Source organism: Dreissena polymorpha, chromosome 15 (assembly GCF_020536995.1).
Source record: "Dreissena polymorpha isolate Duluth1 chromosome 15, UMN_Dpol_1.0, whole genome shotgun sequence".
Taxonomy (NCBI): Eukaryota; Metazoa; Mollusca; class Bivalvia; order Myida; family Dreissenidae; genus Dreissena; species Dreissena polymorpha.
Window position 1 is genome coordinate 63,718,982 of NC_068369.1, and position 235,169 is coordinate 63,954,150.

General features: G+C 36.4%; 6 protein-coding genes and 1 long non-coding RNA gene across 12 annotated transcripts; 4 read left to right on the forward strand and 3 right to left on the reverse strand.

Moving 5' to 3' along the window:
- Window positions 1-21,315: 21,315 nt before the first annotated feature.
- LOC127861107 (attractin-like protein 1) lies at window positions 21,316-102,625 on the reverse strand. 3 transcript variants are annotated; one of them, XM_052399480.1, is made up of 29 exons: window positions 102,364-102,625; window positions 73,633-73,833; window positions 72,667-72,795; window positions 68,306-68,487; window positions 66,646-66,805; window positions 66,096-66,192; window positions 65,223-65,439; window positions 64,621-64,813; window positions 63,864-64,018; window positions 63,142-63,226; window positions 60,633-60,712; window positions 59,335-59,493; window positions 58,799-58,914; window positions 56,574-56,715; window positions 55,225-55,275; window positions 53,925-54,113; window positions 52,706-52,912; window positions 51,887-52,027; window positions 48,659-48,752; window positions 46,683-46,738; window positions 44,929-45,023; window positions 43,792-43,864; window positions 40,595-40,746; window positions 36,206-36,220; window positions 33,400-33,458; window positions 32,849-32,927; window positions 31,098-31,232; window positions 28,239-28,392; window positions 21,316-26,280 (listed from the first exon to the last, which is right to left on the reverse strand). In XM_052399480.1, the coding sequence occupies exons 1-29, from the start codon at window positions 102,606-102,608 to the stop codon at window positions 26,201-26,203; spliced, it is 3,741 nt and encodes a 1,246-aa protein (XP_052255440.1). In that variant the 5' UTR covers window positions 102,609-102,625; the 3' UTR covers window positions 21,316-26,200. The 3 variants fall into 3 exon arrangements, with proteins under 3 accessions (XP_052255440.1, XP_052255442.1, XP_052255441.1); XM_052399482.1 differs by lacking the exon at window positions 55,225-55,275; XM_052399481.1 differs by lacking the exon at window positions 36,206-36,220.
- LOC127861114 (uncharacterized) lies at window positions 92,452-93,735 on the forward strand. The gene is made up of 3 exons (XM_052399493.1): window positions 92,452-92,735; window positions 93,075-93,212; window positions 93,513-93,735. The coding sequence occupies exons 1-3, from the start codon at window positions 92,453-92,455 to the stop codon at window positions 93,665-93,667; spliced, it is 576 nt and encodes a 191-aa protein (XP_052255453.1). The 5' UTR covers window position 92,452; the 3' UTR covers window positions 93,668-93,735.
- LOC127861115 (uncharacterized) lies at window positions 94,115-99,392 on the reverse strand. The gene is made up of 4 exons (XR_008040070.1): window positions 99,306-99,392; window positions 98,734-98,891; window positions 97,268-97,542; window positions 94,115-95,552 (listed from the first exon to the last, which is right to left on the reverse strand). It is a non-coding gene; the product is annotated as an uncharacterized LOC127861115 (long non-coding RNA).
- Window positions 102,626-102,655: 30 nt separating the features above from the next.
- On the forward strand, window positions 102,656-176,512 carry LOC127861108 (nucleolar complex protein 3 homolog). 3 transcript variants are annotated; one of them, XM_052399483.1, is made up of 22 exons: window positions 102,656-102,799; window positions 107,259-107,372; window positions 108,508-108,705; window positions 112,844-113,025; window positions 114,400-114,602; window positions 115,235-115,396; window positions 121,021-121,114; window positions 121,622-121,710; window positions 122,913-123,032; window positions 129,012-129,083; window positions 130,008-130,064; window positions 131,787-131,903; window positions 132,515-132,595; window positions 132,972-133,072; window positions 135,276-135,348; window positions 142,744-142,879; window positions 154,257-154,327; window positions 154,910-155,020; window positions 155,439-155,567; window positions 166,798-166,892; window positions 171,444-171,534; window positions 176,370-176,512. In XM_052399483.1, the coding sequence occupies exons 2-22, from the start codon at window positions 107,284-107,286 to the stop codon at window positions 176,457-176,459; spliced, it is 2,361 nt and encodes a 786-aa protein (XP_052255443.1). In that variant the 5' UTR covers window positions 102,656-102,799; window positions 107,259-107,283; the 3' UTR covers window positions 176,460-176,512. The 3 variants fall into 3 exon arrangements, with proteins under 3 accessions (XP_052255443.1, XP_052255445.1, XP_052255446.1); XM_052399485.1 differs by having other exon boundaries at window positions 102,669-102,737; XM_052399486.1 differs by having other exon boundaries at window positions 102,671-102,799; window positions 107,265-107,372.
- A 3,337-nt stretch (window positions 176,513-179,849) lies between these two features.
- On the forward strand, window positions 179,850-191,627 carry LOC127860651 (uncharacterized). The gene is made up of 2 exons (XM_052398883.1): window positions 179,850-179,978; window positions 189,233-191,627. Exon 2 carries the CDS (start codon window positions 189,235-189,237, stop codon window positions 189,736-189,738), a length of 504 nt encoding a protein of 167 aa, XP_052254843.1. The 5' UTR covers window positions 179,850-179,978; window positions 189,233-189,234; the 3' UTR covers window positions 189,739-191,627.
- A 6,246-nt stretch (window positions 191,628-197,873) lies between these two features.
- On the reverse strand, window positions 197,874-225,878 carry LOC127860021 (mushroom body large-type Kenyon cell-specific protein 1-like). Its single transcript, XM_052397725.1, has 11 exons — window positions 225,737-225,878; window positions 224,442-224,510; window positions 222,277-222,356; window positions 221,367-221,424; window positions 220,627-220,819; window positions 217,438-217,591; window positions 215,678-215,839; window positions 213,357-213,542; window positions 208,652-209,795; window positions 208,176-208,319; window positions 197,874-205,054 (listed from the first exon to the last, which is right to left on the reverse strand). Exons 1-11 carry the CDS (start codon window positions 225,855-225,857, stop codon window positions 205,050-205,052), a joined length of 2,316 nt encoding a protein of 771 aa, XP_052253685.1. The 5' UTR covers window positions 225,858-225,878; the 3' UTR covers window positions 197,874-205,049.
- LOC127860022 (MORN repeat-containing protein 4-like) lies at window positions 225,855-233,524 on the forward strand. Of its 2 annotated transcripts, none has more exons than XM_052397726.1 (4): window positions 225,855-225,928; window positions 228,127-228,313; window positions 231,304-231,413; window positions 231,914-233,524. In XM_052397726.1, the coding sequence occupies exons 2-4, from the start codon at window positions 228,138-228,140 to the stop codon at window positions 232,060-232,062; spliced, it is 435 nt and encodes a 144-aa protein (XP_052253686.1). In that variant the 5' UTR covers window positions 225,855-225,928; window positions 228,127-228,137; the 3' UTR covers window positions 232,063-233,524. The 2 variants fall into 2 exon arrangements, with proteins under 2 accessions (XP_052253686.1, XP_052253687.1); XM_052397727.1 differs by lacking the exon at window positions 225,855-225,928 and adding an exon at window positions 225,935-226,092.
- The last annotated feature ends 1,645 nt before the right edge of the window (window positions 233,525-235,169 follow it).

The following is a 235,169-nucleotide window of genomic DNA, read 5'->3' on the forward strand; positions in this document are numbered from 1 at the left end:
TTGGTAGTTTAAATATTTATTTAAATTGAAAATAAGATATATGTAAATATAAATTAAACACTATGATTCCAAACTGTATAAATAATAAAATTGATAGGAAAAACAGAACATCAGCATAATTTAGAAATACACATGATGTTTGCCTAATATGCTTTTCCTTGTGCGATGATTCTCGGGTGATCCACTTTTCTTGCATATTGTGTGGAAGCTTTGAGATAATTGGAGAGACACCTGCCGATGAGTTGTAGAATGCTAACAGGGGTTTGAACTTTTAATCTTGCTGGACACATTCAATTTCAGTTAAAATGTGTAACAGATTGTAGAGGAGTTTCGGATCTTTAGCAGTGATGTGGGGGAGGTCATAAAGTTTCTTTCTCATGGCCTCAGCCACAAGCTCTGGTGCACCATATTGCTCGTCTAATCACTTCCATTTTACTTTCACAGGTTTGCCTGGCGATGCTCCATAGGCTGATCTGAGTGTCGTAGCCTGTCTGGAGGATTGAGGGCTGAGATAACAGCCAGTTCAAGCTATTGTTTATTTCAAATGAAAAATTAATGCTGTACAATAGCCTGTCTTAAAAAAAAATGCATATTTCTAATAATTTACCACTAGATGTTGCAGGCCGAATTTGGTTCCCAAGAAGAGTCTCCGTCTCAGAGTAACATGTAACTGCTTCACTAGTCTCGGACACAATTGGATAATGACCTTCATCTGACTCAGTTATCATAGTCTCCATGGCATCCACACCTTCATCTGACTCAATACTCTCAGACTTGATGAGATCAGGACCTAAATAAAAATAAATACAGTTCTGCGGGTTTTGCAAGAAATATATATTATATTGTTGAATGGTAGTCTCCATCTGGTCTACATTACCAGTCAAACAGAAACTCATAACCAAATAGGATGTACAAAAACAACAAGCCTGGTCATTTACATCCATCCTATCTCAATGTGATCAGCATTTATCAATAAAATTTATTGATGACCCAACATATCTGCACATGTTATATATAACAAAATTATTGGGTCACTAGATTAGGCTTTTTAAATACAATTATGGTGGCGTGTTCCACTTTTTTTCACTGCTTTCACCAAACATTACAATTTCTCAGAAAAAAGTTTCAAGTCAAAATAAGTGATGGCTTTTGAAATATTGTTAGTTGCCCAGAATCTGTCAAAAATGGTCAAACAGGTGATATTTAATACAACAAACCAGAACAGATTGCATAATGTATATCACCAGTGTTTCAGGTTGCGATATCTTTTCGAATTGTCACATAATCGCTTATTGTTCCTGGCGAACACACAGTAACAAACAAAGTTCATTTCTCTCCCTTTAACAGTGTGTAACTAATCGTTTGATTACACGTCATGCGCATATTGCCATAATGACGTGACTCGCATTAACTACATTTTGCAAGTCAGTCCATTTTCATTAATGTCAATTTATCTGTATAACAATGTGGAATGAAATACTCAACAACAACACCATATGTGAATTCCAGTCCAATTTAATATCTGATAAAGTTCATATTTTCAAATATATAAGTACAGTCTGCCAACTACATGATTGGATCTTTCTTGATCTGTTCACCTCAAAATCTAAGCGCAGAGTGTTGTTTTCTCCACACAAAACATCTATACATAAACCTAAAATAATAATATTTCTTACAACATATTTGATCGGTCAAAGCGTTTAAATAAATACTTGTTAATATCTGATTGGCTTGGTCAAAGAGTTCCCTTACTACTTGTTACTTGCCGATTGGCTTCCCGCTAAAGTATTGTTCCAAAATGACACTTCCCGGGAATTGTGTAACCAAATTATGAACGTGTTTACCCATTATTACTTCTGGTGATAATAAGGTATAATTGTAATCGTCTTCATCGCGGCAGTCTGGTGATGGATAATAAGATATTATTGTAATCATCCGTACTCGCACAGTTCAATGGATTCAAGAGATAACTTAATAAGATTAGAATTCCCATGGCAGTACTTTTGACCATTTTATCAACTTGGATACCTTGTTAAATACACATTGCTGAGTAAAAGATTCATTCGTCTAGAGTATATTATCTTTGACCTTTCAAATTGTTGATTTAGTCAACTTAAACAATGAATGTTAAGGTATGTCTCGTTTTTACTTGCATGAGATCTAAATGAAAGAATAATAATTTTCAAATCCTATAATCATGGCCAATATATCACAAAGATTTATTATTAAATTTCCAAACTTCATTTATGTTTTTATTGTTTCTAACATTCAAATATTTTCTTTAAAGAACCCTTAATATTTTATTTAACATTATATGCTGTTAAGTTACACAACCTTCCCCCTTAATTTATTTGTTTTTAGCTCATCTATTTTTTTTTTTTAATTATGAGCTATTGTCATCACCTTGGCGTCGGCGTCGGTGTTGGCGTTGGCGTCGGCGTCCGGTTAAGTTTTACGTTTAGGTCCGCTTTTCTCAGATAGTATCAATGCTATTGCATTCAAACTTGGTACACTTACTTACTATCATGAGGGGACTGGGCAGGCAAAGCTAGATAACTCTGGCTTGCATTTTGACAGAATTATGTGCCCTTTTTATACTTAGAAAATTGAAAATTTTGGTTAGGTTTTGCGTTTAGGTCCACTTTTCTCAGAAAGTATCGATGCTATTGCATTCAAACTTAGTACACTTACTTACTATCATGAGGGGACAGGGCAGGCAAAGTTAGATAACTCTGGCGTGCATTTTGACAGAATTATGTGCCCTTTTTATACTTAGAAAATTGAAAATTTTGGTTAAGTTTTGTGTTTAGGTCCATTTTATTCCTTAAGTATCAAAGCTATTGCTTTCATACTTGCAACATTTACTAACTATCATAAGGGGACTGTGCAGGAAAGGTTATGTAACTCTGACTGGCATTTGGACGGAATTATGGGCCCTTTATACTTAGAAAATTGAAAATTTGGTTAAGTTTTGTGTTTTGGTCCACTTTACCCCTTAAGTATCATAGATATTGCTTTCATACTTGGAACACTCGCAAACTATCATAAGGGTACAGTAAAAGGACAAGTTGCATAACTCTGGATGTCATTTTTACGGAATAATGGCCCTTTTTTGACTTAGTAACATTGAATATATGGCTAAATTTTGTGTTTCGATCCACTTTGCTTCTTAAGTATCAAGGCTATTGCTTTCAAACTTCAAATACTTTCATGATATCATGAGGTTACTGTACCTGGCAAGTTGAATTTTACCTTGACCTTTGAATGACCTTGACTCTCAAGGTCAAATTATTACATTTTGCTAAAATTGCCATAACTTCTATATTTATGATTAGATTTGATTGATACTTTGACAAAACTACTCTTACCTGACATACCACAATAGACCCCCACCCCCCCCCTCCCTCCCACCCTAATTTTTTTTTTTTTAAGATCATCTCACAAATGACCACCACACCCTCACACTATACCCCCCCCACCCCACCCCCAAATTTTTCTTTGAAACGGGTTAAAAAACACAAATATTTATTTTTATTATTTTATGTTTGAAATAATGTCCAACCATCACACCCAAGAATCCACCCCCCCCCACCCCCCCCCCCCTCTCCCCACCCCCCCCCCCCCCTCTCCCCACCCCCCCCCCCTTCTAATTTTTTTTTTTTTTTTTAAGATCATCTCACAAATTACCACCACACCCTCACACTTTATCCCCCCCACCCCCACCCCCACCCCACCCCCAATTTTTATTTTTTTTTTGAAACGGTTAAAAAACACAAATATTTATTTTTATTATTTTATGTTTGAAATAACGTCCAACCATTGCACCCAAGAATCCCCACCCACTACCCCCCCCCCCCCCCCCCCGAATTTTTTTTTTTCGTTTTTTTTCGCATTTTTGGAAGATAATGTAATAAATTCCACACCCCCACACTATACACCCCTCTTCACTCCACCCCTCCCTCCTTTGTGATTGAAAATGAGAGTCCCTTAGTCCCTTAACCTTTAAAAGGAAAATGAGAGTCCCTTAGTCCCTTCACCTTTAAAAGGAAAATAGATGAGCGGTCTGCACCCGCAAGGCGGTGCTCTTGTTTATTTTATGATATAACAAAATCTTTTTAATTATCTAATTACGAAGTACTTGAAAACATCATTCATCTAAACACATATATGATGGAAAATATGCAGATAACCATAAGATTTTATTTGACAAGCGTCTCTGCTGAAATAGAAAACATTAGTTATTGTTAAACAATGTAAAAGTCAATCGGGATGTAGTGGAACTCATCTGTTCACCGTTGGACATCAGTAGATCTGTTGTCGTCCACGTAGTATTGAAGTAGTCGCTCGCGGCGAATACCCTGTTGTTTTAAAGTCCGGTCTGTCGTTGATGTAGTATTGAATTTGTTCCTCGCGGCGAATACACTGTCGCTTCAAGTCGGACCGGTTACTGCCGTTGCGAAGATTAAGATCGATCCGTCTCCAAGTTGTGTAGGCGAATCGGGTCTATCCCTGTCACTGTGACAATTAAGATCAGCTGATTTTCAACTCTTCCTTTGGGATTCGCGTGTGTTTGGTGTTTCTAATCTGATTTCCGATGTTAATCTTGTGTCATCTGTTTTCGTTTCCGTTTTTTTCATTGTTGTCATTGTTGTTGTTTGCGTTGTTTTTTGTATTTTTTTTGTTGGTTCCAGCATCTTCATTTCTCTTGGGACATTAAGATCTTCAATGGCCATAATGCTCACAAGGTATTAACTATAGCAGTTTTCCCTTTGATGTCTTAAGCCTCGGAATTATCAAGCCGAATACGCATGTCAAACAGTTAAATGGATGCAACTAACTCTATAGTGTTGAACGTCACAAGTATTTTGTCCAGTGTTGCGTCACTTGTTGTCCTTCGAAAACTTCTGGTGTTGGGTCTTCTTTAAGCAATAGAACCATGTATTCACTTTGAGAGTAAAACACAGTGATGCCCCATGCTATTCGCGTTGTATGTTCTTCAATTCGTTGTGAAAGGCGTTGTTTTCGCGATAACGCACTTCATTGGCGTGGTCTTAAAATCTCGATCTTTTATCTGTGTTGTGGCAGTACAAGCGTCAGTTGTGCAAAATCATGGCAAACATTTATAAATATCCCCTCAAGTTATTCTTAAATACCGTCATGACAACTAACTAGAACGTCTTAGTAAATACAACCTTTATTACATCCTTCAAAAAATACATAACAACACGTTATTTTAGGTACGTGCTACCAGACAATTTGCTACTTTATTGCCATAGGGAATTGCATTATAACAGATGTATTCCGTTCGTATCTTAAAATCACAAATCTCCTGTGTTCCATTATAGTTTGCCTTTAGGCATTTTTCTATCGACATATGTACCTGCTCGCTCTTAGATACGCGCGTTGGTCTAAAAAATTGTGTAAATTTTGATAAAAAGGGCAGACTTTTTATGTCCCCGACTATAGTAGTGGGGGACATATTGTTTTTGCCCTGTCTGTTGGTCTGTTGGTCTGTCTGTTTGCGCCAACTTTAACATTTTGCAATAACTTTTGCTATATTGAAGATAGCAACTTCATATTTGGCATGCATGTGTATCTCATGAAGCTGCACATTTTGAGTGGTGAAAGGTCAAGGTCATCCTTCAAGGTCAGAGGTCAAATATATGTGGCCAAAATCGCTCATTTTATGAATACTTTTGCAATATTAAAGATAGCAACTTGATATTTGGCATGCATGTGTATCTTATAGAGCTGCACATTTTGAGTGGTGAAAGGTCAAGGTCATCCTTCAAGGTCAGAGGTCAAATATATGTGGCCCAAATCGCTTATTTTATAAATACTTTTGCAATATTGAAGATAGCAACTTGATATTTGGCATGCATGTGCAACTCATGGAGCTGCACTTTTTGAGTGGTGAAAGGTCAAGGTCATCCTTCAAGGTCAGAGGTCAAATATATGTGGCCGAAATCGCTTATTTTATGAATACTTTTGCAATATTGAAGATAGCAACTTGATATTTGGCATGCATGTGTATCTCATGGAGCTGCACATTTTGAGTGGTGAAAGGTCAAGGTCATCCTTCACAAGGTCAAGGTCATCCTACAAGGTCAAACATCATATAGGGGGACATTGTGTTTCACAAACACATCTTGTTTATATATGCATTCATAATATAAGTAACGTCATTGGCAAATCTCAAAAGTGGATCTTGTTCTCTAAATGCACAAATCTCTAAATCTGATGCAATATGCACCCTTCTACCATGTGCAAATATTAGGGTCTAATAAACCTCTATGTACTCTATAGAGTTTATTCTATCACAGAAATTTAATGCGCATATATCAGTATATTTTAACTGCACAGTATTCATGACAGAGCACATTAAATTCTTACTTAAAATTACTCAAGCCTTCAATATTACCAATACCCTAGATACATGTATATTTGCAATTAACACAATGACGTATATACATACTTACATAATATGTTTGTGTGTGTCTGCCCTATTCATATTCGCAATTAACATTTCTGTTCTAATTTATGTGCTTACGTTCCTAATTCCTTTATTCTATTAATGCATGAAACCATATAAAATTAGTCAAGTATACTGGTTTTGTGAACGTCTCTAAATTCTTATTTATGTACAGGTCCCTAGATCTTATCGTACATAAAATGACGTAAATTCGGATTGTCTCTAATGTATATTCCTACCTTCTAAGTCATAAAATTATGTAAAATTCAAATACTTTCTTTTAATGCCCCCGGTAAGGTGGCATTTTAATGCCCCCAGTAGGGTGGCATATAGCAGTTGAACTGTCCGTCAGTATATCAGTCAGTCTGTCAGTCTGTCCGTCCGTCCGAAAAAAACTTTAACATTGGCCATTACTTGTTCACTATTGAAGATAGCAACTTGATATTTGGGATGCATGTGTATCTCATGGAGCTGAACATTTTGAGTGGTGAAAGATGAAGGTCAAGGTCATCCTTCAAGGTAAAATGTCAAATATATGGCGTCTGTCTGTCCGAAAATTTTAACATTGGCCACAACTTTTTCAATATTGAAGATAGCAGCTTGATATTTGGCATGCATGCGTATCTCATGAAGCTGCACATTTGGAGTGGTGGAAGTTCAAGGTCAAGGTCATCCTTCAAGGTCAAAGGTAAAAAAATAATAATAAGCGGTGCAATAGGGGGCATTGTGTTTCTGACGAACACATCTCTTGTTCATTTATTGTATTCTCAATTTACCGATATTTTAGCAAAATTTACTTATCAATGCAAAATTTGCATTGATTTTGATACTCGCAAATTCTTTTCATACATAATTTATTATTATCATCTATGAACATCTAACTCATACATGCCATAATTTTTTAGGTCCAAACCGGGACATTCCATAAAAAATTGTCGGGACATTTGACCAAAAAGCAGGACACCTAAAACGATCTATCATTCCACCTTTACTGTAGTACTAACAAAAACTCTTGATACTTTTATTCAAGACATAAAACATCTGATATGAAGCATGAAATCTAAAACATAACAATAACAGTTTTATTAAATAAAACAATAGCTAACAACGAAGATAACATTAATCATTTTAGAGTACAAAATCTGGAACATTACGACAACAATACTCATTATATTACTTTCAATGGCAAACATTAACGCAGGGGACGCTATCAAGTACACTGAAAGTACACTGCACGGAAAGATCTTTTTTAAGCATGTATCCATGCACAGTTTGTTACTTGTCAATTGTCGCGGCTTAATTGGAGTAGGTTCAAACTGTCATGCATAGCACCTCGTTGTTTTTAGCTTATTTGGAGTAGGGTCAAACTGTCATGCATAGCACCTCGTTGTTTTTATTACAATTACACCCAATTACACTAGACAGGATGGGAATCAATTATTGGACTGTTTTTTTTCGATTTTGGTATATGGCACATTCGGATTATCCCGCTATTTTGGAACTAAACATTGAATGTAAAAGACTCATTAATGACGTAGTAGTAATTTTACAAAACAATTGTTTTGTAAACCGTTTCAAACAAAGACAAAAACAAACACATTTTCAACATTTATTTAATTATAATACAACTATCGATAGCAATTAGCGACCACTATCTTAAAGACCACCATGGTGTGAATGCCTGATAAAATCAATAATTTGCCAATAAATCGCTGATAAGGTGTCATAAACAACACTGGTACACACGAGAAGTAGGATCGGATTGTTAATTGGGGGCAATAAAGGGATTAGCGGTGGTAAGTGTTAGCGAAACAGAGCTTGAATAGCGAATTTTATTGGGAACCTATAGACCTTACATCGTTTTTTACGAATGTCGGGACAAATCGTCTCATATTGGGACGCCGGGACAAAAGGCCCAAAAGTGGGACTGTCCCACCGAGATCGGGACGTCTGGCATGTATGATCTAACTACGTACAATTCGTCAAAATAATTCTTAAAAATTTCGTTGTCATGACGCGTTTTACTTTTTTTTATTTATAAGTTTATAACTTTTTGGTAATAACCCCATTGTTTGCCACAATTTATGAATACACTGACCGTTTTCCAAGTCGCGTTGTTGTCGTTCTGGTGACCTGTGATTTCCGTAAAGTGATGTTTGTACTCAGTTTTCCAATGTTCGTCCTGAAGTCACGGCATCCATTTAAAACTATGTAACATAGTTGTTGTAGAACACGATAAACATAAACAAAGTCCAATTCTGATTTCTTTACGTTTTATTTCTGCTTATTACCACAACACAACGTTTTCATTATGATTGTCAAATACAAGATACATGTGAAGCCCGCAACGGGCTCAGCCGAGCAATAAGCAAGCGAAAGCAAGCAATAATGGTCTTCTTTTTCATCTAACCGCAAAATGTCCTTTCTGCATAAAACATCTTATACTGAAATACACATATACATAAAATAATACTATTCCTTATAACATATTTGATTGGTCAAAGTGTTTAAATAAATACTTGTTAATATCGGGCTTGGTCAAAGAGTTTCCTTACTACTTGTTACTTGCCGATTGGCTGCCCGCTAAAGTATTGTTCCAAATAACTCTCCCCGGGAATTGTGTAACCAAATTATTCACGTGTTAACCCATTTATCGGATATTCCTTTCAGACATCCGATTTGACTACTTCTGGTGATAATAAGGTATTATTGTAATTGTCTTTATCGCATAGTTCAATGGATATAAGAGATAATTTAATAAGATTGGGATTCCCGCGGCAGTCTGGTGAACAGATAATAAGATATTGTTGTAATCGTCGGTACTCGCACAGTCCAATGGATTTAAGAGATAACTTAATAAGATTACAATTCCCGCAGCAGTACTTTTGACCATTTTATCAACTTGGATACCTTGTTAAATACACATTGCTGAGTAACAGATTCATTCGTCTAGAGTATCTTATCTTTGACCTTTCAAATTTTTGATTTTGCCTTCTTTTATAATGAATGTAAAGGTATGTCTAGTTTTTACTTGCAAGAGATCTTAATTAAAGAATAATAATTTTCAAAGCCTATAATCAAGGCCAATATATCACAAAGTTTTATTATTAAAAATTCCAAACTTCATTTATGTTTTTAGTGTTTCTAACATTCAAATATTTTCTTTATAGAACCCTTAATATTTTATTCAACATTATATGCTGTTACGTTACAGAATCATATCTGACTTTAGCAAAATATTTCGGTGTTTATTGTGAGCCTGTGCAATAGCAGGTCCAGCTCTTCTGTGTCTGTTGATTTAAGTTCTTGCATGATAATCTTGAAGCTGCCTTTCCAACTTACTAAGTTCTCTGGTTGGTTGTCAAATTTCGAAAGGCGTGAAATTAGCAGATCTTTCTTAACTAAAAATTGTGAAAAGTCAAAGAAGGCCGGATTAGGTGAATTTTCAGTTTCTTTGGTGAGTTCGAGTTGTTGTTCTGGAAGTTTGTTGATATAATTTTGGAAACTTTTATTGGTTTCTTCCTTTGGCAGCACTGGAAGACTGCTATGAGTGTTTCCAAGGATGACAAAGGGCAAGGTCTTTCAGACCATCTTTGTAGCATGCTGGGACAGTGACAGCTCAGTGTGAACGAAATAGACTCCTCCTAATGAAGATGTTGATGTGGGTTCTTGTTCATAGCGCACAATATCTTGGAAAGGGTTCATTTACAGTCATTAACAAATACGTCGCTGCTCAGGATAACGCGTCCAATTATATAAAATATAATAAATATAAGGAAATAATGTTATACCATATTTTTACATTATGTTTGATTCGTATTTGTTTTTCGTCATTCAGATTTTCTATCTGTTTTTTCTCACCGATGTTAAAACAAACTCTCCATTCCACGTGTTGGTGTATGATTCCTTTAATAAAATATACTTATAAATGAATTTTCGATTCTCTAAACATTGTATTTCACAAAAATGATATAGATTTTTTATTCTTCACATTGAAATCTAATTTAATGGCCTTCGAAAGTGACCAACCCTACATTTTACCGTCAGGAAAAGTTATCATTTAATAAATAAAAAATAAAAATAAATATTTTTGAAACAACAAGCAAACTGTTTCATTAAAACAATAATCTTTCTTAAGTCAAATACATAATTATAATGCAATAAACTGACAACAGCATTATGGACATTTAAAATGTACCATTTTTGTTGCTATGGAAACCGATCTACATGTTAATAATCACCAGAGCACACAATCACGCCTTTTATAAATATATAAATTGTATTATCATTCAAGTGTTTGTTTAAAGGCAAACACAATATTAATTAAACTGTTTTTGTAACTAGTTAAACAATAACAATCAATAATGTTTGTGTTCCATGAACAATTTCCTTTTTAATTCAGTAATATGAGAATAATGTAACCTTAAACACAACAGAATGGAAAAAAACAGCATTGACAAGTGTTGGTTGAAAGTACACTTGGAAACTTAATGTTTCAGTATCATGATTAATCATTATTTCTGATATTGTAAAATAGACAAAATAAACTTTAACATAACAATTGTTTGTTTTTGTTACTATGGAAACAATGTATCAAACAAACAAAATTATAGGATTTTCATGGTAAAACATAAATAAATACAATATTCATATGGATTTTTTTTTCCAATTTTTTGGAAAGGCAGTCTTTGTCCATAAAAGTGAAAACAATTGCATGGTAACATTGAAAAAAGGAATTTTGTTTTGTAAATATGAGATATAAAAAGCTTGAAAACAAGCTTGTGCAATTAGAACAACAAACTATTATCTTGAACACTTCAAAACCTGTATCAACTGACAGATTTATTACTGTTTTTGGGAAAATATATCTCCCAATACCTTGGCCAAAATAATCATTTATACATGATGTATGTAATTGTTGTGGCATTATCAGAGAAAATCAGATGTGCATCTTAATGCATCTTCTGTATTTGGGGGGCACAGTCTGTTTTTGTCGCTTGCCAGTAGCGGGTTTAGGACATGTAAAGTTTTTGGCTTCATCTGTGTGACAGAATTCACGAATGTGTTCAAATAAATACCACTGACGGTCCAGATCAAGCCCTTTCCCAAACATTTCTTTTCGCAGGTCATCACAGCTCACGTAAGCATTCACTTTCGAGACCTTCGTGGGAGTAATTCTGACTACTGGTGAGTCACTAAATTCCCTGCACTCCACAACACCGGGATGATCTGCTGACACATGGACATTGATGAAATTTGGTGACATTCTTTATGTGGTGAAACAATGTCGAAAGTTAATCCTTCCAGTCATAGAGCACAACAGGATTGGATATGTCCCCCACAAGCTGGGGAATGTTGTGGCCTGTCCATGATGATAACCCCACAGACGCTGCGACATCAGACAACGTTTCTGCATTGAAGTTTCTGTATCAAGATTACCATTTAATAAAGAAACAAACGCAAAATATAGTTTTCCTATTATCAAATTATTATTTTGTTGTTGTTGTTGTAATAGAAAACTACAAAGCTTGAAGGATAATTTTGCATGGGATTGTGTTTGCCCTATCAAGAATTTCATACCAATAAAACAGCTGAAACTCATTGAAGATGTTGATGTGGGTTCTTGTTCATAGCGCACAATATCTTGGAAAGTGTGCATTTACAGTCATTAACAAATAAGTCACTGCTAAGGAGAGCGCGTCCATATCTATAAAATATAATAAACATAAGTAAATAATGTTATACCATAGTTTTCCATTATGTTGGATTTGTATTTGTTTTTCGTCATTCAGATTTTCTGTCGGTTCATTCTCACCGATGTTGAAGCATATTCTCCATTCCACGTGTTGGTGTATGATTCCTTAAATAAAATATGTGACCAAAGCTGGGAAAATCAGTCTTGTGTTAAAAAAAATCACATTTTTTAGTTGTTTTTTCGTCATTCAGATTTTTCTGTCTTCTCACCCAGTTAAAGCAAATTCTCCATTCCACATGTTTGGTTTATGAATCTTAAATAAAATATACCATACATATACAAACATGTTACTATTGTTCAATTTAATTTCTTTAATACTAAAAATGTTTTAGCCATAGCCTTCATCAGTAGTTTTAATATAAATTAAAATTTAAATAAAATACATGTAAATATAAATTAAACACTATGATTCCAAACCGTTAAAATCATAAGAGGTTTGATGAAGAAAGAACATCAGCATAATTTACATATACACATGATGTTTGCCTATTACGCTTGTGTTTCTAATTTGTATGGTATACTGGTATATCTTCCAATCCCTTTTGAGTCACATTTGCTCCAAGTGAGTGTTTCTCAGGATGGCAAAGGGCAAGGTTTTTCAGACCATCTTTGTAGCATGCTGGGACAGTGACCGCTCAGTGAGAACAAATGTCCAGATAATAGACACTCCTAATGAATGTGTTGATGTGGGTTCTTGTTCATAGCGCAGCATAATATCTTTGGAAAGTGTTTATTTACAGTCATTAACAAATAGGTCACTGCTCAGTAGAGCGCATCCATATCTATAAAATATAATAAAAATAAGTAAATTATGTTATACCATATTTTTCCATTATGTTGGATTTGTATATTTCTTTTCGTCATTCAGATTTTCTTTGGAAAGTGTTCATTTACAGTCATAAACAAATAAGTCACTGCTTAAGAGAGCGCGTCCATATCTATAAAATATAATTAACATAAGTAAATAATGTTAAACCATATTTTTTGATTATGTTGGGTTTGTATTTGTTTCTATCAGGATCTGCATGTTTACACGGTGTCGGACCAGTGAATTTGTACGGCAATGGGTCCTGTGGTCCACCAAATCTTAAAAGTTAAGGTCAAACCCTGCCAAGAACCTTGCTTTTTGATATCTACATGTACATACTCCCAGATATTGTTTGTTCAATATATACAATTATGAAACTAAATTGTTAATGTTTTTGCCAATTGTTGTTACATATGTACCATTGTTAAAATTGCTCAGTCTGTTTAAAAGTGTTCATAATGTGTCATTGGAAAAAGATTGTCTTTTATGTTCTTAAAGAGTTTGCATGTTTACCCATTTTATTGATGATTCAATTACCAGGTGGTACAAAAAAATAATGATATTCTAACTATTCTTAATTCTAGCTTGTTGAGCCACTAAGTATGTGATGTGGCCAATGAAATTAAGTGATTTTTGAAGAGTCTGCCCTTACAAATGTTTGTTTGTAAAAAGTTTATTTGTATTTAATTGATAAGTTTATTACTATTTGGTTAAGTTTTTTGTCTGTATGTATAAATAGAAATAATGATATTGTTCATGTGCATGTATATATTATACATTTTATGCCAATAAGCTGTAGCAAGATTTCTTTTTGGAATTAACAGTCAGGTTGAAGATTTCTTTTATATTTGGTATTTCTTATTTATTCCAGTTATGCCTTCTTTCATTACAGTAAAATTGAGTATTGAATATCTATACATGATATGTGTTCATCTACCAATTATGCATTTGCCTGTAACATTGATTTTATTCTACTGTCTAGCTTTTAGCATTCGTATTTTTTATTCAACATGCTCTTTTAATGTCATATTATTAACTCAATTGAGAACAAAGTGCGAACCATTCGTGCACAAGGGTGAGCTAATGTGATCAGTCACTGTTCATTGTCATTGTTGCAGGCAGCAATTTAGTAACAAGCAAGCTACTTGTGTGTAGTGTGTATGGCTGTTTGGATTTTAAGCAAACTTGCCAAAAATCTTTCTTTCCTTGTAAGCAACATGTACTAATATGGCTTGAGGAATTAAGATGAATGTATATCTTATTTTATGCTTAAGCTAAATAACAATTTTGCAACCATGACTTTTAAATAAAATGGTTTGTAAACTTGAGTATTTTCAAATGTGTGTACATGTTATTAAATGTGCTGAAACTAAAACCTAATATTGTTTTAGTGACGTTAATAAATTCTAAATACAAATAAAAAGTTCTTATGTATTTTGTGTAAATCCTTTTTATGCACCCCTTCGAAGAAGAGGGGGTATATAGAGAATACTAGGTCGGTGCCGAATAAAGCAAAGTTTATTTTGCGAGGCTTAGAAAATCTGAACCACGAGCCTTGGCGAGTGGTTCAGATTTTCGTGCCGAGCAAGATAAACTTTGCTTTATTCGGCACTGACCTAGTATTCGATTTATCCCATCAATTTTCTTAGTCGTAAATTATTTCTTTAAACATAGAATAGGAAAATCGAACTAGACGGAAAATTCCAAAGATATTTTAAGCAAACATTGTTTCATTATTTTAATCGTGTCGAGCCTAATACATTACAAAAAGATCAGTAACCAACCTGTTTTTTCGTTTATCATACCTCTACGTCCCCGATTTTTAAGAAATAATGAAAAAAAGAGACACTAAACAACTGCATCTTTAGCGTGAAACTACATGCATTGTGTCGTATGACGTGTTAATAATGACGTCACGAGTACGCGCACTTAATATTTGTAAATAATGTTTATTTGCTTTTTGAGTTGCATTATGTGATAAAACTATATTACATCTTGGTATCAAATTGTTTGTTTTGTTGAATCTGATTCGATTTTACTAAAAATGATTACTTTATAGTTGATTCCGAGTAATATGAACATTCTTCGCCGCTCGTGACAGCTATATTTCAGCACTGCTGAAATAAAGGAAAATTTATTCCACAGTGGTTTATTTCGACAATGCACGTCTGATGATGGGATAAATTGTTTTGCTCATGTCGGTCTGTATGTCCGTGTATCCGACCACCAGATAGTTTCCGGATGATAACTCAAGAAGGCTTAGGCCTAGGATCATGAAACTTCATAGGTACATTGATCATGACTCGCAGATGACCCCTATTGATTCTGAGGTCACTAGGTCAAGGTCATGGTGACCCGAAATTGTAAAATGGTTTCCGGACGATAACTCAAGAACTCTTATGCCTAGGATCATGAAACTTCATAGACACATTGATCATGACTCGCAGATGATCCCTATTGATTTTCAGATCACTAGGTCAAGGTCACGGTGACCCGAAATAGTAAAATGGTTTCCGGATGATAACTCAAGAATGCTTATGCCTAGGATCATGAAACTTCATAGGTACATTGATCATGACACGCATATGACCCCTAATGATTTTCAGGTCACTAGGTCAAAGGTTATGGTCACGGTGACTCAACTTAGAAAAATGGTTTCAGGATGATTACTCAAGAACGCTTACGCCTAGGATCATGAAACTTCATAGGTACATTGATCAGGACTCGCAGATGACCCCTATTGACTTTCAGATCACTAGGTCAAAGGTCAAGGTCATGGTGAATTGACCTAGTTAAATGGTTTCCGGATGATAACACAAGGAAGCTTACGCCTAGGATCATGAAACTTCATAGGTACATTGATCATGACTCGCAGATGACCCCTATTGATTTTCAGGTCACTAGGTCAAGGTCACAGTGCAAAAAACGTTTTCATACAATGGTTGCCACTACAACTGACAGCCCATATGGGGGGCATGCATGTTTTACAAACAGCCCTTGTTCATGATCGCAAGCGTTCAAACATTATATTTCTTCACGTAGTTTATACTGTTTTCTTGCTGGAAAGCGTTGGGATTAATATTTCATCACAGAATAAAAAGTCTTGGTCATAACTTTTGCAATATTGAAGATAGCAACTTGGTCAAGGTCATCCTTCAAGGTCAAAGGTCAAATATTGCTTTAAAGCGGCGCAATAGGGGCATTTGTTTCTGACAAACACATCACTTGTTTGCTATATTGAAAATCTTTTTACATGTATATTTTATCGATCACTTTGGAGAATACTTAACAAGAAGGCCAAGATGGCCCTAGTTCGCTCACCTGAGAGGAGTCAGTTCATTCAATCTTTACCAAATGTCAAACTTGACCTAGATATTGTCCAGACAAACATCCTGGTCAAGTTTCATCATTATTGAACCAAAACTCTGGCATATGGAGTGTTTTTGTTTTTGTAAGATTTGACCTGGTGACCTATTTTTTGAGTTGACCCCCAAACATCAAACTTTGCTTACAAAAATAATTATTATGACAAGATTCATAAAATATGAAACAAAATTGTGACCTCTAGTGTTTACAAGAATTTTGTATAATATAATGAAAATTTGGACAATCTAGGGGCAATAATTATGGCATTAATTATGTGATATATATAAAACCAATCTTTTCACCATGTTTCATGATGATTGGGCAAAAAATATTACTTCTAGAGTGTTTACGAGCTTTTTTTACTATGTATAAATATAAGAAAACTGTCTCCCCCCCCCTGGCAGCCATGTTATTCAACTGACCGGAACCATTTTTGAACTCAACTCTCATATCAAGGAAACAAATATTCTGACCAAATTTTATGAAAATTGGGCCAAAAATGTGATTTCTAGAGTGTTCACATGTTTTCACTATCTACATAATAGAGAAAAATGCCCCGCCTACTGGCGGCCATGTTTTTTCACCGATCTGGACCATTTTCGAACTCATCTGAGATATCAACAGGATGGCCCTGTATGGCTCCACTGTTTTTTATGCAAAAAAAGCGTGCAATGCACATGGGTTAAAATGTACTCAAGCATGTGACTTTCTGTTTCTATCCCTCGTCCCACTGGGCGCTTAAAGTTGGAAGGGTGAGCATTTTTATATACAAATTTGGCCCAAGGGGCATAATTTTAACAAGCTTGGTAGAGAACTATAAGATGTCACTACATACCAAATTTGGTAGCCCTAGGCCCAATGGTTATGGACAGGAAGATTTTTAAAGTTTGCACAAGAGGCTTTATATAAGCATATGTTCAGTTTTGTGACCCCTGGGGCAGGGTCAAATTTGAGCCCAGGGGAATAATTTGAACAAATTTGGTAGAGGACTATTAGATGGCACTACATACCAAATTTAGTAGCCCTAGGCTCTATAATTATGAACAAGAAGATTTTTAAAGTTTGCACAAAATAGGCCTTATTAAGCATATGTTCAAATTTGACCCCAGGGGCATAATTTGAAAAAGACTTGGTAGAGAAGATTTTAATACATACCAAATTTGGTAGAAATAGGCCAAATGGTTATGGACAAGAATATTTTTAAAGTTTGCACAAAATAGGCCCAATATAAGCATAGGCTTAATTTGAACAAACTTGGTAGAGGACTATTAGAGGTCACTACATACCAAATTTGGTAGCCCTATGCCATACGGTTATGGACAAGAATATTTTTTAAAGTTTGCACAAAATAGGCCTTATTAAAGCGTATGTTCATTTTTGTGACCCCCGGGGCAGGGTCAAATTTGACCCCAGGGGCATAATTTGAACTTACTAAGTAGAGAACTATTAGATGTCACTACATGCCGAATTTGGTAGCCCTAGGCCCTACGGTTATGGACAAGAATATTTTTAAAGTTTGCACAAAATAGGCCTTATTTAAGCGTATGTTCATTTTTGTGACCCCCGGGGCAGAGTCAAATTTGACCCCAGGGGCATACTTTAAATAAATTTGATAGAGGACTATTAGATGTCTCTACATACCAAATTTTATAGCCCTAGGCCCAATGGTTATGGAGGAAAAGATTTTGAAAGTTTTCACTAAATAGGCCTTATATAAGCAAATTTTCAATTTTGTGATCCCCGGGGCAGGGTCATATTTGTTCCCAGGTGCATAATTTGAACAATTTTGAAAGAGGTTCACCCCAGGAACATTTGTGAAAAGTTTATCAGAATTGGACCTGTAGTTTAGGAGAAGAAGATGTTTAAAGAAAAAGTTAACGCAGGCACACACGACGGACGCAGGACCATGACATAAGCCCTGCTGGCCTCTGGCCAGTGGAGCTAGTAAAACCAATGTTTTGACAAATTTTCATGATGATTGGGCAAAAATGTTGACTTCTAGAGTAATAACAAGGTTTCTCTATAGCCAAATAACGAAAACTGCCCCCCCCCCCCCCCACGCCATGTTATTCAACTGACCGGAACCATTTTCGAATTCCACTCTCATATCAAGGAAACAAATGTTCTGACCAAATTTCATGAAAATTGGGCCAACAATGTGACTTCTAGAGTGTTCATATGTTTTCACTAAATACATATAGAGAAAAATGCCCCCCCCACTGGCGGCCATGTTTTTTCACCGATCTGGACCATTTTCAAACTTGTCCGAGATATCAATAAAACCAATGTTTTGACCAACTTTCATGATGATTGGGGAAAAATTGTGACTTCTAGAGTGTTTACAAGGTTTCTCTATAGCCAAATAAGGAAAACTGCCCCCCCCCCCCTCCCCCCTGGCAGCCATGATATTCAACTGACCGGAGCAGAACTCAACTCTCATATCAAGGAAACAAATGTTCTGACCAAATTTCATGAAAATTGGGCCAAAAATGTGACTTCGGAGTGTTCACATGTTTTCACTGTATACACATAGAGAAAAATGCCCCGCCCACTGGCGGCCATGTTTTTTCACCAATCTGGACCATTTTGGAACTCGTCTGAGAAATCAATAAAACCAATGTTTTGACCAACTTTCAGGATGATTGGGCAAAAATTGTGACTTCTAGAGTGTTTACAAGGTTTCTCTATAGCCAAATAAGGAAAACTGCCTGCCCACTGGCGGCCATGTTTTTCAACAGACCTGAACCACTTTTGAACTCAACCAGCATATCATTAAGACAAACTTTTTGACAAAGTTACATGAAGATTGGGCATGAAATGTGACTTCTACAGTGTTTACAAGTTTTTTCTTTTTTTTGACCTAGTGACCTAGTTTTTGACCCAGCATGACCCAGTTTCGAACTCGATCGAGATATCATTGGGACAAATCGTCTGACCAAGTTTCATGAAGATCGAACAATAAATGTGGCCTCTAGAGTGTTTACGAACAAATGTGGACGGACGGACGGACGACAGACAAAGACCGGTCACAAAATGAAAATGCATGTTTTTTTAATAATTGTGTACTCAAATTCTTCAGTTAATTGTGATTTGTTATGTATGTCAGTGGTCCATCATGATAACTTGAAGGAAGCTGTTTACATAATACACTTACATCATATATCATTATTTTGCATCATACTGGTGCTTAACCCTTACCCCATAAGAAGCAAAGTGAAAATGGCTTTTGCAACCAGCAACCAGAACAGCCTGCGAGTAACTCACAGTCTGTTCAGGTTTTATGCTGTTTGCTGCTCATCAGTAACTAAGGAGTGGAAATGAAGCCTTTAAAACTTGAATCTAGCGATAAATGCCTTTACTTAAATGTAATTTTCTAAGGGACTACCAGGCCCTTTTGTGGCTTGCATGGATAGATTGCAAGTTGATTTGTATGAAAACATAACAGATTAAACAACAAGCATTAAATAATAGAATTTAAACATGAAGTAAATATTTTTAATTTACTGAGAATCAACTCAAAGGAATATGATCTGAACATGTGCCAAATGCATCAACATCATTTTACTTGTTGTGTAACCAGGAATGTATTACATATTTTTATGGACGCACACATTTATCAGTGTTAAACATTGTTAAACTTGAAAATGAAAGTCCTATATTTAATATTATTGTTGTTTTTAAAGTTTTTTACAGAACATGTATATTAGTTTAATGTGTTACTCGTATTATTTTGTATGATTGTGAAAACAATTCTGTAAAATTTTGTATAGTCTTTTATCTGTGTTCTGCATTTAAAACTGAACATGCAAATAGAAAGTTGTCTCATGCATAAACGAAAAACAACTGCATCCTAATACCCAGTTTGAGTATAGTTCATGTAAACAAGTGATTTGAATGAACACTAAAATGAAGCAAATAAGTTGTTGGTTTGAAAGTTCTAAGTGTATCTTAATAAAATGTACACAAGGTTTTATGCCAGCCTCAGTGTATCTAGATAAAATGTACACAAGGTTTCATTCCAGCCTCAATGTATCTAGATAAAATGTACACAAGGCTTTATGCCAGCCTCAGTGTATCTAGATCAAATGTACACAAGGCTTTATGCCAGCCAGAATGTATCTAGATAAAATGTACATAAACTTTTATGCCAGCCTCAGTGTATCTAGATAAAATGTACAAAAGGCTCTATGCTAAGCCTCAGTGTATCTAGATAAAATGTACACAAGGCTCTATGCCAGCTTCAGTGTATCTAGATAAAATATGCACAAGGTTTTATGCCAGCCTCAGTGTATCTAGATAAAATGTACACAAGTTGTTTGCCAGCCTAAATGTATCTAGATAAAATGAACACAAGTTTTATGCCAGCCTCTTGTAGCTAGATGAAATCAGCACAAGGTTTTATGCCAGCATGTATAATTTTCAGCTAAATTATATTTTGGGAAAATGTTCTGTCCAAGTTTCACAAAGATTGGACAATAAATCTGGACACTAGAGTGTTAACAAGATAAATGTTTACAACCAAAGATGGATAAAAGACCATCACAAAAGCTCACCATGAGCAGTTTGTTCTCAGGTGAGCTTAAAATATTCTGAGCAAGTTTTATAATTTGTAAATAAAAGGACATCTAGAGTTTTAATAAGCCGTTTCTTTTATTTGCCTAGTTTTTAACATCACATGACCGAGTTTCAAACTAACGGACAAAAGGCGTGGTCAGACGAGCTAGATAATAAGTTTTAATTGAATGTGTATCAATACCGTCAGTTAACATTTCTCTTCATGTGTAATAGTACTCTATTTCAGCCTCATTTGTTGTTGACCCAGTTGAACTTGTTAAGCATTTTTTTCTTGAATAAGTTAATATTACTTCCACGGAAGTTCTAGTGTGTGAAGTTATTAATAACGCAGCAAGTTAATTGTTAATGTGACATTTATTCAGATCTGTGCATACATTGTTTTACTCAATATTTGGATTTCAAATCAACATTTTTTTTTATAAATAAGAGAATGCAAAAATATAAGCAGAAGCATTCTTAAAAAGCAAGTAGTGTTGTTATATAGGAGCACTTTATTTTCACAAAAACGCATTACCTTAAACTAGACTATATCATAATATATTATTTCATTAATGACAGAAATGAACAATGAAGAAATGAAACTGTCCTGCAAATAAACTCTGTATTAGCATTTTGATATGTATCCAAGTGGAATTTAAGTATTGCAAACAAAAACTCAAATAATTTTAAAGAATGTTAATTGTTTACAAACATACAAATATTGTTGTTCATTGTCAGAATGACAACTGGTCTGACAATTAGCAAATTATATTAAGCTTAGCTATAACCCAAAAAGTATTAGTTTATAACACAGTGTATCATGCAAAAATGGGTCTTATGCCAAATGCCACCAGCACAGCTTCAGACTTGCCTGCTCACGTGTACATCATTCAAATAATTTAGGTTTATACTTGCTTGTTCAATCAAACACATACATAATAGAAATAAAATACCGGTAATTTTTTGTTTTTGCTTTTTCCACATACATATACAACAACAATCAATACGTATACATGTAAACGCATAATCAATTTATTAAATACACACTTTATCACGATACATAATTGTCAAGTACTTCAATTTACATTTCAAGAGGTAGTTAAATGCTTTTCCTCTTTGATATGTAAAACTTATAATATATATATATATATATATCTATATTTTTTTGTAATAATAGACCCAAATGTTCCTCCTGTGTTACACCATAAGCAACTTTAGGTGTTATTTTGGAATGCATACACAATTAAACTTATATAGCAGAAAGTCATGCAAAACATTTACATCTTTAATGCTTTTTGGATGCCAAACTTTATAAAGATTTGTATTCTTTTACAGAAATAAGACCAGTTGTAAACATGTATTCTATTTAACAATAGCAAATGCGTTGAATTGATATCCCCGGCCAATATGTTTCTGGACACTCAGACCAAGTTTCAATGAAATCCGCCAAAGCACTTCCAAGATATGGCTCTTGACACACAAAAAAGCATTTTTTCAAGATATAAAGGGACATTACTCTGTTATTAACAGATGGTGTACAATATCATTTGGCGTGCATCATCCTCTTATTCATATATATACTCGTACTAAGTTTCAATGAAATCCGCCAAAGCACTTCCAAGATATGGCTCTTGACACACACAAAAACATTTTTGTCAAGATACAAAGGGCCATAACTCTGTTATTATCAGAGGGTGTACAATGCCATTTGGTGTGCATCATCCTATTATCCATATATATATACATGTACTCATACCAAGTTTCAATGAAATCCACCAAAGCACTTCCAAGATATGGCTCCGGAGAGACGGACAACACCAAAAAATATTCCTCCAACTATGAGGGGGGGGGGGGGGGGGGGGGGGGGGGGGGGGTGGGGTATGTATGTACATTAGATTTGCCTGAACATTACCACATCAAGTAAGTTATAGCACTCTATTGCTATTTTGTAACCTCAGTCTAAGTGAAATTTTGTTTCTCTGTCCACTCTTGCTCAAAATAACTAGCATTGCAATTAACAAATCAGTGTAAGAAGGTAACATACAATTCACAGTAAAGTATGACATAATTCAGGGTGAGTGAACCTGTGACTGAATGAGTCGTGTTCTGAGAAAACTGGGCATTATGCATGTGCGTAGAGTATCACCATCCGCACAGGCAAATCAGGGACAAAACTTTCCGCTTTTATGGTATTATTTGTTTAAAGGAAGTCTCTTCTACACGAAAATCCAGTTAAGGCAGGAAGTGTCGTCCCCGATTAGACTGTGTGGACTGCACAGGCTAATCTGGGACAACCCTTTACGCACATGCATTTAACCCAGTTTTCTCAGAACGTGACTCAAATGGTCTGATCCTTCAAAAGCAGTTTGGCAATCACAATGGCATCGAGCAAGTGTTTAGTTTTAATCAACAATGATGTCTAATAGAGAAGCAGTCAAGCCTTTGTAGGGTTCTGTCAGGCTGTTGGTCTTTTTCAACTTAAAAAATATATACATAAATTAAAAGAAAGAAATAACCAATTTTGGTTTTAAGTTAAATTTGAGATAAAACAGTGATCCACCGAATAACCTTTCACATTTAAAGACCTGGTTTCAGTAACACAAAACTTACATGACCTACCAGCCTGTTAAGAAGAAACACGCTTATAAAAAATATATAATTGCAGCAGCATAGAGAACCTATTTTTATAAGAAACCTAATCCATACAATTAAACCTTTTAAATTCTATATTTAAATATTTCATTTTATCATGAAGTCAAAAGTGGCTGTAAGTTTCAATTACTGATTTAAGTTTAAAGCCATAGGACCTTGATCAAACGTGGTTTATTTTTTATGCCTGGTGTATTAATTCAATAAAATTCACATATAATGAAAGACTAGCTCAATAAAAATAGACACTGACTTCATTTATTCCATACATACCATGAACAAGTATATACAATATTATGAATAACACACTGGGAAAACCAGGCTTTATGCATGTCTGTAGAGTATTTACCCACAACAGCCTGTTCAGTGTGCACAGGCTTATAAGGGACATCTTTCTGCTTTCATGGATTATTTTTATTAAAGCAAGTATCCTCTAAAGGAAAATCAAGTCGAGGTGGAAAGTCATCCCTAATTAGCCAGTGTGAACTGCATAGGTTAATCTGGCCCTTATAATACTCCTCGCACATGCATGAATCCTAGCTTTCCCAACGAACCAACTCTTATATGTGTGCACAACCATGTTCAATATTAATACAGCACAAATATAGACAGTGAAATATAACCATATAATGTGATAACAAACTGATTTTCAATATGCACACAGATAATATAGTGTTTCAGGACAACAAAATATAAACAAATCGTACAATTTCAAAATATATTGACAAAATGTGTCACTGATATATTGTAAGTGTTAACAAAATACATTTTAACGCAACCAATTTACATACGTGTAACATTGCTTAGAAAACAGGAATATGTGCAGAATGATAAACAGCAGAAAATATTACATTAAATTGGTAAAAATCTTCTACATGTACTAGAACATGAAAGGCAGTACTGGTCCCACAACTGGGAAAGAGCACAATCTCCTTGACATTAAGATAGATATCGCCACTTTGGTGCAAAAAGGTACCATGTGACATTGAAATTAGAAAACATGTGGTACTTTTTTTCACCAATGGGGCGATATTTACTTCAGAATTCCATTGGTAAACATTTTAGATGAAGACAAAGTCCCCCATTGAAAATCTCCATACTTTTAATACAAAGTATCTATTTTTATGAGTTAACTACAAGCACAACAACATTATACTGATACTGATGTGAAGGATTCAGAAGACTAGTAATGAACAGCTACATATATGTAAAGCCCAATACAATTAACAGCTAGATGATTAAAATTATGTGTAACCCAATACAATTATCAGCTAGATGGGCAAAATTATGTGTAGCCCAATAATGGTTCTGGTAAGGGTTTGACATAAACAGACATGGTTATAAATAACAAACCATGCCACAAATTAGGGGTGCAATGAAATCATCATGTGAATTGTTTGAGTAAATCATTGACAGTCTTGTGAAATACACTAGTAATAATAGTGCATGTAAAGATAACAGCTAGAGCTTGTCATAATAATGACAAAGAATGCCCCTGTGGTATTACATGTCATAATACGTAGCAAGATGATTCCATAAATAAATATTATCCTTTGGGCGTGGCCAGTTTAAACACAGGGGCATGGTTCTAAAACACTTTGTTCAGAACCTTTGCACAATTCTATACTAGTACACCAAATATTAAACTTATGGGACTTTGGGTTTCAGAGGAAACTATTTTTGAGTTATTGTGCTATAAAAGCCTATATTAATCTTGTGATCTTCAGGGCATGGCAAATTTTTACTCTTGGGACATAATTTGAATTTGTTTGTGGAGGACCAAGATGCCACATGACAGAAAAGTTATATTGCTTATATATAAATAATCAAGATATTATAGAATTTCTTAGTTGAAAAAGGGACATAACTTTTGTATTATGTAATATATGCTTATAAATTTCGAGAAAGGAAACAACAATAAAAGTGAAAACATTTCAGGACAAAAACAACTTCAACATAAGCTATAACTGGAATTAAAGTTTTCAGCTTACCATATTTATTCAATACAAGATAATAATGGGTTGTGAAGAGTAAGGTATCCACAACTTTGACTTCAGTGATTTTGAGCCAACAAAGTCCAGCTCTACATCCAGTATATAATAACAGCAACTGCTTTATCTTTCATTGAGTCAGCTGCTCCTAAATAAGATTGCAGCATTAATGTATCTAGCATCTGAAAAATCTGTATAATAGAAAAAACTATGAGAAAAGCTCATATATATACAATTAGGAAAACATTACAATTTTAACTTGGCTATTTTACATAATTATGTCACTATTTATACATTCAAATGATGATAGGAAAAAAATCATGGCCACAAACATTTCTGTTAGGCAAGTACAGTAAGTATGAACACATGTAGAAATTACCGACAATTACAGACAATAATACAAGTGAAAATGGGCTTCTGCATGCTTTTGATTCAGTGTCAACTTTCTCCTCAATATATCCAGATTGACTGTTTCAACATATTTAAAGACATACTGTGCACACTTGGAACAAGAAAAAAATCACAGCCTAAAGCAAAAGATAATTAAACAGTTACAAAGATATGAGAAAATAATTATGCACAATAAATAGAAGTTTTGGTGAATGCTAAACATTTGTATCAAAAGCTTTCTTATGTTTGGTCTTTTCAGCTTTTGGAAATTCAATGCTCTGTTTTCTTTGGTGACCTGCAGAAAAAAAGAAAACATACATTTTTTTAAATTCTTCTATCATGATGAGATTTCAGGTAGATACTCATATTTCTCACAAAAGGTCAGCACTCAAAACAGACCCAGCCAAAGAAAGAATGTTTAACACAATCTGGAATAAAAAATGATTCAGTCAGTGTACTAACCCGTTACCACTCAGAAACGCACTTTGACGCATTTGAAGTCCTATAGAAAATCAAATTAAATTTAAGTACATTGTTCTTTCTTAATATATTCAAGTTTGAAAGGATGCATTTCCAACCCTAAGATCCTGACTCGTAGCAAAAAGCATAAAACCTGAACGTAACCTAATGTATGCGAGTTACTTGCAGGCTATTCTGGTTTTATACTGTTTGCACATAGCCATTTTCACCTTGCTTGTGAGTGGGCAGGGTTAAGGTTAGAATAACATTAGAGCAAAGACAACAGGTAGGGTTATAAAATATGAGAACGGCACCTATTTGATTTAATTATTTTAACTAGTTCTCACATTGGGAAGGCTGGTTTTTCTGATCGATAAGAATATATCAGTTGGTCAAATAAACCTAAGAATTCCAATATGCAAATAATTTGCTCAGAGACGGGTTAAGTTTTGGTTTGAAAATTGTTTTGCTATGAAATACAATTAACAATTGAGACTAACTTCTAAAGATTGTGTCACTAAGAATAACAACTGCCAATAGAGTATAACTACAAATTGGGTTGTACATTGTATCTGGTAAGACCTACTTCTCTAGTGAATGCCTTCAGATTGTGTAGCTATGGGTAACACTCAACTTGATAGACTAGTGCTATGGGAAAAACACACCTTTGAAGACAAATGCCTTCAAATTGTGTTGCTATGGGTAACACTCAACTTGATAGACTAGTGCCTTCAGATTGTGTTGCTATGGGTAGCACTCAACTGGAGAGACAAATGCCTTCAGATTGTGTTGCTATGGTTAGCACTCAACTGGAGAGACTAATGCCTTCAGATTGTGTTGCTATGGGTAAAACACATCTTTAAAGACTAATGCCTTCAGATTGTGTTGCTATGGGTAGCACTCAACTGGAGAGACTAATGCCTTCAGATTGTGTTGCTATGGGTAACACTCACTTGAGAGACTAATTGGGTTGCTATGGGTAGCACTCAACTTTAAAGACTAATGCCTTCAGATTGTGTTGCTATGCGTAACACTCAACTTGATAGACTAGTGCTTGAAGATTGTGTTGCTATGGGAAAAACACATCTTTAAAGACTAATGCCTTCAGAATGTGTTGCTATGGGTAACACTCAACTTGAGAGACTTATGCCTGCAGATTGTGTTGCTATGGGTAGCACTCAACTGGAGAGACTAATGTCTTCATATTGTGTTGCTATGGGTAGCACTCAACTGGAGAGACTAGTGCTTGAAGATTGTGTTGCTATGGGTAACACTCAACTGGAAAGACTAATGCCTTCAGATTGTGTTGCTATGGGTAACACTCACTTGAGAGACTAATTGGGTTGCTATGGGTAGCACTCAACTTGAGAGACTAATGCCTTCAGATTGTGTTTCTATGGGTAACACTCAACTGGAGAGACTAATGCCTTCAGATTGTGTTGCTATGGGTGACACTCACTTGAGAGACTAATGCCTCCAGATTGTGTTGCTATGGGAAAAACACACCTTTAAAGACTAATGCCTTCAGATTGTGTTGCTATGGGTAACACTAAACTTGAGAGACTTATGCCTGCAGATTGTGTTGCTATTGGTAACACTCAACTGAAGAGACTTATGCCTGCAGATTGTGTTGCTATGGGTAACACTCAACTGGAAAGACTAATGCCTTCAGATTGTGTTGCTATGGGTAACACTCAACTTAAGAGACTCATGCCTGCAGATTGCGTTACTATGGGTAACACTCAACTTAAGAGACTTATGCCTGCAGATTGTTTTGCTATGGGTTACACTCACCTATAGAGATTAGGGTGCTGCCAATTGCAAGCCCTGAGTTTCCGGGTGGGGCCCAGTCCAGGTCCCCAGAAGGGAGCTGAATGAAAAGCGAGAGGACTGCAGCCTTCTGGTGGTGTAGTGGCTCCATGGCAATATGGCTCAGTCTCTCAGACACCTGGCAATGGTAACATGTTTTGTTTGTACTACATGTTTATATATAAGCTTTGCTCTGTGAAAAAGGGAATTAAAGCATGTGCTTAAAAGTGTGGTCCCAGTTAAGCCTGAGAAGTCTGCACAGGCTAATCTGGGACAAAACTTTCTGCCTACACTTGCTTTCAATAAGAGGAGACTTCCTTAACATGAAAATAACATGAAGTGCAAGTGTTGTCCCTGATGAGCCTGTGCAGATTGCACACGGTAATCTGAGATGACACTTAAAGCACATGCATTACGCTCAATTTCCAGTAAGAGGCTCCTGTATAAATGTTGTTGTGTCATAGTAGATATGGTGTCCACCTAGCATGGTTCGATCCCCACAGTAAGAGCATTCTTTAGATCTTTCCAAAAGACACTCAGTACTGGTTCTAACCAGGAAACGAACTAAAGACAGCTTCAATAAGCCTAAGGATTTTGATGCAATCAAACTAAATAAAAAGGTTTAAACTGGACTCACACAATCAAAGGTATGCTTATTACACACTAGGTTTTGCATGCACTATTATACAACCTTAGTGTTGAAATGCATATCAAGGGTTTTCATGTGAAGATATTCAAACTGATGAACACTGTGCTATATTTGAAGATAAAAAGACAGACATTCAACCAGTTTATAATTATTATCATATTTCAGTCTCCAGAGGTTTTTAGCCGCACAGCTTTAAAAAAAAAATTGCATGAACTTAATCTACACTCTTTCTTAAACAATTTTCTGTAAATAAAACGCTAGGCTTATATATTTTAATATATTTCATACATTTTCCATGTTTCTTTGAATAATAATTACATTAATTCATATCCCCTATTTGATTTCTTTTATCTACAACACCAGAACATTTTAATTATGTGTTATACTTGATTGTTAAGTCATTTTTTAGCTCTACTGGCCAAAGGCCTGAAGAGCTTATGTCATGGCGTGGTTTCCGTCGTCCGTGCGTGCGTTAGACTTTTTCTTGTTTACGCGATAAAGTCCACAGTTTTCATCCGATTTTTTTCAAACTTTTTCAGTGTCTTTATATTAATGAGGACTCGAACCCTATTCAAAATGGGTTACATCAGATTAAAAAGTCCAGAATGATCTCCCCTTGAATTTGAGAAAATTGTGAAATAAGGCTTGTTTACGCAATAAAGTCCACAGTTTTCATCCAATCATTTCTCAAATTGCACAGTGTCTTTATCTGAATGATGAGTCAAACCCTACCGAAAATGAGCAATATCGGAGTTATAAGTCCAGAATTATCTCCCCTTGAATTTGAGAAAAAAATGAAAATTCAGTTTTTTTATGTGATAAAGTCCATAATTTTCATCCAATTCTTGGCAAACTTGCACAGTGTCTTTGTATCAATGAGGACTCAAACCCTTTTTTAAAAAGAGCAATATCGAAGCAATAAGTCCAGAATGACTTCCCCTTGAATATGAGAAAATTTTGAAATCCCACTTGTTTTACGCAAATAATTCCACGGTTTTCATCCAAATTTGCACAGTATCTTTAAATCAATGAGGACTTGAACCCTATTGAGTATGAGCAGCATCGGAGAAATAAGTACACAATAATCTCCCCTTGAATTTGAGAAAATTCTCCTTGTTTGCGCGATTAAGTACACAGTTTCCATCTTATTCTTTCCAAACTTGCACAGTGTTTATAGAAGTAGAGCGATTCAGGCCCTCATGGGCCTCTTGTTTTTCTGTCTGCATAGGTTAAAAGGTTAAAGGTGCGGTTTATAGTCTGCTTCGATAACTTATGCATCTTAAGCCGACTTCGACATTAACCCCCCAATCACTAGGATTTAAGTCGTCCATTTACATATGGCGCAGAAGGCAGCCACGGCACATTGACTTATTTCCCTCACAGGTACCCATTTATACACCTGGGTGGAGAGGAGCAAGTGTGGGATTAATTTTTTGCTCAGAAAAATCCAGTGCCTCGAGCGGGATTCGAACCAGGGACCTTCTGATCCTTAGACCAGCATCCTACCACTAGACCACTGTTCCCACGCTATGGACGTGTGTTTGGTTTGAAATTATTTCGGGATAAGTGTGAGATTTGGCTAGCCTAAAAACGGTTAAAACCCCAAATCCTTTGTATTTACTGTTCCAAAGTGATGATCCTAGTTTCAATCATTTTATGTTTACAAAATGGTGCTCTTTTATAAAAGGATAAGAACAAGAATTTCTTTCATGACATTTTTCAGGAGTTTCATTGTTTGTTATATTGATCGCATTTCAAGGCTTGTGGTCACATGTCTGACATTCAAACAAGAATTGTGTATTTTCAAAAGGCTAATTTCTGCACGAAAATTCTGCACATGCTTAAATTTAAAACAAGAGCATAATGGGTGCCAACGCTCTGCTGCGGGTGCATTTTTTAATAAATGAAAGCTTGTCAGATTATTTTTTTTAGAGGTCACAGTGACCTTGACATTTGACCTAGTGACCCAAAAATGGGTGTGGCGTGTAAAACTCATCAAGGTGCGTCTACATGTGAAGTTTCAAAGTTGTAGGTGGAAGCACTTTGATTAAAGAGCAAAATGTCCAAGTTTAAGCACGATGCCGGCGGATGGCGGACGACACGACACGACGAGCTGGCTATGACAATACCTCGGGTTTTCTCCGAAAACAGCCGAGCTAACAACTAATAGATCCTCCTGAACGCCTGCCACCTACTCGTTTTCTCTTGCGTAGATCTGGGTTGGTGTCCTTCTTATCTGCCCCTGCCTGGTCAGCAGACTTGGGTTCTATCTCCAGGAGGGCCATAGCAAAGGGACGACTGGCCATCTCCTCCATCTCAACCATCATCCGCTGAGAATAAAGTGAAAACAGTCATGTGCAATCTTCCATTATTTTAAACATGGTAATATTCTTTTTAAAGGTGGAATGTAACCACTAACATATGCATTTTGACGTGTTTGTAGTCTCTTAGAAAATCAACTTACATTACAGATCTTTCTTACTATATTCAAGTTTTAAAGGCTTCATTTCCTACCCGAGGGTACTGATGAGCAGCAAACAGCATACAACATGAACAGTCTGCTAGTTCGGAAAGGGTCAAATTATTTTATACCTCGCCATATTCTCAAAAGAGTGGTCTGTTTACTTCTGTTTCACCAGGATTAGCATCAATTAAAGACTAGGAATGCTGAGGCAATAATGTAATCAGTGATGTTAAATATCAATTTGAGCTGGTGTCTAGGAAAAGCCAAGCTTAATGGGCGTGGATAAAGTGATGTCTAACTTGGTCATTCCTCACAGGCTAGTCAGGGACGACACTTTACATATAGACAGGATTTTCATCAAGAAAAGACTTTTTTACATGAACAATTCCAAAACGGCAGAAATTGAGAAAATTCAAATGTATGAAGCCAGATTTTCCAAGATGGTGGCACATTTATTTGAAACAATCTCACAGTTTTTTTCCCCAACATTATAAGGTTTGGTTAAATTAACCAGAGTAATAGTTTTGGGACAAATGTTCAGTTCTAAACCAGCATAAATGTACCTGTGAAGGCTGAATTGTGCAGAACTGGGTAATACTTTGTGCTGAATTCAATAATGGTTTTATTCACAGAGGATAATTAGGTTAAACTATGTAGGAAAATTAATAATGGTAATTATTTATCAATGGCTATCTTTTTTAGAGCCACATAAATACTCAAAATCAACAAATATTTCTTTAAATCAAGTTAAACAATAAAAAAATCAGTGTTCATTATAGCAACATCGAAAATTTCAACGCTTGATGTGGTATGGTAACAGATTTAACGAGATACAAAATGCTTGTTTTTATATTTTGTGTCACAATATATTTCAGGTGAATTTCCAGCAATGATATCCAAGCATTTACCAGCAAACACAAGTTTGGCTCTGCATAAGGTTGGAGGCACGACGTAGTTATCATAAGCTGCCAGAAGCGAATCTTGCATTGCTAAAAAATGTTTGATATTTTAGCAGAAATTCAAATTTAAACCAGCAAAACTGCTGTGGCTCCTACCCAGCACCTACCTGTCTCCTCCTGTAGCTGTCATACTTGTGTTTGATCTTGTACAGCACTAACCTGTCTCCTCCTGTAGCTGTCATACTTGTGTTTGATCTTGTACAGCACCTACTTGTCTCCTCCTGTAGCTGTCATACTTGAGTTTGATCTTGTACAGCACCTACCTGTCTCCTCCTGTAGCTGTCATACTTGTGTTTGATCTTGTACAGCACCTACCTGTCTCCTCCTGTAGCTGTCATACTTGTGTTTGATCTTGTACAGCACTTACCTGTCTCCTATTGTAGCTGTCATACTTGTGTTTGATCTTGTACAGCACTTACCTGTCTCCTCCTGTAGCTGTCATACTTGTGTTTGATCTTGTACAGCACCTACCTGTCTCCTCCTGTAGCTGTCATACTTGTGTTTGATCTTGTACAGCACTTACCTGTCTCCTCCTGTAGCTGTCATACTTGTGTTTGATCTTGTACAGCACTGCGGCTATGATCAGCAAGGACAGGAAACAGCTGTAATCAACATGAGCTATCACATAACAGCTGTATTCAACACACAAGCAATCAAATAACAGCTGAAATCAACTAAAGGTAATAATGAAATGCGAGTAAACCCTAAGTCCTATATTTGAGCCCTGCTCTGGGAAAACAGGGCTTAATGCAAAGGCATAATGTATCATTTTATTAGTTAAATTCATTTTGCATTTTAAATTACAGCGACCTTGACCCCACTTATCCAATTAGCAATACCGATGGGGGATGTGGGTTTTGGTACAAGATGTCTAGAATACATGTAAGTGTTCAATAAACCTGGAATACATCTGTAAAATTTAAATGAAATCCATGCAACCATTCCTGAGAAACTAACAAACAAAACACTTTAACCTTACAAGTAAGCCAACGCTTGGGAAAGTAGAATAGCTAGACTTTTCTTTTAAAAATCAAGCTAAAAGCTGAAAAACATAATACAAAATTAGATTCTTACCTGAAGAATGTGACAAAGAAATGCACCAGGTCGATCTTGGGGAACTGGGAGAATGAGATCTGAAAGAAAGACGTTGTTTAATAGACTATTTTAAAATATTGATTTGATAACATCAGAAAATATTTTCTGCTGTCAAACAACAAATGAACAAAAACAACATCATAAAAACAGATTTGAGGATTTACAACTTATAATATATCATTAACAAAACATGGTAAATGCAATCTCCAGCTGTGCTCAATGTATTTAAAAAAATATTTTAATATGATATCAAGTTCACCTAAATATAACATAAGCAGGTATTAATATAGTTGATTTCATCTTCACACTGCATCAGATTTTTTCAAAAACGATTTGACACCACAACAGGAAGTTAGTATTTGTAACAATTTGCAGTGTTCACCTAACTTAAGTGGACATAGTAGAATGTAACCCTGCACAGAGATGGCAGCAAAGCATTTAATTGCAGAGAATGCTGACAGCAATAAACACCAAGCACAGATAATTACTAGATAATGAACATAATAGAAGGAATCAAAGTTGCAATACACATATATGACAGTATCTTTGAGAAAACAATACTTTAGAAATTAGCCAGCTAATCTAGAACAACATTATCCAACCAGACTGCATTTTTGTTTAGAAGTGAATTACGAATGATTCCATACAAGCGGAAATTGTCATCCCAGATAAGCCTGTGCTGACTGACAGGCTAATCAGGAATGCTACTTTACGCACACACATTAAGCCATGTTTTCCCAGATACAAGCTCATATACCAGTATGTGAAAAAGCTGCCTGCAGAACATACATATGTGCATGCCCTAGTTCTTACAATGGTGCACAATGTTACTTTGTATACAGGCTGATAGGACACCCACATTTGAGAACCCTGTCCACATGTCCAGACGGCATTGATCTATGGTAATCATGTGCAATGAAGCTTCCAAGAAACATGTTCACAACCAAAACAGTATTTTAAAACACCAAGTTACTTCATTTTAGTTGCAAAAGGCAAACAGAAAAGCATATTCAGATAAATATAAGGGAATGATAATGCAGCAGGTACCAGTAAATTTTATATATGATACAGCTATTGCTTGAAGTGTGAAAGCTACCAAATCACTGTTAAGCACATGCATGCCAAGTTATGATGCTACACGATCAAAGGAACTCTAAACTGAAAACAAGAAGGCCATGGGCCCTGAGGCGCTCACCTGAGACCTAAGAAACTTGACTATTCTGAAAAAGTGTGAGCTGGTTCATGAAGATCGGACCAAAAAGTGAATTCTACAGTACATGTATTAACATGTGTTTTTTTATTTAAACTAGTGACCTAGTTTTTGAGCTCACATGACACAATTTCAATCTCAGCCGAGATTTCATAGAAACAAAATGTTCTGAACAAGTTTCATGAAGATTGGCCAATAAATTTGGCTTATATAGCGAAAGATTAGCATAACTCAACTGAAAAGCAACTAGAGCAAGTATTGTGACTAAGTTTCATTTAGATTGCACTTCAAATGTGTCTTCTAGCGTTTATATAAAATTTAACTATATTCATTTTAGGAAATATGCCCAGACGCCAAGTTCCATAAAGATTGTACCATAAATGCGACTGCTAGAGTGCTTACAAGGTTGTATTATAGCCATATAAAGAAAAACACCCCGCCCAAAGGCTGCCACGTTTTTTCAAGGGAAAGGAACAATTTTTTATGTCAGCCCTGATATCATAAGAACAAATGTTCTGACCAAGTTTCATTAACATTTGACTAACAAGAAACCGTCGGAGACGGGTGATGCTCCCCAAAGTTTTTTTTTGTCACAATATTGCACTATATATTCAGATAAAAGGAAACGTCTTGAGGGCACAGTAGTTGGGGGGACAATAATTTTTTTATAGAAAATTTCAAAGGGCCATAACTCTCTGAAAAATCATTCGACCAGAACCCGCTGATCATATGCACATCTCCTCTTGGTAGTGATGCTTCCCATAAAGTTTCATTGAATTCCGGTCAAAAGTTGCTGAGAAATAGCCCGGACAAGAATTGCACTTTATGTACAGTTAATGGAAAATTTCAAAGGGCCATAATTCTGTAAAAAATCATCCGACCAGAACCCGCTGATAATATGCACATCTCCTCTTGGTAGTGAAGCTTCCCATAAAGTTTCATTGAATTCCGGTCATTAGTTGCTGAGAAATAGCCTGGACAAAAATTTTGCACAGAAAACTGACAAAGGATGATGGACAACAGACAATCACAAAAGCTCACCATGAGCAAGTTGTGCTCAGGTGAGCTTAAAACAGAATGAATAAAAAATTATCTCATACAAACATTCAAACATTAATGGTGATCATTTTAACATTTTTGCTCATCTAAATGTTTTGGAATTGTTCATCGCTTTGCACATTAACAAAATTCAGGTCCGACATTTGAATCCATTTTCTTGATAGCATAGCATCGTTATAGCCTATAGGTGTAGAGCTCAGAGAAAATACTTGAGCCTCGATCTGCGATAATGGAGTTTAATGCATGTGCATAAAATTTTGTCCCAAAATAGCCTGTGTAGTCCTTTTCAGGAAGAACACTTTTTGTCTTAACTGGATTCTTGCTAAGAAGTGACCTCCCTGAATGTAAAAACACAATAAAAGCTGAAAGTTTCGTCCCTCATAAGCGTGTGCGAACTGCACAGGCTAGTCTGGGATCACACTTTATGCACATGCATTCAACCTCGTGTATTCAGAGCCAGGCTCACTGAGAATGATAATCTAGGATGTTTGCAGGAAAGATTTCAAAAGACTGAACCTGTGAAAATGACACCTGCAAATGAAAAAAAAAAGAAGTTTCAGTTGTTTGAGTGTACGAAAGACACGACACAAATACCCTAGATTATCACCTTTTAGAAATAATGAAAGCAACAAATAACAATAATGCACACTTTGATTCAATATAATGTGCTGTGATAATAAATTATTTAATTATAATGCAGTTTTAATACTTTCAATTTCTTTGGTATTATACTCTAGAACTCAATGAAAAGCTGTACCCAAATACTTTTGATTACATGTAGTTTTTTCTACACTTTGTCTATTCTTACAAAACAATACCATTAAAAATGAAAATGTGGCGGCTCAAAATGAGCACATTCATCTGAGTCAAAAATATTTATTTTTTGCATAAAACAATAATGTTGATTCATTCAAAGCATAATCGAATGTTGTGTGAGGCGATTATATTTGTAACTACATTCAAACTATGTAATCCGACTTTTTAAACCCTGCATTATTGTTTTTCCACACATGTATTCTGATTACCACTAGTTCATGCTTCTTTCTCCAATCTTACAAAACTAGAAGGAATTAAGTTGATATCTGTAGTGTTTTCATTCTACTGTGCCACAGAAAGATTTTTTTGCTCTGGTGCATATACAAATCACAGAGTAGCTACATAAGAATTAAATCCAATTTTAATTCTCTTTTAATGCTTTTTAATACAAATAACAATACAAGATCAATTTTCTGCCAAGTCTGAGGATGGGTGTGTCATTCAAGTGTGTTTTTTACAATAAGGGCACAATCTTCAATTCCAACCATGTCAGATCTTACAGAGTAGATCATATCAGTCAAGTAACAAGAGTCTTGTCATTTTTCTTTGTTTTTCTTTTCATCTTTTAAAAAAGATTTAAGCTAATATCATACTGTCTTCATAATCTGAACAGATTACTTGCAACTGTTTTAGAAAAGGTATATAAGATATGTTTAAAGGATTGCATGTCAAACACAAAAGCAATACACACACTCTTAGCATAAATGCAAATACTTGAGTAAAACAAAAGAAGAAAACAAAACTTATGGTGTTTACAAAAAATCAATGAGTCAACATGGGAAGTTTTAAAACTGAATGTTAGCTTTAATTAACTGATAATTATGGCAAAGAGATTGTTTAACCCTTTCCCACTTAGAAGCAAAGTGAAAATGGCTATGTGCAAACAGCATAAAAGCATAACAGCCTGCGAGTAATTCACATTCTGTTCAGGTTTTATGCTGTTTGTTGCTCATCAGTATCTAAGGTTTGAAAGTCAAGCCTTAAAAACTTGAATCTAGTAACTTGAGTAAGAAAGGTCTTAAATAAAATATAACTTTCTAAGAAACTAATAATGCATGAAAATACGTATCTAAGAGGATAAGGGTTAAACTGACTGTATCAAGGTTCATACAGATTTTCTTGCATGAAATTCAAGCACTTTTTAATCACTTTCAAGGGAAAAAAATCCAAATTCAAGCACCTTTTTAGTCCGACATACTGAAAAATGTATATTATTTTAGTGTCCAATACTGACAACATTTTTCGCTAAATTATTATCTGAAAGCTTGGAAATAATAAATCTGTTTTTAACATTTTTAATTGTTGTTGTTTCATTTTCAAGCACTTTTCCAGCCAAATTCAAGCACTTTCTAAGCACTTTTCAAGGCTATGGTTGAAAATAAGCACTTTTAAGCACTCCAGATCGTTTTTAAGCACTTTTCAAGATAAACCTTGATTTTCATGCAATTTTCAAGGTCTGTGCGAACCCTGTGTATGCTGAGATATTTTGTGATTATGGTCCTTACATACAGTGTAAGACCCACTCACACGCCAGGTAGGTCATGCTCAGGGCAAGCAACATGCATGTGTGATAACTTGCAGGAGTCAAAGTTTGAAATTTTGAAAATCCTGAACGGCCTTGGGGCCGCAGGGCCCTCGGTGGGGCCGGGGTCCAGGGGGCCGGAGGCCCCCAGGAGCTCCTGGATTCGACGCATTTAAAGGGTGCCTGTAGCTGTACTGGTAATTCTATTTTCTTAAAAAAAACATACACAAATATTTAAAAAGCTTCATGTATTTGATAAGGAACACACAAAAGTTAGTCAAAAGGCAATTCATTTTCTATTTATATTTTCAACTGTATGCAAAGGAACTTTTTGATTATACTTAAGCAATAGTGACATATAAAATCACTGTCTCATATAGTTTTTATTGCTTGCTAATTTATGTTACAAACATCTATTTCTATTTACAATATTAACAACACCATATCTCTGTAGCATATTGTCAATGGCTACTTTATTATTCTCAACATCAAAATATTGGACAAGAATATTCAACACTTTGTCATTATTTTTGTTTGTTGCTTCGTCGAGATTTAGTGATACAAATCTGTTTTTCATTTTCAGCTTCAGTTCCTCCTTGAATAATTTCGCCAGTCCGTGTGTATTAATGTATGTCAAACTGGTAGGCGACAAAGTAACTCTCTCTAAGGCTGGTTTGTCCTTGGCTAGGCACTTGGACAGTTCTAAAATATCACTTGCAAGGGAAAATGGAAGGCAATGCTCACTAAGAAAAGCTGACACATGCACCCTCTGTCTGACAACTCTGTCTTGCATGGACTTGACTGCATGGACTCGACTGCAGGTGTTGCTTTTGAAGAGCCCGGTAAAACCTGAAAGTCATTACAAATTATTATATTTTTCACACATACTTTAACAACTCAATAATACATATTTAATACATGCAGAATCAAATGGTAGTCACCATTTATATTCACAGATTCGACATGAGTTCCACTGGTTTTTGTACGAATATTTGTTTGTGTGATTGCTAAATAAATGTATATTTTTGACATAGGTTGTCCATAAGTTTTACAAAAAGTTAAAAAAAAAACATTTCTTGCTGCTGGGCTCATATGTAGGGGATAATAAAATATTTTATTTAACTAAAAAAAGACCTGTCCCAGTCAGCAAAAATGGCGCATTTGGTCGTATTTTCAATTACTGTTAAAATTCTTTTCCTGATTTATGCTTTATTCAAAGGTCAAAATGTTTTAAAAGCTCACAATCAATGAATCATACGTTATTAATAAAATATTTTGGCAAATTTGCTAGATCTATCTTGTCGATTTTTAATTCAAAACAAGCCAAACAGTAAACATTAGCAACAGAAAATACGACCAAATTCAGAGTGTTAGCTTAAAAAAAAATAAAAACCCTACCTGGTTGGTCTTTATGGTTCTTATATTCTTTATGTGATTAGGGTCCTCTGCGTAGAGACTGAATGCCTTCTTCCCACTAGACTGATAATTCAGGGTTTTCTTACAAACTTCACAAACCGCTTTTCCACAAGATTCCACTTTCCTCAACCAGTTCCCCCACTCCCCGCCCGTAGTCTTTCTTTTGTAACCATTCCCAGCGCCACTTATTTTTTGCACCTTGTTACTCGTCCTTGTTCAAGTTCTTTCACATTATATTCGACAGGCAAGTATCTCATTGCCATTTTTCTCAACTAAAGTCTAAACACAACTTCTTATTGGCATTAAATATACGCAAAAAGTCCGACAATAACCACGTAAAACAAATAAAATTCCAAGAGAATATCTGTGATTCCAACTTCTATTGATTTGTAAACATCGCGGAAATATCGTCTTTTTCTATTGGATACATTGAATTATTTCGACCAATGAAATAACCCAATAGATACATGGATGCTGAGAATAAACGCCGGACATTTACGGTACCTGCGCTTCCGCGTAAGATAAATGAACCATCTGGAACATATTTTTGGTCCGCTGGCATTATGGCCAATCTATGTGGTACCCCCCCCCCCCCCCCCCCAAAAAAAAAATATCTCATCGGATTAACACGATTTGGAAAAACGGCCCGGGACAATGCAGAAAATCCGGAATTCCGGTATAAACTTTGACCCTTGGATAAGAGATTTCAAGTATTTATCAGTAAAAAGTTTCAGGTATGATGAATGTTCACAGAAAGGAGTTTTCAGAGGATGGACCGCTGGCAACAAGTGATAGGTACAATTCTTGTCAGTATCTAATCCAGCTGAGCATAGTTTACAGTAGATTGCAAGACAACAACTGACCTAGCTACATTCTACAATCCTGAACAAATGCAGCAACTATGTTAACCCTTTTGCACTCAGAGGCCCAGTTTGACTCTTTTTTAGATACTTAGAAAATCAAACAAAATTAAAAAGATTTTTTAACAGATTCAAGTTTAAGAGGCTTCATTTCAAATGCTACAAGATACTGATAAGCATCAAACAGAACAACACCTGAAGGCTGTTCTGCTTTTATGGCCATTTTCTGAGCTTCTGAGCAGAAAAGGGTTAAGCCAACAGCAGTAGATGACATGCTATAAATACCCCTACCTGGAGCCAAAATGGTGTAGTGAAGTTGTAAACATAGACGTAGATGGTGACATTTTCGTTAGAACCAAAGTCGTAATCTTTGTGTTCAAACTTGGCTCTGTATACCCTGCACTGGTATCCTGAGGTAAGAACTTGCTCTTGAGGTCGCGACCCTGAAAAGTCAGAATATACCGGTACATGTGTGGACCAATCTGCAAATGTTAATATGCTGGTATATTTTTACTTCATGTTAGGTTACTTTAGTTGTAATGCTAGGTTTTGCTAACATATGTCTGTGCCTTATCCTAGTTATTTCTGTTTCTCATCCTCATGAGTCATGCTAGGCTATTTGCAGTCCTTTTATCCAGGTAATATCTGCTTTTTATGTTGCTTATTTCTATTCCTTTGTTATTCTTTTTCTATAACTGTTTCTTTGGTAAATCTCCTTTAATAACATTAATAATGTTTTCTAATTATATGTACAGTCAAGTTACCATTACCGGATCAGTAGTGTAATTAAGTTGTTCTGGTGAAAAGCAATAAATGTTTTGAGACTTCTTTTACACCAGTTTGATTAAATATTAATTTTGCTTACTGATTCAGCACATCGTCTTATTTTTAAACGCAGGCAAAAAGTATTTGTGACACCTTTTTTTTCGCCGCAGAATTCATGCATTAACGGATCAGTTGTTGCCATAACGGATCAGGAGACTGAAACCACTCAGGGGGGCATCTAACATGCTATTTAAACTATCGAAACATGTAATGTGTTGTTTACAATGACCAAGTTAAATTGCCAGTTATAAATTTTATTCATTTTTTGGTATTAATTGTTTTCTATATGTCATATTGTATCCACAATTTACGCATGGTGTTCTTGTGTGAATAATCTGTTGAAAATCCTTAAAAGATCGAAAAGATATGGGCATCTTATAAACCATGTAAATTGTTTGAATCATATCTAATCATCGATATTGAACATGGAACATACATAAAACATTAAGAGTGAGATCATTTATTGAAAGAATCAACAAGATTTGCATATATTTTAATATAATATTTTACATGACTTTGAATCAATACTTATATTATCACACTTGATCCGTTATTGCCCTAATTCTTCATTTCACTAAGGTAAAATCTTAAACACAGGAAAGATGAAAGCTAATCTATTGATTGCAATCCTAAAGGCATTTGAGCCATGCATTGGGAAAGCTAGGGTTAATGCATGTAAGACATTTTTTGTATAAAGGACTTGTGTGGACTGCTAATCTGGGATGGCCACTTAAACACTTGTATAAAGGACTTGTGTGGACTGCTAATCTGGTACAGACCCTAAAACACTTTTATAAAGGACTTGTGTGGACTGCTCATCTAGGATGGCCCCTTAAACACTTGTATAAAGGACTTGTGTGGACTGCTAATCTGGGATGGCCCCTTAAACACTGGTATAAAGGACCTGTGTGGACTGCTAATCTGGGACAGACCCTTAAACACTTGTATAAAGGACTTGTGTGGACTGCTAATCTGGTACAGACCCTAAAACACTTGTATAAAGGACTTGTGTTGACTGCTAATCTGGGATGGCCCCTTAAGCACTTGTATAAAGGACTTGTGTGGACTGCTAATCTGGTACAGACCCTAAAACACTTGTATAAAGGACCTGTGTGGACTGCTAATTTGGAATGGCCCCTTAAACACTTGTATAAAGGACCTGTGTGGACTGCTAATCTGGGACCAACCCTTAAACAATTGGGAAAAATGGGGTTAATGCATTAACGACATGTAAGGACCTGTGTGGACTGCTTATCTGAGACAGCCCCTTAAACACTTGTATAAAGGACCTGTGTGGACTTATAATCTGGGACAGCCCCTTAAACACTTGTATAAAGGACTTGTGTGGACTGCTTATCTGGGACAGACCCTTAAACACTTATATAAAGGACCTATGTGGACTGCTAATATGGGACAGCCCCTTAAACACTTATATAAAGGACCTGTGTGGACTGCTAATATGGGACAGCCCCTTAAACCCTTATATAAAGGACCTGTGTGGACTGCTAATCTGGGATCCCCTTAAACACTTGTATAAAGGACCTGTGTGGACTGCTAATCTGGGACAGACCCTTAAACACTTGTATAAAGGACCTGCGTGGACTGCTTATATGGGACAGCCCCTTAAACACTTATATAAAGGACCTGTGTGGACTGCTAATATGGGACAGCCCCTTAAACACTTATATAAAGGACCTGTGTGGACTGCTAATCTGGGATCCCCTTAAACACTTGTATAAAGGACCTGTGTGGACTGCTAATCTGGGACAGACCCTTAAACACTTGTATAAAGGACCTGTGTGGACTGCTAATATGGGACAGCCCCTTAAACACTTATATAAAGGACCTGTGTGGACTGCTAATCTGGGACAGACCCTTAAACACTGGTATAAAGGACCTGTGTGGACTGCTAATATGGGACAGCCCCTTAAACACTTGTATAAAGGACCTGTGTGGACTGCTAATCTGGGACAGCCCCTTAAACACTTGTATAAAGGACCTGTGTGGACTGCTAATCTGGGACAGACCCTTAAACACTTGTATTAAGGACCTGTGTGGACTGCTAATCTGGGACAGACCCTTTAACACTTGTATAAAGGACTTGTGTGGACTGCTCATCTGGGATGGTCCCTTAAACACTTGTATAAAGGACCTGTGTGGACTTCTAATCTGGGACAGCCCCTTAAACACTTGTATAAAGGACCTGTGTGGACTGCTAATCTGTGACAGCCCCTTAAACACTTGTATAAAGGACTTGTGTGGACTGCTAATCTGGGACAGACCATTAAACACTTGTATAAAGGACCTGTGTGGACTGCTAATCTGGGACAGACCCTTAAACACTTGTATAAAGGACTTGTGTGGACTGCTTATCTGGGATGGCCTCTGAAACACTTGTATAAAGGACTTGTGTGGACTGCTAATCTGGGACAGACCCTTAAACACTTGTATAAAGGACCTGTGTGGACCGCTAATCTGGGACAGACCCTTAAACACTTGTATAAAGGACTTGTGTGGACTGCTCATCTGGGACAGACCCTTAAACACTGGTATTAAACCTTGTTTTCCATAGCCAATGTCATTTAAATAAATTAATCCAATTTAGTTTTGATCTTTTATACTGTAAAATGTACACATAATGCACATTTGAAGGCAGCACTTACTTGATGTATATGTGATGTTTATCAAGGCTTCCTCTGAGGAGCAATTGAGGGTGAAATCCACATCCCGGTCGCTCTGCAAACAAATAAGCTGCGTTCTGAGAAAACTGGGCTTAATGCATGTGCGTTAAGTGTCGTCCCAGTTTAGCCTGTGCAGTCCGAACAGGCTTATCAGGGACGACACTTTCCGCTTTAATGTTATTTTTTGTTTAAAGGAAGTCCCTTTTTACCGAAAATCTAGTTTAAGCGGAAAGTGTCGACTGCACAGGCTAATCTGGGACGACACTTTACGCATATGCATTATGCCCAGTTTTCTCAGAACAAGACACAAATATGTGTCAGGGACTACAACAACTCCAATCATTTCGCAATCAACTTCATATGGTTTCCAAAAGCTGCATCAAAATGTACTTGCAAATACAATGTAGCAATACAATCAAATATTGTATCATACTTAAAGACTAAACTATGAAATGGTTAAATACAGATGTATCCACCAAAACGATTTATAAAATAAAAATAAATCAGGAATGTATGGACAAAAACAATTTTTTAGTAAGAAATTTCAGCTTTGCCACTTTTTTCAAGATAATGAACAAAAATTTAGCAGATCTTACACAATAGCGAAAATATACATGTTCATAGCTTTACCTATCATCGATAAAAACAAGTATAGATGTGTACATCATAAACGATATTAAACATTAAACACTTATTATTTATTTATATCTATACACACTAAAGCAGTTCTCCTCTGCCCAAGACAAATAGATTTGATTTCAATCATTAAATCATCATAGCTAATATGAATCCCAATTTATTTTGTATTCAAAGGGAGGATGAGCAATATGAGCCTTGCCCTTGGTAGACAGGGTTTAGTGTATGTGCATAAAGTGTCATCCAAGATTAGCCTGTGCAGTCTGCACAGGCTCATCAGGGACAACACTTCACACTTTAACTGCATTTTTAAGTTCAAGGAAGTTTCTTGTACACGAAAATCCAGTATAAGAGGAAAGTGTTGTCCCTGATTAGCCTGTGGAAACTGCACAGGCTAATCTTGGATGACACTTTATGCACATACATTAAGCTAAGTTTTCCTAGAACGCTGCTTGTATTTATTTCTGAGAGCACTACACTTACAGCCTGGGGGATGTTCATGAAGTTGATTCCCTTGTAGTATAAGTCCTCATTCTTGGACAGGTTGAATGTGAACTGGTAGTCTGTCTTCAGGTTGTCTGGAAACATACGAGAATCATGTGTCACAATCATACATAAATATGTAGCAATAATAATGACAATGTATGTAAAACAGGAATATAAAGGGCAAGGTATGAGAAAATGCGATATTAAGGACAATGTATGGAAAACAGAGATTTTAATGAGATTGTATGGAAAACAGGGATACTAAGGACAAAGATTCTACTTTAAAATTGTATGTTAAATTGGATTTGTTTAATCCTCAAATAGTTTAATTATATATATGCAAGCACATTTGAAAATAACACGCAGATTGATAAGACATACCATCACCATTAATGAACAAGTCATAAAGGTTGTCTGTTTTCAGGTTATCTTGAAATGAACGCAAATTATGTGTCTGAATCGTGCATGGAAACCAGGATAATAAAGACAATGTACAGACAACTGGGATACAAAGGGCAATGTATGGAAAACAGGGAAACTAAGGGCAATGTATGGAAAACAGGGAAACTAAAGACGATGTATGGTAAACAGGGATATTAAGGACAATGTATGGACAACAGGGATGCTAAGGACAATCTATGGACAACAGGAATACTGAGGACAATGTATGAACAACAGGAATTCTATGGACAATGTATGGGAAACAGGGATACTAAGGGTGATGTATGGACAACAGGGATTCTAAGGATAAAAGTGTCTTTTTCAACGTTTTGGGAATGGGGCCAGGCTCTTTGGATTGGAAAAATTTGCGGCGTTTTAACTTAAATTGGGAAAATAATGTTGTTGTTGTTTTGCTAAAAAATGCTTCAAAATTGAGACTAAAAGTGTGTCCAGTATTATATTTACTAAGGTTGAACTTATATGGATGGGAGATGAACAAAATATTGAGATTTTTTTTCTTTGCAAACCTTCTATTGGGAATTTTTAGCTCCCATTTGGGTAAAATATATACTTTTTCCCATTGGATGAAAAAAAACACTGGATAATGTTTGGACAACAGGCTAACTAATGACAATGTATGGACAACAGGGATACTAATGACAATGTAAGGACAACAGGGATTCCAAGGACAATGTATGAATAACAGGGTGACTAAGGACAATATATGGACAACAGGGATTCCAAGGACAAAGTATGAACAACAGGGTGACTAAGGACAATATATGGAAAATAGGGGATACTAAGGGCAATGCATCGACACCAAGGATACTAAGGACAATGTATGGACATAAGGGTGACTAAGGACAATGTATGGACAACAGGGTGACTAAGGACAATGAATGGACAACAAGGATACTAAGGGCAATCTATGGACAACAAAAATACTAAGAACAATGGATGGACAATAGGGACACTAAGGACAATATATGGACAACAGGGATTGTAAGAACAATTCATGGACAACAGGGATAGATAAGAAAATGTATGGAAAAATAAAGCTATTTGCAAAATTTTATAATAATAAACATAACTTTGTCTGGATTAAACATCTGTCTTCAATCAAATTTATGCCTCTATATTCAAATTTAATTTATGACAAACCACAACTTTCTAATGCCATGCCTTTTCAATATGAAACCATTGCATTTGGAGCTTTAGTTATGGCTTATAAGAAAGAAAGAAAATGTTTTATGGGCAAGTGGGAATGTTGTAGTAATTAAGACGTATGCTTAAACTGGGGTATTACTTACAATAGCAAGTTTTTCCATTGTTTGGATCTCCAAAGTAGTTATTCTCTTCATCACATCTGGAACAATCAAAATAATACATTTAAACATTTGCGAGGCGTGTCTAAGTATCTGAGCTAGAAGACTGTATGTTCTGTTAAATATACCGGTCTGTGAGGTAAAGGTACAAAATCTATCCAAAAAATCTCACCAAATCACATACAGCTTGGACAATTTTATCGTATAAATCTATAAGTATGCAATTTGAGTAAAACAAGTCAAACACACTTTTGTTAATAAGCATCTTTTTCATACTTCATGATTCCAAAATTAAGCAACTTCTAAAATGAAAAAAATCTTCCATAAATTTTATACAATTCAGGAATGGTCAAAGGAAAATTGGATATATTCAACGAAGTAATCACATAATGCAGCCATAGGCAAAAAAAGACCATAAGTTTGAACATCTAAAACATAAAAGAGACTAACAACGGAAAAATGGGGCTTAATGCATGTGCATAGTGTCATCCCAGATTAGCATGTACAAATGGGGCTTAATGCATGTGCATAGTGTCATCCCAGATTAGCATGTACAAATGGGGCTTAATGCATGTGCACAGTGTCATCCCAGATTAGCATGTACAAATGGGGCTTAATGCATGTGCACAGTGTCATCCCAGATTAGCATGTACAAATAGGGCTTAATGTATGTGCAAAGTGTCATCCCAGATTAGCATGTACAAATGGGGCTTAATGCATGTGCACAGTGTCATCCCAGATTAGCATGTACAAATTGGGCTTAATGCATGTGCATAGTGTCATCCCAGATTAGCATGTACAAATGGGGCTTAATGCATGTGCACAGTGTCATCCCAGATTGACATGTACAAATGGGGCTTAATGCATGTGCACAGTGTCATCCCAGATTAGCATGTACAAATAGGGCTTAATGTATGTGCATAGTGTCATCCCAGATTAGCATGTACAAATAGGGCTTAATGCATGTGCATAGTGTCATCCCAGATTAACATGTACAAATGGGGCTTAATGCATGTGTACAGTGTCATCCCAGATTAGCATGTACAAATGGGGCTTAATGCATGTGTGCAGTGTCATCCCAGATTAGCATGTACAAATGGGGCTTAATGCATGTGCACAGTGTCATCCCAGATTAGCATGTACAAATGGGGCTTAATGCATGTGCATAGTGTCATCCCAGATTAGCATGTACAAATGGGGCTTAATGCATGTGCATAGTGTCATCCCAGATTAGCATGTACAAATGGGGCTTAATGCATGTGCATAGTGTCATCCCAGATTAGCATGTACAAATGGGGCTTAATGCATCTGCATAGTGTCATCCCAGATTAGCATGTACAAATGGGGCTTAATGCATCTGCATAGTGTCATCCCAGATTAGCATGTACAAATGGGGCTTAATGCATGTGCACAGTGTCATCCCAGATTGACATGTACAAATGGGGCTTAATGCATCTGCATAGTGTCATCCCAGATTAGCATGTACAAATGGGGCTTAATGCATGTGCACAGTGTCATCCCAGATTGACATGTACAAATGGGGCTTAATGCATCTGCATAGTGTCATCCCAGATTAGCATGTACAAATGGGGCTTTATGCATGTGCACAGTGTCATCCCAGATTGACATGTACAAATGGGGCTTAATGCATGTGCATAGTGTCATCCCAGATTAGCATGTACAAATGGGGCTTAATGCATGTGCATAGTGTCATCCCAGATTAGCATGTACAAATGGGGCTTAATGCATGTGCAGGCTAATCAGGGGCGATACTTTTCGCTTTTATCAAATTTTTCGTTTAAATGAAGTGTCTTTTTAGCAAAAATCCAATTTAAGCAGAAAGTGTCGCCCCTAATAAGCCTGTGTGGACTGCACAGACTTATCTGGGACGAGACATTAAGCACATGCATAAAGTCCAGTTTTCCCATAGGGATACTCAAATATTCGAAGAGATTACTCACACTGTACAGTTTGTTCCCTTGACCCCACGGGTACGACAGTAGCAAGCCCCGGTCTCATGGCTACACTTATCAGCCTGACCATTGCAATGACACACTGGACAAACAGAGAGGTACGCATTAGTAGAATAAATTATTTATGTCTTGTTCTGTGAAAATTGGGCAAAATGCATGTGCATAAAGTGTCTCCCAGAATAGCCTGTGCAGTCCACACAGGCTGATCAGGGACGACACTTTCCGCATTAATGGTATTTGTTGTTTAAAGGAAATCCCTTTTTACTGAAAATCTAGTTTAAGCGGAAAGTGTCGTCCGGACTGCACAGGCTAATCTGGGACTACACTTTACGCACATGCATTATGCCCAATTTTCTCAGAACAAGACACATTTAGTAGTCCAGTCATGGATAAATAACAAACTGTATACATGCCCAGACTGGGAATCAAGTGTGAAGAATGATGACTGAGTGCAACAAAGTTAAACAAATCTATCAATTGTAAAAAGGTATTTTTTTGCAATATGTGGGTTCCTGATGTTGTAAACATAGTATTATTGTACACTATTAGTGTAATCCTTAATTAAATATCATCATAAGTATAACAAGAGATTGCCAAGCAATATTGTCCCCTACCGGTGAAACTCCACCATAGTCAGTGAATAATTTTTATTTATTTTATTTTTTAATATATATTTGTTGCCATAGCAACCAGAATTCTTGATGTAGGAACAAAATGAAATGATGTGCATACTCTCCATATTGCCATCTATACATGTAACTAGTTTCATGAAAAAATATGAAGAACTTTTAAAGTTATTGCAGGATCCAGAAAAGTGTGACGGACAGACTGACAGACTGACACACAGAGCGCAAACCATAAGTACCCTCCGGTTTCACCGGTAGGAGACAATAAATAGAACACAAGGGCTGTTTGTAAAACATGCATGCCCCCCATATGGGCTCTCCGTTGTAGTGACAGCCATTGTGTGAATATGTTTTTTGTCACTGTATGTCAATGACCTGTGAAATGTATCCAATTAATAGTGCAAAAACCAATCAGGACCTATACTAATCAATTATATCCATTATATGATTGAGTCTTTGATTTTTTGGATTCCTTTCACACATTTTGACTTATTTGACAATATGTGAAACGTGCACACAATTTGTAATGTTTTATTTATTAATGGTAATGAAACATGTTATTTATAGCAGTTAACTCCCCTAGTCAATGACCACCATAGATAGCAATGTACTCTGATTAAAAATAGCCAAGGTTAGTGTTGTGTATTGGGCAAATGTATACAAGTGCAACTTGACCACATGACCAGTATCATGTGTTTACCACACACAGAAGTCAGTTGTGTAATAGACCATTAATTCTGCTCCCAACTTTGGCCACTTGCCAAGATACTGACCAGTATCAGATGGGGTTGTGAAACTGTGTAAACAGTGAACACCAGTCCATGTAATACTGGCTTACCACTTGTACTAGTTGATTTGGAGTTAATACAGTAATGCATGTACAAATGAGACACTAAGCTCAAAAGTTAAAAATATTGACTGGTAAAGCAGTACATTGTACTGAAATCAAAGTTGCCATGGAAACAGTTTCAGTGAACTGTTCATTTGATACAACAAAACACAGTTGGTACACTTGGCTCATCTAAAGATCAAACAACAGGCTCTCCAGTGCATTAGAAAATTACATGTATATTGGCATAAACACAATAGCTGTATTTAATTAGATGCATTCCACTTCCTTTATGTACAAAAAATTTATGAACAAAGTCCCACATATTTATTTGCATTGTTTTATAAGTAGTCTTAAACAGATTTTGACTTTGGTACGATTGTTGGACATTTTGGATAGTAAAATAATTGTACATACGAAAAAATTAGGAGAAACAAAATTTGGATAAGAAAGACACAAAAGAACAAGAATATGAAAGAAAAAAAAAATAGGTTTGGAAAAATGTTCTTTTTTTTTGGAATGCTACATCTTTTTACACTGCAATGTGATTGAGAAAACAAAGTGGTGTGATGCATATTGCTACATGTTATTGTAATTTATTCCAAACAGCAATACCAAATATGCCCTCTTGATAAAACAAAAAACAAAACAAAAAAATTGTGTGTGGGGGGGGGGGGGGGTTGGGGCGAGGGAGGATAAGGGTGAGAGGGGGTATAATTCGGGGTGAAGTAATTAATTTAATAAGATGTTAAAAAAAAATGTGATGGGGTGAGGGGGGGTGGGGGCGGACGTTGACCTTTGACAAAGTGACCTGAAAATCAATAGGGGTCATCTGCAAGTCATGATCAATCGTGACCTTGACCTTTAACCTAGTGACCTGAAAATCAATAGGGGTCATCTGCGAGTCATGATCAATCTACCCACGAAGTTTCATGATCATAAGCGTATGCGTTCTTGAGTTATAATCCGGAAACCATTTTACTATATTTGGGTCACCGTGACCTTGACCTTTGACCTAGTGACCTGAAAATCAATAGGGGTCATCTGCAAGTCATGATCAATCTACCCATAAAGTTTCATGATCCTAAGCATATGCGTTCTTGAGTAATCATCTGGAAACCATTTTACTATTTCGGGTCACCGTGACCTTGACCTTTGACCTAGTGACCTGAAAATCAATAGGGATCATCTGCGAGTCATGATCAATCTACACATGAAGTTTCATTATCTTAGGCGAATGCGTTCTAGAGTTACCATCCGGAAACCATTTTACTATTTCGAATCACCGTGACCTTGACCTTTGACCTAGTGACCTCAAATTCAATAGGGGTCATCTGTGAGTCATGATCAATCTACCCATGAAGTTTCATGATCCTAAGCGTATGCGTTCTTGAGTTATCATCCGAAAACCATTTTACTATTTCAGGTCACCGTGACCTTGACCTTTGACCCCGTGACCTCAAAATCAATAGGGGTCATCTGCGAGTCATGATCAATCTACCTATGAAGTTTCATGATCCTAGGCGTATGCGTTCTTGAGTTATCATCCGACAACCACCTGGTGGACGGACGGACCGACCGACCGACCTACCGACCGACCGACCGACATGAGCAAAGCAATATAGCCCCTCTTCTTCGAAGGGGGCTATAATAACTATGCAATTAAACTGACCCTTTATTTATTGTAAATAGCACATTTAATATACTTAAGCAATTATATGAATGCCCAAATAAAACATTAACATTGTTACTGCCATCTACCTGAACATTTGCCTCCATTCCTTGGGTTTCCATAGTAACCTTCAATGCATCTCTCACACTGCTTGCCCATGGTTAGGTTCTGGCATGCATCACAGACATTTGACACGTTCGTACAGGAACTGTGACCGTTACACTGGCACACTGCAAGTACAGTTTAAACATGTTTATTAGAACACAACAACATAAAATACAAATGTGTCTTGATTTGGGAAAACGGGGCTTAATACATAAGCTTAACCCTTTGAGCGCTGGAACCGGAATTTGAAGGCCTTTGCAAACAGTTTGGATCCAGATGAGACGCCACAAAACGTGGCGTCTCATCAGAATCCAAACTGTTTGCTATTCTGATAGTATTCTTTGAAAAAAAATCAAAGAAAATGCTAATTATAGAAATTTAGCAGACAACATTTAGCAGACGACAAATTTCCCAGCATGCCAAGGCTTAATGTGGCATCAAAGATTTGCCTGCACAGATTGCAAAAAACAGTATTTTTCTTTCAAAGGAAGTCTTTTCATAACAAAAATCCAGCCTAGACTGAGAGGGTTGTCTCTGATTTTCCTGCGCAGACTGTACTTGGAAAACAGGGTCTAATGCATGGTTGAAAAGAGCTGTCCCAGATTAGCCTGTGCAGTCTGCCTTCCTTTAGCGGGGCTGAAACATATTTCTTCCAAACCGACATGGTTTCCAATAAAATGAACATCAATTTTTGTCTTTCAGAACTAATGCTTTTCAATCACTCATTATTTTGTAAACTTATTGCTGAACAACAGGCTTTTATACTTAATACTTTTCTCCTTCTTTACCCTATTCATACTTACGAGGACAATCCACAAAGTGCCACCTCAAAGCTGGGCACATCCCCGTGTCCACCTCATATTCACCGGTGCCGTTGTTCAAGGTCATGGGGCCCACGTATGACCCTTGCATACACCGCCCCAGCCCCGTGTTGCTCTCATCATTACACCAGCCACATGCAGGGTTGTTCTTGCACTCGTCACAGGTTGCTAGGTCTGAACACTTTGTGGCTGTGAATGTAGGACATGATTCTAAAATATCGCAACGAGTGGAATTCTGTACAAGAGTCTTTCATTGTCTTGTTAAGCCATGAAATGATGTTATAGTGCACAAATTGTATTTATTTTTTTAGGGTGACATTTCATATTCATGTACTTGTTCATGCATGTTTATTGTGTGTACTATTTAATTATTGTCTCATCAGAGCTGTTGACATCATGATGTCCCTCATACATCAACAATTTTTAAACTTCTAGCCTGGATCATTTTTTTTTTACCCTTTTAATAATATTCCTACAAAAAGTTCTAAGTAGAAGTGCCTTTGGAATCAAGTAACATTGCACAGAAGATGATAAAGGTGGGCAGGGTTAAAATTGTGTTGAGCAATCAGATATTACAGGAAAAGTGCAGAGTTGATTTGTGAAATCAGTCTGTGTCTTTATATCAATGTGTTAAATAAAAAATATCAGACAGGTGAAATGAAGTTGTTGTCATGAAAGTTGCATTATTATATATGTATGTTACTTCCAAAGAAGGTAAATAAGTTTTTCTGACCAGAAACTGAGCAAACATATCTCACATTGCATCCACATTAAGACAACATAAATCAAGATTTTAAATACAATTTTAAATATTTAATATGGCAATATAACAACACTTGAAACTTACACAACAAATCCCTAATGGAATATTAACAGAAACACATGTTATTTTATGTAAAACAGTGTGCTGGGGCAGTGGTTTATAACCAAGGGTATGTCCCAAGGGTAAATAATCTAACATCGTCAAAGCTACTCTCACATCGAGCAGAAAAAACAACAACACCCCATAATAAGGGAAAGGGGGGGGGGGGGTTAGTGCATGAGTGTAAAGTGTCGTTCAAGATCAGCCTGTGCAATTCACACAGGCTCATCAGTGTGTTGACTACACAGGCTGATTAAGGACAACACTTTACCCACATGCATTAAGCCCCATTTTTCTAGAGCCCCGTTCACACACAATCTGACAAACAAGAAGGCTTACAAGAGCACTTGGGTTGGTTGGTGACCCACTCCTGGCACTGGCCATACAGGAATGAGGCCACATAGGAGTTGGTCTCCACGCATCGCTCCTGGGAGCTGCACCACATACACATGGACTTCGTGCAGTTCTCACACGACGTGTGCGTTTGGCACGGCGCGTCACACACTGCCCCAGGCTCCTTTTCCAACTCTAAAAAAATTGAGACGCATTTGCAAACATTTTTAGTGCTGTTTCTAACATTAAAATTGAAACACATTTTCAACATTTTTATCGCTGGTTCTTACATTAAAATTGAAAAGCATTTGCAAACATTTTTAGTGCTGTTCCTTTTTTTACATTTAACCGTAAATGTGCTGCGTAAAAACGTGCTGATTTTATGTATCATATGATATTTGTTTGATTGCATGTGTCACTGTCTGAAAATATTTATTAATGAAAAATATTAAGCACATACTTGGCTCTTACTACTCCAAAAGCTAAAAGTAGTACAGATTTTAGGAAAATACTCTTCAACTGGATATGCAAATATATTGCAGATTTATGTTAGTAAACAAAAGTATGTTCAAAATCGGTTTGCTCTATTCCGGAAGGCGCAAACTTTGTTGTCTGTCCTCACAAGTTCGAGCAATTTTGTTTGGACTGTATTAACAATTTTATCTCGGCTGGATTCTACTCACAGTCTTGAAGCATTGAGCAGCATTTTTAACATGGATTCTTTTATTCTACATCGCTTGCTTTAACAGCTTTTATATACATATTTTTACAAATGTGTCCATAGGATTAAGGTACACACCACAATAAAACACAATGAGAAAATTGCCTATAATTTTTAACCATGTGTAATCAACTATTTTAGTATAAACTCTAAAATGTTCCTCTAAGTGCTTTGTGAAATCCAGCCCTAGGACTGTAGCTCTTATCTATAGACCAAAATGATCAAACTAAACATGTTTTTAAAACTGATAGGAAAAGAATGATTCCATTTGACATGTATATGTTAAACTTCATAGAGCTTACTTAAACCATTTACAACAGTGAAAAGCAGCATAATTGTAAATATCAAAAGAAATTTACATTACTCCTTTAACAGAATTGCAGCATCATTATCATCTCAATATTAAATTGAGTTAATTATTGAAGATAAACAAGCAGTGCAGGCACACTAAACAAACACTGACAAGTTGTTGAGTGGGAAGCAAATGTATTGTCATAGAAAATGTCTATGAAATGTAAAGCAAATACATTAGCTCCATGCTCAAACATGAACTTTTACGAGTTTAAATAATAAAAGTAAACAAACCTGCACTGCTTGAAACTTTTTTAAAGAAATTGGTTAGTTCATGAACCCCATCTGCAAAAAGAAAATTATTTGTAAAGTCATGGTCCCTAAACAACCCACACTTCTTAATAATTAAGACTAAAAATAAAGAATGTTCTTATCATTATAACGTTCTTAGTGCTAAATTGTTGAATGTAACCTGACTTCTACCGCAGCTATAACAGATTTATACATTTAGAAAATGTATTATTGAAATCAGCAACATTTGTCAATGGTAGATGTGTAAACCCTGAAGCATGTTTCATGGGTCTATGTCTGTTTTTGATTCTCCACTCTTGGTTTGATACATTGTGGCTCAGTTTAGAAGAATTCTGTAGGTGTGCACTAATTCATTGCAGGCAGAATTTTGAAAGAGGTTAATGTTACTGGTAAATACGTTTTCTAAATTGCAATAAACAATTCTCACCAATCATTGAACAAAATATTTGCATATTAACTGCATTTTTTTTCTTTCCCAAATACAGTCACATTCACAAAATAGGAACAAAAGTCTTGTTAATATATAGGAATTCATGGTAACCCATACTTGAAGACTGTTTTCAAACAATTAATATAAAAAATATTGCATGGAAAAGGAATACCAACTTTTATTTACATCGTCCTATAACAAAAAATTTGAGCCTCATGCTTGGTAATTCAATGCTTATCCTCAGATTTGATAGTATAAAAAAGCAAAAAAGCTTTCATATTAATGAGTTCTCCTTCTTCAAAGAATTGTGTTTCTTATTTTCCTCACAAGTATAGCTTGACAACACGGACCTGACCCTTGTGAACTCCTTTAGCATAAATTATATACTTGAATCTTCAAATTCATATGCATTCAGGCTTTTTATGCAGGCTGTGCAAGAGTTTAGTGAGGTAATAACAGTGCATAAAGTGAGTTGAGCTTCAAATGACTTACATCCCTTCCATTACGGAATAAAATGTACCCAGTATTCAGAGTACCGTAACAGTATTTTTATATATTCATGCCTAAAGATTAGTGCCATATTAATGTATTGATATCATTATCATTTGTGTCAATTTATTTTGTTGCACGTGACAAGTCATCTTGATATAATGATCATTTGTAAACTTAAATTTCAAATTAATACAACAAGATATATGTGCTCAACACTAAATTTCTCACACAAACTCTCACACAAACACACACACACACACTATTTTAATTATGACGCTGCATTATACAAAGCTCATTCATTTGACAACATCAAAAAACAAATAAGGTATTAGTGTGCAACTGTTGTATATGCTGTCAGTCTTAATTTCATATCTTTGAAATACTGAAATAAATATTTCGGGATTTTTACCACTTAATTCCCTGAAGGTGCATTTCTTCTCCTGCTTACTCCATGAGCAGCCCTCAGCCTCCTGGCAGGCCAAGCAGTTTTGTAACAACCCACACATGTTATTGTACTTGCCAAGACACATGCTGGAATTGGTGACTTCATACTGTAAAGTGAAGTGACTAAGGAGTAATTGAATCAATGTGCTTGTAAATCTTTAAGTGTGAAAACTTGAAAAATGTTACAGAATTGATACATAAAAGACTAATTGAATTATCATTAAGGATTTTCATCCTCTGAAAAATAACAATGTGGGCATTCGCTAGTGTGTTCAATAGCATGTCAACAGCAAAAAAAATGTTGTTTATTGACACTGACAATCATGATCATGTAGAAATAAAGTTGATTCTAGCATGATGAGATAAAATAAATATGGTTTAAAAATGAGAGCTTTATTTACTACTTTGCTTAAGATTGAAACTTTGTTTAAAGCCACAAAAACAGTCATAATCAACGATTATTTCGTAAACTATTTTGTACATAAAGTTAACCCATAAACAAGAGATGTGTTTGTCAGAAACACAATGCGCCGCTTTGAAGCAATATATTTTACCTTTGACCTTGAAGGTTGACCTTGACCTTGCACCACTCAAAATGTGCAGCTCCATGAGATACACATGCATGCCAAATATCAAGTTGCTATATTCAATATTGCAAAAGTTATGACCAAGGTTAAAGTTTTGTGACACATACAATGACAGACAGACAGGCCAAAAACAATATACCCCCGATCATTCGATCCGGGGGCATAAAAATCAGTGTTCCTTAAGTTATAGCACTAGCCAAAATTTCTCCGCTAGATTTGGTCTGGTAACATAGATTTAACAAGATACAAAATGCTTCTTTTTATTTTTTGTGTCACAATATATTCTAATTCATGTGAATTTCCCTCAACGTATCCAAACATTGATGAGCAAACGTGAGATTGGCTTTGGGCAGACTAGGAAGCACAACTTAGTTCTGATGAGCTGCATATCATAGTGAATATGGTATCAGGCTAGCAACAGGAAGGTAAAGGGTCCCCATTGCGGGAGCTTTCCTAAGATCTAAACAAGAGCTTGTCACAGTAGTGCCAAGTCCCCGCCGAAATGTGTTTGCTTGTATGACAACATTTTTTTAGAGAGAAAAATGATACTTGTAAAACATGGCACATGTGTCATCTATTTATATTTTAAGGATCAATTAGTTATATAGTGTTGGAGTTATGCTGTAGAGAATAAAATATATGGAAATGAAAGAAAGGGAGATAATTAAAAAGACGACTATAAACAGTTACTGTTTCTGATCACTGTATTTTTCCTTAAACTCATCTATTCATTTTACAGTGAACAATTCAGAGTTCAAATAAAAATATTTTTGTAAAATTAGATAAAGGGAGATATTACAAATCGACAAGCTAAAATATTTACTATGAAATTAAATTAAATATAATCTAAAATTATAAATAAATAAAATTTAAAAAAAATTAAGGGAGATAATTCAAAAACTACAGCCGAAAAAGTTATGGTTCATGTTCACTGCACTTCTCCTACTTGCCATCTGTTTATATCTCAAGTTTTAAGAAAATCCCTTCAGTAGATTTAGAGTTATGCTCCGGACAAAAATTTACTTTGAAATTATATAAAGGGAGATAATTCAAAAACAAAGGTAGATAGAGTTATGGTTCTTGGTCACTGCACTTCTCCTAGCTGCCATATAATCAAGTAAAACCATTTAATTGATTTGGAGTTATGCTCTGGACAAAGTTTCAGACAAAAGGACGGACGCACAGACCGACAGACGGATGGGACCAATTACTATATCCCCTCCGAAAAATATTTTGGCGGGGATAATAAAGACACCAAATACTGGAACAACATGCACTAAACAGTGTCTTCATAAGCCTTAGTCTTTCAATTCCATTGAGCTAAAATAAATAGCTTTTAACCCTTTTCTGCTCAGACCCAAAGTGGAATGGCTATATTCAACCAGCATAAAACCAGAACAGCCTGCGAGTAACTTGCAGTCTGCTCAGGTTTAATGCTGTTTGCTGCTCATCAGTATTTTAAGGTTGGAAATGAAGCATTTAAAACTTGAATCTTGCAGAAAAAGTCTGTAATTAATTTGATTATTGTAAGGGACTTAAACACGTCAAAACGTGTATCTAAGGGGTAGAGGGTTAACTAAATCCATTCATATTCTAGCCGTACCTGAGAATCAGCGGAACATATTGTAGTACAGTTATTGGAGCACCACTTGCATCCGTACTCAGATGATAGGCACGACCCACAGGAACCGCGATTGTGAAAGCAGAACTCTTCAGCGCCTGCAACAAATGTACATTTGTACGGTGCTCTGAGAAAACCAGGCTTAATGAATATGCACTAAGTGTCGTCGCAGATTAGCATTAGATGTGACAATGGTTGTATTTCCTTAGCTATGACAATGGTTGTATTTCCTTAGCTATGACAATGGTTGTATTTTCCTGAGCTATCACAATGGTAAACATTCTAGCAGACCTGAAAATGTGTTTATAAGGCTTACTTACATAAAAAAAATAACGTTTAATTAAGAAATTCAGATACATCAATGGAATAATCTCAAATTTACAATTTAGATCAGAAAAAGTAAAAGGGTGTTACTGCATATGCCATGAAAATAGCAATCTCCTAATTATTGCTATAAAACATGACAATGCAATAAATGAGCTAGAAGAGTCACTGGAGACACCTTCACTGTTACATACCTTTGTTTGGTACGCACAGTCCCTCACGATAATTAGTTCCCCTCAATATGGTCTCTCGGTCCTTCTTATCAGCAAATTCAGTTTCGTTCCACGCGCACACACAGACACGGCCAGGCATGTCAGGAACACACTGGGTACTATTGGTTGGAGTACAGTCCGCTAAACAAGCATGTGCACAGATCTTGTCAGTATAAACAGCACAAGTAAGACTGGCTGTACCATAGAGCATCGACACAGGATGACGGAAAGGCTCAAGTTAGCAAAATGCTTTATATGTGCCGCCCACTGGGTACATAAGGCTTAATGCATGTAAGTAGTGTTTTCCCAGTTAAGCCTATGCAGGCTTCACAGGCTAATTGAGAACAACAATTTTCCCCTAAAACTTAGAAGAGACTCCGTTCCAACAAAAGATACAATAATAGCAGAAAGTGTTGTCCCTGATTTGAGTTTGAGTTTTAAAAGGTAGGCAATTTACACCATTTGGTAAAATAAGGACAAAAAGGGATTAGTTTCCAAGCTTAGGGATTAACAAGCAGTCATTTTTATCTGTACATTAAAATGTATGATACGTGTTAATGAAGATGATATAAACCAGCTGATGGAGAATGCTTTTGAACAATGAAGCACACTTATAATGTCTAATAATAATTATTCAAAAACAGTACATGTAGCGAATTGCATTTGAATCAAACATCATCACAATAAATATGCAATTAACCATACCATAACAGAGACATACTAATTAAATATCTGAGCATTGTTAGTTACTCTGTTAGTAACTGATGGTGTATACACCCTCAGTTATTTCATGCCATAAGAGAGCGAGTATGGTATAAAAGTACTGAAGGTGTGTATCCCATACACCATCAGTTACTGTGTAACCATTATATCTCAATCGACTACTTGATAACTCGGGGTGTATGGACATTACTGGGGTGTATGGATAATACATCAAGGGCACGTGACCGCTCTAAGCCAATCAGATAAGGTCATATTTGTAGGAGGTGAGATATTGATATATGCATTCAGTGTATTTGTTTAAAAATGTAGTTTTTCAGTCATATCATAAAACTGTACCATGTGCCTTCTTATTTCAATGTCACATGTTACCTTTTTGCACCAAGGGGGCAATATGTACTCGCAAACGACCGCAGTCTATATGACAAATAATCAGGTAAATAGGACCTTTAATACAAACCCTTTGAACTAAAAATACTTCTGAACAAGTTTACACCAAAGAGATTTTAAATCCAGGTAAATAGAGGTTATTAGGACAAGACCCTAAGATAACACCATACCTGGGTGGTACTCCATTACATCGTTCCGCATGACCCCATCAAAGCCTCCAAACACCAACATTTTGTTCTCTCCTGTAGAACTGAAATACAGGAAGGTAAACATACAGGTTTTAGGATGGCAAAACAAATAATACAAATTTGAAATAAGGTCAGCATAATATTTCTAAATAGATTTGCAATTATTTTGGTACTCCACCTCATTAGAGTTGGCAACTAGGTTTGCCCAACATTTCATTTAGGTTTTCAAGTAGATCTGCACACTTTAAACTGTTTTGCAAGCATAACGTTGCACTATTATAAGTTTGCACATACATTTGCAATTAGATTGGCATACCATGTTATACAGGTTTTCATTCAGGTTTTACACAAGTTTTCAATCAGGTTTGGCACATTATATACAGGTTTGCACTTTTGTTGGTACAACATGTTTTATAGGTTTAAAATCAGGTTTGGCACATTATATACAGGTTTGCAATTTGGTCGGTACACTTCACAATACATGTGTGCAATTAGGTCAGCACATTTCATACAGGTTTGCAATAAGTTCAACATATTCATACAATTTTTCAATTAGGTTAATATATTCATACAGCATTGCAATTTGGTCAGCATATTTCATACACGTCTGCAATTAGGTCAGCACATTTCATACAGGTTTGCAATTAGGTCAGCTTATTTCATACAGGTTTCCAATTAGGTCAGCATCTTTCATACACGTTTGCAATTAGGTCAGCAAATTTCATACAGGTTTTCAATTAGGTCAGCACATTTCATACAGATTTGCAATTAGTTCAGCACATTAAATACGTGTTTGCAATTGGTCAGCACAGTATTTCATATGTTTGCATTTTAGGTTATCACATTTCATATGTAGATTTTCAACTAGGACAGAATATTTAATACAGGTTTGCAAAAGTGAAGTCAGAAGGGAGGAAAATATTGTCAACTGATTTTGGAAAACCAGATGCGCATAACAGGATGATAAACCTCCTAAAACTGACTTAAAAATATAGACAAATAAACATATTTGGGCTGTGCTCTGTGAAAATGGGGTTTAATGCATGTGCGTAGAGTCTCGTCCCAGATTAGCCTGTGCACTCCACACTGGCTAATCAGGGACTTCACTTTCTGCTTTAACTGGATTTTTGCTAAGAAGAGACTTTCTGTAAATGAAAAATACCATAAAAGCATAAAGAGTCGTCCCTTATTAGCTTGTATAAAGTGTCATCCCTGATTAGCCTGTATAAAGTGTCGTCCCTTATTAGCCTGTATAAAGTGTCGTCCCTTATTAGCCTGTATAAAGTGTCGTCCCTGATGAGCCTGTATAAAGTGTTGTCCCTTATTAGCTTGTATAAAGTGTCATCCCTGATTAGCCTGTATAAAGTGTCGTCCCTTATTAGCCTGTACAAGTGTAGTCCATGATGAGCCTGTATAAAGTGTCGTCCCTGATGAGCCTGTATAAAGTGTAGTCCCTTATTAGCCTGTATAAAGTGTCGTCCCTTATTAGCCTGTATAAAAGGTTGTCCCTGATGAGCCTGTATAAAGTGTCGTCCCTGATGAGCCTGTATAAAGTGTCGTCCCTTATAAGCCTGTATAAAGTGTCCTCCCTGATGAGCCTGTATAAAGTGTCCTCCCTTATTAGCCTGTATAAAGTGTCGTCCCTTATTAGCCTGTATAAAGTGTCGTCCCTGATGAGCCTGTATAAAATGTCGTCCCTTATTAGCCTGTATAAAGTGTCGTCCATGATGAGCCTGTATAAAGTGTCATCCCTTATTAGCCTGTATAAAGTGTTTCCCTTATTAGCCTGTATAAAGTGTCGTCCCTGATGAGCCTGTATAAAGTGTCGTCCCTTATTAGCCTGTATAAAATGTCGTCCCTTATTAGCCTGTATAAAGTGTCGTCCCTGATTAGCCTGTATAAAGTGTCGTCCCTGATAAGCCTGTATAAAGTGTCGTCCCTGATGAGCCTGTATAAAGTGTCGTCCCTGATGAGCCTGTATAAAGTGTCGTCCCTGATGAGCCTGTATAAAGTGTCGTCCCTGATGAGCCTGTATAAAGTGTCGTCCCTGATGAGCCTGTATAAAGTGTCGTCCCTTATTAGCCTGTATAAAGTGTCGTTCCTTATTAGCCTGTATAAAGTGTCGTCCCTGATGAGCCTGTATAAAGTGTCGTCCCTGATGAGCCTGTATAAAGTGTCGTCCCTGATGAGCCTGTATAAAGTGTTGTCCCTGATGAGCCTGTATAAAGTGTCGTCCCTGATGAGCCTGTATAAAGTGTTGTCCCTGATGAGCCTGTATAAAGTGTCGTCCCTGATGAGCCTGTACAAAGTGTCGTCCCTGATGAGCCTGTATAAAGTGTTGTCCCTGATGAGCCTGTATAAAATGTTGTCCCTGATTAGCCTGTACGGACTGCAAAGGCTTATCTTGGACAACACTTTGCGCACATGCATTAAAGCCCTTTTTTTTACAGAGCACAGCCCATTTTAAAGTTCTAACCGTATGCCAACTTACTCAGTATAAGCCTGTGCAACATGGCCATATCTCACAGCATTTGGTAACAAATCCACTGTTGTCAGGTACTTCCATGAATTGCATTCTGACAAAAACAATATATGCAAATGGTAAACAAAGATATCATCAATATCAAGTGCAGTTTGTTAAATAAGAATTGAAACTGTGAACAGTATATTAATTAGAAATTGATCATTCATATAGTTACAAATGGCTATTTGTATTTTCACACAAATTCTTAAAAACAGAATTGAGAATCTATATGGTTAATAAAGTAAATTAAGATGTGTAATTAAAAGAGAAGAATGTCTTTTTCAGGCAATCTTAAAACTCTCACTTATCCATATCAGGCAAATTAAAAAGTATGCTCTATTCCCAGTAATAAGCAAGTTTTTTTTTTTAATTTTGTTCTCACAGTTTAGTCAGTCCACCATTTCAACTTGTCTGCCCCTTTCCAGCCACTTACTGGGGTCATACTACCCCTTTCCAGCCACTTACTGGGGTCATACTGCCCCTTTCCAGCCACATACTGGGGTCATACTGCCCCTTTCCAGCCACTTACTGGGGTCATACTGCCCCTTTCCAGCCACTTACTGGGGTCATACTGCCCCTTTCCAGCCACTTACTGGGGTCATACTGCCCCTTTCCAGCCACTTACTGGGGTCATACTGCCCCTTTCCAGCCACTTACTGGGGTCATACTGCCCCTTTCCAGCCACTTACTGGGGTCATATGCCAGAAAGTCTGGTGAGTAACACTTGGCTCCATAGCTGATGGAGGTATCATTGTGAGTGTTCCCGCCAAACACAAGCATTATCTCCCCTAGAAACACGGCTGAGTGGAGATAGCGGGGTGAACCACTGCCAGCATGGATCCTCCTAAAAATAAATGATTTATTTCTTTTATTTTTAACTGTCTTGGCATAAAAGTTTATTTTCGAATCTTTCAAGGTCATTACCAAGCACTGGTATTAAATCTTTCCCACTCAGAAATACATAATGACATATATGTAGTGCCTTAGAAAATCTTAAAGTGTTAAAGGCATAAATATCCAAATTAAAGATACTGATAAGCAGCAAACAGCATAAAACCTGAACAAACTGCGAATTACTCACAGGCTAACCTGGTTTCATGCTGTTTGCATATAGCAATTTTACTTTGCTTCTGAGCGTAAGAAGGGTGCACATGAGCAATCATGTTCTCTGTTACATTGGATTAACTTTGTGTTTTTATATGTGTTTATTTCTTGGAAATCAATATTTAAAAGAGGTCTCTTCTTAGAAAAAATTCAGTATACCGGGAATATGTTGTCCCTGATAAGCCTGTGGGTTCTGCACAGGCTAATCTGCATTTGCCCGGTTTTTCCAGAGCAAAGGTCAAATGAAATATTCATTGATACCACCTACCAATTGCCTGTGGAAGGATTTGAAGACAGCAGTTGGGATGAAAGTAAAATACAATATGTCTTGAGACCACCTACCAAACGCTTGTCAAAGGGTTGAAAGAGAGCAATTTGTCTGTCAGAGAGTACTGAGTGGTGGAGTCGCCCGAGATGTAGCCGCCGTACACAAATATCTGGCCCAGGTGGGCATTGTACACGCTGCTGGCTCCATACCCACCCTTGACCTGGGCACCAGTCGTGGCCACTGTAACCAGACTACGATCTGAGGAGGCTGAAATCAGGGGAGATAAATATAAGGAGGGTAAAAAAAAAATTTAAGAGTTTTGTTACCTCCCTTTCAAGTATTAGTATCTGTATTGCCTTTTCAATCATATGCAAATTAAAAGAATGATTAGTCTACAACAAGGGAAGTCCTTCCCAACTTTTAAGTTTCTCATTACAAGGTATACATGTTAAGCAATTAAGTAATTTTCCAAAACATACTTGGTCGGCATAACATTTCATATATCAAAATGACTAAAAAGTTTACTAGTAAAAAATCTTTTAAATAGAATTTTTTGTATTTTGCAAATTTTCCTTAAAAAAGAGATGATAAAATTTAGACCGTATTTTCACTTAAATAATAAAAGACAATACTTACTAAAATATTATATTTCTCTTTACAAAGGCTTGCTACCTACCTAAATCCATGACGTGAACCCTGTTCATGTAGCCATAGACAGGACTATGACCAAAAATGATGTACATTTTGGAGCCCACCAGTACGCAGGAGTGACCCGCTACTGCCCTGCTAACATTGTAGTCAGACGAAGACCACGTTTTAAGAGTGACATCGTATGTCCACAGTAACATCTCAATTTGCCTTTGGGATACACCACCAAATATATAGATCTTTTTCTGGAAATATCACATTAGGAAGGAGATTAACCCTTTGTATGCTGGGAAATTTGTCGTCTGCTAAAATGTCGTCTGCTGAATTTCTAAAATTAGCATTCTCTTTGATTTTTTTTCAAATGATACTATCAGAATAGCAAACAGTTTGGATCCTGATGAGACGCCACATTCTGTGGTGTCTCATCTAGATCCAAACTGTTTGCAAAGGCCTTCAAAATTTGGTTCCAGCACTGAAAGAGTTAATCAAATAGTCAATATCTAATAAAAGACAAGAAAGTATTGATGAAGCAAAGAAATCAATACAATAAAATATTTGATATAATGATACCGCTTCAGACCGTTTTATAAAGACATATTTAAAAGGTACTAGTAATATACCTTGCACAATACAATGAGTAAAGCCTTTTTCTTTGAAAACTGGCCTTAATGCATGTGTGTAAAGTGTCGTCAAATATCAGCCTGTGCAGGCCACACTTCCGCCTTAACTGGATTTTCTATAATCAACTTTCTTTAAACAAAACATGCCATAAAAGTGGAAAGTGTCGTCCCAGATAAGCCCCTGCAGGCTGCACAGGCTAACCTGGAATTACACTTTACACACTTGCTTTAAGCTCTGTTTTCCCAGAACAAGGCTTATATGATCGAGGAACAGTTCTTACCTCATAGTGAACCATGCAATGGCCATACAGGTACTTGGGGATGTCTTGGGGCAGTGATAATGATAATGTTCTCCATTCATGAGAGGTAATGTTATATCTGTAAGAACAGAGAAGTAAGAATGAGTCTGTTATAAGATTAACACTTAAACTCATTATTTTCATACAAAGATTAAACTTCATTAGCAATGCTGTTGAGACAAATATTTAAGTGGAATTGCGTGTCATATACCCACTATAATGGAAATGCTTTGTTATTACATTTAGTTCAATGTTTGATTTTTTTAACTAATGTAAATACAGACTGAATCTATTCATCCTTTAGAAAATTTCATTTACTGGGGCCATAAATTAACTGTTTTATGGCTGTGAACCCATTTTTGTCCACATGTGCTTTTATGTTCTTTTGTTTTCTTGCTTTAAATAATGACCTTGTGATGAAACTTAAATTGAAAATCTTCCAAATCTGGCAGCTAGATTTTCCCTATGTTTATATTATATACACTTTCAGCAGTTTTTTTTATTCCACTAAAAACAATCCTCTAACACTCACGCCACTAAGAAGTGGACAGCCTCTCCGAAAGCGTATCCGCCGCTGATCACAAGCTCGTCTCCTACCACCACGCTGGCGGCCGAGGCACGACCCTGGGGCGGCGTGCGCGTAACATGACGGATCCAGTACTCCGAACTGGCAGCTATACTGCAGTCTGAACCTGGCAAGTCATCAACACATTTTACACACTGTTACCACAGATTGTTAACCCTTTACCACTTAGATATGTATTTTGACGTATTTGTAGTCCCTTAGAAAGTTAAATTCAATTAAAGGCATTTCTTACTAGATCCAGGTTGTCAAGGTTTTAGTTCCAACCCTTGAACTGATGAGCAGCAAACAGCCTAAAACCTGAACAGACTGCCAGTTACTCGTAGGCTGTTCTGGTTTTATGCTTTTTGCACATTGTCACTTGGCTGATAAGTGGTAAAGAGTTAAATGAGCCGTTTCATGCAATAATCGATCTTATGCCATATGTGGCCTACATTGCAATGGCAAAGTCTGGTCAAAAGCTTCACTGTCTACTATATCATAATGCAAGGTGTTGTAGTCTCATTAGCCAAAAGGGTAGCTCCTGACAACATTGGGTGATACTAAAGGTGAAGTTCAATATAAACAATATTTGAACCTTAATGTATTACATGTTTTGATAGAGTCAGTTCAAGAATTAAGCTGATAGTTTTTTAATTTAACTGAATTGCCTTTAGATGAAGCTTAAATGCCAATATTCAAGATTTGGAAGTTAGGACTTTCTGTGCTAATCTAAAAGCTTTCAATAACAAATCAAGGGGCAGGGGTGTTCTAACCTACAAAATGGATGAAAATAACAGCAAACAAGAGATGTGTTTGTCAGAAACACAATGCCCGTGTGTGTATCAGAGTTTATTTTCAGGTCCTACCGGCCTCTTCACGAAGTCTTTATGGTCCGACCTGCCCCTGTGACCTTTCAGGGGAAAAAAAATAATTTTGAGCCAAAGTAGGTCAAATTTACCCCGGCTTCCCGGGTATTCGCCAAAGATATAATTTAGATCCAAATATACCAGTGCACAGTGGCCAATGAGACCTTAATGTGCACTGTTACCTGAACACAATGCCCCCTTTTGCACCGCTTTGAAATAAAATTTCAATATATCATTTGGCAGGTTTAGAAATTATCTCCCTTTTAAAGCTGATGACCTTGACCTTTCACCACTCAAAATGTGAAGCTTCATCAGATACACATGCATGCCAAGTATCAAGTTGCTATCTTCAATATTGCAAAAATTATGGCCAATGTTCGAGTTTTCGGACGGACGCACAGACTGACGGACTGACAGACGGACTGAAATAGTTCAACTGCTATATGCCACCCTACTGGGGGCATAAAAAGATTGATTGAACAATTACATGAATTATGTATATTATGTGTATTATGTATTCAAATGCTAGCGTTCATTTGGAGGAACTGAAAGGATGAAAAGACATTATTTTATTAAAAATAAGGTAAGTATTTATAAAATACCCGATAAAATTAATAATCTTTGTCAGAAAGCAAGTATATGGCTACAGAATATCTATGCAGCTTCTATAAATTTATAAATTATATCATAAGTACATCATTATAAAGTGCAATTCTCACTAAAAGGTGCAAAACAAACTGTGAACTTGTAAGATAACATACCTTTAAAACCATCATAACAGTTGCAATATCCTTCTGATGTACACAGTCCATTCAGTGAGCAATTGTTTGGACATTTCGGCATGTCGCAGGCCTCTCCTGTGAAGCCAGTATCACACTCACAGCTCATGGAGGTCGTATTGCACTGGCCATTACCTGAACAATTCCTGGGGCATACCGCTAGCCTGTGACACAGACAGTTACAGGTTGAACAAGACTATTGCCAAGCAATAAAAGTCCCCTACCTACGCAGGATCCACCATTTTCAGCAATAATTGTAGTTTATTTGTTACCATAGCAATCAGAATTTTTGATGTAGGAACAAAATGAAATGACGTGCATAATCTCCATATTGCTGTCTGTCCTTGTTTCAAGTTTCATGAAAAAATATGAAGAACTTTTACAGTTATTGCAGGATCCACCATTTTCAGCAATATTTCTAGTCTCTTTGTTGCCATAGCAACCAGAATTCTTGATGTAGGAACAAAATGAAATGACTTGCATAATCTCCATATTGCCATCTGTCCATATTTCAAGTTTCATGAAAAATAATGAAGAAATTTTAAAGTTATCACAGGATCCAGAAAAGTGTGACAGACTTACAGACCCACAGAGCGCAAACCATAAGTCCCCCTCCGGTTTCACCGGTAGGGGACTAAAAACAGGTAATAGTTTTGGATACTGTGTACCAGTACCAGGTAATTATAAGTCTCATTCTGTGAATACTGAGCCTAATGCATGTGTGTCAAGTGTCTGAGCCAAATGCATGAGCATCAAGTGTCTGAGTCTTATGCATGAGCATCAAGTGTCTGAGCCTAATGCATGTGTGTCAAGTGTCTGAGCCTAATGCATGTGTGTCAGGTGTCTGAGCCTAATGCATGTGCATCAAGTGTCTGAGCCTAATGCATGTGCATCAAGTGTCTGAGCCTTATGCATGTGTGTCAAGTGTCTGAGCCTAATGCATGTGTGTCAAGTGTCTGAGCCTAATGCATGAGCATCAAGTGTCTGAGTCTTATGCATGAGCATCAAGTGTCTGAGCCTAATGCATGTGTGTCAAGTGTCTGAGCCTAATGCATGTGTGTCAGGTGTCTGAGCCTAATGCATGTGCATCAAGTGTCTGAGCCTAATGCATGTGTGTCAGGTGTCTGAGCCTAATGCATGTGCATCAAGTGTCTGAGCCTAATGCATGTGCATCAAGTGTCTGAGCCTAATGCATGTGTGTCAAGTGTCTGAGCCAAATGCATGAGCATCAAGTGTCTGAGTCTTATGCATGAGCATCAAGTGTCTGAGCCTAATGCATGTGTGTCAAGTGTCTGAGCCTAATGCATGTGTGTCAAGTGTCTGAGCCTAATGCATGTGTGTCAGGTGTCTGAGCCTAATGCATGTGTGTCAGGTGTCTGAGCCTAATGCATGTGTGTCAAGTGTCTGAGCCTTATGCATGTGTGTCAAGTGTCTGAGCCTAATGCATGTGTGTCAAGTGTCTGAGCCTAATGCATGAGCATCAAGTGTCTGAGTCTTATGCATGAGCATCAAGTGTCTGAGCCTAATGCATGTGTGTCAAGTGTCTGAGCCTAATGCATGTGTGTCAGGTGTCTGAGCCTAATGCATGTGTGTCAGGTGTCTGAGCCTAATGCATGAGCGTCAAGTGTCTGAGCCTAATGCATGTGTGTCAGGTGTCTGAGCCTAATGCATGTGTGTCAGGTGTTGTCTCAGATTAGCCAGTGCAGTTGCAGAGGCTTATCAGTGTCAACAATTTTCTCAAAGACTTGAATTTTGATAAGATGAGACTTTCTTTAAACAGAAAATACCATAAAAGCAGTAAGTGTTGTCCATTATTAGCCAGTGTGGACTGTACAAGATAATCTGGGATGATACTTTACACACATCATGACATGCATATAAGGGCCCAGTTTTCCAAGGAGGCAGCTCTTATTTGAAAACCGAGGTGTAACAAAACTATAAATCAACAAGATGTGTTTGTGAAACACAATGTCCCCCTATATGACGTTTGACCTTGTAGGATGACCTTGACCCTTTACCACTCAAAATGTGCAGCTCCATGAGATACACATGCATTTCAAATATAAAATTGCTAGCTTCAATATTGCAGAAGTGACATTACATGAGCAATTTTGACCCATATATTTGACCTTGAAGGATGACCTTGACCTTGACCTTTCACCACTCAAAATGTGCAGCTCCATGAGATACACATGCATGCCAAATATCAAATTGCTATCTTCAATATTGCAAAAATACTCATAAAATGAGCGATTTTGGCCACATATATTTGACATCTGACCTTGAAGGATGACCTTGACCTTGACTTTTCACCACTCAAATTGTGCAGCTCCATGAGATACACATGCATGCCAAATATCAAGTTGCTATCTTGAATATTGAAATACTGCAAAAGTGTACATTAAATGAGCGATTTTGACCCATATATTTGACCTTTGACCTTGAAGGATGACCTTGACCTTTCACCACTCAAAATGTGCAGCTCCATGAGATACATATGCATGCCAAATATCAAGTTCCTATCTTCAATATTGCAAAAGTTATTGCAAATGTTAAAGTTGGCGCAAACCAACCAACCAACCAACAGACCAACCAACAGACCAACAGACAGGGCAAAAACAATATGTCCCCCACTACTATAGTGGGGGACATAAAAAGCATCAAATATGTCCCTTTGACACAAATGTCTAACTTATTGACCATAGTAAATATTTTTGCTAAAGGATTTTGTTCCAAGTTCTTTAAGTTGATATGACTGCAAGCTTTGCTGGTAGGCTAACAAGCCAGCATATAGAATATAATTCAGAAAAAGTGAAGGCCATAGATTTTATTTCTTTGCCACTGAACAGATTGATTAATGTGGGGGAGGGAAGCGAAAGTAAAAGCTTTGAAAACGGCAGGGTTTTTGTTAGTGATTTCAGTTGAAGCACAATCCTGCATTTTGATGTAAGCAAGTTCAACTTTTATCATTTTGACTACAGCAAAAATAAGCCTTGCCATCATTTTGACACTATTGTTTTCCACAATCCAACTTGAAACAAGGGCTGTTTGTAAAACATGCATGCCCCCCATATGGGCTGTCAGTTGTAGTGGCAGCCATTGTGTGAATACGTTTTTTGTCACTGTGACCTTGACTTTTGACCTAGTGACCTGAAAATCAATAGGGGTCATCTGCGAGTCATGATTAATGTACCTATGAAGTTTCATGATCCTAGGCGTAAGCTTTCTTGAGTTATCATCCGGAAACTATTTTGCTGTGTCAAGTCACCGTGCCCTTGACCTTTGACCTAGTGACCTGAAAATCAATAGGGGTCATCTGCGAGTCATGATCAATGTACCTATGAAGTTTCATGATCCTAGGCAAAGCGTTCTTGAGTTATCATCAGGAAACCATTTAACTGGTTCGAGTCACCGTGACCTTGACCTTTGACCTAGTGACCTGAAAATCAATAGGGGTCATCTGCGAGTCATGATCAATGTACCTATGAAGTTTCATGATCCTAGGCGTAAGCGTTCTTGAGTTCTCATCCGGAAACCATTTTACTGGTTCCAGTCACCGTGACCTTGACCTTTGACCTAGTGACCTGAAAATCAATAGGGGTCATCTGCCTGTCATGATCAATGTACCTATGAAGTTTCATGATCCTAGGCGTAAGCATTCTTGAGTTATTATCCGGAAACCATTTTTCTGTACTGAGTCACTGTGACCTTGACCTTTGACCTAGTGACCTGAAAATCAATAGGGGTCATCTGCGAGTCATGATCAATGTACCTATGAAGTTTCATGATCCTAGGCGTAAGCTTTCTTGAGTTATCATCCAGAAACCATTTTACTGGTTCTAGTCACCATGACCTTGACCTTTGACCTAGTGACCTGAAAATCAATAGTGGTCATCTGCAAATTATGGTCAATGTACCTATGAAGTTTCATGATCCTAGGCGTAAGCGTTCTTGAGTTATCATGCGGAAACCATTCGGTGGACGGACCGACGGACGAACCGACCGACCGACATGTGCAAACAATATACCCCCTCTTCTTCGAAGGGGGGCATAAAAAGGACTGGAAATGATCTTTAATGGAAATAATAAAAGTTTTTATGAAAATGCTTTATTCATTATTATGATAAATAAGCTATAACAAATCCTTAAACATATATTTAGGAACATTTCAAATTACTTCAGTATTTTAAACATAATAATTTTTATTTTGACCCAGTATAATTTTGAGACCTTGGGTCATTTTGACTCCTCCTTTTCAAAATCTACTGAAATTCCTGTTTGTGGTGCAAAATTTAATGTATAAGGTCTGTTCTTCTATGTTAAGATCTTCCCATTTCTATTACCTGTATTTGAGGTGGAAACCTGTCATGTTGTATGCAGCATCACTGTAGAAGTAGATATAGGCCTTGCCTGACCAGGCAACTATCTCTCCCACTGCCGTGCTGGTGTTCAACTCCTGCTGTACCAGCCCACTGGAGATACAATCAACCAGCAGTTGGATTACATCAATACATCACCAGCAGCAAGGTAGAAATAATAGCAATAAATGTCACTGTCATCTTCATCATTATCATCATAAGAAGCTGTGATGACATAATAATCATTATTATAATCATCATAATAAACATCATCATCATAATTATCATAATCATACTGGTAATAATCATAATAATTATAATCATAATCATCATAATAATAATCATAATAATAATAATCATCATCATCATCATCATCATCATCATCATCATCATCATCATCATCATCATCATCATCATCATCATCATCATCATCATCATCATCATCATCATTATTATCATAATCATAATCATCATCATATAAATATTGTACAGATGCATCCGCATAGCTTTCTTTTTAAGGTAATTACTTTTTACGATTTACCCAGAATGACAGTCATAAAATTTATGATTCATACCATATTATATTTTCTTAACTGGCTAATCAAACAAACTAAGTGGTAAATACGCAGTTCACTGATTTCATTCGTACTCCACTGTACCAAGACTGGATATTTACATACTACATTTATCAGTAGTGTAAATAAACCCTGCATTCAGATGTTACATCATCTGCACATCTAAAAGCATCCGGTTGTATGTTATTCATGGTTATTTATGCACAGACAAATTACTGATCAGGGAGGACACTTACTGCTCTTGCAGAACTCTTTGTTTCATGGACGTCTCTTCCAAAACAAAAATCCACTTTTGGCGGAAAGTTTTGTCCCTGGTTAGCCTGTGCGGACTGCATAGAGCCCAGTTTTCCCAGAACCAGACTAATTTTCATCTTACCTGTAAGAGGCTATGAGTGGGGCAAACACTGAGTCCCCATCAAAGATATAGAGGTGGTCCCAACCACATTCAGTGGCAAACTGGTGAGTGGCCAGGCGTATGGGACCTCCAGGGGGATTGGGCACCACCAGCCACATGCACTTGTTATCCGTCGTGTAGTTACCAGACCCATCCGTTATAATTCCACTTTGGTTGGTGAGTCTGTAAATATAGAAACGCATGTGTGAATTTTATTGGAAGTGGCAATACTCGAAACATAGCCCTACAATGTAAAAATTAAAAATAGAAAACATTACCAACTGTGGTATTTTTTCCCCATGTCCTTACTAAACCCTACAGGTGAAAAAAACCAGCATGAAATATCTAATATTTGCATGTCCGAGGTATTGTTTTATCAATTTGTCTTTAAACGCACATTAATAGTTCATTACCAACATGAATATCATCTCATATAATTATAATTATAACAATAATAAAAATAGATATAATAATAACAAGAAATATCTTTAAAAAAGATATACGGCGTTGATTGTGGTCGATGTTTATGAACGATCAAAAGATATCTCTATGAGATAAAAAGTAGCGGATGCCTTTTTTCTGCGCAGTTCTTAGCTACATCACAAGCAAATCAATTACGGGGTGTTGTGCCAGATTTCGTGGCTTATTTTGCTTTATGTGATATTATTACTCAGATATCTATATTTACAGAATAGAAAAACACAAGAAACATGAAAATAAACGAGTGCATATAGGTCAGCCGGCAATACTCGAATCTTATTTAATTGCATAATTATAGTATAGTGAATTGTTGTGCTCATGCTTAATAAACTGGTCTAAATGGATAAATATTTCTAATTAATTTTATCAAAATTGGTCCTTATCATGCAAATGTTGAAAACATATTAAAAATCGATGATTGACATACCACAATAATATCGCCGAATATCTTTATTTAGTATCTTTCTGATCAAAACAGACTTCAAGTGCACAAAGTTTACGAGACGGCGTTTATATAAAGATTTCTGCAACTGACCGCAAACTGACCTTGATACCTTGCGGATTGGAATGCAATGCATTAAAGTTAGGTAACAATTCTGCTGCTGAAACGACGGCTTGTTTACGCCAACTGTACACAAGGCAACAGCTGTGCCTAAAATATTGATATATCGACAAAGCGACTGAACAAACTATTTACTCCATCAGACAAAAATAGCATAGATTCCAATTTTTTCCTTCAATGAAAAGATCGCAACCCCTTCTACGAACTCCGGCGATGAACTGTATATAAACTCTGACTTTCACACACTGGCCGCGAATTGACCCGAAACCTCGCGGGTTGAAATGCAATGCAAGTAAGTACTAAATATGAGAATATAGCCTTTAGTATAAACGCTTTTGCGCTGGTAATTCTCTGAAAATAAAAGGTGAACGCACAAACTGTATTTATGTCGAAAATTGATTGTAAAACTGTTCTATCTATTGAGACTTTTCATAAGAGATACAATTGTTTCATGCAGTAAAACAGTGTTAGAAAGACGCGGATATGTTTCCAATGTTCTGGTGTTATACTCAAATCAGCCAATGGAATAAATGAAGTGTATTCATTCGTACTTAGCCGCGGGAAATTTTATTTGAATATTATTGGACACTTACAAAGGTCAAGTCAGGGTGAAAAGCTGGCTTAATACAGCTTACGCCGAATAAAAATTAAATCATAATGACAATGAAATTAGGGTTTCATAAATTTGGCCATAAATATGACCTCTACGATGTTCTCAATTTTTTTCTTAAATTTAACCTATTGACCTGTTTATTACCCCATGCTATCCACCTTTTATCTCATCTGAGTTATGATAAGAAAAATTTCAAACAAAGATTTATTAAGATTGAGCAATAAATGTGGCTTGTTGATTGTTCACCAGATTTTCTTTAATTTGAACTAGTGACCTAGATTTTGTTCCTACATGACCCAGTTTCAAACTCTGCCAAGATATCATTGGGACAAATGTTTTGACAAAGTTTCATGAAGATAAGGCAATGTTGCAAATGTGAATGATGGACTGCGAAGGACTGACAAAAGGTGATCACAAAAGCATATCATGAGCATGTTACTATCTGGTTCATAAAGACACAACAATAAACTGCATGTATGGGTTCCTTTTTAATGTCCGATGTTATGATGTGTTTATATAATACACACATATAAACAGTTATATACAGTTATCAAACAACCACAAAAACACAAGAAGTATGAGTAGAAGACTTGTCATCAACAATTATCGAAAGCACCATTAAATGCTTTAATGTCATTCATAACTAGTAACTCTTAAACTGAACTAGGAACTTGAACATCAGTAATCTGTATACATGTATAAGTTACAACTAGCTCTGCAAGAACTGTTGAATTGTTTCAATCAGCTGCTAGAGCTGCACTAGAAGATGCTCATTTCTAAATTAAGGCACAGAAATTTAGTTATTTTTAAAGCAGCATTGGAATATGACCAGGACAACAAGTGACAGTCCCATGGGAGTTGTTCTGGCCTGGGAACCACATGTTTTATATTCCCTCTTAGCGAATGCCTGTTTTTCACAATTCTGAGAGGTTTGTGACACACATTTTGAGAAGTTGGTGACTCGAATGTTCACTATTTTAACAAGTTTGTGACTAATTTTCTCACAATCTTAAACAGTTCACGACTCATTTTTCACAATTTTAAAAACTTTTAGACTGATTTTTTCACAAACTAAGTGGCAAAAGAATGCTCCACAAACACAATAAAAAAGGTCTAGATCATTCAATACTTGTTTGGAATAAATTGTTATCAATAAAAAATAATAACTTTTCTAGATTACGCCAAATAGTCATTAGATATTTAAATCACCAATACATGCAATTATTAAAACATCGCTATTTGCATAAGCTGCATGACCAGTCAATTCCAAAAGATGTGTGAAACAAACTTTACAACAATATTTCACTGAATTTTATTCAAAATGAATAGAGGATCTTTGTTGGATTCCATGAAATATTGATTTTATTTCACCAATAATCATACAAATAATATTTTTTAGCCACGAGTGAAAATATATATTTTTGTATGATCACGAGTGAATTAAAATCGGTATTCCACCAAATCAAACAAATTTTCCTTTTATTTTATGCTTTTTTTCCACCATTTACATTGTAAAAGAGTTTAACTGGAGAATTTTGCTGGAATAATGGCGTCATTTCTTCAAAAAACTGACTTAATTGCACAGTTGAACAGTGAAAATATTGATATTTTTCACTGTTTGACAGTGAAATATCAGTTTTATTTTACTGATATTTCTCTATAAACCACCGGAAAGCATAAAATAAACAAAGATATCTTCATGCAAAATTAAAGTATCTTGTTTAGTAATGTACATGTACAAGTTTAAATAGCCTATTCCGATTGTCTCAAGGACTACATGTGTACATGTACTTTTTTTATAAATCTTGGAATGAAATCTAAAAAATAGTGTTGACAATACTCTGGGAAAATGAAACATTTAAACACACCAGGAAGAATGGACAGTAAACAAAGCGTCAGCTGAATCACTCTGTTTAAACAAGAAGTTTATGGCGTTCTCAACAAGTATTTAATGTTTAACACAGCCATAAATAAGACATAATGGGGCAGAAAACGAACATGTGACAATGTTACAAGTTTCATATTTACAGGTTTATTGATGTTAACACAAGTGTTTGACATACATGTGTATGATGCTGTTTATGCTGACAGGTTACAAGTGGTGCATGTAAGATTTAGCATTATCTGCAGAAAGACCACAAGTTTGAGGTTGAAATGAGGACAAGCACTGAGGCTGGTTAAGGAGGCTGGGACTAGTCCCCCAATTTTTTAAAGGCAAATGAACCCTTCAGGCTGTACCACTCAGTTAAGCACTTTGACACATTTGTAGTTCCTTAGAAAAGCTTATTGAAGTAAAGACCTTTTTTTAACAGATTTAAGTTTTTCAGCCTTCATTACCAACCATCAGATACTGACGACCAGCAAACAGTGAGTTACTCACAGGCTGTTCTGATTTAATGGTGATTGCATATAGCCATTTCCACTTTGCTTCTGAGCTTGAAAGAGTTAACAATTACAAATGGTGATTGGTCATGAAATCCTTTCTATGACCATTCTCCCCCTACCTCTGATTCAACTAGAGCTTTGTCACAGACGGGACGTATACCCCCACGTGCCGCATTGACACAGACTATTTTGCATGCTGTCTTCACAAAACAAGAGAATCTAATTTATGGGAATTTTAAAGAATTATTATGCCATTATCATTTAAAATAATATTTTGTGATTTACAGCCTTTTGACCTTTGAACTCTTGAATTATTCTACATGACACGCCGTCCAATGACTGTGAACAAAATTAATGTACAGTCATTTTAAAATTTCACAATTAATGACTTAGTTATGGCCCATACAAGATCATTCATTGCCATTTTTGACCTTTGAACTAAGTGTGACCTTGACCTTGGAGATATCGATGTAATTCTTTTGCGCGATACACAGTCCAATGATGGTGAACAAAAGGGCAAAAGAATTTGAAAATCTCACAAAAAACTACATAGTTATGGCCTGGACAAGCTCATTTATGACCATTTTTGACCTTTGAACTCAAAGTGTGACCTTGACCTTGGAGATATCAACCTTATTCTTTCGCGCGACACACCGTCCAAAGATGGTGAACAAATGTGCCAAATGATTTTAAATCTCACAATGAACGAAATAGTTATGGCCTGGAAAAGCTCATTTATGGCCATTTTTGACCTTTGAACTCTAAGTGTGTCCTTAACCTTGGAGATATCGAGGTAATTTTTTCGCGGGACACTTCGTCCAATAATGGTGAACATATGTGCCAAATGATTTTTAAATCTCACAATGAACAACATAGTTATGGCCAGAACAAAATCATTTATGGCCATTTTTGACCTTTGAACTCAAAGTGTGACCTTGACCTTGGAGATATCAACATTATTCTTTCGCGCAACACACCGTCAAATGATGGTGAACAAATATGCCACATATTTTTAAATTCTCATTATGAACAACATACATGTAGTAATGGCCCGGACAAGCATATTATGGCCATTTTTGACCTTTGAACTTTAAGTGTAACCTTGACCTTGGAGATATTGACGTTATTCTTTCGCGCAACACACCGTCCAATGATGGTGAACAAATGTGCTATAGGACTTTTAAATCTTACAATGAATGACATAGTTATGGCCCAGACAAGCTCATTTATGATCGTTGAACTCAAAGTGTGACCTTGACCTTGGAGATTTCGACGTAATTCTTTCGCGCGACACACTGTCCAATGATGGTGAACAAATTTGCCGAATGATTTTAAAATCTCACAATTAATGACACAGTTAAGGCCCGGACAAGCATTTGTCCTTTGAACTCCAAGTGTGACCTTGGCCTTTGAGATATCGACATACTTTTTTCACACCACACACCATCCCATGATGGTGAACAAATGAACCAAGTCATTTTAAAATCTAATCATAAATTACATAGTTATGGTCTGGACAAACTTTCAGTTTAAAACACACTAAGTGACCCCGTGACCTAGTTTTTGACCTGGCATGACCCATATTCAAACTTGACCCAGACATCATTTAGATACAACTTCTAAGTTTGGTGAAGATAGGATGAAATTTCAGGACAGACCAACAGACCGACCGACCAACAAAGTGACTCCTATATAGCCCCCATTACCAATGGTAATGGGGATATAATTAGGGTAGTTGTCAGTTACTTGCATAAGCATGTGATCATTACAAGGGTAAACCAGCCAACCCAGGAAACATGCAAGAATTTTAACTGATGACCATGATACATTCACATTGTTGGACTCAAATACTGTTGAAAATGGGGAAAACCCAAACGAAAGAAAGAAATTCAGCTTTGTTACAAACATGACTTATACATGTACCGCCACACAACTTTGTCGGCTAGATGTATTTGTAAAGGAAACAAAATAACTCTAGAAAATGTGGATCATTGGGCATTAAAAAAGGTCTGTGTTGCACATGTACAATTCATCATGATGCCAGATAATATTCTAAGTTTCAATTTAATTGCTTGTGAATTGTGAGATACGTTTCTCCCCTTCAATCTTTTCAACGATTAGCCACGGGACTTGTCCCTTCCACTCGTTCAATGTTTTTTTGCGTTTAAGTTTGGACCCGTTGTGTTGCGTTTTTGTTTAGCTTTTCCGACTGTGTTGGCAACTGAACATACACCATCGTATAAGATCTTTTCTATAATGTCTTTCTAAACATTAAACTTCGGCTCACTTTGCGTACAATATGTTAAAAGCGTGGTTTTGGACGCTTTGCAGTTTTTTAGGACACTCTCTGAACGCTGCCATTGTTTTTGACAGATAGACTGTATACTCCGCTTTCATTGGAAAAAAATGCGCTTTTTTTTAAACAAACCCGATAACCATTCTATTTAAGCACCTCAAAGATCTTTAATACGCGAAAAGAACTCAATAAAAATCGATACGAACCGATGTAAAAATAATATTCGTAACTTGATTTTGTAATTCTTAATGGTACGACAAGACATATAAATAAATACGTAACGGACTTGAAAATAATTCGTAATTACAAAAATACGACCCTTATCTGGAGCTCTGCTTTTTTTAAAGAGGCTTGCATAGGCGTGTATAAGTCAACCATAAAGTGAAACAAAAATCTGGTGCCACGCTCGGCTGCGGGTGCAGTTTTGAATTAATGAAAGCTTATCAAATTATTTTTTTTAGAGGTCACAGTGACCTTGACCTTTGACCTAGTGACCCAAAACTGGGTGTGGCATGTAGAACTCATCTAGGTGCAGCTACATATGAAGTTTCATAGTTGTAGGTTGAAGCACTTTGATTTTAGAGCCAATGTTCAAAACCTTGACAAAATGTTAAGGTTTTAGCACGACACGGAGGACACAACGACGGACACGACACGACGAGCTGGCTATGACAATACCCTGGGTTTTCTTCGAATACAGCTGAGCTTAAAATAAAACTTAGACTTCAAGGTCTGGCTTTCTGCACAAGGCCACATAATGACAGAACACTTATAACATTGAATTTCATAATAACTAGATACATGTATAGATATTAAGTCTGATACTGTCTATACTTGCCTATACATATATCTACATATATCTACTATCTACATATATAACTAATATGACTCTATTAAATAAATTTTATAACACCCTCTTTTTCACAGATCTTTCTCCTGATCACACCTGTATTGTAATTATTTATTGACAATTCAAATTTTAACACTACCGGTATAAACCTCATAATTATAGGCACACACTACGTCTAGCATAGAAAAAAACATCCAATTGATGCTGTCAGCTGTATCTACATCCGACAACCACATTATCCAAATGATTGCCGTCAATTATACTTAAGTTTAAAGAGTTCACATAAACATAACAAATGTTAAGAACTCTGTAATTAGGGACAATTAGTTTTGAAGAGGGCATACAATCCAAAGGTTTCCCATTAAGTTATAACACAATCATAGTTGTCATTAATTTCCAAGTATTTCCTTATTGACTTAAGACAAACAAAACCAAAGTGAAAAGTGATGTGATGGATGAATATAACTGTAATGCTTCAAACAAAACCATGATCATTATACAAAATTTCAATTGCAATACTGTGACAGAGAGACACACATTCATGGTAATTTCACTAATCTTGCCTGTAACTCTGTGAATGACTTTATATTTACATTATAACCAAGTGGAAAATATCAGCATTTTTATAATCGTCAGAGACATTTTGTACTACATGTATTTGAAGATTGTTATTAATCAATGCACACAAATGTAAAAATAACTAACCATCTGTCTCACATAAATAATGCAGCATGGAAATAACATCTTTGTAAATAAGGAAAATCTGTCATATAAAAAATTAATACACAACAATCATGACAGAGAGTCAGATGAACAACTTCAGGAAACCTATATTGCATTAATACAACTTCAGGAAACCTTCATAACAACTTGATGTTTAACCATATTTGCAGACAAAAAACATTACTAAACAAAACAAAACTTCCCTTATCGATTCACTGGTCTGTGCGCATGTGCAAACATATTTTATAACAATGTAAAAACACATGACGTATATATTACATGATCTACATGTAGCTACAGGCTATCATAGCATTTCCATGACAACAATACCGCTAACTATTGTTACAGATGGAGTAACTAACATGCGAGACAATATAATACATTATATAGAACTTTCACACATTGATACATACAATGTAAAGTATCAATATTTGACTAATTATCAACAGTGATTTCACAGAACACAATGGAAACTTGTTATCAAAATATTAAGTATATAACATTATATATTATATAACATATCAATAATAGTTAGGTGATTTGGTGATCTTTCTGACAGGCACAAAGAAATGCCAAAAAGCAATACAAATATATAAATATTACTAAACCAAATAAGTTTTGTCACTAATGATGAAGATGATATTCCTAGCTTATTTACATGTATATTTAACTTCAAACAATTCCATTAAAATTATAATTGGGATGGACACATGATGTTGCAATTTCGAAGAGCATACAAATGAAATAAAAGCTTATTTATTTAAATTTTGTTTTGGATTTTTCTCCCTCGAATCTGATAATATCACTGCAATCAAATGGATAAAAGTTGAATGGGAAATGAAGCAAACAAAAATCAGGGAAAATGGGCCTTGATTGTTTAAATGTTACATTAAACTTTAAAGAGCATTGTTTTAGTTTCTCAAAAACAGACAATAACTATATATGAGGTATTTCATAAAAAGTTGATCAGCATTTTCCTGCATTGTATAGGTATATGAATGGTCTGAAAAAGGAAGCTTTAAATACATAAACCTCATCGCAATTGGAATGCGGTTTCTTATCATAAGGGGATTTGTGGTCGCGCCATTTCTAGTTACAATTTGTCTTTTATTGAAAATATTTTTGTGATTTATTGCATAAATTGTATGCACTAGCTTCACTTATAAGGGCAACCATGTTTGCCAAAAATTAATATGAAATAACCAATTTGCAGTGGGATATTTTAGATGTTGCATAAACTTATGAAACATATTTTATACACTACAATAATAAACAGCTTACAAGTATGCATAACATGTAGTGCATAAAATACATAATTTGTTCACAAAACAAATCAGTGCTTTCCGCAGGCCATTTACCCATCCGTGGCCGGGGCGCTTGAATTTCTTAATCTAGTGTTTTATCCAGGCCGTTTTAGCGTGGCGCGGCGCCACGACGCTTTTTTGAAGCGCCTCGCTGCCCCTTTCAAAGCAAATCAGCGCCACGCTGCCCTTTTCAAAGGCCGGCCGCCTGTTTTCCGCCGTGCGCGACCTTATTGATAACATCTTAATTGCCTGTTAACCAAGCTTCTAAGCCGACTATTATCAGCGAAGATTCGCGCGGTTGTGAATACGTCATGCTTGAATAACCATGTGTCAATATAAATCGATAATTTCAGTGGCTTTGTAACACTAATCGGTCCGGATACAATCATGCACAGTTACTTAGGAGAATGATGAAAACCTCGATGTTATCACGTGGAAATTGTGCATTTCATGCATAATTCAGTTATATCAAAACATTTATTTTTACGCGTAATTAAATATAAAAAAAACACCAGTTGTATCTGTAAAATATTGATTTGATTTCAATTTAATGCAAAACAGTTTTAAGTTAATAAAAATTAATTTTATACAGGGCTTGCACTAAGCGGCGTACGGCCGTATATTACGCCCGATAATTGTTTCCATACGCCGATTACAAAACCCCATGACGTCCACTGTACTTCCTGAAAATTGGCCATACGCCGAAAATAGCACCCCGTGACAAATTAAAGCTGTCGATTAAAATAACGCTCCGCCTCCTATCCAATACAATTGGCGCAGGCTCATATTAAAGCTGTCGATTAAAATAACGCTCCGCCTCCTATCCAATACAATTGGCGCAGGCTCACAGTAGATGTGTGTTGATGAATTGTAGCAGACGACAATCTTAACACGTTTGCTGTTCACGGTTAGGCAGTCCGCGCTTAATTGGAGCACGTGCTTGTTTATTGTCACGATGTTTTGATTACAATAACGTGTGAATGTCGGCAAAGAAGTTGATACCCCGTCTTGGACCCTGTTTGGCCAAAAGTTATTAATTGTTGTAACAGTAGTAGGCCTGCACCATTGGTTCAATTAAGAACATTATGACCCGTTTGTAACTTTTCAAAATATGTTAATTGGCAAACACAGATATGAATTTTACAAAAATATTGAACTTGTACCACTTATCATTCGTGTTTAGAATGTCGCAACGTACGCTTTCCGATTTTGGCATTCCACTTTCGACGAAACGTAAATTAGAAATTGATGCAAATTGCGTTGTAAGCAAAACAATTATATCGGAGACCAATTAACGTGTATTGAATTAATTGACAATGAACAAAAGACAGTACGGCGCCTTTCCTAGTTACACTTTTTGCTAAATAAAATGTACACAATACAACACGTGGTCGTGAAAACAATGTCATTACGCAGAACTTTCTGACTATTCAACAAAGTGTTAGTGTGTGTTAATCTCCATTTAAGATGCATATAAAGGACTTGTTTGTGCAATGTGTGTAACGTTTTAAATATAAATAATTGTTTAAGAGGGTAACTCATTTAACAGTATTCTAAGACTTCTTTGAAAAGCTATAGTTTGTATAAGATATATATCCTATGGTGTTTAATCTTGTTTTTTGTTACTACATGAAAATATAAAACACATAATAAAATATACATTCTGGATTTTGTTAGTTTAATTATTCAACAATAAATCTCAAAACTATACATACAATGTTTGTGTGTAACAAAGCTTGTTATTAAGTCACTATACAGATATATTTGTGCCCTTTTTATGGATGTCACGCGCTAAAGTGCCCTTTTTTGAAATTTTGCACCACACCCTTTTTCCTTCCTGTATAAAACACTATAATCATAGTCTGTATCCTTTAAAAATTTTCCGATCAGTGTATTTGTTCAGTAACTTCAACTAGGAATTTTTAAGGTCATAGTAATGATGACTTCAAAAAAAAATATTACGATCCTCAGTCAATTACATGTATCTCTTCACCAAACTAAACCGTTGTTTTGGAAAATTGATATTTGCCAATTAGATCCTCACCTTTACTGAGCGAGAAACAATTAACAGCTGAGTATTAATATTATGAATTAAATAATTTGTTAAAACGCTTTAAGAGTTGAATTTATGTTTTGCCGATTTTATACATAAATTAAACAATTTCCATGAGGATATAAAGCTTTATAAAGGGATCTTTTCACGCTTTGGTAAATTGACAAAATTGAGAACAGTTGTTTCAGATTTGCAAATTTTCGTTTTAGTTATGATATTTGTGAGGAAATAGTATTACTGAACATTTACCATAGTCTAATATAGCCGTTATATGCATCTTTTGACAATTTAAAAACCTAAAAGTTATCAAGCATTGCAACGCGAAACGATTGAATAATTTGGAGAGTTCTGTTGTTGTCGTTTAAATTTACGAAACTACGAATATTGCTTATATAAGGTATAAAATATGTCCTGCATACACACTCGGCAGAATAGCCGAGAGGGCTAATGCAGTTTTACTCCAGGACTCCGGGGGTCACTGGTTCGAGCCCCGGTGCGAGCTACATTTTTTTCCTTTTTTTAAAATGTTATTCTTGATTTTTCACTGGAGCTTTTAAGATGCAATGTTTACATTTATCAAAATTAAGCATTTAATGACTAACTTCAAAATATGCCAAAATCTGTGAAAAGGCCCCTTTAATCTGGTTACCATTAAGTAACTGACCATGATTTTCTTGTGAAGGTGTTCACCATAGAGACCATAAACATTTGAAGTTCCTATCTACAGACTTTATTTAAATACAAAATATTTACAAGGATATAACATTCGAAAGTTGTTTTATCAAATCTAATTGATCGACAGCTGCTTGAAAAAAAAATTAAAATTGCGTCATAGAATATAATGTGCACCATACATGCCAAATTTTACAATAAAATAAATGTCACAAGTGTTTGTGACTATACAATAACAACTACATGTATATCACTATATATTTTGTTTAATGACCTAGGACCTAAGTATACTTTTTATAATTGAAGATAATTACTGCAGAAAAAAAACCATTGTAAAGTAAATCATTAACAATCTCAAGTGCACAAGGAAATTTATTTTAATACATACATGTACCTGTTCTTTTTATGACAAAATAAAATTCAAGCATTGTTTGATTATGTTTGATCAAATTGTTTGAAAGCTGCTATAGAAGACTAAAAATGTGACCACCATGATTATCATTGGCGCTTTACATGCCCAGTTTCCCAATATTGTAAACATCACATATTTGTGTGAGTGTACATTTTTTACAGCTTCTGCGTAAGTAAACTCATTTTTATTTAATACAACAACAGCAGATAACATCTACTGTATAGTTTTTCTGACTTTTAACATTGTATTATTTGCAGAAACGTGTACAGAGGGGGTAATCACGTGACAGACAAGATCTATAGCAACGTCCATGCGGAAGCAGGTATTTTTCGTTGTTTTATAGCCTTTATTACTTGTATTATTATTTTTTATTCCGCTCACTTTCCAGCCATATTAGGAAGAAAGTTACTGGCTATTATTTCATAGTAATATTTGCTCTTTATCTCGACTTAACTCGGTGCAAAATTTCTTAGCGGGATGACCTAATAAGGGCTCCACTAAGAAAATTTGTGGGGAGTTAAGTCGCAGTGTCCGACAAATCCATTGCCCGGAGCCCGGGGGCTTTCGAAATTTTTCATCGGGCTACTGAAATTTTCCAGCTGACGCCCGCCGGGCTACTATAAATCTATAAGAGCGGTAGCCCGGTTTATTGACAGACATACGTAGAATAAACACGCTGACCATGTGTTTGTGCACTGTGTATTGCTTATAATCCGAGAACAAAGTGCAATCAATTAACTTATCAGTCACCGATCACTTGCGGCAATGTCTTAAACAGTAACAGTGTATTTTAATCATCCAATCAGAATCAACATGTGTCGTCTGCTAATAATATAATGAGAGCCGGTTGGATAGTTGGCGCACATGATGCAACATCATTTCGCAGTTTGGAATTCTTTGTTAACCGCAACAATGAGTAATAGCGACAACGTTTTTGATGTCGTTAAATATCCAAGGACGCCAAACATTAAATAAATAAAAACAATAGCGGATTCTTCAAAACGGTAACGAAACCGAAAATGAATATTAATTACAACTTTGTGAACGCGGTTAACACCTGCTAATTAGTTTGCATTGTCAATTAATAATTGGATTAATCGACTGTTAATCAATAAGCCCATATATGCCCGATTTATATTTTTAAAACCAAATTATGGGTGGGTAATATAGACATATTACATAGACAAGAGTCATAAACACAAACGTTTTAAATTTTCTAAAGTGTCAAAAGAATTTCGGCATATGGTTCTATTTAAAGATATGATGAAATAAGCTCCCAATGAGGACCGTTGTATTGCAACATGCGTAAATAACCTGCCACGGTTTGCACGCGTTGTGTACAGCTATTTTAGGCGGCCCCTATTTTAGGTTACAAAATTCTACATTTAAGAAATGAATTTCTTTGTCCTGATAAAAAGCGCGCGAAAATTGGCGTGGGTGTATTTATTTGTAAATAAAAATTTACGGGTACAACATTGAGATCATATAATTTCCATTAAAAGTTTCGTTGTGAATTTCAACTTAAGTACCGGGGTATCTCGCGAATTATTTGGCATTGACATTTTCTCTTAATAAAATATCATGTAAACACGCTGTATCGTTACCGTTACGCTGTATCAGTTCCTTCATTATTGAAACAATTATTGTATTGTATACTGACTGCACACAAGTGTCGTAACATACGGATGCAATACGTAAATTCGGACAGTACTTACAGTCGGACACAAGTAAATAAATGATTTAATACTCTTGATTTCTTGAAACTCGGTATTTGTTGTTAAAAAGGGCAATTGCATTGATTAACACCATACGAGTCAATCTTATTGATCATCTAAACGCTTTATTTACGTTTACGACTTAACGTGCTGTCCGAATTTAAGTACACATACATGTGCACATACATGTAATATCTACATGTAGTATATGATTTTCTTCGGTACATTTACATTTAACTACACGGTGCCTGTACTGTAACATTAATTTACGATATTGACTGTGTACATCAGACTACTTGCTGTTTTATGTATATGTATGTATACATATTATGTATATGTAAATGAAGAAATAAAATAAAGAAGAAAACCTGCCTCTTATCATTTTGTATGAAAATTTTATGGGCTACCAAATATTTTTATTGGTAGCCCAGTGGGCTACCTGAAAAATAAGAAATTTGTCGGACACTGAGTCGAGATATAAAGTGAATTGTAATACAAAATAAACGCTTATCACCTTTTTAGTATTTTACTGATATGGATGGAAAGTGTGCGTCATTTAAAAAATAAACTTTAGTTATAAGGGTATAAAACAGCGAAAAAATAACTGTCTCAGTATGGATGTCGCCATCTTGACTTTCACGTGATTACCCCCTCTGATGTAATTAGGAGCAAATATGTAAAAAATGACACTCACCATCAGGGCTTGACAAGAACTTTTCTTACCTACTGACCCAAAGGACCACCAGATTTCAGAAATTACTGGTCCTCAAAGATTTCAAGTGGTCCGACAATTTCTACCGGTATGCTATTTTACTCAAATTTGAACTTAATTTTCAAACTTTCCACAATGTTTTGTGCATTTATAAAAAGAAAACTATACTATCTACTAAACTATCTCTTATCCTTTTTATGTTTTCGATGTACTTCAAGCTTCTCTTCATTAGTTTTAGGTTTTTTAGGCGGAGGTTCAACCACTCCCTGAATGAAATTATACATTGCAAAATCTTGTAGTCTTGAAAATACGCACGTTTACTTTCCGGCAATATCAAAACATTATTCGGCGCTCTCCAGTGTAAATTCGCACATTAAACAAAGTATATTCTGATGGTACTAAGATCAATAACATGCTGATTATTGCTGCTTTTTCAAAATAATAAATACCATTTTTTAATTTCTCGATCGGAACGCTTGGAATTTTATTGTCATTTGTGTATCGATCATGGCGAAGTCCGGAAACATTTGCGGGAGACATTTGCGGAACTCAAATTGATTTCTTAATCCGACAACAGGTTTTTGTCATCCCGGGATCTAGAAAAATGTGAATTTCCAATATGTTGCTACTTTTATCAAGGTCTCGAGTTGGCCCATAAACTAATTATAAAATTATCGGTAATTATGAACATATAAAGTTGTTTTATTGATGAAAACAGTTGTCCACCAGTATTTCACAATAAGCTGGCCAGGATTTTTAACTGGTCTGACGGATCAACCAAATTTCTAGTTTCACTGGTCCTCCATATTTTTTATTGAACCCGGGTCAACGGACCACTGTTAGTGTCGTGCCCTGACCATAACAAGAAAAAAACACAGCTTAGTATTGATTGGTTTCTTACATAAGGCCTAAAAAAAATAATGTTGTGGTTCTGGTAACATTGACAAAATTTCTAAGTAGGGTATGTCAGTGCTCCAGCTAGGATTTGAAAAGGGCAGAGGGGCTTTTTGTCAAAAGGGCACTTTCGACGCGCAGTATTTTGTCAAAAGGGCATTTTCGACGCGCAGTATTTTGTGAAAAGGACACGTACGAGCGCGCGGGTGTTTCTGGAATGCTTCCTATTGCATGTTAATTTATATGTTATAAATAATTGTATTATTCCAATTATTATTAAACCATTCAAATATAATGATACAATGAGGATTAAAGTAATTACAATGTAATAAGAGATTTATGAATAATCGTATGTAAAAAAAATGGGGGGGGGGGGGCAGGGCGGAGGTTCGGGGGGCAGGGCGGAGGTTCGGGAGGGCAGGGCGCGGCGCCCTTCGATTTAGGCCTAGCTGGAGCACTGGTATGTACACCATGAAAAAGTGTTCCCATTATTGTGTAGTGATCTTCTTTGTATATTTATCATTTTAAGACTCTTTTTTTTCATCCAGGTAAGATTTAACTAGGGCTGTAACGATACATTGACGGGCGTATAAAAATGGCGGGCAACGATTGAATATTAAGTTTTATTTGAGACATTGAATTGAAAAATCTTTCGATGGGTGTTTAATCTTTATTTAGGTAAATACGAGTGATTTGACGAACATTATACAAAGGATTAGCAGATGGAATTTCTTTTTTGTTTATCTTTACAACAAGTTTTGTGCAACTTATCAACAAACATGGAGCCTTACAAAGGGAATGCTATTGATATAGTTGACTTGCCTCAAATTGACAAATACTCATAGTTTCATACTATATAATGTCATGTCAAGTTGCTTAATTGTTCTACTTATGGATTTGATTGGTACTAGTCATGTTTTCAAAACTGTGTTCATAGTTTAAGCAGTTCTAGTCAGTGTTTTGTTATTTCGCAGTGTTATATTTCATATTTTCAGTATGCAATGATACTCAATTAATCAAATTGACAAATACTCATAGTTTCATACTATATAATGGCATGTCAAGTTGTCAGTATTACTTTTTTCATTGAAATTCATATTGCGAATAAATATTCCAGTTCGCAACCCTGTATTCGTGATACGTATCGTATTCGTTAACTAGTGTATTCGTTACAGCCCTAGATTCAACCTATGATAAAAACCAACAGAACAACCACCACGATTCTGGTTTACTCCCAAAAACTAAGTTTAATACGGGTGTATGAACGAAAATCAAATGAATGCAACTTGATCAAAGAATATATCAATGTTATTAAATCACGTAATTGAAAGTTAAAAAAATCACTGTTTACGCCACCCACTCACGATCGCATGAAACTTACCCAGTGCTTTCCAGAGCTCCAGATAAGGTCCGTACAGCCGTAAATACGCCTTTTTTGTGAAGATTTACGCATTATTTTTTATAAACTGGACGTACAATTACGACATTGATATCCATTTTACGCATTTACAAAAAATCTGGCCGTACCGATATGTCTGCGTCAGCGCGGCGTGATTTGTTGGTCTCTAACCTAACAGCACTTTTCGTTAATTTAAATTACCGAAAAGTTGTAGACTGGGTTCATATAATTTTATATTATTCAATATGCGGGAACAAAAACTGTCACATGACCACAAATGCGAACGACCACGGCTATTTTTCGGATAAAACGTCAATCGAAGGTATGTTTTCTTACGTTTTCTCCGTTTTAGCAGAACACATGTTACAATGCCTTGGTGCACCGTACTCAGTGCGAATTCTACTTTTCATTGATGTATTGCTCATATTTTTAGGTATAATACTTTTTGAGAACATTCAATGACAAATATCGAACTTGACGATGTAGACGACCACACATCTTGTTTCTGTGTCCGTTTCTCTTTTAAAAGACCAAGTTGTCAATGTTTAACTGTACTAATAAGACCAACAGAACAGTTTCGAAATCTAAATGGTTTAAAAAGGTTATAAACAATGTCTTAAGTATAATTATAAAGGGAAAATAAATGTGCGAACGACCACACTTGAAAACCATTTGCGAACGACCACACTTTGTATACAAATTTATGCGAACGACCACACTTAATTATTAAACACTCGTACGAATGCACGCAAGCGCGCGCGCACACACGCGCACGCACGCACACACACACACACACACACAAATATACATACATTCACATGCAGATACATACATACACATTCATATACACATGCAGATTCATGCATAAATATGCAGAAACATACATACAGATGTAGATACATACATGCACATGCAGATACATACATACACATGCAGATACATACATACACATGCAGATACATACATACACATGCAGATACATGCATACACATGCAGATACATACATACACATGCAGATACATACATACACATGCAGATACATACATACACATGCAGATACATACATACACATGCAGATACATGCATACACATGCAGATACATACATACACATGCAGATACAGCAATAAATATGCAGATACATACATACACATGCAGATACATACATACACATGCAGATACATACATACACTTACAGATACATACATACACATGCAGATACATACATACACATGCAGATACACGCATACACATGCAGATACTTACATACACGTACATATACATACTCACGCAGATACATACATAAACATGCAGATACATGCCTAAATATGCAGATACATACATACACATGCATATACACATGCAGATTCATGCATAAATATGCAGATACATACATACACATGCAGATACACGCATACACATGCAGATACATACATACACGTGCATATACATACACACGCAGATACATACATAAACATGCAGATACATGCCTAAATATGCAGATACATACATAAACATGCAGATACATACACACATACACATGCAGATGCATACATACACATGCAGATACATACATTAACATGCAGATATATAAATACACATGCAGATACATACTTAAACATGCAGATACATACATACACATGCAGATACACACACACACGCGCGCGCACACACACACACATGCTAACAATAACAATAACTTTTAAATTTGATCTTTTTCAGTATCTTAACAAGATGCGACGAAAAACAAAGCTTAACTTACATAGAGTCAAATCCAGAAGATCGAAATGTGGTTATGCTGACATGACGCGAGAACTGCTTCAACTTGTCGCGAAAGATGATGTAAACGCTCGGAAAACTTTGTTGCCACAAAAGAAATTCATCAACACCAAGATCTCGAACAAATCAGCACACCTATGCATGACGCCTTCGCGAACCAACAAACGCAAACTGACACCGTTGAAATCTCCTATTAAGACTCCTTTCAAATCTCCCATTTACAAAGCAAGAGCAATCGGTAAGAGATGTCCATCGTCTTTGTCTTGATGTACGATGTCGAATGTATCAACAAGTCTAACAAGAGACTTTTTCTTAAGTGGTATCCGCTTTTTTAAAAGCATTGAGCGTTGACTTATCTGATAAAGAAGCACTTAACATAATTCTTTTTTTTGCTCAAGCTCAACGAAGGGGACGGTGGAAATAGATTCCCTAAATATAAGCTTATGCGTTCAAAAATCTTCATAATAGGCCCGCCGTTTTTCAATTAATTTTTGTTTAGAACCTTTGTATACTTTAGTATAATTTAGTATATAGTCATAGAATATTCATGCATATAACAATATATTTTTTATTATAGACCATTTATATACCGTACGGGACGATCGCATAAATATCATCTGCTGGAGAAGTCTAAGGATTTATCATCAGAGTGTGACCAGAACTGTGCGGCATGCGTCTCTAGATTCAGAGCAGTCGTTACTGATATTACGATCAAGTAAGTTAGTTGGACTTACTGTAGGCTATGAAAACAAACTTCGTTTTGTTTATCCCGCTAGTACATATATGGCTTTATATGCTCAATTCCGATCGTTATGACAAAACAAATATCAATTGGAAACCACGTGCATTGTTTAACTTTGAAATAGGCTAGCAATGTTTAAAGTTTGAAAAATATTTTTAAGTTACAAATACTTAAATACGAACCATATAAATTTGTTTCAATATATTTTATCATCATATTTGCGCTAACTGATGTTTAAAATAATAAAGCTCAATATGGTATTCAATCTTACAGAGACCATTTCTTTGATCATCGAAAAGGGAGTAAGAAGAAAGGCGGGACCGTTGATATGGACAGAAACTCTATACAAAAAGGCGCCCTTGGTGTTAGGTGGGAAAAAGCTAGAAGAAATGATTCCAAAATGCTGGTTACTTCTAAAATGGGCTTAACAGACGTCATCTAACTTTCATTGTGTTTTGTGTACTATATTAAAACAGCAAAACGATGAATTCGAATGTAAATAATTTAGATTATATACCAGCAACATGTAATGACATATTCATTTAAAGGTAAATATATGTACTTATGCGAACATTTACCAACTGAATGTGCATGTGTTTCTCCATATTGTATACGTATCCCATGCGTAAGTGGCGTATGTGGATACGCAACTTATTGCTTAACTTGTTATACGTGTTAATATATGCATATTAAATTTCATAAATGAGGTGGAAGTCTTATGAAATATGCAGTTATTTACAATGGTGTTGAATGGTGAAACGAGTGAAAATTTATATTTGTATCCTTTCTATCACAAAACTGTACATTCATTTTATTTACCACAAACATTTTTTTCTGATTAACAATTTATTATAAAAAATAATCAAAGACAAAGATCACAGTGCGGATATTTGCAAACATAAAACTGTCAGTCTAAAATGTATACTTATGTTTTCCTGAACACATTATCACAGAACATAAAAATAATAGCACTGAGTGTAAATAGTCATAAATCATCACATTAATGACTTCGCCATATGGAACATCAAGTATGCATTTATATAATACAAAAGCAAACCATCAATCAAATTGTGTTGAAACTTTTGACTAGAATTGTTTATATAATATCTGTATTAATCAGGTTTCTGTATCGTGTGACTCATTTATACTTCAAATGAGCATAACAAATTGTATAAACTATTTTAATTAATCTACAACATCGTTATCGTTAACGCATAAAAAAAACATTTACAAACGAAACATGAACTACAGAACAAGGTCTTTATAAATGATTTATCACAAGCACCAATTTATAACAAATACTATGTCACTAGAAAAACAGCAAACAACTCGTAAATGAAGATGAAAAATACCCACGAAATGGCTTCTTTCAAGCAGGTGAAAAACAATGTTGATGCCAAAATTGTGTTCCGAGTACACATTGATCACACACAAAGATTAGATTTTAGACGTAGATATTCGAATTTAGTCGCCTAGTTTCATGGAGCATTACTCTGAATAAATGGACATATCGACGGTTACCCCTCTATAAATACATATATAAAATACAATGATTGTAAGGTATATACCACAAAAAGCAATACTATGTTGATTGAATCGTTAAAAAATATAACAGCTAAAATATTGATTAACCAACACGTCCTCTGTTTGATTAAAACTCACACTTATGGAATCCGATTGCATCACATCAAAGTATATTTACAAGTCCGGTATCTACCGGCTTGGAGGTATTGCCATGTACATTATATTACTATTAGCTACTACAATGTTGCCGCAGTCGCTAAAATATCCCATTGAAAACTATGTATAATTATTGAAATATATATGCTACTAAGTGACTATCAACAAGATATCTACGTTTTAAGCAATAATTTTAATATTTTTTAAAACTGTATAAGCCGAAAATTTGTCCCTATAAATAGTGTTGCATCCACAAAAATTACGTCTTGTACTTATACAAAGTATGAACAACAGAACAATGAAGTTTCAGTTTGATGCACATAATTGTTTGTTGTTAAGTTCGCATGTACAATGATGCAGGTATCGTGAACAAGGTAAAACAAGAGAATTTACCTAAGTGAGAGGGGACAACTCTGCAATAAATAGCATGACATACACCAAAACGAAGTATTGTATATATTATAAAACTCATTTAAAAAGTTTCATTTTAATACACAACAAACTCCAATATACAACACAAACTGTGTTTGGACGGGTAAAAGGACCATGTATAAAATGTATGTAACTACACATAATCACTTCACGGACAGCACAATACAAATGCATGATTGGCGAACTGTACACTTGGCGTCGCTTAAGGTTCATGTAGAGGCTTCATTTTGAAAAATGTGGGACCCCAAGCATTGAACTCAAATTTGACTAAAGGAAGAGTGCCACATTGAAAATGTATACATATATGCTTTAAAGGATGTTTTTCCTTCAAACTGCTACCAATTTTGTACATCAACGTATCATACCATCCACAAAATCAATCAAAATACAAAGCGATTTTAACACTAAAATATACATTATTTTCAAAAATCTGAATCATGTTTATTCCACGTATTTCGGCGGAAAATTATATAACTAGTGAATAATATCGACATTGACGAGGGCAAGTTACGCTTAAATAGTAAAAAAAGTTTACATATCTAGAAATATCAAAACTCGAACACATGTCATTTCATCACCATGGGGGCAGCCATTTGTAAATTCATAACATAGAAAGAAACATGCTAAAAACTAACTCATCGCCTAATTGACATTCCAAACGGTTGACGATGACAAATGCATTGGATTGTAATCTTTCCGTTGATGTTTGCAAACTGCACGATCAGACCTCATAAACACTCAAAAGAATAACTATGTAAGAAGCATTTCACCAATGTTTACAATTGTTGTCGAATCACCATACTTATATTATTGCGCATAAAATAGTACGCTTACAGACTGACAGAAAGATCGACACGTAACTCCGTTAAATTCATCACGGTATACTATTCTATTGATAATATATAATAACACATCGCTTTAACAATCTAAAAGGAGAAATAATTCTTTTAAACAAAGTTTTTAATAACGAAAGTGAAAACAACGGAAGTTAGATGGATATTCTGTGAGATGCACTTCGGCTCCAGAAAAAACAATACAAATAAACTAAAAAAGACGTGTGGGGGACAATTTTCAGCTGGAAAATATTTGAAATAGGGTAAGTGATGATATCTCTACGTGGTCATTTCTGTTATTGAGTGCGATCTCTTGCTGATTAATGTTAATAGTTGTTTTACTAGTTGCGAACCAACTGTCAAAATATGTTTGTGTTTTCTCAGGTATGTGTATACACATACCCGGTTTTCTCACTACTGCACGTGGTTTCGACCGATTTGTTTTGCACGTTTTTCTACGGAGCACAGCGAGGGCCACGCTTTCAAAATGGGTAGAAGTAATCGAAATATAAAATCAATCGGTTTGCCAATTTCTTTATAATTCTTTACAATTTTATATGTCGTCTGCAATCTATTTTAATTTTAGATGGTTTAAATTTGCAATTTGGTTGAGAGGTAAATAACAAAATTGTTAAGCCTTTGAAGAAGAATTGTGACTCTTACTATCCACCATACCGTGATTTTTAAAAAGTAGTTACGTTTTAGTTATTTTTAGAACTTTGTTTAGGAAATTTATCCAAAATAGGCAGTTGAATAAAAACTCATTTGTTGTTTTATGACAATAATTTTCTGTGAAATGTTGCTAACTTGACCTTGTATATGTATATAGCTTTGTATTTATTCAACTTAAGGTAGTGCATATCCTTCCTAACTTTAGATTGAGATTTTGTAAATTAGTGTAAAAATGTATTGGTTTTAAACCAAAATATGAATAAAGCACACAAATATTGAATGTCAAAAATGAGTTTATGTTATTCTATCCGTCTTTAGCTTTAAAATGATATATAGTTTGACCATATTGTACCACATTGAATGAAGAAAAACCAAAGCGAATTTTTAATGAATTTTATCCCCCCCATGAACCTTAATTACTGCTGTGTACTTTCATGTGACGAGACAGGCTACTTCGATGCCGGAATACTTTGTCACACTTCAAGCATTTCAAGTTATGTTCTTCGTTGTGCATATCTATGTGTGCCTTTAAATTGGAATTCTCAGCAAAACGTACGCCACATTTATCACACGCAATTGTCTGCCCATTTTCCCGCCGCATGTGCTTCTGCAGGTCAGCATTTGTAGGAAATGACTTACTGCACTTGGTACACACGAATGCCTTCTCTTCGCCATGTACATGGCATCTACAATTATAATTATCAGTAAATTTTAATAGCGTTTAATTATATAAGAACCTTCTCAATTTTCTTATTTTAGTCAAAACATTTTATAATGGGTCAATAAGTATTAATCATATGGTGTAAAGCCCAAGTCTCACTATTGCCGGTGTAGCACCGCTTAATCCCGGTTTGATAGAGCCGGTCGGCCGGCGACTTCCGGGATGATCGATGGTTATTTTTTAGCGCGGTAACATATTCCCGGTTTACATCCTGGCAGAGTCCCGGTCGGCCCTGGTAGAGCTACGGTTTATCCCGGTGAGTTCCGGTCGTAGCCGGGGGAGTCCCGGTCGTAGTCGGTAGCGTCCCGGTGAAAGCCGGTGGCGTCCCGGCAGAGCTCCGGTGACATGCCGGTGGAGATACGGTGCTGCCCCGGTTGTTCCCGGTGCCGCGCCGGTTGTTCCCGGTACGTCCCGGTGACTCCCGGTTCATGCTGGAGGCAATAACCGTAACTCTGCCGTGATTAACCGGCTACAACCGGGGCTCCACCGGCACGAACCGTAGCTCTACCGGCATTAATTGGTGAAACGTAGCTACACCGGGACTCTGCCGGCATTCATCGGGGCTATACCGGCGTCAGACCGGGACGTTGCCGTAGTTCTGCCGGGGTCAAAAGCATCTCAGATAAACCCCGGTTCGTGCCGGTGGAGCTACGGTGCTGCCCCGGTTGTTCCCGGTGCCGCGCCGGTTGTTTCCGGTACGGCCCAGTGACTCCCGGTTCATCCCGGAGGTATTAAACATTTTAATAGTTTGCCGGTGGAGCCCCGGTTGTACCCGGTTCATCCCGGACATTCCTGGTGGAGCCCCGGTTCATACCGGTAGACCCCGGATCACGCATCGGGGCTCCACCGGCATCGCAAAATGTGTTAGTGAGACTGGGCCTTAAACTATCAGTACTTCAAGCTGTTTATTAAGCCCATGTTGATCCCATTACAAACATAAGCAAGTAAGACTTTTTGCATGTGACATGATACACTAGTTATGAAATACAATAGTTTTGATAGGTTAAGCACCCATCTTTGCTGTGTCGATTTTGTACCTCTTATTTGTAAAATTTCATCAGGGTTAAATAGAAATTAAAAAGAAGAAATTAACAGCATATTTTTGTATTAATTACACTTTCTGACAAACATAATTCAATATATGATTAAATTGTACCTGTGCCTGTTCAGATTCGCCTTGCTGAAGAACACTTTATCGCAGCATGTATATCCCTTCCCAGTCCCTGTGTGACTAATCTCATGCTGGCGCAGAGACGACTTGCTTTTAAGTACGTTGCCACAATAGCGGCATATATGTGGGTCTGAGCGATCCATCTGAAATATACATTTTATTGCATGCATACATGTGTCAAGAATACAGTGTGTGGTCGTTCGCCTATAACTCGGGTGTGGTCGTTCGCCAATTTCAAAACAAATGTCGTCGGTCGTTCTAAATAATAAAATATTAATATTGAGACTTATATTTGGTCGTATTTGAAATAAATACGCATAATGACAGTAATAAAACCTTCATTTGTAATCGCTTTAACAACAAACACAGGTATTAGTAAAAATGTGTGGTCGTCTACATCGTCAAGTTCGATATTTGTCATTGAATGTTCTCAAAAAGTATTATACCTAAAAATATGAGCAATACATCAATGAAAAGTAGAATTCGCACTGAGTACGGTGCACCAAGGCATTGTAACATGTGTTCTGCTAAAACGGAGAAAACGTAAGAAAACATACCTTCGATTGACGTTTTATCCGAAAAATAGCCGTGGTCGTTCGCATTTGTGGTCATGTGACAGTTTTTGTTCCCGCACATTGTTATTGTCTATTCTGTCGCGTGATTTCCTGTAACTTTTAAATCCGTCAAAAACAATATGTCTGCTTGCAATGAAATGCCGGCTTAACCGAAAGCGGTTCAAAACAACACTTTGTTGTCATATAATGACTACATACGGTGTCGTCTAACCATCCTGACATTAAATCTGTAAACCAAGAATAAGACATTGTCGCCCCGATATTAAACAATTTGATTGCATCGGTGGCTTAGAAACGTTAGAAAACACGATGGGAAACAGTTGAGACAGTGAAATAAGTGTTCATTTACTTAGCTTACTAGTTGGCTTGTGTTTTCTTGTCAAGAAAAATGAAGAAATAGTATTAGTCATGAGTTTTAATGTGTAGTTGCATTTGCATCATAATTCAGAATGGAAAACCTAATACAGTAACTGTTTAAGAAGCTACATATATTTATTATAATTGCTGCAAATGTTTCTGTAAAGTCAGTTATACACCCTTCAATATCCAAGAACACGGGTAGTACAGTACCACCTGTATTTTTGGATATGGTAGTACAGGTACTAATTGATTTTTCAGCGTTACTCCTTTTCTTTCTGTCAGTGGCAGTACCGTTACTAATTTCACAAATCCTTATCTGGAGCTCTGGCTTTCCACAGAATTTTTTTCAGACACGCCGGGCCGTTAGGGGGGGGGGGTATGGGCTGCACCCACCATACGTTATTTTTATTACATTTGTAGAGTGAAATGAAGTTATTTAATACGTTATGACTCTTCAAGAAAAAAACAGCAATGATGTCATTAATAACGTAATTTTTAAAAATTGTTTTACCCTTTCCGCATAGATACACATAATCCCGTCTTGACCGATCCCTTAATACATCCGTATCAACCATACTGTCTATCTATTACTGCATATACTTTTCCCGTCACTACTCATTACCCTATAATCCCGTATATTCCAGTTGTAAAGCAAATTCTGGTAAATACGATAAAAGTGCTCAAGAAACACAAACATTGGCCATTTTTCTTAAGTGTCAAATACGTTTTGGCATTTGTTACTATTTAAAGATGTGATAAAATAACGTTCAATCAGGGCGGGCCTTTACCACTGAACACGCCTTAATTGCCTGACGTGATGTTCATGTTTTATACAACACAAAATACATCCACACTTTCCACACGACGTTCTACATGTCTGAATATTTTTTGCGCACTTTTTATGGAGACAAAGGATAAAGCACTGTTTATTTGACACTAGAATGTGTTAATGTCGCGTTAGCATTAAAATTTGGAAGCGTGTTTTGGATTACAAATTGAATAATGCTCATTTGAGAATCGAACGAAACATTTACAGTAGTGCGTAATTAATTCAACGATTATTTGTTAAAGCGCATTATGGTTCGAATAAATGTTTTGACCATATTATGCATGAAATGCACAATATCCACGAGGATTTCACCCAATTGCCATCATCTGTCTTCTAAGTAAGTGACTGAGATTTCATCCTGAAGGTGTACACCCCGTATGGACCGATGAGTGTGTTAGATAACAAAGCCAACAAACTGCCATAAAATCACTCACTTATGAAAATTACTTCACTTGTCTGCATGGTTTAACTGCAGATTCATGTATGACTGCTTTAATACGAGTGTTGTCGCTCATTCAAAGCGTGTGCTCTCATTGGCCAATAACAACAATTATCCGCCTTAAGGCAGGCTTTAGGTGGGTAAAGAGATACATGACATAATTGACTGAGGATCATAAATTGGTTAAGTTGATATCGCTTTGATATTTATCCAACCGGAAAACGGTAAAAAAAGTTTAAGGTTGGCTTGGTCAATAAAAACTTTTTTTTTAGGCCTAATCAATACAAATCAAATATTTTGTCCAACACAATAAATTAAAAGAGCCTTAATAGAATACTTAATAGGGATGACAAAACTTTTCTTTCATGTCAGCAGTGTAACCGATCATAGTAACCACATACATGCCATACGTCCCGGATTGTCCGGGACAGACCCGGAAATGAAGAACTTGTTCCGCTGTCCCGGAAATCTGTCAAATGTCCCGGAATTTACAAAATCCATATATACATGTACCTTATCTTAGGCTTAACTGCACCTCGAATCTGTGTATATCTGCAGAGTCTCCATGACAATGCCTACCCGCATAGGCAGACTACGCTACGTGTCAAAATCGATCAATTAACAGGGGTCCTGTTATCATATTGATTGTCTCACGTTCGCGGTCAAACCGAAAAGGCGGCATTGTTTAATGTGGTTGTTAATTGACTTTAATCTACTACGTCATTATTTCCCGCTGCGTAAGGGCAAAGGATAGTTGTTCACACATCTGAAGTCCAACATCGCGGAGTAAAAAATTAAAAGCAGTTTATGTTCGCACGTTTAACCGACAAAGAAGTTGTATTGTGAATTTATTTGAGTTGACGATCTAACGGTACTGTATTGTTGTATTTTTTATAATATAAATGTTATAAATTAATAAAAGCGTATCAACAACTACGCGTTACACACCGGTCTTAATAACAATAACGCAGTGACGTCACCATCTATGTTTCGAACGCTAACACTGAAAACACGTGGCTTGTATTTAGTAACGGAAGAAGTTATGTTTAATTTGAAGTTAATAGATCAAGTGTATTTCGGATAGGCTTTCGAACTGTTGCAATTAACGATGCGAAACAAAAAAAACACATACCAAAAATGCATATGTCTAAAAATATCGCTACATTTTATACATGTCCCGGAAAATCGGCAAAAGTCCCGAACAATTAAACTCAATGTCCCGGAATTGGTCTGAAAAATTATGGCATGTATGGTAACCAGTTAATTAAGTTAACCGAGAAACCCTATGTTTAATTAAAAAAACAGTTAAAATAAGTGTATGTATACATTTGTATGTACACTCTTCTGAGACAAATGTTCATTTAGTGAATAAAGTACATTATTTTAAATAACAGTATAACTTAACATCTGACCTGACTCTTCCCGAACAGTGTGTGCATGAGCTGCCTGCCCAACCAGGAAAACACTCGCATACTGTATTGTTTTGTTTACATTCTCCATTTTCACACGGCAAGTCTTTACATTTCTTTTGGCACGAAACATTTGATATTGCACATATCATTATTATCAACATTAAAATTATACAGACATTTGGTCTTTTAAGTGAATGATTGTGATTATTTAACGATGATAACATTTTTCTTTTCTCTTCGGCCATTTTGACAGCCCGTTCCACGGACATTGCCGAAGTGCCTTCGGTTAATTACGGAAACTAACATTATTTACTGTTATAATAATCGCAACACGAAAACATGGAACCGTAAATAATAACACAATATTCATAAAAGTAACAGCAAAAACGAATTTTATTGATAAAATATTTCGAAATTTAGGGTGACATTCATAGGGGTATGTAAGATGAATCTGTTATTTAACTTATAACCATAAATAATGCAATTGAACATTTGTCGCGGAATCGTATGACATTGCTGTTTGGTCACCAATTGCTATGTACGTGTTGTCTTTAATTTACAGGACAGCAAACATGAAACTACTAAAAGTGCTTAAGGTGTTAAATATGGCATCGTCCCAGGGGTCACATGATTTATTCAAGACTTATTTAGTTAAATAACATTTCTGTTATCACGAATGAAAGACAGCCATAAGAACCAAAATTTTGATATTTGATCATGTCAGTGTGGCTCTAGTATTAATATCTAATATTTTTCTATGAAAAGGAAAGACACAGAAATGTATTATTTAGCATGTCACATCGTACAGTGGTTCTATGCTAAGTTTATTTTAATCATACTCATGTGGTCAAAACTGGCTATGCTTGAGGGGTCAAACAATTGTTTAAACTTTCATTGTAAAAAAAAAACACTCTAAAATTTACTGATCAACTTATGCACTTGAAGTCCAAACTTTAGATATGCCTCAAGGGTCACATGATTTATAAAGACTTACATACTTAATGAGTTGAAAGAATGTTATTCGTGCAATCCGCAAGAGTTCAATACATTGTGGGCAATATAATTTATTGTATAGTGCACTGGAGTCAAAATTAGCCCCATCAAAGTGGTGAATCTTCTTTGTTTATGTATATTGTGAAGATTTGTATTTGTCTCAGATCATATCAAATTTTTGTCATACAGAGTAAACAAAAACACTACAAAAACAACAGTTATTACACAAATATCACAAAATCAGTTGTTTCCTATATGTCTCAGGTGAGCGACCTAGGGCCTATAGGTCATATTTATAGAAGCTCTATTCAAAAGTTGTATAACAGTGGTTTTCCTGCTTTAAAAAAAGCTGTTGTATGGACCAAATCACAGCACGGTGTATATGCATATCGGTGGCCTCTCTGTCAAAATGCTGTCTCTCTGTTCATTCTCGGCTGCCTCTCTGTTATATACAAGAAAATGGATGATCTACATTTACAAAACAGGTAAGAAAATATAAAATTAAAACCCTTTAACACATTTGTGCATAAAAAGAGGAGGTCCATGATTAAAGCATATATCCAGCTAAATGATCACAGTATTCCGCAAGCCCAAACACTTATCACAACCTCTATCGAAGATGATATGATTACGAGGTTGGTGGAACAATCGTGCATACATGCCACTTTGATGACTTTTTAACATAGCTTTTCCCTAATATGTCAAATATCTAGTGTCATTGATATCATCTTTATGATCAAAGCCTTACGTTCAATGTACGCTATATAGTAATTTTCATAAATTTTACTTAAAAAATGCCTACTTTCGCTTTCGCTGTGGCACGGGAAGCCTCTTTATTGGCTCACTTTTCTGGCAAGGGTAGCCTATGTTGTCGTCGATTGACACTGGCATGGGAACACTCTCCATTACATTTCTTGTTAATAAACGTCAATATTTGAACAAGTATTGCAAATTAGATCAAACTAAACAGCTTGATATATCAAAGTTCTCTTCTCGAGTGGATACGACTTATTATAGGCTAGACTTTTACAAAATTGAGTCTTGTATTGTGCCCTTTTTTAGTTTTTATTTCTGAATACTTATGAACACAATTTTGTGCTTTTGGCTATTGGCGAAAATTGAAAGATAACATTGATATCAAATGAATAAACTTTGATACCAGGGCTCAGTGAACCAGGAAGCAACTAGTCCGAGTCCATGGACAGGGACGGCATGATACTTATTGACTGGTTCATCCACTTGTAAAAAGCCGTTTTAAAAGGACGTTTTAAAATGGGCCCTTTTGAAAATCTGAGGCTAGCGGGCAACAAGTTACTTGACTTGCACAAGAAAATCCATTTTAACGAATCTTTGGTTTTTGCATTATGTACTGTAAACACGTGGCACCAATATGTTTTCATTATTTCAGCAATTTATCAACGCGATTTTCATTACAGATGGATTTATACATTTACATAAAGATACCACAAATATGTAGCCGATAGCGATTGTCCAAATAATTACGTTTAAAGTGATATTTACATACAATATTCTGACACTTTTAATTTTTACTAACAATAATTTAAACACGTTTTATATACGGAATCCGGATAGTGCCAATTAGATTGTTGTGTGTCGACCTTTGAGGTCAACGCACGACATTTAAGCGATGCACCATGACACTCGACATTTAAAGTCGACATGTGACAATCAAGATTTGAGTGTCGCATATCACACTGGATTTTAGAAGAACAAAATTCTGCAGATAATCTTGACTTCAAATGGCATATGTCTGTTAACTATTGTGAAACTGAAAATTCTGGTGTCAAAATATTGAACTTGAATTTTATGACAGTTTACATAAATTTATTTCATGATAAAGATAATAATTTTATCATTGCGATGCTTAAAATACACCATTCCCATTGTTGCAAGGAACGGCTATACAGCCTAAAATGTAATGGAGAGTGTTCCCTTGCCAGTGTCAATCAACGACTAGATAGGCTACCCGTGCCAGAAAAGTGAGCCGATCAAGAGGCTTCCCGTGCCACAACGAAAGCGAAAGTAGGCATATTTTAAGTAAAATTGATGAAAATTACTATAAAGAGTACATTGAACGTAAGGATTTGATCATAAAGATGATATCAATGACACTAGATATTTGACATATAATGGAAAAGCTATGTTAAAAAGTCATCAAAGTGGCATGTATGCACGATTGTTCCACCAACCTCGTCATCATTCCATCTTTGATGGAGGTTGTGATAAGTGTTTGGACTTGCGGAATACTGTGAATATTTAGCTGGATATATGCTACAACTCATGGACCACCTCTTTTTATGCACAAACGTGTTTACGGGTTTTAATTTTATATTGTCTTACCTGTTTTGTGAATGTCGATCATCCATTTTCTTGTATATAACAGAGAGGCGGCGAAAAATGAACAGAGAAGCAGCATTTTGATAGAGAGGCCACTGATATGCATATACACCGTGCACAGAGCCAACAGACCTAATACCATGAGTTTTTTTTAAATGGTTGATTAAAAGTAAAACAAGGGTTTATTAACATTAACATTTAAATCTAATGTTAGAGAAGTCAAATCTAAAGTTCAAACTAAAATAATAATGAAAAGTGTTGCACGACATCAGTGTATTTTATCCCTAGCAAACAGGGGAATATATATGACATGTAGGGGGATACAAGATTTAAACAGACATTTCAAGGAGGGAAGTGGTCCTCACAAAAAACAATACAAATTACAATATTGATCATTCAAAATTGATGCATATTTCTGTATTAACTAATACATCATATATGATATACCTAGAATATACCAAGTAATTACATTAACACTGTATTATGTGAATTGGGAATAAGACATCAAACTGGGTATGGACATCATTTTGGTGATTTTCTCAAACAAAACTATTCATTTCATGATCTACATATATTTTTGTAATATATTATCTATAATTCAAGCTTAATAAGAAATTTTCCCTGACTTTTTTATTAACAGTGATTGTATTTTTATCTTTTTAACTGTATTTTTAAACTGTGTCCATGCGCAGCATGGACACAATTTCATTTCATGATGATTTTTTTTAATTAATAAAAAATCCAGTTTTGAAGTAAAATCAATTTAAATGATTCTATTATATATGCAAGTATCTGTTTTAATTATAATTTGTCAAACTAAATAAATACAACATATAAAACTGCACATAATGCACTTTTGATAAAACACAATTTATTCCCAAATTGATGTCTTATTCCCAATTCACATAGTACAGTGTTCATTGTTGGGTGTTCCCGATGGTGACCACATGCCGTCTAACAACTGAAAATTAAAATAAATGCAAAGAAGGTACAAAGTCGTGAAAATACGTATCTAAGTTTAAGGGTGAAAGGTTTAAAAACGTATTTTGACGCATTTGTAGTCCCTTAGAAAGTTACATTTACTTAAATACCTTTCTTACTTAATTCAAATTTTCAAGGCTTCATGTCCAAACCTTAGTTACTGATGAGCAGGCTATCAAACAGCATAAAATCTAAACAGATTGCGAGTTACTTGCAGGCTGTTCTGGTTTTATGCTGGTTGCAAAACCGTTTTCACTTTGCTTCCTATGGGGGAAAGGGTTAAAATATCAGTAATTCAACCAGACTCCTCTTTCCAAACACTTTGTAAGAATATCAAATCAACGTCAAGCAAGCTGAGCATTACTTTAAGTAGCAAAAAAACACCTGCTTTCACATAATTTGGATTTGGACTTTGGAAATAATAAGGCCATCATAATGACATATTGAACAGTTTGTCTACTCTACAAATGATTGCTTATTATCTATGTGTAAAGACATTACATTCATTTTGCCTTTACCACAAATTGTTAACCTTCATGTGTATTCATGGCTTGTTTGTAAAGTTTCAGACCAGTCTGGTATCCCACGATGGGTAGATCTGGGGGAAAGAAAGGCAAAGGAAAGCTGAAAACCAGTGCTTCAAAGCTTTCAAACAAACGAATCAATAAACTTGCCAAGTAAAAGTTCATTTACATCTTTTCTTCTCTACGGCTTACTCTTGCAAGAATTCTTATGAATTTAAACTGTTGAAAAAAATGCTTCTTTCTATGATTTATAATTGATTTTTATGGCATGGATAGCTGGTCTAATAATATACAGTTAAGTTTTAAATTCGACTGGAAATATACGGTAATTCTTAATGATACTGTGTTTTAACAATTGCTGTTCATTCTTTATGTTGACTACAGCCTTTGCTATTGTCTTTACGTTACAGACACGAAAAACTTAATAATGCCATGTTTTTATCCCACAATAAAAAATTGGCTTTATCCGTCCATCTGTTTTCATCTGGCCGTCTGCCACAAAACCTTTAGTGCTATATCTCAGAAACTATATAAGATACCAACAAGAAACTTCATAGGTGTATTGATATCAATGAGAAGAAGTTCCATGCACAAGAACCTTAACCCTACATTTTCTTTAATAAGAGTTATTGCACTTTGTTTTTATTGTATGATTTTCAGGGCTATATATGTTAGATAGCATGCAAGATTTCAATATGAACATTTATGGGTGCATTGGTATTAATGATGAGAAGTGCCATGCTTTAGAACCGTAACCCTTAACTTTCTTTAATTACAGTTATTGCCCTTTGTTGCTTTTGTATGATGGAACTTGCCCTTTGTTGCTTTTGTATGATGGAACTTTTCAGGGCTTTATCTCAGATAAGATACAACATTTCAACATGAAACTTTGTGGGTGTGTAAAAATCTATGGGAACAAGTGCCATACACAACAGCTATAACCCATCACTTTCTTTACTAATAGTTATTGCCCTTTGTTGTTTTTTTGTATGATGTAACTTTTCATAGCTACATAGTATATCTCAGATACGCTCAAGATTTCAAGATGAAACTTCATGGATGTGTAGATATCAATGAGGAGAATTGCAATTTATAAAAACAATTTCCCTATACTTAATTATAGCTTATTAATTATTACCATGCACTTAATTATTATACTGTATATCAAGGGATTTGAACCTATTCCATAAACAAAATGTATTTGGCAGGGGGAAACTAATTTGCTTATTAACAATTGCTGTTCATTCTCTATGGTGACTATGGCCTATATTATTGTTTTATGTTACAGACAAGGTAAACTAAAGAGAGACAAAAGTAAACAGATAAAAGAAAAAAAGGAACTTGAAGGTCGTCGTGGAAATGAGAAACAGTTTCGGCCTAAAAAGGATCTCGCCCAAGAGGATGAAATAGAAGTTGAGGAGGAAGACATTCAATTCTTTAAATCTCATCAACAGAGGAGCAGTTTTGTTTCTAACGTTGACAACAGGTACTTACCTGTAGATTTTTGTCAATTACTTATTGAATTGACCAATCATATGTTTTTATTTCAGTATAGTTAAACAATACTTCATGCATAGGTAACCAAATCATTGGTTATGTATCTATTGTTTGTTTGTTTGTAAACCCTTCAAAGCAATTTTTTTATCTTTGACAGGTTCTATTTACTTCCATGCCCTTGTGTATTGGGGAGGCCTTTAGCATTGCAGTTGTCTGTCTGCTATAGACAGAGGGATATTGTTTTGACGTTGTTTGTCTGGAACATTTTTGTGTCCAGAGCCATATCTTAGAACTGCTTGGGCTGATTTAATTGGCCTTTTTATGCCCACCAAAGGGTGGCATATAGCAGTTGGACTGACTGTCTTCCTGTCCAGCGCTCCATTTTTCGGACTTTTTTTCTGAAATGGTTATAGATATTGACCTGATATTTGGTGTGTGAGTCTGCCTATATGACTATCGTTCAGGTCAACAGATTTTTGGCAGAATTTTGGGCTTTGGACTTAACAATTATCTCTAAAATAGCTGCTGTGCAGCTTCAAACCGCAGTTGGGGGCATTGTGTTTCACAAACACAGGTCTTGTTGTCTCTAAAAATAAGCACACATTTTTGTCAACAGCCAAATCTTGGAACTACTCAAGCAGTTTTTATTTAAACTTGGTATTAGTGTATAATTTGGATTAGAGAATGATACAGATCAAATTATTGTGCAGACCATTTTCAATAACAGAGTTATGGCCTTTTTACTTTAAAATATCCTGTTTATATAGGATAGTCCCTGAGCTATCTCTCTAATAACATATGAGCTACAGCCATGCAACAATCCACAGTGTTTCTTAATCATCTGGGGCCGAGTCACATGCAAGACCTATAACCCTAGAGGCAATGTCAAGGTCACACATCAAACTCCTAGATCACAAATTTGATGAATTATTTATAATTTAGCCTTACTTCACTGTGCATCAATGGATTCTGAAATAAATTTCTAAAATTGTTCTTTAATTTGGTAAAATTCAGGTCTCAATGATTATAGTCCAAAGTCACACACTGAGGTCAAATGTTACAAATTTTGATTAAATATGCCATATTTTACTAGAGATCAAGGGATTTGCACCCATCTATAGGGAAAATATATTTGGCAGCCCAATGTGTAGATGATTCTTCTGAGAGAAACTTTGAAAATGACAAGCAGGCCCGTACCCAGGCCATGGGCCCAGGGGCCCGGGCCCCCCCAGCTGGCTGTCGAACTATGATTTTTTTTTAATAATCGGCCCACTGCAATTTGTTCTCTCGTGCAAGGGCCCACAGTACACTTTCCCTCAAAACAAAAGAGCAGCTATGTTTTATTGTCCCTGATAAACAAGGGGATTAACGCTCGCCAATCGAGATAAGCCTCTAGGCAATGTTTTCTTATCGCCTTGTACACACATCCCCGATCAGTCCCCCATTGTGATCATGAATGATTCATCTATCGATGGTTGATGTAACATGTATTTTGATAAGTGCAGCGAATGGAAGCAACTGCTACAGGAGGTCGTAGACTATGGTCTGATAATTGCCGACTCTAGTTTTTTTCCTTCTTTGAGAAGGCCCTATACGTATTTTTCCCTTCTAAAAGTTTAATTGTGTTTTTTTTAAACCTTTTAAACCTTTTATTGGGAATTTTTAAGTCCCAATATATACTTTTTGCATTGAGAATAGGGCCCTGAATTTGATCCGGAACAAAAACACTGACAAAGGTATTAAAACTGAGTATTTATAATTTTTGAAAGTAAATCACTGAAAAAGACTACGATGAGAATATCAGCAACAGATAAGAATTTGGCAGAATTCAGTATTTAAAATAATTGAGTACCGAGAATTGAGTAATATCAACCTATTAATGGCTCATTGGTAAAAAAATGTCAATTGTAACAACAAATCGATCTCATTATATAAGTTAACCTGATCCAGTGTAGAAAAATATTGTATAAATAAATTATCTCTTTCCTTGAATTTGTTTGAAAACAGTAAAATATGTTAAATTGATTATTTAAGACTTTCATTATTTCCCCCCAAAATTAGGCATTTCGCGCAATTTTTTTCCTAAATAATGGCAAGGTCTTTCCCAAAAAATCAGATTACAAAAAACTGTGACGTTATTGATTTGTGAGAAAAAATGGTGGAAGCAATACGACAGTTGATGTGGATAATCGTCAGTTTAAACCTGTAAGTTTCGGAAATCTAAAGCTTTTAATATTGTTGTGAATTCACACCAATGTTTAAAGCTTAAGACTTCCGAAATGTGCTGGTTTACTTGTTATATTCCATTAATTCATATCACAAAATACGTTTTTTATAAGCATTAAAATTCACCTTGCAAAGTGCCAAATTAAAAAAAGTATATATATAGGGAGGGGGGACCCCTCCCAAACCCTCCTCGGTTGGGCCCCCCCAGTAAAAAAATCCTGGGTACGGCCCTGACAAGTTATGGCAGTATTATGGCCCTTTGTCTGTGTTCCACTAGAACATATAGTTTCACACTGATGTGTTTTCAACTTCTTAACTTCATGGTGGGTCTCGCTCAAACTTTCAAAGTGGAATTACCTTATGTGTAGAGGACTTTAAAGAAAATAATTTTTGCTGCAACATGTTTTGGCAGAATTGTGGCCATTAGTCAGTTTTTCAAACATGTAATTAATTGTATCAAAATTGTGTGTTTTTAATTTTTCTTTATCTGCTTTGAGAAATTTGTTCAAACGATCACAGCTCATTGACATTCATTAGGTAGGTTATTGTTAAGAAAGACCTTCTTTGCTGCAACCAGTTTTGGCAGAATTACATCCATTAGTGTGTTACTTTTTCACGTTCTACCCCTTTCTCACTCAGAGGCAAAGTGAAAATGGCTACTGTAAAACCATTAAATTTCGTGTGGTACGAATTTTTGTGGATTTCGTTGTTTCGCTAAACCACGAATTCAAGTACCAACGATTATTTTTACATTTTTAATCCGAAATCGGTCCATTCCGAATGTCATTGCCGACTTTCTCTATTGTTTTCGGTTATCTGAGATATTTGATTGTGATATGCTAGGTAATACAATATGTTGTTTTCTTGATAAGTGTTTGGGTAATAATACTTTTTAAATCAAGCACGGAATTTAAACTGTACATCAACGATTAATCTCTTTTATGTGACGTCGTCCTATAAACAGTTTGCAGATTTACCACATATGTCAATTAGTGCCAATTAAAGTTAAAAGAGACATAACGGTTTTCACACCTGTATTTTGCGGACCTTATTACTCAATTGTTACTACTAGGGGACCGATTGAGCAGAGAATTGCAAATATTGTCAAAACAACATTGATGGCAATTAGCGAGCGGGGACCCACAAGATCGCCTCTCGCTCTTATCGACAACTATCGGAAACACTTTCATGCTTCAGTGCACATTAATCACAAGCCTTGTTGTCAACACACATTAGCAGATTATTCTTCGTTATTACTCTGGTTGTTTTAAGAAAAGTTTAATTATTATGACTGTCAATCTTCCCCGAAAATTTGAAATCCACGAAATTACGTGTCAACGAATTAGTTGTTTTTTATTAAACCACGAAATTTCATAACGACGAATTTCTATACGTTTACAGTATATGCAAACAACATAAAACCAGAACAGCCTGCGAGTAACTTGCAGTCTGTTCAAGTTTTATGCTGTTTGCTGCCCATCAGTATCTAAAGGTTGAAAATGGAACCTTTAAACGTTGAGTTTAGTAAGAAAGGCTGTTAATTACATTTAAGTTGCTAAGATACTACAAATGCATCAAAAGATGTATCTAAGTGGTAATGAGGAAACTTGAATTTAGTAAGAAAGGTCTTTAATTAAATGTTACTTTCTAAGGGACTATACATGCATCAAAATACGTTTCTAAGTGGTAAATGGTTAAGAAAATAAAGTCACTTACAATTTGTTTACTGAAACTTCTGTTTAACTGTGTGGGGGATATAATTCAAACTTTTAACTACTGAATTAATTAAATTTGTAGTATCTGCTCACACTTGAGTCATATTTAGTTCAAATGCACTTGTTTCTGATTACACATTAAATCTTTATTTCTGTCTTAAGCAATACACATTTTGCTGATTCCAGGCTGCTGGAACAACCCTCAGATGGTCATAAAAAAGGCAAGAAACGCAAAGTGCTGGATGATGTTGAGGGAGAGGCAGAGTATGAACGGTTGCCACGGAAACAGGTCGCCACGGACAACAACAGGAAGATGATGCTGCCTATCAAAACCAAACATGGAGTGGTGCAGAGGGTGCTAGAAGATGGTGCGATTTTGTGTGTTCAGTCTTGTCTGTTTCTTTTGATCATGGCGCATTCTGGTATCTGATCTCTTTTTATGACTCCCAGTCTATACTGGGGGACATGTTGTTTTTGCCCTGTCTGTTTTTGGTTTGTTTGCATTACACTTTAACTTTTCAATATTAAAGATAGCAACTTCATAATTGGCATGCATGTGTATCTAAGGAGCTTCACATTTTGAGTGGTTAAAGGTCAAGGTCATCCTTAAAGGTCAAAGGTTAAATATATGGGGGTGGGACATAGTGTTTCATAAACACATCTTGTTAAAGGCTTCATTTACAACCATAAGATACCGAATGAGCAGCAAACAGCATAAATCCTGAACAACCTGCAATTTATTTCCAGGCTGTTCTGGTAATATGCTTGTTGCATACAGCCATAAGCACGTTGTTTGAGAGCCGAAAGGGTTAAATGACAGCAGTGTACACAAAAATTGTGTGTGTATAATGTGTGAAGTGAGTTTAACTTTTATTTCGTCTCTTGCTTTGCGTTCAACTATTATGCCCCCAATGTTGCCCCTTTTCAAGTTTTGTGATCCTAGCCCCTTTTCGTGATCCTAGATCTCTCTCAAATATTGTGTAAGAGTTTCAAATAGTCACAAACATTCAGTGATAGAAATGAGCAGAAGCCTGTAAGCCATGCACTGGTAAGTTTAGAACCGGCTTGCTATGCCTGTAAGCCATGCACTGGTAAGTTTAGAACCGGCTTGCTCTGATTCTCATGATACTTAAAGCCACACACCTTGAAATGAAGTACATGTTAATCAATACATATAGATGCACTTTGAAAGTGTGCAAAATTGTCATTAAATCTATAGCCTAGTTAGCAAGTAATTTATTATTTGTTTTAAATTATAAAATCAAAAGTAGGATTTCTATAGGTATTTGTCCATTTCAACAAACGCGATTATTTTTAAGTTATACAGACCAAAAAAGACGGATTTCTACTGTGTAACCACAAGATATATTCTAATTGAGATATATAAAATTAAATCTATAGCCTAGTTAGCAAGTAATTTATGATTTTTCAAACGGTAAGTTTTTAAAACCGAAAGTAGGATTTCTAGACGTATACGTCCATTTTCGACAAAAGCGATTGTTTTTTAGTTTTAAAGCGCAAAAGAGACGGATTTCTACCTTGTTACCACCAGATATATTCTAATTGGCATAGTTAAAATTTGTTTCTTATTTATACTTGAATTTACTATGCCATGTTTTTCATTTCAAGGTGTGTGGCTTTAAGGCAGCATGGGTTATGTCATATTATCCCTGTTGCGTGATAATTGAGGATTTCAGCTTATTTGGCCAAACAGCTAATCAAAAGAGACGCTACATTGACAGAAGACGAGCCAGTGGCCAATGGAGACGGTGGTTCAGACGAGGCCTCAGGAAGTGAGATGGCAGATGCTGCTGAGGAGAGAGAGGAGCCCCTGCCGATCCTGTCGGGTGTGGAACTGTACGCACAGAGGCAGAGGAAGCTACAGGAGTGCAAGCAGAGGATCGCTCTTCTGTCCAGCGCTATCATTGAAAACCCCAACGAGAGCGTGAGATATTTGTGTTGATACAATATTTTGTCGCGTTCTGAGAAAACTGGGCATAATGCATGTGTGTAAAGTGTAGTCCCAGATTACAGATTGCGGACTGCACAGGCTAATCAGGGACGACACTTTCCGCTTTTTTTTTTTTTTCATTTAAATGAACTCTTCTTAGCAAAAATCAAATTTAGGTGGAAGGTGTCGTCCCTGATAAGCCTGTGCAGACTGCACGGGCTAATCTGAGACAACACTTTACACATTATTCCCATTTTTCCCAAAACGCGACTTATAATATGTTTTGTAAATGTATTTAAGAGGTTTGTTCCCAGGTTGCTTTTCTATTCAGGTATTTGGGTATCTTGAACTGTAGAAAAAAAATCAGATTAAAATAATCTGAAGTAAACATGAAAATCATTATGAAAATGTGTACAAGCAATCAACAAAACATGTTATCTTGATATCCTAACCAACAAATAGCATTTTGGGGACTTTTGCAACCCTGATAATAAAAGCGTCTCAGGAAGGAATTTTTTATATTGAAAGATAAATTTTATTTACTGCCACTACTATCTGTCTATTGTCTTACTGTTAAAAAAGGCGCGATATCCAACAATCAACACTAATCTTTATAACTATTTCAGACCAAGAAGCTGCGGGAGTTGGTTGGAATGCTGAAGGAGACAGACCCAGATGTGTTTGTGACGGTGCGCAAGTTCACAATGATGTCACTGCTGGAGGTCTTCAACGACATCATACCTGGATATTACGTCAGGCTGCCAACAGAGAAAGAACAGACGCAGAAGGTATTGAAACATATCTGAACCTCACTCTGGGAAAACTAGCGTTAATGCATGAGTGTAATGTGTTGTTCTAATAGCCAGTGCAGTCTGCTTAATGCATGAGGGTAATGTGTTGTTCTAATAGCGAGTGCAGTCTGCTTAATGCATGAGCGTAATGTGTTGTTCTAATAGCCAGTGCAGTCTGCTTAATGCATGAGTGTAATGTGTTGTTCTAATAGCCAGTGCAGTCTGCTTAATGAATGAGTGTAATGTGTTGTTCTAATAGCCAGTGCAGTCTGCTTAATGCATGAGCGTAATGTGTTGTTCTAATAGCCAGTGCAGTCTGCTTAATGCATGAGTGTAATGTGTTGTTCTTATAGCCAGTGCAGTCTGCTTAATGCATGAGCGTAATGTGTTGTTCTAATAGCCAGTGCAGTCTGCTTAATGCATGAGCGTAATGTGTTGTTCTAATAGCCAGTGCAGTCTGCTTAATGCATGAGCGTAATGTGTTGTTCTAATAGCCAGTGCAGTCTGCTTAATGCATGAGCGTAATGTGTTGTTCTAATAGCCAGTGCAGTCTGCTTAATGCATGAGCGTAATGTGTTGTTCTAATAGCCAGTGCAGTCTGCTTAATGCATGAGCATAATGTGTTGTTCTAATAGCCAGTGCAGTCTGCTTAATGCATGAGCGTAATGTGTTGTTCTAATAGCCAGTGCAGTCTGCTTAATGCATGAGCGTAATGTGTTGTTCTAATAGCCAGTGCAGTCTGCTTAATGCATGAGCGTAATGTGTTGTTCTAATAGCCAGTGCAGTCTGCTTAATGCATGAGCGTAATGTGTTGTTCTAATAGCCAGTGCAGTCTGCTTAATGCATGAGCGTAATGTGTTGTTCTAATAGCCAGTGCAGTCTGCTTAATGCATGAGCTTAATGTGTTGTTCTAATAGCCAGTGCAGTCTGCTTAATGCATGAGCGTAATGTGTTGTTCTAATAGCCAGTGCAGTCTGCTTAATGCATGAGCGTAATGTGTTGTTCTAATAGCCAGTGCAGTCTGCTTAATGCATGAGCGTAATGTGTTGTTCTAATAGCCAGTGCAGTCTGCTTAATGCATGAGCGTAATGTGTTGTTCTAATAGCCAGTGCAGTCTGCTTAATGCATGAGCGTAATGTGTTGTTCTAATAGCCAGTGCAGTCTGCTTAATGCATGAGCGTAATGTGTTGTTCTAATAGCCAGTGCAGTCTGCTTAATGCATGAGCGTAATGTGTTGTTCTAATAGCCAGTGCAGTCTGCTTAATGCATGAGCGTAATGTGTTGTTCTAATAGCCAGTGCAGTCTGCTTAATGCATGAGCGTAATGTGTTGTTCTAATAGCCAGTGCAGTCTGCTTAATGCATGAGCGTAATGTGTTGTTCTAATAGCCAGTGCAGTCTGCTTAATGCATGAGCGTAATGTGTTGTTCTAATAGCCAGTGCAGTCTGCTTAATGCATGAGCGTAATGTGTTGTTCTAATAGCCAGTGCAGTCTGCTTAATGCATGAGCGTAATGTGTTGTTCTAATAGCCAGTGCAGTCTGCTTAATGCATGAGCGTAATGTGTTGTTCTAATAGCCAGTGCAGTCTGCTTAATGCATGAGCGTAATGTGTTGTTCTAATAGCCAGTGCAGTCTGCTTAATGCATGAGCGTAATGTGTTGTTCTAATAGCCAGTGCAGTCTGCTTAATGCATGAGCGTAATGTGTTGTTCTAATAGCCAGTGCAGTCTGCTTAATGCATGAGCGTAATGTGTTGTTCTAATAGCCAGTGCAGTCTGCTTAATGCATGAGCGTAATGTGTTGTTCTAATAGCCAGTGCAATCTGCTTTATGCATGAGCGTTATGTGTTGTTCTAATAGCCAGTGCAGTCTGCTTAATGCATGAGCGTAATGTGTTGTTCTAATAGCCAGTGCAGTCTGCTTAATGCATGAGCGTAATGTGTTGTTCTAATAGCCAGTGCAGTCTGCTTAATGCATGAGCGTAATTTGTTGTTCTAATAGCCAGTGCAGTCTGCTTAATACATGGGCGTACAGGCTTTTTCCGCCCTATGCCACGGGTCCAAAATTCGGCCCCATTCCCAATGCAAATCTGGTTGTTTTTTTCCCAATTGAAAAAAAAATTCCAAATTCCAAAAAAAAAAAAAAGAAACATTTTTTTTTTTTTACCTTAAAATATATAAGTTAACCTGATCCGGTGTAGAAAATAGAAAGTGTTGCATAATTAAATTATCTGTTGCCTTGAATTTGTTTTAAAAACTGTAAAATATGTTAATGATTATTTAAGACTTTCCTTACTTAACTCAAAATCCGGCGCTTCGCACGATTTTTTTCACCTCAAAAAAGGCAAGTCCTTTTCCCCAAATTCAGATTAAAAAACCTGTTCTTATCTCAGATGTTCATAATGCTTTGTAAAATTTTAATAATAAGTTATCAAAATAGTCGTTATTTACCAGTTAACGGCTTCTTTGAAAAATAAGAAACTCTATTTACATGCGATAATTTTTCCCAATTGAGCCAATTTTGGGAATATTTTTTTTCCCAAAATGGGGGTTTTCACGGCGCAAAATTCCCAAAATTCCAGTGTGGCGTATTCCCAAAATGGAGCGGAAAAAGCCTGGCGTAATGTGTTGTTCTAATAAACAGTGCAGTCTGCTTAATGCATGAGTGTAATGTGTTGTTCTAATAGCCAGTGCAGTCTGCTTAATGCATGAGCGTAATGTGTTGTTCTAATAGCCAGTGCAGTCTGCTTAATGCATGAGCATAATGTGTTGTTCTAATAGCCAGTGCAGTCTGCTTAATGCATGAGCGTAATGTGTTGTTCTAAAAGCAAGTGCAGTCTGCTTAATGCATGAGCGTAATGTGTTGTTCTAATAGCCAGTGCAGTCTGCTTAATGCATGAGCGTAATGTGTTGTTCTAATAGCCAGTGCAGTCTGCTTCATGCATGAGCGTAATGTGTTGTTCTAATAGCCAGTGCAGTCTGCTTAATGCATGAGCGTAATGTGTTGTTCTAATAGCCAGTGCAGTCTGCTTAATGCATGAGCGTAATGTGTTGTTCTAATAGCCAGTGCAGTCTGCTTAATGCATGAGCGAAATGTGTTGTTCTAAAAGCCAATGCAGTCTGCTTAATGCATGAGCGTAATGTGTTGTTCTAATAGCCAGTGCAGTCTGCTTAATGCATGAGCGTAATGTGTTGTTCTAATAGCCAGTGCAGTCTGCTTAATGCATGAGCGTGATGTGTTGTTCTAATAGCCACTGCAGTCTGCTTAATGCATGAGCGTAACGTGTTGTTCTAATAGCCAGTACATTCTGCTTAATGCATGAGTGTAACGTGTTGTTCTAATAGCCAGTGCAGTCTGCTTAATGCATGAGCGTAATGTGTTGTTCTAATAGCCAATGCAGTCTGCTTAATGCATGAGCGTAATGTGTTGTTCTAATAGCTAGTGCAGTTTGCTTAATGCATGAGCGTAATGTGTTGTTCTAATAGCCAGTGCAGTCTGCTTAATGCATGAGCGAAATGTGTTGTTCTAATAGCCAGTGCAGTCTGCTTAATGCATGGGCGTAATTTGTTGTTCTAATAGCCAGTGCAGTCTGCTTAATGCATGAGCGTAATGTGTTGTTCTAATAGCCAGTGCAGTCTGCTTAATGCATGAGCGTAATGTGTTGTTCTAATAGCCAGTGCAGTCTGCTTAATGCATGAGCGAAATGTGTTGTTCTAATAGCCAGTGCAGTCTGCTTAATGCATGAGCGTAATGTGTTGTTCTAATAGCCAGTGCAGTCTGCTTAATGCATGAGCGAAATGTGTTGTTCTAATAGCCAGTGCAGTCTGCTTAATGCATGAGCGTAATGTGTTGTTCTAATAGCCAGTGCAGTCTGCTTAATGCATGAGCGTAATGTGTTGTTCTAATAGCCATTGCAGTCTGCTTAATGCATGAGCGTAATGTGTTGTTCTAATAGCCAGTGCAGTCTGCTTAATGCATGAGCGTAATGTGTTGTTCTAATAGCCATTGCAGTCTGCTTAATGCATGAGCGTAATGTGTTGTTCTAATAGCCAGTGCAGTCTGCTTAATGCATGAGCGTAATGTGTTGTTCTAATAGCCAGTGCAGTCTGCTTAGGATAATCAGGGATGACATTTTCTCTTTAAACAAAAATTCCATCAAAGCCAAAAGTGTGGTCCCTGGTTAGCCAATGCATTAAGCCCAGTTTTCCTAGAATGAGGCTCATGCTAATGCACTGAGGGAGTTCTGAATATTGTACGGGTAATTGTCATCAGCTGACCTCAGTATACACTGCTGATGGCTGAGTTTTTCCAGTCTGTCATCATATGGAATCAACAATTCATATGAGTCTTGCTCTGGGACAATTGGGCTTAATGCATGTGAATAAAGTGTCTCCGATTAGCCTGAGCAGTCAGCCTTAATGCATTTTTGCTAAGTAGCGACTTCATAATAAAAAAATACCTTAAAAGCGGAAATTGTCGTCCCTGATTAGCCTGTTCAGACTGCACAAGCTTATCTGTGACAACACTTAACGCAAATGCATAAATCTCTATTTTCCTGTAGGGAGGATTATTAATACAAAACCTTCTTGCCTCAGAAATATGTCGGTGAAAATCAGTATTTTACTAGTGTTAGTCCTTTGTAAACAATAAAAAAATCAGCACCAACGAATATGGGGCCCGTTTGTGTTAAAGACATCACCAAATGTTTGTAATTTACACTCAATGTGAGCCTGACTCTGTGAACAAAGGGCATGTACGTAAAGTGTTGTTCAAGATTAGCCTGTGCAATCTGCAGGGAACATAGGGCTTGTACGTAAAGTGTTGTTCAAGATTAGCCTGTGCAATCTGCAGGGAACATAGGGCTTGTACGTAAAGTGTTGTTCAAGATTAGCCTGTGCAATCTGCAGGGAACATAGGGCTTGTACGTAAAGTGTTGTTCAAGATTAGCCTGTGCAATCTGCAGGGAACATAAGGCTTGTACGTAAAGTGTTGTTCAAGATTAGCCTGTGCAATCTGCAGGGAACATAGGGCATGTACGTAAAGTGTTGTTCAAGATTAGCCTGTGCAATCTGCAGGGAACAAAGGGCTTGTACGTAAAGTGTTGTTCAAGATTAGCCTGTGCAATCTGCAGGGAACATAGGGCATGTACGTAAAGTGTTGTTCAAGATTAGCCTGTGCAATCTGCAGGGAACATAGGGCTTGTACGTAAAGTGTTGTTCAAGATTAGCCTGTGCAATCTGCAGGGAACATAGGGCTTGTACGTAAAGTGTTGTTCAAGATTAGCCTGTGCAATCTGCAGGGAACATAGGGCTTGTACGTAAAGTGTTGTTCAAGATTAGCCTGTGCAATCTGCAGGGAACATTGGGCTTGTACGTAAAGTGTTGTTCAAGATTAGCCTGTGCAATCTGCACAAGCTTATCAGGGAAAACATTTTCCGCCTAAACTAAATTTTTGTTGAGAAGAGAAGGCTTTTAAACTAAAAATACCATAAAAGCGGAATAATGCCATTCATAATCTGGGACAACATTTAACACTCGTACATTGAGACCTGTTTAACCCTAGTGCATCTAATAAGTTTGACATTGAAAACACTCATAGTCATTGAAACATGTTTGGTGTCTCAGATGAAGAAGGAGACCAAGGAGATACTGGGTCACGAGGTCGCACTTGTCCGTTTTTATAGAGACTATCTAGAGTTCCTGGACAGGACTGCTAAAGGTAAAACTGACCTGTAAAATTATTATACTTACCTGAACCTCTTCCAAATATGTGCTTAATGTATTAGTTTGAACCTTTTCATTTTAAACTAGATTGCATCAAAAGCCTTTGGCTTATTGAAAGACTCTTGAGTCTGTGTCCAGGGTAGAACTAGTACTTTGTATCTTTGGAAGAAATCTGAGAAACGCTCCCACAGTCATTCACACTAGGTGAATATACCCACTACACCACTGTAACTTCTTTTGAATGTATAATCTCATGAGATGACCAGTTGACCAGCTATGGTGAAACTGCGACTTTTTCATTGGGGACACAAAAGATTCGCCCATTCATGAAACAGCTTTAAGATCAATTTTAACCCCTCTATATTTTACCTCCCACCCCTCATAGTAAGCTTACACACAAAACAGGTTATTCTTTAGGCAATCATCTTTTCCATTTTCAGTAAAATATTTCTTACAGTCAGTTATTATAAATGAGTTCTCATGTTTTTAAAATATATCACAGGTAACAAAAAGGAAGCAAGTGGTAAGAAGAAGATAAAGAAGAATAAACATGGTAGTGATGAAGCACCCATTCCTGCAGCCACACAGCAGGTCAGCACAAACGCTTCTATGTGCTCTTAAGGCTCAGCACTTGAGCTGCACTCTGGGAAAACAGGGCTAAATGCATGTGCATGAACCGTCGTCCCAGATTAGTCTGTGCAGTCAGCACAGGCTAATTACAGACCTAATTTTCAATGATATTTTGCATTTAAACAAGGACTCTTCTCAATGTAATCCAGACTAGGTGGAATAGTGTGACCCTGATAAGCCTGTGCGGACTGCAGTGGCTTATTTTGTACAACTTTTTACGCACATGCATTAAACCCCAATTTCCCCTAGCATGATTCATATGTATGTTGATTGCAGTCTTCCCTTTAGTGTCTTTGGAAGTAATTCCCAAGTACAGAAAGAAAAATATAATTTAGATTTATAAAATAAATTTATATTTCTTCAGTATGAAACTAAATATATTTGTTTTCAAGGGACATCATTTGTAAGGAATTGATCATCAGCCAGTCAGTTTGCCTTGAGACCTGTAGATTATGAATTTGATATTGAATCAGAGAACATTTCAATTATGTTTCTAAATAAAATAATGGGTACCTAGAAACCTATCTTCAAAAAAACTGTGGTTCCTAAAGAAAATATCTGATAAGAAGGGTTGTCAGATCAACAGATTTCACCCTAAAGATTTTTTAGCAGTATTATAAACAAAAAGATGAAAAGACTGTAATATTGACTGAATATTATTTAAATTTTGCTAATGTTAAATTTTTTATATATACATTTATTATGTCACTGCTCCAGCTAGGCCTAAATTGAAGGGCTAGCACCCTGCCAACACTAGGTCCTACCCTGCCCCCTCAAACCACTGCCATGCGCTTTTGTTGTCTGATTACATTATAATAAAGCATTTTGAAGGATAGTTTCCATAAATTAGTGCAACAACATTCGCTTATTTTTTTTATTTTTCTAAAATGCATAGACATGTATACATGTGTGCATTGCTCTTAGAAAACAGGGCTTAATTCATGTTAAACCCTGAATCAGGGAGGTAACTTTCGGCCTAGACTGGATATTTGTGTAGAAGTGAAATACTTAAAAAAAACATTTCGTAAAAGCAGAAAGATTTGTCTCTGATAAGCCTGTGCAATTGCACAGGCTTATCTGGGACAACACTTTACGCACATTATTAAGCCTCATTTGCTTAGAGCCAGGCACATTTATTATTTTGATCGTCTCTTTGTATACAGAAGCTGAAGCAGCTGTCAGTGCAGTGTCTATGCAGTCTGCTACAGAAACATCCACACTTCAACTACACTAACAACATCATCGCCGTCATCGTGCCATTCATGAACAGCAACAATGAACAGGTAGGTAGCCAGCTGAGTGATCAGTTAAAGTCACAAACATGGCAGGTGGGTAGCCAGCTGAGTGATCAGTTGAAGTCACAAACGTGGCAGGTGGGTAGCCAGCTGAGTGATCAGTTGAAGTCACAAACCTGGCAGGTGGGTAGTCAGCTGAGTGATCAGTTGAAGTCACAAACATGGCAGGTAGGTAGCCAGCTGAGTGATCAGTTGAAGTCAAAAACCTGGCAGGTGTGTAGCCAGCTGAGTGATCAGTTGAAGTCACAAATGTGGCAGGTGGGTAGCCAGCTGAGTGATCAGTTGAAGTCACAAACGTGGCAGGTGGTTAGCCAGCTGAGTGATCAGTTGAAGTCACAAACGTGGCAAATGGGTAGCCAGCTGAGTGATCAGTTGAAGTCACACAACAATTAGCAGGTGGGTAGTCAGCTGAGTGATCAGTTGAAGTCACAAACATGGCAGGTGGTTAGCCAGCTGAGTGATCAGTTGAAGGCACAAACTTGGCAGGTGGGTAGCCAGCTGAGTGATCAGTTGAAGTCACACAACAACGAGCAGGTGGGTAGCCAGCTGAGTGATCAGTTGAAGTCACAAACCTGGCAGGTGGGTAGCCAGCTGAGTGATCAGTTGAAGTCACAAACGTGGCAAGTGGGTAGCCAGCTGAGTGATCAATTGAAGTCACAAACCTGGCAGGTGGTTAGCCAGCTGAGTGATCAGTTGAAGTCACACAACAACAAGCAGGTGGGTAGCCAGCTGAGTGATCAGTTGAAGTCACAAATGTGGCAGGTGGGTAGCCAGCTGAGTGATCAGTTGAAGTCACAAATGTTTCAGGTGGGTAGCCAGCTGAGTGATCAGTTGAATTCACAAACCTGGCAGGTGGTTAGCCAGCTGAGTGATCAGTTGAAGTCACAAACCTGGCAGGTGGGTAACCAGCTGAGTGATCAGCTGAAGTCACAAACGAGGCAGGTGGGTAGCCAGCTAAGTGATCAGTTGAAGTCACAAACCTGGCAGGTGGGTAGTCAGCTGAATGATCAGTTTAAGTCACAAACTGTGGGTAGCCAGCTGAGTGATCAGTTGAAGTCACAAATGTGAGGAGCCAGTTGAGTGATCAGTTGAAGTCACAAACGTGGCAGGTGGGTAGCCAGCTGAGTGATCAGTTGAAGTCACAAACCTGGCAGGTGGGTAGCCAGCTGAGTGATCAGTTGTAGTCACATAACAATGAGCAGGTGGAAAGCCAGCTGAGTGATCAGTTAAGGTCACAAACGTGGCAGGTGGGTAGCAAGCTGAGTGATCAGTTGAAGTCACAAACGTGGCAGGTGGGTAGCCAGCTGAGTGATCAGTTGAAGTCACAAACGTGGCAGATGGGTAGCCAGCTGAGTGATCAGTTGAAGTCACAAACTGTGGGTAGCCAGCTGAGTGATCAGTTGAAGTCACAAATGTGAGGAGCCAGCTGAGTGATCAGTTGAAGTCACAAACGTGGCAGGTGGGTAGCCAGCTGAGTGATCAGTTGAAGTCACAAATGTGGGGTAGCCAGCTGAGTGATCAGTTGAAGTCACAAACGTGGCAGGTGGGTAGACAGCTGAGTGATCAGTTGAAGTCACAAGCGTGGGGTAGCCAGCTGAGTGATCAGTTGCAGTCACAAACGTGGCAGGTGGGTAGCCAGCTGAGTGATCAGTTGAAGTCACAAATGTGGCAGGTGGGTAGCCAGCTGAGTGATCAGTTGAAATCACACAACAATGAGCAGGTGGGTATCCAGCTGAGTGATCAGTTTAAGTCCCAAACGTGGCAGGTGGGTAGCCAGCTGAGTGATCAGTTGAAGTCACAAACGTGGTAGGTGGGTAGCCAGCTGAGTGATCAGTTGAGTTCCAAACGTGGCAGGTGTGTAGCCAGCTGAGTGATCAGTCGAAGTCACAAACGGTGGGTAGCCAGCTGAGTGATCAGTTTAAGTCACAAACCTTGCAGGTGGGTAGCCAGCTGAGTGATCAGTTGAAGTCACAAACATGGCAGGTGGGTAGCCAGCTGAGTGATCAGTTGAAGTCACAAACATGGCAGATGGGTTTCCAGCTGAATGATCAGTTTAAGTCACAAACGGTGGGTAGCCAGCTGAGTGATCAGTTGAAGTCACAAATGTGGGGAGCCAGCTGAGTGATCAGTTGAAGTCACAAACATGGAAGGTGGGTAGCCAGCTGAGTGATGAGTTGAAGTCACAAACGAGGCAAGTGGGTAGCCAGCTGAGTGATCAGTTGAAGTCACAAAAGGTGGGTAGCCAGCTGAGTGATCAGTTTATGTCACAAACCTGGCAGGTGGGTAGCCAGCTGAGTTATCAGTTGAAGTCACAAACATGGCAGGTGGGTAGCCAGCTGGGTGATCAGTTGAAGTCACAAACGTGGCAGATGGGTAGCCAGCTGAGTGATCAGTTGAAGTCACAAACGGTGGGTAGCCAGCTGAGTGATCAGTTGAAGTCACAAACATGGCAGGTGGGTAGCCAGCTGAGTGATCAGTTGAAGTCACAAACATGGCAGGTGGGTAGCCAGCTGAGTGATCAGTTGAAGTCACAAACGGTGGGTAGCCAGCTGAGTGATCAGTTGAAGTCAGAAACGTGGCAGGTGGGTAGCCAGCTGAGTGATCAGTTGAAGTCAAAAACGTGGGGTAGCCAGCTGAGTGATCAGTTTAAGTCACAAACGTGGGGTAGCCAGCTGAGTGATCAGTTGAAGACAAAAATGTGGCAGGTGGGTAGCCAGCTGAGTGATCAGTTGAAGTCACAAACGGTGGGTAGCCAGCTGAGTGATCAGTTGAAGTCACAAATGTGGGATAGCCAGCTGAGTGATCAGTTGAAGTCACAAACGAGGCATGTGGGAAGCCAGCTGAGTGATCAGTTAAGGTCACAGACGTGGCAGGTGGGTAGCCAGCTGAGTGATCAGTTGAAGTCACAAACGTGGCAGGTGGGAAGCCAGCTGAGTGATCAGTTGAAGTCACAAACGAGGCATGTGGGTAGCCAGCTGAGTGATCAGTTGAAGTCACAAACGTGGCAGGTGGTTAGCCAGCTGAGTGATCAGTTGAAGTCACAAACGTGGCAGGTGGTTAGCCAGCTGAGTGATCAGTTGAAGTCACAATTATAGCAAGTGGATACTCAGCTGAGTGATCAGTTGAAGTCACACAACATCGAGCAGGTGGGTAGCCAGCTGAGTGATCAGTTGAAGTCACAAACGTGGCAGGTGGGTAGCCAGCTGAGTGATCAGTTGTAGTCACAAACGTGGCAGGTGGGTAGCCAGCTGAGTGATCAGTTGAAGTCACAAACATGGCAGGCTGGTAGCCAGCTGAGTGATTTGTTGAAGTCACAAACGTGGCAGGTTGGTAGCCAGCTGAGTGACCTGTTGAAGTCACAAACGTGGCAAGTGGGTAGCCAGCTGAGTGATCAGTTGAAGTCACAAACGTGGCAAATGGGTAACCAGCTGAGTATTCAGTTGAAGTCACAAACCTGGCAGGTGAGTAGCCAGCTGAGTGATCAGTTGAAGTCACAAATGTGGCAAGTGAGTAGCCAGCTGAGTGATCAGTTGAAGTCACAAACGTGGCAGGTGGGTAGCCAGCTGAGTGATCAGTTGAAGTCACAAACGTGGCAGGTGGGTAGCCAGCTGAGTGATCAGTTGAAGTCACAAATGTGGCAGGTGGGTAGCCAGCTGAGTGATCAGTTGAAGTCATGAACGTGGCAGGTTGGTATCCAGCTGAGTGATCAGTTGAAGTCACAAATGTGGCAGGTGGGTAGCCAGCTGAGTGATCAGTTGAAGTCACAAACGTGTAATGTAGCCTTGCACTGGGAAAACGGGTTTAATGCATATACGTACAGTATCTTCTCAGATTAGCCTGTGCATTGCGCACAGGCTAATCTGGGATGACTCTTTTAATCTGAATGTGATTTTGGCTAAAAGGAGCCTTTCAGTAAATGAAAAATTCCTTAGAGACGAAAAGTGTAATCCATGATTAGTCTGTGCAGACTGCAAATGCTTATCTGAGATGACACTTTAAGCACATGCAGTTAGACCAGTTTTCGTAGAGTGAGGATTAATTATATGTAATTTCTTATGATTGGACTTTGGTCATGTGTAATTTGTATTATTCTGCTGTAAAAATTGCTAAATCAAGACCCCTTTTTCATATGCCTTTTGTGACCGGTCTTTGTCCGTCGTCCGTCCGTCCGTAAACATTTGTTCGTAAACACTCTAGAGGCCACATTTATTGTCCGATTTTCATGAAACTTGGTCAGAAGATTTGTCCCAATGATATCTTGATCGAGTTCGAAACTGGGTCATGATGGGTAAAAAACTAGGTCACTAGGTAAAAAAAAAGAAAAACCTTGTAAATGCTGTAGAAGTCACATTTAATGCCCAATCTTCATGTAACTTTGTCTAAATGTCTGTCTTAATGATATGTTGGTTGAGTTCAAAAGTGGTTCCGGTCAGTTGAAAAACATTGCCGCCAGTTGGCGGGGCAGTTTTCCCTATACGGCTAAAGAGAAACCTTGTAAACACTCTAGAAGTAGCAATTTCGGCCCAATCATCATGAAAGTTAATCAAAACATTGGTTTTATTGATATGTCGGACGAGTTCGACAATGGTCCAGATTGGTGAAAAAACATGGCCGCCAGTGGGCAGTGCATTTTTCTCTTTATGTATATAGTGAAAACATGTGAACACTCTAGAAGTCACATTTTTTGCCCAATTTTCATGAAATTTGGTCAGAACATTTGTTTTCTTGATAAGAGAGTTGAGTTGGAAAATGGTTCCGGTCAGTTGAATAACATGGCTGCCGGAGGGGGGGGGGCATTTTTCTTATATTTATAGAGTAAAAAAAAGCTTGTGAACACTCTAGAAGTCACATTTTTTGCCCAATCATCATGAAACTTGGTTTTATATATATCTCAGATGAGTTTGCAAATGGTCCCGATGGGTCAATAAACATGGCTGCCAGGGGGGTTGGGACAGTTTTCCTTATGTGACTATATAGAGAGAAACCTTGTGATCGAACACTATAGAAGTCACATATTTTGCCTAATCTTTGTGAAACTTAGTCAATACATTGTTTTTTTGATTTCTTGGACAAGTTGGAAAATGGCTCAGATTGGTGAAACACACTTTTTAGCTCACCTGATTGCTCAGGTGAGGTTTTAGGATTGGTCTTTGTCCGCTGTCCGTCCGTCCACATTTGGTTTGTAAACACTCTAGCATTCACATTTCTCAAGCATTCTTTATCAAAGTTGCTGAAAGATCTCAGTCAAGTTTGATGATGAGCAAAATCACATAATTAAGACCATAATTATTGCCCTTAGATTGTCCACATTTTCATTATATTATACAAAATCCTTGTAAGCAAAGTTTGCTGTCACCATTTCAAAAACAAAAACACTCAGTTTGGTTCAATAATGATGAAACTTGACCAGGATGTTTGTCTGGTTGATATCTAGGTCAAGTTTGACATTAGGTAAAGATTGAATGAACTGAACTTGCATTGTCCAAACATTTTCGTATTTACCTTGTACACTCTAACTAAAAGTAAAACTCAATATCTATGTAACATAGACCTTTAAACAGGCATATTTTGTGACAAGTTTGCACTCATGTTCAGCTTACAGTGTCTGTAACATGATTATTACAACAATCTAAATTAATGATATGTGGCTTGGTGGTGGTGTGGGGGGGGGGTATTCATCACTACTGCCACAAGCTCTTGTTTGGTTTGGAGTCACATGCAGTTTTGAGATGTTTTTATTGAGTTTACATTGTATATCACACAGGGTCTTTGTCATTTTAAAGATTTGAATTGGTTACAAAGAATTAAAAAAAAAATTATGGTTATCTTAAATTTGTTTGATCATGTGATTGTTTGTTTACTGAAAACTAAAGAAAAAAATCGAGAGTTTTTTTTTTCACTTAAAAGATCTCAAAAGCCATGTTTAAGTGTGTGATTTTTTAGTAATCTTATATTTTCATTTTGCAGATTTCCGATACAGCGTGTAACTGTGTACGACAGCTGTTCAAGACAGACAAAAGTGGTCATGTGATTCTAGAGGTTAGTAATTTATTGTATGTTTCATCATTTTCCACTTGCTGAATGTCAACTCCTGCATGACATGAAAGTTAGTCTCAGTGAAATTCTTGTGCCTCACTGGAAACACATAAAATATCTGATTTTTCTTCATTCTTGACAAAACTATATCACACACTCCAACAAAGGTTTTTACAAACACTGCTGGTGGCAATTCTTGACTACACAAAAACTAAGATATGTCAATTGTTTAATGTTTATACGCCTATTATCTTGATACTGGTGCCATATGAGCCGTGTCTTGCGAAAATGGGTCTTATACCATATGAATCTAACCTAACTCCTGACCGGCCTGTGCAATCAGCAGTCTGGTCAGTAGCTTTGCTGTACACTAAAAAGAAATACAATTTTGTGTGTCTCATAAAGGAAAGGGTAGTTCCTGACCAGACTGTGTGGATGCGGCTATTTTGGACGCATATGGTGTAAGACACATTTTCATATGAGGTGGCTGGAATAAATATTGTCCTTGTTGTCCTTCTATTGGGTTCTTTAGGATTGGTGCAGTAAATTTTACAGTTTTATCCCGCACTTACACCAATTCTAAAACTTTTGTATGCTTTGTTGTTGAATATGACTGTTCATTGTCCACCTATATCACTCAACCTCAGTTTTATGTAGACTTTTACCCAATGTAGACATGAAATAATTCAACGCAAACATATGTAATAGGTTACTATTGATGTGACATATTTAGTCTTGCACCAATTTAGTCTAGCATCAACACTTCTTGCTGCAACTCTTTGATAGTTACACAGTTGTTGTTGTTGTTAATGACATTTCCTTATCCACCTTGCAGTCCATAATGATTGAATATTATTGGGTCTCATATCTCAAGAAAACTTTGCTGGATTTTATCATCATCCAAACATGGTCCGTGTTATTTTGCAGATAACCAAGTGTGTTGGGAGAATGATAAAGGCTAGAGATTACAGAATTCAGCCCAAGGTGAGTACAGGTTTATCACTAGGCTGGTTAGCTAGAGTTAGTTTAGTTTAAACCTATTTATTTTAGCACCATTGCATTAAAATCCTCAGGCTTATTGAAACGCTCTCGAGTCCGTTTACTATGCCTAGAACCAGTACTTGGTGTCTTTGGAGGAAATCTAAAAAACACTCCCACAGTGGGGATGGAACCCATGACCACCCAGTCGCTAGGCGGACACCTTATCCATTAAACCACGGCGACCTAGAGTTGCAGACTGGGCTGTCAAGAGTTACATGTATGTGTTCAAGCCCCAAGTTATAACTTGAACACATTCAGATAAGTCATGGAATATAATTTCTTCAGCCATTTATATCTCTCAGATTCAAGTAGGGTTATAAGTTAAGTACATATAATAGTACTAAACCTGTTTAACCCAGGAATGAGTTAGAAGGTTTACTTACTGCCATTTTAGGAGAAGGTTTACTTACTGCCATTTTATGACCGGAACACTATATTAATAATTCTTGCAAACATTTCAACTTCTCAAGGAATTAAGCAAAACTGAGTGGCATATAAGGTGGTATTCATTACACGTGTTGAATACAGTAACAATGTGCAGTATTAAAAATTATATTTGATATGCCGCTGTGGAGTAGTGAATATGGTGTCCATCTACTCTAGCCACCAGTATGTCATTTTTATCCTGTCTCTGTTGCAAACATTGACCAAATAAAGCAGGGTCGAATAAATTTTCCTATCTCCGGTCAACAGGAAGTAGTGTATTCCTACGCAGGCTGTGACGATTAACATGTTCTAATATTTGACCTTTGAAATTTATAGGGATGCATCATGAATGTTATCGTTATATTATATACCGGTATCATCCTGTTTTCTTTTTTAAAATGTATTACCAAACCAGCTTTCCGTATTTATCATTTTCATCTACTTGATTACGCAATTTATGACGTATCTACTATAGTGTTACGTCATTTCTCTGACGAAACATACTATCTAGTTGCTCTCAGGATTTTAGGGACAACAATTTTGACATGGTGGTTTTAACAGTATTTTTAAATATTTTTAAAGCATTGAACGAATCATACACGTATTTCGGATTGTGTGTTTGTCGTTCATTAAAGTTGTAAATGCATTGTTATAAGCAACGGATTAAAGTTGTCATAAAGGTAAATAAAATTTAGTTTTTGTTTTGATGCTGCATTTTTTAAATTTCATTTTAACCAAGAAAAAGATCACATTCCCGATTCGTTTTTAATTTCTTTGCATATTTTCAATAGGAAAGTATGTAAATTAATAGTTTTAAGTGGAACTATTTTTACATTACACAATCGGTAGTAATTCGGTCGTATGGAATGTTGTGTACATGTAGGAGGCTCGACAAGAATAATTATATTGTAATGACAATTTGTCTTTGATAAAATGTGTCAATGGCATGAAACAGGATAAATAGAATACATGGTTGGTGCCGAAATGGATAAAGTTTATCCGGTTCGGCCCGAAAAAGAAAAATATGGCTCGCTAAAACTCGCCCTATTTTCTTTTTCTAAGCCTCACCGGATAAACTTTCTCCATCTCAGCACCAACCATGTATTCTCTATATTCATTCCTATTGTGGGAGTGATCTTGGTATATCCCCCAAAGACACGTAGTACTTGTTCTACCAGACTTGAGAGATTTTCAAAATGCCTTCAACTAAACTAACAAAGTACTCTCTGTCTACTACAGGTGCTCAACACTTTTCTGAGCCTGCGCATCAAGGAGGTGAGCTACACCGACCCGGTTACGAAGGAGGAGGAGAAAAAGAAGCAAAATAGCGAGAAGCTGTCACGCAGGGAGCGGAAGGTATGCTGATAGCCTGTGCAGTTTACACAGGCTAATCATCAGACGATTGTTTACGCCTAAAATTTCATTTTAAAAAGACTGCCTTTAAACAAAAAAGTGGTAAAGTGGTGTCCCTGACTGCACAGGTAAATCTGGGATGACATTTTATGCACAAACATGAAATATTAAACCCTATTTTCCCAAGGCATATGTATGCTCAAATGTGTGAAATCTTTAGCTTTTGTCTTTAAATAGATTTTTTGTTGTCTCAAACTCATTAATCAAAGTTAAGGCTTAATCTTCAGTTTACTAAATAAGCAAATGTCTACAAAGTAACACATTTTGCTTTACGTATGTTAATGTTTGATAACATTTTTTTTCTTCATTAAGCTCAAAGAAATTTCCAAAATGTGAAGACATTTAATATACCAGGAGCAAGGTGAATTTGAATTAGAAAATTATAGTGCTACATGTCCTAGTTTCTGGACACAACACTATCAGCTTTTATTGCATTATTATGAACTTTCTCGTCTCACGCTTATTTTAATGAGATAAACCAGATTGTATGTATCTCAGAGAAAAACCAGATTGTATGTATCTCAATAAAAATGTATGTTTTTTTTTTGCTTCAGCTGAAGAAAAAAGAAATGTTTATAGCTCGAGATCTGGAGGAAACCAGGGCTACAGAAGACAAGAGGAAACGATTAAAGCTGGTACATCATACACATTATTTGATGAGGTTGCATTGTAATGATATAAATCGTTACTAATCAGATACGAACTTTGACATGTTTGTAGTCCCTAAGAATATCAATTTAAGTTAAAGACCTTTCTTACTAGATTCAGGTTATAAAGGCTTCATATCCAACCCTGAGATACTTATGAGCAGCAAACAGCATGAAACCTGAACAGACTGAGAAACTTTGCTTCATATTGGAAAAGGGTTAAAACTGTTTTGGTGACTTTCATACTTATGTTTTTCTTTTTTTATCTATTTTTTTTTGTTTAGAAAAAACGAATTACATATTTTTTTCTATTTATCATATAAGAATGTATGATATTGTGATGTAAATCTTTCACTATTTTCAGCACACAGAGACAATTCAGACTGTGTTCCTGACATATTTCCGTATCTTGAAGAAGGCGACCCACTCTGTTCTCTTCCCTTCTGTTCTCGAAGGTCTTGCAAAGTAAGTGGTGCTTAACTTGTAAAACAAAAATGTGTTCATTTGTAAAATGTCTACAAAAGAAGTGTCTTAAAAAATCTCAAAGAATGTGGATAGGGGTTTTGTAAGAACAAAATGAAAAACAAAATGGAAATGAATACCTATTATTTCCATTATTTTTTGTCTGTAGACAATTAAAAAAAAAGATAAAAGTAAGCAACACCCACATAACTTGTGATGGGTGGTTCATGAAATCAATTATGTGGTCAATCTCTTCTTAATTCTGATTTAACTCTTTCCCACTAAAAAACAAAGTGAAAATGGCTTTTTGCAAAAAGCAGTTAACCAGAACAGCCTGCGAGTAACTGGCAGTCTGTTCTGTTTGGAGATACAGCCTTACAAACTTGAATCTAGTAAGAAAGGTCTTAAAGTTATTTATTTATTTATTAAATATATTAATATTTATAACTTTCTCAGGGACTACAAATGTTTGAAAATACATATCTAAGTGGTAAAGGGTAAAGAAGGCCAGGTTTCAGTTACTGGTATAAAATTTGCATTTGGTACTGGTATCACAGTAAAAATGTTAGTTGTTAAATTGACCACTGTGTTAACTGACCGCTTTGATGACATGTCTGAAATACTTTCCAAAAAGGCAAAAAATTCAACAAAACAAACAAACAAAGCAACACAGGCAAAACAACAAAATGACGTGTTTGCTAGTGCTTACAAGGATTTACTGAGACTTGACAACATGGTATTGGAATGTGAATTCTGGCTGTCACCTCCAGATATATTTCATTATTTCATGATAATTTCCATGTATTTATGCATTTGTACGCAAGGTTATCAATATTGTATCTTTGTATAATATAATTTCATGAGGTACGAAATGTAATTAAAGATTAATTAGCAATTCATTTTTGAAGAATCAGACAACTGTCACTCGGTCATTCTCATTTGACAAAACATGCTGCTTTAATTTTATAAAACATGCAAATAAAATAATTAAAAATAAATCATGCACTCGTGATTAATCTTGCCTTGAATAGTTTAATAGTTTAGTTGTGAATAATCATTTTTCTTAATAAAACAAATTTGATTGCCTTACAAACTATAAAACAAGTGATCAATCTTTGCTCAATGCTTCAGACTAATTAATTTTATATTGTCATGTCATTGTTATGTTATTCATTTTTAAAAATGATTTAATCAGCAAAGTGATATATCACAGATTACAGTATAGCAAAAAGATTTTTTTTAAACACTGATTATAAGGAATGAGACATCAAACGCCTAATGGACTTCATTTTTGTTATTTTCTTAAACAAAATTGTTTATCATAAGTTTATGTCATGTTCTGATGTATTTTTAGCTCAGCTGTTTTCTGAAAAACCCGAGGTATTGTCATAGGCAGCTTGTCATCCGGTGTCATGCTAAAACCTTTACATTTTGTTAACCTTTTGAACATTGGCTCTAAAATCAAAGTGCTTCCACCTACCCGGTACAAATTTGAAACTTCATACGTAGATGCACCTTGATGAGTTTTACATGCCACACCCGTGTTTGGGTCACTAGGTCAAAGGTCAAGGTCACTGTGACCTCTAAAAAAATAATTCTGACAAGCTTTCATTTATTCAAAACTGCACCAGAAGCCGAGCGTTGGCACCTGTTATGCTGTGCTCTTGTTATGTCCTCCAGTCTATACTGGGGGGACACATTGTTTTTTCCCTGACTGTTGGTTTGTTTGCGTCAAACTTTAACATCCTTCAAGGTCAAAAGTTAAATATATGGTGGGGGGGGGGACATAGTGTTTCACAAACACATCTTGTTTTAAATATTTTGCCTATACTTTTAGTATAATTAATACTTTTACATGACTTACATTAACAGTGTTGTTGTTTTTTTTCATTTGTTCATTTTGACTGTATACAAACTGTGTTCGTTCATATTCATTGTTATTCTTTTTTTTTGAGGATTTACAAAATATCCAACTTTACCTCCACTTTTGTTGTAAAATCTTTTTTAATGATGCAATTATATATGCAAGTGTCAATTTATACCTACAATTCATCTAAATTAATGCATGCAACAGGTAAAATTGCATATAATGCAATGTTGAAAAAGCGCAGTTTATTCCTAGATTGATGTCTTATTCAAACTTCACATTATAGTGTGTGTAAAAAATAAATGTCTGTCTTGTCTTAATGTGCTTATTTGTATTCAGGTTTGCACACATGATCAATGTGGATTTCTTTGAAGACCTATTTGCTGTATTCAACAAGTTGATAGCTACAGAGGTGAGGGTAGCTTTATCTTGTTTTAAACATTCATTAATATTCATGTTCATGTTTTTTGTTCTGTTTTTAATGTTCTTGAATCTATATGCATTATTTTACTGAATTCAAGTTTAAAAAACGTTTTATTGCAATGAACTTTTCAGATAAAATTGTCTTTTCCTATTTGAAATGAAGACAAAACAGAGTCTTTTTTCAAGCAAAAATAAATACATTAATCATTAAAAGTCTTCATGGGATTCAGTGTTTCCCCCGATAGGGTGGCATAAAGCAGTCTAACTATCAGTCCTGCATTTCGGCATTTCTTTTTTCGAGTTTTTTTTACCTAAGGCTTTGAGATATTTACCTGATTTTTGGTATGTGAGTCTACCTGCATGAGGTGCAGATTGAGATCCAGTTTTGTACGGGTTCATTGGTTTTTAGCTCACCTTATTGCTCAGGTGAGCTTTTCTGACCGGTCTTTGTCCGTCATATGTCCGTCCGTCCGTCAATCTGTCCGTCCGTAAACATTTGCTCGTAAACACTCTAGAGGCCACATTTCTTGTCCCATCTTCATGAAACTTGGTCAAAAGCTTTGCTCCAATAAAATCTCGGCGAGTTCGAAACTAGGTTGTGCCGGGTCAAAAACTAGGTCACTAGGTAAAAAAAAAAGAAAAACCTTGTAAACACTGTAGAAGTCACATTTTATGTTCAATCTTCATGTAACTTTGTTAAAATGTTTGTCTTAATGATATCTTGATTGAGTGGTTCCTGTGTGTTGAAAAACATGGCCACCAGTGGGCGGGGCAGTTTTCCTTATTTGGCTATAGAGAAACCTTGTAAACACTCTAGAAGTCACAATTTTAGCCCAATCATCATGAAAGTTGGTCAAAACATTGGTTTTATTGATTTCTTAGACGAGTTCGAAAATGGTCCAGATCGGTGAAAAAACATGGCCGCAAGGGGGCGGGGCAGTTTTCTCTATATGTATATAGAGAAAACATGGGAACACTCTAGAAGTCACATTTTTGGTCCAATGTTCATGAAATTTGGTCAGAACATGTGTTTTTTGGATATGACAGTTGAGTTCGAAAATGGTTCGGATCAGTAAAAAAGCATGGCCGCTGGGGGGGGGGGGGGGGTCATTTTCCTTATGTTTATATAGTAATAACAGCTTTTGAACACTATATAGTTTATCATGTCAAGGGAAGTAACTGCAAATGAAAAATTATGTTGAATTGACAGAGTTGTCTCCCTTTTTTAAATATTTGTTTTAAGCACAAGAAGATTAAGTGGAATTAATTATAAATGATAGTTTTACATTCTGGAAGATAGCAAACTTTTGAATATGTTTTTTATTGTTTAATGATTCTGTACAATATGGCATTCTTTTGTCACACAATTAAAGCGAGACTATACGATTTTTATATGTGTTAAATTGTAATATATTGATAAATACATGTTACAATAAAACAAAATAGGCAAGATATTGAAGATGAATTTCATAAAATGCAGCAAAGAAAAATTAGCGCCCCAAGCTGATGGTGACGAAGATATTTCATACATATTTTCCTACAATAACCGAAGAATTCGTCTTTTTATTAGGATCGGAGTTAGTGTTCGTGTGTGTCGAATGAATAGACATCGCTGCAGGAATTTAAAAACAACCATAAAACTAAATTAAGATTCACATCGTACATGCATGATATACATTCTGGCGAATTCGACTGTATAGACATTTTCGATTTCAGAATTAAATATCTCGCTTATTTCGCATTTTTCGACACATGTTCTTCTTAAGTTTTATTTTAAATTATATTGAAATGTTTGACCTTGTTAACACTCTTGAGGTCACATTTATTTTTCGATCATCATAAAACTTGGTCTGAAGATTTGTCCCAATGATATCTTGGATGAGTTCGAAAATGGTTTTTGTTGCTTTAAAAACATGGCCACCAGGGGCTGGGAATTTTTCCTTATATGGCTATATATGGCTTTAGTAAAACCTTGTTAACACTTTAGAGGCCACATTTATTGTCCAATCTTCATGAAATTTGGTCAGAAGATTGGTCTCAATGATATCTTGAGTGAGTTCAAAAATAATTATGTTTGCTTGAAAAACATGGCTTCCAATGGGGCGGGGCATTTTTCCTTATACGGCTATAGTAAAATCTTGTTAACACTCTATTTTTATTTAATTCAGTTGCCCAATCTTCATGAAATTTGGTCAGAACATTTGTGTCCTGTGTAGTAAAGTTTGGTTTTATTATGTCAGTATTATGTACCATTAACTGTTTTATTTAATTTTTCATAACACAGAATTTTCATAATTAACAACTGTTTTAGTCATTATTACTTATGGTAAGCCTATCAACTAAGAGAAAGCTGAAATGAAGACAACATGTACACAATTTTGCAGTATCTATCTCCATTGTTTAACCTGCTGAGTCATATTTCCCAATCTATTTTTAGTTCTGCTCTAGAATTTGTTGGACCCCAGATATTGATCATTGCAGTGTGTAACTATTTACCACTCAGCTTACTGACCCTCTCACTGTGCTGTATGCCAGATGTTAATATCAGTGGTCTGTAATAAAAGCTGGTTGAACTGTTTGATATATTTTAAGCTCACCTGATTGCTCAGGTGAGCTTTTGTTACCGGTCTTTGTCCATCATATGTCCGTCCGTCCGTTAACATTTGCTCGTAAACACTCTAGAGGCCTAATTTCTTGTCCCATCTTCATGAAACTTGGTCAGAAGCTTTGTCCCAATGAAATCTCGGCCGAGTTCGAAACTGGGTTGTGCCTGGTCAAAAACTAGGTCACTAGGTCAAAAGAAAGAAAAACCTTGTAAACACTGTAAAAGTCACATTTCATGCCCAATCTTCATGTAACTTTGTCAAAATGTTTGTCTTAATGATATCTTGGTTGAGTTCAAAAGTGGTTCCGATCCGTTGAAAAACACGGCCGCCAGTGGGCAGGGCAGTTTTCCTTATTTGGCTATAGAGAAACCTTGTAAACACTCTAGAAGTCACAATTTTTGCCCAATCATCATGAAAGTTGGTCAAAACATTGGTTCAATTGATGTCTAGGACGAGTTTGAAAATGGTCGGGATCAGTGAAAAAACATGGCCGCCAGTGGGCGGGGCATTTTTCTCTATATGTATATAGTGGCAGTTTTCCCTATTTGGCTTTAGAGAAACCTTGTAAACACTCTAGAAGTCACAATTTTTGCCCAATCATCATGAAAGTTAGTCAAAACATTGGTTTTGTTGATATCTCGGACGAGTTTGAAAATGGTCGGGATTGGTGAAAAAACATGGCTGCCAGTGGGCGGGGCATTTTTCTCTATATGTATAGAGTGAAAACATGTGAACACTGTAGAAGTCACAATTTTGGCCCAATTTTCATGAAATTTGCTCAGAACATTTGTTTCCGTGATACGAGAGTTGAGTTCAAAAATGGTTCCAGTCAGTTGAATCACATGATTGCTGGGAGGGGGCAGTTTTCTCATTATGCCCCCCCCCCCTTTCGAAGAAGAGGGGGTATATTGTTTTGCTCATGTCGGTCCGTCCGTCCACCAGATGGTTTCCAGATGATAACTCAAGAGCACTTATGCCAAGGATCATGAAACTTCATAGATATATTGATCATGACTCCCAGATGACCTTTTTTGATTTTCAGGTCACTAGGTCAAAGGTCAAGGTCACTGTGACCCAAAGCAGTGAAATGGTTTCCAGATGATAACTCAAGAACGCTTATGCCTAAGATCATGAAACTTCATAGCTACATTGATCATGACTCGCAGATAACCCCTATTGATTTTCAGGTCACTAGGTCAAAGGTCAAGGTCACGATGACCCGAAATAGTCAAATGGTTTCCGGATGATAACTCAAGAACGCTTAGGCCTAGGATCATGAAACTTTATAGGTATATTGATCATAACTTGTAGATGACCCCTATTGATTTTTAGGTCACTAGGTAAAAAGTCAAGGTCACGATGACCCAAAATAGTAAAAAGGTTTCCGGATGATTACTCAAGAACGCTTATGCCTAGGATCATGAAACTTCATAGGTACATTGATCATGACTCGTAGATGACCCCTATTGATTTTCAGGTCACTAGGTCAAGGTCACGGTGACCGGAAATAGTAAAATGGTTTCCAGATGATAACTCAAGAACGCTTATGCCTAGGATCATGAAACTTCATAGGTACATTGATCATGACTCGAAGATGTCCCCTATTAATTTACAGGTCACTAGGTCAAAGGTCAAGGTCGGGGTGACCTGAAATAGTAATATGGTTTCTGGATGATAACTCAAGAACGCTTATGCTTAGGATCATGAAACTTCATAGGTAAAATGATCATGACTCGCAGATGACCCCTATTGATTTTCAGGTCACTAGGTCAAAGGTCAAGGTCATGGTGACCTGAAATAGTAAAATGGTTTCTGGATGATAACTCACGAACGCTTATGCCTAGGTTCATGAAACTTCATAGGTATATTGATCATGACTCGCAGATGACCCCTATAGATTATTAGGTCACTTGGTCAAAGGTCAAGGTCACAGTGCCAAATAACGTACTCACACAATGGCTGTCAAGGTCACGGTGACTCAACTTAGAAAAATGGTTTCTGGATGATAACTCAAGAATGCTTACACCTAGGATCATGAAACTTCATAGGTATATTGATCATGACTCGCAGATGAAATAATGATGAAACTTGACCAGGATGTTTGTCTTGACAATATCTAGGTCAAGTTTGACATTTGTTAAAGATTGAATGAAACGACTCCTCTCAGGTGAGCGAACTAGGGCGATCTTGGCCCTCTTGTTTGTGAAATTAGGGGCCGTGGGCTTAACCCTTTCAGCGCCGGAACCGAATTTTAAAGGCCTTTGCACACAGTTTGGATCCAGATGAGACGCCACAGAACGTGGCGTCTCATCAGGATCCAAACTGTTTGCTATTCTTATAGTATTCTTTGACTAAAAATCGAAGAAAATGGTAATTTTTGAAATTCAGCAGACAACATTTAAGCAGACGACAAATTTCCCATTATGCAAAGGGTTAAATATGTTACCTACAATAACATACAGACTTTTTTGCTTAACGCTTGCATATGTTTAACCTGATTTTTGGTGTGAAGGTTGATATACAATACTGACCGATCAAGTTTGAGGTTCATTACAATCCATTGATAGCTGACAAATTTATGTGCCATAGACGTGGGGATTTTCTTTAAAATAATACTTTTCTGTATATCTTTTTGCACAATGCTTTGAGATATTTACCAGATTTTTGGTGTGTTTACCTGCCTGACTTTCAGATCAAGGTTGAGATGTTTTACATATGTAGCATTTTAAACAAAAGTGGAATGAGGGGGGCATATGCAGAGGACCTTTGTAATACATACTTGCTTTGGTAATTGCACTTTTGTCATGTTTACCCAAAAGCACAATTTTAGCACAGTGTAACCTTTCAAACAAAAATCACTTCCATCTTCTTTCCTTGTCCCTTTTGTAAAATGTGGTTTGACGTGTTGATGTAATTGATTGTCCAACAACAAGCTGTTTGAAAAAAATAAACACTTGAAGTGTGGCGTAGATGAATGTTGTGTGTGCTTGATCAATTTGATTGGTATGCAAAACAGTAAAAATGTATTCTTTGATTTATTTAAGTACCTTTTAATGATTAAACAAATCAATACAATTTTTACAATAAGCATTAGAATTTAATGCAAATTTGTTGAGATTAATTCAGTAATGACTTTATAATGTTTATATTGTACTGTAATTAAGCAATAAATAACAAATCGTGTTGAAGTAGAATTTTAGTGCTTCTGAAACATTCACTTCTGCATTCGATATAATAGAATTTATATACTTCACATTATTAAGTCTTATTTATTACATGTTGCCAATGTAACATGCATTTATTAAGTAAGAAATAATCAAACCTTGCTTTTGTTAATTACCGTAATTACTTTGAGTTTTTGGATACTAAGTTTTCAGACACCCCCTTTTGGGGCCAAAATAATTATTTTTTGTGACTCTTAATTTTGTAACATCTGCGTTTTTGTCTATCATTAATGACTCTAAATGTTTGGACAGTATATTTTACAGCGCTATTTTCACAGATTTGGGCACTGTATTTGCTTATCTTGTAACACTTCGATCATGGATTTTTACAAACAGATTAAGGTCATAAAACCTGGGAGACGCATGCCTGAGGGCAATGGACCATAACATTTGCGTAATTGGGCAAATAACCATGTATGCTGGTAGAAAACAATCGCTTCACCAAACAGCATTTTAAATGATATCTTCCAAAGCTGTGGTTATCTACGTCTTTGTATCTTTTTATTAAGGAAGCAGCCAGTTTAAAGTTTTTACTCGTTTGTTCTGTATCATTTCAGGCAATAGTTAGCAAAGCTGTGAAGTTGTATTTATTTCAAAGTAGAAACACTATTGTGCATTGAGTTATTGATTTTATATCAATATAATTATAATTTTCGGACATTTAATTTTTGTCTCTAAATTTGTGGACACCTGAAATTTTTGAATATTTTCTGTATCTAAATTTTGAGTAATTACGGTAATATGTTAATATTAATTTGAATAGCATTTTATAATCAGAATGACTGAGTCAGTTGATTCCAGCTAAAGGTTAAGGTCAAATGTTCGAGCTTTTTTTGTCCGCTCCATATCTTCATTATCTTTGTAAGTATTTTAACCTAGGTCATAACTTTTGCAATATTGATGATAGCAACTTGATATTTGGCATGCATGTGTATCTCATGGAGCTTGACTTTTCTCTAGTTGACAATTTTTCTTTAACTTGACAAATGCTGTAAAGATCATCGAGATGATGTACAGAATGCATTTATCTTAATCAAGGTCAAGGTTACAATTGAAGGTAAAATCTTTTAACCTCAGTGTTGTGCCCACTCTATATCTCAAATCCCTTTTGGAGGATAGTCATGTAACAAAGGCTCAAACTCTTAGGCCATTTGGATAATGTGCAGAATGCATGGGCCTTTTATGTTCCAGTTTGTGTTGGTTTTTCATGTCTTCTCTGTATCGCCTATAGCCTTTGATGGATTGTCATGAAACTTGGCTCGAATGTTTTCTCGTTAAGTCAATGCGCAGAAGTAGCTTGCATTCATACCAACTGTTTTGTCAAGTCTGTCTAATATCTCTAGTTAAGACATACTAACTGCAACTCTGTGGCTTAATTCATGTGCTTAAAGCAGTTTGCGCAGGCTAGTCAGGGATTACTACACTTTCTGCCTTCATTGAATTTTTGTTTAGATGAAAGCAGAAAGTGTTTTTCCCTGATTACACTTATGCACATGCATTAAGGCCCAGTTTTCTGAGAGTTAAGCTAAAATATTCCTCTGTTGAACCCTGCAGGAGCTGTCGTACAGGGAGTCTCTTCACTGTGTCCAGACTGCGTTCACAATCCTCTCTGGGCAGGGATCGGCCCTTAATATTGACCCAGTTGTGTTCTACAAGCACCTCTACAAGACTCTGTACCATGTACATGCTGGTGAGTGGGTCTGGACTAGTTTTTGCTTAACTGTTCCTAGGTATTTGTAGTGTATGTGTTCTATTGTAGTATGTTTTTCTGAATCATGTACATACAAATGTTTATTATTAACCCAGTTGTGTGTTACAAGCACCTCTACAAGACTTTGCACCATGTACATGCTGGTAAGTGGGTCTTGGATTGGCCTTTAATATTGACCCAGTTGTGTTCTACAAGCACCTCTACAAGACTGTGTACCATGTACATGCTGGTAATTGGATCTAGGGCAGCCCTTAATATTGACCCAGTTGTGTTCTACAAACACCTCTACAAGACTGTGTACCATGTACATGCTGGTAATTGGATCTAGGGCAGCCCTTAATATTGACCCAGTTGTGTTCTACAAGCACCTCTACAAGACTGTGTACCATGTACATGCTGGTAATTGGATCTAGGGCAGCCCTTAATATTGACCCAGTTGTGTTCTACAAACACCTCTACAAGACTGTGTACCATGTACATGCTGGTAATTGGATCTAGGGCAGCCCTTAATATTGACCCAGTTGTGTTCTACAAGCACCTCTACAAGACTTTGTACCATGTACATGCTGGTGAATCGGTCTCGGCTGAACTCTGCAATAACTGTACTCGGGTATAGGTATTTGTAGTGTGTATGTGTTGTAGTGTATACTGCATTTCTGAATCATTGACATACAAATATTTATTGTTTGTTAAAATTGTTTGACACATTATATTTTCTATCATGCATTTATTAATCCAACCTTTTCTCCGTATTTTCATGTCCCCCACCACTATAGTGGGAGACATATTGTTTTTGCCCTGTCTGTTGGTTGGTTTGTTGGTTGGTTTGTGTGTTTGTTTGTGCAAACTTTAACATTTGCAATAACTTTTGCAATATTGAAGATAGCAACTTCATATTTGACATGCATGTTTATCTCATAGAGCTGCACATTTTGAGTGGTGAAAGGTCAAGGTCAAAGGTCAAAATCGCTAATTTAATGTACACTTTTGCAATATTGAAGATAGCAACTTGATATATGGTATGCATGTGTATCTCATGGAGCTGCGAGTAGTGAAAGGTCAAGGTCATCCTTCTAGGTCAAAGGTCAAATATATGGGGACATAGTGTTTCACAAACACATCCCTTGTTTAAATATGCTTTTTATGCCCCAGGTAGGGTTGCATATAGCAGATGAACTGTCAGTCCATCTGTCTGTGTGTCCATCCGATAACTTTAACATTGGCCATAACTTTTGCAATATTGAAGATAGCAACTTGATATTTGGCATGCATGTGTATCTCATGAAGCTGCACATTTTGAGTGGTGAAAAGTCTAGGTCATCCTTAAAGGTAAAAGGTCAAAAAACTAAATCCAAGGGAAGTTACAAGCTTTCAAGGGAGATCATTTCTATTTTATATCATTTTGCAGGTACAGATCGATTTCACAAGGGAAGTAATTTTTTTTTTTTTAAGGATATAATAAAAACAAATTTTAAGGTCAAGGTCATCCTTCAAGGTCAAAAGTCAAAGAATACAATTCAAGAGAAGTAATAAGCTATAAAAGGGAGATAATTTCTAAACCTGCCAAATGATTGAAATTTTTGACGAATACATCTCTTGTTCATTATTATCTCCTGACAAAGGTGGAGGGATATAGAATTAGCATTGTTCGTCAATCTGTCCCACAGTCTGTCTGTTCATCTGTCACAAAATGTATTGTTTGCGGGGGATATCACTTCAACGAATTTGCTTGTTTATGTACCTGTAAGTATTTTCAGTGAATATCAGTATGTTTTTTGTGTTACTTTACCCTCTCCCACTCACAGGCAAAGTGAAAATTGCTATGTGCAAACAGAATAAAATCAGAACAGCCTGCGAGTAAGGCCAAAACAAAATAATGTTGTGGTTCAGGTTACGGGCCAAAAAATATTAGGGTAGGTAGGTAGGAAAAACATTTTATTTTTTTATTTTATTTTATTTTGTTGAACGGCTTTTTCCAATACATACATAGGCAATCTAGCACAAAAAACATTTAACTGCTGATAATACATGGCTTCAACTTGGCTGTAGCTTTGCATTGACTTATATCCATATCAAAAAGAAACTTCAGAAAACTTTTTATATAGAGAAAAAAACTGTAAATGTTGATAAATAATAACCCGAAAATACTTTGAAAAACATAGCTTAATTACTAAGGCTAACACCTTTTTGATAGTCATACCTAAACTGAAGGCTTTTAAAGCCCTGAACTCAGGAGCATGGTCGCACTTTTTATGTAAAACATTAAATAAAATTGACGAAGAAGATGATTTCTAAATTGTGTCGCAGAAGCTCTATGCATTTAATACGTAAAGCGCCTCCCCGATGAGTCGGAGTGAGTGAACTAGGGCTGGCCCAAAATTTCTCTGAGCCAACTTGTTTCCGTCTTTCGGTGCGCAAAAACTGGTTTTGAAATAATTATATATAAACTATCAACTTTCTTATATTTCTTTTTAATGACAACAAGGGCATATTACATATCATAATATAACATACATTTTTCAATATAGAAATAATTAGTATGGTACTTGTCAAAGTACAAACATAAGTTTTTTTTATAGATGTACAATTAATAGTGGTGTCGATGGTCCCAAATTTGAAATCCTGAGAATTAGGCTGGGGGTATTGGAACCGCAGCCGCAGGAACCCAACAGGAATTAAGGGCAGTGCCCCTCCACCCCATCAAAAGCCCATTCTAATTGTGCTTTTTTATAGTCTTTCAAATTGTATTTTCAGGTGAATACAATTCGAAATATTATAAACCATACCTTCGTACCACTGCATGTGTATTCGTCATTCTATTTCTTCTATAAAGAACTTCGAAAATAAATTATAATGGACGAAAAACATAATGTATCCGAAAACGACAGTCCGAAAAGTTGTACGCGTTTTGCACATAAAATAGAATGTGCATATCGTTTTTGACAGCAGAAAATCAAAACCAGAAACCTTGCAAATATCGAATTGGGTTGATAAATTGCTTTACACTAGCACATTTTGTGGGTAAAAACAACTTAATTATCACCTTTTAATTTCAAACGTTAATTGGCAGAAAGGTGTAACATCATCGAGATAGAATTAATTATTTAATTATCATCCTTTAATCGATGGATTGATAGTCAGGAGAAAGGTGTACAGTGATCAGGTTAAAAATAATTTGTTTATTGTAACGCTTCTTTTCATTTGTTCATCTTTAAATACGACGTTTGCCATCGGCCGCTATATTGCTTGTGGACGACAGCATCAACTGTGCCGAGTATACAGTGTCTGCGCATGAATGACCCAATATTATTTGTGAGCAAACTCAATGCTGATTGGCCAGCTACCACGTGCACTTCAATTACAGTAAGGTCAAGCGATGTCTTATGCTCTGGTGCAGACTGGTTTTCGCTTTTTGTTGAAATTGCGAACACTTTCATTGTTAAAAAGAGAAAATATTGTAAACCAGTATGTATTGTGGTGTTTATTTCGGTTAGCTCTCAGTGGGTTTCGCCTGCAATTACACAACCGCTAGCAATGACACTATACTAGACTACTCACATGGTCGTCGACTGGAAACCTTGTCAGGATGGCAGACGTCGTCCTCGGCAGTACACACTTCGAGGGAAACACTCGTCTGCTGTCGTCGTCGTCGGACCACCACCGATCCTCCTGGGAATACCTACCCCACGCACAGGCTAAACCTCCAGGGCAAGACACTAAGTCACAGGCTAATACTTACACGTCACAGGCTAATACACTTATCCTCCTGGAAATACTTACATCAGGGCATCTATCCTCCTGGTAATACTCACCTCAGGGAACGCGTCTGCACACGTCCGCGGACACGGTAGCAAGAGAGCATGGTCATCCCATCAGGCATCTGCGTCTATCCCATTGGCTCCACATCATGCAGCATGGTCCCGTCACATGAGCGACGCAGGCCGGGTACCACTCTGCAGGGGGGGCGTGGCACTGGCACTACACTCCCCTCACTTTTCTCTTTTTGGGACGACCCCATACTCACAAAGGAATCGTCCCACCAAATGTCATAGTCAGTCCGCCACAGACGTCCCGTCGCACCCGAGGAAGTATATTGACTATCTCTCGGACCCCAATGCCCCTTTCGTAAGCAAGGAGGGCGCCTTCGCCATGCCACGTACTCTAAAGCCACTGCGCCCAAGCCGTCCCATGCACTCCAAGGAAGTATATTGACTATCTCTCGGACCCCAATGCCCCTTTCGTAAGCAAGGAGGGCGCCTTTGCCATGCGATGTACGCCTAGACGCAGCGACTTAGCGGAACTATGACAGTGCCCAGACTCCCCAAAGTCGGGACAACCTAATTGTTTCAAAACTACAGGCACGCCACAACGTGCGCAGAATGGGGGCCTCAACCCTAGATAGACCACAACTAATTTTAACCCATTGGCCGGTTTTCGTACGACCACCAAGAATATTTTAATATGCATGCATACAGATTATTGTGATTTTGTTATAGACATATTAACATCTAATATTATTATTATGTTCCCGGACAAGAATATCTAAAGTACTTATGCAAACAGTGTTATTTTGATTTATAGTGTACTGCAGTGGGCGACTCGTGCATAGACGAAATCAGGAATATTACAAAAACAAGAAAGAAGGGACTCTGGGATAAATGGGCTCGCCCTGCCAGTTCATCTACAAAGTGGAGCAATTAACAGCCTTCGGCTGCAAACAGCTACAGCATTGAAATTGGCCATTATAGAGGCCTGGATAGACAGCAAAACACGCTACAGAAAAGAAACACTGACATAATGTACTGGAGACTGGAGGGTTACGCACAATTATGTTGATCGCCATGGCGGTGGCTGTAAATAACAACATAAATTATTATTAATATTTAAATAACAATAACACCACAGGGAGTGGTATGCAACAGTTTCCCACGGCAGTGACATGCTCACAAGTCCGGATTTTCAGAGAACTACCAATAATAGTGGGCTGAAAGAGCTCACCGTTAGACTACACTAGATGCAACTTATTACTGCCTGAATCTCTCGCCCTGCCGCCAACTACCCGCCAGTATTTAGCGAGGCTACGCGTACCTATTTACGACCTTATGCGTGTTACATTTGGGTGAAAACACACCATCAGTCCAGGCACGAAAATAGAAATAATAAAAATGTAAATATAAATAATATATATTTTTTTTAATATCTAATAACAAAATTATAATGATCTTTATTTATTCTCTATTTATTTCCGGGTGGCAATACCAACTTCAGCATATCCACTCCCAATCAGGGAAACATGAATAAACAGATATACTAAACAATCCGACGAGACAAAAAATGATAAGAGTACATGAATGATGTACACAAAGAGGGGAAGCCGAGGTATGAGTGTCAGGTCTACAACCACCGCCTTACAGTGGCCAACGTGCAACTACATCCTACCAGCCAAACTTTACATTACAAAAAATATCTGAATTATATAAAAAAGAGAAGGTATATTAAACAAGAAAAATGAAAAGAACCTACCAGTGAGTTCTACTCACAGGAGACCGTACAAAAATAAAAAGAACCAAAAGAATAATGGACTGGTGGGCGAGGCCAATAAAGGGCTAATGGAATCTACACTTCACTGACACTAAGTGGAGCAAAACACAACTAAAATAAAACAAGAAAAACAGAGAGAGGACTATTAAAGGTACCCACCCCCACCCTTTAAATAGATAATTACTTCAGGCCCCCACGCTCGCTTACACACTTACTTAATTTCAACCGCTGGGACCGCTCCCAACGGCGTGAACTTGAGGGTCGCCACCCTTCAGAGCCACGCCTGAAAGGTCCCCGAGATCCATCCTCCGAGATCTTCTGGCGTACACTCGCGACGACTCCGTAACCGCACGCACTGCTCTGGCGGTTTACCGAGGGGTCGCCGTGACTAAACTGGTTCCTCTGGGTGTCACCAGAGGGAAACCGGCGACTGGACGACTCACTTCGATTTACTCCCATAACTGGGCAATCCCTGCTCGGCCTAGGTGCAATGCCAGCAGGATTCCCATAGCCGGACGATTCAAACCTGGAAGATCCCTGATGGGCTATGGAAGTGGGAAAGTTGGGCAATCCATGTTGGACTATGCCAACAGGATTCCCATGGCTAGACGACTCTACGAATCTGGAAGGTCCCTGTGGGTTTATGCCGACAGGTCTCTTGGGCAACCCTGTAAGGACTGTGCCGACAGGGTTCCCGTAGCTAGACGATTCTTTTGACGTGTTCCGAAAACTGGACAACTCCTGCGGGACTATGCCGGCAGAGTTCCCGTAGCTAGACGATTCTTCTGACGTTCTCTGAAAACTGGACAACTCCTGCGGGACTATGCCGGCAGGTCTCTTGGGCAACTCTGTAAGGACTATGCCGACAGAGTTCCCGTAGCTAGACGATTCTTCTGACGTATTCCGAAAACTGGACAACTCCTGCGGGACTATGCCGACAGGTCTCTTGGGCAACTCTGTAAGGACTATGCCGACAGAGTTCCCGTAGCTAGACGATTCTTCTGACGAACTCTGAAAACTGGACAACTCCTGCGGGACTATGCCGGCAGAGTTCCCGTAGCTAGACGATTCTTCTGACGTTCTCTGAAAACTGGACAACTCCTGCGGGACTATGCCGGCAGGTCTCTTGGGCAACTCTGTAAGGACTATGCCGACAGAGTTCCCGTAGCTAGACGATTCTTCTGACGTATTCCGAAAACTGGACAACTCCTGCGGGACTATGCCGACAGGTCTCTTGGGCAACTCTGTAAGGACTATGCCGACAGAGTTCCCGTAGCTAGACGATTCTTCTGACGAACTCTGAAAACTGGACAACTCCTGCGGGACTATGCCGGCAGAGTTCCCGTAGCTAGACGATTCTTCTGACGTTCTCTGAAAACTGGACAACTCCTGCGGGACTATGCCGGCAGGTCTCTTGGGCAACCCTGTAAGGACTATGCCGACAGAGTTCCCGTAGCTAGACGATTCTTCTGACGTACTCTGAAAACTGGACAACTCCTGCGGGACTATGCCGACAGGTCTCTTGGGCAACCCCGTTAGGACTATGCCGACGGAGTTTCCGTAGCTAGACGACTCTTCTGTGCTCTCAAAACTGGACAATCCCTGCTGGTCAGGATCCGGCTTGCCACTGTTGTCTCCCTTGGCTGCTGCTGCTTCGTCACTGACGTCCTCAGTCTCACCATTGCCCCCTCCAGTGCTTACGTCGGTGCACACCCCAATGTCACGGACGACTTCGCGCACTGTTGGCGGTGCCAACGGAACTGCATAACCGACGCCGCCAGTCTCACCGTTGCCCTTTACAGTGCTCATGTCGGTGCACACCCCAATGTGACGGACATCTTCTGTAGGTAGCGCCAACGGAACCGCATTATCGAAGCCGCCGGTCTCACCGTTGCCCCTTACAGTGCTCATGTCGGTGCACACCCCAATGTGACGGACATCTTCGCGAACTGTAGGTAGCACTAACGGAACCGCGTATTCGACGCCTTCGGTTAACACGTCTTCATCATCGCCGACGACGCCAGTCTCACCGTTGCCCCTTACAGTGCTCATGTCGGTGCACACCCCAATGTGACGGACAACTTCGCGAAATGTAGGTAGCTGCAACGGAACCGCATCATCGACGCCTTCGGTTAACACGTCTTCACCATCGCCGACGCCGCCAGTCTCACCGTTGCCCCTTACAGTGCTCATGTCGGTGCACACCCCAATGTGACGGACAACTTCGCGAAATGTAGGTAACTGCAACGGATCCGCATCATCGGCGCCTTCAGTCTCATCGTTTTCTCCTTCAGTGCTCTCGTCGGTGCACACCCCAATGTCACCGACGACGTCGTGCACTGTCTGCAGCGCACGGACGGCTTCTTCCAGCCACCTTACATGGAGCTCCACCCAGCAAGCCGTGATCTCCGCCTCCAAGTTGGATATCTGGGCGGCCAGCTCGGCCTTTACCTTTTCCTGGGCCTCGCGGAGTCTACTCATTTCAATTACTATTCACTAAATTAAAATTAATGCCTAAATAAAAATGACAATCTGCCTACACAATTAAAACTAAATTACCCAATAATTACCGATTAAATCACCAAAATCACCATAGCCATTACACCTGATTAAAATCAAAACAATACCCGACCCGCACTCTTTTAACTACGCCACAGACAGACTTTCTCATAAAACCCGATTTCTCGTACTCTGTTTACATTTTGAACAGCGACGCAAACAATGTCAACATTAAGGTCAGCTAGTGCACTTAAAACTACTCCGCACCAATGATCACGCGACCTCGAATGCAGACAAGCGTGGTTTTCCAGCAGTGAGACCACGTGGTCACCTTGCAACACGTCTAAAAATAGACGGCTGGTGCGTCACACATGTCTAGCATAGACCACTTTACGGTACAATTGGGTTGGAAAAATATACAAACTAAATACGATTCGTGGTTCAATTTTAACACAGGATGCCGACTTTTGCAAAGAATAAGCCTAACCGTTAAAACACGACTGCACTAAATCCCACTTCTTACACCATTGTGGTGTTTATTTCGGTTAGCTCTCAGTGGGTTTCGCCTGCAATTACACAACCGCTAGCAATGACACTATACTAGACTACTCACATGGTCGTCGACTGGAAACCTTGTCAGGATGGCAGACGTCGTCCTCGGCAGTACACACTTCGCGGGAAACACTCGTCTGCTGTCGTCGTCGTCGGACCACCACCGATCCTCCTGGGAATACCTACCCCACGCACAGGCTAAACCTCCAGGGCAAGACACTAAGTCACAGGCTAATACTTACACGTCACAGGCTAATACACTTATCCTCCTGGAAATACTTACATCAGGGCATCTATCCTCCTGGTAATACTCACCTCAGGGAACACGTCTGCACACGTCCGCGGACACGGTAGCAAGAGAGCATGGTCATCCCATCAGGCATCTGCGTCTATCCCATTGGCTCCACATCATGCAGCATGGTCCCGTCACATGAGCGACGCAGGCCGGGTACCACTCTGCAGGGGGGCGTGGCACTGGCACTACAGTATTTAAATGGCGGATGTTTTCATTGAAATTTTACGAGATTTTAGCATTTTCGCAAATCAGATTTTTCTTGAGCCGAATTCTCAATACTTTTGCAAATGGCTAAAATGGCGAACGACAGCGCGAGCCTCACTGGACGAGGCTAACGGTGCGCTCGTAAAACGCACTCCATTAAAAAAGTCGACGTGGCTAAAAACCGTTCCTCCGGAGTCCTGTAGGCTATAGTTTTAATTTTACCGCGATTTTTTTCTTTTGGCTTTAAATTTTGAATAAAATGTTGTAGGGTCGCAGCAAAATAATAGGCTCGGTCGGGTAACCCACAGAGTCCGTGGGTAACCGTAACCACAACATTATTTTGTTTTGGCCTAACTTGCAGTCTGTTCAGATTTAATGCTGTTCGCTGCTCATCAGTATCTAAGGCTTCGAAATTAAGTTTGGTCTTTATTATCCCCGCCGAAAAAAAATTCGGGAGGGATATAGTTATTGGTCCTGTCTGTCCGTCCGTCCGGCTGAAACTTCGTCCAGAGCATAACTCCAAATCTATTCAATGGATTTACTTTAAACTTAGAATATAAACAGATGGCATCTAGGAGAAGTGCAGTGACCAAGAACCATAACTCTATCTACCTTAGTTTTTGAATTATCTCCCCTTTTATATAACTTTAAAGTAAATTTTTGTCCGGAGCATAACTCTAAATATACTAAAAGGATTTACTTGAAACTTGAAATATAAACAGATGGCAACTAGGAGAAGTGCAGTGACCAAGAACCGCAACTTTATCTACCTTAGTTTTTGAAGTATCTCCCCTTTTATATGATTTTAAAGTAAATTTTTGTCCGGAGCATAACTCTAAATCTACTGAAGGGATTTACTTGAAACTTAAAATGAAAACAGATGGCAACTAGGAGAAGTGCACTGACCAAGAACCACAACTCTATCTACCTTAGTTTTTGAATTATCTACCCTTTTATACAATTTTAAAGTACATTTTTGTCTGGAGCATACCGGTAACTCTTTATCTACTGAAGGGATTTACTTGAAACTTGAAATATAAACAGATGGCAACTAAGAGAAGTGCAGTGACCAAGAACCATAACTCTATCTCCCTTAGTTTTTGAATTATCTCCCCTTTTATATAATTTTAAAGTAAATTTTTGTCTGGAGCATAACTCTAAATCTACTGAAGGGATTTACTTGAAACTTGAAATATAAACAGATGGCAACTAGGAAAAGTGCAGTGACCAAGAACCACAACTCTATTTACCTTAGTTTTTGAATTATCTACCCTTTTATACAATTTTAAAGTACATTTTTGTCTGGAGCATACCGGTAACTCTTTATCTACTGAAGGGATTTACTTGAAACTTGAAATATAAACAGATGGCAACTAGGAGAAGTGCAGTGACCAAGAACAATAACTCTATCTCCCTTAGTTTTTGAATTATCTCCCCTTTTATATAATTTTAAAGTAAATTTTTGTCCCGAGCATAACTCTAAATCTACTGAAGGGATTTACTTGAAACTTGAAATATAAACAGATGGCAAGTAGGAAAAGTGCATTGACTAAGAACGATAACTCTATCTACCTTAGTTTTTGAACTATCTCCCCATTTATATAACTTTAAAGTAAATTTTGTCTGGAGCATAACTCTAAATCTACTAAAGGGATTTACTTATAACTTGAAATATAAACATATGGCAACTAGGAGAAGTGCAGTGACTAAGAACCATAACTCTATCTATCGTAGTTTTTTAATTATTTCCCCTTTTATATAATTTTAAAGTAAATTTTTGTCCGGAGCATAACTCTAAATCTACTGAAGGGATTTACTTAATTTTCAAAGTTAAACAGATGGCAAGTAGGAGAAGTGCAGTGACTAACAACCATAACTCTATCTACCTTAGTTTTTGAATTATATCCCTTTATTTAATTTCAAAGTAATTTTTTGTCCGGAGCATAATGAATTATCTCCCTTTATTTGTTTTTACAAATATTATTCTACTCTCTAAAACAAATGTTGTCATTCAAGCAAACACATTTCGGTGGGGATTCAGCACTACTGTGACAAGCTCTTGTTTCTCAAGCAATAAAATTAAAATTGAGTATATTTCGCCAACAGAAAATGTTGCTGTGCATGATACTTTTCTCACTCCTAATGATCAACACATTCCACAGATATTTACCTATGAACTTAGCTGAGTTGCTGGCAGAAAGGGGACTTTGGAGGGGGAGTAGTCAAGTTTGTGTAAAAGCTCTACCGACTTGTGTTGTTTTTCAGGGTGTTCATCGGATGATGTGAAGATTGTGCTGGATTGCCTTGACATTATGATCAGTCGTAGGAAACGGCAGGTACAACAGGATGTCTAAATCAGGGAGTTACATGATAATGCTGCTCCATTCTATTCCAAAGTTTGTGATAATTTTTAATCTGACATCACTTGCAGAGTTTTCTGTAGAAAAAGATCACACTAAAACACAAAATTTTCCATTATAAATTACTATAAACAACCCACATATAGTTCACATTCTGTAGTATATAGTAATAGCAATTTATTAACCAAATATGTTGTCAAAAAGGCTTTAGAATTCAATAACTGTAACATTGTTGTTTATTGTCTAATTTACAATATTTCTAAATTTGAATCTAACAAACAGAACTGTTATTACAATTATGTCTTAGTTGTATAATTGTAGCTGCAGGTTAATTAAGTGTACTTCAGTTGTAAATCTTTTTTAAACTGGACTACAGTATTTGCTTATATTGTTCAGCTTGGTCTATTTTCATGCTGCTTTCATTTGCAAAAAAATCAATATGTGCTTCATATGGTTCCATAGTATCAATGAAAGTACCGATTTTCACATATACATTTTGAGGGAAGATTTTCCTGTAAAACTGTCTGTAGATGGATAAATTTCTAATTTCATTCCCAGGTGTCCCAGCAAAGAATTCTGGCCTTCCTAAAGCGTCTGATGACTCTGAGTCTGCAGCAGACAACACATGGAACTTTGGGATTGCTCTCTGTCATCAGAAGCTTTATTATTGTATGTATTAAAATACAAATTTATTGATTTGAGATTGTAATAGTGAGATCCATTAACACATAGACTGAAAGCATTATTGTTTGAACATTTAAAAGATTCCGATTTAATGTTCAATAATAGACTTTGTTTGTTTAATTTTATTGATTTTAGGGGGATTTTTTTTTTATGACATTTCATTATAATTATTAAACAATTTTATTCATACCAGTTAATGTTTTTAAAATTATTATGGTGTGAAATTAGCAAATGGTTTTGATCTTCATTAAAAAATCACTTGATTGACAGCCATGATAAAGAATTTATTATGAAATTTTAGGGGGGAAAAAAAGCTTGGAATAAATATTTATAAATGTGAATGCTTGTTAAAGTATTTAGTTGCGTTAAGTGTAAATGCTATGTTTATAATTGTTCTTCTTAGACGTACAGTTACTGTGATGTGTTAATGGACAACGAAGCACAAGGCAGCGGTGTGTACATGCCGGAGCTAGACGACCCTGAGCACTGTAACGCCCACAATGCCATGCTCTGGGAACTGGCTTTACTCAGGGTAAGACCCTTTATTGCTTAAATGGTATTTATCGCCAAACAAAATGCTCGTTTTTATTTTTGTGTGTTACAATGTATTCCATGTGAATTTCCGGCTACGTTATCCGAACATTTACAAATCAACGCGAGATTGGCTTCTGGCAGCTCCAGAGGCACAACATAGTTCTCATGAATACGTCGTTCTTCCAAAGCTGCCTGAAGCCTGTCTAGCGTTCACTCGTAAATGTTCGGATATCATGGTGGGAAATTAGGCTGATAATTGTTTAACATGCACTTCTGATCCTGACACAGACCTAAACTCTTAAATATTTATGGAGCAATTTCTCTTAATTCAATTTTCTTGGTTTTTACATTGGTTGTATTTTTATCAATTAAGAAATATCAATGTTTACTATACCCCCTCCGAGTTAAAGGCATTTAGCATGGCTTTTATTCTTCCATCCTGACATATGTCAAGAGTGTAGGAACTTGTTTTTTCAACTCCTCTTTAACTAATGGGTGGATCTATCTTAAACAAATTCCCACTCGTCCCAATGCCGTGCAGATTTCATTCAATCTTGAACAGCTGAGCTAACTAAATGTGTAGATGGTCATAAAAAGGAATTTTGACTGCAACCAGTTTTATCTGATTATGGCCCTTTGTCTTTTTGTCCTTTGTATGTATAACATGAAATGGTCTGTGTGCAATCATGTATTGTAAGGTCATCTGTGTGTGAAACAGTGTTTATTTGTTTATTTTAGATTTCCAGTAGGTGTCAGTGCTTTTTCGCATTAACACAAAGTTATTCTTGTTTCCTTAGTTTATTTGAGTACATAGCAATCCAATAAAAGAACATTCTACACAAGGTATACGAGTTTGAAATATTGTACAAAAGCAAGTAAATTAACCATTAATTATTTTGCAAGAAATTACTCTTATATCTGCCACTGATGGAGGTTCGAAATTAACATCTGTTTGAACTGCAAGCTATCTATTTTATTTATGTTTGTATGCATACAAAGGTAATAAAATTATAAGGTATGTTAACTATCAGCAATAATTTTGTTTCATTTTTTGCACAAGCAGTCCAAAGTAGAGTCATTAATCATCTTCTATTTGCCTAATTATGCTTAATGTGAAATACGTATTCAGATAAAGAGAAAGAGATGAGAAATTAGCATTCAGGCTACAAGTCTTCATATGATCTATTACTTATTTCCCTTAGGCGGCTCTCAATAATGGTGGCAGGGCCAGGGCTAATCCATCAAGCACTTCAAAGTTCAATGTTCTAGTGCATTTTACTTCTCTCCTCCAATCTGTTTTACTTTTCTATCATTTTTGATTCCAATTCCTATTTCTGAGCAACAATAATTATTATTTCATACCTGGAAGAAGTCGGGTAAATTGCTTTGCACTGGTCCATCAGTCGCCAGTTGATTAACCATTAAACTACAACAGTTCCTTGATATACATAACCAGTTTACTACAACAGCTCTTTGATATGCATAACTAGTATACTACAACAGTTCCTTGATATGCATAGCCAGTTTACTACAACAGTTCCTTGATATGCATAGCCAGTTTACTACAACAGTTCCTTGATATGCATAACTAGTTTACTACAACATTTTCTTGATATGCATAACTAGTTTACTACAACAGTTCCTTGGTATGCATAACTAGTTTACTACAACAGTTCCTTGATATGCATAGCCAGTTTACTACAACAGTTCCTTGATATACATAACTAGTTTACTACAACATTTTCTTGATATGCATAACTAGTTTACTACAACAGTTCCTTGATGTGCATCACTAGTTTACTACAACAGCTCCTTGATATGCATAACTAGTATACTACAACAGTTCCTTGATATGCATAGCCAGTTTACTACAACAGTTCCTTGATATGCATAGCCAGTTTACTACAACAGTTCCTTGATATGCATAACTAGTTTACTACAACATTTTCTTGATATACATAACCAGTTTACTACAACAGTTCCTTGGTATGCATAACTAGTTTACTACAACAGTTCCTTGATATGCATAGCCAGTTTACTACAACAGTTCCTTGATATGCATAGCCAGTTTACTACAACAGTACCTTGATATACATAACAATTTTACTACAACAGTTCCTTGATATGCATAACCAGTTTACTACAACAGGTTCTTGATATGCATAACTAGTTTACTACAACAGTTCCTTGATATACATAACCAGTTTACTACAACACTTCCTTGTTATGCATAACCAGTTAACTACAACAGTATCTTGATATACATAACAATTTTACTACAACAGTTCCTTGATATGCATAACCAGTTTACTACAACAGGTTCTTGATATGCATAACTAGTTTACTACAACAGCTCCTTGATATGTATCACCAGTTTACTACAACAGCTCCTTGATATAAAAAACTAGTATACTACAACAAATCTGACATATGCTTAACCTATTTACTACAAAAAATCCAACATATGCATAACCAGTTTAATACAATTAGTTCCTTGATATGCATAACTAGTTTACTACAACAGTTCCTTGATACGCATAACCATTTTTACTACAACAGTTTCTTGATATGCATAACCATTTTACTACAAAAGTTCCTTGATATACATTACCAGTTTACTATATCAGTTCCTTGATATGCATAACCAGTTTTCTATGACAGTTTCTTGATATGCATAACCAGTTTACTACAACGATTCCTTGATATTCATAACTAGTTTACTACAACAGTTCCTTGATATGCATAACCAGTTTACTACAACAGTTCCTTGATATGCATAACTAGTTTACTACAACAGTTCCTTGATATGCATAGCCAGTTTACTAAAACAGTTCCTTGATATGCATAACCAGTTTACTACAACAGTTCCTTGATATGCATAGCCAGTTTACTACAACAGTTCCTTGATATACATAGCTAGTTTACTACAACAGTTCCTTGATATGCATAGCCAGTTTACTACAACAGTTCCTTGATATGCATAGCCAGTTTACTACAACAGTTCCTTGATATGCATAACCAGTTTACTACAACAGTTCCTTGATATGCATAACTAGTTTACTACAACAGTTCCTTGATATGCATAGCCAGTTTACTACAACAGTTCCTTGATATGCATAACCAGTTTACTACAACAGTTCTTTGATATGCATAACTAGTTTACTTCAACGGTTCCTTGATATGCATTACCAGTTTATTACCTTTTTTTTTTACAACCAAATGCTAAATGCGCTGTTTATTACATAACGCTGACATAAATGATATGCACAGTTAGTAGCATGAACCAATGATTTTTTTAAACTTAAATAATTGATGTCAAATGCCTGTAGGAATAATATTTAAGGTATTAGAAAGCATTTTCTTTTTGTTTTAATTGATTACTTTGAAAATTCTATTTTTTATGAATTTTTTAGCAACAAGGGGTAATGAACTCACTGAGTTAGTTTCTTGTTAAACCAAGCTGACAAGACACAAGAACAGACCATGGACATTTTGAAAAACCAAGAGCTCAACATGAGCAGATTGGATTGACTTTCCATTCATCAATTACTCATAATTAATATGTGGCATACAAATAGGTTTGTAAAATAACCAAAGAACTGATAGTGATTGAGTAAGAATTAAAAATAATAAATAAATCGTGTACTGAATGTTATAACAAGTGTAACTGACATTTGGTAAATTTTTCAGGATAACAATATTTCATAATTAAGTATATATATATATATAAAGTGCGCTTCTGTTATTCTGCGAGTTCAAAATATTTCAGCGTTGAAATTATGGTGAAGCTCCTTTGTCAGTTAATTATGGTTTGAAAAAAGACATCTTGATTTGGAGTTTTTATTTGTTTTTCAAATTTTATTATAATGCTAGTCAGAAAATTGAACTATTTCATATGTAAAATGATTGGAATAAAGCAGTTTTTTGCTTCTCCTTTAAATTTAAAAAAATGTCAGTTACACTACTTTTAACATTCAGAAAATTTCATATGTTCGCTAATGTCAATTTGGAAAATTTGGCGAAATCATTATTTTAACCAAAAAAGTTGTCTTAATTTTTAGCTATCCTGAGCACAACTTGCTCATGGTAAGCTTTTGGGATCGCCTTTTGTCCATGTTGTGTCGTCAAAAGTTTGCCTTGTTAAAACTATAGAAGCCGCGTTTATTGTCTGATCTTCATGAAACTCATACATGCCAGACGTCAAGATCTTGGCGAGACAGTCCTGCTTTTGAGGTGTTTGTCCTGGCGTCCTGATGTGGCACAATTTGTCCCGACATTCGTAAAAAACGACCTATTTTCTAAAAGTTCACAATAAAATTCGCTAATCTAGCTCTGTCTGGCTTAAATTACCATTGCTAATCCCTTTATTGTCCCCAATTAACAAACCATATCTACTATTCAAGTGATCCAGTGTTGTTTTTGACACCTTATCAGCAATCTATCGGCAAATTATTGATTTTATTGCGCTTCCACACCATGGTGTTTTTGTGATAGGGGTCACTATTTGCTAGCCATAGATGCATGGTAGTGAAATAAAAGCAGACTGCTTTTGTATTTCATGGCCCAAATCAAGTCCAAAGATATTATTACGCAGAATTCTGTGTATTATACCACCTGAGGCTTAAAAACCTGTCAAAACACCAATTTGGTACATCAAACAATTTGAGTGCTGACTGATACACATTGATGTTTTCAGGGCTTTTCACCCTTATATATTCCCAATCCAAAATATGGTCATTTTTTCCCAAAATTGATAGAGGAATTGCCCAAATTGTAAAAAAAAAAAAAAATTTTTTTTTTACTAAGACATATTGGGCATCTCCCAAATTTAAAGCAATGAGCTCTAATATGATTAAGAATGCACCACAATGTGTCTTTTAATACTTCTGCACAATGAAAAGACCCTGTTTCAAAAACTTTTTAAAACGTGGTCTTCCAAAAATGAGCAGTTATCTTGCATGAAATTCCCAATTTAAAAGGCCCCTGGCCCCTTCCCAATATCCTGATTTAAAGACCTGGTTTTGCATAAATTTACTTTCGTTTTCGACTGATTTTCAGAAAATAATTTGTACATAATGATTTTGCATCAATCTAAATTTAGAGTTCATTTATGATTGGTTGAATAAAAACAGTGCTCCATGCGCGCACCTCGCGTTGAACGATTACACATGATTCTGTCCCAATTTGATGCCCCCGAAATTTCACGTCATTGATTCATCCGCATAGTGCTCATGTGTGTTTACTTCCGCATAATAGAGAACGTTTGTGTTTATGAAATTCTGAAACACATTGTTCGTCATTTTTTGCCATAAATAAAGAGATTTTGTTAGTTATATACTGATTACTGACTACAGTAAAGGTGGCATGATTGATAGTTCTATGTGTCCTGCTTTTTTGTCAAATGTCCCAACATTTTTTAATGGAATGTCCCGATTCGGACCTGAAAATTTCTGGCATGTATGTGAAACATGGTCAGGAGATTTGTCCCAATGATATCTTGGTTGAGTTCGAAACTTGGTCATGTGAGGTCAATAACTAGGTCACTAGGTTAAATAAAAGAAAAAGCTTGTTAACAATCTAGTACATGTAGTCACATTTATTGTTCAATCTTCATGAAACTTTGTCAGAACATTTGTCCCAATACTATCTCAGCTGAGTTCGAAAATGGTTCCAGTCAGTTGAAAAACATGGCCATCAGGGGCCAGGGCAGTTTTCCTTATATGGCTATAGTAAAACCTTGTTAACACTCTTCAAGTCTTATTTTTCGTCCAATCTTCATGAAACTTGGTCAGAACATTTGTTCTAATGATATCTCGGATGAGTTCTTAAATGGTTCCAGATTGTTGAAAAACATGGCCGTCAATGTTGCCGATTTACTTGTTATATTCCATAAATGTATATTACAAAATAAATTGTTTTAAGCATTAACATTCACCTTAAATAGTGCCAAATTTAAAAAATAGGGACGGAAGACCCCTCCCACACCCCCACCCTGGTTGGGCCCCATCCAATCAAAAATGTCTGCAGACAGCCATTACAACTTGAAAGGTTTGAGAAACAGAACAGAACATAATTTTATTACACATTAACTTTACAGTTTCTAGTGTTAAACAAAATAATATTACAAAATACATGATTATAGAAAGTGATTTAGCAGAAATGTTATAAAATAGTAATGAATGAACTATTGAACGAAACTTGTTTTTAATCACATTTTAACAGAGTATCTTGCTACATATGAATTTTTTTTAATACATGAATGTATTTACTATCATTAAGGTTAAACATGAATTTTGAAGGAGCACACACTATACATCCGAATCATAATCACAAAATCAGGCATCGACACAGTACCGGATTATACATATTATATACTTAATTTGAATGCAATATTTATATTAGCATATTCTATAAACAAAACATGTTCAAATATAGCATAATCACATGATGTCATTATGTATTTAATATAAATTTTAAACATTTCAAGTATATGTATATGTATAACATTTGCCATAATGACTGGATGTGTCTAATATACAGTTGAACATATAAAATAGTAATACATTAGTATTGGTATAACGATTATGAATCTTGAGTGCTTCTTAAATGAACTTTCCTAACTTAAGCATTTCATTTTCTTTCTTGATGTCAAATGGACACCATTCATTAGATAGATAACAACTTGAAGCGTTTTAGGCCTACAGTTTGCAGTCAGTCAGTAGTTTGTGTGTGATTATGAAAGATTTGTGATTTTAACAGGTTTTATTGTAGTTTTAATTGGAAATATCATTGCAAGGTGAGTCTGAAAATTATTCCAGTTGTTTAAAAACACTGTGTCAAAAATGTGAACAATTTAGTAGTAAAAAACAACAATTTATCACATATTTAAGAAGCAAAACAATCTGTTTGGTTAGAAAAAGTTGTTTTGGCAACTGTTTTTGCAAAAATAATGTATTTATGCCACATTTTTGTGCATTTAAATTACAAATAGTTTAACAGTTGTTTTGATATGATAAGTTGTCCAATGTCTTGTGTGTGTGTTCTATATTTGCACACATTTGTTACTATGAGAAATATCAAGTGATGGCTGTACCTTAAAAGAAGATCAATGTTGAATTTCTAGTACATTATTCTCATTCTCATTTGTCTTTTTTATAACCTCCTTTTATATATGATAACAATTCAACATATTGCTCATTATTAAATTACTGTCCTCATATTACTCATATACATATAGGATCTTGCATGAGTTGGTCGTTTTGTATTGAATTTATTAAACGAGTCATCTGAACAAAGATAAAAACGAGGCTTGCCGAGTTTTTATCTTTATTTAGATGACAAGTTTAATAAATTCAATACAAAATGACCACGAATCTAAGATTCTATTTATAACATGGCCAACACATTTTCTCTTTATTTTATGCTCTTTTCACCTTTTAATTCATATTGTAAAAGAGTTTAACTGAAGAAAAATGACGTCATTTCACAGTTATATAACTAGTGTAATAACACCCGTGTAATAAACAAAATTGAGCATTACGTTATTTCACTCCTGTACGGTAGGTCATGTTATAAATGTATATATCTGCCGAAACAAGAAACCCTTTCTTTTCACAAAACAACGATAACAACCCTTGCTTAACATTAATACTACTCAGGTGAGCGACCCAGGGCCACCATGGCCCTCTTGTTTGATAGAGAATGTATGTCCCAAAAGAAAAAGAAAAAAGTAATTATGCATAAATGTCAGTTACATGAATTATTTCATTTAGTAGACAAAATGTTCAACTGCAAGATTCAAAGTCTTAACTAATATTTAGAACATCCATCAACATTTTGTAAATATAACGTTCTATAGAAAAAGGACACTAAATAGACGACTAAATTAATATACAAATATTTGATACAAAATTTAATGACAAACGTGTTAGATTTTTTAGTGTTTTGTTGTTGTTGTTTTTATACCCCCACAAACGAAGTTTAGGGGGGTATATAAGAGTGAGCTTGTCTGTCTGTCGGTCGGTCCGTATTAAGTGTCCACTCTCTATTTCAAGTAGTTTTCATCCGATCTTCACCAAACTTGTTCACAAGTTGTATCTAGATGATGTCTAGGCCAAGTTCGAATATGGGCCCTGCCGGGTCAAAAACTAGGTCACCGGGTCACTTAGTGCGTTTTAAAAATTCAGTTTTTAACATTCAGCATGGTCTCTGCTCTCTATTTCAAGTAGTTTTCATCCGATCTTCACCAAACTTTTTCACAAGTTGTATCTAGCTGATGTCTAGGCCAAGTTCGAACATGGGCCCTGCCGGGTCAAAAACTAGGTCACCGGGTCACTTAGTGCGTTTTTAACATTCAGCATGGTGTCTGCTCTCTATTTCAAGTAGTTTTCATCCGATCTTCACCAAACTTTTTCACAAGTTGTATCTAGATGATGTCTAGGCCAAGTTCAAACATGGGCCCTGCCGGGTCAAAAACTAGGTCACAGGGTCACTTATTGCGTTTTTAACATTCAGCATGGTGTCCGCTCTCTATTTCAAGTAGTTTTCATCCGATCTTCACCAAACCTTTTCCGAGTTGTATCTAGATGACGTCTATGCCAAGTTCGAACATGGGCCCTGCCGGGTCAAAAACTAGGTCACCGGGTCACTTAGTGCGTTTTTAACATTCAGCATGGTGTCCGCTTTCTATTTCAAGTAGTATTCATCCGATCTTCACCAAACTTGTTCACAAGTTGTATCTAGATGACGTATGTTTGAACATGGGCCCTCCAATCTTCACCAAACTTGGTCACAAGTTTTATCTTAATGATCTCTAGGACAAGTTTGAACATGGGCCTTTCCGGGCCTAAGACTAGGGCACTGGGTCACTTTTTTAACATTCAGCATGGTATCTGCTCTCTAATTCAAGTAGTTTACATCCGATCTTCACCAAACTTGGTCAGAAATTTTATGGAGATCACCTTAAGGCCAAGTTTGAACATGGGCCTTTTTGGGTCAAAAACTAGGTCAAGGGGTCACTTAGTGCGTTTTAAAAATTGAGCATGGTGTGTGCTGTTTTTTGTGAAGACGACATGCAAAATATTATGTGTCAATGCAGCATGTGGGGGTATTCGTCACGTCTGTGACAAAGCTCTAGTTTGTTTTGTTGTTGTTGTTTTTTTTTTTGTTTTTTTTTTTGTATGCCCCCTTTCGAAGAAAAGGGGGTATATAGTTTTCACACTGTCTGTCTGTCAGTCTGTCTGTCTGTCTGTCTGTCACACTTTCGTGTCCGCTCTCTAATTCAAATAGTTTTTATCCCATCTTTACCAAACTTGGTCAGAAGTTGTATCCAGACAATATCTAGGTCAAGTAAAAACTAGGTCATGGGGTCACTTAGTGCATTTCAAGGATTCAGCATGGTGTCCGCTCTCTAATTGTAGTAGTTTTCATCTGATCTTTACCAAACTTGGTCAGAAGTTGTATCAAGTCAATATCTAGGTCAAGTTTGAATATGGGTCATGCTAGGTCAAAAACTAGGTCACAGGGTCACTTAATGCATTTCAAGGATTTAGCATGGTGTATGCTCTCTAATTGAAGTAGTTTTCATCTGATCTTTACCAAACTTGGTCAGAAGTTGTACCAAGACAATATCTAGGTCAAGTTCAAATATGGGTCATGCCGGGTCAAAAACTAGGTCATGGGGTCACTTAGTGCATTTCAAGGATTTAGCATGGTGTTCGCTCTCTAGATTATGTGGCTTTCTGATTTATTTTGATATTCTAAGATATTTTTATGCCCCCGAAGGAGGGCATATAGTGATCGGACTGTCCGTCACACTTTGCGTTTAGATTTCGAAAAATGCTCATAACTTCTATGTCGCTTCAGATAGCAGTTTCATATTTGGCATCCATGTGTATATGGACAAGGCCTTTCCATACGCACAATTTTGACCCCTGTGACCTTGACCTTGAACTTAGGGTCCGCGTTTAGGTTTCGAAATCTGCGTTTAGGTTTCAAAAAAAGCTCATAACTTCTACCAAGCGTTTATAGGGGGCATAAGTCATCCTATGGTGACAGCTCTTGTTTGGGGGTGGGGGTAATATAAAACAATTATTATTCTGCCCCTAACAAAACAATCCAAACACAGAAAAATATGAGCCTCATTGTGGGAGTCTTTTGTTTAAAGGAAGTTTCTTCTAAACAAAAATCCAGTGTAGGCGAAAAGTGTCGTCCATGATAAGCCTGTGTGGACTGCTTTGGGAAGACATTTCCTTTAAGCTGGGAAGACATTTCCTTTAAGCTGGGAAGACATTTCCTTTAAGCCCATTAAGACATTAATGTTCCCGGTGTTGTCAGAGAACGACTCATATTCATGATCCCATGTATATCCTACATGTGAGCTATTCATGATCCCATGTGTATCCTGCATGTGAGCTCATATCCATGATCCCATGTGTATCCTAAATGTGAGCTATTCATGATCCCATGTGTATCCTACATGTGAGCTCATATTCATGATCCCATGTGTATCCTACATGTGAGCTATTCATGATCCCATGTGTATCCTACATGTGAGCTCATATTCATGATCCTATGTGTATCCTACATATGAGCTATTCATGATCCCATGTGTATCCTACATGTGAGCTCATATTCATGATCCTATGTGTATCCTACATGTGAGCTATTCATGATCCCATGTGTATCCTACATGTGATTTCATATTCATGATCCCATGTGTATCATACATGTGAGCTATTCATGATCCCATGTGTATCCTACATGTGAGCTCATATTCATGATCCCATTTGTATCCTACATATGAGCTCATATTCATGATCCCATGTGTATCCTACATATGAGCTCTTATTCATGATCCCATGTGTATCCTACATGTGAGCTCATATTCATGATCCCATGTGTATCCTACATGTGAGCTATTCATGATCCCATGTGTATCCTACATGTGAGCTCATATTCATGATCCCATGTGTATCCTACATGTGAGCTCATATTCATGATCCCATGTGTATCCTACATGTGAGCTCATATTCATGATCCCATGTGTATCCTACATATGAGCTCTTATTCATGATCCCATGTGTATCCTACATGTGAGCTCATATTCATGATCCCATGTGTATCCTACATGTGAGCTCATATTCATGATCCCATGTGTATCCTACATGTGAGCTCATATTCATGATCCCATATGTATCCTACATGTGAGCTCTTTAATTCCCTTTCAGCATCACTACGACCCCTCTGTGCGGAGGTTCTGCACCCATCTACGTAACGGGGCACCCACGTCTGGGGAGGGGCAGCTGCCTGTGGAGCTGAGAAAGTGAGTGCAACAAGAACATGCAGAGTAGCAGGGTCTTGGGGGGGGGGGGTAACTTCCTATAAACGGGTATATTGGGGTGTGCCGAAAATATGGGGTGTGTTTTTGCGACTAAAATTACAGATATGGGTATGGTTTTGAGCATCTAAGTATAGATATGGGTATTGAAATCAGAAATTTGCTTGTATATAAATACATATAGATTTGTAAGTATCAGTATCAAAATGGGTACAAATAAACATATAATAGCAAATTCAATAAGTATACTGTATTTATAAGAGATCAAAATTTTAGTATAAAATGTGTCCACTTTATCAAATTCTAGTATTGAAATGGGTCCAGTTTTTCAAAAAACTTGTATCAAAATGGGTCTACTTTATCAGAATTCCGGTATTAAAATAGGTCACATTTCCGAAGTCAGAGTCTGAGTAGCTCCAGCCCAGAGTCTGAGAAGCTCCAGCCCAGAGTCTGAGTAGCTCCAGCCCAGAGTCTGTTGTAGCTCCAGCCCAGAGTCTGAGTGGCTCCAGCCCAGAGTCTGTTGTAGCTCCAGCCCAGAGTCTGAGTAGCTCCAGCCCAGAGTCTGTTGTAGCTCCAGCCCAGAGTCTGTTGTAGCTCCAGCCCAAAGTCTGAGTAGCTCCAGCCCAGAGTCTGAGTAGCTCCAGCCCAGAGTCTGAGTAGCTCCAGCCCAGAGTCTGTTGTAGCTCCAGCCCAGAGTCTGTTGTAGCTCCAGCCCAGAGTCTGTTGTAGCTCCGGCCCAGAGTCTGTTGTAGCTCCGGCCCAGAGTCTGTTGTAGCTCCAGCCCAGAGTCTGTTGTAGCTCCAGCCCAGAGTCTGTTGTAGCTCCAGCCCAGAGTCTGTTGTAGCTCAAGCCCAGAGTCTGTTGTAGCTCCGGCCCAGAGTCTGTTGTAGCTCCAGCCCAGAGTCTGAGTAGCTCCAGCCCAGAGTCTGTTGTAGCTCCGGCCCAGAGTCTGTTGTAGCTCCAGACCAAAGTCTGTTGTAGCTCCAGCCAAGAGTATAGATTTCAACTGTCTGGTCAGGAGCTACCTAGTCCGCTACAAAGTTATGCAGGGTTGAGTGGTTTCGATAGTTGGGCTGTTCAGTTAGCACAGTGGTTTGTACACACGCTTCACATACATCCCAGGTTTTATTCCGTTCCTGGAAACATGTGAGTTTTGTTGGTGTAATAAGTTAATTAGCTAGGAGCGCTGGGACACACTCCGGTACGTAATGCAGCCTCAGGCGTGGAAGGACCGCACTTACTTCACTATATTCACACACAAAGGTCTCACAAGTAGACATAATAGCTCCTGTGCATATCTTGTTGTACACAATATCTCCATCATACTGTCATCCATCTTCTTTTAAGCCTGAACCGATTGTCAGTCAAACAGTTGGCATTTAGTGGAAAGATTAAATAAACAAATTCCAGAAGAATTTGTAATGAATTGAAGTTTTGATCAGTTGATAAGCTGATATGTATAATTCAAAATGTGTTAGTATATGCGTACATTTGGTTGTTATTAACCTATCAGCTAATGGGGATGTGTGTTACAAGATTGTTCTAAAAAATAAATATGTATGATCATACTCTGTTCAATGTTTTCCGCCTAGATTGGATTTTCATTTAGAATAGACTTCCTTTTATCAAAACTTCTATAAAAATGGTACCTATTGTCTCAGATAAGCTTGTCCACATAGGCCTAGCTGAAACAGTACTTAAATTTTGTTCAATTGTAACTTGTTTATATTTAAGCTGTATTACATCGTAAGCCTTTATAGAATTGAAATGCGCTTGCTTCAATTTGTTCCCTATAACCAGGACTTTGTGATTTTTTTTAGGGGTCTAAAGAACACTCCCACAATGGGGGTCAAACCTTTGTCCTCCTAGGGTTTATTGGGACGCCACAGTGACCTTGACAATATGCACATGCATTTAGCAAGTTTTCCTGACAAACACTTATTTATATATAAGTACTTGGATTTTATCATTTGCAAAAAAAACATCTATTGTCTGATAAAGTCCACCTCTTCTCGTGGAAATTATGTTCAAGGGTACATTTTACAGGGACTTGCTTTCACGTAGTGTAAATGAATATGCTTATACATGTTTATGTCTGACAAAGGTAGTACCTCATTAAGGTCAGTTCAAAAGATGACAACTTGTATGTTTCTATTTCTTATGTGAAGTCAGATTTACTTAGATATTGTTGATCAATCAGTTACATTTTGAATCAGTATGTCCTTGTTTAGATTACACATCATATGTCACAATTTGTTCAGAATGCATACATTTATTTTGATATTGTTATTCTTTGATACCTTCAAACTACATTGTACAACAAAAATGTCACTTGAGTGCAAACATTAAATAAAGATATTAATTTAATTAAAAAAACAACACACAAACATGTCAAATCCTCATTTAGTTTAGATAATGATATATCACTCAATCAATACGTTTATGTGATGATAATGCAGTTTTCAAAATTATATCCAAAATTAGCAAGTACTCTGTCATAATTCATTTGAAATTTATTTCATTTAAGTGCTTACAAATATAACATGGACCAGTTAGCAATCGTGCAATAGGCATCAATTTTTAAATGAAGAACAATGATTAATGTATCTGCGCTAAAATTGTTTATTTCATATAAGGTGATTTACTGTGAAGAAACTTTTTAAACAAAAATGTCATCCTGTAATATTAAAGTTATATGGAGATGTATGTGTTTTGTTTTATTCTTTGGGCAGGGGATCATTCCCATATGCTTCACTATGAAGAGTAAATGTCAACTAGTTCTGTCTAGTCACGCACAGTGTTTCTCCTGTTGTATCTGTCTGTCTGCAAGGCCATTTAACCCTTTGCATGCTGGGAAATTTGTCGTCTGCTAAAATGTCGTCTGCTGAATTTCTAAAATTAGCATTTTCTTTGATTTTTTTCAAAGAATACTATCAGAATAGCAAACAGTTTGGATCCTGATGAGACACCACTTTCTGTGGCGTCTCATCTGAATCCAAACTGTTTGCAAAGGCCTTCAAAATTCGGTTCCAGCACTGAAAGAGTTCAAATGATTATATGATAACTCAAAAGTAATGGAGAGATATGTTTTCATGTAGATATAGATTGCAAATGCTTTCAGACTAGTTTATGATAGCAGAATTTTTAAAATTGTAAATTGTTTATGATCTCCGAAAGATGATAAATTGTCTTTTCGTGACTCTGACTGTTCATGGTTACTGACTGTTGATGGTCACTGACTGTTGATGGTCACTGACTGTTGATGGTCACTGACTGTTGATGACTCAGACTGTTGATGGTCAATGACTGTTGATGACTCAGACTGTTGATGGTTACTGACTGTTGATGACTCAGACTGTTGATGGTTACTGACTGTTGATGACTCAGACTATTGATGGTTACTGACTGTTGATGACTCAGACTGTTGATGGTTACTGACTGTTGACGATCACTGACTGTTGATTGTCACTGACTGTTGATGGTCACAGACTGTTGATGGTCACTGACTGTTGATGGTCACTGACTGTTGATGGTCACCAACTGTTGATGGTCATTGACTGTTGATGGTCACTGACTGTTGATGGTCACTGACTGTTGATGGTCATTGACTGTTGATGATCACTGACTGTTGATGATCACTGACTGTTGATGGTCACTGACTGTTGATGATCACTGATTGTTGATGGTCACTGACTGTTGATGGTCACCAACTGTTGATGGTCACTGACTGTTGATTGTCACTGACTGTTGATGGTCCCTGACTGTTGATGGTCACTGACTGTTGATGGTCACTGACTGTTGATGATCACTGATTGTTGATGGTAACTGACTGTTGATGTCCACTAACTATTGATGTCCACTAACTGTTGATGGCCACTGACTGTTGATGGCCACTAACTGTTGATGGTCACTGATTGTTGATGGTAACTGACTGTTGATGTCCACTAACTGTTGATGGCCACTGACTGTTGATGGTCACTGACTGTTGATGGTCACTGATTGTTGATGGTAACTGACTGTTGATGTCCACTAACTGTTGATGTACACTAACTGTCGATGGCCACTGACTGTTGATGATGACAGCCTGTTATTGATGCCAGACTGTTGATGATCTCAATTGTTGATGAAATAAGAATATAAGAATGTAAATGTTGTTGGTGATCTCAGACAGTTGATGATGATTGTTTTTGTCACTGTTTTTAAGACTTGTATTTGAAGTTAAGTGAATTTAATGTAGTAACAATTTTAAAGGAACGGAAATATTTGTTTTGGCACCTATAGATGATATGACTCATATGCGCATTGTTTACATTTAGTAAAGTAACAAAGTAAAACAAAATAGGTACACACACACCTTGAAGCATATTCTTAATTGTACTATTCTGATTCCTACAATGTATACTTTAATTCCATATAAAAGAGACACATTTTTAAGCCCTTAAAAGTAGACATCTCTGATTAATTAACCAGATGAAACCGTGTTCCTTATGTTATATACACTATTGTCAGTGATCTCAGATAGTGTTGATGTTTCAGGTTGCCAACACAGATCCTGAATGAGTACCAGAGACTGGACATATTTAATCAGTTTGTTCCAGAAAAACCAAAGGGGCCACACAAACACAAGGTAAGATTTGTACTTTCTTGCTAGAGTCAGTTTATACTACATATTCTAAGTAGGTCTTGTTGAATTAACAATTAATGTATAATATTTTCTTCCAAATTCCATGCTGCTTGCTTTTGTTCAGTACCAAACCCTGTTATATATAATGCCTTAAAGAGAATTAGAGATAAATAAACTTCTTTCCCAATCACTCTCCTTCAATAATTAAACATTATGTCTAAAAACTCTGCTTACAGCATGATGCTTTTAAAAGGACCTATGAGTGTGTTTCATGAATGAAACTAATGTTAATCTCACACCCACTTCCTGCATATACAAATACTGAAACCATTTCTCAAATACAAAAAACATTTCTCAAACACAAAAACCATTTCTCAAACACTAAACACCATTTCTCAAACACAAAAACCATTTCTCAAACACTAAACACCATTTCTCATACACAAAAACCATTCCTCAAACACTAAAACCATTTCTTAAACACTAAAACCATTCCTCAAACACTAAAACCATTTCTCAAACACTAAAACCATTCTCAAATACACAAACCATTTCTCAAACTCAAAAAAAAAATCAAAAAGTAAAATCGTTTCACAACTTTGATTTTGGGTTAGTTTTACCTTCTGCATATCGTTACCTTCCAATCCAATGAATATACAGTCATAGTGCAAAGCAAATGTATAGTGATACTGTTGAGTCATTGTAAGTGATAGTGTAAACAAAGTCTATAGTGATACAGCTAACCTAGTATTTAATGATAGTGTTTGCAAGTGTATAGTGATAGTGTCTAGCAAGTGTATAGTGATGGTGCTAAGCAAGTGTATAGTGAGAGTATGTAGCAAGTGTATAGTGATGATGTCTTGCAAGTGTATAGTGACAGTGCTAAGCAAGTGTATAGTGACAGTGCTAAGCAAGTGTATAGTGAGTGTATACCAAGTGTAAAGTTATAGTGCTAAGCAAGTGTATAGTGATAGTTCTAAGCAAGTGTATAGTGACAGTGCTAACCAAGTGTATGGTGATAGTGCTAAGCAAGTGTATAGCGAAAGTGCTAACCAAGTGTATAATGATAGTGCTAAGCAAGTGTATAGTGATAGTGCTTAGCAAGTGTATAGTGATAGTGCTAAGCAAGTGTATAGCGAAAGTGCTTAGCAAGTATATAGTAATAGTTATAAGCAAGTGTATAGTGATAGTGCTAAGCAAGTGTATAGTGATATTGCTTAGCAAGTGTATCGTGATAGTTCTAAGCAAGTGTATAGTGACAGTGCAAAGCAAGTGTATGGTGATAGTGTGAAGCAAGTGTATAACCAAAGTGGCAAGAACGTTTATAATGATAGTGCTAAGCATGTGTATAGTGATAGTGCTTAGCAAGTGTATAGTGATAGTGCTAAGCAAGTGTATTGGAATAGTGTTTAGCAAGTGAATAATTATAGTGCTGAGCAAGTTTATAATGATAGTGTTCAGCTAGTGTATAATGATTGTGTCTAGCAACTGTATAGTGATAGAGCTAATCAAGTGTATAGCGAAAGTGCTAACCAAGTGTATAATGATAGTGCTAAGCAAGTGTATAGTGATAGTGCTTAGCAAGTGTATAGTGATAGTGCTAAGCAAGTGTATAGCAAAAGTGCTTAGCAAGTATATAGTGATGGTTTTAAGCAAGTGTATAGTGATAGTGCTAAGCAAGTGTATAGTGATAGTGCTTTGCAAGTGTATTGTGATAGTTCTAAGCAAGTGTATAGTGACAGTAGTTCTAAGCAAGTGTATAGTGACAGTGCAAAGCAAGTGTATGGTGATAGTGCGAAGCAAGTGTATAACGAAAGTGCTAAGCAAGTGTATAATGATAATGCTAAGCATGTGTATAGTGATAGTGCTTAGCAAGTGTATAGTGATAGTGCTAAGCAAGTGTATTGGAATAGTGTTTAGCAAGTGAAAAATGATAGTGCTGAGCAAGTATATAATGATAGTGTTCAGCTAGTGTATAATGATTGTGTCTAGCAACTGTATAGTGATAGAGCTAATCAAGTATATAGTGACAGTGCTAAGCAAGTATATAGTGATAGTGTTGAGCAAGTGTATAGTGATAGTGCTAATCAAATGTATTGTGTTAGTGCTAAGCAAATGTATAGTGATAGCGTTAAGCAAGTATTGTATTGTATAGTGCTAAGCTAAAGTATGGTGATCATGCTTAGCAGGTGTATAGTTATAGTGCTAATCAAGTGAATAGTGCTAATGCTAATCAAGTGACAGTGGTAAGAAAGTGTATAGTGATAGTGCTAATCAAATGTATCGTGATGGTGCTAATCTAGTGATAATGATAGAGCTTAGTGAGTGTTTAGTGATAGTGTTAAGCAAATGTATAATGATAGAGTCTAGCAAGTGTATAGTGATAGTTTTAAGCAAGTGTACGGTGAAAGTGTCTAGGCAGTGTATAGTTGTAGTGCTTATCAAGTGTATGGTGATAGTGTCTAGCAAGTGCATAGTGATATTGTTAAGCATGTGTATAATGATAGTGCTAATCAAGTGTATAGTCATACATGCCATACGTCCCGGATTGTCCGGGACAGTCCCGGAAATGAAGAACTTGTCCCGCTGTCCCGGAAATCTGTTAAATGTCCCGGAATTTACAAAATCCATATATACATGTACCTTATCTTAGGCTTAACTGCACCTCGAATCTGTGTATATCTGCAGCGTCTCCATGACAATGCCTACCCGAATAGGCAGACTACGCTACGTGTCAAAATCGATCAATTAACAGGGGTCCTGTTATCATATCGATTGTCTCACGTTCGCGGTCAAACCGAAAAGGCGGCATTGTTTAATGTGGTTGTTAATTGACTTTAATCTACTACGTCATTATTTCCCGCTGCGTAAGGGCAAAGGATAGTTGTTCACACATCTAAAGTCCAACATCGCTGAGTAAAAAATTAAAAAGCAGTATGTATTGTGAATTGATTTGAGTTGACGATCTAACGGTACTGTATTGTTGTATTTTTTATTGTATAAATGTTATAAATGAATAAAGGCGTATCAACAACTACACGTTACACACCGGTCTTAATAACAATAACGCAGTGACGTCACCATCTATGTTTAGAACGCTTACACTGAAAACACGTGGCTTGTATCTAGTAACGGAAGTACAATGTAGTAATGTTAAATTTGACGTTAATAGATCAAGTGTATTTCGGATAGGCTTTCGAACTTTTGCAATTAACGATGCGAAACAAAAAAAACGTACCAAAAATGCATATGTCTATAAATATCGCTACATTTTATACATGTCCCGGAAAATCGGCAAAAGTCCCGGACAATTTAACTCAATGTCCCGGAATTGGTCTGAAAAATTATGGCATGTATGGTATAGTGATAGTGCTAATCCAGTGTTCAGTGATAGTGTTAAGCAATTGTATACAGATTGTGCTAAGAAAGTGTATAGTGAAAGTGCTAATCAGGTGTTTAGTGATAGTGCTAATCAGGTGTATAGTGATAGTGCTAAGAAAGTTTATAGTGAAAGTGCTAATCAGGTGTATAGTGATAGTACGAATCAGGTATGTAGTAATAGGGCTCAGCAATTGTATAATGATAGTGATAAGCATTTGTATAGTGATAGTGTAAGCAATTGTATAATGATAGTGATAAGCATTTGTATAGTGATACTTGTAGTGCTAAGCAAGAGTAAATTGATAGTGCTAAACAAATGAAGTGGGATAGTGTTAACAAGTGTATAGGGATAGTGCTACTCAAGTGTATAGTCATAGTGCTTAGCAAGTGTATAATGATAGTGTTTATGTATACTGATAGTGATACGCAAGAGTATAGTGATAGTGTAGAGCAAGAGTATGTTGAAAAGCAAATATGTAATGGCAATGCTAATCAAGTGTAAAGGGATAGTGCTAAACAAGTGTATTGTGACAGTGCTTAGCAAGTGTATAATCATAGTGCTTAGCAAGTATATTGTGATGAGCATGTGTATGGTGATAGTTTCAAGCAAGTGTATTGTGATAGGGTAAACCAACAGTCCTAATTATACCCCCACTTAACGAAGTTTAGGGGGTTATATAGGAGTGAGCTTGTCTGTCGGTCGGTCGGTCTGTGTCCAATCTCTAATTCAAGTAGTTTTCATCTGATCTTCACCAAACTTGAAGAACTAGAAGTTGTATCTACATGATGTCTAGGCCAAGTTCGAACATGGGCCTTGCTGGGTCAAAAACTAGGTCACTGGGTCACTTAGTGCGTTTTAAACATTCAGCATGTTGTCTGCTCTCTAATTCAAGTAGTTTTTATCAGAGCTTCATCAAACTTGGTCAGAAGTTGTATCTAGATGATGTCTAGGCCAAGTTTGAACATGGGTTATGGCAGGTCAAAAACTAGGTCACGGGGTCACTTAGTGTGTTTTAAACATTGAGCATGGTGTCCGCTCTCTAACTCAAGTAGTTTTCATCAGATCTTCACCAAACTTGGTTAGAAGTTGTATCTAGATGGTGTCTAGGTCAAGTTCGAATATGTGTCATGCCAGGTCAAAAACTAGTTAAGTTTATAGTGATAGTGTCTAGCAAGTGTATAGTGATAGTGTAAAGAAAGTGTATAGTGATAGTGTTAAGCAATTGTATAGTGATAGTGCTAAGCAATTGTATAATGATACGTGTTAACCAAGTGTATTGTAATATTGTCTATCAAGTGTATAATGATATTTCTAAGCAAGTGCATAGGGATAGTGCTAAGCAGGTGTATAGTGGTAGTGCTTAGCAAAAGTATAATGATAGTGCTTAGCAAGTGTATAGTTAAAGTGCTTTGTGTCATATCATTCCATTACTACTGCATGAGATGTCTGTTGCTAGGGGCGGCAGGGCGACTATCTGCAGCAAGACGTGGCAGAGCAAGTCCTTAAGGTCCTGTCAGCCACAGAAGACTTTGTAGATGTAACATGATTGCATTTACCCTTTGTTATATGTATGATAATAAAATGTATTTTAATTTTAAAGTTGTGGTTGTTATTGTTTTATGGAAATTTGTGTGAAATTTGAATTCTTCATTATATATTTCTGAAATCAGACACTGTAAGAAAATAAACATGGATGTTTTATGCGTTGACATTAAAACTGTTTAATGATTTTTCTGGTGATACCACAACATAAATTTCTTAAGCAGAAGACATTTGTCAAAATAGGTGTCTCATTTCCTGGTCATACCGCATTATAAACCTATTGTTCTATAGACGTTTGTCATAACTGGAGCACGTTTTAGCTGTCGTAATAGCTTGCCCAGGAGACGCAGATCAATAAACGGTTGATGTTAACTTTAGGTTTTATATGTGCCGCGTCATGCGAAAATGGGTCTTATGCCATATGTGGATAGCGTTGTTTCCTTGTCCGCCAATGAGACATCGAAACACATGACGCGGCTTATATTATGTGGTAAACAACAACACATGTTGCATCATCCTATTGATGGACTTGAATTCCTAGGAAAATATGGAAAATTCGGAGTTAATTATGTTCGTCGTCTGCTTAATTTATACTGTAAAGGCAATCATGTCCAATTACTGGGAAATGAATACAATAATACCTTACATAATTACGAAAGTTAAAATGAATTTTATTTGCATTAATGAGTAAATATTTCTCTAATGGGTCTCAGTTTTTAAAAGAATTGTTTTGATGACGTTGGTTTGAAATATTATCAATAAATATATCGATCCTCATAAATCAAAGTTGTACAATTTAATATTCTTGAAGGTCACCAATCCGTCAACGTTAAAAATATGACGTCACATTCTGCAATCAATGTGTCACTACATGCTTTAATATAAGCCATAGAGACGTTTCATCATCTCAACTATATGAACAAGCTGCAGAAAAATGTAAGCATGCAGCGGTTATGTTAAAAAGATGTGACTATCCGTGTATACCAATTTCTTGAAATGTCCGTGTATACCAATTTCTTGAAATGTCCGTGTATGCCAATTTCTTGAAATATCCGTGTATACCAATTTCTTGAAATGTCCGTGTATGCCAATTTCTTGAAATATCCGTGTATACCAATTTCTTGAAATATCGGTGTATACCAATTTCTTGAAATGTCCGTGTATACCAATTTCTTGAAATGTCCGTGTATACCAATTTCTTGAAATGTCCGTGTATACCAATTTCTTGAAAATGTTAAGGTCTGAGGCGCGACGAGGCAGCTGTATGAGGCTTAATTTTCAGACCAAGAAATAATGTTTTCACGATCACATATTTAAAAAATGAGTAATTTACTGCATAATCAACGAAATTCAGGCAACTGTAGGCATATCAAAGCATTTAACATAAGCTGCATACATTGAATCCTTCGACTCGCGTATAAAAGCATATCGAGTAAAGACATTCAAACCCATCAACTTACTGAATTTCTCTGCAAAACGCGTCTGCAAGATACAAATAAATGTAACGACACCAATGCTAAATTGTGAGATTATATGAGCCTTTTCCTGAGAAAACTGGGCTTAATGCATGTGCGTAACGTGTCGTCCAAGATTAGCCTGTGCAGTCCGCACAGGCTAATCAGGGACGACACTTTCCGCCTAAACTTGATTTTCGGTAAGGAGGGACTTCCTTGAAACTAAAAATATCATAAAAGCTGAAAGTGTCGTCCCAGATTAGTCTGTGCGAACTGCACAGGCTAATCTGGGACGACACTACGCACATGCATTAAGCCTAGTTTTCTCAGAACAAGGCTCATATGTATGTGATGACTTCCGGCGATCGCGTGTCATACTGTTCAGCGCGCCGTCAGGAAGAGGGACCTCGATGCTTGCTTCAAATGTAGTTATAAGTACTCTTATGTCGGTAAGCAACCTGAGGCAAACTTCATTTTTAACTATATCATTTAAATGCTTTAGGATATAAGAAATGTCTATCAATTATCATTTATATAAATGATTATAGTTATTTATCGGGCCTTTTAATGTATAATTTGCCTGTTACGTGACATCCGTCCTCGTGTGAACGTCAACATCTCCAGCTCGGTGCTGTTTCAAGAGCTGCCACCGACATTAAAGTTTTCAGGGGCCGTACAGTGAAGTTTTTATTGATATTTCTTTAAATCCACTGAGCTGTGAGCCGTGTCCTGTATTGTTGCAGCACCGCTCCACGCGCAAGATTCATTTGTGTCTTGTTCTGAGAAAATTCGGGCTTAATGCATGCTCGTAAAATTTCGTCCCTGATTAGCCTGAGCAGTCCGCACAGGCTAATCAGGGACGACACTGTCCGCTTTTATTGTATTTTTCTTTAAATCTTGTTTAGGCGGAAAGTGTCGTCCCTGATTAGCCTGTGCGGACTGCACAGGCTAAGCTGGGACGACACTTTACGCACATGCATTATGCCCTGTTTTTTCAGAACGCGACTCTTAGTAGTTCCTATCAATATTCAACTTAGAGTTGTGCAGACAACAGTTGCGCATGTTGGTTCCTTTCACGAGACGGTTATTACACCTGGCAGGGCAACCAGAGACGAAACTATGGTGGTCCATTGCTCGAATATCTTCGTGGCATGCTGAAGGGTTCTAAAAATATCGTCAACACAAAATCACGACAATTATACACGTCGAAACGAAAAAGGGCGCCGATATGTTATTATGGGGTGTTTTTAAAGCCGCCAACATGCAGCACGCTAGAACGATAGTTCTACACAGCAGAACGACAAAAAGGTCGCCATGGCGACTATTATGACATGTGTTCCCAGTTATCGCGTTGGCGACCATGAAACCAAACGACAGACCAATAACAAAGAAGTACCAAAATACCCGGCAGAAATACAAATAGGGCGCTGATTCGGCAATATAGACGGTTCGATCGTTAAGTCGTGTTGGCGACCTTCAAATCCGCCAACATGCCACAACGATATGGCAGACGTCCACTAACATATGAAACTGCTCCTCAAACTGACCTAAACTTCCTTACCTGGGCCAATTTCACAACGCCAAAACACATTTTTTTCGGAAGCGCATTTCAGAACTTAATTTCCCTGTTCCGAACCATTCATGTTGTGTTTTTGCCGCAAAAAAACGCCAAGTGTGTTCTGATTAATACCAAATGAACGTTAAAAGATGATAACGAATGCATGGTGTAAGCTTTTGCATAATTGTGCAACACTTTTTCACGCAGAATTTAAATGTGCGCGTAGCTCATCATACGCGTTCAATAACAATTTAGACAAGTGCTATCTGCACATTTACCGATATGTTTAAAAAAGACATATCTCAGTGAACTTGAATCTACTGAACATCGTAGCATAACTACTTGTCAGTTATCTTTGATGAATTGGCATATTTAATGTGCGCGCTAATAAGCGCAATGACGTTACGTAAAACGTTAAATAAACGGTGGGAGACGTTACGTGAACGCCATTCGGTCGCATGTGATCCGTTGGAAACGTTTGCTCCAAAGTGGAAATAAAACCATCTCTTAGGTAAGTTTTTGTTAACATAATGAGGGCGACACTTCTGCTTCTTCTACTACTTTTTCTTATGATGTTACCACTACAACCGCTGCAGCTACTCTGTTAATAGTAATAATAATTGTTATTATTATTGTTGTTGTTATTAGTATTGTTGTTTTTGTTGATAATATTATTGCATCCCTATGTCAAAACTGTGCTTTTGTGTGCACGATGTCTCTTACTAACTAGTTTTTAAATCCATAAATGAAAACTGTTGAAATATAAATTGGTAGTGTTTGATTAAAAGTAAATGATAATATATACGCTAGGATTTTACTTTGATTTATTTTTACGCTAACTATTATAAGGTGATATATATATCACCACAAATGTTTGTTTAGCCTAAATAACGACACTATTTTGATTGATAGCTGCGCTCTAGTTTAATCATTGTGTAGCCATTGTAAATTTGCAATGGTTTTTTTGGTTATAAATGATAACAAAAAAAAACTAACAAGACCACAGGTGGTTAGCGTGAGGCTATGCTATTAATTAGTGAAATTATCATTTTGAATGATAAATGATCAGATTATAACGAAAATCAACTTTTCTGGAAAAAAAATCACTATCAAATATACGGAGCTGTACGTATGTACTCATAAAAGCTCACACTCTGGACTCAGCCGGCTTTTTATTGCATAAACCATCTACTCTTTACGGAGACTCCGGAGATGGACGAAGTGTTACGATTTAAAAGTTCAGAGCATTCCAGAAGAACTAAGGCTAATCTGGGATAATTCTTAACGCACATGCATTAACCCTTTCAGTGCTGGAACCGAATTTTGAAGGCCTTTGCAAACAGTTTGGATCCTGATGAGACGCCACAGAACGTGGCGTCTCATCAGGATCCAAACTGTTTGCTTTTCTGATAGTATTCTTTGAAAAAAATCTAAGAAAATGCTAATTTTAGAAATTCAACAGACAACATTTTAGCAGACGACAAATTTTCCAGCATGCAAATGGTTTATTCCAGTTTTCCCAGCGGTAGAATCATGTACTCTAAAGTGATGAGTTCGAATGTGTTTTTTTTAGTAATTTAAAGTTTCTTCGGCTGCATATTTAGCCTTATTATTTTCGTGATGAATAGCCGACGATTTATCTCAATAAATTTTAGTAATTCAGCCTGCATAGAAAAATGTAACGTGGCAAACAAACGTTTGGTGACGTTGCGGTATAGATTTTTTTTCTAACAAGCGATTTTGATTAATTTATCGCCGGTGATATTCTAAATTGTTATCATTTTCAAAATGGAATTTTTATAAGGGTAAACGTATCCTACAAGTGAATAGTTTTTTTCCAATTAAACCAGTTATATGTTCGTTTCTCATCCGACACATGTTTCCTCTTGCATTCTAAGAAATAGCCGCTTTATTGAAATTCCGTGACTTTAACCAGACAATAACATGCAATTAAAATTTAACGATTGTATTTATTGGTTTCATAAACGAGACAATGTTTACTTGCACATGTTTTAGCATTCGACTATATAAACGACGTGATTTTATGTTCGTGTTTTTTACATCGTTGTATTCATCCCTCATATTATAGAAAAAAATCAGTTTTTAGAAGATGATGTTGCTAAAATTGACTCAAGCCATGACGAAACCAGTGTGAAACGTAGCTGTATTGGATAAAAGATGCATTAACCCATTTATGCCTAGCGTCTAGAAAAAAAGGCATTGGCAAACAGCGTAGACCCATATGAGACGCCGCATGATGCGGCGTCTCATCAGGGTCTGCGCTGTTTGCTGAAAGGAATTTCTGTAAAAAAAAACTAAATATAGAAATAAATATACTAGACATCCCTTATTTTGGAAATAAATTGATCTAATTTAAAAGGATGAGAGAGTCCACTAGGCATAAATGGGTTAAGGTGCAACTAACGCGAATTGAAATAAACAAAGTTTACGCACAGTATCGGTATCAGTCATTGTAAGACATTTTTTTAAAGATCAAAGGACTTTTTGTTGTTTACAGCATGCAATTCACGTGAAACGCATGCATGGCTCGTGCGAAATACCGTGCATGATAAATGACAACAACTGTGCTTGTTCAAGTATCTTTAAATCGATTTAGAATGCCTGAAAGAAATCAAACCTGTCGAGATCGATGGTGTTCAATAAGCAGATGCATCATTTGTCCACTTTAGTACAATAAGTACCTATCTGCGCTATTTACCGATGTCAGATAGATCTGTGTTACTGATGAGGTGGTGATTTTGCAGTCTAGACGGCAATACAAGATAATCAAATGAAGGTTGATTTTGAAAATCCATTTTGTGGGGGGAGGGGCATACCTTTCTGTCGCTTGTTTCTGAGTACCGCCCAATCCCGGCGCTCGATTGACAAAACTGAGTAAGATACTGTGTTTGATTAAAAATAAAAATAAAATAAAATAAGGACCATTTGAAACGTATCCCTGGTGCGCTTAGTAACTTTTAAGTTATATATCGTAGGATTTTCGTCATCCATGTGTACTTGAACGAAAGGTCATCTGAGTATTTAAGGCGTGGGAGACGTACTAAATTGCTATTTAAAAGCAAGATACGTGTACTCAACATAGTTTGTGAAATGATTATATATAATGAAAATTGTATAAAAGAAAGGATTTATTATACCAGCCGTGAGTGCAATAATGTTACATCTGGTTTCATTTAGTTTATGTATTAAATTGTCACATTTGATTTGAATTAACACTGACTAAAACGTACCAAAATTAATGTTTAGATTGTCTATAATATAAAATTGACATTATTGATAGAATCATTTGTAGCATGTTAAATGGCATCACTGACTAGAACTTAAATCACGTGGTCATTCGAAGTTCTGGCAATTTAAGCTATCTATTTTAAGATAATATACTATAATAAGTAAAAATATAGTATACATCTATAAAAAAAAACTGTCTAATAAGTTATGTTAACCAAAATTTATGTGTCTTGTTCTGTGAAAATTGGGAAAAATGCATGTGCGTAAAGTGTCGTCCCATATTGGCCTGTGCAGTCCGCACAGGCTAATCAGGGACGACACTTTCCGCCTAAACTTGATTTTTGGTCAGGAAGGACTTCCTTGAAACTAAAATAACCATACAAGCGGAAAGTGTCATCCCTGATTAGCCTGTGCGTACTGCACAGACTAATCTGGGACGACACTTTACGCACATGCATTTTACCCAATTTCACAGAACAAGACACATATAAGTTTCCGCATAGTTTTTGCAAGTCATTACAACTATTTTTTTTTCAACTGACATTCGTTCCCTCTAAAATACAGATCGTCGATGTTCCGTCTTCGAAAATGCTGTACAGACCTTCTTGTATTTATTGCCCGTTATGAAGTTATTGTGTGGTAAGCCAGAGAGCACATACTTAAAACATCGTTTTCCCTCAACATAGCAATCCGTCATGATAAAACAATAAATTGATCCGTGTTCTGAGAAAACTGGGCATAATTCAAGTGCGTAAAGTGTCGTTCCAGATTAGCCTGTGAAGTCCGCACAGGCTTATCAGGGTCTATACTTTCCGCCTAAATTGGATTTTGCTAAAAAGAAACCTTTAACTTTTAAAAATTTCAACGAAAAATGTCATAAAAGCGGAAAGTCTCGTCACTAATTAGCCTGTGCAGTCTGCACAGGCTAATCTGTGACGACACTTTACGCACATGCATTATGCCCAGTTTTCTCAGAACGCGACTTAATACTCAAACACTGCTGATGGTGTGCTGTAATATCAGAAATGATGTCACACGATGTACTACGTAATATATTTCGTAATATAAAATATTTCTATTTTCGGTGCGCGTAATGTGACGTCATTAAATGGGTCAAAGTAGTCTGGCTAGTATGGTAATACGGAATTGGAAACAGCGAGGAGCGTAATACGGGATTTTTTATTTTAACTATTGATATTGTATTTTGTTAAGGCCAGCATTTTTTTTATTTGTTTTACGGGAAATTTTTCAAAAAAATTGAGTCGGGGAGGATAAATAAAAATAAAAATAAAATCATGAAAAGTGAGCAGTCTACCAAAAAAATAAAAATAAAATTGTCTAAACTGATTATTTTTTTTATTTTTGAAAATTTTAAATTAAGCCAATTTAACCTTATGTATACTTGCATTAACCTTTAAGTGTTTTATATATCTTATTACACTGTTGTAGAAGCTTTTTATAATAATAGTAAACATATTTTTTTATATATTTATATGTAAAAGCACCTTTCGCATGTATTATATTATATTGCTTCAATAGAGACCATTAACCACGCCAGGTGTGTAGTGTATTATAGTGATCGTTAAACTTTTGTTGAGTGTTAATCATATGTATGTTTATAACAAATATAGCATGCATTTGACTTAAATAAAAAAGAATTGAAAACTTTTTAAATTGTTTAATAGCTTAAAATAACAACCAACTTTGTAACTTTCATCCATGGGTGGAATATGCACACTAAACCATACTCTTTAATATACAACAGACTTTCTTTATATCATGATAATTTGTATCAATCATGAGAAAAAATGAGCCACATATCAGGAAATTGGACCTTAGGGCGATTACGATCATTTTGGCTCCAAAAGAGCAGTCTGATCAGGATCCAAACTGTTCAACATAATTGTCATTCAGTCAGTACTTATAAAGATGTTAAGCGAACACTTTGGATCCTCATCAGACTGCGCTTGAATTGATCTTGATCAAAACTTTGTGTAGTGAAAGTTCTAGGACATAAAATGTGAATATTTCATTTAAGAAACCGTGAGTTATAGACTTATAAAAACATGTGCTGCATTTCATTTTATATTCAGAGAGAGTTATAGTGTTTATATATGTGAAGTGAACACGAGAGGCATGACTACAATATTTGGTGTGTAACATCGTTATGAGGTTCTCTTTGAAGTTTGTTCAAATCATGCAGAAAATTTGCCCTCCCAAGGGGTTACTGTTTTGCTTATAAATATAAATAATATAATCATTCTCTGAAACTGCAAGGCCCTATGGTTTGTTGCGTTGCATGCCAACCATATAGTGGTTCTTTGCTAAGTTTCCTCAAAGCATGTCTCCGTGGTCAAAACTGTTTGCGCTTCAGGGGTCAACTGATTTATATAGATTAATGTCTTTGATAATCCCCAACAACACAGACACCGCAAGGGTCAGGGGTTCAATATTTGGTGTGTAACATGTTAGTGTTTTCTTCTTCTAGGTGTGATCAAATCATACATTTGGAGTTTAAAATAACCCGTCCTTGTTTCACATGCTTAATATTTACCTATATAATAAAGTGTTAAACAATATTATTCTCTCAAAACGCATGGGTTAGGTGATAATAATTTTTCATGTGACATTGTATGGCGGTAATCTTCGTAGGTTTTGTATCATGTCTATTGGCTTCACATTAGCCCCAACAAAGTATTGAGGTAAAAGACACACTATACCTAGAAAGCTAGATTTATTTCATTGAACATTTTCTTAAGTGAAAGCCGTATAAAGAATTAAATAGTACATGTAGCAAGGATTTAAATTGTTCTATTAGAATTACTCTGCTGACTGTATATTACTTACTCGCAAGATTAATTATATATAGAACACAACTTTTGAACTATGTAATTGTATATTTTAAAATAGTATTTTATTTTTAAAATTTCGTAAAAGACTCACAGTATTGTCAAAATAAAATGGTGTAAACTTTTGCACATATTATTTTGTTCCTCTCTTATTCACAGTTTAAGTTCAAATGAAAATTTCTATGGAATGTGTTGTCTGTATTATTTTAAGGAGAAACAGCAATAACATGTTATGGATATATAATACACAGAGAGAGCTATATAAATGTGATGATAATAATAACCCTTGGAACAAATACATAGAGCCGATTGAGCACATTTATCAACAGAGCCTGAGGTGTGATAAATTTATTTGCATTCCTTGCAGTACAAATCTTGCAGTATGAAAACATTATTTACAGTTGATAGAACATCATATTTCGGCTGAATTATAACTCATTTTTGAAAAATAATGTCAAGAAAAATAAATAAAACTTTCTTATGACTTTGACGGACATAAGAACATCGGGACCCAATGTTATTTTCTTCAGAAGCTGTGTTGCATACTTTTTTTCTAAATAAAGAATATATATGGGTGGGTGGGGAATGGGATTATTGATGCAAGTACCTGTGGTTCAGTCCTCATGTTCATTATAAAGACCCGTAAAGTAGAACTTCTTGGACATTTTCGGGATGTTGATTTTTATGTATGCTACATTTTAAAAACCAATTTCTATGTTTCTAAATTGTTAATAGAATATCATCTAGTAATCGGTACAAGGACAAAAATAAATATAGGCAGCTATACTACCCAAAGAAGTTGATTGAAAAACCTCTAAGATAAGAACATATTGTATAATAGTCTAAAATAGATTGGTTTAATGCTTAGAAAACGTTTCAGAATTATCTTGCATGTATGTTTTTTGAAATATTGTTCTCAAAGTGATCTTCTCCAAATGTTGGAAACATACAACTACAACTTTTGTTAAAATTTTGTATTCTAGTCTACACTGTTCGTCAACACTTGTATTGTATATATGTCCTCGTGGGCTTAAATGCCTTATTGGATTGAAATAAACTGTCTGTCTGTCTGTCTGTCTGTCTGTCTGTCTTTTTATCTATAAAATATTACAGGATATGCATTTTAATAAATACACATATTTATTAAACCTACCCAAAACTTGTTAACACACCGAAAGTTATCGATGGTGACACCTCTGCATCATCTGCAAAAACTCATTATTATTTTGAATTTTGTATCACATAATATGGGCATGATGTCAACAATGGTGTTCTAAAGATTATCTTTACTAATTGAAATTGTTTCTGCTCCGTTTTAATTAATTTGATTTTAAAATATGCTACATTTGTCTTGTTGATGTTAATGTCCGCCATTTCGGAAATGCAATATGAAAATCATTTGTTAAATACTCACCGATTGGCTAATAGCGCGTGGTATTGGCTGCAATAGCTAATGAAAATCGCTGACGCTTTACAAGTCGAATAGGCACAACGAAACAACCCACATTAAAAAAATTTGAACAACACTTTCGGCAATCTGCGCAATTTTTTTTCTAGTTTTGGATAAAATACTAGGTCGGCGGGTGAAATGTAATTAAAAATAACGAAAGTGACTTTTATTTTTATTTGTATTTGTCGAAAAATAGGGTCGGTCGCTCCCGTAAAACAGATAATAAAAAAATGCTGGCCTAAAAGCATTTAACAGGTATATAATAAATACGGAATATTACGCGTATCCCCACGCCGCATGCTGTTAGTAATAGTGGCCCGGATGGACAAAAATGCAATTTTGGGTGTGGCCTATGTGGGCGGGGCCCTGGGGTGTGTAAATGTAGACTAGAACCTTGAAACTTACACACATGGTAGCTATGAGCATATGTGCGACGGTGCACTATTTGGAACGCACATGATAATAACTTTTGACCCAGGGGTCAGATCAAAATTCCAAATAGTGCACTGTCGCACATATGCTCATAGCTACCATGTGTGTACGTTTCAAGGTTCTGGTGCTACTAGTGTAGGAGGAGATAGTTGCCAATGGGGGTTGGGGTGACGCCGGGTCAGAGATTTTCACTAATTTTACATAAACTTCTTCATTTCTACACCGATTTACTTCAAATTGATACTGTACATCTCTTATGACAATACGGTCAATCTCAACTATGCATGGCCCCATTACCAGCCCTGGGGCGCCCCGCTCATATAGACCACGTCCACCCAAACTTTTGTTTTAACATAACTTCTTCATTTATTCACCAATTGACTTCAAATTAATACTGAACGTCTCTTATGACAACACGGTCTATCTCGATCATCCATGTCAACATGACCCACCCCAGGGCCCCGCCCACATAGGTCACACCCGAAATTGCATTTTCGTTCGTCCGTCCTGGCCACTATTTCTAACAGCATGCGGCGTGGGGATACGCGTCGGCCGCGGCCCCGCGCGCTTTCTAGTTTAATCTTGTTTTAATAGTATTCAGTATAAACTGCCAAACATATTAAGATTAAGGTCAACCGGAAATATAATATTCGCATAAGTTTTAAATTATGATATGAAAGACATAAAGGATAAACATAACGTTGACAGAGTTTGTAAAACACGAGTCTTTTCATAGTAAAATCAGATAGATATTGATATTTTTGACAAATAAATAAATGTATGGCAGTATAAAAATTATCTACTTAACCAAAGTCACCTTTTGCTGTCGAAACATTTGGTGTGTTTTTTTCTATAAAATGTAAGACACTAATATTAATGGCTAACATATAAATGAAGTTTTCCGGTAATTTAACGCTTTTGTATAATAGTAATTATTAAATTACTTCTGAAGACAACTAACCAACGAATGTTGACAAAGAAAATGCGTGCATGCATGCTTTGATTGCCATTTTGCAGACAGCACACCATCAGCAGCGTTTGAGTATTATAAACACCAATCAATTGAGTCGCGTTCTGAGAAAACTGGGCATAATGCATGTGCGTAAAGTGTCGTCCCAGATTAGCCTGTGCAGTTGCAAGTACATTAAAAATTACCGTACAAGAATATACAAATGTGTATTTTATATAATAACGCTTGTTTGTTGTAAGCACCGTAAACAGTTCAAACTAGAAAATACGAACACGGGACAGCGCGAATGTCAAACAAGCCCGCTGAGTGATGTAAAACAACGTGCTATTGTCAATTAGTAGTGAAATGAATAAGCATTCGCGTTCATGTTGAAATTAAAATGTAAACCACATTGTAAGACAATCGTAATTAATATGAAACGAGAAAATTTGACTCGCTCGACCCATCGACAGACCCATATTCATCCGTAATGTGTTTATATATAATAATTGTCAGGCCCGATGTCTATAGTTGGTATATCGGAATAAGTTTGGTGTAATAACGAATCAATATGTTATTTCACTTGTGGTCATATAAAAAGAAAATTTACCGTTATATTTTCATTATCTTCACGAATTTGTTGTTCAACGCACACCTTTGTCGGAAAAACTGAATATCTGTGTAGATGATGCTGTTAATAATATTTGAAAGATACAAATTCTAATGAATTATAAACGACATAATTCAGTTTGTCGCGTTTAATATTCACTTATCTGTGTGTATTCATTAGTATTGCTCTCGTATATATATGAATACGTATTAGTGCCTCGTTTCAGATATGGATTTTCAGTCCCTCTGGGGAGTCATGCTCTGCGTCCTGCACGCCCATGGCGCTGTACTTCCGTTTGGCGGCATGTTTACGGTCGGTCCCGTATACAACGTGGAGCCCAACACGGCGTTTCCGTTCGGCGACTTCGGCGACCCATCTCCGCCGCCCGGTCGCTTCCTGCCTGTCGGTTTTCGACCGAAATTCTACTACCGGCCCGGTATGAGGCCCGTGAATCTCACGTGGACCCCCCGCCGCCACTTCCCGTTCGATCGCTTCAACCAGCAGCCGGTGTATCGGGACCGGGCCCCTGTTGTCGTCACGCGGCCGAAAACGCCGAAAAAGAAAACATCAGTAATCAGCGGTCCCTTGAAGGATGTTGTTCCGCATCCCAAACCCCAACATAACGCAAACAAGGAAAAGAAGCGTGCGAGGATGCGAGCGGTGGCTTCGGCAAAAAGCTTTCCTGGCAATCTGCAGAACACTGCTCTGGAAATCAACCTGTTGCAGCAATAAAGCATTTTATACATTAAATAAAGTGTTTCATTGGATTTATAATTATAGTCTTTCATTCGAACAATGCCTAGATTCGGACATCGAACCCTAAGAAATTCTTGACTCTGTAATCGATGGACTAATCATATGTACATAACTGCATTTCCGGTAAACTTGATCTAGTCAGTCACTCTAAAAATGTTCATTTCACTTAAACAATCAATCTCCTCGCAGAGTTGTCGTGCCATGCTCTCACATACAATCTCTGCCATCACAAAGAAATCATTCCAGATTTGTTAGGATTTTTGTTTCTTTTATTAAGTATTGTATTATGAAAAGTAGTATCATTTTCTTTTATATTTTGAAAATAGCGTATAAGTTGAGGTTCAAAATATAAAATTTATTAACTTATTGAACAAATAACAACGATTAAAGTATTGTACCACGTGGCTAGGCTATCATCACGTGGTTGGTTATGAAGGCAGGGATTTGATCCAGCAATGCTGATCCCAATAACATCTCGGCGCGAAGATTGTTAGATAATTTGCTCAATGGATACCAGTGAAAGGTTGGGGCGTATTCCTCTCAGGATATGGCCTTTTATTTCGCACGTTTGAGTGTTTGATAACAGTTTTCGTAATTTCTTATTATAATGGTCAAGAATGGAAACCCCCAAAAAATAATCCTATCATGTGCATGTGAACTGTAGGTGTTTTGGTCTTTTTTCGGAACCTTTTCTGTGGATGCAAAAAAGGTATACATCTATCCTTATTGTCTTTCTTATTTGGTCAGTTTCCAAGGTTTTACCATGCGCAAATCAAGCGTTTTTTGTTAATATATTGAAACTAAAAATAGGGATGGTTGCTGATTTCTGCCGGTTTCAATGTTGTCATTTTTTTCGACATTTTGTAGATCACTCATTGGATGTGGTTTTAATATTCATTACATTACACGTTTAAAGCTTTTGTGTGAATATTTAACACGATTTCGAGTTTCCATCTAGTGCGTTGCAATGCATATTAAAATAACAATGTATTCCATCTAGATCTATGTAATATGTTCGTGATCTTTAAAACATAATGTTTAAAAATTACATGGTTTTGATGTTAAGTGATTTGGATGCTACAAGATATATTCCATGTATAGTGTTGTATTTGTATCTATTTATATTTATAAAATCGAACACATGTCACCTCATACATTTGTGGATATATTAGGGCATATACTTTTCATGTTTACGCGCTTATGTTGAAAAATAATTTATCAAATTGTTTGTCTTCAGGTTGCTAGCATTGCTTTGTATATCGTGATTTTGCATACATTAATATATTTTCAGCCAGTATAATATAATGTAATCATATTCACATATTTATTCGTGTACGTGTTTATATTTAAAATGGCTTGAACTTTTCTTTTATAAAATTAGGTCAAGTCACACAAAAAAAATCTATATACTATGTAACTACAGCTTAACACATACATATGTATACTCGCGGCCCATATCTGCATGTAAATACCATGTAACTATTTTTCATGCGCTTATCATGTTAATGTTTCATGTTTAAATATCGCTGCTTTTGTTTTACATGTCATCATCTATATTTCATGCGTCCATCGTTTTATCAGATGTAAGATGTACTGTCGACGGTGTAATATCATGCAAAATAATGACAAACATAAACGAATAAGTTAGATTTGTTTACCATAACGTTAAACATGTGTATATTGTGTAGTTGTTTTGTTGTTGTTGTTGTTGTTTTCGATTTTTCAAAGTAAGACACTGAAAGGAAATTCATCCTCAAAATGTAATGCTAAAATCATTTTTGTTAAAATACATTAAGAAAGCAAATAACAGCGGCATTCTCTTCTTTACTTATGGAATCAAATAAATCAATAAATATTCCCCCAAGTGTAAGTCTTTGTTCTTTGTGGCGATCAATTATAACAACAGCAACTAGATCTAAACAGTGGATAACAGATGGAAATGACTACAAATTGCACTGGTGTGACACATTTTTAATATCGGAGGAAATCAGAAATGTGGTGAAACGTATTTCATGATAAGTACGTAATTCATCAAACGCCTTAAATTCAACGCAATAAATTTCAATCACGAAACTTGTTATTCATCACCATTACAATCGAACAATAAATTTTTATCAAGAAAGGTGTGATTCATCAACATTAAAACCCTAATTAATGTGGGCCTAGTGTGCCGCAACGAAAGTGTTATTTTGACTGGTCCAATTCGACGGAAAAGATGTAGGAAGATACAAGCAAACATTAAGAGGTTCAATGTAATGTTGGGTATACATCACATAACGTTTTAGCATTTCTGCTAAAAAAAGGGCAAACACGGGGCGGTATTCACGAAGCCTCTTTCGTCAATTCTTTAATATGTACTCCAGTTATATATTTCAATATAAAATGAATTTCTTCGTCAAAAATGCATTTTTTTAAACATGGTTGACATTCTCAAGTATTCTTTTTTCAGTATTTGATGTGTGTTTTTTTTGCATAGAATGAGCCAACTGCTGAAATAAGAATATGAGATTTACGGAAAATGACATTGGAATGCAGAATGAGCACCACATTACATTACTAACTGACGTACACAAATCTTTGCCACCATTCAGTTTTGAATGGTCGATCCAAAGAATTTTATGGATGTAAGTTAGCGTTATCGGTTGTTAATATTTAATTATCAACACTAAAAGTGAATCGAATGGTGAATAGCAAGTTACGAGTAAACATTTGTGCTACTTTATAGTATACTACCCATTTGCATTATAAGCACATCCGTAACGAAAGCACAATTCTTTCCAGGTCAACATTCAAAAAGAGCCAAATTTAAGTTAACGCGTTAAATAAGTCAGCCACGTGTTACCGTGTTTTTTATTAGATATACATTGTGTAGTTGCGTTTTGTTTAAATTAGATATACATTGTGTAGTTGCGTTTTGTTTAAATTAGATATACATTGTGTAGTTCCGTTTTGTTTAAATTAGATATACATTGTGCAGTTGCGTTTTGTTTAAATTAGATATACATTGTGTAGTTGCGTTTTGTTTAAATTAGATATACATTGTGTAGTTGCGTTTTGTTTAAATTAGATATACATTGTGTAGTTGCGTAGATATACATTGTGTAGTTGCGTTTTGTTTAAATTAGATATACATTGTGTAGTTGGGTTTTGTTTAAATTAGATATACATTGTGTTGTTGCGTTTTGTTTAAATTAGATATATATTTGTGTAGTTGCGTTTTTATATTAGATATACATTGTGTAGTTGCGTTTTATATATTAGATATACATTGTGTAGTTATGTTTTTTATATTAGATATACATTGTGAAGTTGCGTTTTTTTATATTAGATATACATTGTGTAGTTGCGTTTTTTTAAATTAGGTATACATCGTGTAGTTGCGTTTTGTTTATATAAGATTTACTTTGTGTAGTTGTGTTTTGTTTAAATTAGATATAGATTGTGTAGTTGCGTTTTTTATATTAGATACCCATTGTGTAGTTGCGTTTTGTTTAAATTAGATATACATTGTGCAGTTCCGTTTTGTTTAAATTAGATATGCACTGTGTAGTTGCGTTTTGTTTAAATTAGACATACATTGTGTAGTTGCGTTTTGTTTAAATTAGATATACATTGTGTAGTTGCGTTTTGTTTAAATTAGATATACATTATGTAGTTGCGTTTTGTTAAAATTAGATAAACATTGTGTAATTGCGTTTTTATATTAGATAAGCATTGTGTTGTTGCGTTTTTTATATTAGATATACATTGTGTTGTTGCGTTTTTGATATTAGATATACATTGTGTAGTTGCGTTTTGTTTAAATTAGATATACATTGTGAAGTTGCGTTTTTTTATATTAGATATACATTGTATAGTTGCGTTTTTTATATCAGATATACATTGTGTAGTTGCGTTTTTTTATATTAGATATACATTGTGAAGTTGCGTTTTTTATATTAGATATACATTGTAGAGTTGCGTTTTTTATATTAGATATACATTGTGTAGTTGCGTTTTTTTATATTAGATATACATTGAGTAGTTGCTGTTTTTTTTATATTAGATATACATTGTGTAGTTGCGTTTTTTATATTAGATATACAGTGTGTAGTTGCGTTTTTTTATATAAGATATACATTGTGTAGTTGCGTTTTGTTGATATTAGATATACATTGTGTAGTTGCGTTTTTTTATATTAGATATACATTGTGCAGTTGCGTTTTTTAATATAAGATATACATCGTGTAGTTGCGGTTTTTATATTAGATATACATCGTGTTGTTGCGTTTTTTATATTAGATATACATCGTGTAGTTGCGTTTTTTTTATTAGATATACATTGGATAGTTGCGGGTTTTATATTAGATATACATCGTGTAGTTGCGATTTTTTAATATTAGATATACACTGTGTAGTTGCGTTTTTTTAATTAGATATACATTGTTTAGTTGCGGTTTTTATATTAGATGTAGATTGTGTAGTTGCGATTTTTATATTAGGTATACATTGTGTAGTTGCGGTTTTTTATATTAGATATACATTGTGTAGTTGCGTTTTTTTATATTAGATATACATTGTGTAGGTGCGTTTTTCATATTAGATATACATTGTGTAGTTGCGTTTCTTATATTAGATATACATTGTGTAGTTGCGTTTTTTATATAAGATATACATTGTGTAGTTGCGTTTTTTATATTAGACATACACTGTGTAGTTACTGTTTTGTATATTAGATATACACTGTGTAGTTGCGTTTTTTATATTAGATATACATTGTGTAGTTGCGTTTTTTATATTAGATATACATTGTGTAGTTGCGGTTTTTTATATTAGATATACATTGTGTAGTTGCGTTTTTTGTTATTAGATATACATTGTGTAGTTGCGTTTTTAATATTAGATATACATTGTGTATTTGCGTTTTTTATATTAGATATACATTATGTAGTTGCGGAATTTTATATTAGATATACAGTATGTAGTTGCATCAATTCAACTCTCAGTTTTATAACCCAAAGGGTCCCAGAGCCGTCACAGCAAAAATGTATCAAAGGCTATGGGAGTCCGTTTATACGGACTACATATTGTAATGCAGAGGGTTGGGCACTAAGGTTAGCTGTAGCTGTCACGTACCGGTAGTGCATCTCTATGAACGACCACCGAACAGAAATAGCTTCCAAAATTCGCGTGTTATCAATTTGTACTGTTTTTTTTTCATACGCTTGAAGATCTTCAGAAGTTCAGTATCATCGTGCACATAATCCGTAATAAAAACAAAAGTTTCTGCCACGAGCAGCTATATATAGTATGTATAATATATAAGATATTTTACTATAATTTCGGCGCGAAATTATTCATAAAAATGCCCCAGAAAATATGGCTCATTTGGTCATTGTCGACCTGAAATGGCCCACAAGTCACCCGGGGTTGACTAGAAGCCTATTCATGTCACCCTGGGGTGACTTCAAGCCGATTCATGTCACCCTGGGGTTACATGAAGCCGATTCTATTCCCCCGGGGTTGACAAGCGTCGGCTTGAAGTCACCCAGGGTGACATGAATCGGCTTCTATTCAACCCGGGTGACTTGTGGGCCATTTCAGGTCGACAATGACCCAATGTGTGAAAATATGTCAGAGGGGAATACAATTTTATTTGAAGCGTGTCGGAGAAATCGGGGTTAATGCACGTGCGTCGTATATGATCAGCCTACGTCATTCCGCTCTTGTTGTGTTTGTTTTTATCCTGTAAATGTCATACATTAATTAAACTTGAAGGAGAAAGTTCCGACCTCACGGGTTGGCTGGTGCGATACATTTGAAACAAACCGGTATAGCCAAGTTCCGCCTAATTTGGGGTGCGACACTTAGCACACATTTCATACAAACAGGAATTACCAAGTTCCGCCTAATTGGTGGTGCGACACTTAGCACACATTTGATGCAAACCAGCATTACCAAGTTCCGCCTAATTTGTGGTGCGATACTTAGCACACATTTCATACAAAACGGAATTACGAAGTTCCGCCTAATTTGTGGTGCGACACTTAGCACACGTTTGATGCAAACCAGCATTCCCAAGTTCCGCCTAATTTGTGGTGCGACACTTAGCACACATTTGATGCAAACCAGCATTCCCAAGTTCCGCCTAATTTGTGGTGCGACACTTAGCACACATTTGATACACACCAGCATTACCAAGTTCCGCCTTATTTGTGGTGCGACACTTAGCACACATTTGATACACACCAGCATTACCAAGTTCCGCCTTATTTGTGGTGCGACACTTAGCACACATTTGATACAAACCAGTATTACCAAGTTCCGCCTAATAATATAAAATCAGAAATATTTAATTTTATATGGGACGGTAAACCTGATAAAATTAAACGAACTCAGTTAATTCAATCTGTAGAAAATGGAGGTATCAAATTAACGGACATTGACTCATTCTTGAATGCAATCAAATGCGGCTGGGTTAAAAGATACCTAGATAATACCAATACGAGTAAATGGAAATTATTCTACCAGAAAATCTTAAAAAAATATGGTGACTCCTTACTTTTTGAATGTAATATTGACAATAATGTTTTAGATGAAATTTCAACCAAAAACATATTTCTATCGAATGTTCTATCGGCATGGTGTAAAGTTACTCATAATTTAGAAACCAAAATAAACAGTAGAACTATTTTATGGAAAAATTAAGATATAACTACAAACAATAAAACGTTTTTCTATAAACATTGGTTTGAACAAAACATAAAATATGTAGATCAATTGTACGACTACAGAATAAACGACTTCTATTATTTTGAAAACACTACATATACGGAATACCTACAAGTAATTTCCTGATGTACTACACATTGATCAAAAGTATACCCATACATATTAAAGCTGCTACAAATACGAATAACACACCATGTACTCAAAAAAACATTCGTAGAAAACATAACTGCAAAACAAAACAAAACGAACAAAATATTTTACACACTTCAAATTAAAAACCCTGCCGAAATCTCAAAAGCTCAAACTAAATGGCAAAACCTTCTTGGAGAAAAAGAATTTAATTGGAAACAAATTTATCATGCCGTATAATACAACTATTGATAGCACACTGAGAAATTTTCAATATAAATATATCCATAGAATCATAGCTACAAATAAGTATCTTTTTAAGTGCAACCTATCCAACACTAATCTATGTGATATGTGTAGTGAACATATTGAAACAATAGAATACCTTTTCTGGGAGTGTAAACATATTCAATCTCTATGGAATCAATTGACAACTTTTCTAGAGAAACAACAATTAAGAATACAACTGTCTCTCTTAAATATCAGTTTCGGTGCAAATACTTTTAAAATACCAGAAATTAATAACACTGGTAAACACATTATTATATTAATGAAATATTTCATATTCAGCATGAAATATAAAAAACAAAAACCTACTTTGAACTGTTTTATAAATTATTTAAAACTAAAGATCCAAATTGAAAAGGAAATAGCCCTCAACAACGATACACTTAACATTTTTGAACAAAAATGGAAACACATTAAATTTTCATAATCTAGTCCAGTTGATTATCTACCCCACTTTATGCAACTCATATATAGTTTAATTATTATATATTAAAAAAACATTTATCACAAACATACAAAGCAAAAAACCCACAAACCAACAACCTTTAAATTTAAAGAAAAACACAAGGTAAAAAAATATATATAAATATTAGCATTTATTGTATATGTTTAACATTATCATTGCTGCATGTTATAACTTTGTTCTTGCTTATGCACATGTTTACATTATATGTTTTATATTGAATAAAAAATAAATAAAAAAAGTTCTGCCTTATTTGTGGTGGGATACTTAGCACACAGTTGATTCGAACCAGCATTACCAAATTCCGCCTAATTTGTGGTGCGACACTTAGCACACATTTGATACAAACATGCATTACCAAGTTCTGCCCAAGTTGGTTATTTGGATGCATACGGTACTCAACCTAATTAGAAATCGAATTATTTGGAAAACTGAAGTAGTACGGTACGTATGACGCTTATAACGGCAGTCTATAGGTTTACGTCAAAAGTATAATACTCACAAATCAATAAACGCCAGATTCACGTTTAAGAGTTTATTGAATATAAAATAAGAAAATCAGGTATAGTCCAGAAAATATCGATTTACGATACAATATGACACGGACATGTATAAATAAAATATCTGACAAAAAGTTAGACACACTCTGTATACAATACCCACATTTATTTAAAAATAAGCTGTACATAAAAAGCATGTCTCAAATATAAATATATGAAATTTGGTAACATTTTCACCACAACAGCAACGGTACTACAAGGCACTTTAATTCTAAAGCTAAAAGCAAAATAGCACAACAAATAGGAATTAAGCCACTTGATTAACATTGAAAATGCACATCTAAAACATTTCACCATGCCCTGCGAGGGTCTGGTGTTAAAGCAACATTAGACATAAGGCCAGTCACTAAAACCTATCATTAATATAATCTGGATATTCAAACCAGACATGCTGTGATGAACAGTTTATATGTTGCTTTGTTTGATTCCCTTCCAGACTTTTTATGGTTAGATTTCCAAAATAAAATTATTTAAATTACACTATTTAAGCAAAAAAACAAAGGGAAATATCTCTAAAAACACTTCAGAGTTCTTGCACTCTGCACTTTCTTGAAATGCTATTTGCAGATCTATTTTATTTCATCTTGCTATCTTCAATTCTAACAGAATTAAAGAATCTACAAGAAATAAACAAGGGATAACAACTCTGTAAATACTGAAGTTAGAATTATGGTACTTTAACACTACATCTCAAAGCCATTCATCAATATATCAAGTTTCATTTGAATCCATTTAATATTTGACAAGTTATGCTGCACACAAGAAAATAACATTACATTGTAAAGCTCTTCCCATTGAAACAGAATATTATGTAATACATAGTATATTATACCTTATTGTTTTGAACAAAAAAGGGTAAATCTTTTTATAAATTTATATCTGAACAATTGCCATCTATCCATGCTCCAAGTTTCATGAAAAAATATTAAGAACTTTTAAAGTTATCGCAGGATCCAGAAAACAACACCATTTTCAGCACTATTTCTAGTCTATTTGTTGCCATAGCAACCACAATTTTTGACGTAGAAACAAAATGAAATGACGTGCATAATGTCCATATTGCCATCTATCCATGTTCCAAGTTTCATGAACAAATATTAAGAACTTTTAAAGTTATCGCAGGATCCAGAAAAAAACAACAATTTTCAGCACTATTTCTAGTCTATTTGTTGCCATAGCAACCACAATTTTTGACGTGAAACAAAATGAAATGACGTGCATAATGTCCATATTGCCATCTATCCATGTTCCAAGTTTCATGAAAAAATATTAAGAACTTTTAAAGTTATCGCAGGATCCAGAAAACAACACCATTTTCAGCACTATTTCTAGTCTATTTGTTGCCATAGCAACCACAATTTTTGACGTAGGAAAAAATGAAATAACGTGCGTAATGTCCATATTGCCATCTATCCATGTTCCAAGTTTCATGAAAAAATATTCAGTACTTTTCAAGTTATTGCAGGATCCAGAAAAAAACACCATTTTCAGTACTATTTCTAGTCTATTTGTTGCCATAGCAACCACAATTTTTGACGTAGCAACAAAATGAAATGACGTGCATAATGTCCATATTGCCATATATACATGTTCCAAGTTTCATGAAAAAATATTACGAACTTTCAAAGTTATCGCAGGATCCAGAAAAGTGTGACGGATGGACAGACTGACGGATGGGGACAAAACCATAAGTCCCCTCCGGTGAAACCGGTAGGGGACTAATAAGTACTGAAAATTTATAATCATATGATATGGACTTTAGCAATAATGTATCTTCGAAAAATGTATCGTATCATAAATGTGTACTACGATGGTTATTGAAATGGTCCCCAGGTCTAGATGTTCTTTAAACTAATGCTCTGAGCAAGATACACCATTATTGGGCAAAATATGTTACTTCTAGTGTTCCCAAGGTTACTTTAACCAAGTAAAAAAACAAAAACACCCAACTTGCGGTCATATTTTTCAATGGATTAGAACCATTTTACAACTCGTCCCTGATATTATTATATAACATTTTCACAGCATGTTGCATGATAGTTTGGTAAAAAATGTGACTTCAAGTCTGAGTGTTAACAGGGTTTCACTATTGAAATATAAGAAAACTGGCCCTCCTCTGACTGTCATAGTTTTCAATGGACCTGAACCATAAAATGTTCTAAGCGGATTTTCATCATGAATAGGCAAAAAAATGTGACATCTAGAGTGTTAAAAAAGGTCAGGGCCAGGTCAATATTGTTGAGCTACATGTGTACTACATGTACTACATGACAGCATGCAATGTATGGCACTTAACTACAGTGTGACCTTAATTAATTGACAATGTCGATGAGGTAGTGTTCACAAACGTACAGACAAGACCTTACAGTGTTTGTTATACACTATTACGTATTAATGTGACATTGTACAGCCTAAGTAAGTTAATGTACCTGAATAGAAAAAGTCTCAGTATCTTAGATGGACATTTGCTGTACACAGTTTTACATAATCATCAACATTAACTATCACTGAAGTGATAAAAAAGCACAAATATTCACATAAGCTTAATATATAATTGGCAATAAGTCAAACAATGGAATGATTGAGAATAAAGGCATATAGTACCAAGGTAATGTAACAAAAGTTACTTTTACATATAAGAAGAACACATCACACCACTGATTGCGCATAAGGATTCATTCAAACATCAACAATCTACAACATTAACTCTTTAATGAACACTGGTCACCACATACTTAAAAGGTTGTACACACATGACTTTGATGAGTTATAAACTGACTTCAACTGTACATTTTTTCAGTGTGCAGCCATTTTAAACAAGTTTACTAAAGAGACCGTCAAAATGTGCCATTGGTAAAAAAACAAAACAATAGTAACAAAAGACAAAACAACAATAAACACATCAAATAATTAAATAATACATATAAACGTCAATGTTACTTTTAATAAGGACTAGAATGAGTAAAAAAACAGATTTATATTGTATTGTGCGTCCATACAAAAAATATGTCAAGAAACACACAATGAGATTCCATAACATGACTAGAAAATAAGCTGTGTCAAAAAAATACATTTACACATCATTGCACATATGGAATATTTGACTGGTCAAAGTACTTTCAGACTTTCATTAAAAATAAATGAAACTGTGATTTCTAAAAAGTGCATTTAATGCATTTGAAACTATTTTGTTATAACATTTCAATATTCAGAAAATTTCCCTTCACTTTATTCTGAAAGAGCATTTCCAAAAACCGCATAATTATTGTTGAGTACTTTTTTTACATGCAATCTAATATTTAATGCTCTGCAACAGTGTGACTTGTTCAAAAGCAAATACAGGATGTTGAAAATGTAGCTGACTGTAGCTTATTTAGCACCTAGAATAATTGTTAACATTCAATATTACCTCATCTTGTGCAGTTTAAAGTATAATCATGAACACAATTAAACTCATTAAACAGGTCATAAATATATGTGAAGTGGCGGTCTGCATGACAATAAACACATGTGAATACATTATCATTATTAAAATCAAATATGTAAATTTAAGTCCTTTGCATGAAATTTACATATTTTAAGGAAACAGCTGTCAATTATTGACAGATCCGTTGAAAATGTCAATCTTTCAAACACGTGTACAGTTATTCATGGGGAGGGGAATAAGCATTTTATCATCTATTGATATACACCAACTGTCACATTTCAATTTTCTAGAATAAAAATGTGTACTTAATAAAGTTGAGAAAAGTACAAGTAGGAAGTAGCTTTTGCATGCAATACTCAACAGCTGTAAAGGCATCAAGTCAAATTTTCATATATAAGGAAAACCTTTGAATATATTGATATCTGGATATAGGAACTGATTCAATGAAAATTAAAACTTATTCACCAAAAGTATGCCTAAAGCAAGCAAAGTTTAATTGAATACTAAGTTATAGTTTTCTAAAGTTTTGCACTTATCACATTTAAAGTAAAGCTAAGAATACAAGATGATGAAAGGGAGCGTAAGTTGGTACAGTAAGTTCTAGACAACTTACATTAAATATATCCTACTGAAAATAAACCTTTACAATAAACATCAGTTCAAAGTTAATACATCTGAGAAACATGTTTTGAGCATGCCTCCTACGTTTAAAGTTGACCTATGTTGACTTAAAAAACAACAACAAGAATAACAATTTAAAAGCAAATATAAATACCAATAAAGAAAGTAAAATGTATGATAAATTGAATGCCTTGAGACTTTTAATGCCTTGAAACTTATAAGGGATGTAATGCTAGATTACAGTATTTAATGTGGAAATATGCTTTTCAAACACTGAGAAATATTTTTTTGCATTTGAGTGTCAACTGTAGTACCGGTATAAATTATTGCACAGTCAAAATAGGAATACAATTATATAAGGGTTCATAAGAATATTCACATATATTTTTGGTAGATTTCTATTTCTGATCTGTATCTGATATCAATTCATGATTATTATTATTTTACAACAGATTTTAGACTTGGTGTACAGTAAAACACAACAATCTTCTTGACATTGTGTCATTTTTATTTAGTAATCTAAGTTGGGTATACCTATTTTTCACTTTAAAGGGGCCTTTCCACAGATTTTGGCATGTATTAAAGTTTGTCATTAAATACTTTATATAAATACATTTAAAGATTGGACCTAAAAAACTCCAGTAAAATAAACAAGAATACAATTAAAACAAGAGATGTGTTTGTAAGAAACACAATGCCCCCTATTGCGCCGCTTTGAAGCCATAAATTTGACCTTTGACCTTGAAGGATGACCTTGACCTTTCACCGCTCAAAATTTGCAGCTCCATGAGATACACATGCATGCCAAATATCAAGTTGCTATCTTCAATATTGCAAAAGTTATGAAAAAGGTTAAAGTTTTTTAATTAGTTTTTTTGACCTTTGATCTTAAAGGATGACCTTGACCTTTCACCACTCAAAAAGTGCAGCTCCATGAGATACACATGCATGCCAAATATCAAGTTGCTATCTTGAATATTGCAAAAGTTATGACCAAAGTTAAAGTTTTGGTTAAAGTTTTGGGACACACACACACATACAATGACAGACAGGCCAAAAACAATATACCCCCGATCTTTCGATCCGGGGGCATAAAAAGATAAAAACAAGAGATGTGTTTGTCAGAAACACAATGCCCCCTAATGCACCACTTTGAAGCCATATATTTGAACTTTAACCTTGAAGGATGACCTTGACCTTTCACCACTCAAAATGTGCAGCTCCATGAGATACACATGCATATCAAGTTGCTATCTTCAATAATGCAAAAGTTATTACAAAACTTTAACCAAGGTTAAAGTTTTGGGACACACACAATGAATGAATGACAGACCAAGGCCAAAAACAATATACCCCGATCTTTCGATCCGGGGGCTTAAAAAAAAGTAACCCTCAACTGGGCTCGAACCACTGACCCCTGGAGTCCTGGAGTAAAATTCTTCCGCTTAGACCACTCGGCTATCCTTGATTATACTATGAGGTGATTGATGTACTTACTTTATATATGCAATCCTCATAGTTTCACAAAAAAAACAACGACAACAACAGACATTTCCAAATTATTCAATCGTTTCGCAATGCAAGCAGCAACAATTTATAATTTTCAGGTTTTCAAATCGTCAAAAAATGCATATTATGGATATTTTAGAGCATTATAACTGTTCAGTATTACTATTTCCTCACAAATATCATAACTAAAACGAAAATTTGCGAATCTGAAACAACTGTTTTTAATGTTATCAATTTACCAAAATGTGAAAAGGCCCCTTTAAAAAAAAAGACACCTGGTCTAACTAGTTTAAACCTATTTATTTTAGATTGATTGCATAGAAAGGCAAAGGCTTATTTGAAACGCTCTCTAGTCCATTTACTGGCACAAAAACCAGTACTTGGTGTCTTTAGGGGGAGATTTAAAGAATGCTCCCACAGTGGGGATCAAACCTGTGACCTCCCGATCGCTAGGGGGACACCATATCAACAACACTATACTTGGTGTCTATGGCGGTAATCTAAAGAACGCTCCCACAGTTGGGATCAAACCTGTGACCTCCCAATCGCTAGGCCGACACCATATCCACTACACCACTTCATACTTGACCGGACCCGCAAATCAGCATTGGTCAAAGTATCCTTCAGAGTACAATTGTTTGGTCTATGTCAACTTCAATGTGTTACTTATTCAATTATTCTATTACGAATAATTAAATGTTTCTATGTTGAGAATATAATGTGTCTTAAACTTTTGATCAACTTTGCAAGAATATTCTTTAGTATAATAAATGAGATGTTCAGTGTGTATTTAGAGACAACTTTTGCTGGTCTATATTCATAGGAACGTCTTATCGCCATGTGAGGAATTCAATATTATTCTATTCAACCTGAACGATTCAATTTTCTCAAATTTTACAAAATAAACTTATTTGGTTGTAAATGGTGCACATGACCTGGTCTAATTGGAAAATACATATGAAAAAGTAATATAACACAATACAAAACAAATGAGATAAACATTAACAAGGTATCATAGGATTAAAAAAGAACATCATGTAATGGCCATTTATATCTTGACTAGAGTTTATTGTACAAAAAGTCAAACACAGGCTTTTGCTGACTAGAACACTCATTTATTTAACCCTTTTCCACTCAGAAGCAACGTGAAAATGGCTATGTGCAAACAGCATAAAACCAGAACAGCCTTTGAGTAACTCGCAGTCTGTTCAGGTTTTATGCTGTTTGCTGCTCATCAGTATCTAAGGTTTGGAGATGAAGCCTTAAAAACTGAATCTACGGTAGTAGGAAAGGTATTAAATTAAATATAACTTTCTAAGGGAGTACACATGTGTGAAAATATGTATCCAAGTGGTAAAGGGTTAAAACCACCTTAAACATATTCTGAAGAGGTATCATGACAATCAAAACCTGTTCACATGCTGATGCACAAACATCAGATGATGACTTGGATGATGGTTAACAGCGCTGATATAAGAGAATGTTTCACACAGACATTGAGACACAGTCGAGACACACATGTGATAAACTTGACCTCATTGGCTTCACATGTATGATGGCACATGCATGGACCGCTCTCTCAACCTACAATAAACAGTCAGAACACACTAGTAATTGAAATTGGAATAAGACATTAATCTTGGAATAAATTGTGTTTTTTTCTATTTTGTTATATGCAGTTTTACATGTTGGACAACCTATGCAGACCCCTGCTTGTATAATTGTATCATTTAAAAAGGTGTTAATCACACAACCGCTTACCTAAATGTATTTTTTGTAATTGACAATAAAAGAGATTCTGTCCATGTGTGCATGGACACAGTTTCAAATTATGGTTGAAATGCTATAAAACATAATCAAGAAAAAGTAATTGAAAAGTGCACATTAGACAATATTACAAAAATGCATTCAGACATCAAAACAAACAGTTTAGTGCAAGGAAATCAACACATTGATGTCCATTCAAAGTTTAATGTCAAAATTCACATAATACAGTGTTTGCGGAAACACTGAATAGACACATGTAAGGGCTGGGCAATGATTCAGTTGTCATACATGTAGCGTGCATCAATCTTAACAATAATTATTGCCCTATTGGGATATAAGATTAATAAATTTTATCATTTCTGATAACTGTTCAAAGTCATGCATATCTCGTTCATAATACAAGTAGTGAGAATACAACATCTGAGCATTGTGCTCAGGTAGCTAAAAAATTGAAAAATGAATTTCATTACAATACTTAAACAGATAGAAACACTAATTGGTGTATAAATAAGACATGTTATCAATTAGGATGCTATACTCATATGCAGGTTGAGAAAATTGAAATCACCTTTAATCTTTTTTACTTTATATCATTAGATTTCACATAAAGATATTATAGATTTTCTTATAAAAATACTGACAATATTAAAGCAAACGCATCCATTCAATAAATTATTTGTACTGTGACTATTTTTACAAAAATTGTTAGCTTAATGCCTAACATTAACTTAATCATACCTGAAAAAGACATCAAAAGCACCATAGCTTGCTTTATTTGTGCTTTAAAACTGTGTGAATGCTAATTAATGTTCTAATGTTGATTAACCCATTTATGCCTAGTGGACTCTCCCATCTTTCTAAATTGGATTAATTGATTTCCAAAATGAGGGATGTCTAGTATAATTATTTCTATATTTAGAATATTTCTTACATAAATTCCTTAAAGCAAACAGCGCAGACCCGATGAGACGCCGCTGTTTGCCAAGGCCTTCTTTCTAGACGCTAGGCATAAATGGGTTAACAGGAAATACATGGGCAAATGTACTTTCTTAAATATTATTTCCAGAAAATTATGTAAACATTTAGACATAACACTTCACATTAAATGTATCAGAAGCACATTTCTTTGATGAATGTGCAATAAATGTCATACAAAGTGCTACAATCAATGGCCATCATCCAAATTTATTTGCCCAGAATTGTTTAATATAAACAAGATTTTTCAATGGGTTTATAGCAATGACAAATGCCATATTAATGTCCAATTAGCGATATATCTAATTGGTGATTTATAGCTTCTTTCCCACTAACATATTGCCCATTAATCAATGCAAGTGAACTATCAATACGTTGTGTGAAATACATACACTAACATAAATCATGTTGTAAACAATTAGGAATAGATTTCCAGTATTTCTTTTGCATTAAATTTGCATTAAATGCTGACCTTGCACTGTTATACCTTATATTATCTTTATTTATCACTTTGTTTGTTCTTCTTTAGTCAATAACAACTGTGAATGGTGCCTTACATGACTTCAAAACCGATGGTTCAAATTAATATATCACAACAAGTTTTAATTAACTTTAAAGTCTAAATAAAAACTGATAATGAATGATTAGAAAGAATATTTAACATAATCAATTAACATAATACATTATAATTCATCATAAACATAGAAAAACTATTCAAAGAAGTAAAAAAAAAGAGTTATACTAACTTACATTATATATGATACCAAATAAGACATATTATGACTCCTATAATCAGGTGACTCTTATAATCAAGTAACTCCTATAATTATGGGACTCCTATAATCATGTGACTTATAGCATTATGTGACTTCTATAATCATGTGACTCCTATAATCATGTGAGCCCTATAATCATGTAACTCCTATAATCACATGACTCCTATAATAATGTGACTACTATAATAATAAGACTACTATAATAATGTGACTACTATAATCATGTGACTCCTATAATCATGAGACTCCTATAATCAAATGACTCCTATAATAATATGACTCCTATAATCAAATGACTCCTATAATAATCGGACTACTATATTCATGCAACTCCTATAATAATGTGACTCCTAAAATCAAATGACTCCTATAATAATGTGACTACTATATTCATGTGACACCTATAATAATGTGACTCCTATAATCACATGACTACTGTAATAATGTGACTCCTATAATAATGTGACTCCTATAATAATGTGACTACTATAATAATGTGACTCCTATAATCACGAGACTCCTATAATCAAATGACTCCTATAATAATATGACTCCTATAATAATGTGACTCCTATAATAATGTGACTACTATAATCATGTGACTCCTATAATCATGTGACTCCTATAATCACGAGACTCCTATAATCACATGACTACTATAATCATGTGACTAATATAATCATGTGACTCCTATAATCATGTGACTCCTATAATCAAGAGACTCCTATAATCACATGACTACTATAATCACATGACTCCTATAATCACATGACTACTATAATCATGTGACCTCAATAATCATGTGACTCCTACAATCATATGACTCCTATAATCATGTGACTCCTGTAATCACCTGACTCCTATAATCACATGACTCCTATAATCACATGACTACTATAATCATGTGACCTCAATAATCATGTGACTAAAATAATCATGTGACTCCTATCATCACGTGACTACTATAATCACATGACTACTATAATCATGTGACTTATATCATCATGTGACTCCAATAATCATGTGACTCCTAAAATCATGTGACCTCAATAATCATGTGACTTATATTCATGTGACTCCTATAATCACGAGACTCCTATAATCATGTGACTCCTATAATCACGTGACTCTTATAAAAATGTAATTCATATAATCATGTGACTCATCAAACTCGGAGTCTGACTTACTCTGCACTTTATGCTGCAGTTTCCTTAGCAGCTCTGATGCAGGGGTGCTGATACCGAAACCCACGCCAAACAGGCCCAGGGCGGCAGCGTTCTCATAAGGCAAGCCCCCGGACATAGCTGGCAACCATGGGGACGTGGATTGACCTGCAGTGAGTTTTTTTGCTTTATATTTGACATTATATTCTGTGCCTTTAGATTAGGAAAACTCGTGCGATAAACCATCAAATTGGGAAAATGAAACATTATGAATATCATTATAGATAATTGTATTCCAAATGTCTTTAAGTGCATGTTAAATTTGCATGTTTAAATGTATATTATGAAGTTCTACGAAATTATATCGCTGTAAACTCAATAAACCAATAATTAAGCTTATTGGAAAAGTTTGGCATCTGTTTTGGAAATTTATGTTAAGATTTTTGCCACTGTGAAACTGCCTGTAAGAGGTGGTAACTGTGGGCAAAAAAATCACTGACCTGATTTGGGTGGACTAGAGTTGGACGACTCTCTGGAGGACATTCTCTTGTCTGGTGACAGTTCCTCCTCATCCAGTGAGCCTTGAGAGTTAGAGTTCTCCTCATCTTCCTTTCTCTTGGCTGCCTCTGCCTCTTGTTTCTGTTTTGCTTCTTGCTGCTCCTTGATTTTCTTTTGCCTCAATAGGTGGCGCTCTTTCACTTTGTACTCCAGTGTGGAATGAGGCACCCCATAGTAGCTGCCCGCCCTGTGGACACTCATCTCTCCCCTCTGTACCGCTTTCACAGCTTCCGTGAGCAGCTGGCTGTTGTATTTTCGGTACTGGCCACGTTTTGGTCTTGTTTTCTTGGCCTGCGTTCCACCAGATGAGGAATTATGGCTAGATGTAACTGACGCTGATGTTGATGAAGACTTTCCCTGGCTGCCATGATGGGACTCACGACGGCTTCTTTTAGGGGGAGATGAGGCACATACATCTGGTACGGAAAATGCAGACAAAATTGACTCTTTTGCTTTTTGCTTTTCTTCATTGGTCGCCGAACCCACAAGGCCAGCAAAATCTGTTGATTCCAGCTTGCACTTGACTTTCTCTGAGATCGTTTTGACTATAATGTCTTTGAGGGTATCCCCAATCCTGGTATTGTCATATTTTAAAAGGCCTTCGTAGATCCTCCTCTCCATGTCGCTGTCTTTTGAAAGGGCCGGGCCCCTCTTCTCACCGATTGAGGGTAGCGATTGATAGATATAATCAGGCACTTTGTTACCCGCATCGGAATCCGAGGAGTTAGACTCGTGCAGGCTGTTCAGGAATGGATGGCTTGTATTTAAGGCTTTGTAAAGGGCATCCTGCAAAAGGCCGCTGGAATTCATAACAGAACTCTCCTTGAGTTCGCGTTTAACTCTCTTTGCTTGTGGCGGTGCTTGGTGGTGGTGGTGGTGGTCCGAGACGTGGCGGTCACGCCCATCGCACACCCTACCACTTCTGGACTTGGCTGAGGGCCTGGCTGCGGGGACCTCATTGCTGGCCGTGCATTCGTCACGCCTGCGGGTCCTGATAGCTCGGATCTCCTGCTGGAGCCTCTCGTGGGTAAGCCTCTTGATCAGATCGTGCTGGTAGGGCTTGAATCTGTGGGCAGCTGCCTTCGCCTGGGCAAACAGACGTAACATAAACATATGAGCAGTGATCTAGCAAAACGGGGCTTAAAACATGTGCTTCTGCACAGGCTAATCAGGGACGACACTTTCTACCCAAACAGGATTGTTGCTAAAAAGAGACTTTCTTCAAACAAAAAATACCATAAAAGTTGCAAGTGTCCCTAATTGACCTGTGCGGAATGCATAGGCTAATCTAGGACAACACTTAACACACATGAATTAAGATCTGTTTTCTCAAAGCACAGCTCATACATGATACAGCTGCAAAGCTGAATATATGTACAATATGTGTTTTTTTTACTGATATTTTAAACTTTCCCCAAAATATTATTTAGGCAATGATTTTCTTTTATCACATTACAAAATCCATTGCTTAATATTAGTAAAATTTATTCAGCCTGGGACCGTATTTACTCACTGTTTCTAATAAGAATGAATAAAATATTAGACTCAAGACAGGATTATCATTAAGTAAGATTCTAACAACAGGACACTCAAAACTATACAAATTTGGTCATAAACTGTGTTTTCAGACTTCAGTCAAACAATAGGTTGGTGAATAAAGCCCCTGGTTTTCTAGTGACATGCTTCCCATCTTGAAATACTTTGCTTCATTCCCATTAATTAGGCCTGGTTTCCCCATGGAATGCCTTCAATATTTATATACTTGGATTCATAACAATGATTTAAACCTGGTATTCCATTGAAAAGTCTCCAATATTTTAAATACTTGGCTCCGATACAATGAATTAAGCCTGTTCAATGATACACATCCTTTAATTTATAAACTTTACTTCATAACAAGATATATGTGTTCGTCAGAAACACAATATCCCCTACTGCGCCGCTTTGAAATAAAATTTCTATTTATCATTTTGCAGGTATACAAATCATCTCCCTTTAAAGCTTATTACTTCCCTTGGATTTTGTCCAATCCAACCGGAGGGGGGGGGGGGGGTCTGTAGACAGTCAAAAATGACCAAGTCAGACATCACTGACAACCAAGGCCTGTGTTTTAACAAAGAGATCATAGCCAGAGTTCATCATGTATCTATGGACATAAGTCCACAGGTATGTAATGAACCCTACCATTCACAAATTAGTACAGGAAAGAAATGATAATTATATCATTTAAAAAAGAATATTTGAAAAATCAATCATTTGAGTTATAAATAATCAAAATAAAAAATCTGTACAGTAACTGTGAAAAGAACTTAAATTCTTGGTAGGGAAATATAAAATCTGAGATTTTTTATTTTATAAATTACTCTCTTGAAAATAATTGTCTCTAACAAATCTCTACTTTTAGTAGCAAATAATTAAAAGCCACTACCAAGACTGTAGATTCACCACTCAAAATGTGCAGCTCCATGAGATACACATGCATGTCAAATATCAAGTTGCTATGTTCAATATTGAATATTTATCTCCCTTTAAAGCTTATTACTTCCCTTGGATTTGTATTTTTTACCTTAGACCTTAAAAGATGACCTTGACCTTTTACCACGATGTGTTTGTCAGAAACACAATGCCGCCTACTGCGCCGCTTTGATTTATTTAACAAAAATATATAATTTGCCAGGTCAGATAATTATGTCCATTTAAAGCTTATTACTTCCCTTGGATTTGTTTGTTCGACCCCGTGACCTAGTTTTTGACCCGGCATGACCCATATTCCAACTTGACCTAGATATTGTCTAGATACAACTTCTGACCAAGTTTCGTAAAGGATGAAAACTATTTGAACTAGAAATGGCGCGGCAGAGGCCGACGCGTATCCCCACGCCGAATGTTTGACCTAGGTGTGCCCCAGGGTTGGTAATGGGGCCATGCATAGCTGAGATTGACCGTATTGTCATAAGAGAAGTTCATCATCAATTAGAAGTGAATTGGTGTAGAAATGAAGAAGTTATAGTAAAAGGCAATTTTGGGTGGGTGTGACATATGTGGGCAGGGCGCCCCAGGGTTGGTAATGGGGCCATGCATAGTTGAGATTGACCGTATTGTCATAAGAGAGGTTCAGTATCAATTTGAAGTGAATCGGTGTAGAAATGAAGAAATTATAGTAAAAGGCAATTTTGGGTGGGTGTGGTCTATGTGGGCGGGGCGCCCCAGGGTTGGTAATGGGGCCATGCATAGTTGAGATTGACTGTATTGTCATAAGAGAAGTTCAATATCAATTTGAAGTGAATCGGTGTAGAAATGAAGAAATTATAGTAAAGGCAATTTTGGGTGGGTGTGGTCTATGTGGGCGGGGCCCCAGGGTTGGTTATGGGGCCATGCATAGTTGAGATTGACCCTAATGTCATAAGAGAAGTTCAGTATCAATTTGAAGTGAATCCGTGTAGAAATGAAAAAATTATAGTAAATGGAATTTTTTGGTGGGTGTGGCCTATGTGGGCGGGCGCCCCAGGGTTGGGATTGGGGCCATGCATAGTTGAAATTGACCCTAATGTCATAACAAAAGTTCAGTATCAATTTGAAGTGAATCCGTGTAGAAATGAAAAAATTATATAGTAAATGGAAATTTTTGGTGGGTGTGGCCTATGTGGGCGGGGCGCCCCAGGGTTGGGAATGGGGCCATGCATGGTTGAGATTGACCGTATTGTCATAGATGAGGTCCAGTATCAATTTGAAGTGAATCGGTGTAGAAATAAAGAAGTAAATGTAAAATAACCTAAAAAAATGAGTGATAATTTCTGACGCGGCCCCACCCCAACCCCTATAACTTTTGACCCAGGGGTCAGATCAAAATTCCAAATAGTGCAGGGTCGCACATATGCTCATAGCTACCATGTGTGTAAATTTCAAGGTTCTAGTGCTTTTAGTGTAGGAGGAGATAGTGGCCAGGACGGACGGACAGACGGACGGACAGACGGACGGACAGACGGACGGACGGCGGAGATCACCACAATATCCCCACCTTTTTTTCAAAAAGCGTGGGGATAATTAGGGAGCGGACACGAAAAGTCTGACAGACTGACAGACACACAGACGGACAGTGCAAAAACTATATACCCCCTTTTCTTCGAAAGGGGCATAAAAATGATTTAAGCATTGATTTCTCATGGCAATCCTCAAATATTAGAAATCCTTGGCTTCATTACAATGAATTAAGCCTGCTGGTTTTCTATGAAACAGCTCCAATATTTAGAATACTTGGCTACATTTAAACAAATTAAGCTTATCCCATGGTGCACCTTATATATTTGAGTTGTATGACTATTATAATTAATTAAGCATTAAACATGGTTTTCAAATGCCACACCTCCAACATATAAAATATTTGGTTTCCAAACAATGATTTCAGCCTTGTTTTCCCAGGCATACCTCCTGTGTTAATCTACTATCCATCGACTGCCGGGGGGAACTTTCTTTGTAGTGGTTTTGCAACTACTTTGCAGTGGTTTTTCACCTACTTTGTATTGGTTTTGCACCTACTTTGAATTGATTTTGCACCTAATTTGTGGTGGTTTTGCATCTACTTTGTAGTGGTTTTACACCTACTTTGTAGTGGTTTTGCACAATCTTTGTAGTAGTTCTTTCACCTACCTTGTAGTGGTTCATGGATGCCTGGCTGATGTTGTGCTTGTGCCTGAGAGCCTGCAGCCTCCTCTCCCACTCTGTCTCCTCCTCCATGTTGCCGTAGTGCATGCTAATCATCTCCGGTGTGATGAAGTAGGGCATGGCAATGGGGGTCAGGTACTGCAGTGAGGACAGCTGTAGCAGGTCTGTCAGCTACATAGGAGAGATAGAGAGATATGAAGTAGGGCATGGCTATGGGAGCCAGGTACTGCAGTGAGGACAGCTGCAGCAGGTCTGTCAGCTACATAGGAGAGAGAGAGAGATATGAAGTAGGGCATGGCTATGGGGGCCAGGTACTGCAGTGACGACGGGCCAGGTACTGCAGTGACGACAGCTGCAGCAGGTCTGTCAGCTACATAGGAGAGAGAGATATGAAGTAGGGCATGGCAATGGGAGTCAGGTACTGCAATGAGGACAGCTGCAGCAGGTCTGTGAGCTACATAGGAGAGATGGAGAGATATGAAGTAGGGCATGGCTATGGGAGCCAGGTACTGCAGTGAGGACAGCTGTAGCAGGTCTGTCAGCTACATAGGAGAGATATAGAGATATGAAGTAGGGCATGGCTATGGGAGCCAGGAACTGCAGTGAGGACAGCTGCAGCAGGTCTGTCAGCTACATGGAAGAGATAGAGAGATATGAAGTAGGGCATGGCTATGGGAGCCAGGAACTGCAGTGAGGACAGCTGCAGCAGGTCTGTCAACTACATGGGAGAGATAGAGAGATATGAAATAGGGCATGGCTATGAAGGCCAGGTACGGCAGTAAGGACAGCTGCAGCAGGTCTGTTAACTACATAGGAGAGATAGAGAGATATGAAATAGGGCATGGCTATGGGGGTCAGGTACTGCAGTGAGGACAGCTGTAGCAGGTCTGTCAGCTACATGGGAGGGATAGAGTGATATGAAGTAGGGCATGGCTATGGGAGCCAGGAACTGCAGTGAGGACAGTTGCAGCAGGTCTGTCAGCTACATAGGAGAGATAGAGAGATATGTAGTGTGGCATGGCTATGGGGGTCAGGTACTGCAGTGAGGACGCTGCAGCAGGTCTGTTAACTACATAGGAGAGATAGAGAGATATGTAGTATGGCATGGCTATGGGGGCCAGGTACTGCAGTGAGGACAGCTGCAGCAGGTCTGTCAACTACATAGGAGAGATAGAGAGATATGAAGTAGGGCATGGCTATGGGGGTTAGGTACTGCAGTGAGGACAGCTGTAGCAGATCTGTCAGCTACATAGGAGAGATAGAGAGATATGAAGTAGGTCAGGGCAATATAGGCCAGGTACTCAGTGAGGACAGCTGTAGCAGGTCTGTCAGCTACATAGGAGAGATAGAGAAATATGAAGTAGGGCATGGCTATGTGGGCCAGGTACTGCAGTGAGGACAGCTGCAGCAGGTCTTTCAGCTACATGGGAGAGATAGAGAGATATGAAGTAGGGCATGGCGATGGGAGCTAGGTACTGCAGTGAGGACAGATGTAGCAGGTCTGTCAGCTACATAGGAGAGATAGAGAGATATGAAGTAGGGCATGGCAATGGGGGCCAGGTACTGCAGTGGGGACAGCTGCAGCAGGTCTGTCAGCTACATGGGAGAGATAGAGAGATATGAAGTAGGGCATGGCTATGTGGGCCAGGTACTGCAGTGAGGACAGCTGTAGCAGGTCTGTCAGCTACATAGGAGAGATAGAGAGATATGAAGTAGGGCATGGCAATGTGGGCCAGGTCCTGCAGTGTTATAAGCCTGTGTAGTCTGCACAGGCTAATCAGGAATGACACTTTCAGCATTTATGGTATTTTTAGTTTCAATGTCCCTTCAAAGTGAAAATTCACTAAGCAAGAAAGTGTCATCCCTGATAAGCCTGCATGGAATGCACAGGCTAAACTGGGATGACAATTTGCACTTTTGCATTCAGCCCTGTGACTGTGGACAAATATGAGTGCACAGACAGACAAACAGACGGACGCAGGGACAGACAGTCATTCATGGTGATGGCAGAGTACCCCATTTACTTATTTAATTATAAACTTTACAAACATGTATAAAAAACTATGTCAGTGTGTTAAATATCTTTTAGTAAGCATATAAACAGAACATACTTCACAACTTGAAAATGGTTCGAGGCTTTTCTAAGCTAACTTTAGGGCATTCTGCTAATTTTTCTTGCTTAATAGGATTTTATGGAGAAAACGTTAAAACAAAATAATTTTTTTAGCAAAATATGTTAATAAGTATGCACAGGCTTATTTGGCCAATAAAAGAGTAACCCAAAGTGTTTGAGCAATGCAGCTTACCATGAGAGGCCTATCGTGGATCTCTCCATAGCGTGGTAGGTGTTTGAACAAGGCCAGCTCAGAGGCCGGTGCATTATGGGATATGTCTGTGCTGCTGTGGGAGTCGTCATCTAGCAATGTGGCCGCAGTCACTCTGCTCTCATCTGTCTCCATCTTGAACATCTGCAAGTTATCTCTCTTAAGTTACTAGATACTACCCACTTAATTGGAACTTTGTTTTATAAAAGTAAATTTCGAGCTCACCAATGACTGAGATATTTTTAGCTTGTAAGAATACAAACCTGTTGTAACTATTTAGAAGGGATGGTAACAAATATGTCATTAATTATTAAGACAATAAAATCAATTGGAATATAATCAAATACCTAAATTTTGATTCAAATACTCATTTTTAATAAAAATAATAATAGTTTGACTAAAAACAGAAGTTGAGTCACAGTCACATTTCAGTTTCTTGCAGATTACTGTTTTCGCAAAGGTTTTGATAACAGCTGTCATAAATAAATCAGATGATCGTTTTGATATTTGCCATACGGGAGAGCATCAGTGTCTTTTGCTGGTAAATTAACAGTCAGTTTGTTTACAGCCCAGAAGTACTGTGTCACAGTCAATAGCAAAATCAATGAAAGTTACAATGACTCAACAATCAACTTCAAAGTCATAATTCCTGTATTGATTATTAAAACAACAATTGCAAGCTGCATGTATATGGCCAGCAGCAAGGCTACCATAACATTTTATTGTAAATGTTAAACTGCAGATGCATACTGATTTTATTCATCACAAAGTTCTGCATTTCACATATGATAACTTTTTATTGTGACAAGTTTTTTTAATAAGCAGCTGAATAACAGGGGGTTATAAAGTTACTGCATGTTACAATGTGGGTTCAAAATCTTAACGATGAAAGAGAAAGGGGACCACTTTCTGTGCACTTGTAGAAATAGCAAAACTAAAAGAGTTAGTGGTAGACAAATCGTCAGAAAGCCATTAACATTATGTAAAAAAAAACGGCTTAAAAGTCAGATGCCATTTTTACTGACAAACAGATTGAAAGTTAGACGCCATTATGTCAGACAACAAGATTGAGTATTCAGATGTCATTATGCCTGAAAAACAGATTGCAAGTCAGATGCCATTATGTCAGACAACAAGATTGAAAGTCAGATGCCATTATGTCAGACAACAAGATTGAGTATTCAGATGTCATTATGCCTGACAAACAGATTGAAAGTCAGATGCCATTATGTCAGACAACAAGATTGAAAGTCAGATGCCATTATGTCAGACAACAAGATTGAAAGTCAGATGCCATTATGTCTGACAACAAGATTGAAAGTCAGATATCATTATGTCAGACAACAAGATTGAAAGTCAGATGCCATTATGTCAGACAACAAGATTGAAAGTCAGATGCCATTATGTTAAACAACCAGATTTAAAATCATAGCCACACAGTGAAAATGTGAAGAACTTGAAACTTGATTAGTCCTGCCTTACACATGTAATGGTATCCTCTATAGTATATTTGAGCCTTTCTCTGAGAAAACATGGCTTCATGCATGTGCGTACCATATTAGCCTGAGCAGTGGACACAGATTTTCTATAAGAATGTACATCCTCTGAATCAAGAGTACCATCAAGGCAGAAAGTGGGGTACTTGATTAGCCAATGCAGACCACACAGGCTAATCTGATATGACACTTTACGCACATGATTTTCCCATAGCAAGCCTATTTATTCCTATTATTCCTGGCTACCTTTGTTCTGAGGGTTCTTCTGGGTACACCGTACATAGATCCCCCACGACGGCCAGTCAGTGTCGCGCCCTTCACCTCAGACATGGAGGAGGAGAGGTCCTCATCAAGGTGGCACTTCCTGCTGTTTGGAGGGCTGGCCTTCTTCAACTTCGCACTGATATGTACATCAACATCTTTTAACTTACTAAGTTGGCATCATGATATGTACATCAACATCTTGTAACTTACTAAGTTGGCATCATGATATGTACATCAACATCTTGTAACTTACTAAGTTGGCATCATGATATGTACATCAACATCTTGTAACTTACTAAGTTGGCATCATGATATGTACATCAACATCTTGTAACTTACTAAGTTGGCATCATGATATGTACATCAACATCTTGTAACTTACTAAGTTGGCATCATGATATGTACATCAACATCTTGTAACTTACTAAGTTGGCATCATGATATGTACATCAACATCTTGTAACTTACTAAGTTGGCATCATGATATGTACATCAACATCTTGTAACTTACTAAGTTGGCATCATGATATGTACATCAACATCTTGTAACTTACTAAGTTGGCATCATGATATGTACATCAACATCTTGTAACTTACTAAGTTGGCATCATGATATGTACATCAACATCTTGTAACTAACTAACTAACTAAGTTGGCATCATGATATGTACATCAACATCTTGTAACTTACTAAGTTGGCATCATGATATGTACATCAACATCTTGTAACTTACTAAGTTGGCATCATGATATGTACGTCAACATCTTGTAACTTACTAAGTTGGCATCATGATATGTACATCAACATCTTGTAACTTACTAAGTTGGCATCATGATATGTACATCAACATCTTGTAACTTACTAAGTTGGCATCATGATATGTACATCAACATCTTGTAACTTACTAAGTTGGCATCATGATATGTACATCAACATCTTGTAACTTACTAAGTTGGCATCATGATATGTACATCAACATCTTGTAACTTACTAAGTTGGCATCATGATATGTACATCAACATCTTGTAACTTACTAAGTTGGCATCATGATATGTACATCAACATCTTGTAACTTACTAAGTTGGCATCATGATATGTACATCAACATCTTGTAACTTACTAAGTTGGCATCATGATATGTACATCAACATCTTGTAACTTACTAAGTTGGCATCATGATATGTACATCAACAGCTTGTAACTTACTAAGTTGGCATCATGATTATGTACATCAACAGCTTGTAACTTACTAAGTTGGCATCATGATATGTACATCAACATCTTGTAACTTACTAAGTTGGCATCATGATCTGAGCCTCCTTTTGTGAAAACTGGGCTAAATGAATATGCCTTAAGTGTCATCCCAGATTAGCCTGTGCAGTCTGCACAGGCTAATCTGGAATGACACTTAAGGCATCTGGAATGACACTTAAGGCATATTCATTTAGCCCAGTTTTCACACACTTTATGCCTTAACAGGTTTTCAACAATGAAGAGACTGCATTTAAACGAAAAATACCATAACTGCGTGAAAGTGTTGTACCTCTGACATTAGCCTATGAATACTGCACAGGCTAAGCAGGGATGACACTTTACGCAAATGCATGTAGTCACTGACTTAGTTAGAATAATGGTTCAGGATACGGGCATAATGCTATCTAATATTAACTTTGTCAAACACTGTTGGCAACTGGCCAACAGAGTTCTTTCACTTCATACTACAAGTTGGGCGATAAACAGAATACAATGCAAATGTTATTTCAACCAACAGGGCAATCTCACAAACAGAAAGACTAACTAAACTCATATTGATTAATAATAGGCCAATCCCTAAATGAAAGTTTTATTTTCAAAGTGTTCCTAGCTGGATTTTTAAACATGGTATCACAGAGTGTATTTATAATTTTTGATGCCAAACAGGCATTTCTTTAGTTTCATACACTATGCACTGGATTTTTTGCAAATAAAACAATACCACTGTACAGGAACATCAGGTTTAAGCATCAAAGGGCAAAAAGTAAGATTTAAGCAAAAGCATAGGACAAACACATTTTCCACACATTGATTTAGCAAGAGAGACAACAACTGGTTAGAAAAAGTATCCAAAATAAAATCAGAGTTATCTCGAAACACATTTTGATTTGCATTTTATTTCTTCCTGATTCAATAGCAGTATTTGAAGTCTCAAATTTATATACATGTGGAGAATACACATTTGATTACTAAAAAGACACTTGAAACTTTTTTCATTCAAAGACAAACATCTTTGAAAAAGTAAATTATAGTGCTGATACTTAAAAACAAAGTTGTTTAAGTGTCTAGGAAGTTAAATCTTCAGATGTTCCATTATAATGTAAGTTATTGTCTGTTTGTTTCAACATTACTAATTGAAAAACATTGCAATTGCACTCAGACATTTTTTGTACCAAAACTATTACAAACACCATCACTAACTCACCCACAACAACCACTACCACCAACACAACTGCTAATAACACACACACAATCACTGGCTAGCTAAGCACGGAAAGTGATGAACTGTTAATAAGGGCTTCAATGGGTATCCCAGCCAGATATGAACATACATGTGTGTCAGTTGTGCAATCAAACATGTTAGCATAACTATGTGCACTTATTGCGGCTAAACCTCTTAAATTGAATACCTCAACTGCCATGAGGAAAGTATTAACAGATAGCCACTACATGCTACAGGGTTGTCAACTAACTTTTGACCACAGTTACTCATCTTTGTTTATTTATTCTCCTTATAACATATAGAGGACATTAAACAGTTCTCGTTTCTCACTGGAATAGTATAGCCCTTGGGACGATAGGCACCTACTTATTCATACCCGGGTAACCCCTGCTCAAAACTGTTAACCCTTTCCAACTCAGAAACAAGGTGAAAACAGCTTTATACAACCAGCACAAGACCAGAACAGCCTGCCAATAACTCCCAGGTTTTCAGGTTTTATGCTGTTTGCCGCTCATCAGTATCTTAGGTTTGAAAACTAAGCCTTTAAAACTAATCCTTGAATCTGTTAAGAAAGGTCTTTAATGTTGTTTTCTAACGGACTGCAAACAGTTGAAAATGTGCTAAGATGAGGAAAGGTTTAAATAAGTAAATAAATGCAAGCAACAAACCACAAACATCCCCACAAGCAGCTCACCTGGGTCCAGGGGAGGACACAGCAGGCACTTTGAGCTCAATGTTGGCCTTGGGCTCGGGCTCAGGTTCTTTCTCGGGAGATGATGGCTCGGGCTCTGTGCTGGCAGACTTGATGTCTGTGAGGAGGTCACGCCCGAAGTCGCTTGTGTAGAACTGAGGTAAGAATGGAAGCACTTCGCCCAGATGACGTAAGCCTGCAAGTTTACCGACTGATTTTGTTGGCCGCTTAAAAATTACCCTATTCCTGCTAAAAAATGGTGTGTTTTTTTAACTGGAACTGGTCCTTTTTTTATAATCCCTCTCCCAAATGCACTTACTTCCCCTAGCAGTTAACAGTTAATGATATGTATTGTGGTAGAAGTTTGCATAAAAGGAAAGTAACATTAACAGCCTATTGTTGATATTTTAAGGTTCCTTTGTTGAGTTTGTTCAACTGATTTGAGAAATTTCAACCTTAAAATTGAGGGAAAAATATTAAAATATCAGATTAGGAATGGTACTGTTTTCCCATGCCAACTTTATAAAGAGGAAAAACGCCTGGTGGTGTTCACAAGGTTTCACAATAGCCTGTTCTGACTTCTAATTTATCTGGGACGACACTTTAAGCACATGCATTTAGCCCAGTTTTCCTTCAGTTAGTCATATTATGAATCCAGAAAAAGAATCAAGTATGAATATCCATTGGTCGTGTAGGGTATAGATTCAGTCGGTTATAGATGGTATAAAATTTTACAGCCTTACTTGGATGGTCTTTGAGAATCTTTCCACCTTCTTTAGAATCTGTCTTCTCTATTGCATCCTGCAGTAACAGGTACCGGTATATCATATAGAACTATGCATTCATGTACCACTTGTTCAAATAACCTATGGAAATAGTATTAGTTATTGTGTTTCATAACAGCATAAAATTAGCTAAGAATGATCCATATTATATGGAGTTTAGTACAAATGCAATGTTAACAAGACAACAAACAATTTTCATCAATTATGTCCGATTATGCGACGATATTTTGTAATGTAAAATTAAGCAGGTCAACCTCTGACCAACTAATCAAAAGAGCACCCTTCATATTAATACTTCAGAAGTCTAAAACTTAAGCAGCAGCATGCTCAAAAGGGTCTTATGCCATATGTGATCAGTTAGTCTGGCCAGGAGATATGCTCTCCACATTAAAGTCACTGTCAATGTTTCAATGTCTCATTAGCAGACAGGGTTGCAGACTGCATGGATGCACAGACTGGTCTGGAGCTACACTAGTCTAATATCGCATAATACCCATTTTCGCATGATGCGGGATATTTTATTAAATAAATAAAAAGTAGTATCCAACAATCATTGGTTACTTACATCATAATACAAAAGTTATGGTTTAATCATTTAATTTTAATGAATACAGAATGCATTATATATTGTAGGATATGATGTGTTAATACTTTGCATGCTGGGAAATTTGTCATCTTCTAAAATGTTGTCTGCTAAATTTCTAAAATTAGCATTTTCTTAAAAAAGAATTCAAAGAATACTATCAGAATAGCAAACTGTTTGGATCCTGATGAGACGTCACCTTTTGTGGCATCTCATCAGGATCAAAACTGTTTGTAAAGGCCTTCAAAATTCGGTTCCAGCACTGAAAGGGTTAACAGTGCTTACAAACAGAAGCTGTATTCTGTCCGAACAGTAGAAACAGTTTTCTTCTGGCTCCCAGTCCTGGGGCGTCTTACTTTCCAGACCTGCAAACATATGAGTTTCCCTCTAGGAAAACAGGGCTTAATGCACATGAGTACAGTGTATTCTCAGATAAGCCTGTGCAGTCCAGACAGGCTTATCAGGGACAACACTTTCCACTTTAATGGATTGTTTCATTTAATGTTTGTCTCTTCTAAACAAAAATCCAGTAAGGTGGAAAGAGTCGTCCATGATAAGCCTGTGCAGGCTTTTCATGAATGTGATTTTTGTTCTCAATACATTTCACATTATTTTTATGAAATCAAACAAACTATAATTAGTAAATAAATAACAAATCAAAGTTATAAGTGAAGTTTCCGAAAAAACAACGTTTGTAGCAATAATGTTAAATTGTTGTCCTAAATAACAAAAAGTAGCAAATTGAAATAATAATTACTCATTTTCTTGAAACAGAAACACAGACATGCTGCCAAAAGTGGCATTAGTTCAGTGAGTATGAGTCACCATCTCCTCATGAGAATATCCTTTTTGATCTTACATGAATTAGTCTGCGCATCTGGCAACCAATTTAATTCTCAAGTTAATTTTCATTCACTTGTTTGGATAAGTTTCTATGCTTAAACAGACATGATTCATATGAGGTTTTAAAAAAGTTGACAATAAAATTAGCATGATAATTCATTTTGTGCAGAATCGATTATATACATGTTTTTTAAGAGAGAACTTTATTTATGCTTCTGCCATGTCTATTATTAAAAGGACTTGTTCACAATTGGGAAAAATTACAATTAGTTGTCTTTTGGTCATAGATTAAAATAAGAAATGTGTTTGTCAGAAACACTTTGTCCCCTTCTGCTACGCTTTGAATATTTTTTGTTAACTATGACCTTGAAGGATGACCTTGACCTTTCACCACTCAAAATGTGCAGCTCCATGAGATACACATGCATGCCAAATATGAAGTTGCTATATTCAATATTGCAAAAGTTATGGCAAAATGTAAAAGTTGGGGCAAACAAACAGACCAACAGACAGGGCAAAAACAACATGTCCCCCACTATAGTGGTGGGGGACATAAAAATAAACCTGTTTCTTTTTTGGTCACATTTAAGGAAGAAATTCAGTCCCATTTTGAAACTCAAAAAGTATATATATTTTCCCAAATGACTGCACACATTTTCCAAATAAGTTTTTCAAGAACAATTAATTATTATTGAAATCCCAATATTCACTGTATCTCCGTGTCCAGCTTTTTGAGTGGCCTTGGTAAAGATGAATTTAATGTTTAAATCAAATTTATAATAATTTTTTTAGTATTTGCCAGTCAAAAAAAAACATACTAAATTTCCCAGTTTTTCCTCAATCCAACAGGACCAAGCCCCATTCCCAAAATGCTGATACAAAAAACACACTGAAATTAATGTATTAAAACAAGAAAAATAACACTCCTTCCTATGAAAAGTGCTAGATTTTCGTTTTATGATAACCATCAATTGAAGACATTATAAAGAGTTTGTAAAGCTTGTTTAATAATTTAGCAAAAAACAAGTATTATGTATATAATTATCAAACTACATTTCAAGTTCAAACGCCTTCATGGTGTAAGCTTTTGCTCATAGAGGTGCTTGGATCATTTCCCAGGGCAGGCACTTTTTGTCTTTCTTATGATAATTATTTTAAACTATTCCAAATATAAAAGATTTACTATAAAATTTATTTAAAGCTGTCCCTTTAAAACAATTGTGACAAGACAAAGCATTGATGCATTTCAACAGGATGCAGAACAACTTGTTTTAATTACATGTAATCCACATTGAATATTCTTACAATAACTATTTTTTAAACAATTAACTGACAGCCTAAAACATGTGGTTGAAGTCAACACTGTAAAGGCAAATTCTCAAGTACAGAAAGTTTCATATAAAATCACAAAAGAATCTATGCTTATTCAAGTGTTTAATTACATTCTGGAAATGATGTTGATAGTAGGCCTTTAATATTATTTTCATAACATCAATGGTTTTGGATTGCAGTCTTGTAATATAAGGAAAATAAAGACCAATTACACACTAAATTTACAATTTGAGATTAATTTAATTTTCCTTTCATTGAAGTAACAATAAACTTACTGTGGAAGGGTTCAAATAACTTCCGTACTTTCCGTCTGCTGCCAACGTGCTCAGCAATTGTTTCAAGTCCTGAAAAAATGTTATAATATTTAAAACAATAAATGACCATCATCATCTTCAGCAACAACAGAAGCAGCAGAAGTTTTCAAAAAATCCATAGCAGCAATATTATAAACATAATGATCAACTCCAACACATCATCATCATCATCATCATCATCATCATCATCATCATCATCATCATCATTAATAGCAGCATTAACATACTATCAACATATTCTAGTTATTAAAAATGATCTTCATACGTAATTGTTTTTATTAACATCGATATAACATTGTAGTCAATTGTATTATCTAACAAAATTCACTTTGACAAACTTTGCTTTCAGCTGATTAACAACTAAATGAATAATAATACTGTAACAAAACTTGTTTATTTAATACAAGTCATTTTAATTAATTACAATTGAATGTTTCAATTTCAAGACACTTAAATTAAGACATATAAACAAGCATAAATAATGGCTTTAACTTGTATTGCAATATTTTACTTAATAAGGACAAAACCTTTTTTTCAAACAAGCCACTTGTTATGCATGTTAATCTCAATTAAATGTACAGTAGTTTTGTGTTCAATCAGTGACTCATGGAGTCAACTAAAACATCTCAGGTACTGTTAATCATCCATTTAGTCTAATTCATTCAGAATTCAAAAGACAGCTCAGAAATATTGATTACAAAAATCAATAACTGAAGGTGAGACAGAAGCAGCCAGAAAATAAAGCCATGTTCTGAGATTCTCCACCAAATTCATAAAATCAATACCTTATTTAAAAAGTCAAAGGTATGACCAATTTCAAACAAAGGTGTGTTGACTGTTGCCAAAATCGAACAAATCGAGTCAGATATCTATGAAAAGCAGCTGTCGACCAATAAAATTCAAGTCACCAGCTGCTGAGGCTGTCACAGGCGACAAAGTGACGATCGATAATTTACTCAACAGGCACCCAAAATATAAGGTGTTATTACAATGATGTATCAACTTATACAGTTGAAAAATTTAAACATTCGTTTAGAGAAATAAACATAAATTGTTAAAAATATTAAATTGCTGCAAACATAAGATAACCGCATCCGATAATTTATCGCTAAAGCAAACTGTCGTCTGTGCGCTAATAACAGCCGAAATTTTAGGTCAATAATTTTGACAGTGATGTTTTATGAAAAATGAAAAATAAAAACTTTCAATTTAATTCCGATTAAAGAAATGGTACAATATATTAAAAAGAAACCTACCTACGACCAATGGTATCTTTTTACTCCATGACATCAAGTCTTTTTTAATTAAACGTCTTTCTTGAAAGCATCGTAAGTTACCGCAGTCAACCATGTTGACAATTGAACCTCGATACGTCATCGTTTTATGTGGTCTTTGTTCTCTGACGTTGTTCACATGCAGGTGTAACTGAAACGAAAGTAGGTTGACAGGTGAGTAATTTTTGGATTTTTAGTAATGCAATAAATATACCGACTTAAAGTCACGACAAAACATAAATCATATATTTAGGCAATTGAGTAAACCAATAGCAAAAGTTTATTCTTGTATTATCAAAGTGTCGAAACTGACGGACACAACTCTGGATTTTCATTTGGTAAGTAAACAAATACGTTAATTCAATAACTGCATGTTTTTTATTACATTTTATAAACCTGTTTCCGTGACTTGGCAAGAGGGCATTGTGCAAAACGAGTTTCAATTCGTCTAATATTTAGGCAAATCTATATTTTAGTTTAGATAAAAACTTCCTTTTGTATCACAACCACTTGAACAATGCAAATAACATTACTTCCTTGTTAAAATCGTGATTTCATTTTGTCGAAACATAAACGTGAAATGCTAATTATTAGCGAATCCACTTCAATTAGTGTTAGCAAAAGTCTTGATGAGGCAGTTAAACTGGTCTGATGATGATTAGTTGTTTTGTTTACATTTGATCGACAGAAATATTTAGATGCGATTTTCATACTTAACCATATATATTGTGCATGTATTTTTGGTGTCGTTATCATATTTGCGTTTGTATATTTTTAAGCCCCCGGTAGGGTGGCATAAAGCAGTTGAACTGTCAGTCCGTCTGTTTGTCTGTCAGTTTGTTCATCCGTCCAAAAACTTTAACATTGGCCATAACTTTTGCAATATTGAAGATAGCACATTGATATTTGCATGCATATCTCATGGAGCAGCACAATTTGAGTGATGAAAGGTCAAGGTCATCATTCAAGGTTAAACGCAAAAAATCAAATCCAAGGGAAGGAACAAGCTTTAAAGAGAGATAATTTATATTTATCATTTGGCATGTACAGATGATTTTTACAAGAGAAGTAATATATATTTTTTTAGGGATATCATTAAAAAAAAATCAAAGCGGTGCAGTAGGGGGCATTATGTTTCTGACAAACACATCTCTTGTTTAACAAAGTCTTGATCTTGACTTTTAGTTTTGGCGATGGACGAACGACATATTGATATTTAAAGCCCAAAACATGTTTTTGTTTCTGTTAGTCTAACATCAGCAAAAAAGGGTAGTTAGGTCGGTCAAACCTTTTTTAGTTAACCTGCGAAACACTAGTTATTTCCCACTTTAAGCATTGTCAATGTAAAAATCTTCAACATCTCCACGTAACATAACACAAGTGTAAAGGTATGTTAAGCAAGTATAATAGATTTTTTTTACAAAACTATAAAACGTAATTTGGAAGGTAAAAACGGTGTGTCGGTCGGGTTTGTGGAAACAATCACCTTTAATTACACCTTACCACCGATTGTTCTAATTGAATGAAAATATACCGTCACCTATGTTTGCATGTATGCATGTTACAAATTCCTGTATTTATATATCAAATGCACGTCTGGGCATGATTTGCTTTACAAATATTTTACTGCCTTTTTAAACAAAATTTATTATGATCAGAACGTTGTTAAACGACAACACATGTTACTAAAGATACGCGGCAGATTTTAATGTGCATTTTGTCAGCTTATGTTTGAAATTGTTTCTATACATTCTCACATAAATAATATACTCGCCTAATCCGAAGCAAAAATACGACTGAATGAATGCATTTTGCAATGTGGCCGCCAACATGTTAAATGTTTTCGTCCTTCAAATAAAATGCCCAAACTTAATAAATACATGAAGCGTTGCGGCTGTGTCCTTCTTTGCATTTAATACATAGGCGGCTGTTATACAAAAATTTATCTCACACAGTACATGTACGTGGAAATATAATTGTTAAAGTAAAACCACTTTCTCGCGATTGTTTTTCTTTGCTTCATAGTGCCAAATCTTTCGAGTATTATGTATGCTTACGGCGCTTCAAAGTGCTTTTTACTCTTTGCTTTATTCCTCGTGAACTCCAATTATATGTGTATATCTTAACAACTTACAAATGTATTTTTCCTTCCGCGTTTTAAGACAACATTTTACAAATTAAATAGTCAGCCTTATGTTAGTCTTCTCTCAAAACATGCTAAAATGCTTTAATCTAATCTACCCAATTTGTCCTGTTTTATTCCATCCAACTACGCATACAAGACGCCCAACTTCTGGTCAGCACAATTTCTCGTATTTTTTTGGTCAACCCTAGTTGAAAGTATTCAATTTCTCGCGATATTTTTTTCACAGAAACCCCAACCATGAAAGGCACCTATCAGTACCCGGACGGCAGTCAGTACAAAGGGGACTGGAATGCCGATGGCCAAAGGGAGGGCTACGGGCACATGAAGTTCCCCGACGGCGCCCAGTATTTCGGCATGTTCGTCGCGGGTCTCTGCGAAGGTCACGGGGTTATGGTGTTCAGTGACAACTCGAGGTAATGTTACGTAACGGAAAAGTTACGTCGTCGTCTGAACACTTCGTTAAATTAAGAATGGTATCTTATGAAGGCACCAAGACAAAATAATTTTTTACATATACCGGGTAGTTCCCCACCTTCTTTGTTCTATACTTCTTTAACCCATTTATGCCTAGTCACTCTCCCATCCTTCTAAATTGAATCAAGTTATTTCCAAAATTAGGGATTTCTAGTATATTTATTTATATATGTAGAATAGAACAAAGAAGGTGGGGAACTTTTCTTACAGAAATTCCTTTAAGCAAACAGCGCAGACCCTGATGAGGCGCCACATCATGCGGCGTCTCATCTGGGTCTCCGCTGTTTGCCAACGCCTTTTTTCTAGACACTAAGCATAAATGGGTTAAACAAAGAGGATCGGACTTGTGTTAGTAAATTTAAGTGAAGACCACACAATATCGGAGCCGTATGGCACCCGCTAATATGTATCCCCGCTGTATGCGAGTGTATGCCATTTCGCAATAAATATCTATTCTTTTGACTAACGTTCGTCAAACCCATAGGTATATCAGGAGTGGCAAGTATGATCAATCCGAGCATGTCCGCTTGTTGATGTCTTAAAAGTGACGTCTTCTAAACCTATGGGTTGAAATATTGTAAATGAAACTCTTATTTCCAGACGTTGCAGTTGGTTTTCGAATATGGCACTTACGTCATTTATGTAAATATGTACTGTTATAAACTCGGTAAGGTACTCGTATACTCCCGTTGACTACCTTGCCATTTGCCTTACAGCATCTTCAAATTGTGTTACTCGTAAATTAATACCTTTTCCTATTAACATTGATTAGAGGTATTAAACATGGACACTATAAGTACGTTTCCTATCTTTTGGCTCTACGATCGATGATGTATATTATTGGAGATTACTTTCAGGGATTCGCGTGCCATTTATCAGTACATCGTATTTTGTGATTGCTCTACATGTTGGAAATGGTGATTTTCTTCGTCAATTAAGTAACTACCGTATATATTTTACTACCGTCCTAACCCAAACGACCTTCATTTCCATCTCAATTGCTGGGTTGTGACTCCAAGTTTGTGTTTTTTTACGATGTTGTGTTTGATAGTTTTCATGTACCATTTATACTAGCTTACGTTTTCAATAATTTGTCTACTTTCGTTATTTCTATATATTAATGAGCGCGATATAATAAAACAGGTAATGATTAAAAAAAGTAAGATCCGACAAAGATCTATCAATAAGTAGAACATGGATAAGTTCTCTAATGTGTTTTCGAAGAAATTATTCTCCGAGTTATACGAAACTGCTATATTTAGTTCAATTGCAAATGTCGCGCTCAACCATCTACCTGATTCATTCCCTCTAAGACACTCAATCGCAGAACGATATCAAAGAAACTGTTACGAATATAATTACAAATGTATTTATAATGAACTTCAAACATTACAACTTGTAATACATATTAAAATTAACTTACTTCTGAACAATTTAATAGCAGTTTCTGAATGAAGTATAATTTCAGTCAGCATTGTTTACAATTTGCTGTTGGCTCTTTTCACTTTCGTATTGATTTCGCAGAATCTTCTGGTGACTTGCATTAAATGCTGTTCTGTAGAAATATCTGAGATTTCCTTGTCCGCAAGTCAACAAAACATTCTTATACACGAGTGGCATGACATTTTAATGGCAGTAAGTACATTGTACATGATAAGCGACAATGGACAAAGCCGCAATAACGATGTAATTCGCTGTAAACATACAAACACGATCAAACGACAATTAAAAACCACAGACGATATTTAGGCGCATTCTCACCTGTATAGCTCGGCATCCAAAATGGCGAACGCCGAAATAAATCGATAGTTCTTAAACAGAGCCACACTTTTAAGTTGGTCTATCGTAAAAAACCACATACCGGTACTCAGCTCTGTCCTCTGACAAATATCAAAAGTGGTTGCTATGCGACACCTGTTACATCGCTGTGTCGCAGACGTGCTTTTTTGGGAAGCAAGCCTATAATGGCAATAATACGATACGTGTGATAGTACGCTACCAGTCGAAATTTATCGAAAGCGCTATGCTTTTAACGAACCACCAATGCGTCCTCAGGTGAGAATTTTTGATAGTTACGATTGCCATGGTTGCCTTAGGCGGGGTGTAAATGGAAATGAGAAGTGGTCCGAAAATTATGGACAAAATAATTATAGCAAGTTAGATGTTATGCTCGTTAGAAGCCTCATTTGTAACAAGTCACGTAGTCGACGACTATCGTAACATCATTGTAAACGAATTCGTGAAACAAACCGGTAATGATACAATACTAAATTGCACAAATAATGAACTATTATGTTTACCCGTTTATCTCAGTGTTCTCAACCATTAAGATTTAAAAACACCATCATGTTCATATTTTGACATGCAGGTAATAGCTACAAATGTTTCCTGTGTTGTCCACAGAGAGGTGTCAACACCCAACAGCAATCAGTGTTATTCAGTGTCACGTGTGATTGTTTTCGCAGTTGTTGCGGAAACGTGCATGTATGCGTGAACATCACCAAGTGGTACCGTATTCAATTTCACGTACATATTGCATTTTTAGGCGCATCCGTTTTGTTATCGAAACCGTCTAGATTTTTGGTTTGGTTTGACGTTGTGGGTTGTTCCAAATGGTATCAACTGTATGAAACATATGATAACACCGGTAGGAATAAATTGTATCACCCGTATGAATCAAATGGTATCGCGCTTAGAAATAAAATTGTGTCACCTGTAGGCATCTGTGGTATCACCCGTAAGTGACAATTGTATCCCCCGTAGGTGTGCTTGTATCCCCGTAGGAATCAAGTGTACCCACCGTAGGAATCATTAGTATCCCCCGTAGGAATCAATGGTGCCATCAGCCTGTGGTTTCCGATAATCGACCTTAAAAGGGTCTGAACAAGGCCCGGTGATACGCATATATATAATATACGAATGATTGTAGATATGAAGGCGAATTCAGACAGGGCAAATTTCATGGCAACGGGGTTTTTACAAGATGTGACGGAATGAAATTCGAAGGCGAGTTCCAGGGAGGAAAAATCTTCGGCCAAGGTTTCCGTGTTTAAACATCGTTTTCAACGATTATTTCACTATGCATTTTATCGTATGATCATGGGTATATATTAGTATGAGTTGTTGGTTAAGACTTGTGTCCCGCAATACCTATTGATGTTGGCGGCATTTAGTTATTGACAAGTCCGCCTATGATTTCGTCCGCCCATACCTTATAGGTTAACTACAATTAGATACTTACATTTGGTACTGATATTGGTTGCTTGGACTATTTGTAAACCTTATTCAACCATATTTTTACCCAACATCGCTTTAAAATTAAATCTTGACCAATTTTGCAATACAAATGATATTCGTTTTACCACGTGATACATGTTATCAACGACACAATTCGCATGTGCTTCAGGAGAATTTGGATACTGTGATTACGTTGTGCAGTATTTAACATCAAATTAGTTGAATACGCAAAACAGCAAAGTTGTATTCAAGACATAAATAGTGATAAGAGAAAACACCTTTCTTATGTCTAAATTTTGCAGGTCTGGTCACGTTTTCCGATGGTTCCCATGGGTTACCTAGGAACGAGGGCTACTTCGAAGGTAACCGCCTCATCCGACGGGGCAAGTGTGCCGACGCCGTCTTGGCAGCAGAGAGGGCAGCCGACGTCGCCAGAAATGTGAAACCTTGATCTCGAGCATTTTGTGTTTTCTTCTTTTCTGTGTTGATGTAATTAGTGTAGATTGTAACCTTGTTTTGGATTTTAAAAAATGCATTTAAAACAAAAAGTTCGGTTAGTTCATATAGAATTCACATCGATGGAAATTATTTATGCAGATTTTGGCATCAGTGGGTTTTAGAAGGAATAAGAGGGACAACTCTTACTTGAACATTATTTGGGAACATGTTTCTTTTCTTTCTTAATTCGAAACAAACGTGATATTTGAGTACCATGAATGGTTTCAATTACTAGCCACGATGGACAACTTAAAAAACATGTGATAGAAACATCTGCAATTTTCTTCAAAAGAATATACTATCGAAATGACCTGTGTTGACAGTTTAGAACCTTTTATGGCAAAGGGGCGTAACATATTTATAAAGTTAACGTTTATCATGAATAAAATCTCACTCTAATCAGAATATTTAATGTGCGTAAATTGGGAAAGGGGAACATGTGTTTATTTATACAAGTATATACTTATTACATTCTACATTCAGCTTATGATGACATTATCCTAGTATGTAGCTTAGAAGTACATTTAATATCGCAATGGCATTCCGACAATCATTTTTCACACGTGAAAGCAAAAATGTCATTTAATTGAGTCTTTGACCTTGTGGCCATTTATACTTCTGCAATGGCGCAAAGTTAAACGAATAGTGATGTTATTGTATTTGATTGATATATTTTATAATTGTTGTGTGATTAATACTTTTCTTTAAATCGTCCATAATGTTGTATCATTTTGGAATGAACTTTCCTTTTTATCCTGTTTATTCTGGTATACATATGCATGTGTGTCTTACACTTGTACTTTATACTTCCGTTATACATTATTGCATGGAACTAGTACGTATATATTACATTTTTGAAGATATTTTTTTTTAATTAAGTGCAATATGTACCTCAAGAAATATGTAAAATCCTTTAAAAACATACGTTGTTGTAAAGTGTTTTTTTCGTTTTGGTTCCCTGCGTTTTTCTTTTAAAAGTGTAACAGGTGTTTCTTGTTGCGGTCATTGTTGATTCATGAAGATTTCTTTATATGTTAATGTATTGTTATTAATTGTGTAGATTTATATTTTTTTTCGTTTTCAATATATTTAAGTCATATTTTACAGGAAGGTGTTTTTAGCCAAATGCTTACATCTGCTCGAGAAAGGCTTACTTTTCCTGTATACAATTTGTAACCACTTGCATGAAACTTGTTGTCTATTCTTTAAGTGCTACAAAGCAATGTTATTCAAAGCTTTCTTGAATTGTATGTTCATTTGTAGAATGACAACACATGGTTATCTTGCCGATGGGTTTTTAGTTAATCAAATGGGCCATTCAAACACTTAACGCATGTTTTTACCTCTGACATTGGCCATATCTATCTTCTTTGCGTATTTATAGATATAGAGAGGGAAATAAAAATCAGAAAGTCCGTTGTTCAATATATCGATTAAACATTTGAAAATAACTTCATTTTTACACATCTCGATATCCTTAATTCCTTTCAACATGAAGCCGCGTCCAATAACGTCACCGTCTTGCGTCACACAATGACCAGTACCGGAATAGAACCATCTGCCTTGAACGTCTATTATGACTACCTCGCTTGGGCAGGGTTTTCTGGCAGTCTCTATTCTTTCTTCTTAATGTCTCTATTAATTCTGAACCAGTTTCACCGAATTAAGGACCTGCGTTCACTCACGATAGAAATACACCGCCATGTTAAGTGTCTGCGGGATTAGTGGCGAACACATTTTTGACGATGCTGCGAAGCATCGTCTAAGTTATCATATCATGAAAACATTCTTCACAATGGCAACCTATGTAAAAGACCGAGCCAGTCCGATTGAGATCATTCTATACATAGATGGTGACGTCACTACGTTATTGTCACCTCTATACTAAGACACATCACATTCCCCTGGTTTGGGGAATTATGCTTCCGCCAAAGTAGTTCTGCGTAGGAATGAAAATATTAGTAATGAAAGAAAAATAGTTTTTTATTGTGTGTTTAAAATGGAATATTGTGTAAAGAAATGTTATTTCATTATGTTTATATGTGATTGTGAATCTCTATTAAGATGGATAGTGATTATCAGAAGCACGATTACCTGACCTACTTTCGCTTTCACTTTTCACTCGCAAAAGAAGTGCTACCCACAATTCCTTTCGCGTTAGTACACAGGTCAGTAAGACAATGGATTGAGATAGCTCGATTTTTCTAATCGGCATACCTCGCTGATTATCATTAATAAAGGTATAGGAAGCTCAGCTATAAATAGGACAGCTTATTCTGGGAAAAGATTTAATAAAAGTTTGGAAACGTTAATTTTAAATCAGTTATATTCAATCCATTATATGTTTATAGATCAATGAAACAACTATGCATTTTCTGTATTGTATTTGCCATTTGTCGTGATTCAGTAAATAAATTGCGAATTAAAACGTGCATAATTAACTTTCAACGCGATTATGAGTGTAAAGAAAACGAATTATTTCGAACCTTTTGTAAACGTTGTAGCAACTATGGTATATAAACAGCATAATAGCCTTATCATATCTGTGATACTCGCTCTTCTGCGTGCTTTCTCATTTTGCATATTTAATAAACTTTTCAAACATAAATTACAGAGCCACATCAGTGCACATACTATGTTTGACAATTCATTCGTTTGTTGGATATTGTTTGCTGTTTTTAACACATATTAGGTCATATCGCGGAGATTTAGTTAACCTTACCATGTGTTCATGGGCAAACTCACGTATTCAAGTGCTCTTACGACTATGTGCTCATACCCACTTTCGATCGGGAATCATCATGAAATTATTGCCGTACTTAACGAACAAACATGGTAAGCTTATTGAAATAGAGAAAAAGAACAATAATCAAAAGAGAAAAAGTATATGTTCATGCACATGGGATTGTGAAATCACGTCCGTACACAAAGCATCATTTACTTAGGAAAGCAAACAACGAAATATAAAGTTTGGAATGATATACATGTGAAATTAAAGAGCATGGTGTAATTAAAGAGCATGTCAAGTTTTGAATTTATATGCTAAAACGTAATGTTATA

Coding starts and splice junctions, on each gene's coding strand:
- LOC127861114 (XM_052399493.1), top strand. CDS start 92,453: ATGCGACGAAAAACAAAGCTTAACTTACATAGAGTCAAATCCAGAAGA. Junction 92,736..93,074: donor TTACAAAGCAAGAGCAATCG/GTAAGAGATGTC, acceptor TTTTTATTATAG/ACCATTTATATACCGTACGG. Junction 93,213..93,512: donor GTTACTGATATTACGATCAA/GTAAGTTAGTTG, acceptor TCAATCTTACAG/AGACCATTTCTTTGATCATC.
- LOC127861107 (XM_052399480.1), bottom strand. CDS start 102,608: ATGGCCGAAGAGAAAAGAAAAATGTTATCATCGTTAAATAATCACAAT. Junction 66,193..66,645: donor GCTGTCCACTTCTTAGTGGC/GTGAGTGTTAGA, acceptor CTGTTCTTACAG/ATATAACATTACCTCTCATG. Junction 52,913..53,924: donor CAACCAACCCAAGTGCTCTT/GTAAGCCTTCTT, acceptor CTACATTCACAG/CCACAAAGTGTTCAGACCTA.
- LOC127861108 (XM_052399483.1), top strand. CDS start 107,284: ATGGGTAGATCTGGGGGAAAGAAAGGCAAAGGAAAGCTGAAAACCAGT. Junction 129,084..130,007: donor GTGGTCATGTGATTCTAGAG/GTTAGTAATTTA, acceptor GTTATTTTGCAG/ATAACCAAGTGTGTTGGGAG. Junction 133,073..135,275: donor GTTCTCGAAGGTCTTGCAAA/GTAAGTGGTGCT, acceptor ATTTGTATTCAG/GTTTGCACACATGATCAATG.
- LOC127860651 (XM_052398883.1), top strand. CDS start 189,235: ATGGATTTTCAGTCCCTCTGGGGAGTCATGCTCTGCGTCCTGCACGCC.
- LOC127860021 (XM_052397725.1), bottom strand. CDS start 225,857: ATGACGTATCGAGGTTCAATTGTCAACATGGTTGACTGCGGTAACTTA. Junction 221,425..222,276: donor ACAGAATACAGCTTCTGTTT/GTAAGCACTGTT, acceptor CTGTTACTGCAG/GATGCAATAGAGAAGACAGA. Junction 213,543..215,677: donor TCCACGATAGGCCTCTCATG/GTAAGCTGCATT, acceptor TCTCCTATGTAG/CTGACAGACCTGCTACAGCT.
- LOC127860022 (XM_052397726.1), top strand. CDS start 228,138: ATGAAAGGCACCTATCAGTACCCGGACGGCAGTCAGTACAAAGGGGAC. Junction 228,314..231,303: donor GTGTTCAGTGACAACTCGAG/GTAATGTTACGT, acceptor GAATGATTGTAG/ATATGAAGGCGAATTCAGAC. Junction 231,414..231,913: donor AGGAAAAATCTTCGGCCAAG/GTTTCCGTGTTT, acceptor TAAATTTTGCAG/GTCTGGTCACGTTTTCCGAT.